General features: G+C 44.0%; 1 long non-coding RNA gene across 1 annotated transcript; it reads left to right on the top strand.

Annotated features, from left to right (window-relative positions):
- The first annotated feature begins 44433 nt into the window (after positions 1 to 44433).
- On the top strand, positions 44434 to 258320 carry LOC310753150. Its single transcript, XR_014543234.1, has 3 exons — positions 44434 to 44477; positions 184187 to 184279; positions 258209 to 258320. It is a non-coding gene; the product is annotated as an uncharacterized lncRNA (long non-coding RNA).
- The last annotated feature ends 23783 nt before the right edge of the window (positions 258321 to 282103 follow it).

Below are 282103 nucleotides of genomic sequence, written 5' to 3'. Positions count from 1 at the left end.
AAGATCACTGGGTGGTTCACAACATAAAAATAAAAAACAGGAACACAAACAGAAAAACAGATTGATAAGCACTCTACCACAAACACATTTAAATGGCTGTTAATCAAACAAAGACCTAGTTATAGAGGAACATTTTTGCCTGGCACCTAAAAATAAGCAAGGAAGGTGCCAGATGAGCTTCCCTGGGGAGAGCATTCCACAAATGGGGAGCCACCACAGAAAAGGTCTGTTCTTGTGTTGCCACCCTCCAGACTTCTCATGGGAGAGGCACACAAAGAAGGGCCTGAGATGATGCTTTCAGGGTCCAGATTAGTCCATGGCCAGAGTGGCTGGGGAAACCTAGCCAAATGGGTGGGGTAAGGTAAAGGTAAAGGGACCCCTGACCATTAGGTCCAGTCGTGACCGACTCTGGGCTTGCGGTGCTCATCTCGCTTTATTGGCTGAGGGATCCAGTGTACAGCTTCCGGGTCATGTGGCCAGCATGTCTAAGCCGCTTCTGGCGAACCAGAGCAGCGCACGGAAACGCCGTTTACCTTCCCGCTAGAGCGGTACCTATTTATCTACTTGCACTTTGATGTGCTTTCAAACTGCTAGGTTGGCAGGAGCAGGGACCGAGCAATGGGAGCTCACCCTGTCGTGGGGATTCGAACCACTGACCTTCTGATCGGCAAGTCCTAGGCTCTGTGGTGTAACCCACAGCGCCACCCACATCCCTGATGGGCAGGGTACAAACAAACAAACAAACAAACAAATAATTCTGTGAATCTATTTTGAATAAAGCTTAAATTGTTACCACCCATTGGTTCCCGGGTGTAAAATGGAACCTTAAAATATGTGCAGAACAACCAAGTTTAGTATTAATTAAACAGGAAAAAATACTAAATGTTGCCATCTTCCGGGCTCCGGAGACCTCCGGCGGCAGTCAGGGCGGGGATCCTTGCATGGGGGCACCTGGCTCACGCTCCCTCCAAACCATGCTCCCGGGACTGTGCCCCCCAGGCCCTCTCCATGCTATGCCCATGTGCATTTGTGGTTTTAACAGTTTTTAATTACTTACGTGTTGCCTTGAGACGGTGGTTTAGAAGGCGCTTAATAAATCAATTCTAATAAATTACCGTATTTTTCGCTCGATAACACGCACCTGACCATAACACGCACATAGTTTTTAGAGGAGGAAAACAAGAAAAAAAAATCTGAATGAAACAGTGGATGTATCATTTTTGTGCTTCATGCTGCAGCCACAGACATGTGATTTGACGGTGAGTTTGGGGTAGCCCAATGCAAAGATCCTGAGGATCCATGTGGATCCATGCTTTGTAACCACGTTTTTGCACCATTGCAGCCCCAGGCAACAGTGGGTGCGTGATTTTTTTGGTGCAGGCTGTAGCCATGGACATGCTATGTGATCTGATGGTGAATTTGGGGTGACCCAATGCAAAGATCCTGAGGATCCATGTGGATCCATGCTTTGTAACCACGTTTTTGCACCATTGCAGCCCCAGGAAACAGTGGGTGCATGATTTTTTTGGTGCAGGCTGTAGCCATGGACATGCTATATGATCTGATGGTGAATTTGGGGTGACCCAATGCAAAGATCCTGAGGATCCATGTGGATCCGTGCTTTGTAACCATGTTTTTGCAGCATTGCAGCCCTGTTTTTGCATCAGATCATTGCTATGTGATCTGATGGTGAATTTGGGGTGACTCAATGCAAAGATCCTGAGGATCCATGTGGATCCGTGATTGGAACCACGTTTTAAGTAGGGAGGGAAGGAAAAACATAGAAGCGACAAGGAGAGGGGTGTGCAGAGAAGCAGCTGGCTAAGAATGCAGGAGAGGGGTTTTACCGGAGGGAGGAAAGGAAGGCAAAAGTCCCCCCCCCCCACAAGCCAACCAGCTCTCTCTCTCCCCCCCCCCCAACCTGCATGTTGCCTTCGAGTCCCAGACGCACGGAGAGGAATCTGTTTTCCACTCTGCTTGCCTGGAGGGGAGGGGTTTTCTCTGCTCTTTGTTCCGTCTGAGCAAACACAGTAAGGAAACAGAAGCGGGTGGGCAGTAAGACCCTGAGGCAGAATGCAGGAAAGCAGCAGCTTCCTCTTTCCTCCCTTCTCCGGACGTTTTGATATTTGCCTGATTTTTGCCTTCACTCGCGCTTGTCAGCTCCAGGGACCACACATTCGCTCTATAACACGCACAGACATTTCCCCTTACTTTTTAGGAGAAAAAATCTGCGTGTAATAGAGGGAAAAATACGGTAATTCTAATAATATATAATACAGTGGTACCTTGGTTCTCAAACTTAATCCGTTCTGAAAGTCCGTTCCAAAACCAAAGCGTTCCAAAACCAAGGCGCGCTTTCCCATAGAAAGCAATGCAAAATGGATTCATCCGTTTCGGGCTTTTAAAAACAGCAATTTAACATGAATTTTACTATCTAACGAGACCATTGATCCATAAAATGAAAGCAATAAACAATGTACTGCAGTCAATCCATCAGAAGCTGAACTGGGTTCCACACAGTCACAGAAACAAAACAAAAAGAGCCACAGAAACGAAAAAGCAAAATAAATAGCAAAAACACTAGGGTTAGGGTTAGGGTCAGGGTCAGGGTTACCATAAAACTCAAAACGGAAGTGTGGCACTTCCGAAAAATGTTTGCAAACCGGAACACTTACTTCCAGGTTGGCAGTGTTTCAGTTCCAAGTTGTTTGAGTACCAAGGCGTTTGAGAACCAAGGAACCATTGTAATAATATAATATTATAATAATATCAACTTGCCTGCTGATTATGATCATCATCTCAGGCCCTCCTCCAGGTGCCTCTTCCGTCTGCAGCTGAGAGAGAGAGAAAAAGAGATTCATTTTCTTTGGTGGCAACCCAGTTGTGGGAACCACCTCTGTTGAAAAGTTTCCCTCGAGTTGTCATTGCCATTATTTAATTGCCAGGTTAAGCCTGTTCTGTTTTCCTGTGCTTTTCAGAGCATTACGTTATAAATTTACGCCTGTCATTGCTCCCTATTTGTGTTTTTGTTGTCTGTCTAATTATTGCTATATGCTTACAAGATCAATAAAAATGAATCACGAGGGCGTTTATTAGTCACAAGGTGACGTAAAAATCTCTTTAATTACCACTGACCCAGCCTGCCTTGTTCTGTAGGGGCAACACTTCATGGGAAACACAGGATTGTTTAAAAAACACTTTGAACAAGTGAAGCAGTAAATGAATGCTAAGTACTATAATACCAGGACATTGAAAAACCCACCCCCAACCCTTTCTAATTTCCATGAAATTAGCAGGAAAAGAGAGAAGGACGGGGCAGTCACAGATTGACATAAGGGTGTTGTATTGTGCCTTAATCGCAGGAAAAATTAAAACTCATAGAGAAGATACAAAGCTAAGGGTTGCCTCAGCTGCAGTTTAAGTGTCCAAAGCAGGGGTCAGCAAACTTACCGCACCTCAGGCCGGTGTCTCCAGCGCCGATCGCGTGGCGGGCTGGAGGGCGGGGGAGCGCGTGCCCATACGCGTGCGCACACGCTATTTCCGGCGCACTTCTGGGTCGGAGGAGCATCGGAAATAGCTTGTGCGCATGTGCATGGCCTCCTCTGACTCGGATGTGCACCGGAAATAATGCTTGTGCATGCACACAAGCTATTTCCAGTGCTCCTCTGACCTGGAAGTGGGCAGCCGTGCAGCGCAGTGCCAGTAAGAGAGGGCGGTGGCAGCAGGCGGCGGTGTTACAACGCATTTATAACGCTATATTTTGACTCATGTAGCTGAGTCCCATGTTTAGGAATGCACTGCGAAGGAGACTCTTTTGTGATGCTTCCTGCCTGATTGCATTTAAGGGGAAATGAGGCCAACCAAGGAAAAGACCGTTCCTCGAAACATTGTGAAATGTTGGGCTAGCTTTTAATGGTCAGCATAGTAATTTGTCGGGATTCGAATCTGTTTTAGAATTCGTTATGTGATTAATAGCTGGCATCTCTGGATTCTTGCTTCGCGTGTCCTGAACTGTTTTGAACTAACGGGTAGGATGCCTGTGCCAAGACTGGGATATACAGTGGATGCTCGGGTTGCGAACGTGATCCGTGCGGGATGCACGTTTGCAACCCGCGCCTGCGCATGCACGGGTTGCGATTTGACCCTTCTGCGCATGCGCAACCGCCGAAACCCAGAACTACCCAATTCCGGTACTTCCGGGTTTTGGCGGTCCGTAACCCGAAAAAACACAACCTGAAGTGGCTGTAACCCGAGGTGTGACTGTACTTGAACCGCCAGCCCAAGCCCTAGTCAGGTATTCTTGCATTTATTGAGGATGCAAGTTGCATTCATTGAGAATACATGTCTTCCTCTTCCTCTCCATCCCACTCTTCTTGAATTGAGCAAGGATGTCTGAAGGGGGAATTGTAAGCGCTTGCTGAAAGAACATTGGCTTCAGGCTGCTAGGCCTGAAAAATCCCCTGCACTTTAGGAACAGTTTGGCAGCTAAAATGTGTGTCGAGGACCCTACAGCCAACGTCAAATAAACTCACAATTCGCACAGGTTTTTGGCATACATTTTGGCGACAACTTTATTGATGACAGAATGTGAGTGGTTGCTTAGGCATTGGTTTGCAACTATCTGTTTCTGCTTAGAGGTAGGAACAGAACTGACATCCGCAAGCCTGTGAAAGTCAATAAGGGAAAACATTTTGGGGAGAGAATAGAGCTGGGTGCCAGGCCCTCACCTCTCCCCAAATGCTCCCAGGGGCTCTTGCGTGGCCCTAGCCCCTTGACAGGGGTTCGGACAAAAGCCTGGCGAACCCCAGGATTCCTTTAACGGAATACCCTTGCAGCAGCAGCATTGGAGGGGCAGGCACAGCCAATCCTTACCCCTCCACCAACCAAATTTAACCAATACCTAAACGCAACCTTACAAGTTGTGACGATTTGCTACGCAGTAGGCAAAAACCAAATGGCACCAGCCAATCAGCCAAATGGCAAAATTCCTACCAGGCCCCTGCCCCAAAGCAGATGACCCCATGGCAGGCATAGCAAGGTCAACGCACAGCCCTAAATATAGGGAGGGTGGGCGGGTGATCCAATGCGCGCAGCGTAAAGAGGAAGCTCAATGTTGCGCACAGGGAATAAACAGTCCCTCAACAGTCACTCATAAAATTGCTACACCAAATTCTCCCCAATGACTGAGGGGTACCCAATCAGATTTGTGGCCATCTATACTAACCCACCCAGCAAAAGAGGGATGTCTTGGTTGCCCCCACCACAACACGTGTTCTCCATGATGGAGCACACGCTTTGCCAACATAAGATATATATCCTGAGTTTTGCAGTCTGGGAGACAAGAAGGGGCCTGAGGGAAGAGGATCCAATAACCTATACCCTCCAACATTTCTTCAATGAAAATAGGTAAAGGTAAAAGACCCCTGGATGGTTAAGTCCAGTCAAAAGCGACTCTGGGGTTGCGGTGCTCGTCTCGCTTTCAGGCCGAGGGAGACAGCGTTTGTATGCAGACAGCTTTCCAGGGCATGTGACTAAACTGCTTCTGGCTCAACGGGACACCATGATGGAAACCAGAGTGCATGGAAGAAGAAGAGTTTGGATTTGATACCCCTATTTATCACTACTGGAAGGAGTCTCAAAGCGGCTAAGATTCTCCTTTCCCTTCCTCCCCCACAACAAACACTCTGTGAGGTGAGTGGGGCTGAGAGACTTCAGAGAAGTGCGACTAGCCCAAGGTCACCCAGCAGCTGCATGTGGAGGAGCAGGGAATTGAACCCGGTTCACCAGATTAGAAGTCCACCGCTCTTAACCACTACACCACACTGGCATGGAAACGCCGTTTACCTTCCTGTCGCAGTGGTACCTATTTATCTACTTTCACTCTCCAGTGGAACTACGGAACCCTATTCCATAATAATAATAATATACCCTGCCCAGACACTCTGGGTGGCTTCCAACATCTATAAAAACATAATAAAACATTCAAAACTTCCCTGTGTAGGGCTGCCTTCAGATGTCTTCTTGTTGTATAGTTATTTTTCTCCTTGGCTCAGGAGTCGGTTAACTCCATGCCCTCCAACATTTCAATGATGAAAATAGGGATGTCCTAAGGAAAAGTGGGACATTCTGGGATCAAATCAGAAACCAGGGTGGCTTCTGTAAATCCGGGGCTGTCCCTGAAAAATAGGGACACTCAGAGGGTCTGCCGAGTCTCTCCTTAAAATGCTGTTATTTCCTGGAAATCTATCTGTTCCCCTTTTCTTAGATTTGATCTGTGGAAAAACTGCAAACGTCAAAAAGCACTGTAAGTATCTAGTATTCTTTTTCTCTGCCGAGAAACCTACCAGCTCAATCCGATGCATTTTCTACATAGAGCTAAGTGCTATTGAGTTCAGTGACACTTACCCCCAGTTATGTGCTTATAGAAAACTTATAAATACCTCAAAAAGGCTGCCCCTGGAACTTCCTATTGTTTGAAGATGTTGGGGAAAACATATTCACCTTTAATTAACTGCCCTGCATAAGATATCTAATGAAATCCATCATTTGCTCACTAAGCCCTTTGCTGTGCATTTATCAGAAACAGCCTCCTTACCTGAAAAGCATTTAAAGGTGGTGAGGTGAAACTGTATTTTCCTTGGGGATGTGCTACCGACGAGTCCTGTCTGGATTTCTGGTGATGCTCCCACCCTATTTAAATAAGCAAATAAAAAGGGGGAGGAAGGAGACAGGAGAGCTTACATGCCCACCCAGAGGCACTTCTTCCCCCCATTTTGCGGCAAACGCAGATAATGTTGTCACTAGTGTTCATTAAATATCAATAGGCCGAAGGGAATGAACATGGCAGGGTTAAGATCTATGGTCGATGAAGAACTGCAGGCCTCATAAAGCTGTTTGAGGTGTAATATACGTTTATCATTGAATGCTCTAATAAGCCCCCCAAATTAGCGGGCAGAGTTCGACACATTGAACGTATAAAGTTGATGAGAAAGTTGATTTGAAAGGTGAGAGCTTTTATGGGTGGAGTGGGGGAAGGAAGTCAGGATGGGAGAGATCTCCCCCCAGTGATGTGTGCAAATGCAGACTATTTTTTTTTTCCTTCAACTGCAGACTTCTCGCCTGAGACCTTAGGTTTGGCATGAATAAAGTGAACAGCAAATCCCTTTGTGGAGGCTATAAATTGTGCTGGCATTTTGTTTGTTTGTTTAAGAAAGCTTAGGTACGCGAGAACAACAGAGATGTGCTTCTTTGTCTCTGTGTGCGGCACGACCCTAGTTATTTCAACATTAAGACCGAAAATCACTCAAAAGATCCAAATTTTCTCCCTATAGTGATACAAGAAGAGTGCTAAAGTTCCACCAAATTTTGACCAGGAGACCTGAGTATGATTGCAACACATGAGGGCAACTTCGATGGCAGTTCCCACCTCCCCTATGTGGGATGTGATACATAAGTAGCAGTCAAGTACAGTGGTACCTCTGGTTACGTACTTAATTCGTTCTGGAGGTCCGTTCTTAAGCTAAAACTGTTCTTAACCTGAAGCACCACTTTAGCTAATGGGGCCTCCCACTGCCGCTGCGCCGCCGGAGCACGATTTCTGTTCTCATCCTGAAGCAAAGTTCTTAACCCAAGGTAATATTTCTGGGTTAGCGGAGTCTGTAACCTGAAACGTATGTAACCCGAGGTACCACTGTACTACATTCCTTTTTTTCCTAGAGTGGACATGCAAGGGGATGTTTGGTCCAGCCAGTCGGAACTTCCTGTTTCCTCCTGGGCTGGGACATACTTCTTTTTGCATGTGACTTAGAGGTGGGCGTGACCTTACCTGTCCAGGTAACACAAAAGGACAAGGCACGCAGCCATCTCTCTCTCTTTGACTTCCTCCATTGTAGGACCAACAGCTTTTTAGCTAGAGATGTTCTGTTGGCTTTTAGCCAATAGATGACAAAGGGATTATTCCCATATGGGACAGACCCACATGTATATACTTTGTAACTAAGTCTGCCTTAGCAGGACATTCTAGGATCAAATCAGAGACCGGGAAACAGCTTCTGTAAATCCGGGACTTTCCCCGGAAAATAGGGTCACTTGGAGGGTCTGCAAACTTTCCACTCCCTGTCAAAAGGAAATACCGATTTTGCCAGTTATCTTGGAAGCAATCCCAGTGGCTGGAATGGACTGCAAAAACATCCTCTGCATCTTCAGTTCCTCATCCTCTTAAGAAATATGTTTCCATGTGGCTGCGACTGGGGCATCTGTTTCTACACCTTGGGGAACACATGGAGGAATTATATAAATTGCAACACCCTCCCCCTGCAAATCCCTTTTGGAAAGAGTAGGGAAGAAATAGACATCATTAATCAGAGTACTCTAAAAAAAAACAAAAAACAGAACCCCTCTCTCAAAAAACAAAACAAAAAAAACACTCCTTCGTTTGACACCCCCTCTATAGAGTGAAATGGCATATTCTGTTTTTTAAACCCCCCACACCATTACATACTCAAAGCAATAGATATATATTGTACGACGGCGGTTCACTTCTTGTGGTTTCTCATGTTGGTATTGATAAAGTGTTATAATCAACACTTTGTCTTGCGGCCTCATTTTAATCCCCCCCTCCCCGCTCTGTGTGTTTATCTTGGCGGAGAACTCTAAACTATATTTTTTATAATGTCCTGCAAACTTTTATCTCCAGCTAGTGAAAAAGATTAATAATCCCCTTACCTTCACTGCAAAAGGTTTAATAAACAATGCTTAATTAAAACAAGGCAAGCGCAATAAACCCAAAGGGTTCTGCTTTAGTATTGCATATTTGTGTCATTTTTCTTGTTTGGTATGGGGGCTTTAAAAAAAAAAGAGGCATTGGGAGGGGGGGGGGAGAGAGGGGAAGGGCCAGCCGAGAACATCAGAGTTTTTATATTTAATTGAACTAACAGCATGTGCTGACAAGTAATAAATAACAGCAGAACAGAGTGACTAAATAAATTGGTTTCCCCAAGCAATGATTCATCCTCTGTCTTTCATTGCCATCAAGTTAAGAGAGAGCTTCTCTTTTGTCACCTAGTAAGGAGAAATATTTAATAGTGTAACAATCTTTCTTCTTCTTCTTCTTCTTCTTCTTCTTCTTCTTCTTCTTCTTCTTCTTCTTCTTCTTCTTCTATTGCAGCTACAACGGACCTTTTAAGGGCCCAGAAGTACTAGGAATAAATAAAATTTGCAGTAATTAACAAAAAAAATCAGGAGTTTTTTTCCTCACAACGCATGCTTATCACATGGAATTCGTTGGCACAAAAGCTGGTGATGGTCTCTGGCCTTATTATGCCTTTGAGGAAAAGGAAAGAAAGAAAGATTGGGCAAATTAATCCTAAGGGTGGGCTGAAAATGGAACCGTCCATCTCCTGTGAAAGTGAGGGGAGGGCAAGGCCCATTTCCACCTGGCCTGGGGGCGGAGCCCAGAATCACCTTGAACAGCTAAAAGAGGCTCCTGGGAGGCTGGAGGGACAACGCTGGAACAACTCTTGTATTGGGGCAACTGGCTAAAATGTTTTACAGTCTTTTAAATGGTTTTAATTTTGGTTCCTCTATTTAGTGTTTGTTGGGTTGGGGTTGGTAAAATGTTGAGTTGGGGTTGGCGGTTACTTTAATTTGGGTGTAACTGTAAACTGATTATTCTTCTTATCTGTTGATTTATTGGTTTATCTATAGTCTGTATAAGATATTCTGTTTTTTAATGTTTGATGTTTTATTACATTTTAATATATGCTGTAAGCTACCCAGAGTGTCTGTGGAAACCCAGCCAGATGGGCAGGATATAAATATATGATGATGATGCCCTAAGACAGGGATGTCCAACAGGTTGATTGTGATCTACTGGTCGATTGCGGGGTGTCCGTGGTCGATCGTTGTGGATTGTGGGGCCCTGCCCCCTAAAAAAAACCCTAACAACTTTGGCTCCCTAAAAAAGCTCAACAACTTTGGTAGATCACTGCCAGTTTTTTATAGTGGGAGTAGATTGCAGTCTCTTGAAAGTTGCACATGCCTGCCCTAAGACAGTTGTCAGAGCCAACAAACCACAATGATGTTGCCATCAGCTGACATCTGACATCCACAAGTGCTCAGCCACTTAGCCTGCAGAATGTTTTTGGTTTTTTTTAAACAAGATATCCTTCACCTCGTGAGGTATCAGGTTGTGAGTTTGGTTGCCAAGAGAAGAAACTGTGCCCTGCGCTGTAAAAGTTCTCCCTCGTATCACTGGTGCAGAAATGCTATCCAGTTTGTGTCTTTGCAATTGCGTTGGGTGCGTTCTGGTAAATCATTGATTGATCGATAATGTCTGGAGTAGCTGTACGGCCACAACGATATAAACGTTATCATTTAAATGAATTTTCACAACGCCACATCCTCGGACTTCATGTGAGGTTAGTTCAGGAGCCTTCTACTTCACTACTGACAATGGAAAACAAAAATAAGATGTATTTACAGCGTAAACATTACGAAGGACATTAGCATATAAATAAACACAGATAATGGAGTAATAGTGTGAAGATATTTTTGCAGCTAATGTAATTTCCTCCAATGAAGTAAAGCCGGATATTCGTGAACAACTTGTTAAAAGGGCTTTTGTAAGGAGTATAGGTGAAGGTTTGGCTCTATTTCTAATGTGAATTCATCGGAATAGGTTATAAACCATATGTGTTTGGGAACTCGTTCCTTTGCAGTGTTTAGCGGCAGAATGGCATTCAGTCCAAAGAATCCCTTATTCATTTCCTAGCCACACAATGGGACAGAATAATGAAAATTTAAACTCTCATATCAATGCTTGAAAAAAGAGTGCATAAATGACTGGGCCCCATAGATGTATTTATATAGATTTTTAAACCTCTGTGTTCCTTAAAGCTTCTGCAAGATAAACACATTTTGTAACAAGTCATCCAAACATTTGTTTGTTTGTTTGTTTGTTTGCATGGGGTGGGCACTACCAATTGTCATCATTGGGTCAGAAATGTTTTGTATTGCTTTCCAAAAAAAAAAATTGGACCTTGACCACAGTTTTTTAAAGCAGATTTTTCCAATTGTACAAATTCCTGATGAGACAACCTAAAAAGCAAAGCGAAACAGGAACACAAAGCACACTTTGCTCCTTGTTTACACCCTGTATCAGTGGCGGCTTCCTGACAGGAGTCAGGAGTTCTTATCAACTAAAAAGGTAAAGGTAAAGGAACCCTGACAGTTAAGTCCAGTCGCAGATGACTCTGGGGTTGCGGCGCTCATCTCGCTTTACAGGCCGAGGGAGCCGACGTTTGTCCGCTCTACAGTGGCTATTGGGCATGTTACTGGTTGCTGCGGCAAGGGCTGGTCTTGATTGGCTGTCTCTGCGGCAATTGGGCGGGCAATTGGGGGCTTCTGCCGGTGTGGGGACTGATGATTGGTGGCTTTTGCGATGCATGCGAGTGGCAGCACAGAGCACAGGTCATGCAGGTGAGCGATGTTCGGCAGTCCCCTAAAAAAAGCTCAACAACTATCAACTATGGGCAATCTCCCCCCCCCATTTTCTTAATTTGAAGACCCCCAAAATAGGGGACGTCTTCTACACAGGGGCATGTTATACACGGAAAAGTATGGTACTTCGTTAGGATTGAACTCTGTGGCAGTTGCGATAGAATACAGTGGATGCTTGGGTTGCGAACGTGATCCGTGCGGGAAGCACGTTCGTAACCCGCAGTGTCTGCAACCCGCACGCGCGGGTTGCAATTTGGTGCTTCTTCACGTGTGCAAAGCACAATTTAGCCCTTCTGTGCATGCGCAAGTGCCAAAACCTGGAAGTAACCCTTTCCGGTACTTCCGGGTTCGGTGCGGTGTGCAACCCAAAATTGCGCCACCTGAAGCGTCTGTAACCCAAGGTATGACTGTACATTTTATCCACAATGATGCCAAAGAGGAGTCAGACATAATACAGGCTGCCAGGAAGACTCCAAGTGGTTGTTGTCTATATATTATCCCAGCATATAGTGATACAATCTTCTTAGTAAGCTCGGAAAGCCACTTGATGGTCCACCAAGACCGACTTTTCTTCAATCATATTGTTGATAACATTCCATGTAGCAACAACTCTGCCAAGAGATGCTTAATGAACTTTGAGGGGGGGAGTTCTGAATAGAAAAGGTTCCATTATCAACAAATAGTAGCTGGAAAGAACTAAATAGGATTATGAAGATTATCCTTCTTTAACAATGCCTTAAATTTTTATCTCCTTATCCTTTCCTCATTGCTTTCTCTCTCAAGACATTATGGTTTATTGTGTCTCCGCAAGGTACCTTGCATGTGATTTACACACTGAACGGGCCTGCATTTCAGAGCAAGTTAATGATATAATATCCCCATTTATATTCAGAGCAGTCAACACTTTCCAGCTCTCGGAATAATAAAACCACCTGCATTTAATATACATGGAAAAATGGGGAGGCAAATAGCAGATATGGCACAATCAGATAAGTGTAATCAGATAAAATATCACAATATTATAGCAGATCAGCATCTGGTAATGACTTGAATTTTAAAAGACTGACAAACAGCATGGCCTAAAGCAATCAGGCATACCTCATTCTGAGCTACTTATCCCAGATATGATTGCTCTTCTCGTATGTTTCTAGCAGATTAAACATTCGGGGTTTCTTAGTTTAACACTTCTAGTGCTGGGTGCCTCTCTGGTGGGAAAGCACCAAAAGATGAATGAATGGGGGGCTTCCTCCAATCGTTACAGTTAACGGAGCCAAATTGTTCGCAGCAATCTCATTTTATAGATGGGCACAGCTGCTGGTGTGTTCCGTCAGCCTCTTTTGCATTCATCATGGTCACTTTCTCCCACATCTAGCTTTCATACTCTCCAGCATTTCTCTGATGAAAATAGGGGTACCCTATTCCATCATCTTTCCCAGTAGTGATGTATGGAGGTGAGAGTTGGACCATAAAGAAGGCTGATCACCGAAGAATTGATGCTTTTGAATTATGGTGTTGGAAGAGACTCTTGAGAGTCCCTGGGCCTGCAAGAAGATCAAACCTATCCATTCTTAAGGAAATCAGCCCTGAGTGCTCACTGGAAGGACAGATCCTGAAGCTGAGGCTCCAATACTTTGGCCACTGCATGAGAAGAGAAGACTCCCTGGAAAAGACCCTGATGTTGGGAAAGATGGAGGGCACAATGAGAAGGGGACGACAGAGGACGAGATGGTTGGACAGTGTTCTCGAAGCTACCAGTATGAGTTTGACCAAACTGCGGGAGGCAGTGGAAGACAGGCGTGCCTGGCGTGCTCTGGTCCATGGGGTCACGAAGCGTCGGACACGACTAAATAACAACAAACAACATTCCATCATCATCATCACCATCTTCACCATCATTTTATTATTTGTACCCTGCCCATCTCACTCGGCTACCCCAGCCACTCTGGGCATGCTTCCTTTTTAATTTTTTTTTTAAAATTAAATTTTATTAAACAAGAAAAACCTTAAAGTACATACAATATTGCCATACAAACATTCAATGAATTGTAGAGATTGTAAAGAGTATAAATAGAAAAAAGAACAGAAGAAGAAGAAAGAAAGAAAAGGGAAAGGAGATGAACGTGTGAATAGAAAAAGAACATAATTATATCTTCGCGAATCAGTGAAGAAAAGAAACTTCCGACTAAGCCCATTGTACTGATTTACAATTAAACTATTATTTACACTGGAGAAGGAACTGGCAACCCACTCCAGTATTTTGCCATGAACACTCCATGGACAAAAGGAAAGGTGTTGAGAAGAAATTCCAAAGCATGCTCTAGTTCATGGGGTCACGGAGGGTCGAGCACGACTAAGACGACTGAACGATGAATGATTATTTACAGTTACACAAAGTTGTTTTTCTTTGACCTAATTTGACATTTTCCAACAAATATTTTATATTGCATGGTTCATTCAATATCTGCCAGGAAGCTTTTATTGTCACAGTACCCTTTGAGATATTCCTTAATTATTATCCATTCCTTATTAACTTCTTACTAGTTGTAAGTACTCTATTAATTTGGCTTGCCACTCAATCTTTGGAGGGATGATTTTGCTCTTCCAATTTGTTGCTATTAGAATCCTTGCTGCAGTTGATGCATACATGAATAGTTAGTCTAAACTTCTTTTTAATTTCTACTGTCATAAGTCCTAATAGAAATGCCTCAGGTTTTTTTAGGGAATGGGATCTTAAACATTTTCTTTAACTCGTTATAAATGATGTCCCAAAAATCTGTGATCTTTTCACATTCCCACCACATGTGCATATATGTTCCATATGTTTTCCTCTTCCGGTGTGGGTGCTATTGCTGCTGCAGCTCCAAGATGGGTGAGTTTATGAAACCAAAGAAAGTAGTCCTTGTCCTTGCTGGGTGTTACTCTGGACGCAAAGCTGTTATTGTTAATAATATGGATGGTGGCACCTCTGACTGCCCTTACAGGCATGCTCTGCTGGCTGGCATTGATCGCTACCCACACAAAGTGATGGCCAGCATGGGGAAGAAGAAGATGAAGAAGATGAAGAAGAAGAAGAAGAAGAAGAAGTTGTTTTTATTTATACCTTGCCCTTCCCAGTTCAAAAACCGGGCTCAGGGTGGCTAACAACAAATTTAAAACACTTAATTATAAAAGCAGCATAAAATACAGTATAAAAATAAAAATAAAATTCAAAAATCAAAAATCAATTAGATAATCCCCAGGCTAGCTGGCTGAATTGGTCCTACTTGGGCCAGCGAGGAGGCCAGGGGAGAATTAGCTGTGGAGTCTCAGAGTGGGTGATCTTCATAAAAGGGGAGGGGGAGGGAAGAGAAGGGAAATAAAAGATCAGGCTGAATTCAAATTAAAGGCCAGGTGGAATAGCTCTGTCTTACAGGCCCAACAGAAGGATGTTAAATCCTGAAGGGCCCTGGTCTCAAGGGACAGAGCATTCCACCAGGTCAGAGCCATCACTGAAAAGGCCCTGGCCCTGGTGGAGGATAGTCTGACTTCCTTAGAGCCTGGGACCTCTAAACTATGGTTGTTCATGGACCTTAAGGTCCTCTGCGGGGCAGACCAGGAGAGGCGGTCCCGTAGATACAAGGGCCCTAAGCCACAAAGGGCTTTAAAGGCCAAGAAGAAGATTGCCAAGTGTTCCAAGATCAAGTCCTTTGTGAAGGTCTACAATTACAACCACTTGATGCCTACCAGGTACTCCGTGGATATTCCCCTTGACAAGACCGTTGTCAACAAGGATGTCTTTATTATTATTTTTATTTTATTTTTTCATTTTACTTCTTCATTCATTACATACCTCTCAATTTCTTAACATTTACTATATATTCCTCCCTCCCTCCCCTCCAGGTCTCCCCCCAACTTCCGCTTCTGGTTTGTTTCTCTTTTCACCCACTTTGCTATCTCCTAACAGAAAAAGTTATTTTTATTTTTTTTTATAATTTTTAAATTAGATTTTCCACAGTGATAACACAAGCCACAAAGCAAAATAATACACAAAAACAGAAAAAGAAAAAGAAAAATGAAGAAAGAAAGGGGGGAAAGGGGGGGGAATAATAAACAGATAAACAATAACAACAAACTTAATTCTTCACAAATCCAACCTTTTAAACATCTTGGTTGACTTCCTCAAATCCCTCCCTTCTGAGTTTCCTTGTAATTAAAAGTAACAGCTTTCCAATATCATTATTAAACTAAAACAATTTTCAATTATAGTCCATCTTATTCACTTTTCTTAACATTCTAAATCCCATTTATTTGATTATAACTTAATTTAATCCCATCCAAGTACCAGGCCTGACCCTGCTTAGCTTCCGAGATCAGACGAGATCCCTACCCGACCTAAAACTTTACTACGAGGCAGCCTGTTTCACCTGGCTAAAAGATTGGTGCACGTTGCAGGATCCGGACCTCCTGGACCTGGAAGGTTTTGACAACCGTTGGGGATGGCACGCCTACCTGATATATGGAAAAGCGTAAATTCATAAAAATTTTACCAACCATATAATAAGAAAGTCACTCTTTGCTGTATGGGAAAAATATAAAGACCTGATGGAGCCTAAGGTCCCGTGGTGGACTTCTCCAATAGAAGCCATAGCAGTAAAATGGAAAAATACTCAGGAAAGCTGGCCAACATCTAAAATACTTCTAAAAAATGAAGATAACCAAATAAAATTAAAAAAAAACTTTGAGGAAATAAGAGAACACATTTCAGACTGGTTCCAATACCATCAGTTATTTGAAAAATTTAAATCTGACAAACAAAAGGGGTTCTCAACAGAAATTTCCCGATTCGAATCTGATCTTGTAAACTCTAGAAGAAAAACTCTTTCCAAAAGAGTCTTTAGTGTTAAGACCAATAGATGTTTTATTGTTTGCTAAGAAAATTATGTGTCTATGGTTATTTTTGTAATTTGTGTGTAATTTGGTATTTGTGTTTTTTTTCTTTTATCTTGTTGTATAAATAAAAAACTTTATTAAAATAAATAAATAAATAAATAAACTTAATTTAATCCTAGGCCTATTTGTTTTTCAAGTAATTTCTAATTTTTTATATTACAATATTTATTCAAATAGTCATTGAATTTCCTCCAGTCCTCTTGAAACTCCTCTTCTTTCTTCCAGTCAGGTCAGCTAGCTCTGAAAAGTCCATCATCTTCATCCGCCAATCTTCCACTGTTGGTAGTTCTTGTGTTTTCCTAACAGAAAAAGTTATTAATAACATAACATCAAGCCTAAAAACATAACAATAAAAGTAAATACACTATAATATTTCACTATTTTCTAAACATTTTCTAATACTAATACAGTGGTGCCTTGCAAGAGGAAAAGAATCCGTTCCGTGAGTCTCTTGTCTTGCGGTTTTTTCGTCTTGCGAAGCAAGCGAATTAGCGGCTTAGCAGATTAGTGCTATTAGCGGGCTTAGCGGATCAGCTGATAAGCGGCTTAGCGGATCAGCTGATAAGCGGCTTAGCGGCTTAACGGATCAGCTGTTAAGCGGCTTAGGGGCTTAGCGGATCAGCTGATAAGCGGCTTAGCGGCTTGGGAAAAAGGGGAGAAAAAGGAAAAAAACCCGCAGGAACTCGCAAGACATTTTCGTCTTGCGAAGCAAGCCCATAGGAAATTCGTTTTGCGAAGCACCTCCAAAACGGAAAACCCTTTCGTCTAGCGGGTTTTCCGTCTTGCGAGGCATTCGTCTTGCCGGGCACCACTGTAATGTGAATGTTTATTTAAATCCTGCCATCAAGTCTATTGACTTTCTTTGTTTCTGCAAATATAATATAAATGGTTCCCATTCTTTTTCAAAGTTGCTGTTGTCTTTTTCTCTTAATCTATCTGTCATTTTTGCCAGTTCTGCATAGTTCATCAACTTCTCTTGCCATTGTTCTTTAGTTGGTATTTCTCCAGTCTTCCAATTTTGTGCAATCAACATTCTTGCTGCTGTAGTGGCATGCATAAATAAAGTCCTCATTTCTTTTGGTATGTCTTGACCTAAAATACCTAGCAAAAAGGCTTAACAAGGATGCCTTTAGGGACCCTGCGCTGAATTGTAAAGCCTGGCAAGAGGCCAAAATGAAATTTGAGGAGAGATACAGGCAAGAACAAATGGTTTTTCCAGAAGCTCAAATTCTGAGTGGCATGCAATTGCACCAATAAATATTTCTGAAAGGCGCTGTGGGTTAAACCACAGAGCCTAGGGCTTGCTGATCATAAGGTTGGCGGTTCGAATCCCCGCGACGGGGTGAGCTCCCGTTGCTCAGTCCCTGCTCCTGCCAGCCTAGCAGTTCGAAAGCACGTCAAAGTGTAAGTAGATAAATAGGTACCACTCCAGCGGGAAGGTAAACGGCGTTTCTGTGCGCTGCTCTGGTTCGCCAGAAGCAGCTTAGTCATGCTGGCCACATGACCCGGAAGCTGTACGCCGGCTCCCTCGGCCAATAAAGCGAGATAAGCACCGCAACCCCAGAGTCGGCCACGACTGGACCTAATGGTCAGGGGTTCCTTTACCTTTACCTTACAGGCAAGAACAAATGGTTTTTCCAGAAGCTCAAATTCTGAGTGGCATGCAATTGCACCAATAAATATTTCTGAAAAGCCAAAAAACAAAAAGAAAGAAAGCATTAAACATAAAAAACCACTTCCCTATACGGCACTGCCATCAGATGTCTTCTAAAAGTTACTTATCTCCTTGGCTCGGAGGTTCCATAACTCTAGATCCTCCAACATTTTTCTGATGAAAACAGGGACGTCCTAAGGAAAAGTGGGACATTCCAGGGTCAAATCAGAGACCGGGATGGCTTCTGTAAATCCGGGACTGTCCCTGGAAAATAGGGGCATTTGGAGGGTCTGAGCTTTTCCCCAAATTGAAGGCTAATGCAAGAAATTTAGAGCAACTACCTCTGGCTGGCATCCATGTGGGGCAATAATGAAGCCACAGCCGGGAGACACTTGCAAGGGCAGTGCTGTTTGTGTGAACTGGTACGCCCATACAGAAGCTGTGCCTCTCTGAACTAATCTAGAATGCAGCAGCTAGACTGGTGACTGGGAGCGGCCACTGAGACCACATAACACTGGTCTTTGAAGACCTACATTGGCTCCCTGTACGTTTCTAAGCACAATTCAAAGTGTTGGTGCTGACCTTTAATGCCCTAAATGGCCTTGATCCAGTATACCTGAAGGAGCGTCTCCACCCCCATCGTTCTGCCCGGACACTGAGGTCCAGCTCCAAGGGACTTTTGGCGGTTCCCTCCCTGTGAGAAGCCAAGTTACAGGGAACCAGGCAGAGGGCCTTCTTGGCAGTGGTACCTGCCCTGTGGAATGCCCTCCCATCAGATGTCAAGGAGATAAACGATACACAACTTTTAGAAGACATCTGAAGGCAGCCCTGTGTAGGGAAGTTTTTAATGACTGATGTTTTAATGTATTTTTAATCTTTTGCTGGAAGCCGCCCAGAGTGGCTGGGGAAACCCAGCCAGATGGGCGGGATAGAAATATTAAATTATTATTATTATTATTATTATTATTATTATTATTATTATCATCCGAAGGAGCTGATCGGATTTCAGAGGAAATTCCCATCAGAGACTCCCCTGAAATGCAAAAAGCAGCTCAGGAGAGACTATTTTTGTGACAGGGAGAAAAAGAGTTAAACTTTCCCCCCACCCCAGGTCCAGAGACTGCTCAAGCATTTACCTGGCTGCTATTAAATTACAACAACAACAACAACAACAACAACAACAACAACAACAGCAGCAGCAGCAGCAGCAGCAACAACAACAACAACTGCAAGCCATGCTAATGACATTAATGCAATTAACTTCACAGCTACTGTAGTTTAGCCCTGAGTGAGCTGATTCTCTCCTGTAGAAATCCACAGCTGATTTTACACAGCAGCTTTGGCTCTGATGAATAGCCTGGATAATGGAAGCTTCAGGGGTGAGAAGCATTTTTAATTTCTCTCTCTCCCCCCCCCCCTTCAGTCTTCCCACGTTACAAGCTGCAGGAAAGCAGATCTCTTGTCTCACTTGCTAGGACTTGAGAGTTTATTCACGTCTGTTGACAGGGCTCCTGGTTAGACTTTGGGATCTACACACTTGGAAGAAGACTGTTATGCAAAGTAGTCCCTGCACCTCGCCTGTAGTACTCTGAGCATTCACCCTTGTGTTTGCTGGAGCATCAGGCAAATTCTTCACAGAGCAGTGTTAAAAGAAAGTGCCTTGTATACTACTGTAAAGCGTGGGGAAGGGGGAAAGAGCAAAAGAAACATGCCTTCATTGATCGCATATGGGATTCTAATTAGGGGATTAAAGAGAACATAATATTCAGAGCTCATTATTCAAAAGCAGTTACAAGGTTCAAGAGTTCTCTCCATCTGGTTTAAAAGCAATGTTTTGTGAAGTCGAATATGAAGCAGAGTAGAGTGAGGACTCTCTCTCTCTCTGGAGCAAAACAGGAAAGAAATTACCCAATAGCTCTGAGTATCAGAGATCTTTCACACACGTGGCTTACAGCAGCTCCTGCTTCAATCAGGTCAGTAATGTGAATGCAAAACTGACCAGAATGGTCTCCCTGCTTTGTTCTTCTGTATGATCAACAACCAGATGTTAATATTTGTTATGGGAAAATCTAGGTGTGAGGCTGCTCAGTCACCCAGCTCGTTGGGCAGAGCCCGTAGGTCCCTGCGGAATAAAGGAAGGAGTCCAGCCACCAACTGGGCAAATAGCTGTAGACCAAAGTTTATTGCGCAACAGGTTCAAAGATACAGATAGGTAGCCGTGTTGGTCTGCCATAGTCAAAACAAAAAAAAATTTTTTCTTTCCAGTAGCACCTTAAAGACCAACTAAGTTAGTTCTTGGTATGAGCTTTCGTGTGCATGCACACTTCTTCAGATACCTTCAGATACGTATCTGAAGAAGTGTGCATGCACACGAAAGCTCATACCAAGAACTAACTTAGTTGGTCTTTAAGGTGCTACTGGAAAGAATTTTTTTTTTGTTTTGTTATCTGAAGAAGTGTGCATGCACACGAAGGTTCAAAGAGGAATTTTGAACCCTGAGGATGGGGTGACAAAGACTTTTAAAACTTTCCCACCATATCCCAGAATACGTTTCGTACAGCATCATTGCTACATCACTGACATGTCACAAAAGGGGAGGGGTAGACAGGGGTTACACTAGTTTAACCTTGCCCAACATGTCCAGACAAGTCCTTGGTACAAGATTAGCATAAGCAGACATGGCAGGGCAAGACTCAAGTATAAGAATAGCATAGGCAAACACCTCTGAAGTCCCACCGCCCAAAGTACAATAGAACTTCCTTTGCATGTCTGGCCCCTTGGCAAGTTTGGTGATGGGATTAGGCTTTCCTTGGCCAACAATCAGCTCAGCAATTGTCACCTGTGGTAACTTCCTGGAGTCCCTTTCAAGGGGAAAATAGCTTTGGAATGGAGGAAACTGGCAAAGTTTAATATTTTTAAAGCTAGGTAACTTCCCTGAGCTGTCAAGTTGAAAGGATACATTCAGGCATAATATTTGTAACATTTAACATCTGATAACCCTACTAAGCATTCTAGGCAAGACTCTCACAGGGCAACCAAGACTCAGTTTGGAATTTACTTACTTTACAGCAGGGATAGGAAAGCTGAGGCCCCCTGGTTGCTTTTGGACCAGAACTTCCAAGGGTCCCTATTTTCCAGGGACCGTCCCGGATTTACTGAAGCTGGCCCAGTTTCTGATTTGATACTGGAATGTCCCTATTTTCATCGGAGAAATGTGGGAGGGTATGGAATTATGCGACCCCCTGAGCCAAGGAGATAAATAACTATACAAGCTTTGGAAGACATCTGGAGGGAGCTCTGCATAGGGAAGTTATTAAAAATGTTTTATTATGTTTTATATCTGTTGGAAGCTGTGCAGAGTGGCTGGGGCAACCCAGTCAGATGGATGCGATATTATTATTACTATTAATAATAATAATAATAATAATAATAATAATAATAATAGAATAGAACATCCCTATTTCCATTGGAGAAATGTTGGGAGGGTATGTTGGGCTTCAACTCCCATCATCCCCAACCATTGGCCATGTGCCAGCAGGACTTATGGAAACTGGAATCTGACATCTGGATGGCCACTTGTCCACCACCTCAACCTTTGAGACTGAATTTAATAAAGGCCTTTATGAACCCTAGCATAAGGTTGCCACTGCCTCATTTTATAACACTGGAATCCTGCTATGCCAGCTGTCCAGAATCCGGTTACTTGAATTCTCTGATTATTCCAATTTCCTCACACAGTCACAATAACCCTCTGTAAATAGCTCCCTGATTTATCACGATGATGATGACGACGACAACAACAACAACAACAACATATTCATACACTGTCCATCTGGCTGGGTTTCCCCATCCACTCTGGGTGGCTCCCAACAGAATATTAAAAACACAATAAAACATCAAACAATAAAAACTTCCCTAAACAGGGCTGCCTTCAGATATTTTCTAAGAGTAAGATAGTTGTTTATTTCCTTGACACCTGATGGGAGGGCGTTCCACAGGTCAGGCACCAATACCGAGAAGGCCCTCTGTCTGGTTCCCTGTAACCTCATTTCTCGCAGTGAGGGAACCACCAGAAGGCCCTCGGAGGTGGACCTCAGTGTCCGGGCTGAATGATGGGGCTGGAGACGCTCCTTCAGATACATCACGGGGTGTAACCCAAACCATGTTTCATGTACAGCAACCGGGAAGAGTCGAAGGGTTAACTAACCAGTTGTATATTGGTAAACCAGGTGCAGAACTGGAAATCTAAGTCAATCGAGGATCCAGACTCCTCACTTTCCCGTGTAATCTCTCCTGTCACAATGATTTGTAATTGTGCGTATAAAGCAACGCCCAAAGAAGGCTTATTGTTAACAAAGCAGTAATGCAATTCTTTTTGATGTTGGGTTCTGTTTGTTTGTTCTAATACAAAACAGATTTCTTACCTGCATAAAAGAGTCGCAAGGCATTTCTGACTTTGTTTTTCCCCCCTCCACAAGACTGTATATTCTTCTACTGCTTGGTAACTGCAGGAGATTGGTGAGCAAATTTATTAGGCATGCATTGTGCCCATGGAAATAGATGAAGAATGATTTGTCACGAGTCTCTCTTTGTTTCGATAAAATGCACAGCTCTCAGATGAGAGATATATCTGCATTTCTCTTTTGTCTGCTTCCTCTTTTCTGTTGCCTTATTGCTTCGAGCTACAATCCTATTGTCCTTGCAGCTTTTCTTGCAATTCCTTTTTGTCTGCAATCATTCTCAAAATAGTGGTGGGGTGTTTTTTTATTTGCCCCAGGGAAGTTTCACACAGGACTATAGCAGAGGGCCTGTGTTGTATGGCAGGATGCGCCATGATATTAAAGATCTGCACCTTTTATAAGGGTACAGAATTGTTCCTTTTTAAGAACTAATCACAGTTAACAATAAAGCCATGTTGGGAAAAGTGTGGGAATCCCAGGAATAAGGGAAGCACACCTGTCTGCTGCCTCTCGAATGCTGCAGAGTTCTAAATGCACAGCCTCCCAGTTTATCATTGTCCTAGAACAGTGTTGGGGAACCTTTGGCCTTCCAAATGTTGCAGGATTATTATGAATAATAATTTTATGATTTGTACCCCGCCCCATCTGACTGGGTTTCCCCAGCCACTCTGGGTGGCTTCCAGCAAATGTAAAAGCATAATAAAACATCAAACATTAAAAACTTCCCTATACAGTGGTACCTCAGGTTAAGAACTTAATTCGTTCTGGAGGTCTGTTCTTAACCTGAAACTGTTCTTAACCTGAGGTACCACTTTAGCTAATGGGGCCTCCTGCTGCCACCGCATGATTTCTGTTCTCATCCTGAAGCAAAGTTCTTAACCCAAGGTGCTATTTCTGGGTTAGCAGAGTCTGAACCTAAAGCGTCTGGGTTAGCGGAGTCTGAACCTAAAGCGTCTGTAACCTGAGATACCACTATATAGGGCTGCCTTCAGATGTCTTTTTGTATAGTTCTTTATCTCCTTGACATCTGAAAGGGGGGGGGGTGTTTCACAGAGCAGATACCACTACTGAGAAGTGTTTGATTCACTTCACTTCTCACAGTGAGGGAAACGCCAGAAGGCTCTTTGAGCATGGGCATAGCCAAGGGGGGCGGGCGGAGGGGAGCTGCCCCCCGATCAATTAAAAAATTAGAAAAACTTAACTGATCAATTACATCGGTTCTGCTTCCCCAACAAAGTCCTGCCCCTACCCTAACAAAAATCCTGGCTACGCCCATGCCTTGGAGCTGGACCTCAGTGTCCAGGCTGAATGATGGGGTGGAGACATTCCTTTAGGTATACAGGACTGAGGCCATTTAAGGCTTTAAATGTCAGCACCAATACTTTGAATTGTGCTCAGAAATGTACTGGGAGCCAATGTAGATTCTTTATAGGGTCCTGGCAGCCACTGCCAGTTACCAGTCTGGCAGCCGCATTCTGGATTAGTTGTAGTTTCTGAGTCACCTTCAAAGGTAGCCCCACGTAGAGCGCACTGCAGTAGTCCAAGCTGGAGATAATCAGAGCATGCACCACTCTGGCAAGACAGTGCGCAGGCAGGTAGGGTCTTAGCCAGTGTAGAAAGCTGCCCTGGACACAGAATTATAATGTCCCTAGAATATTGCTCACACATGTGTGGAATGGGAGCATTTCTGACTCAGGTTAATAAATCAGGTATACAGTGATACCTTGGGTTACATACGCTTCAGGTTACATACCCTTCAGGTTACAGACTCTGCTAACCTAGAAATAGTACCTTGGGTTAAGAACTTTGCTTCAGGATGAGAACAAAAATCGTGCTCCGGCAGCGCGCCGGCAGCAGGAGTCCCCATTAGCTAAAGTAGTGCTTCAGGTTAAGAACAGTTTCAGGTTAGGAACGGACCTCCGGAACAAATTAAGTACTTAATCCGAGGTACCACTGTATCTGAGTATCTATGGGTATGTCATCGTTCTTAGAAAGTAAGGGAAAGGAGGGAGGATGGGAAAGGGGTAAGGAGTAACAGTGACATAATGATTGCAGATCATCATTAATATCATTTATTAACATCATTAATAAAAAAAAGATGGCAATTGGCATAGGTCCCCCCCACCCTAACCCCCTTTTGAGTTCGCAGTGCACCAGGAAGGAGACAGTTGCTGACTTACTGCTTGAAAGACGGTCGTCTTTCCTCGTCATTTGAAAATGAACTTAAAAAGAAAACAGATTTGTGTAGATAAGATCTCACACAGCCCCAAATATATTTCAGCTTCAGAATGAAATATCAGAACGGGAAATGTGACATCTGAATGTCACTGGAGCAATATTTCTGTATTTCTGTATAAGAGAGAGGGAGGGAAAGTACTTATTCTTCCTTAATCCTAGCAACCAGTTAAGAACACAGGCTGGAGACAGATGACAATTCTGCTGGCTCTGCCTATGGATGGGGAAGGTACAAAATAGGAGCGTCTCCAGCCCCATCGTTCAGCCCAGACGCTGAGGTCCAGCTCCAAGGGCCTTCTGGCGATTCCCTCACTGTGAGAAGCCAAGTTACAGGGAACCAGGCAGAGTGCCTTCCCGGTGGTGGCGCCTGCCCTGTGGAACGCCCTCCCATCGGATGTCAAGGAAACAAACAACTATCTGATTTTTAGAAGACATCTGAAGGCAGCCCTGTTTAGGGAAGTTTTAGTGTTTGATGTTTTATTCTGTTTTTAATATTCTGTTGGGAGCCACCCAGACTGGCTGGGGAAACCAAAGGAACGCAGACCTGGGCGAATGGCCAGAGAGAGTGGGGGACACCCAACTTTTGAAACAATAAATTTTAATGTTCTCCCTGCCTCACCACAGCACCAGCAGGCATCAGTGTATGCATTGCAGTGCATTTCTTAGAGATGCAATCGGAAGTCCAGTGTGCCTGAAAAACCAGCTTTTGCCAGATAAGACGTAATCTAAGGTCCAGGGAAAAATTATTCCACTTTCAAACTGTAACCACCTATTGTATATTTCTCTGGCTGAATACAACAGTGAATCAATGTGATGCCGATATAATATAGGGAAGTATCCCTGGAAAACATCCCCAATATCTCATGGAGCTCTAGAAAATGTTCTCTTTTCTAACTCCCACTAAATCTTTCTGCAAAGAAACGAGAGCAAAAAGTCCAGAAGAATCCTATTTGTTCAATTAGCTAAAACCACTCTGGCATTTCAGAGGCATTCTGCTGTGATTGAGAAAATGTTGAAATGTCTCACGCACAAGAAAATGCTTTTTTAAAAAAAATAAATAGCTCATTGGAGTTGAATTAACATTCTACAAATGTCTTGATTTTATGGCTGGGCATTTCTTTGGTCCTGTACAAAATTAGTAATGCCAAATACTAAGACCTTGTTAATGTCTTAATCGGGTGATGGGCCCAACCAAGCATGCACAAAAGGATAATTTAAACCAGCTATCAGTTCTTAAGTGCAATTAAGTTCCTTGTGTTTTCCTCTGCAGCAGCCTATATCTAACTTCTAGGCAGCCATGGGTCGAAGGCAGATAGATACTTATGCCTTGAAACTGGGAGCGGCTGCCAGGACACTGGCTCCCAGTACATTTCGTCAGGGAGTCAACGGTCAATGGTCAAGACGAGCAGGTAGGGCCAGCAGCTACAAGTGTACAGTCATACCTTGGGTTGAATATGCTTCAGGTTGAGAGTTTTCGGGTTGTGCTCCGCGGCGACCCGGAGGTAACCGAATGCGTTATTTCTGGGTTTTCCTGCTCGCGCATGTGCAGATGCTCAAAATGATGTCACACGCATGCATGGAAGCGGCGAATCGCGACCCGCGCATGCGCAGACGCGGGTTGCGTTCGCTTCAGGATGTGAACGGGGCCCCGGAACGGATCCTGTTTGCATCCAGAGGTACCACTGTAGTAGTAGTAGTAGTAGTAGTAGTAGTAGTAGTAATAATAATAATAATAATAATAATAATAATAATAATAATATAAAGGGGATAGCTTTGCAGCTGCCTGTTATGTGGTTGTTGTATATACAGAATAAGAAGAAAGCTGTTTATACAGTGGAGAAGGAAAAATAATAATATGAACAATGATTCAATCGCAATAAAAACCCCAATCCATTACTTGCAAATAATATGACTGAAACTTAATCATTTTTTTATGAAAAGAAATCCCATCAAACTAAAAAAAAAAAAGTAAGGAAAAAAATGAATACATTTGTATTAAAAATCTTTTGGATCGGAGATGTAATCTCTTAATTGAAGAAATGAAAACAGGAGAGAGTCATTCATTTGACTGTCTTAAAGCCTCAAGATGAATGGGGATCAAGGCTGCCATAGGTGTTCAAATGAATCACTCTCTTTCATACGAATCAAAATAGGCTCTTCCGTCTCACGTTGTGGAAGCTATCTTTTTGTGTTTGCAATGGAAACTGAAGTGAAAGTTGGATGTTTTCTTCAGTGCCATCCGGTTAATGCGCTGTCTACTTTTCTTTGTTTGAAGTGGAAATTGGTAGGTTCGTGTAGAGTTATATTCATGTAGAGTTACAGCGGTACCTCGGGTTACATACGCTTCAGGTTACATACGCTTCAGGTTACACACTCCGCTAACCCAGAAATAGTGCTTCAGGTTAAGAACTTTGCTTCAGGATAAGAACAGAAATCGGGCTCCGGCAGCGTGCCGGCAGCAGGAGTCCTCATTAGCTAAAGTAGTGCTTCAGGTTAAGAACAGTTTCAGGTTAAGAATGGACCTCCGGAACAAATTAAGTACTTAATCCGAGGTACCACTGTATCTGAGTATCTATGGGTATGTCATCGTTCTTAGAAAGTAAGGGAAAGGAGGGAGGATGGGAAAGGGGTAAGGAGTAACAGTGACATAATGATTGCAGATTATCATTAATATCATTTATTAACATCATTAATAAAAAAAGCAGGAGGCCCTATTAGCTAAAGTGGTGCTTCAGGTTAAGAACAGTTTCAGGTTAAGAACGAACCTCCGGAACGAATTAAGTACTTAACCTGAGGTACCACTGTATTTTTAAAGGCATTTGTATTATTATATTATATTAGAGCCCGGCCCTGCAATGAGACACTTGCCTGAGCTGGCAGATTGGGAGATGAAGCAGAAGAAATGACACTTTCCTGCCACTTTTTGCCTAAGTCTCCACCACCATACCAATGTTTGGGGGGACCCTCTGAAACAGTGCCGGAGATGTAATGGGGGTTTAAGGGCAAATTGGGGATAATTGCATCCTTCTTTGTTCCGGTTCCAAATCCTCTCTAGGATCAAAGAGACTTCTATCAGTACAAAGGACTCTACTGGAGAGAAATTGACTTAGCATTTTGTGGATTAGAGCCCACTGCATACCAAGTAAGGAAGAAGAAAAACTATGAATGTGATAGCAAAAAAAGAGAGGAAAAAATAAAATGTGTGGGGGGGGACATAGCTGACAGCAGCTTCCAAACAGCTTGCAATCCAAAAAATAAACACCGTGCGGGATTTTTATTTTTTAAAAGCACCATGTTGCTTTATAAGGGACAGCATATAAAGCAAAGATATGAGAAGGGGGAAATTCAATTTAAGTTTGGTTACCAGCCCCTAATAATATTCCAATAAATACTGACAAAAAGTTATATGGGGAAAGGAGAAACTGAAAAACTCACGAACGCTTCTAGACTAGATTAAAAGATATATTTAAAAGCATATTGTCAAATGCCAGTAGCAATGTAGAAAACTCTCACACGGTCCAGTGAAGGGAAGCAAAAGAAAATATCGTGCAAATATACTGTTAAATAGAGGTTGCAGAAACTGATACATAAGCAATACATAAGACAGGTTGATTTCATAACCTTCCTTAAAAGCTGGAGCATAGAGCAAACACATTGATAAGGAAAACCAAACTGACCTCCATGATAACCAGGAATTAGTAACACAGTCCACATCAGAGTGACATATATCTATATATATGTTGACTAATAAAACAGAGGGGCAAAATGTCTCAAGTAACTTAAAAAAAAAATCACCTTATCCTACAGACCGGAGCATTACATAATCAAATAGAAACTTTCTACAACACAATGTGGGTAATAGGAAGTTAAATGCAAGTAGCAACAAGCTTTTTGAGGGTCAGTGTTCATTTGTAGCAGTTTTGTCCTGGACTGTCGGCTCCTCCTCTTGCACCCAAAAAATGTTCTGCAGCAATCCTGTGTTATTGACTCTGCATTGGCCTCCTTTGACTCCTGCCAGCCAGTGCTGGATTTGAGTATAAGCTAAACAAGTTGTAGCTTAGGGCCTCACTCTCTTGGGGGCCCCAAAAACATTTAAAGTAAAAGAAACAACAACTGGATGTACGTTTCCAAAATACAAGATAAAAAACAAATAAAATAAAACCTACATACAGCAACAGTGTTTTGTGTTGTGTAGGCTCCTATGATGTACGTAACGGGCCCCACCTGCTAGCCTGCTCCCTAAAACATCACTGGTTTTCTCATTTTTATATATAGGGTGCCTACATTCTGCATGTGCAAATGGCTTTAGATACCTCTTAGGTCCATAAATTACCATATAACATATATTCAACACAAAAAAACAGTGACAATTTGTTGTTGACAAAGGACAGCGGGACATATAAAGGTCCCCATCACCTTCAGTAGCTTAGGGCCTCACCAAACCTAAATCCGGCCCTGCTGCCAAACCATTGTTTCCATTCCCACCAACTGACCTCCCTGGGGAAGTTAGTCATGCTATGTCTCCATGCCACAATTCCACCCAGCTCCCCTTCTCCATGTCACACAAGCATGGTCTTTGAGAACATCAACAGGCAACAAGGTGAAGGTCACAATTCCTTAAGGCATTGTCCAAGATTAGATACAGAAGTTATTAAACTAGTAAGCATGCTCTTTCATAGCTTTTCTTAAGAGAATATTCACCAAGGTATACACTTTCCTTTGCACCTGTCGTAATCAATGTAAAGGTTATACCAGAATATGGAATAAATTGTTTTCCAATAGAAGGAACGCTGCATGACAAACTTACACCTAGAAATACAGTCTCTGCATCAGCCTAATGAATGTTTAAAATCTTAAAAGTGTCCAGCTGCAAACTTTTTGGTGTGCAGCCTCACAAGTTCCCCCGTTTTCAAAACAGTTCACCTTTAGAATAGCTCTCTCTCTCTCTCTCTCTCCACCACATACATACACAGTGGTACCTCAGTTTTCAAAGGTAATCCGTTCTGGAATACCATTTGACTTCTCAAACATTCGAAAACTGAGGCACAAAGGGCAGCCTGCAAATTCAATAGAGAAAACTGGGGGGAAAACTCAGTGGAAGCCATTCAACTTCTGAGGTGCGTTTGAAAATGGAAGCATTTACTTCTGGGTTTTCGGCGTTTGAAAACCGAAATGTTCGACTTCCGAGACGTTTGAAAACCGAGGCACCACTGTATATATTATGTTAGCTTCACTTAAAGACTTGTGTCTAAAAACGACGGATGAAAAGGAAACAGTCTTTATGCCCATAGCTATAGATCTCTCAGGTGGGCACCATTGCCATTATAAGAGAACAAGGTGCATTCCGGCATCTCTTTTTCTAGAAAAAATGGCACCAAGTAGACTCACTAAAATGACCCTCAAAAATGTCAATTAATTTCAGTGCGCCTCGTCTGAGTTAAACTTCACTGAATGCCACCAACTATGTGTGTGTTTATATCTGCTGCTGACCACCAGCATAAAACCTTCTTGAAGGTATTTACTTTTTTCTTTTCTTTTCTTCGGCTTTTTGGTAATGAGCTTAGGCATGAATCCTGTGAAGAAAGTAAAAAGAAGAAGAAGAAGAAGAAGAAGAAGAAGAAGAAGAAGAAGAAGAAGAAGAAGAAGGAGGAGGAGGAGGAGGAGGAGGAGGAGGAACGGAAGGAGAAACTTTCCATTTTGTAGTTCATGCTCGTATTATTTATTGTATCACTTTGTAGAAAAATCCCATCGGGGCTTACCTTTCACATCCCGGGCCGCTCCAAAGGCCACACTCAGTTCTAATTACCAGTGTAAACGGGGATTCTTCCCACAGATTTCAGCGGCGTTACTTCAGTTTTACACAGGTATAGCTGAGAATACATAGTATATGCCCCTGGGTCTTTGTATGAGAAGGTGAAGAAAATCAATTTCAATATTGAATAAGATGTCTGCGGATAAGGTCACTAAACTCTATAGGACTAGAATTTTAATGAAGGAATCCAGCAACATGGGGGTATCGTGGAAACTTTAATATGCGCTTTTCAGAAGTGTATGTGGGCATGGTGTTTTTGTTTTTTTAAAAAATAGTTCTGAATTAAATAAAGGGTCTTTGTTCTGTGTTGTTTTCATGCAGTGGTAGGACAGCTTTGCTTGCCATCTTCTCTTCTGAGGTACCTCTTGTAAAATCATAGCATGTTAGTCACTCTCATATTTATACGACAGCATCAGTGGACATATGCTTGGGGTATATCCAAAAAGCTTTCAATCTAATGGAGACTTTATTTTACAGTGCAAGACATATTTCTTTATTGCATTTTTATTTACAGACCCTGCAAGTGTCCCTATTTTCCAGGGACAGTCCCAGATTTCCAGAAGCCATCCCGTTTTCAGATTTGATCCAAGAATGACTCGTTTTTCCTATTTTATCGGAAAATATTGGAGGTTATGGAGTTATCAGACCCCCGAGCCATCTGAGGGCAAATGTTTTCAAATGTTTAATGATTTATCATGTTTTTATATATGTTGGAAGCTGCCCTGAGTGGCTGAGGCAACCCAGTAAGATGTGTACTGGGTTGTGTAAATACTAAAATTATCATTGTGGAATGGGATGCCCCTATTTTCTTTTCTTTTCTTTTTTCTTTTTGTTGATTTTATTAGGACCTCCCTATTTTCATCAGAGAGATGTTGGAGGGTATGTTTACACAGTATCAGACCCATTGGGTGGGGTATAAATAGTAAAATTCCCCTTCTTCTTCTTCTTCATGTCCCTATTTTCATCAGAGAATTGTTGAAGGGTATGTATTGATTTGTATATCGAAATATATTTATTTTGTGAGTTATTTATTTCAACAACAATTTATTTACAAAACTCTAGAAGACAATAAAACAAAATGGAAGCACGCCGAGATACTTTAAAGGCAGTAAAATCAACAGGAGGAGTATAAAGCAAAAACAAACCCAGTCAAAATAAGGGAGATCAAATTGAATTAACAGGCCTGATAAAATTAAAAGGTATTGTCCTGGCACTGAAATGATATCAGGATTGGTGCCAAATACAGTAAGCTGCCTTGAGGAGAACATTCCTCAGTTGGGGCCACCAGGAAAAAGGCCCTTTTTGGCAGTAGACACTCAGCATACCTTAGAAAGAAACATACCCTCTGACATTTCTCCAATAAAAATAGGGACGTCCTACATAATAATAATAATAATAATAATAATAATAATAATAATAATAATAATAATTTTATTGTTTATATCCCACCCATCTGACTGGGTTGTCCTAGCCACCTTGGGCAGCTTCCAAGATATGTAAAAGCATAATAAAACATTAAACATTAAAAAGCTTGCTTGTACAGGACTGCCTTCAGATGTCTTCTAAAGGTTCCTTATCTCCTTGGCTTGGGGGTCGCATAGCTCCATACCCTCCAACATTTATCAGATGAAAATAGGGACACCCTAAGGAAGAGTGATGGGACGCAGTTGGCGCTGTGGGTTAAACCACAGACCCTAGGGCTTGCCGATCAGAAGGTCGGCGGTTCAAATCCCCACGACGGGTTGAGCTCCTGTTGCTCGGTCCCTGCTCGTGCCAACCTAGCAGTTTGAAAGCACGTCAAAGTGCAAGTAGATAAATAGGTACTGCTCTGGCAGGAAGGTAAACGGCGTTTCCATGCGCTGCTCTGGTTCGCCAGAAGCGGCTTAGTCATGCTGGGCACATGACCCGGAAGCTGTACGCTGGCTCCCTCGGCCAGTAAAGCGAGATGAGCGCCGCAACCTCAGAGTCGTCCACGACTGGACCTAATGGTCAGGGGTCCCTTTACCTACCTTTAAGGAAGAGTGGGACATTCTGGGATCAAATCAGAAACCGGGACAGCTTCTGTAAATCCGGGACTTGGAAAATAGGGATAATTGGAGGGTCTGCAGTTCTACCATTCAGCTTCCTCACAGTGCATCGTATAGGCACCGAAAGCAAATGTTCACTCTGTGCTCATGCAAATTGCTGAGAAGCTGCATGTTTCTTCTGGCCATTAGTTGCTACCTCAATGTGTCTATGCAGGTCTGGGTGGAATTGTGGCATGGAGACATAGCATGACTAACTTCCCCAGGGAGGTCAGTTGGTGGGAATGGAAACAATGGTTTGGCAGCAGGGCCGGATTTAGGTTTGGTGAGGCCCTAAGCTACTGAAGGTAATGGGGACCTTAATATGTCCCGCTGTCCTTTGTCAACAACATATTGTCGCTGTTTTTGTGTTGAATATATGCTTTATGGTAATTTATGGACCTAATAGGTATCTAAAGCCATTTGCCCATGTTGCCATGCCACCAGTCCTTGCAGAATGTAGGCACCCTATATATAGAAATGAGTAAACCAGTGATATTTTAGGGAGCAGGCTAGTAGGCGGGGTCCATGACTTACAACATAGGAGCCTACACAACACAAAACACTGTTGCTTTATTTTATTTGTTTTTTATCTTATATTTTGGAAATGTACACCCAGTTTTTCCCCCTTTAATTTTTTTTGGGGGGCCTCCAAGTGAGTGGGGCCCTAAGCTATAGCCTGTTTAGCTTATACATAAATTTTGCACTGTGTCTGTGACAACAGGACAACTCCTTGTGAGGGATTTTTTTTTTAGCATCTATGACTTGAGCCTTAAAAAGCTCCACATATTTTGGCTATCCTAGCCGAAAGTCTCCGATATCCATAAAGAGGATAATGCTCTTTCCAAGTGGAGCTTGTGCTATGGGTTATTCCTTTCTCTGGCAAATCGTTAATGGGAAATGCATTTTGTACTATACTCTGAACAAATTGCATTGCATTAGAATGCTGCTCTTTGGCTGTAGCAATGAATTAGATGAGGGATATCATTTAGGGGGCTTTCCCTACTGGGCATAATACCCAATTTATTTTCATTTACATTAATTTTTCTACATCAATGGCTGCAAGATGCATTAAACTATTAAACGCAGGCAATTCCCAGGTCATGAGATGCAAAATTGAAAGGTATAATGAATATATATTTATAACTCCTATAAACCTCTCGCCGACAATACTGGATGATACTGGTATGCAGAATGGTAGATTCGGTTTAATTGCCCTGACAGTTGGATGCCATAAAGGACTGCAAATATTCTGAGGGTTTTTGTGACTTGGCAAAAGAAACGTATTTAAACAAAGCTTAATCTGATGATACAATAACGAGGGTAAAACTCAGAAATGGAAATCTGTATCTAAGCAGACTTGTCAGGGGATTGGGAAGAGACTAACCTCGACCAGAGGGATCTCTCTTCTTTGCAAAGTTAGGACAAAGTAAATCAGCTTTTTAATGCACACAGTCATCGGAACTTATAGCTCCCCAATAGTTGTCTTCCTGTAGGGCTGGGGTCACCAGTCACCTTGGACCTATGGGAAGATTTTCTAATACTCATGAAATAATCATGAAACTCAAAACAATGCTTCCCGGTGGAGTCAGTTCACAGTTGTTCTTTAGTTGTTTAGTCATGTCCGACTCTTCGTGACCCCATGGACCAGAGCACGCCAGGCACTTCTGTCTTCCACTGCCTCCCGCAGTTTGGTCAAACTCATGTTTGTAGCACTCAGGGCTGATTTCCTTCAGAATGGATAGGTTTGATCTTCTTGCAGGGACTCTCAAGAGTCTCCTCCAGCACCAGTCAGTTCACAGAGTCAAGTATAAAGTATGATACTGCTAGACATCAAGTATGTAAGGTAAAGGTAAAGGACCCCTAGACAGTCTAGTCAAAGGCTTGGGGTTGCAGCGCTCATCTCGCTTTCAGGCCAAGGGAGCCGGCGTTTGTCCACAGACAGCTTTCCAGGTCATGTGGCCAGCAGGACTAAACTGCTTCTGGCGCAATGGGACACCGTGACGGAAACCAGAGTGCATGGAAATGTTGTTTTCCTTCCCGCCACAGTGGTACCTATTTATCTACTTCATGGGTAGGCAAACTAAGGCCTGGGGGCCAGAACCAGTCCAATTGCCTTCTAAATCCGGCCTGTGGACAGTCCGGGAATCAGCATGTTTTTACATGAGTAGAATGTGACCTTTTATTTAAAATGCATCTCTGGGTTATTTGTGAGGCATAGGAATTCGTTCATTTTCTCTCTCAAAAATATAGTCCGCCCCCCCCAAGGTCTGAGGGACAGTGGACTGGCCCCCTGCTGAAAAAGTTTGCTGACCCCTGATCTACTTGCACAAGTGTGCTTTCGAATTGCTCGGTTGGCAGGAGCTGGGACAGAGCAACAGGAGATCACTCCGTCACGGGGATTTGAACCTCCAGCCTTCTGATCGGAAAGCCCAAGAGGCTCAGTGGTTTAGACCACAGCGCCACAAACGTCCCTATCAAGTATGTAGCAACCAAGTGTAGAGAAATCATGTAACGCACATGCACAGATAAACCAAATAGGTTGCTATTTTTTACACCACCAAGTGTGATGCAGCTTCTACCAAGGAGGTGTCGTCAGAGGAGCACTAGCAGCAGTGAGATGGTGTGACATTTCCTTTGGTAACTGGCCCGTCTTTAAAGGATTACCTTTCACCTTCTCATATGTAAATCTTAAAACAACGCAGGCAGCTAACCTTGCTTGCCATAAAATTGTCACCACTCACTGTTGAGTTATGAGTATTTATTTTGGAACGGAAAGAATATTAATCGGGTATATAGCTCCTCAATATTGCTTATTCACTTACAGAGACGTTTTAGTTTATAGAGAGCATTAGGCCACCATCAATATTTGGGGCTGGGAAGGAATCCTCCCTCAGGCAATTATCCACTGGTAATTGCGAGGTTTTTTGTGTGTGCATATTTTGCTTTTCCTTACAGTGTAGCACCCTGCTTGTGGTTAACGCTTAGCTGGAATGAAATATTCAACGCAGCAATAGAGAAATTAAAATAATAATTTATTTGTCAGACAAATAAATGAGAGACACAGTGGTATATGGTTACCAAAGCTCTGCCCACTCCAGCCCTGATGGTCAGCACTTATGTTTCCTCAGCTCAGCCCCCTTGCTCCTCCTTTGGCTGCCTCTGTCCAATCAGCCTGGTTGAAATTCCTATTGGCTGTTTGCTAGAACCAATCATAAAAGATACACCCATTTCCTATTGCCTTTTATGGGAAACAAAGAGCTATATTTCCTTCTATCTATAAATGGCAAATAAGTAGTCATATATCTTACATTTGCCTCTACAAGGCACCTTAATTAACATTTCACCTTTTGCCCTATTGCCCTATTCACTGCAAAACAGATGGCTAAAACAGATGGTGCATGGTTTTTTAATTTTTATCTTAAAGAGATCTTGGGTTCACCTTCTCACACACCATCTATGAAATAAGAATCTAACATAAGAATCTAACATTTCTTACTTTCTAAATCCTTTGCATAATTACATTTAAGCCAATATATTTCATACATAACATATATAGATTTTTAGAAGCAAAGGCCTTTTCAAAGTAAAAAGGAACTTAGTAAAAGCTAAGTTCTCTTAGTTCTCTGAAGCTTCAAAGCAGCTTCAGAGAGAAGCCTCTTTCCCTAGCCAGCTGCTGTTTCTATTAGCTCTTGCCCTTTTAACCTTATGAAAATGTGGCTCAAGTTTAATGGGAGGCACAATAATTCTTACTATTTACCAACTCTTAATTGTGTTTTTGCAGCTTGATTGTATTCTGTAATTTGTATGGTCAGTGTGACCTTTTGCTCCCAGCCTGTAATTTCCTTTTACAACCCTGAAATACTGCTATAGATCAGTGGGGCCCTTGAACAGGAAGATAAAACATCTGCCAGTCTTTTAGACAGCTGGTCTTCTGCCTGGCATTAAAACACACAAGCATCTGCAAATATATATATATATATATATATATATATATATATATATATATAAGCTCATTTTAAAATACAAGTCTTGATCAGATGCCTCAACAGCACGCAGCACATTTTGTTTCGCTTTTAGTGCTCTTGCGCCCCTATTCAGCCCATGGCTTCTCAGTAGTTTTAAAATAACAATAAAGCAGGATATTTAAACAGGAGAACATTATAAAACGACAGTAACAACCATAACAACAACAACAACCATTCTCATACTAGGATAACAAGCACCTGCTTAAAAGCATGAGACACACTCCTGGCCTCATGCAAGGTGTTAACATGTAGAATATACAGTTCAATGTGGAAGGTCTACCTAGTGTGGCCTAGTCAGAGCAAAGAAGACCCCACAGTGAGGAATAGCTCCAACATCCTAGAGTTCCTCCATGAAGGGCTACTCTATTCCGAACTTAAAAATGGAAAGCGTAATGCTGGTGGTCAACAAAAGAGGTTCAAAGACTCTCTCAAGGCAAATCTAAAAAAATGTAATATAAACACTGACAATTGTGAAACACTGGCCTGCAAGTGGTCCAGTTGGAAAACAGCCTTTACCAAAGGTGTTGTGGGTTTTGAAGACACCCGAACTCAGGACGAAAAGGAGAAACGCGCTAAGAGGAAGGCACATTTGGCAAACCCTCACCATGATCAACTCCTGCCTGGAAACATATGTCCCCACTGTGGAAGGACATGTGGCTCCAGAATTGGCCTCCACAGTCACTTACGGACTCACTGTTAAAACCGTGTTCATGGAAGACAATCTTACTTGGCTATGAGGGATTGCCAAAGAAGAAGAAGAAGAAGAAGAAACGACTGAGCACTCGCACCATGAAGAGACAAGCAGCGACGCTAGGCAGATTCCTGGGCTGCAAAGGAAGAAGAAGAAGAAGAGTTTGGATTTGATATCCCGCTTTATCACTACCCTAAGGAGTCTCAAAGCGGCTTCCTCAATTTTCCCTTCCTCCCCTACAACAAACACTCTGTGAGGTGAGTGAGGCTGAGAGACTTCAGAGAGAAGTGCGACTAGCCCAAGGTCACCCAGCAGCTGCATGTGGAGGAGCGGGGAAGCGAACCCAGTTCACCAGATTACGAGTCCACTGCTCTTAACCACTACACCACACTGGCTCTCCCTGTCTTGACACCCACTAGTCTGCAGCTTTCTAAACCAGAAAAATCCCCCAATAGTAGGTAAAAGGTAAAGGACCTCTGGATGGGCTGTCCCTTCAACCCATGCCAGCTATGGCTATCTGTCCTTAAGTTTAAGGACTGCATTCCTAGTTTCTATCATTTCAGCTAGGAGGGCTTCAGAAACAGGGGCCCTGTCCTCTGCCCCGCAACTAGGCTCCTTCTACCAGGACAGGGTGGTTCTATGCCTGGACCATTCCTTTATCCCCAAAATAAGCTCCCATGTATACTGCTTTAACAGTCATGGCTTCCCCCAAAGTATACAGTGGTACCTTGGGTTACATACGCTTCAGGTTACAGACTCCGCTAACCCAGAAATATTGCTTCAGGTTAAGAACTTTGCTTCAGGATGAGAACAGAAATTGTCCTCCGGCGGCGCGGCAGCAGCAGGAGGCCCCATTAGCTAAAGTGGTGCTTCAGGTTAAGAACAGTTTCAGGTTAAGTACGGACCTCCAGAACGAATTAAGTACTTAACCTGAGGTACCACTGTATTGGGAACTGTAGTTTGTTCAGGGTGCCGAAAGTTGCCACGAGGCCCCTCACAGAGCTATGGTTCCCAGCACACTTAACCATCTACAGTTCCCAGGATACTTTGAGGGAAGCCACGACTGTTAAAGTGGTTTAAGTGCTTTTAATAGATGGGGCGGGTAATGGTAAAAGGTAAAGGACCTCTGGACGGTTAAGTCCAGTCAAAGACTACTATGGGGTTGCAGTGCTCATTTCACTTTCAGGCTCAGGGAGCCGCTGTTTGTCCACAGACAGCTTTTCGGGTCATGTGGCCAGCAGGACTAAACCGCTTCTGGCACAATGGGACACCTAGACGGATACCAGAGCGCACGGAAACGCCGTTTACCTTCCTGCCGCAGTGGTACCTATTTATCTACTTGCACTGGTGTGCTTTCAAACTGCTAGGTTGGCAGGAGCTGGGACAGAGCAATGGGAGCTCACTCTGTCACAGGGATTCGAACCGCCGGCCTTCTGATCAGCAAGCCCAAGAGGCTCAGTGGTTTAGACCACAGCGCCACCTGCGTCCGTCACACCCACTGGGTGGGGGATGACTGAGGTGAAGCAGTTTAACCACGGCAAAAGTACAGTTCCAGGGGAGGGTCCAGTTCACCTCTCCAAACCCCTCCATCATCTGGGTCAGCACATGGCATGTTGTTGACCGAGGTGACTGAAGATGCACGGGACCCAAGGATAAGTTATTGTGGCACCCGAAAAAGAAAGGAAATCCCACAAGCACCTCTTCCTGGCAACAAACATATCCATCATATATTAAATAACTAATCATTCATAACACTCCAAGAGGCTGCCTTAGGGGGCCACCTCGCTATGCCTGACAGTAGGGCCGGCCCTGTCCCTCTGCTGTGTTTTTAAATACCTTCCACCCACCTCTGCTTTGTATAGATACAGCATATAGGTGTGTATGTATGTGTATATATATATATATATATATATATATATATATATGTGTGTGTGTGTGTGTGTGTGTGTGTGTGTGTGTGTGTGTGTATTCAATAAATAATAATAATAAATGTGGTGGGTTTTTTTGGGCAGGGCTTATTAGGTTGTTGTTCTTATTTTGATTATATATTTTGTGGTTTTATATTTTGATTTTGTTCTGTGAACTTCCCTGAGACCTCCAAGTATAGGGCGGTATATAAATTAATTAATTAATTAATTAATTAAATTATTATTATTATTACATAATAATAACATAGGTTTAGGTGTGCCGCGCCGTCACGTCTAGTCTGACCCTTAGAGGCCAGAACCCTGAAGTTGCCTGAAAAAATATGGATATTTAGTGAAATATGTTCCCTTTTTAATAGGAAGTAATCCATTTTGGAGAAGCACCACACGTAATTTGGTGCAATTGAACTTCGTCTTTAACCTTTTGCTATGATTTATGTGATTAGGTCACCAGAGAAAGTAGGTTTTCGAAAGCATGATTAACCACTTTAAGGAAATCATTTCTGTCTTCAAGCACTCGGTGTAACTGCGCTCTTCGAGTGTTTGTCCTTGCTCATAAAAATTGTCGGGGTGGTTGTCGGCGGGGGGTGGGAGTGAAGAAATGTGGAAACATTTGTTTGAAGAATTGTCTCTGATTTAAAAAGTGAAGAGTCTGAAGGACGAAGAAGTTGGTAGCAGGTGGAATGTGGACGCCACATTCTGCGACTGAATGTTGTTGTTTAGTCGTTTAGTCGTGTCCGACTCTTTGTGACCCCATGGACCAGAGCACGCCAGGCACTTCTGTCGTCCACTGCCTCCCGCAGTTTGGTCAAACTCATGTTTGTAGCGTCGAGAACACTGTCCAACCAACTCGTCCTCTGTCGTCCCCTTCTCCTTGTGCCCTCCATCTTTCCCAACATCAGGGTCTTTTCCAGGGAGTCTTCTCTTCTCATGAGGTGGCCAAAGTATTGGAGCCTGAGCTTCAGGATCCGTCCTTCCAGTGAGCGCTCAGGGCTGATTTCCTTCAGAATGGATAGGTTTGATCTTCTTGCAGTCCATGGGACTCTCAAGAGTCTCCTCCAGGACCATAATTCAAAAGAATTAATTCTTCAGCGATCAGCCTTCTTTATGGTCCAGCTCTCACTTCCATACATCACTACTGGGAAAACCATAGCTTTTACTATACTGCTGAATAGCATGACGCGATTTCAGTGGAACGACTTTTAAAACAGGGACTGCCCAGCTGCAAGAATGCTTCTCACCCAGATTTGGAAAGACGATAAGACACCTAGCAGGGTGGATTGGCAAGATGAAACTATTGGACTACGCAGAGATGGCAAGACTAACTGGGAAAATCAGAAACCCAAAAGGATCAAAACTTCACCAAAGAATGGGGCAAATTTATATTATGCTTGAAAGACCACTGTAAACACTTGAACTCTTTGGCAGGTTTTAAATAACTTGTGCAATGATGCATAGATTTTGGATACAATGGAGGACTGTAATTTGGACGGACTTATAATATGCAGTTAAAAAGTTATTTAAAGAACCCACAGAGGGGAGGAGGGAAGTCTTGAGATTCAGAAGAATCTTGTGATTTTTTTTTACAGTGAACGTGTGAATGAATTTGTAAAACCAAATAAAAACTATTTAAAAAATTAAAATGAAACAGGGATTGCCAACTCAGCACCCTTGAACACCATAGCCTCCCCAAAATATAGTGTCCCCCATGCTGGCAATTTTCTCTTGCTTAATCAGGAACTCCTCGCCCCAGTGCAAATCTTTGGAATAAGGAACTTTATCTGAATCCTAACTAGGGTCTCCTACCTCCCTATAGTAGGGTGCCAAACCAGATGTCCACCTCCAAATGCTATCAATTTATCTTAACTGCCGCCTACTTAAGGGCCCAAATATGGTTTGACCCTGGGTCTCCCTCTTCTGAATCTCCTTTTCCACAAACAAGGTAGATATCGGGTGTTGCGATCACACATTTGTATGCAGTGTGTCATTTGGCCCTTAGTTAAATTCCTGTCTTTCAGAAATCTCTCTCCTTTCTTTCTTTCTAGCAAAGCTTCATTGCTGCAGAGGGCTCACTGCTATCCATGCACAGACTATTTTGTTTGGCTGTGGGCACAAGTACCAGTTGAAAGCTACAGACGATTCCTACAGCAGGCGGGTTGTGACCCATCAAAATTCCCTGGCTGGCTGAACAGTGATTAACATTTAAAATATATGCAAACTAGGCTCCTAATTAAAGTTCAATAATGTAAGACTTTGAACCTGTTCGTTGCCTTTGGAAATAATCAGAAAAGCAGCCTGCTTATCACCCAAAGTCATTATCATAAAGCACTGGATCCCCAACCCCCTCCACCTCTGCTGCAGTGACAAAAATTGCGTCAAAGCCACAGAAAGAAGAGTCTTGAGGGTTACTACTCGCGTTGCTTCTAGGGCAATGCTGTTTGCTCTTACTGCAGAGGGAACTTCCTCGAATGTCCCGCCTTGAAATTCCTTTAGTAGGTTTTGAAAGAAAGGTCTGTTCTGTTAGGAGTGTGGTTTGACCCTAGCTCTCCACCCCCAACATTCAGCCTGGACACTGAGGTCCAGCTCCAAGGGTCTTCTGGTGGTTCCCTCTGTGCGAGAAGTGAAGCTACAGGAAACCAGGCAGAGGGCCTTCTCGGTAGTGGTGCCCACCCTGTGGAACACCCTCCCATCAGATGTCAAGGAAATAAACAACTATTTGACTTTTAGAAGATACAGTGGTACCTCTGGTTAAGAACTTAATTAGTTCTGGAGGTCCGTTCTTAACCTGAAACTGTTCTTAACCTGAGGTACCACTTCAGTTAATGGGGCCTCCCGCTGCTGCTGCATTGCCACCGCGTGATTTCTGTTCTCATCCTGAAGCAAAGTTCTTAACCCAAGGTACTATTTCTGGGTTAGTGGAGTCTGTAACCTGAAGCGTCTGTAACCCGAGGTACCACTGTATCTGTTTAGGGAAGTTTTTAATGTTTGAAGTTTTATTGTGTTTTTAATATTCTGTTGGGAGCTGCCCAGAGTGGCCCAGAGTGTTCATGGAACTTCCAATTACTTATGCGGGTTGAGAGAAAACCACACACAATTTTTCAGAGATGCTTTCTACAGCAGTGGTGGGGAATTTCTGGCCCTCCAGATGTTTTTGGTCTCCAAGTCCCATCATACCCCATTCAGTATGGCTAGCGGGGAAGGATGAGGGAGTTGTAGTCGATCAAGATAGAAAGCCACCACTGTTTTGCAGTTTTAAACAGTCCCCCCTTTTTAGGGATAAGTTTCCAGCACCACTTACAACTCTGTTTTCCTTTGCATTTCAATCGCCCTCTCTTACCCTCTCCATCAATTGACTTCATTTGCCCTCAATGAAGTCATCCCCTAGCCATATCTAATGGTGAACACTGGGGACGTGTGTTGGTTTTTATAGGCGCTTCTGGACCCACAGATATTTCCTCCCAACCACCCCCGCAAATAAAAACACGGAAGAAATTAAGCAGCAACGGGAGCAGTCAACATCTTATGGCTTCCAAAGAGAAATGGTCTTCATGCTTTCCTGCCCTAGAGGAATATCTACCAAAGCAGAGGGATTTCCTCTCTCCTGTTCAAGCCTTTTATGAGGAGGAGGAGAGAGGAAGACTCTCTGCTGTATTTCTGTTGATAGGCTCATATAAAGGATGTGAAAGATTTGATGAGGAAATGCAATAAAAAGGCATGGAGAGCTATAGGGTCAGTGACCTAATATTGCTTCAGTTGCTTAATCACTGAAATGTAAGTGCTGAAGGAACCAAAATTGATAGCAGCCTGGTTGTTTTCCCAATGGGGACACTACATTTCTTTGCCTGTCAGGAGCCTTCAAGGATATACGGTAATGCACTGCCCCATAATAAGCTACCTTCTGTGGAATATTAAATGTTATATATCAGGAGCCTTCATAAAGTAAACTTTTTTTTATTGGGGCTGAATTAGAAAGAAAGAAGGGGGGGAAAACCTAAGAACTAATTATTGTGCCTTTCAAGCTATGCGAGAACGAGTGATTGAAACAAGAACATGGCTTTCTAGATTCGAGAACTTCTCTTTTCCTAAATAACGGTGGATTTGTAAAGGGCAAAGGAATTTAACACAAACTTGTCTAAGAACCCCTCTCTCCACACTAGATATTACATAAAATGCACAATTGCCATGGAAAACAGCAGGGGATGGACAACCTGTGGCCCTCTAGATGTTGCTATACTACAACTCCCATCATCCCTGACCATTGGCCTTGCAGGTTCTCCCTGCTCTAGTGTAAATATGTACCGTTGTACCTTGGCTCCCGAACGCCTTGGCTCCTGAACAAATCAGCTCATGATCAAATCCTGGAAGTTAGTGTTCCGGTTTTTGAACAGTTTTTGGAAGCCACAACTTCTGATTAGCTGTAGGAGCTTCCTGCAGCCAATCAGAAGCTGTGCTTTGGTTTCTGAATGTTTTGGAAGTCAAACGGACTTCCAGAACGGATTCCATTTGACTTCCAAGGTGTGACTGTATATGTATTTTGGCATCATTATGGGGATGTGGGGCATAGGTTAGGACAAGTGGAATAATGCGACATCAGGACTTGTAGAATTTCTACTAGATGTCACAGAAGAAAGGAGAAAGTTAAGCATGTGAACTTGGAGGGACAACAGCCGAGGGAAGAGAGGCATACTTTGCTTGCAGAAGGTCCCAGATTCATGTTGTAGCCCTGTCCTGTGGGAATGTTCAGGGAGGCAGGAGAGGATATATTGTCTATTAATATATTTCCTAACTTGCGCTAGCAAGTTCTATAACTTTGCAGAGTTTTACATTTCCCTTTTAAATGCACAGCGGGTAGCTGGTTGCAGGCTTGTTTAAGCCTCTCAATATTAGGTTCCTGGTAAGTTCCCTTATAACCCTCTTAAAAGAATGAACATGCCACAATCTTGTGTAAAGTACCGTATTTTCTGCTCTATAAGACTCACTTTTTCCCTCCTAAAAAGTAAGGGGAAATGTGTGTGCGTCTTGTGGAGCGAATGCAGGCTGCGCAGCTATCCCAGAAGCCAGAACAGCAAGAGGGATTGCTGTTTTGGCTTCTGGGATTTAGAATATTTTTTTTCTTGTTTTCCTCCTCCAAAAACTAGGTGCGTCTTATGGTCTGGTGCGTCTTATAGAGTGAAAAATACGGTATATAAAAGAAGTTTACTCACACCATCAGTTCACAGTTGGATCCCTGAAGACAGACTTAGTTACAAAGTATGTACATGGGGATCTACCCCATATGGGGGGGATAATCCCAGTGACTGCAGACTAGCAGTCACTGCAGCTCACATGACGAAAGGAAGATGGAGAAGAGTTGAAAAGAAGGAAGTGTGCTGTGTGCCTTGCCCTTTTGTTACCTGAACAGGTAAGGTCATGCCCACCTCTAGTCACAAGCAAGAGGAAGGATGCTCCAGGCCAGGAGGAAACAGGAAGTTTTCGGCTGGCTGGACCAAACATTCCCCTGCATGTCTTCTCTAGGAAAACAAGGAATGTTGTACTGGACTGCTACTTATGTATCACATCCCACATGTCCTAGTTCCATTGCAGAATCCACATACGAAGTCAAATAGCCCAGAGGTCAGGGAATCCAGATGATCACAGAGCCAAGGATCGAGATGGAGCGCTGGCAGCAGTAAGGTAGGGCCAGGAACCACAGGGGTTATTTCCAGCCTCTGGCTGCTTCTGAGAAATCTTGCTCCCGTTGGTAGATAATAAACTACATTTTATACAATTCCATAAACATGGTCTATTGATAACAACTTGTTGTTGGAGATGCATTGCGGGAAATTCCTTGAAACATGTTTACACAGTGTCTGGTATTGTCAAAATTTTGGAATTTACCAATTGTCAGGCCCCATATATTAGCTATATAATTTAAGATGATGCTATCTTCTGATTTTTTTAGCTCTTGCCCCACAACCTTAATTATATTTTATGGTTATTTTGTTATTGCTGTTTCGCTGTTTTTCTTTTAAACATGTTTTTCCCCCTTATGTATCCTTTTCCTCTCTTTTTTGTTTTCTGTTCTTTCCTTTTTCTTCTTCCTTATTAACTTTAGTATACTATAATATTCTCTCATATATATATATATATATATATATATATATATATATCCATTTCAAATAGGGGTAAAAAACTGAAATTTGAATTTACACATTATTTCGGTCTGATTCACACTGCACACTGGCATGTAAGTTCTTCAGGGCCTCAATTTTAAAACTGTCTGGAGAAGTTCTATGAACTGTGCTGTTTCTTTGCATGTTGGTCCATGGATCGGGAAATGTTATTTTCTATAGAAAGTTTGCGAACATTTGGAGATGTATTCTGTGGTGTCGCTAAAGAAGTGAACACTTTTGTTTTATCTTAACTGCATGTCCAAGAAGCCACAAAACTGCATGTCCAAGAAGCATTCCTAATAGACTTCTTTTCCTAACTGTTTCCACCAGTGGTGTAGCGTGGGTTGTCAGCACCCGGGGCAAGGCAAGTAATTTGCGCCCCCTAACCCATGGATTTTAGCACTCGAGTCTCTTCCACTAGATTAGCGCGCCCCCCCCTCAGATGTTGCGCCTGGTGCGGCTGGCCCCCCTGCACCCCCCACGCTACGCCACTGGTTTCCACAAAAAACCCAAATTAAATTCAATAAACTGAGCAATGCTCAAGTGCTTTAGAGAGATGCATTTGTTAGGAGTGCGCAAGTCTTTTACATTTCAGGATCCCATTCATCTTTGCTACCGGAAGCCCCTTCTCTTTGTGTTTCATTTTTAAAAATCTCATTTGTTTCACATTTCATCCATTAGCTACCATTTCATTTGTCTCAGTGCTCACATTTGTCTTGAAACTTGGTGGTTTGGTGTGTGTCTTTTGTGGGTGTATTAATAATAGTTCATTTACAGAGAATTTATACTGGACTGTCCACACATCATTCCCCTTTATTAGATGCTTTCCCGGTGTTATTGCATTATTGCTGACTGAATGGCCACTCTTGCACTGTAGCCCAACAAAAGTGAGGGGAAAAAAGAACAAAAAGTTAGAGGATTTCAACAGGACTTTAGGGGACGTGAACTGATGCAAACGGAGCTGTGTTCCTGCCTCAAAACATTTTGAGGTACAAATGGTGTAGAAAGGATTGCATCTAATTGTGCCGATACCATCCTAAATGCAAAATAAAAATAGTGGGTGGGATTCAACCGATGAGTCTGATCAGCAGAAGTCCTGGTGAAATGCTTGCCCGAATGAAACAAATACCCGAGTACTATGCTGAATTCCTCCCAATGTCTGGAGGGGCCCTGAGCTTTTCGCTTCTCCTTCTGGTAGCAGTAGAACAAGCATTTCTGGTCCCTCTTGGCGGCCACCATTTTGTTTTCATGTAAATCCTGAGACTTTGTGTCATTACAGGATAGAAAACGGTGGCCAAAAAAAATGGCAGCCCCATTGGCAATGGCTATTCCATCTGCTGCTATCCTCCTGGCACAGAACGATGCTTTCTGAGAAAAGAAACAAAATGGCAGCTATCAGAAGTGGTCAACTAAGCTGTTAAGCCAAGTCGTGCAGGATCAAGAAGGTTTTCAGATGGGATTTGCAGGACAGGAGAACTGCAATTCCAGTTTCCTGCTGATGGACTGACTCCTGGACGTCTGGTGTTAATATTTTTGTCAAAGTTAACTTATTCAAAGCACATATAAGTTATATATAAAAGGTCAGTTCTTCACTAGCAAGCCATATTGTAATACTTAAGTATCATTGTTCAGCGTACTTCGAAACCAGAAAAATCTATTTCTCCCTGCAGCTGAACGTAGGCCTTCTTCTGCAAACAGTAAGATGCTGGTCTCATATTGCTTTTGCAAAATGGTCAGGGAAATTGCCAAAAACCTCTTTAGGAAAATTGTTCTTGATAGCGTCTGGCTCCTCTGAAGTCCTAAAAGCAGTGCTTCTGACAATGCAAAGTCCCTAACATTCCCATGCTGGCAAACACCACTTTCCTTTAAAAGAAGGTGTGTTTTATATTGGAGTGGCCAACTGGAATAAGTTCTTATCAACTCATACAGCCTGACTCAGAAGAGATCTCCTCAGTGAAAGAGGCTGAGCCTTCCATGCTGGTATAGATCTTGTAGTCTCAGCTATGGAGAACGACCCCATATGACTGGGTTGCTCCAGCCACTCTGGGTGGCTCCCAAGAAAATATTAAAAACACAACAAAACATCAACCACTAAAACCTTCCCTGTACAGGGCTGCCTTCAGATGTCTGACACACACTGGTGAGGTCTCTCAAATATCATCATGAGTCCTGTATGATGCTAGACTATCGCTGAACTGGCAGAATCCTAGAAGCAGTTGACTGGCCCTTGCTTTGGTTCTCCCCCAACACAGAGCCCTCTAGGATACTGTATTCTACTGCATCCCAGTGTCAGGTGTGCGTGCAGGAGCCAGGCCCTGTGACAAGTAGGAGTTTGCAGGACTGGGGCCTTCCCAAATTTGTTATGAAGAGGCAAGGCGTGGCCTCACAGGTGAGGCCAATTGGTAACTCACAGCACCTGGTGGCAAGAGCCGGGAAGGGATATAAGGTCAGCATTTCCCTTTGGCTCTTTGCCACAGCAACACGCTTCCTGCCTTGCTGTGTTTGGCTTCTTGCTTCCTGATCCTTGAAACTCAGCTTCTTGACTCCCTGCTTCTTGATCCTCGGACCCTTGACTTCTTGACTCCTTGCTTCTTGATCCTTCACATGCTTATTTTGCCACTTGCCCAAGGAGATCTTTCAGGAAGCTCCATCAATTGATGGCCTTAACACCATCCGTACGCATTCTTCCTGTGTATCTGATGCCCTTCTTGCTAGGTGAGACCGCATATTATATAACGGAAGCTCACCATCCACCATGGGGTCAGATGGCTTTTGGCTCCAGGAGGACGAGTGCCTGGAGAATTGAATAGTCTCTGAGAATATGAAAGTTGCCTAACTATGATTTACATTGTAGTTTGGTAGCAATCAGATCACAGTCTCTCGGTGTGAAGAAAAGGAGCTGTGTACCATGCATAATTTTTGCATCATTAAAAATTAAATCTCATAAGTATAATGACTCAAACATCAAGCCATGACAGTATCTGCCTGATGATGAACTGCTGTATGTTAAAAAACAATTCGCTAGGTAATGGTGCAATATTTTTTGTATTTAGACAGAATTTAATGGGAAAGAAAAACTACTTCCCTTCAGATGCTTTTCCGTCAGTAATTGGCCAGGAGAAAAATATGCTGCTCGGTATTAGCTTGTGAAATGTTCCCTGTTCATTGTGATCCATACATATGTGATTGATGCCATTATTATTATTATTATTATTATTATTATTATTATTATTATTATTAATGTTACTAGGTGGAATCCATTTTCAATGGACACGGACATGGTTTTGAGCCCATCAAACTTTTCCTGCACAGGGCTGCATCTTGTGTCCGGTCCCTGCTTATGTCAGAACTGCTTGTGCATTGCTGGATTGCTGGTTTTTTTAAATAAAAAAACCTGACTTATTATGTGAAAAAATTTGGTATATTGTATATATTAAAAGGTAAAGCTCCACAAGCTACTAAATTTCTGCAGCATAAAATGTATGAGTTGGAGGAGGCTCTGTGCAACAGGCATCCAGCTCCTAACAATTGGAAGATGCCTAGTATGAATGATGTTGGCACAAGAGATTGAACTCTGTTGTGTCTTATGCTTTCCTTTCTATCCTGTTAAAGACATAAGTTAATATGCATAAAATGCAATGTTTGTATGCATTGTGTTTGAAAACATTTTGTAAAGAAAAGTTTGCAGTTTGCTTGGGAGGTTTCACTCTGGCAAATGCGGCAGAAAAGGTTGGGTGCTTCCATTTCAGTCCTTTGGTGAATTGATGACTCATCCTGGAAACCCAGATCTCTCACAGCAGGAAAGTGAAACCTGAAACCTAATTGATAAGACTTGTTTATTTGCTGTAGTAATTGTTGCTTTTATCTGATGCCTTGCTCCAGTAGGGAATTGAAAAGTAAATATTAACTATCACCTAATGATTAGAAGTCACTTTTGCTTGCTAAATTACATATAAATCTTAAGCATCCTTTAATATATCTAAAAGGCACCTACAATGAGAAATTGCTATTATACACATGCATTTAAATTTAACAGACTAATTTATTGTTTGAGTTAAAAGGCAGATGGTGAACTAAAATTTTTAATAGGCTGATATAATTGTTAATAGTAATTAATCATATGAAATGAGTAAGCAATTCTTGTTTTTTGGCTATGTCTAAAGTTAATGTTTCGGGGAGTGAAATGAGCGCTGCACATATTATAGATGGACTTGAAGAACAGAGATGTTGACATTGGCAAAAAGCCTTTCAGTATATCATAAAATAGATTTAACAGTAACCCCTCTGGCCCGATGACTGTGTGAAATCAGTGTGGCATCTGTTTCCAGAGTCCCTTAATCTCATTCCAGAGTTGATGGCGGCATTGTAATTTTTGTTGTCCTCCAGAGCTGACGTTGCAATCTGATGGAACTGAGATACTGGCTAAGTTAAGTCTCGCTGGTAAAGGAGATTTGTATAAACGATGTTGAATTGCTTGGCATTAACCTCCATATCGGTCTGCAGAGGGATGTATTATTAGATGTTGCTGCTATGATCAGCGTTATGCAAGACATAAAGGGGAAGAGATCCTTGACTCTGAATAATTTCCAGTCTAAAATCCTTTGACATAGCAGTCACAGCACTGCAGTTCATGAGTCAACAGACTGCATTATTTGCCGTCCCAGACCCTCTAAAGAGGTGCCATAAAAGATATTACAGTGGTGTTATCTGTTAAAATGGCCTAAGTGATAGCACCCCTGTTTGTCTTGCACTGTTTATATTGCGAAACTCCGAAAGGAATCTTACACTGCAATACTCCAGAAGAAGAAACTTTCACAATGCTAGTTTGAATGGGATGGAGTTAGAGGAAGGCAAACATTTTGGGTACTCCATCCAGGAGTCAAAATGGATTCCTATTTTCTTGTTACAGGTAGGTAGTCGTGTTGTCTGCCATAGTCAAAACAAAATAAAAAAATTCCTTCCAGTAGCACCTTAAGGTAAAGGTAAAGGGACCCCTGACCATTAGGTCCAGTCGTGGCCAACTCTGGGGTTGCAGCACTCATCTCGCTTTACTGGCCGAGGGAGCGGGCGTACAGCTTCTGGGTCATGTGGCCAGCATGCTTAAGCTGCTTCTGGTGAACCAGAGCAGCGCACGGAAAAGCCGTTTACCTTCCCGCCGGAGCGGTACCTATTTATCTACTTGCACTTTGACATGCTTTCGAATTGCTAGGTTGGCTGGAGCAGGGACCGAGCAATGGGAGCTCACCCCGTCGCGGGGATTCAAACCGCCGACCTTCTGATTGGCAAGTCCTAGGCTCTGTGGTTTAATCCACAGCGCCACCCACGCCTTAGAGACCAACTAAGTTTGTTATTGGTATGAGCTTTCGTGTGCATGCACACGAAGAAGTGTATCTGAAGAAGTGTGCATGCACATGAAAGCTCATACCAATAACAAACGTAGTTGGTCTCTAAGGTGCTACTGGAAGGAATTTTTTATCCTATTTTCTTGCTCAACTTATCACGGGCAAGAATATTGCTTGCAATTGCAAGGTAACCCAGAAGAAGAAGAAGAAGAAGAAGAAGAAGAAGAAGAAGAAGAAGAAGAAGAGGAGTTTGGATTTCATATCCCGCCTTTCACTCCCCTTCAGGAGTCTCAAAGCGGCTAACATTCTCCTTTCCCTTCCTCCTCCACAACAAACACTCTGTGAGGTGAGTGGGGCTGAGAGAAGTGTGACTAGCCCAAGGTCACCTAGCAGCTGCATGTGGAGGAGCGGAGACGCGAACCCGGTTCCCCAATTATGAGGCTACCGTTCTTAACCACTACACCACACTGGCTGTTGATGCTTCTCCTCAATATCCCCTAGGGGTTGTACTTTATGAGCAAACGTACATTGGACGATCCCAGTGGATTCTTATTCTTCCTCTTGGGATGATGTCACTGTCCATAAATGGGCAGATGGGTGGATATCAATGCCGCCCAGGGTCCCCAGTAAGTATAAATCAGCCTCATCCTTCAATGCTGCTTGCTGGATGCTCATCCAAATCACATTTCACAGGCGGTGTGAAATGAACCATTGTTTTGTTTTCGCCAAATGTAAGTACGGCAGGAGGCCATGTTAGCACAGGGTGAGATGATTCGGAGAAGTGGGCCAGAGGAACTTTGAAGATGAGGGTTGAATCTTTTTATATTCGATTAGTGTCATGATAGAGGCGGCATGCATGGGCATTTATCTCCTATTAGCACGGGTCCTTTTTACACAGAAGAGCAAAACTGCTTTATACCAAAGCTACTTTTGAAAAAAGAAAGGCAAAACAAGAATGGGGGGGGGGGAGCAAGCTCCTGGGAATGACAATTAGTGGTTAACTATAAAAAATGGAGAAAATAATTGAGACAGATGACCAGATTTAGTAAAAATAAACCTCACCATTAAAAACTAATTAAATATTTGCATTTCAGCATTAGGTTTCTGCTCCAAAGTTTGGGGGAACAGCAGGGTGACAGTGAGGATTATTGACTAATTTGCTGAAGTTTTAAAATGAGATTAGTTACGTGCGATGTATGGGCGCTTTACTCAAGCTTCCACACAGCTGCTTTATTATTCTTTTGAAAGTGAATCATTTGTAACTGTTCTCAAAGATCTTTTATCAGCCACTTATCTCCTTCAGCTGGACTTGTGATATGGAGGGATAAAATGAATAGCCAGCTAATATTGGGGGAATTAATCAGACCAGAACAGCAGGAGAGTAATGACTTAACTTAACAGTTAAGTATTTGCATTTGGGGAGTTTGGGGGGGGGGGAGAAAAAAGAAAAGAAAAAACGGCAATACAGAATATGGAGGAGGTTCTGCTTTTAGCCCTGACCTTATGACCAAGAATTCCCTCGACACATTCATTTATTTATTTTAAAAAACTCTTCTATACTCTGCCTCCATTTTTTTAAAAAGAAAGGGCTCATTTTCAGTCCCCCCTCCCTCTGTGTCTGCTCATCACAGTAAAACACCATTTAACATGACAAGCCCAAAAAATTGCATCAAGCATCAAGAAGAACAGCAATTCATAAAACGGCAGTCAAGAAGTTTAAAAGGGAACAGAGCATTAATGCAGCACGTAAGAAAGCATTCAGCCGAAAGCTTTATTTCTTGAATAACCAAATAAGCAGGATCAGGAGAAAGAGCATGCAGATTGTGTGTGGGGTGGGAGAAAAAGTGCAGATCGAGAGGAGGTGTTAAAAAGAGTGCACGGGTGGGGCAGGGGGTGGCAGAAAGTGTCAGGAGCTCAGCCTACACTTGAGTAGGACCCTGGCAGAGACACATGCCCGACTGGCATGTTCCCTCCCTCCTGGTCAATCGTTCGGGAGCTTCATAAGCTTTCTTCAGCCCAATCATCACAGCGACCGATGCCAACAGACATTGGCACACTTAGGAATCTGCAAAGTTTGTGCAGTTGCGTAACAGACCTCAGCAACTCAGCATTTTGGCTAATCTACTTTATTTACTTATAAACACACACGGAGCTCCCTCTCTCCCTCTCTCTCTCTAGCACCAGACAGCAAAGAGAAAAAGAACAAAGGACAGTAGTCCCACTTCACGGAACACAGTAACACAAACCTCCTGTTTCCATCACTTCCCACTCTGTGGAGTTAAAACATATACCATCATGAGATAGACAACAATCCCATGACTGCAATCATGGAGCAGGAATTCTAACAGAAAGAGTGCATGGATCAGGCAGGAATGGTGGCAGAAAGACTGCATGGATGTCCTTTTCCCATCCCAAAAAATTTGGACAGTATGAGCTTCCAGCCTGCCTCATCTAAGTGCTGGAGGGCTGAGTTTGTGTGGAAGAAATAAAGATGCCATACCCTGCTAGGGTTGCCATTTTCCAAAAAGTGAAGATTTCTTTCTTTTCCAAAGTTGTTGAGCTACTTGCCATATGTCCGGGTTTTCCCTGGACATTTCACCAATTCAGCAAAAATCCGCCCGGACACAATTTTTGCAGCCCAATTCCCAGATGTGTCCAGGAAAACCCAGATGAGTGGCAGCCCTATATCCTACACATATCTACACAGAAATAAGTCCCACAGAGTTCAGCTGGGTTTTCTCCCAAACGCATCAGTCTAGTTCAATGCTACCATCAGTTAGACTACAACTCCTATCATCCCTGACCATTAGTCTTACTGGCTTGGGCTGATGGGAGTTGGAATCCAACAACCTCTGGAGGGAACCAAGTTAGGAAAGGCTGTTTTTATCCTTGGTTTTCTGCTGCTCTTGGGTTACCCTATATCCCCTTTCTTGGGAGCCATGTGTGTGTGTTCTCTACGTACAATTTGCCACATGGGCTCCTGATGACTTAAATCGGACACGCTGAGTTGCAGGTGGAGAAATGCTTGTGCTGGTATGTTTCTCTATCTGCCGTGGGATTGATAAAAAGATTTTGCCCTGCAGGTTAATTGGCAATAAACACAAGCACTGCATTGAAAAGTGGCCTTGGGACGGGGATGGGCATGTTATGCCAATATCTATTTATACCGTGCTCCCCTCCCCACCTCGTACCTCTGCTGCACTGAAATTAGTGAAAGGTAACATACACACTGACCTATTAAATCTTATCCCCCCGCATTCTCAGTAAATTATCTCTCCTGTGGTCTATCACTTTTCTTTATGACTTTCCTTGCCATGCTTTCTGGGTAGCCTCTGTGGAGAGGTTATTTTTTTGCCTCAGAATTAAAAACCTGAGGTATTGATACAAAGCCTCCCCATATCTATGCATTTCTTCTGTGGTAGATTGCTTCCTGTGCGTGCATGTTTGGATATGTAGCGGGTTTTTGTCTGTAATTTCATTTCCCGAAAGTGATACATAGACTGAATGGTGTTTCCACACACAAAGAGACATCTCTCTCTCTCTCTTTGTTTTGTACCAAAAGAAGAAGACTGGGTTGTCCCTATTTTCATCTGAGAAATGTTGGAGGTTATGGTAACCTTGAAAGCCCAATACAGCTTGGGACAGTTAAGTCCTATCTCCTTGTGCCACAGAAGCCTGCCTGTGCTTTACTATTTTATGTGGAAACCCTTCTGTGAGGCCCATCAACATCTGGAAAGGGTCTTTCCAGTAATAACCACATGGATTAAAGGAAAGGGTGGGCGGGTGGTATATCAGGTCCTCCCTTAAAGATCACACGTATTGCGGTGAGACCTGGAAAACCGACACCCTGTGCTGTGGGTGGGTACGATTGGTCAGCCACAACACCCGATTGGTAGGTCCCTTGAAGCTGGGTGCAAACTGGCCAATGGGACGCAGTCCAAATGGTTCAAGGGACCTATTTGTGCCCATGCATGTGACCCAGAGCTTCCTCTTTCGGCATGTGCATTCAGAACACCTGCCCACCTCTTCCTACTTTTAGGGCTTTGCGCTTGACCTTGCTATGCCGTCGTGTGTCATCTGTCTTTGGGACAGGGGCATGGCAGGAATTTCCCCCACTTGGCTGATTGGCTGTTTGGGTTTCGCCTGCCACGTAGCAAATCGTCACAACTTGTAAGGTTGCGGATAGGCTCTGGTTCAGGTGATAGGGATGGGAGAACGCTCTCGCCATCCCTATGTGAAGGGTATTCCGTTAAAGGAATCCAGGGACTCGATGGTTTGGTCAACCCCTGAGAGGGGATTGTGCCCGTGTCTGAGTCCAGGGGAGCATTTGGGTGGCGGAGTTAGCCCGTTCCCGGCTTTCCACTTATCCAAGTGTTCACCCTTGGCTGACCTATGCTGGAACCTTGGGTCAGCGCTACCTGCATGGCAGGGAGCTAGTCGAACCAGAGCCTATGCAACCGGTCACTTTCTGTAATCAATAAAGTTGTGGCCTAAATTCTGCCAAAACCAAACCAAAATTCGAGTCAAGTGTGAATTTATTTAGCGGGGGAGGTTTCTGGGTCTGAACACGCAATTAACAGCTATAAAACTAGCAGAGATGTACAGAACTGCTTCAATTGTATGTTGGAAATGTAAGGAGAAGGAAGGCGTGTTCTACCACACGTGGTGGACGTGCAAGAGAACAAAAGCATTCTGGGAAATGATATACAATGAGTTGAAAAAAAAGTTTAAAATAACGTTTGTGAAAAAACCAGAGGCTTTTTTTATTAGGAATTTTAGGTGCAGAGATACCAAAGGAGCAGAAATGATTATTTATGTATGCGATGACAGCAGCGCGGATACTACTGGCCCAGAGATGGAAAGAAGATAAAGTCCCAACCAGAGAAGAATGGCTGATGAAGATGGTGGACTATGCAAAAATGGCGAAAATGACCGGGAAAATCAGAAACCAGGAAGGAATGGGAAAGATTTACAATGTACTTAAGAGAGCACTGTAAACAACTAAAAACTTTGGCAGGATTTGAGTAACGCTAAAAACTAAGGTAAAAATTGACTATTTAAGAAAAATAGAGAAAATATGTAAGGCTGTTGAAAAAGATTGAAAATGGTAACTGTGGAAGGGTGGAGGATTCAGGGAAATCTAAATGCTGATGCTGATGTTTAATGTTCAAATTTAAATGTGCAGTCTAAAACTCAATAAAAAAGATTATACAAAAAATAAAAATACAGTGGTACCTCGGGTTACATACGCTTCAGGTTACATATGCTTCAGGTTACATATGCTTCAGGTTACAGACTCTGCTAACCCAGAAATAGTACCTCGAGTTAAGAACTTTGCTTCAGGATGAGAACAGAAATCGTGCTCCAGCGGTGCGGCAGCAGCAGGAGGCCCCATTAGCTAAAGTGGTGCTTCAGGTTAAGAACAGTTTCAGGTTAAGAATGGACTTCCAGAACGAATTAAGTACTTAACCCGAGGTACCACTGTAAAGGAAAGGGTGGGCGAGACTTTAGACCAGGCATAGGCAAACTCTGCCCTCCAAATGTTTTTGGCCTACAACTCCCATCATCCCTAGCTAACAGGACCAGGGGTCATGGATGATGGGAATTGTAGTCCCAAAACATCTGGAGGGCCAAGTTTGCCTATGCCTGCTTTAGAGTGTGCATACACAATACCTTTAAATTGCATTATTTCACTCAGAAAATTCTGAGCGCTGTATTTTGTGAAGGGTTGCTGGGAACTGTAACTTCATAAGGGCTCGACTCTGCTCTCTTAAGCAGAGATCTTTCTTAGCTATGCTGAGATTCCAGGAACTGAGCATGGGCTGTGTGCATGGAAGACATGAGCTTTACTTGCGCACTACAGCCCCTTCTGGATTTTCTTCAGGGGCAACGCAGAGTCACAGAGGGAGGACCACAACGGCTAGGCAGTTTCCCTGTATTTCTGAACAGAAATATATGTATGAATATACTAGACCCGATCGGCACCGCCATGCTAAGTTACAGTACATAGATTTTACTATGTAATTTTGTAGGGACAGATGAGAAGCGTTTTTATTGTACAGCAATATCCACAGATAATTTACTTTTCCTAAATACCTTTGTGGATACTGGATGGCTCAGGGGGCTGGTAATGGGACGAGCCACCTCTCACTTCTAAGCCATTGATCTGAATCAATCCCTTGTCGGTAGCGACCCAAAGTCATTATGATCTGATAGCTGTGCGGAGTGATTTATGTTGTTCAATATGGCTCGTAGTAACGGGTTACCTTCTGTTAGCTTATTAAGGGGCTGAATAAAATATATCACGCTGAATTCACCTTTCTCATCTGAATTGAGTTTGAGGAACTTCGGATTGATTTTTGAGCCATGCCATTAATGTTAAAACTTGTAGCTGTAATCTCTATTTGCATGAAGCATCTCCCTAGTTTGGCCTAACAAATGGAGGAGAATAAGAATTCTTGCAGAATTCAGAGTGCATGTGGGGGATGCCATTTCTAAATGTTCCCCATTACAGCACTCTAAGGTAAAGGTAAAGGTCCAGTCGCAGACGACTCTGGGGTTGTGGTGCTCATCTCGCTTTATTGGCCGAGGGAGCCGGTGTACAGCTTCTGGGTCATGTGGCCAGCATGACTAAGCCGCTTCTGGCGAACCAGAGCAGCGCATGGAAACGCCGTTTACCTTCCCGCAGAAGCGGTACCTATTTATCTACTTGCACTTTGACATACTTTCGAACTGCTAGGTTGACAGGAGCAGGGACCAAGCAACAGGAGCTCACCCCGTCGTGGGGATTCGAACTGCCGACCTTCTGATCGGCAAGTCCTAGGCTCTGTGGTTTAACCCAAAGCGCCACCCGTGTCTCTCTATGCGGCAATAAAAATGAACATGTTTTATCATATGTGGTGGACTTGAAAAAGGGTAAAAGAGTATTGGGAAATGATATATAATGAATTGAAAAAAAAGAAGTTTAAAAGTACTTTTCCAAAAAAACCAGAGTCCTTTTTGTTGGGGACAATTCAGACGGAAATTCCCAGGTGTCAAAAAATACTATTTATGTATGCTACTACTGCGGCCCATGTTTTGTTAGCCCCCAAATGGAAAACGAGCGAGGCCCCAACCAAAGAAGAATGGCAACTTAAACTGATGGAATACGCGCAGCTTGGAGATTTACAGTATTTTTTGCTCTATAAGACTCACTTTTTCCCTCCTAAAAAGTAAGGGGAAATGTGTGTGCATCTTATGGAGTGAATGCAGGCTGCGCAGCTATCCCAGAAGCCAGAACAGCAAGAGGGATTGCTGCTTTCACTGCGCAGCGATCCCACTTGCTGTTCTGGCTTCTGAGATTCAGAATATTTTTTTTCTTGTTTCCCTCCTCCAAAAACTAGGTGCATCTTGTGGTCTGGTGTGTCTTATAGAGCGAAAAATAAGGAAACATATAGAATAAGAGAACAAGAAGGATGTACGTTTAAAGAAGACTGGAAAATGTTTTCTGAATATATGGGTGAAAATTATGTTCATTGAAAAACGCGGCTAGCATTAAGATAAATTCAACAGTGTAAATAAGTTTTGATGGATGTAACAATGGATTACAGAATGCAGTGCTTTTTTCGGGGGCAGACGGACGCAAGGGGATGCATACCGCTAAGCATTTTGTGAATCTTTGTACTCCTATCCATTTACTGTATTTATTTTTCCCAGTTTGAACTATCAAATGGTGATTATCTTGAGTCAAAATGAGAGTACCCCTAAACATTTTTTATTTTTTAAAAAAAGCACTGACGGAATGGTTTAGTTCATGTAAAATATGCAGGGATGTATGGTATGCAAAATGAACCACGGACAGAGAAGAAAGAAAGTCATTGATTTAAGGTTTTTTAAATGAATATTTTGAAATGTAAATTAAAATTTTTAACAAAAAATATATACAAAAAAAGAACACTCAAACCCTAGCACATCAAGGCACAAGGTGCCAGTTTAGCAATCTCCCAGTTATGATAGTGTTTTTTTTAATTTCTATTGAAAATTTTATTTACAACATAACATAACCCCCCACCCCCCATACAGAAATACAGTAAGCATAACATCCAACAATACAAACAACCAGATAAAAGACTCCCTTTATCCTGTATCTGACCTCCTTATTTATTTTTTATAAGCTGTTTCCTTTATGAATAATTATTAAGATTTTTCTAATTATAACTTAAATATCCACAAAGTCTCCTGCAGACATTAATCAAAACAAGTTCAGGTATGTATTCTGGGGAACTGTTTTGTGAAGTATTCTCTGCATTTTCCCCATGCTTTTTGAAACTCTTGTCTAATGTGATCTCTAATTGCCTCTGTTAATCCAGCCAGTTCAATATACTCTAACAGTTTGTCTTGCCATCCCTTTTTAGTTGGCACAGTTTCTTTTTTCCAGTTTTTAGCAGTTAGGATCCTTGCCTCTCCTGTGGCATAGAGGAATATTTTCTGATCTTCTCTTGCTATACCTGTGTCCATTATCTCTAGTAGAAAAGCTTCTGTATTTTTCATAAAGTTATACTTAAACATTTTTTTAAGCTCATCATATACTATATTCCAGAAGCTTTTGATTTTTTCACAGGTCCACGATAATTTTGCTTTGATTTGTCAACTCAAAGATGTAATCACAGTCTTGGCTGTTGGCATCCTTCAGTCTCGAGAGACAAGGGAGGAGTGCACCTTTGGGGGTGAAGTCAAACTGTTAGAAGGTTGCAGCGCTTGCTGTGGCTATAGAGACTGATATGGAAGAGACATGTTTTGTTGCAGCTGGAGCAGAGGAAGGCGTCCGGTTGTGCAGCTGCAGATGCGGGGGCAGAGGAAGGCGTCCGGTTGTGCAGTTGCAGATGCGCCATGGGGCTCCTTCTCTCTGCGTTCCGTCTAAAGGGGTAAATTTCCACCCACCAACTCGACTACTGATTTCCAGCTCAGTACCACCTGCATGTCTAGACCAGGTTTAAACCTCATTCACACCACAATGCTTTGGGGGGGGGGAAGCATTATAGCAAATGAAATCGCGGGCAGGGTTTGAGATATGTGCGGCAGGAGAAAAATGATTTGAAATGGTGTTAGAGGGTTTTTGCAATAGATAAGTGTTTGTTATATAACACAGTAGAAAAGGCTTGGAATAAAAGCACTTGAGGTGTGGATGGGAAGTCTATCTATCAAACGAAGTTGCAATGTAATTATTTTTCGCTCTTTAAGACGCACCAGACCATAAGACGCACCTAGTTTTTGGAGGAGGAAAACAAGAAAAAAAATATTCTGAATCTCAGAAGCCAGAACAACAAGAGGGATCGCTGCGCAGCGAAAGCAGCAATCCCTCTTGCTGTTCTGGCTTCTAGGATAGCTGCGCAGCCTGCATTCGCTCCATAAGATGCACACACACTTCCCCTTACTTTTTAGGAGGGAAAAGTGAGTCTTATAGAGCAAAAAATACGGTAATTTGAAGCTAATTTGAGAAATTTTGGAAACTAAATAAAAAGTTATATTTGAAACCTCACATACACTGTATATTTCTATAGATTTTTTAATGCCACTTTTAAAAGATATGATTTCCCCCAGGGAATCATGGGGACTGTAGTTCATTAAGGGAATTATTAGGAGAATACTATCCACCTCACAGAACTACAATTCCCAGAGTTTCCTCAGAAAGAGGGATTGATTGTTAAACCAGTTTGGGTCTCAAGCAAAAGGCAGGTTAATAAAAGGATATAACATTAAACCTTGAGCATGCAGATGCTCTTGAAGAGCTTTCTGGGTTAGAAAGCTCACCTCGCCAATTTCAGCCCCGCAAAGTGAGTTTGTTTTTGGTTGTTGCCGTTTAAAAAAGCAGTCTTAAAAACCAGAAACTTAACTTTTAAGGACAGGGCTGAATGCTCTATTCCCTGCAGCACACTTGAAAGTTGATTTTTATCTGAAGAGCCACATGATTTAGCTATGGATTATCTTTTATCTCTATGGGCAAAACAGCTGGGTGTGCAGCCACTGAGGTTCAATATCTGTCTTCTTAAAACTTCAGCTCTAAAACACAAACACGATGGTAATCATGTGCTTTGACATCAAAGCAAATTAACAATTGGGAGCACAGAATTACTCATTGTTCATGCTCGCCTTTTTAGATTACTAGTTGGCAACCCACTGCCTTGGATTGGGGAGGGCAGCTTGCAGTGAGAGGAGGCCTTGGCAAATATAGGGTCAGCAATGCACTTTACGACCAGACCCTATTCCTGTTTACTCACTAACAAATCTGATGGATATATATAGCTCTTATTTCTTAGTAGTATCCTAGGCACAGTTACATGGGATGTGGGTGGCGCTGTGGTCTAAACCACAGAGCCCAGGGCTTGCCAATCAGAAGGTCAGTGGTTCGAATCCCCGCGACGGGGTGAGCTCCCATTGCTCGGTCCCTGCTCCTGCCCACCTAGCAGTTCGAAAACACATTAAAGTGCAAGTAGATAAATAGGTACCACTCCAGCGGGAAGGTAAACGGTGTTTCCGTACGCTGCTCTGGTTCACAAGTTCAAGTTTACAAGAAAGGAGATTCTGACTCAACAACAGGAGGAACTTTCTGACAAGGAAGAGCTGTTTGACAGTGGAATGGACTTCCAATCCTTCCTTGGAGGTTTTTAAGGAGAAGTCTGTCCTGGATGCTTGAGCTGAGATCCCTGCCTTGCGGGTGTGTGTGTGTGTTGGACTAGATGACCCTTGAGGTCCCTTCTGACTCAACAATTCAATGACTCTATGATATTGCAACAGGTAAAAGGAGCGTTTGAAATCAGAACAGAAGCGCTAGCATTATAACCCGGTTGTACATATTTTATGGGCTAATAGCCGTAAATAAATAAATAAATAAATAAATAAATAAATTATAACCCGGATAAACACAGTATGACTGCAACCATAGTCTCCTCTGCTATGATGAGATGTATTGCATTTCCATTTAAATTACAGCAAATTATTATTTCTTTTTAAAAATCATTTTTATTGACTTTCCATTAAAAACAGCCATTCAACACATCCACATCGTAATCCAATTAAAAACAATAAACTAAAATAAAAAAGACCAAATTGCAGTCCAAATGGTTAATAGTCTGGACCTCTGAAGAATATCTCCAAATCTTCGTTCCTGCCTCTTCTCATTGTTTTCATATTTTCCACATTCTGATCCTAACGCTTTAAAGTTCTCCGACCCTGGCTATGCGATTCACAATCATGTAAAAAATCATATATCCTTTCATCCATCGAATTCAGCTTTCTTTGTAAATATATATTTTTTCAACTGTCTATTTACCAGCACAGCTTTTCCTGACTTCATTCCAATCTTCCAATCCGGGCTATTGTCCAAGTTTCTCGTTTGAAGTTTAACGACGCAGCAACTCCCAACCAAATTATTATTTCTCAATTTGTACTTGTACAGATAACTTTGCTTAGGCAGATGTTCTGCGAACCTTCGTCCATTATTGCCAATGCCTGCGTCGGACCCTGTCTTCCATCAGCCCCAACCAGCATAGCCAATGATGGCGGGTAATGGGAGTTGTATACCAATAATATCTGGAGAGCCCTGGGGTCCCCACCTCTGCCATAAGGGGTGGATTTGGCCCTGTGACTGACAGTCGCTGATCTCCACTTGATTTGCTTCTATAAATCATTTGAGCTCCGAGAATCTCATCTAAAAATGCTTCTGGGTGGCATAGCTTTGGGAGGGAAGACTTCGATTTATTCTGGTCTTTTTGTTTCAGTCCTAGTGTGGGTTATGGTACGACTAGGTCTAAATCCCTCCTCTATCTATAGAATCAGAAGGGATCATTGCTATCAGTTATGCCCGACTGAAGACTCTGCATTTTCTTCTATGATGTATGTGTCACTTTTCATTAATTCTGAGAGGCCTGCTCCTTTAGAAACCAGAGTAAACAGAGTGGTGTGTTGGATTAGATCTTGGCTCTGAATAAATTTATTTTCCAGCGAGTGTTAAAAAAAGAAAAAGAAAGAAAAAAAAGAGCAAGGCCAAAACCCCTCGGAGCAGAAAATGTCACAGTGATTGCTAATACATTACTGCACAGAGAAATGCCTAATAAAGCCCCTATTAGGATGTCATACCTGCTTACTGCTGAATTCTCCAGAAAGTTTATTTGATATGTCTAAGCCAATTATCAAAGTCGTGGTGATAAGAAGCAGCTCAGTGGGCCCAAATATGTCAGATTAGAATGACTAAATTGTGGAAATTCATGGGCCTCTGCTTTGAATAATTAACTCGACTCTTTGTAAATGCATACACTCTGCAAAGTAATTTTCCCCTTACACGAGGCATTTTGCCCTTGCATTGCCTTTGAAAAGTAAACTGCCAGAGAGGGCATTTGCTTTTTTTTTTTTTACATTCTCCTTGTTTCTCCATCTCGGTACCCTCCCCACACCCTTCCTTCTAGCTAGCCCTTGCTCTGGCAGATGGGATACGAAGAAATCAGCTGCTGTGGCAAAGGAATGCTGTGCGACTTTTTTCTCTCACCTGTGGAACAGGGACTACATTCAGAGAACCAAGACTTAACTTCCAGCAAGAGATGTGCAATGCACACTTTGCAAAGTATGCAGCCAGGGCTGTGTGTACCCTGCAATAATCACATTGTTATGGCCAGTCATTCCTGGCTGCACTTTCCCTTCGTGAAAATTCCTCTTGGGGGGTTTGCTTAGATGGGTGATGGATGTTTTCTTAGTAGAAAAGGCTGCGGGAAAACAATACACCATTGCTTCTCCTCAGCTAGGATAGTTTGAAGGATGTTTAAGTCCAGTCAAATTCGACTATGAGGTGAGGTGCTCATTTTGCTTTTCAGGCCGAGGGAGCCGGTGTTTGTCTGCAGACAGCTTTTCTAGGTCATGTAGCCAGCATGACGAAACCGCTACTGGTGCACGGAGGACCGTGATGAGTGCCAGAGCGCATGGAAACATCATTTACCTTCCCACCGCAGTGGTACCTATTTATCTACTTGGACTGGTGTGCTTTTGAACTGCTAGGCTGGCAGAAGCTGGGACAGAAGCAACGGGAGCTCACCCTGTCGTGCGGATTCAAACTGCCGACTTTCCGATCGGCAAGCCCAAGAGGTTTGGTGGTTTAGACTCCAGCACCACTTGCTCTCAAGTATATATATATATATATATATATATATATATATATATATATATATTCATTGTTTTCACACAGAGAGCTTAAGTTATACAGTGGTACCTCTGGATGCGAACGGGATCCGTTCCAGAGCCCTGTTCACATCCTGAGTAGAACGTAACACGCGACTGCGCGACTGGGCGTGCGCGGGTCACGTTTTGCCGCTTCCGCGCATGCGTGTGATGTCATTTTGAGCGTCTGTGCATGTGCGAGTGGTGAAACCCGGAAGTAACGTGCTCTGTTACTTCCGGGTTGCTGCGGAGCACAACCCGAAAATGCTTAGCCTGAAGCTACTTCAACCCGAGGTATGACTGTATCTCCATTGAAAAGGAAGGATTTTGTGTTTTAATTGCCTCTTCCAGCTTCTCCAGGACAGCTGCCTAGGCTTCAAAGAAACATACCTATTCCCTGAGAGCCAGGAGCTCATTGTCCTGAGCACACACACACGACTTGTGTCACAATGTGACGTTCTGTACAGTGCACTTGGATATCCCCAACCTACAGGATTTTTACCTGCATACTTGTTACTGTTTACTGATTCATTCATTCCCCGCAAGTGTCCTGGAAAAACTGGGACATCCATTCTTCCCCCGGGATGCAAGTGGAAGTCACGCGCCAGCAGTGCGGCAGCAGCGGAGGCGCCATTACCGAAAGCGTGCCTCATGTTACGAGCGGTTTCGGGTTACAAACGGACCTCTGGAACGGATTAAGTTCGTAACCGGAGGTACCACTGTAGTTGATATACCAAATATTTATAGGTTATAGCATCACCTCAGAGAATGCCAGAGGTGGAGTGCACTCTATGTGGGGCTAGCGGTGGTCCTAAAGGGTCTTCACTGGCTCCCAGTATGTTTCCGAGCACAATTCAAAGTGTTGGTGCTGACCTTGAAAGCCCTAAATGGCCTCGTCCCTGAAGGAACATCTCCACCACCATCATTCAGCCTGGACACTGAGGTCCAGCTCTGAGGGCCTTTTGGCGGTTCCCTCACTGTGAGAATTGAGGTTACAGGGAATCAGGCAGAGGGCCTTTTCGGTGGTGGCACCCCACCCTCCGGTGGAATGCTCTCCCACTATATAACCTTTAGAAGACATCTGAAGGTAACAATTAATGTTTTATTATGTTTTTATATATGCTGGAAGCTGCCCAGAGTGGCTGGGACAAACCAGTCAGATGGGCAGGGTATTATTATTATTATTATTATTTAAATAACTTTTTATTCAAAATTAAAACAAAACATATTATCCAGAAACATATCATCCTTATTCCCCTCATTTCTCCTCCCTCCCCCTTCCCCCACAGAACCCACCCACCCCCACCCCCGACTTCCCTCAGTTCCAGTCTTTGATTTCTCTAAAAATGCTGTTTTCTGCATGTTACACAATTGTATAAATCCTCAAACTATTTAGCCGATTATTATCAATAAAAAGTTTGTGAATGTTCATTCAAAACCAGCCAAGGAGTCCAGTTCACTTTGTTGTGTCTTCAAATACTTTGTAAAGGGTTCCCATTCATCTTTAAAGTCACAGTTATCCTTGTCCCATAGCTTGTATGTCAGTTTTGCCAGTTCTGCATAGTCCATCAATTTTTCTTGCCATTATTCTTTAGTTGGGGTTTCTTCAGTCTTCCATCCTTGTGCTATTAAAACTCTCGTGGCCATTGTCGCATACAACAACAACAACAACAACATCAACATCAACAAAAACATTATTACTATTATTATTAGAAAATAACTGAATTAATTAACAAGAAGTAACTTCTGGTGTGGTGATTGATGGTAAGGGAACCTGAACCCTCCGTCAATTAGATAACTTTTTTTTTGCGTTCAGCCTCCATTCATTTCCACGCTTCTGTTTGTGTAGTATTCTAGGATCATTTCCATGGAAACGGTGTCCTTTGTTTCTTCACCGTTTTTATGCTTTGGTTGTATCTCTCTCTCACTTGAAGCTCTAAGGCAGCATCATAATTTCCACAGAAACTAATTGTTGTGTCATAAACAGCAGATTATGTGTGCAGGTGGAGGCTACGCAGCCCCCCCCCATTAAAATCTTTATAAAAATAACAATCTTGTATCCTAGCAATGAAAAAAAAATGACAGGGAATGAAGAATACAGAAGGGAATTGGTTAAATTAATAAAACACAGGCAAACTTTTTATTTAAAAAACCAGACGGCTTCTGATATGTATGCCATCATTTCATACACTTTTTGTACACGGCTTGGCCCCCAGGCTCACCGAGAAGAAGAGACATTAGCCTTAGTAGGCAAGTGCAAGAATAGGAGACGATATTTAGCATGTCTTATAACAAGAAAACTGCAGGCCATGCTTGAGGAGATACCGCTTATGCTGATGCACGGAAGAAGTCCCAGTAGTAAAATTCCGAGATTGGAATGTTTTATAAATAGTAAAATTCAAAGATGGGCTCAGTCCGTTTGGACCAAGATCTGCAAATGATGTGTATCTTTGTAATTTTATTTTGCACTTATATATGTGCAAGGCTCAGCGCTTTTACAGCCCGGAAGCGAAAGGCTGGGCTTCGCAGTACTGCTGACTGGAAAGTAATTAAGTTTTATAAATACCTCTTGAGTGGCTGTAAGATTTTTACATATATGCTAAGTATATTTTCGAAAGCTGAAAAATCAGGGGTCGGAAGAGATAGCTATAACTTTTCTATAACAAGAGGAATAAGTATTTTTAAATGCTTGCACCAGACCTTTATACTAATTATCTCCTTTTAATATGAAACATGTTTTGATTTCTTTCGATTAAGAATATGGTCCTTCGTGGCAGCATGAAGAACTACTGAGACACTAGGTCATTCCTTACCTAGAAGCTCTCCATCTTCTTTTGGATGGAGGTGGGACAGACCAGGATAGGGTTGCCAACCTTTGGTTGGGCAAAATGAAGTACAGGTCAGGCAATATGTGGCACAGTTCAGGGGGGGGGGATTGGGGGACTAAAAATTACCTTACCTGGTGCACAAATGCCTTCAAAGCAATCCATTGCAATGGCACATGGGGCTCACAGTGCTTTATTCAATAAAAACAACAACAAAAGCACTATGATTTACAACTGTAAGAAAAATATTGCGCATTACATGTATGGCTGTGTTTTGAATAGCATCCCTTTCACAAACATTGTAGTTGTTTGTGACCGCCTTGCATGTGTGAATTTGGACTTTGGCATGCTTTGAGAGATTACAGAGCCAGTGTGGTGTAGTGGTTAAGAGCGGTAGACTCGTAATCTGGTGAACCGGGTTCGCTTCCCCGCTCCTTCACATGCAGCTGCTGGGTGACCTTGGGCTAGTCACACTTCTCTGAAGTCTCTCAGCCCCACTCACCTCACAGGGTGTTTGTTGTGGGGGACGAAGGGAAAAGGAGAATGTTAGCCGCTTTGAGACTCCTTCGAGGAGTGATAAAGTGGGATATCAAATCCAAACTCTTCTTCCACAGCAGCTTCTGGTACCCTTCAGTGTCTTCCTACTTCTCTTACTTTGACCCTGAAGTGAAAAATACATTTTCACTTTGCCAGAGTGGTTGGTTTTTGGGGGGTCACAATAGTCACTGGTACAGAATACTGGAACCTATTCCCTTTCCTGCCCACAACAGGCATTTTGTGCTGGTACCCATGGCACTTTGATAAAAGTGTTCTGCCACCTCATGGTTTACCCATTGCTCCCCCAAAAGCTTCCTAATAAAGTTGGTGTGATCTAGTGGCGAGGACTACACAGGCTTGGGCAATTGCATTTTCTAGATAACATGGACGTTTTGAATCTTAAATGCATGTTGCATTCAAAAACCAAAAGAAACGTCCTATTAATATTTAGGAATAGATCTGTTTCTTATGACTTGAATGCTCTTGTTCATTTCCGAATGAGTTGAAATGATGGACATTTTATGACACCTTGATTCCAGTTTGTTGCAATCTCTAGAGGACAAATAAAAATGATCTTGAGGATGCATTCTGTTGGATCCTAGGTAGAGTTGCCAGCTAGCCATTCCTAGTTAGAGTAATCGTTTGTTAATATGTGCTATTACAAAACTTAAAATAACAGTCGTGTGAGGTGTTTCTGTGGCAAATGTATTTTCTACCAGAGTTTGTGAAGCCTTTTTCCAACTGCATTGAAATACTATGCTTTTTGAAGTAAATAACCTCAACATATCATTTATTAAATTTTTACTGTAAAATTACCCTGACTTTTCACATGACAGGCAAACAAACAAACAAAAACACCACATTACCCAGAGACTGGGATTTCAAGACACTGTTTTGTTTAAGTGGGAACTGTTTTCTTATTGTATCCATTGTCTATGTTCTGGTTAGAGATCCTATTAATGATTGCCGCAGATAACCGAGGTTGAGAAAACGATTCTTCCAAATCATTAGTCTATTTCTTGAGGTGCCTTATTGAAGGCAGAACATTTTAACTGCAAAAAATTGATTTAGTGGTATATCCTTTTAGAGCCTTTCAGATTGCTAATTAGCACAGGTTATATGCCTTAAGTGTAGCCACTGGTCGAGAAGTAAATGAGTGGAGAGGTAACTCATCAATAGAAAGCACCATTGGCATCACTAGCTGTGTAGCACTGTGAATCTTTCTTTTAAAAGAATACATCTATGTTTGCATCTTTAGTAAAGGTAAAGGGACCCCTGACTATTAGGTCCAGTTGTGGCCGACTCTCGGGTTGCAGTGCTCATCTCGCTTTATTGTCCGAGGGAGCCAGCGTACAGCTTCTGGGTCATGTGGCCAGCATGACTAAGCCGCTTCTGGCGAACCAGAGCAGCACACGGAAACACCGTTTACCTTTCCGCCGGAGCGGTACCTATTTATCTACTTGCACTTTGATGTGCTTTTGAACTGCTAGGTTGGCAGGAGCAGGGACCGAGCAATGGGAGCTCACCCCGTGGTGGGGATTCGAACCGCCAACCTTCTGATCGGCAAGCCCTAGGCTCAGTGGTTCAGACCACAGCGCCACCCGTGTCCCTCGTTTGCATCTTCACCTTGCCCTATTTCACGGGAGCAGGTTAAAATTAGTGAAATGGAGAACATTGAAAATCTTCCCTATACAGGGCTGTCTTCTAAAGATTGCACAGTTACTTATCTCCTTGACTTGGGGGTGGGGTTGCATAACTCCATACCTTCCAACATTTCTCCTATGGAAATAGGGACGTCCAAAGGAAAAGCAGGACATTCCAGGATCAAATTAGAAACCAGGACGGCTTCTGCAAACCTGGGACTGTCCCTGGGACACTTGGAGGGTCTGCCTTTTCCATCTGTGGAGGAGCATGGCTCACAGCAATGTCTTCCTCTCCTGCAACTTTTGACTTCATCTGCTAGCAACCCCAGGGTTTATTAAGTAAGCTGTCAATGTATCAACCCCGTGTGATTTGCAGATATGCCAGACGAGAGTGAAAGGCTCTCCAGGCTTAATGCGCTTAAGATAAGGGGGAAGCTCCTTCTGAAAGAAGTGGAAAGATCCTGCAGCTCTCAATAAGCCCGTCCAAATTGTCTGCCGGGCACTGGAGGATGAAATTGAGTTTAGCACGACAACATGTACTGCCAAGTGCAGGCCAGCGAGTAAATATTTAAAGGATGTAGCTTACGCTTCTTGGGCTGCTCTACCTGAATTTTCTTTAGATGACAGGAAGTAGCCGAGTGCACTGCGAAGCAAGATTAGGCCCTTCGGAATGAGGTTGTTGAGATTAAATGCTCATTTCCCAAGTAACCCTCCATTATGGCTAAATGGTTGTGGACATATCTCGTGGAAGGAGAGAGAGGGGGAAAGCTCCGCTTGGCTGCATGATTAAGCATTCAGAGGACTATATAATTGGTAATATACATTTTATATTCCCATGTAAATAAAATTCTTTATTTAAGCAGCGCAATGTAGAATACTTAAAACCTTGTCAGCTAATAACTCACAAGAGACAGGAAGACATAAAAAGTCTAAGCGCAAGGGCAAGTGTCCCTCTCTCAACCTCCAGGGATGATTGATCGCTGAAAGTTGTGGTTTTGCCACATAAATGTAATTTATGAAATGCAAACATGCAGATCCAGTAAATAGAATATCCGTGTCTGGGGTGGGGAGAAATCGCCACAAGTCTTCTGCCATCTGTTTTTCTTTATATCTGTGGTTCTGATGTTGGTTGGAGTGCCCTGTGGAAGTGCATAGAACATTTTATTTTAGTAGGCCTTGGCTGGCTGAGGAAGTACAGTTCATACTTTACTCTCCCGTAAACATTCAGCCCGGACACTGAGGGTCTAGTTGCCACATTCTGGCACACACCCACCCAAATAGGAATGGATGGTGGCTTCTCTGTGGTAACACCCACCCAGTGGAACGCCCTTCCATCAGATATCAAGGAAATAAACAATTACTGTAGATTCCAGCATATAAGACGACTTTTTAACCCCGGAAAATCCTCTAAAAAGTCGGGGGTCGTCTTATACGCCGGGTATGGGTTCGCTGGGCAGCGGCAGTGGGCGGCGGGCTCCGCTCCACGCCGGGAGGAAGCTACCCAGTCAAGCTGGCTTAGCATCGCTGGGCAGCTTCCTCCGGGCACGGAGCCCGCTGCCCACTGCTGCTGCCCAGCGAAGCTGCCGCGTATAAGACTGGGCGTATAAGTCGACCCCCCCCCAAATTGGCAGCTGCCAATTTGGGGGGACGTCTCATACGCCCAGTCGCCTAATATGACGGAATCTACGGTATCTGACTTTTAGAAGACATCTGAAGACGTTTAGAAGACATCTGACGATAGGGAAACTTTTAATGTTTCATGTTTTATCATGTTTCTAATATTCTGTTGGGAGCCACCCAGAGCAGCTGGGGAAACCCAGCCAGATGGGCGGGGTATAAATAATATATTTAGGGCATTTTGCTGGCATCAGATATCAAGGCTATCTGCTTGCCTTGCACAGGCTACCCTTATTATTATTATTATTATTATTATTATTATTATTATTATTATTAAAATGTGCTTATTTGCTTATCGAAAGTGCCTCACCCTTCTCCTTCAGCTAACCTTACTAATTTATGTAGCAATCCTGCAAGTACAGTGGTACCTCGGGTTAAGAACTTAATTCGTTCTGGAGGTCCGTTCTTAACCTGAAACTGTTCTTAACCTGAGGTACCACTTTAGCTAATGGGGCCTCCCGCTGCTGCCACGCCACCGGAGAACAATTTCTGTTCTCATCCTGAAGCAAAGTTCTTAACCCGAGGTACTATTTCTGGGTTAGCCTGAGTCTGTAACCTGAAGCGTCTGTAACCTGAAGTGTCTGTAACCCGAGGTACCACTGTATAGCTAATTAACTGTGGTCTGCTTGGGGGGAAATGATGCAGGACTCCTCTGCTTTCGTAAAGATAAAGTGCTTTATATGTGTTATAACACTGTGACACCAGAGGGCGCTGTGAAGTCCTGTTTTTCGCCAGCAGGATTTCCCTGCATGAAGTTTACGACGTGTTTAACTAAATTTGATGCGTCTAGATCCAGCCCCATCCTGCCCCACTCCTTCCACTGTATTGTGTGCCAGGAAAGATGTGCTTGAAGGATCAATGTGGCTCAGGCACATAAAGGACATGAAGCACAATTACACAGGGTAGGCTCGGAAATCAGTGTTACAGCACATGCCTAAACTTTTCATAGGACCCAACTAAGGAAAAGAGAAATAGTAGATTTCCAGTTTTTCCTACTTTGTAGAGTGGGAGGTGGGGGGTGGCAAAGCAAGAGAAGGGGTGGGGGTGGGGGAACCCAGACTATTTTATTTCACCATTAAAAAATGAACAGGGAAAAAAAAGGGTTAGAGGCCTAAGGCTTGGATTTGACATTAAAGATTCAAGGTTATCTTAATTATGATCTTTTATCTTTAATTTCTAAGAACAAATGCTCACAGAAAAGAAAGTGACAACTTTTATCTAACCATTCCCAGAATATGGGAGTCAATGGCTACATCTAAATTAATTATTCTATGGAGATGGTGTGTGGACTGAGGCCACCGGCTTGTTCAGTGGTGACTCAAGCGGTGAAGCCACTAAGTGGTAAGCTTTCTCCATATTTCATGGCCGTTTGTGACAACTCTTTAGGATGGGGGTAGAGAAACATGGACAGATGTTGACGACCTTTGACTGTGACTCCCATTATCCCTGACCACTGGCCATTCTGGCTGGAGCTGAGTGCTGCTTTTGACAAAGAGGGGGCAGAACAGCAAATGATTTCCTTCTTGTATTCCACACATGCTCAGCAGACAGGGCTGTCTTTAGCATATGTGCCGCCAGGGTGCAAAGATCCGCCCCACGCCCCCAAATTTAGTTTAGCCGTTTGGGGGACGGACTCAAATTTGTTGAGCTTTTTTCGGGAAGGGAAATCGCGCACCTGTAGCAACAACGCAGCGGGGGAAAAACTGCTTTTGTTTCCTGACTTGTTGGAGTAACAGAGCGATGGAGGAGGACTTCCGCTCCATTGCTTTTCATCGAGAGGATCCGCTATACAGTAGGTATACATTTGGCGCGCCCCAGTATTCGGCACCCGGGTGCACTGCACCCCTTGCACCCTGGGTAAAGACGGCCTGTCAACAAAGGGTACGGCAAGTGCTCCCACTCATTTGTGTGTGGGGTGGGAAGAGCTGCTCCCATTTGTAAAGGGGTAGCCATGTTCCCCACCCCACCCTACAATTTCCTGAGAGCAGGAGAATGTCACAGTCTCATCCAGCAGTCTAGCGAGGGGAGGTGGGAGGGGTGTGTGGCTCTGGGCGCATGTTTCTGAGGGGATGCACCCACAACAGGCTCCCTCATCGAGAATGGAGCTGCACAGAGACAAACTGCTGGGGCAGTGCCTCTTTTTCCTTGCGGCCAGTGGAGGGATGACCCTGTGTGCCTCATTTTGGGATGCGTCCAAGGAAACAGGGGCAATTGGCAGGCCCCCAGCTGGCTCCAGCTCACCAGCCGGCAGCTGGGCGAACTCCGGTCTTTGGGACAGCATGTAACTGCGACTCAAGCTTCAGAAACCCTCAGAAGCCGAGCACGCAAGCCAGCAGAGATAAGAACTCTTTGCAGCAGAAGGGCAGATTAGAGGCTGTGTAAAGTATATTTACAGGCATTTTATTCAGCATCCGGACAAAAGAAAAACATGTCTGCTCCCCTTCGTGTCCAAGCAAACAGCATAAGCAAAAGCTATACACAAACGGAAGTTCCCAGCAAGCTGTGCTGGAATGTAAACAGACATGTGACATACAACAACTCCACATATCTGTTAAGGTGGAACGGAATATTGTAATACCTCGCCTCTGAGTCAGCCAAGAGAGAAGGAGGGTGAGGGCGCTGCCACCACCTACTGAGGATGGAGGGATGAAGAGGAAGGCAGGAAAGCACTGCTGGAGCCATGTGCGTTGCCCAGAGCGCCTCTCTGCAAGGATAGGAGGAGCGAGGCGACACAGCGGTGCTCCTGGCTTTGCGTTTTTCTGCCTTATCTCTGCTCCCAGGTTGGGGCTAGTTTGCAAGGAGAGACTCCCTTGATTAGATGCTGGCTGGTGAAGGAACTGATGGCTGCACAATCCATTGGGTGGTACAACACTTGCCCCGCCCTGGGCACCGGCAACCCACGCTACGCCCCTGGTCTTATCACTCACTCACAGGGGTGTGTGGGTCTCACTCTACGCTATTGAAAATTAATAGTGGCAAGAAGATGCAAGTGACAGGAAGGCTTCTTCTGGACCTTCTTAGAAGGTGGGTATTTTTTTTAAAAAAAAGGACAGAGGCAGGCAGCAGTGGAGAATGGGATCCATAGAACTGCAGATTCTAAAGAAAGCTAAAGAGACTCATGATGCACTCAACGTCATGATCCAGCTGGATTGGATTCGGGGAGTCTACTTTGGAGTCCGAGTTCTGTGGGTTCCTTATTCGAAGTCACCTCTGGCTCTTGACAGATGCCTGCTTTCTTATGCACAGGGTATCCTGTCCTTCATTCTCATTGAACCTGGGTGCAGGAACATGTGGGAACTGCCTCCACTTGCCCCAGGTCACCATGACAAAAATAATAATCACAAATGAATAGATGGGCCTCTGTAGATAATCTGGTCCAAGGAGCACATGTCAAGGGCGGTGAAGTCAGCACAGTTTTCTTCAGGGGGGAAAAGAAACCTTTCTGATAGGAGAGACATGCATAAAACAGAAGGCAAAGAGGCAAGAATGTATATCAATCTCCAAGGTGGTGAATGCTGGTAACAGCAGGATATAAAAGTTGCACAGCAGCAGATCTGTCTTGCTGCATTTCCCTCTGCTGTTTTGCTGTATGTATGTCCTCCAGAAATATAAAACTGTGCAGTGAAAACTATTGTAGGGTGGGCGAGGCAGGAGGGATAAGTTTTGCATCTAATGCATGGACAAATAAGAATCTAGAGTCTAAAGTTAAAATATTGATGTAGACAGTTGAATATCTACATTTTATTTCAGTCAGTGACTTGGCTAGTCAAGACAGTGGAATCTTTACCGGGGCAACAGTAATAAATCAATAATTGTTATCAGTGGTGTGCAGTGAAATTTTTCGTAGGGGAACAGAGACAACAGTTTGCGAGGGCGATTGGGGAGAGGTGTCACCACCTCCTGACATCGTGAGCACGAGCATTTCACCTCCCTCCCTAAGCTGGGCAGAAGCTTCCTCGGCTTTGGGAAGCTGGCGCCAAGGGAACATTTAGGGGACTAGACTAGCCTCCTAGTCAAATGAGCACATGCTGCTGATTTTTATCCACTGTATGTTCTCCATGCCATTAGTAAAAGGCATCCTCACTGCAACATCTTCACTGGCACAAAGACTGGTGAAGGCATCTCTGGAAGTACAAAGGTATTAGCAGGATTGCGGGAACCAGGGCTGGCCAAGAAACTATGCCACTTCAAATGGGTCTTCCAGAGCCAAAAAGCTCTCTCCTCCTCCTCCTCCTCCTCCTCCTCCTCCTCCTCCTCCTCCTTCTTTTTCTTCTTCTTCTTCCATCACTCATAGCTGAGTAATATTGTCTTCCATGAACACGGTTTTAACAATGAGTCCATAAGTGACTGTGGGCGCCAATTCTGGATCCACACATCCTCCCACAGTGGGGACATAGGTCTAAACCACAGACCCCAGGGCTTGCTGATCAGAAGGTCGGTGGTTCAAATTCCTGTGACAGGGTGAGCTCCCATTGTTTGGCCCCTGCTCCTGCCCACCTAGCAGTTCGAAAGCATGTCGAAGTGCAAGTAGATAAATAGGTACCATTCTGGCGGGAAGGTATCTACTTGCACTTTGGCATGCTTTCGAACTGCTAGGTTGGCAGGAGCTGGGACCGAGCAACGGGAGCTCACCCCATCGCAGGGATTCGAACCACCACCTTCTGATCAGCAAGCCCAAGAGGCTCAGTGGTTTAGACCACAGCACCACTCGCGTTTCACTACATGATGGCATTTTGGTTTCACCCTCTTCCTCATTTTTCCAGTCTTAAAAGTTCACTTCTTCACATTTCCACATCAGTTTGTGATTGTTTTTTTAAGTCCTCATGAAAACTCACCAACATTTTAGTGTGATTTTTTCCTAATATAGATGTTTGTATGCACGCAGTGGTGCCTTCCCTGTGGAACGCCCTCCCTTCAGATGTCAAGGAGATAAAGAACTACACAACTTTTAGAAGACATCTGAAGGCAACTCCGTATGGGGAAGTTTTTAATGTTTGATGTTTTACTATGTTTTTATATATGCTGTAAGCCGCCCAGAGTAGCTGGAGAAACCCAGCCAGATGGGCAGGGTATAAATAATAATTATTATTTCATTGCAAAGCCATTTCTCCTCATACCATTTTCACTCATATTTTTTTTTCACTCATACGCATTTCTGTGCATGTTCTGCCTCACTATATGCAATTTTATACAATTACTTAGCTGGAGAACGGCACTGAAAAATTCAGAGAACTGCAAATTTTTAAGGATGCCTGTGTTTCAATTTGCATATTGTTTTGGACACTGCAAATCAGGTAAGTTCACCTTTGAATCCAAACCAAATTCAATTTCTCCCCCTATTCTTAGGTTTCACCTGTCATACCAGCAACAGCAGCAGATTCTGTGCTTATGATAATATTTTATTTTCTTCCAAATTATGCTGTTTTAAATGTGCACTTTTAATATTTGGCTTCCTTTAGCAATGTTTTCTTTTGAAATCACATACAGCTCCCAAGTTAAAACAGTACAACGCATCATCAGAGATCTACAACCTCTCCTGGACAATGACAGTTCTCTTTCTCAAGCTCTGGGAGGAAGACCTTTCATTGCCTACAGACAGCCACCCAATCTTAAACAACTCCTAACCCACAATAATACTACAACCAGACGTAACACGGACACTGGCACCAGAGCCTGCAATAAACCCAGATGCCAACTTTGCTGCCACATACACCCGGACAACACCATTACTGGCCCCAACAACATCACACATACCATCTCGGGACTATTTAATTGCTCATCGTCTAACATTGTATATGCCATCAAATGCCAACAGTGTCCTTCAGCTCTCTATATTGGACAAACAGGCCAAACCTTACGCCAAAGAATAAACGGACATAAATCGGACATCAAGAATCACAAGACAGAGAAACCAGTAGGAGAACACTTCAATCTCCCAGGACATTCTATACAAGATCTCAAAGTAGCTGTATTACTACAAAGGAATTTCAGAAATAGACTGGAAAGAGAAGCTGCTGAATTGCAACTCATTACCAAACTTAAAACCATGGAGAGACCTGGTCTGAACAAAGACATTGGATTCTTATCTCATTATACATGACAAAGCCATTTTTCACCTTCTCACCCCTTGCTTTTTCCCGTAAAACCTATTGCAGTCGTTAAGAGTCGTCAACAGGCTCATCACAGCTATCTGCCAATCACCCATTCCCACCACCCTTCTGAGTAATACCCCTCCCCACCTTCTCACTATATAGAAGGATCTGGCAACTTCTATTTCAGTGTATCTGAAGAAGTGTGCATGCACACGAAAGCTCATACCAAGAACTAACTTAGTTGGTCTTTAAGGTGCTACTGGAAGGAAAAAAATTTTTTTTTGTTTTGACTATGGCAGACCAACACGGCTACCTATCTGTAACTTCTTTTGAAATGTTTGGGATATATTTTTTGTTTGTTAACTTTGCTGTGTTAAATGTGCATTCCGTATTCGACCTCCTTTGTAATGTTTTACACTGAAATCTTTAAGATAACATTTTACTTTCCTGTTAATCATATGACTTTGAATGTACTCTATGCTTTATATTTGACTTTCTTCTGTAATGTTTTCTTCTGGGTTGTTTTATTTGATGCTTTAAAATAAGTTGTAAACCACTTTGGGATATTTTTCTTAAAAATATAAGACAGCAAAAAATTAAATAAATAAATAGGCCATAGATTTTTAGAATTAGTCAAAGGTTTGGGAGAAGAGGAATGTTGCCCTTTCCCTCAGGAAACAGATACAGTCATACCTTGGGTTACAGCCGCTTCAGGTTGCGTTTTTTTGGGTTACGGACCACCGAACCCTGGAAGTACCGGAATGGGTTACTTCCGGGTTTTGGCGGTTGCGCATGCGCAGAAGCGCCAAATCACGCTTTGAGCATGCGCAGAAGCACCAAATCGCAACCTGCGCATGTGTAGACACGGGTTGCGAATGCTGCGGGTTGTGAACATGCATCCCGCACAGATCACGTTCGCAACCTGAGCATCCACTGTATACCTAAATTCCTAGAATAAGCTGCAACACTGACTTTGGAGGGCGGGGTGTAGATAAATCTCCCATCTGGATGATCTCTGAGAATCTGGAGGGGAGAGACTTCCTGCTGTCCATCAGGCAAGACCTTTTTCCACCTGCCTTTCCCAGACTGTGACTTTAAGAACACCAGAAGCAGCTGGGAGGAGAGGAGTTCAGGAATATTTTTAAAAACATAATTCTATAAGTTGTATGTCTCTGCTTCTGAGTTTGCATTGTGTTATTTTATGAGCTGTGGCTTGCCGTTGATTATAGTTTAGAAATTATTTATTGTGATCGTTAAGAGTGGATTTCTGTTTAGTTTCTGTTTTCTGATATTTAATATCATTCTGTAGTATTCTAATGGGTGATTGAATATTACTTGATTTGATATCAGTTGCTTATTTTAAAGTTACGTTTTTATTATCACATTTTTTTCTTGGATTAGATTGTTATAAGGTGTGCATTCTTTGCTGTTTCTTCAGCTTGTAAACTGCCTTGGGTATAGTAAAATAGAAAGGCGGTGTACAAATTAAAAGTGAAATGAAATCTCTTCTCTCCTATTTCTTTATCCCACACCATATGCTGTTTGTGTTGTGTTTTCTCTTTCTGAACCCAAAGGTCACCAGTTTCAACTTCTGTCCTGAGACAGTGCTGCATTGCAGCAAGCTGTTCAGTGTTCTTACCTGTTAAGGATGCTGTCCTTCAAAGGAGATGTCAATCTGAGCTTTCTGTTCCTTACCCTTATTACTCAGATTTGGAGATAGATAGATAGATAGATACAGATAATTTATTACGGTCAGAGACCACCTTATAAAACACACTTGGGGGTACAATCCCAGAAGGAAAGCAAACATTGAAAACAATGTACAACAATAAATTTAAAATTTATAAATGCGATAAGCGTATAGACACTTAAAACTTTAAGATAAGCTACCACAGAGAGATGACCCAGAGTCACCCATGGAACCAAGTTTGGGGATTTTCTTAACGAACTAGTTTGGGTCGGGGGATGGTCTGCGCCTACAGATCTGTACACAGAATCTGGCGACCATCCGGGTCGTCTTATGATATTTGCCTAACAGGAAAAGGTCACATTTTTGCTTTTCCGGGAGGTCAGTGAGCCTCACCAGTAGGGGATCAATGGTCTCACTACGTGCCTCTTCATAGAGATAGCTAGATAGATAGCTAGATAGATAACTAGATAGCTAGATAGCTAGATAGATGATAGATAGATGATAGATGAGAGATCTGGGCAAGATCCTTTAAACATCACAGTAATTCCCTTTAATCGAGTTCTCCTTACACGAGCATATTTTCCTTGACAATATACTGAGGTAACATAGCAGGGCTCAGCTCTGCACTTACGGAGAAAACATTCCTCTGAGTATCAGCTGCTTGGGGTCACAAGTGGGGAGAGTGATGTTGTACTCCAGTCCTGCTTGTAGGCATCTCACATGCATCTGGTTGGCCAGTGTGGGAACATGATATTGGACCAGATCAAACTTGGGTCTCCAGCTGTTTTTGGACTACATTCCCCATCATCCTCAACTGCTGGTCTTGCTAGCTAGGGATAATAATAATAATAATAATAATAATAATAATAATAATAATAATAAAAATTATTTATACCCCGCCCTCTCCAGCCAGAGCCGGGCTCAGGGTGGCTAACACCAATAAAATCACAGTAAAAACGTAATAGGGGAAAAGGGGGGGGAACCCCAATTTAAGATACAGGTTAAAATGCAATTTAAAATGCAGCCTCATTTTAAAGTAGCTGATAAATCAAGACCATAAGGGGAGGGAAACATAAGGGTCAGGCCGAGTCCAAACAAAAGGCCAGGTGGAGCAGCTCTGTCCCGCAGGGCCCTAGTCTCTTGTGACAGAGCATTCCACCATGTCGGGGCCAGGGCTGAAAAGGCCCTGGCCCAGTTGAAACCAATCTAGCCTCCTTGAGGCTTGGGACCTCCAAAGTGTTGTTATTTGTGGACCTTAAGGTCCTCCGTGGGGCATACCAGGAGAGGCGGTCCCGTAGGTACGTGGGTCCCAGACTGCATAGGGCTTTAAAGGTCAAAACCAGCACCTTAAACCTGACCCTGTACTCCACCGGGAGCCAGTGCAGCTATTAAAGCACTGGATGAATGTGATCCCGTGACAAGGACCCCGTAAGGAGACTCACCATGGCATTCTGCACCTATTGGAGTTAATGGGTCAGCTTCAAGTGCAGCCCCGTGTAGAGCGAGTTACAACAATCAAACCTGGAGGTGACTGTCGCATGGATCACAGTGGCCAGATCAGGGCGAGAAAGGTAAGGGGCCAACTGCTTAATACGGCGGAGATGGAAAAATGCTACCTTTGCTGTGGCTGCAACCTGCGCCTCCATGAAAAGGGAGGCGTCGAAGGTGACACCCAAGCATGATGGGAGTTGCAGCCCGGAAACAGCTGGAGACCCAAATTTGGGGAAACTCTGAACTAGATGGACCTTTGGTTGATCTAGCAGGCTCTTCTCATGTCCTGATGTTCTGTGGTCCTTCCCTATTGCCATTCTCAGCAGCATCGTTCACCTTCATTTCAGGGCGAACTTCTTATGTGTATTTTACACTTTCTTGAAATTGAAAATCACCTCTACTCTCTCTTTCGCCCCCCCTCCCACCACCCTTCTGTGTCTCCTGATAGGGAGGTGGGGTTAGAAAAGATTCCCAAGATTAAAATACAGTTATTACCTTTTTGATGTAATGGCACAGATTAAAAACACTTGAATGTAGCTGAGTTGCAACAGACACAATTGAAAAAACTTCATCACTCTTGTGCTGTCTTTAAGTGCAGTGATTAATGTACCATTGCAAGATTATATATATGCCCATAGATTACTATTTATGTTTTATGACTTATTGTTTGCCCGAGATCTTGGAACATTTTATTTAAAGATCAGTGAGGGATTAAAAGCAGCGCTTGCCTTTTCATCCTCAGAAAGACTTATATAATTTTCCTTCTAAAAGGGGGAGGGAACAGGTGGAATGATGGCTTGCACCCGGCTGAAATTAAGTACCTGGAATCAAATCAATCATTTGTTGCTGAGTCTTATGAAAAGTTAAATGCACATTTAATGGTAAACAAGCCTAGAAAATAGATGTTATGCTGATGTTTCGGTGGCTCTACATCAGTGGGGATGGAGAGTATTGAACGCATGTGCCCTGGTGTGGCAGAAAGGGCAGTGAGAAAAGTAAGACATTTTATCTCATCTGTTATATGGGAACCAGTACAATTCAAATGAGGGATGCGGGTGGCGCTGTGGGTTAAACCACAGAGCCTAGGAGTTGCCGATCAGAAGGTCGGTGGTTCGAATCCCCGTGACGGAGTGAGCTCCCGTTGCTCGGTCCCTGCTCCTGCCAACCTAGCAGTTTGAAAGCACATCAAAGTGCAAGTAGATAAATAGGTACTGCTCCGGCAGGAAGGTAAACGGCGTTTCCGTGTGCTGCCACATGACCCCGAAGCTGTATGCCGGCTCCCTCGGCCAGTAAAGCAAGATGAGCGCCGCAACCGCAGAGGTGGCCACGACTGGACCTAATGGTCAGGGGTCCCTTTACCTTTACTTTACAATTCAAATGTTGCCATAGAATTTCCCCCACACAAAATTCACCTTCTCCCTCAGCCGCTTGTATTATACGTGCAGGGGGAAAGTAACATGTCATCTCCCCTGCAGGCAGATAAACAGCTGGGGGAGGGGAGATTGAATGGTAAATGGTTGGTGGGTGAAATATACTCAGAGTCGCAAAGTGATTTCATGCTCTTTATTCAGCTCATAGTGGTGAGGAGGAATGAATGAAAGTCCCCTCAAGGTATCTGCTTTATATACATTATTTACACAATGGGCTGCACATGATTGGCTAATTCCGGAATTCTACTGTAAGCCAATCAGGTTGTGGATTCACTTCTATCTGGAGCATGACTGGGTGGTTCCTGCCAACCAATCATATTGCTGCATTGTTCTAGGACCAATCTGACTGCTGCATTCTGAATCCTATTGTTCTAGGACCAATCAGACTGCTGCAGTTTGGATCCTATTCAACTCAGTACATAACACCCCTCCCCTCTAAGTTCCAGTCCTGCCCGGGAGGTCGCATTCATAGTCCTCAAGGTACGCTGGCGGCCTACGTGTGCGTTGCGGCCTGGGGTGTTCCCTGGTCCGGGGTTCAGGTTCTGGCTCATGTTCCAAGGATGCTGGCTGTGATGGGCCTGTCTGGTCTGGTGCAACCGGCTCGCTCAGTCGTGGTTCTGGTTCCGGTGTCCTTTTGGCTTCGCGGGTCCTCTCTGTATTTACTGATTCTGCCTCTCCTGCTGGCCCCTCCTGCTCTATGGGCCTCACTGCCCCTCTGTTCCCTTGGGACTCCTCTGACCTTTCCTCCTCCTGGTTTTCTCCCGGGAATCGTCGCCGTATCTGGTCGCAGTGGCGGCGCCAGCATTGCCCCCCATCCGTTAGCACCTCGTACGACACGGGACCAGTGACCCTGGTGACTGTGGCGGGTACCCATGCTGGGCCTGCCCCAAAATTCTTTGCGTACACTGGGTCCTGGGCCTCGAAGGTCCGGGGGTTCCTGCCTTCCCCCACCACTACCTCATCCTGAGCTCTATCGGGGTGAAGGCGGTCCAATCTGATTGCAAGGCGCCGACCCATTAGTAGTTCAGCGGGGCTCCGGCCAGTCGTTGAGCTGGGGGTGCTGTGTTGTGCTAGGAGGAATGTGGCAAGGCGGTACTCCCAATCCCCTTGCGTCATGCGGCGAAGGGTGTCCTTGGTGGTCCGCACCATGCGTTCTGCTTGGCCGTTGGTGGCAGGGTGGAATGGCGCCGAACGGATGTGGCGGATGGCGTTCTGCGCTGTGAAGGTTTGGAATTCTCCTGACGTAAATGCAGTCCCGTTGTCTGAGACGAGAGTGTCAGGGAGCCCGTGGGTTGCAAACAGCCTGCGTAGTACCCGGATGGCTGCGGACGTAGAAGTGGACGGTACCAGTGCGACTTCCAGCCATTTGGTGTAGGAGTCCACCACTATGAAGAATGTTTTCCCCTGAAAGGGGCCAGCGAAGTCCACATGCAGGCGTGACCATGGTGCTCGGGCGGACTCCCAGGACTGGACTGGGGCCCTTGGGGGATCTGGGCGGGATTCTTGGCAGGCCTGGCAGTGTTTGACCCAGGCCTCTATCTCTCCGTCGATCCCCGGCCACCACACATAACTCCTGGCAAGGGCCTTCATTCTTACTACCCCTGGGTGTACCTCTGTGCGTCACAATCGTCTGTGCCTCTGCTGTGGCCTCATCTACTGGCAGTTGTTGATATGCTTGGGCCAAGTCCAGCTTGCCAAAAATTTTCGACCCAGCCAGGGTGGCAAGGACATGGCTGACCACTGGCACTGGGTATGCATGGGCCGTGAGGGCCTTGTTTATGGTACATTTGTAGTCTGCGCAGATGCGGACCAAACCATTCGGCTTGACGGGTGTGACGATTGGGGTTTCCCAGGGGGCATTAGGCACCGGCTCCAGCACGCCTTGCTCCACGAGTCGGTCCAATTCCTCGTCTATACGGGGTTTCAGGGCGAACGGGACCCGGCGGGCCTTGAGCCTGACTGGTCGTACTGCGGGGTCAAGCTGTAGAGCAATGGGGGGGCCCGTATACTGTCCCAATTTCCCATCAAAAACCCCCGGAAATTCCTTGCATATGGCGTCCACGTCCACTTGTAAGCTCGTGTGGTTCACCCCGGTGACGGCTAGCCCCAGTGGTCCAAACCATGCCAATCCCAGTAAGCTAATGTAGGGGCCCTTGACCACAAGCAAGTCCAGTTGCCGCGTCCGCCCTCGGTATTGCACCCTGAAGGTCCCCACCCCCATTGTGGGGACCTTACGTTTCTGGAAGTCCCGGAGGGTGAATGGGGCCGGCCTGAGTTTGGGACCCCCAGTAGGACACAGTTTCCTTAAGGTCCTTGCCGAGATTATGGATAGAGTTGAACCCGTGTCAAGCTCCATGCGGCATGGGGCCCCCTCTATCTGTACCTCTACATAAATTTTCTCTACGTTGGGGTGGGGCAACTGGTATACCTGGAAGTCCGTGAGCTCCGTCGAGTTGCCTTGGTGTGTTGGGCCCCGGGACCTGGGGCTCTTGGATTGGTCATCTGATGCCTGGCGTCGGGTGGGCCGAGCTCGACACACCCGGGCGATGTGTCCCAATTTTCTGCACTGCCTGCACTCTGCGTTGCGGAAACGGCAGGTCCTCCTCTCGTGACTGTCTCCACAGCTTGCGCAGTTCCCTGCTTCTTGTCGAGGCAGCTGTGGTATGTGGGCTGCTTGAGTGCGCTGCTGTACTCGGTGCACCTCCTCCCTGTTGGATCCTGAGTCGTCGGTGAGGTCTTCGTGGTGGACCCTCGGTTGGGACGGCTGGCTCGGCCGTGCCTCTTGCGTCGACCTCTCGGCAGCTTCCGTTGCCAGGGCCTCCTCCAGAGCGACCTGGAACGTTAGGTCCTTCTTAGCGTAGAGGCGTCGTTGCAGCTTCTCATCCTTCAGGCCACCGACGAGGCGGTCACGAAGCATGTTCTCCAGCTCTGAGAAGTTGCAGAACCGGGCAGCTTGGCGGAGAGAGGTCACAAACCCAGTTATGGTTTCCCCAGGGGCTTGCCGCTTTGCATAGAAGGCATTTCGACGAGCCACCACAGAGGGCTGTGGCGAAAAGTGCCCCTTCAGCTGTTCCATTATTGTTTTGTATGGAACAGTAGCGACGTCTTCGGGTGCAAGGAGAGCCCGGGCGATTTCAAACGTCTCCTCTCCGCAGACGCTGAAGAATATCGCCCTCTTCTTGGCGTCTTCTTCATCGGTGACCCCTTTGGCTTCTAGGAGGAAGGTGAAACGGGAGGCATACGCTTCCCAGTCTCCAGATGCTGGGTTGAACGGCGAGAAGCTGCTGTCGGTTGCCATTCTGAGTTCCTTGTGTCCCGGAGCTGAAGCCTGGATACACGGTGCGAGGCAGCGGTGCGGCAGGTGGCGGTGCTGCGGTGCTGTGTGTGGCAGTCAGCTCAGCGGGATCCCACCTTCGTCGCCAGTGAAATATACTCAGAGTCGCAAAGTGATTTCATGCTCTTTATTCAGCTCATAGTGGTGAGGAGGAATGAATGAAAGTCCCCTCAAGGTATCTGCTTTATATACATTATTTACACAATGGGCTGCACATGATTGGCTAATTCCGGAATTCTACTGTAAGCCAATCAGGTTGTGGATTCACTTCTATCTGGAGCATGACTGGGTGGTTCCTGCCAACCAATCATATTGCTGCATTGTTCTAGGACCAATCTGACTGCTGCATTCTGAATCCTATTGTTCTAGGACCAATCAGACTGCTGCAGTTTGGATCCTATTCAACTCAGTACATAACACCGGGTAAAGGGTCAGGCACCCCCCCCTTAGAGTCCTTTCTCCTCTCAGACTAGCAGCCTTCCAGTGCTTCTTTTGGGTGAAAAAGAAAGGAACAAAGAAATGCTGAAAAAGATATGAAAAAAGATGTGTGTCAGATCTTGATTTGGCCTAGCAGGAGATGTTTTCACTTACGCGGTATGCTGTTAGACGACCGGATAAGCTAATAAAGGAAAGGGGTTGATCATCCACATTTATAATGACCTGTGTTACAAGAGACCAAGGAGATTATTGTCTTGTGAATTCTTTTTTCTGGAACGGTGGGCATTTTGCTCAAAAGTGTCTAAATCATAAGCTTGGCAAATCTGAGTTGTTCATCTGTGTTACTGTGAGTCCCAGAGGACACCATGCACGTGTTTGCTTGCTGTGGCATCTTAGGGTGCATACACTGTTTTCTATTTAGCCAAGCGCTGTCAGGTCAGGAGTAGGCAACATGGTGCTCTATGGACATTGTTGGACTTCACATCCCACCAGCAACATTTGGAAGTCACCACATTTGCAATCCCCAAATTTAGTGCCTGTTAGAATTGAGTTTCTTTGACCACCTAGTCCTTTTAAGGCTAATGGGATCCAGTTTGTATGTTTGGATCCCAGCATTCTCCTATCCAGGAAGTAGCTGTTAGCTTGGAGCAGTCAAATTCTTATAAACCATCAGACCATCCCCTCTACCCAAGCCAAGGGGAGGTGAAGCTTTGGGGGTTTATTACAAAAAAATTCTCAGCCTGGAGTTTCCCATCCTGCTGCCATATTTGTTTGTTTGTTTGTTTGTTTGTTTAATGGGCCACATGAAAAGCCAACAGAGCAGAAGGGGAACTGCATGGCTCAAGGCTACTGTCTGCTACAGCAGCAATGGGCAATTTATGTGAAGGGGAGTTCCAGGCAGCTGCGCTGGAACGTTGATTTGTCCAGACTTTGAACTTGTCATCTCACCCATTCAGCTTGTCGCATTCGCTGCTAAATATTTTCCTGGTCCCCAAGTAAAGGGAAAACAAACAAACAAACAAACAAACAACTCAAACAGGCCTTTCACCGGCAGTTTGCTTTTGAAAGTTTTTCTTTGAAGGAGTCCGGGTGGGAGAAAGAATGTGACAACTCTCTAATAATAATAATAATAATAATAATAATAATAATAATAATAATAAACAGCACACTGTCCCCCGTCTCCCACCCCCCCACCGGCAATATGTCTCAACCTGCCTTATCCTTCTGTTTACTTCTCCCATCCTCTTTCACTTGCAGTGGAGAACCGTTGTCATATGTGGGTTTGCAGGACATCTTGTCAGATAAGACGATTGTTTAGCTGCCAAAATATTTCAGCTCTGCAGTTCTCACATCTGAGAAACCTTCTTGCCGGTGCCACTTGTCTGATAAGATCCCCCCCCCCGCCACCCCCAAGGCTGTCTTTATTTACTGCACAGTGTTAATGAGCAGAGAGTTGCCAGGAATGTGGGACGGTGAGTTTAAGGCAAATAGCCGCCTACAAAATTCTAGAGAAGTCTAACCAAGACCAATTATTGGCATTATGATGTGGACTCTTTTTTAAAAAGAAGAAAAGAAACAGCAAACAGGGTGATGTTTATACCATGCAGCTGAATCTACAAAGATAGATTATTCTCTTTGTGATAGTGAAATCAGGTTTCCATCATGACGCAGAGCTCCCAATGGCTAATTTTATTGCTGTCTCCTGGTGACAGAAAGTGTTATTTGTAGTATGCATCTTGATAGCAGTTGCCTTGGGATTCAGGAAAGGACGCCTAAAATCATTAACACCTAATAAGACCATTTTTTTAAAAAAATGCAGGAATTGTAACTGAATTTTATGACAGATATGCGGGGAATGAAGTCACTGTTTGTGTGCATAATCATTGTGGTTTTGCTTAGCATCATTCCCTGCTTTTAGGCTGATCTAGCACAAATAGCAGGGACGCGGGTGGCACTGTGGGTTAAACCACAGAGCCTAGGAGTTGCCGATCAGAAGGTCGGTGGTTCGAATCCCCGCAACGGGGTGAGCTCCCGTTGCTCTGTCCCTGCTCCTGCCAACCTAGCACTTTGAAAGCACGTCAAAGTGCAAGTAGATAAATAGGTACCGCTCTGGTGGGAAGGTAAACGGCGTTTCCGTGTGCTGCTCTGGTTTCACCAGAAGCTGCTTAGTCATGCTGGCCACATGACCCGGAAGCTGTACGCTGGCTCCCTTGGCCAATAAAGCGAGATGAGCGCCACAACCCCAGAGTTGGCCATGACTGGACCTAATGGTCAGGGGTCCATTTACCTTTACCTAGCACAAATAGCAGGAATTCCAGGCTTTAAACAGTTGCATAGAAAGTCGGGGTGTGTGTGTTGGCAGGTGCAACGTCCCATCTCATAGTCTATGGGTCTAATAAAAGATGCAGGTATTAAAAGTCCCAGCTCCCTGACTCACCGGGTGACCCCAATTTGTGCCTCCATATGGATGGGGCAAGGAGGAGGCCCAATTCTGTGTGGCAGCAGCTTCTGCACTGCCAGCCAGCCATACTGGAATGCAAGGAGGGTCTGGGGGCTGACCAAGGAAAAGATTTACATTGAGACCACTGCTGACTTCCCTGCTGCCCTTTATGCCCTGTGACATAACATTATGGTTGCCTTGATTTTGCTCATTCTGGTAGAATATTGCACTCTTCTGTATTCTTCAGCTTTATGTGTGCATATGAGGTTTGGGACATGGTGGTGTTGTGGTCTAAACCACTGAACCTCTTGGGCTTGCTGATTGGAAGGTTGTTGGCTTGAATCCCCGCGACAGGGTGAGCTCCCGTTGCTCTGTCCCAGCTCCTGCCAACCAAGCAGTTTGAAAGCACACCAGTGCAAGTAGATAACTAGGTACTGCTGCGGTGGGAAGATAAATGGTGTTTCCGTGCACTCGGTTTCCATTACTGTGTCCTGTTGTGCCAGAAGCAGTTTAGTCATGCTGGCCACATGACCTGGAAAAGCTGTCTGTGGTCAAACGTTGGCTTCCTCGGCCTGGAAGTAGAGATGAGCACTGCACCCCATTGTCGAATTTGACTGTATTTAACCATCCTGGGGTCCTTTGCCTTTACTTTTTAACCTGCATATGAGGTTCAGAATCAGGGCACAGTTCTATATAAAACTATAAAAATCTGACCTATTGCACCAGATGTTGAGATTCGGGACTTTTGAAAATCCAGTTGGAGATGTTTCTATTCTGTATGCCAACAGAAGGTTTATTTGGGTTATTAGAAGAGGAAAATTGCTCAATTCCTGATGATCTCAAGCCTCTGCACAAGCAGCTCCCATTTAAATACCGGAGAGGAAGGAGGAGCAAACACAAGCTCAGATGCAGGTGATTCTCCTGAACTGCACAACTTATCTGAACATTAAGGTAAAGGTAAAGGGACCTCTGACCATTAGGTCCTGTCGTGGCCGACTCTGGGGTTGCGGCGCTTATCTCGCTATATTGGCTGAGGGAGCCGGCATACAGCTTCCGGATCATGTGGCCAACATGACTAAGCCGCTTCTGGAGAGCCAGAGCAGCACACGGAAACGCTGTTTACCTTCCCGCCAGAGCAGTACCTATTTATCTACTTGCACTTTGACGTGCTTTCGAACTGCCAGGTTGGCAGGAGCTGGGACCGAGCAACGGGAGCTCACCCCTTTGCGGGGATTTGAACCACCGACCTTCTGATCGGCAAGCCCTAGGCTCTGTGGTTTAACCCACAGCACCACCCGAGTCCTATCTGAACATTAGTTCTATCAAAACTCATGCAGCTTCACCCCATAATTCCTCAGTTATTTTGCCCAAGCAGGAATGTTGCAGATGTGTGTGTGTGGTGGAAAGAGGATAACTTGAAATAACTCCAGTTTTGATTGGCACACTGACCCTAAGTCAAATGTGGGGGCGGGCTGCTCTAATTTTGTTCAATTTTTCTAGACTGAATCTTAAATATAAGCGCACGCTCAAATCAATTGAGCAGATGGCTGTCATTCTGTGCACGTTTACTCAAAAGTAAGTCCTACCGAGTTTAGTGAAGCACACTCCCAAAGCTGAGTGCATCAGATTGCAGCCTCAGTATTGCAGAAAATAGATGTGAGGTTCATTGAATAGGCAGAAGAGCGAAGGAAAGCTGGGCTGCTTGGCTCTAATTCCATCAGGATCATTTACTTTTAGAAAGATGGAAATGACTGAATTGTAGATCAAAATTGCCAGCCTTCTATTTGGCTTCATCCAAGATTTATGGCAGCTGCTTTTCAAGGGCAACTAAAAATCTGCTGCCAGACTTGACATCCACACCATTTTCTCTCTCTTCTTTCAATATTGAATAAACGTTACTGGCAAAGTCAATTTTGAGGGCATTAAAATTAAAACATCCCCCCCTCCTCTTCCCTTATGCTTTAGTGAGAATGGGTGTTGATAATCCTTGAGTTTTAAAGTGCTAACACAAGGTCTGAGCTGAAACCAGAGAGCCAGTTTGTAAAAAAAATTCTCCTCCTGCAAAACAGGCTTCAGTATTTCTACCTATTTCTCAGGCCACTTTAGTACTTCTTTGAAACTGTGATGGGTGTGAGGCTGAGCTTTCCTTTTCATTAATTTCTACCCAGCTTTCTGCAGTTTCCCTGCATACCTGCATTTCCAGATCTTATGGGTAATGGTAAAGGACCCCTGGATGGTTGAGTCCAGTAAAAAGCGACTATGGAGTTGAGGCGCTCATCTCGCTTTCAAGCCAAGGGAGCCGGCGTTTGTCCACAGACAGCTTTCCAGGTCATGTGGCCAGCAGGACTAAACCACTTCTGGCGCAACAGGACACCGTGATGGAAGCCAGAGTGCACGGAAACGCCGTTTACCTTCCCACCACAGAGGTACCTATTTATCTACTTGCACTGGCATGCTTTCGAACTGCTAGGTTGGCAGGAGCTGGGACAGAGCAACGGGAACTCACCCCATCACGGGGATTTGAACCGCCGACCTTCTGATTGGCAAGCCCAAGAGGCTCAGTGGTTTAGACCACAGCACCACCCTCATGATGCCTTCCCCTGAGCACAAGAACTCAGGGAGCCCACCAAAAATGTGAGATTAGGACACACTCATTTTATTGTTAAGGGAAGTGCTTCCTCTGACCTTAAAAAGAATTTCCCCACTCATTTATTTAAAACTAACAAAAACTTCAGTTGCCAGGCGCACAGCATGCAACCTCCTCAGCTTCCCATACTTATCAAAAAGCCCAGATGAGGATATCACAGGGTTTTCCAGGAAACACCCAGGAAGGCTGCAGAGTGCAGATCACCGTGGAGACTATTTGTAGAAAACGAAAGGACACTCACAAACACCTCTTGGCTCTTTTGAAAGTAAGGTAACTGCAAGAAAAGTCCTGCACCCCACCCATGAGAATCTGTCTGAATTTTTTATCTCCCCCTTTCATATTTTTTTGACTGTAATCTCTTTTCTCATGAATTGCTGGAGAAAGTTCAATGAACGCAGTAGAATTTTTTTTTTTGGGGGGGCGCAAAGTACTAGTGCTATAACCCAGGGGTCAGCAAACTTTTTCAGCAGGGGGCTGGTCCACTGCCCCTCAGATCTTGTGGGGGGCTGGACTATATTTGAAAAAAAAATTAACGAATTCCTATGCCCCACAAATAACCCAGAGATGCATTTTAAATAAAAGGACACATTCTACTCATGTAAAAACACCAGACAGGCCCCACAAATAACCCAGAGATGCATTTTAAATAAAAGGACTCATTCTACTCATGTAAAAACACGCTGATTCCTGGACTGTCCATGGGCCAGATTGAGAAGGCGATTGGGCCGGATAGTTTGCCTACCCATGCTATAACCACTGCCCCCTGCCCTTTTAAGCAGCTGTTCTTGTGTTAAGTTCTGTGTTCTCTTGTCGAATATGGTACAAAAGCAGATATTTATTTATTGCCTGTTTGCTTCTATGCCTGGTGTGTTTAGCTGTGTCTTGTAGTTCAAGTAATGGCATTCCTGTCAGATGTTTAGATGTGGGCATTGATACCAGAATTCAGCCATATCTGAATCAGGGGTAAGTGTTTTTAATGCAAGACTAGATGGGTTTTTAAGGTTAAGGAAGGGTTAAGGAATGGTTTTGATAGCAGAGATGGACACATGACGCCCTACTTTTCACGTTCATAATGCATTGTTACCTTGTCTTTTTATCATTCATTTTTAATCATTTTGTGCTGCTATATCGGTGAAACATTGCTCATATGTGCCTATGTAGCATTTTACCCCACCCTTTTGTTACTGCATTCAAACTCCAACCCCCCTTCAATGGTATATGAGGGGTGATGTTCAATTTCTCCTCTTGCCATTTGCTTCTTGCATTCAAGCAGATAATAAAGGACACAGAGGGAGGGAGGAAGAATTAAAATGTGACACCAGAGTGTGGAGCAGAGCAACCAGCAACTAGCATCAAGGGGGGGGGGCGGACCCCAGCATTTTGGAAAATAGAGTGGCCGGGTATTAGTAACATTTGATGGGGGGGGGGGGAACCAAGGCAAAAAGTGTTTTAATTAACAAGTATGCCCTATGACGTACCTAAAGTCATTTTAATAGGGGGAAATAACATGAAACAGGTCAGTGTAGATCCAGCTTAAGAGCTGAAGGCAGCTTCAATAGGCAGAATGCATTGCTCCATAGACCAGATAAGTACCGAAAGCCAGGCTCCTAATATTTATGATGGTCATTTGCTATTAAATGCATATCCCGCCTTAAGAGGGACCCAGTGAGGGCCCCCAGGAGTTCAGAAAACAAGATTAAAATTACAGCATGAATATTTTAAAAGTCTTATAAAACCAGCACGCATACCTCACGATTTAGCCATAAAAATGTTACACTAACTCTGTTCCCTTTTGGGCTTGCACAAAAGGCTCCGAGGCGTGAGCACACAGGTAAAGCCATCTGCAAATAATCACCACCACTGCTTTGGCTTACTCTGAGAGACATTTGGTGGGGTTTTTTTTAAGCATTCCTGCTCAATTGCTAGAGAAACGCAGAGGAGTGTTTGGGGCCATTCAGTGGAGTAGGAATGGACAGAGTGGTCTGTTTCTAGCCTGTGTCACCCACCCACCCCAAAGTGTTCACTCAGAAGTGTGTCCCACCCTCTTCCCATGTTAATCCACATAAAAAAAAAAATTCCACATATTACATGTTTCCAGGAAACATGTGACGGAAAAGTAAACACCAAGAAGAAGGAGGGTGCTTTTGTTGTTGTTGTTTAGTCATGTCTGACTCTTCATGACCCCATGGACCAGAGCACGCCAGGCACTCCTGTCTTCTACTGCCTCCCACAGTTTGGTCAAACTCATGCTGGTACCTTCAAGAACACTGTCCAACCATCTCGTCCTCTGTCGTCCCCTTCTCCTTGTGCCCTCCATCTTTCCCAGCATCAGGGTCTTTTCCAGGGAGTCTTCTCTTCTCATGAGGTGGCCAAAGTATTGGACCCTCAGCTTCAAGATCTGTCCTTCCAGTGAGCACTCAGGGCTGATTTCCTTCAGAATGGATACGTTTGATCTTCTTGCAGTCCATGGGACTCTCAAGAGTCTCCTCCAGCACCACAATTCAAAAGCATCAATTCTTTGGCGACCAGCCTTCTTTATGGTCCAGCTCTCACTTCCGTAGGAGGATGCTAGTGCCTCACAGAAAAACAAAACTGAGAATGGTGCCTGTACATTCTGCCTCACATCTCGGATTCTACAGATTATAGAAACTAACTTTAAAAAAAGCAAAGCTGGGAGTCAGAGGGTTATGATTCACATGGGGAGAGGACACTGCCCCCTCAAACACACATGTATAGTACTGTGCTTTGCGTGTACGTGTGAAAGACTTTAGAGTAGAGAAGCTAGGGACAAGTGATCAACTCTTCCTTCCTCCTTCCTCAAAACCAACTCTCTACACCCCTTCTCCTTCTTTGGGCTCCCAGATGTGTGTTTACTAAACTAACACATAGAAAAAAATGAAATAACTCATAGCTAACATGCAGAATTCTCAAAATAATGTTATTAAAAATGGCAGAAGAGACAAACAATTTTGTTTGAAAGAAAACACATAAGTTTTTGTCCCCTTAGCTCTACCATATTATTAGAAAATTGGTATTTTAATGCTTTGAAGTTGTAGCCCTGTCTCTGGCCTGCATCTCTCTTGGCTAAACACTTTGTGATTAATTGTGCTATATCCTAGGCATAAACAGTGTTTAAAAAGATAGAATTGTAGAAATTTGTAAAAGAAGCATATTCTGTGAATAATGATCCAAACCCTGTTTCTTCCAGTAAAGAATGGATTATGTCCTTTGGCTTTGATAAAACTCAAAAGAAAAGGGGTAAATTGTTCAATAACTTACAAAGAACAAAATTCAAGATGATCTATGCAGAAAACATTAATCTTCTGTTATCACATGAATACGCCACCAATCTGGCCTCAGGATCTATGATGCCACTCAATAAAATTTATCATTTTTGATAGGACCCCATTAATTTACTACAGTTGTACTCAATGCTATGGCCGTGTGGTGTGAACTCACCTTTGATATATCTCGACTCCTTTACTGTGCTGAATCTCATTATAGATTCTCTCCCCTTTAAAAATGCAGCTCATAATTTGCAACACTACAGTTACCTCTAGACTAAGGATTAGCTTTTTATACAGACAAAACGGATGTCAAGCAAGGACAAAAAGTTTACTTTATTAGATCCTTTCTTCTTGTTAATTCAGAAAGCTCCCCGAGTGACTTCTAGTCTGTTTAAGACAATGGGTTTTAAACTTCTGGGAATGATTTCCATTGAAAAAACTTTGTGCTTGTTGCAGATTGTAGAGGCGTCTGGACGTACATACTCAGTTCATATAGGGCAGGCACCAGTCCTATTGAGACTATGCCACCTCACTTGGACTGGAGTGCAAACTGGAGCACAAACTGTATGCTTGTGAAACACGGACCACTTATAAACACCACCTTCAACTCCTCAAAAGTTTCCATTAACGGTGTCTCCGAAAAATGTTACACATCACGTGGGAAGACAGGCGAACTAATGTCAGTGTACTGGAAGAAGCAAAGATCACTAGTGTCGAAGCAACGATTCTTCAACAACAACTTTGTTGGACTGTTCATGTTGTGTGGATGCCTGATTATCATCTTCCAAAGCAACTACTTCATCCCCAACTTTAGAACAGAAAGCTTTAGAACAGAAACTCCCACCCAAAAACCAATGTTCCCACTGTGGAAGGACGTGTGGATCCAAAATTGGCCTCCACAGTCACTTATGGACTGTTAAGACCGTGTTCATGGACACAATCTTAGCTATGAGTCATTGCCAAAGAAAGAAGTAGCTAAACACTGCAGGAGAGAATTAGAAATGGCAGGCAAAATGTCTAACCTGGAAGCTTGCCTTCTAATACTGCTTTTCTGATGGGGGAAGCTCTGGTTCACTTTCAATGACTTCAAGGTTCCCTGGAACAATTCCTAGGGAAAAACGTTTTCATTCTATGCCAGGGTCTGCAGTCTCAGTAAGTAGTGTTGCACCTCTTGTAGTGTTGCACCATAAATACAAATATTGTGAATGACAGATCTGCAAGAACTGTCAGGAGCTTGTCCTACACTCGAGTAGGATGCTGGCAGAGACACATGCCCAACTGGCATGTTCTCTCCCTCCTGGTCAACTGTTCAGGAGCTTCAAAAGCTTTCTTCAGCCCGAACATCACAGCGACCGATGCCAACCGACACCGGCACACTTAGGGATCTGCAGAGTTTGCGCAGTTGCATAACATACCTCAGCAACTCAGCATTTTGGCTTTATTTACATATGAACACACACGGAGCACTGCAACATGGCTCTCTCTCTCTCTAGCATCAGACAGCAAAGAGAAAAAGAACAAAGGACAATAGTTCCATTTCACGGAACACAGTAACACAAACACCCTGTCTTCATCACTTCCCACTCTGTGGAGTCAAAACATACACCATCCTGTGATAGACAACAATCCCATGACTGCAATCATGGAGCAGGAATTCTAACAAGAACAACATGTTTCATTAAACATGTACCTTGACTTTGCCTGGCTCCCTAGTACATGTACAGCTCTTTAAATATTATTGCATATTGCTGTATGGACTCAGCTACATTAGTCAGGAAAAAACGTTTTATATGCATTACAACCTTGTGACACCAGATGGGGCTGTGGAGTCCCGCCTTTCGCTAACGTGATTTCCCATTTTGAAGTTTACAACTTGTTTTCCTGAAATGCTTTTTTGATGTGTTCAAAAGGTTGGCAAGGTTGCTTCATGCAAGAAACACTCTCACCAGTGTATATGCAGCAAACACACCCTTCCTGGCTGCCACTCTACGTCTCTGTCCAAGAAGCCATTTCCCAGTGCTGCATGTCTCCATTTTAAGGGAATTAACAGCTATCCTGGCTAGTAAGTTAACATTCAGTTTAGCTCTGTGCTGTTTCAAAGAGCTTTTCCCTAGCCTTGCTGCCTTAGATCCTTTAACTGTATGTACCAGGGATTAAATCTGGAGCTTTCTATATGCAAAACATGTGCTCTACCACTCAGCTATGAAGTCAAATATCTTAATATGCTTGCTTTGGTACCTCCTGCTAAAGGACAATTTCCTCAGCTCTTTGAGGCGTGCAGATTTCTGCATGCTTGGTACTTTATTTGTCATCGTAGGAAGCGGTCCATCCAAAAATGCAAAGAGACATCAAGTTGCACGCAGCTTTTGCATAATTTTTCTGTATGGATTGGACAAATAACTTAATTTTAGTTTCCCCAAGTTTCTCATTTTTTCAGTCTTAAGTTCAGCATCAATCTGCATCATCTATTTCTATCTCTGTATCCCCTCATGAAAATTTATTTGCATTTTGTGTGTGTGTGTGTGTGTATGTATGTATGTGTGTGTGTGTGTGTGTGTGTGTGTGTGTATAGCTAGATAGAACATTCATTTGCAATTTTGCATACATTTCTTCTAATATACTCCTTTTTCTACACCGTTCCCCCTCATACAGTGCGCAGTTGTATGTTATTTTCACAACCACATGTGTTTTTATTCACATTTCCCCCAATAAACACATTTTTTGGATGAACTTTTTAAAGTTGAAGGACTGCATTGCAAAATTTGGACAAGTGCTTATTTTGAATGATAGCTGCGTTTTGGATCACATATCAATTCTGGATATGTGAACTGGATGAATTTCCCCACACCGCTACTCTGTGGTGCTACCTAAACAGTTCTAACTTATCCTGTGGTCTGTTGTTTCAGGATTGCCCCAGCAACTATGTGGCTTGCAAGTCTGGGTGCCACTAATTCTGTGCATTTAAGTGCCGAAAATATCACTTGGGAGAAAAGCCTAGCCCAGCTAAGATCAGCCCCCTTTCCAGGTGTATGTGGCCAGGTCACTTTCTGTTATGTACTGAGTCACTATGAGCTGAATAAAGAGCATGAAATCACTTTGTGACTCTGAGTATATTTCACTTTCAAATCTAGAACTTGAGAGATGCTTGAGCCAGGAATATGAGACACCTATACATTAGCAAGAGCTGTTAAGCACCTCAGGTTACATGCCACTTTGGAATACAGGCACACTTTAGGGAACTTCTACAGTTAAAACATTTATCTGGAGGAGGTGGACCCTAAGAAAATTTGGTCAGGACTGCCAAGTCTTGCAACCCGCAGGCTGTTCTAAAGCCGCCTGCTAATGATTTCTCATCTGCATGACACATTTGGGAGACTCACTGCTGAGCCTTTGGACCTCAGACCTCAGACATGCAGAGGTTCAATGTTGGCACAAACAGGCCAAGCATAATGCTGGTGGTCAACAAAAGAGGTTTAAAGACTGTCTCAAGGCAAATCTTAAAAAATGTAGTATAAACACTGACAACTGGGAAACACTGGCGTGCGAGTGCTTCAATTGGAGGACAGCCTTTACCAAAGGTGTCATGGGCTTTGAAGACACTCAAACTCAGGATGAAAGGGAGAAAGGTGCTAAGAGGAAGGCATGCTTGGCAAACCCTCACCGTGATCAACTCCCACCCAAAAACCAATGTCCCCACTGTGGAAGGACGTGTGGATCCAGAATTGGCCTTCACAGTCACTTATGGACTCATTGTTAAAACCATGCTCATAGAAGACAATCTTACTTGGCTACGAGTGATCGAAGCAGCAGCAGCAGCAAGATTAAGATTAACCCATGGTCTGACCCAGCAAGGCCATTTGCTATCCTCTAATGTATCAGTAGAGAAATCACCTTGCCAACAAAGGTCCGTATAGTTAAAGCTATGGTTTTTCCAGTAGTGATGTATGGAAGTGAGAGCTGGACCATAAAGAAGGCTGATCGCTAAAGAATTGATGCTTTTGAATTATGGTGCTGGAGGAGACTCTTGAGAGTCCCATGGACTGCAAGAAGAACAAATCTATCCATTCTGAAGGAAATCAGCCCTGAGTGCTCACTGGAAGGACAGATCCTGAAGCTGAGGCTCCAATACTTTGGCCACCTCATGAGAAGAGAAGACTCCCTGGAAAAGACCCTGATGTTGGGAAAGATGGAGGGCACAAGGAGAAGGGGACGACAGAGGACGAGATGGTTGGATAGTGTTCTCGAAGCTACCAGCATGAGTTTGACCAAACTGCGGGAGGCAGTGGAAGACAGGAGTGCCTGGCATGCTCTGGTCCATGGGGTCACGAAGAGTCAGACACAACTAAATGACTAAACAACAACAATGTATTAGCAAGTCACTCTGTGTCAGGAGAAGGACCATCTGAGCCATCAGCCAGACTGCTGAAATAGCTCCATTTTTAGAGACTGGGAGCACTCTTTTAGCATTTCAAATCCTCACCATCCATATATGAGCCCATTTATCTGCTTTAATGTCAAATAATAACCCATCATAGCAATAAACATTTTAAACTGGGCCACCGTACAATTTTGTTTTCCTTTGCTCCATGTACAACACGATAGGCTACGAAATTACTGTGGAATTCTTGAAGGGCAAAAAATAAGGAACGAACGGATCAGACTTTTCCATCGCATCCCAGTTTTACATGTGCTCAACCAAAAGTCCATTCCATCCTTTCTTGCATGTGGGTGTTTTTGTTTTTAAAAAAGCACAAAAATTGTAATTTAAATTGCAGATAATCTGAACGAATCCTTCCCCTTAAATACACATTTATGGTACCTAGGCGGATGGCAGATTTATTCCCCCATGCACTTCCCCATATAATACTCATTTCTGTATGCTTTTCGCAGTCAAATGCATGGTGAAATTCAGAGAAGTGCATAATTCAGTTGATGGCAGCATTTCAATTGGCATATTGTTCTGGGGAAGGTAAATTAGGTCAATTCAATTTAAAACGTGGACTGAAGAAATTTTTGCTTCATCCCTAGTGTGAAATACCTTCCTGTTACCACCTGCCCTTTTATATCCCAATTATTCAGGGTGGGGAAGGAAACAACATTCCTTCCAAGTAACCAAGTGCCTTTTTGGAGGGTTAAAAGTGCAGAACTGGCACGGCCATCCCTCAGACACTAGGGCTGGAAGCAGCCAGCCTGCCTTCCAGTTTTCAGTACTAACTATTCAACCTCTCTTTCTGCAAAAAGGCACAACCTTTGCAGAATGCGCTCGCTATCATTTTGAGCTAGACACAGTGAATCAAAGCTAACATTAGCGGAGTAATTTTTTGTACATAGATGGATGAGATCAGAACTTTTTTATGCTGTGCCAATGAATTCCTGTTCATATTTCTTTCAGGTGAAGGTAGCTTTTTCTTCTTCTTCTTGGATTTATGTTCAGCTGAGTAAGCTGTTCAGGCCAGAATTAAGCCCCCATATAAACAACCATCTTGGACAGTTCTGCTTTGGCCATGAACCCCATTAGTGCTTTCTGGCTACTGCTTCAGAACTGTTTCTGAATTTTGCTTCCAGTCTTTGTGCAGAATATCGAAGGCATTTACTGCAGTGGCAAAAATGGTGGGCGGCTGTGTATGTTTTTATTTAATTTTGGAGTTTGGGGAGAAAAATGAAGTGTTCAGCAAACCTGGGGTTCAGTTCCTCAAATATCTGTCGCCTTTGTTGGAACTGGTTGGCACCTTCTGTCCCCACCACCCTTGTTCCAGCACCCCACATTTCATTGCCCATCACAAATGTAGGCCTTCCCATCATGCACTGTTTCCAGGAGATCTTATCATTGGCATTCTGGTAAGATTAAGTTGCTCTGGCTAGTTCCACTGCTTCTATACCACTTGCATTGTTAGGCATAGCCTATCAGCTGATGATATTAAATACTTCTGATGAGATGGGGGCATTAAATGCATGATCTATCATCACTAAATTCGTGGTGGTGTCATTGTGCAGTGATAGTGTGGTCTGTCTTCTGAAAACAGGAAATAGCACTGTGATGAATTGCCATTCTGTGGGATGTGTCTAGGAGTAATTTGATGCTGGTTAAAGAACAGGGTATAATTTCATTTTGGAGGTGATCACTGGGGCTGAATATGATGGGGGGGAAAGACCCCCACGTACCTTAGGGTTTTCCAGATACCCAGTTTCTAGAAGAACCCAAAAGTTTCCCTCTTTTTAGTCCTGCCACATTTCTGAAAAAAATGTATCCAAACCCGGCATTTGCATTCCATGGGAAATTCCATTTGAAAGCAATGGAGGTTTTCCTGGAAATGCAAACAACAGGTTTGAAGTGGCTGTTCCTGTCAGATCATGTCAGGGAGAGAGATAGTGTTACACTTCACCAATCTACTCCCCGGAGTCTTGAGGCTGTTCAGGTTTACATAACAAACACACAAAAAGCACATTAATTGCTTTCATTCAATTAACATTAGATGGTCCTTAAATTGACATTGTTTGGTTGTGATGCTCCAGATTTGAACTACCCTCCATAACCACAAGATCTCTTTCCAGGAGAGCCACAGTGTTTAAATATTACATTCAAAGAGTGTGCAGTTGTACACGTAGTTGAACTCTACACGTGTACAATTATTCACATCTAATGTTCAGTGAGTGTAGATTCTGTGTACCTGTGTGTAAGGTAAAGGACCCCTGGACAGTTGAGTCCAGTCAAAGGCGACTATGGGGTGTGGCACTCATCTCACTTTTCAGGCCAAGAGAGCCGGCGTTTGTCCACAGACAGCTTTCCAGGTCATGTGGCCAGCAGGACGAAACGGAGGACCATGATGAGTGCCAGAGTACATGGAAACATCGTTTACCTTCCCGCCGCAGTGGTACCTATTTATCTACTTGCACTGGCAAGCTTTCGAACTGCTAGGTTGGCAGGAGCTGGTACAGAGCACCACAGCGCCCCTGAGAAGTACCAATAAATAAGGGTACACTCTTTCATACATATGCTTCTACATGTGCAGAGACACATGTGAACAAATGCCAATATCCAGCATGTACAATGTGAATCTCATCGACTATTTTGCTGCCTATTTGTCCAGTTTGGAGAGAATCTTTGCAGTCTTGGCCTATGTAAACCTATGAATTTGAGCCTAGGAACATTTCTGACTTAATTCTTAATTTGTGAAAATGGATGGTACAGCCAATACAAGGATGGCCTGATCGGACCAGCTTTGATCAAAGTGAAAAATCACTAAAACCCACGCTACTTGCCTGCCTATCATGTGAAATTGGGGCACCCCAGGACGAAGGCATTGGTCAGGGCACCTTCACAAAATGGGAGGCATCCCTTTAAAACAGGGTGCTTCATTGGTATGCTAAAATATTTTTGTGGTATTGGTTCTGCACCAATCCGCTATTTTAAACAGGACGTGTTTTGTTCCTCAAACTCACTCATTTGTTCAAAAGAGGATACAGAAATGGCATTTAAGCTTATTTGCTGGTTTCATTTATAGGTGAATTATTTGATAATTTGCATTTGGAAATGGGCAGAACTCTCTAGACTGCTCTCTTTTTAAATAATTGCTAAGTTAAATTAATGAACATGAAGAGCCTAAGGGGCTTTTTAAAAAAATTGTTGTTCAATCCGCTTGCTCAAATTGATGAGGCTAGAACTCCATAACTACATATTGGTCACATTTCTGAAGTAGCACAGGAAGAGGGAAATTTACAGAGGCAAAGAGGCAGGGCGAAGGTGTTGCAGTGCATCTCAATTAGACTCCTGCAGGAGACATTCCCCATGGGCTCTGTCCTATTATCCTAATAAGACAGAGCTGTGACTAGATTTTATCCAAATAGAAATAAACCAATTTACAGATTGGCAAAACCAAAATTAGGGTTTGTTCTTCTGGGGGTTTCTTTGTATAACTTGACTAACTTTAATTTTGTATAGCTATCAATAGGGTTGGAAGGCTTCTGCCCATTTCGGTTCTCTCAGTTTCTCATTTTTCCAATCTTGAATTTAGTGCTCCACATTTCTGCGGCTATCTGTGATTATTCTTTTTAAAAATCCCCACGAAGAGTCACCAGTGTTTTAGTGTGAAATTTCCTAAGAAACACATTTTCATGTAGTTTTGACAGATTTGCACAGTTTTGCAGGCACTTTCCCTAATAAAATGCATCATTGTATGCTATTTTCATGAATATATCCATTTTTTTGCACACTTCCTCCTAATATATGCATTTTGTAAGCATCGTTTGGTTGGAAAACTGTATTGCATAATTCAGATAAGTGTGAATTTTGAATGATTGCTGTCTTCCAGTTCTCATATTGTTTTGGGATGTGCAAATTTGATAGATTTGCCTTTAAATGTGAACTGAATAACATTTCCCCCCATTCCTCATAGTTGACAGAGACCAGCATTTAAGGCACTGATTTTTGTAGCAGTTAGGTCTACAGTCTAGATTCTAGATTCTGTTGCATCAAAGTCATTGGCTTTAGTGATGGACTTGTTTTCCCTATTTTAGCTTAGCTGTGAAAACCAGAATTGGAAAGCTGTAGGCAAAGCCTTTCCCTGTTGCAGCAAACTCAACAGGTGCTTTTAGTTGTACCAGATTGGGATCATTTGGGTTAAGCATGCGCTAGAATTGTTTGTCTTGAACCTAAACTTCACCGCAACACCTTTTATGACTACAATTCTTCCATCTTTTAAAAGCATAATATTCACCCCAAATACAACAAAATGACAACATAAAAAAGATGGGTGATGGTGGGATGGGTTGAACTTATTTATTATTTAACCAAGGACATTTTTATGGTGGTAATAAACAGCTTTGGAGCCCAAAGGCAAGTTGTAGAAAGAGACCCTGTTGATGGCAAACAATAAAACAAGAGACACCTTAAAACCATTAAACCAAAATAATTACCAACTCTAAATCAATGCCATAAAATTAAACAGGGACATTTAATGGATATAAGGCAAGGAGGAAAATAATCACAAAGGGCAGAAAATTGTGCTTGAGAGATATATGTGTGTGTGTGTGTGTGTGTGAGAGAGAGAGAGAGAGAGAGAGAGTGAGTTATTACATTTCTCTATCTTTGTGAAAAGCTGGACTGGATGAATCCCAAGCCGGAATTAAGATTGCCGGAAGAAATATCAACAACCTCAGATATGCAGATGACACAACTTTGATGGCAGAAAGTGAGGAGGAATTAAAGAACCTCTTAATGAGGGTGAAAGAGGAGAGTGCAAAATATGGTTTGAAGCTCAACATCAAAAAAACGAAGATCATGGCCACTGGTCCCATCACCTCCTGAAAAATAGAAGGGGAAGAAATGGAGGCAGTGAGAGATTTTCCTTTCTTGGACTCCATGATCACTGCAGATGGTGACAGCAGTCACGAAATTAAAAGACACCTGCTTCTTGGGAGAAAAGCGATGACAAACCTAGACAGCATCTTAAAAAGCAGAGACATCACCTTGTTGACAAAGATCCGTGTAGTTAAAGCTATGGTTTTCGCAGCAGTAATGTATGGAAGTGAGAACTGGACCATAAAGAAGGCTGATCGCCAAAGAATTGATGCTTTTGAATTATGGTGCTGGAGGAGACTCTTGAGAGTCCCATGGACTGCAAGAAGATCAAATCTATCCATTCTGAAGGAAATCAGCCCTGAGTGCTCACTGGAAGGACAGATCCTGAAGCTAAGGCTCCAATACTTTGGCCACCTCACGAGAAGAGAAGACTCCCTGGAAAAGACCCTGATGTTGGGAAAGATTGAGGGGACAACAGAGGACGAGATGGTTGAATAGTGTTCTCAAAGCTACTAACATGAGCTTGACCAAACTGCAGGAGACAGTGGAAGACAGGAGTGCCTGGTGTGCTCTGGTCCATGGGGTCACAAAGAGTCTGACACGACTAAACGACTAAACAACAACAACAAAATCTTTGCCAGTGTTCTAGGGACATTCAAGAAAACACCCAACCCACACCATGTAAGAATTACTAAATGTCAGGCATGTAAATATGCGCATCATATAAGACTTACTAGATAATACAATTACACCTGGAGCCAAAAGGTCTACATATCCATTATGCAGTCATTGTGTTCTATTGGTTTAAGCTGAAGTGTGATCACCATAAAATGTGGTTGTGTCAGCAACAGCCTTCTTTGAAAGGAAGACTGGCTTTCCACAATTTTCCCCACGTGCTCAATTCTATGTTATGTCCTATATCTCTTGCCCAATATATCATAGTGGACTTGACCATCTACCTCCCTCAATTTTGTGGTCTTGCTGTCAACCCAAACATAATACTTTTAAATTGTATTTTATTTTTTACACACTTGGTGGGGAGTTACCAAACTGATGAGCAATCAAGAATCATATAAGCATGTGAACGAACATGCTCTGAGGTAGAGTATGAGCCTTGTCTAGTTTCTAGAACATGTCTTGTGTATATATGCAATGTGACAAAATTGCCTCTAAACCCCGTAATGTTTGCCTTAAAACTATGGGGCAAATACAATGTACTGGGTTGTTTTCAGCTCAGTTGTTTTTTATTCAGAGCAGAGCCATTAAAATCAGCGAGCCTATGTTAATCATGTCCATTAATTTCAATAGACCTACTCTCACTGATATTAAAGCTGGATATACAACCTATTGTCTTTAAAGTTGGAGTTGGGGTGGGGAGCCAGATTCCTTTGTAAAGTTATTTACAAGTAATTTTTTTTTTTGTCAAAGCAAGAAATAATGCCAAAGATAAAAGGTGAGCTGAAGAGAAAGGTGAAGGAGAGAATGCTAAGCTCTTAAACATTTTCAAATTAAAAATGTGAAGAGCAACTTCTCACACACAAACATGACTAATTATTGAGATCTTCCTCAGGGATCTTTCTTTGGGTCCACACCCCAGACCATTAAGACTCCCTCAAGAAATGTCATTAGAACTTAATTCTTGTCACCTGACACCCACTGTCAAATTGTAGGCACTTTCTTATCATTGTTGTCAGAATGCTGAGAAGAGACTGCCCTTTGCCTATGACTGGACGGATCTTGAATTGTTTTAGAAAGGGAATATCAAGATAGGCGAGAGGTTGGCACTTTGCTATGCTCCCATTTGCGTCGCCCTGTCTCTCTAGCACAACTTTGAACTGCCTCCTTTTGGCTATCTTTCTTGAAGGAGCACAGTGCTTAGCAGTGTGACAGGGGATGGTTAAAGGAAAATGGCCACTAGCAGTTCATTTCCCCATGATTTCATTCCTCCAGTCTCTAACTCTTCCCTGTCCATTTGCACATTTGTGGCATTGCCCATGTTAGCTAATTGCATTGTATGAGGGGCCAGGAAAGAGGAGAAGAAGAAGAGGAGGAGGAGGAGTTTGGACTTGGTATCCCGCCTTTCACTTCCCTTAAGGAGTCTCAAAGCGGCTAACACTCTCCTTCCCCTTTCTCCCCCACAACAAACACTCTGTGAGGTGAGTGGGGCTGAGAGACTTCAAAGAAGTGTGACTAGCCCAAGGTCACCCAGCAGCTGCATGTGGAGGAGCGGGGAAGCGAACCCAGTTCACCAGATTACGAGTCCACTGCTCTTAACCTCTACACCACGCTGGCTCTGGTGCAGGGGTGGGGAAGTACAGGATGAAGGTCTACCAGGTTTGTGTGTTGAGCATACCGCTTTATGGAAGTGAGTCGTGGGCAACTTACAACTGTCAGGAGCAATGCCTCAATGCCTCCCACCTGCACTGTGTCAGGAGCATTTTGGGTATCAAATGGCAGGACAGAATTTCAAAAAAAGAGGTGCTCTCCTAAGCCCATCTTCCCAGCATGTTCGCACTCCTGTCTCAGCGACATCTACGCTGGTTTGGTCATGTCCTCAGAATGGAAGATGGCAGGATCCCCAGGTATGTGCTCTACAGGGAGTTGGCTTCAGGCAGCGGGCCCGTTGGCAAACCAACTCTGCATTACAAAGATGACATGAAGGCTGGGCAACGTTAACCTCGCTGTGTGGGAATCTCTTTCAGACGACAACAGTGCCTGCAGACAGGCAGGTTGTGCTTCCGCAGCAGTGACCAGAGGAGAAATGACCTCTGGGAGGAGTGCAGAGAGGAGAAACGCCCTGGTGCATCTGCAGCAGTACAACTGGACACCTTCATCTGCCCCAGCTGCAACAAAACATGTCTCTCCTGTATCGGTCTCCACAGCCACAGCAGATGCTGCTGCAACCTTTCGACAGCTTGACCTCATCCCCAATGGTGCACCCCTCCATTGTCTCCTGAGACAGACGGTTGCCAGCAGGCTAATGACCCATCTCTTTCTTGCATGTTCCCTCCCAGATATAGATTCTCGTCTCTGTATAGGTATTGAACATTGCTGATAATGGAAGCTCTGTGGCTAATATAGGTATATGGTTTCAGTGGATGGAAAGGAATGAGGTGCTGCACCTTACGAGGTGAAGTCATTTTGCCTCTTGTCCAAAGCTTCCATCTCATTCAGGTGGGTTCACACTTGCCTTTCCTATGTTTGAAGCTAAACATTTTTCAGCCTTCTACTTGTACGGAATTCTTCCTACGCTGGGCGTAGAGTAATAATTTATTTATTTAGTATTTACTTTTTAAAAATCTTCTATCTTGCCTTTCAGGGCAAAGCAGTCCTGAGACAATTTGCACAGATAAATAAAACATAAGGTTAAATATATCTTATTCCAATAAATCTAATACCGTTGAAACAGCAGCCGAAATACATTTTATAGCCCAGCACCACACTCCCACTAAAGAAAGCAATTTGAAAGAAGTCATTTTTTTTAAAACAACAACCACCCAACAAGAATATCTACAAAAATGATTAAATAATTTAACAATTCAGGTGAAGCTTTCAACCAGATGCAGCTTAGGACAAATGTGATTTTGAGGCTCATTTAGAAGCACAAACTGATACAACGAAATGTATCTCTCTGGTGGTGGTGGTGGTGAGTTCCACAAACAAGGGGGCAACCACCAAGGAGGCCCTCTCCTCTAATGCCTCCTAATCTAGTTGATCTTAATGGGCCTTTATGGCTCAAATGGCCATAGCTCAATGGTAAAACATCTGCTTTGCATGCATCAAGTCTCAGATCCAGTCCCTGGCATCTCCAGGTATGGAAAGAAAAGATTTCCTGGCTCAAACCCTCGAAAGCCACTGTCAGTCACTATAGGCATTGCAGACCCCCTCACAGTGACGCCACCCCAGGGAGCAAGGCCTAGCCTATGAAGGTGAACAAACTGGACAAGACAAGTGTGGCGATCACACATGGTCCCTGGACGTTTCACCGTCTATTGATCCCTGTGCCACCACTTTATTTCTAGCTGCCATCACCCAGGCCCTACCTGGTACAATACTGAGTCCAGTCAGGGTTAAATTGGAACATGTGGCGTTTGCCTCCTAGGACGGGTCATAAGGAAAGGGTTAAAATAGGTGTGATGTGATTGGCCAGTGAGAATGCAAGGGGGTGAATAAAAGTGAGAGTTGAGGTTTGGGAGTTGAGGTTTGGGAGTTGAAGAAGGAAGAGGGAGGTTTAGGTATGGGTTGGTAGAGTTGTATTGCGAGAGAGTGAGAGGAATGGTTAGGTGGAGTCAGATAGATAGTTGGGAATAATCAGTTTGAAGTTGTTAGGAACTAAGATTAAGAAACTGTCAAGAAAAATTAACTGAAACCATAAGCTCGTTCCTGCATTTAAAACTAAACTTGATTATTTGTGCATGTTACCAACTGACTGGACTCCATGTGTCCCCGTGAGATACGGGGTGGTGGCAGCGGAAAAAGCAATCGCAGTGGCGGCACAGGGTCAATAGACTGTCAAACGTCCGGGGCCCTGTGTGTGATCGCCACAGAACATAAACTTCTGTTTATTTACTGCAGTTTAACAAGCGTGTGGTTTCATAAACGGTAACGGTCAATTACAATCACGGGTTGCCTATCCAGACCTATAACCTCCACTACCTGCTCTCACTCACTAAACCACCTCTCAGATATTTACTTGTCTTCCTAGCCCATAACTGTTCCTGACTCAGCTTATTTCTCTACACTAACTCAACCTACCCACAGACTCTATCCCCATTCACTCCCACTCCAACCAACCACCCAACTCCCAACAAACTCCTCCCTTCGCCCCTCACAGAGCTGGTTTTATAGTCCCTCTGACTCCACCCCCCTGGGTTCTGATTGGGTAACCTGTTTAACTATTTCACCTCCAGCACTCTCATATGTTAACGTCACATAAAGGTTCTGGGTTTTGAAATTGGCCACAACTTTATTGATTCCAGATGTAGGTTGGATTTGACTTAGGCAATTGGTGTGGAGGGCTGCCTCATGACAAGGTCAAGTCCAGAATTAATGGGTCATCCGCAAACTGCAGGTCTACATGTACAACCTTCCCAAACCGCTAAAGGAAGCTCTATGGCCCATCTGCCGCATGCCTTGGCTTTTGGACAGTGACTAGACTCCTCCAGTGGGGTACTCCTGTGATCGTGCTGTCCATAGGTGGGGGTGAATCACCACTTGACCCCCAGCCAGATGTTAGACTTAAGAATTCCACCAAATGCCTTAACCTGCCCAAGTTGTGACTGTTGCTTTTTTAAAAAAAAATATATTTCCAAAACCGAAAAAAGAAAAATTACAAACATCAAATTCAACATCCATATTCATTTTCTAACATAAACCTATTACAAAATTAACTAAATTAAGATATACTTAATTACTCTAAACTTCTCTTTGCTGTATACAAATACAACACAGTTACAAATTTTATATTAAAGCTTTTATATTATAAATAATATTTCAGATTCCCCTATACCCCCCGTTCCTTCACCCATGTGTGATCTCTTTCTTCTTCTTCTTCTTCTTCTTCCTCCTCCTCCTCCTCCTCCTCCTCCTCCTCCTCCTCCTCCTCCTCCTCAGTCTTGTTGTGTTGTTATAATTTAATCATTGTTCAGCTGATTCTTTTATTATTTCCTTGCTTACCCCTACACGTTTTACACGTTATCTATTAATATTCCAGTTCCGGAACCATATTTTTTCATCTATTCCTTCCTTGAAGGAAGGAGTGAAGTTGTGACTGTTGCTGTGGGGAAGGCAAGACCTGCAAACAGAGCCAATTTCCTTGCGGGAAAATTCCTCCCTGGCTTCAAAAACAGCAACCATTAATGAACCACAGCGCAGCCCATGCCCTGGAGGAAGAAAAATTAGTAACAAAACTCCACAGCCTAAGAATATGAGGGTGGGATGGGAGGGTTTGCTCTCCTGCTGACTGTGGTCCCAGGGTCAGTCACAGCCAGTCTTCATAGGCAGGGGTGGACCAGAGCGAAGCCTGCTTCCCTCCGGTCCATTCCTAAGCCCCGCTTATTCCTCCTCAGCTGATAGACTAGGGTTACCAGACGTCCCCGGATTTGCAAATCTGTCCCCGGACAAATTCCATCCCCGGAATGTCCCCCGATTTGCAAATCTGTCCCTGGGAAACATAGCAGTGGGAGCCTCAGCAGCCCAGAGCCAGCCTGGTAGCACAGTTGGCTCTGGCTGGCTTCAGGAGCTGCTTGCTGCCACCATTTTTCCTTGCTGAAAGACCCCATATGATGTATCTTGTGCGCTACCAGGCTGGCTTTGGGCTGCTGACTGCCACCGCCACTGCTGAAGGGGAACCGGGGACATCTGGCAGTACAGATATCCTGCCCCCTGCCCCCTTTGCTTTGACTGATCGGGGGAGGCTCAGGAGTTGCGGGTGGCCAGCCATTGCCCAGTTTTTAAAAACTCTGTGCATTTATGTTTCACAGGGTGCAAAAGAAGGGCTTTGCATCTTGCCTGGCAGAGGTACTGTGCGCCTTGCGCCCCTTCTGGGCAATGGCCCGCCACCCACCCGTGACTCCCAAGCCTCCCCCGATCTGTCAAAGCAAAGGGGGTAGGGGGCAGGAGATTGGGGAAGGCTTGGGCGTCATGGGTGGGCCGCACGCCGTTGCCCAGTTTTTTTAAAAAAACTGTGCATTTATGTTCACAGGGTGCAAAAATAGGGCTATGCACCTTTATACAATATGAATGTGTGTTTGGGCCCCGGGTCTTTTGCCTCACCATCCCTACTACTGACTCCCTGTTGCTACTCAGCTTCAAAAAAAAAAAAAGTGTCCCCGGATTCATTGAAAAAAATCTGGTAACCATATGACAGACCAGTCAGATCTCTGTACCATTCAGCCAATCCTAACCCCGAAGTATAGCTATCAATAAGGGTGCTTCTCACAAGCTTTGGTCTTGCTTCACTAACAATGCAACCCAACCCTAGTAGCTCTTACGGCAGGGAGGGTGAGGAAGAAATACGATAAATAAGTAACAGATGAAATAAATGAGTGAGCCCCACTGAATTCATTGGGGCTTGCTCCCAGGGAAGCATGCATAGGATTTCCAGCTAAAACCCTTTAAAATAAATGCTATTGTTATTTCGTTTTCTGTGGCCACGTAGGCATGATTGATTTGCCTGTCGCCACCATTGCATCCATCACACTGCATTCCCCTTGAAACACTGTCCAACAAATTAATCAGTCAGGGCTCCAATATTCTCATTGATAGCACGGCTGACCCTGTTCCTCTCTGTTTTCTTCTTTTCTTCCAACCTCTCCAGTCCCCCCCCCCCCCCAGTGCTACACTTATTTGTAATACTTGCATAAACCCTATACCATTAAAGAAAATTTGAAGATCATTATTTCCCTCAAAGAATTCTGGGCTCTGTGAGGTAAAGGTAAATGACCCCATGGTGGTTAAGTCCAGTTGAATTTGACTATGGGTTGTGTCGCTCATCTTGCTTCAGGCTGAAGGAGCCAGTGTTTGTCCATAGACAGCTTTCCAGGTCATGTGGCCAGCATGACTAAACAGCTTCTGGCACAATGGAGCACTGTGATGGAAGCCAGAGTGCATGGATACTCTGTTTACCTTCCCACCGCAGCGGTACCTATTTATCTACTTGCACTGGCGTGCTTTCGAACTGCTAGGTTGGCAGGAGCTGGGACAGAGCAACGGGAGCTCACCCCATCATGCGGATTTGAACTGCTGACCTTCTGATCAGCAGGCCCAAGAGGCTCAGTGGTTTAGACCACAGCGCCACTTGCGTCCATTCTGGGCTCTGTAGTCCCTCACAGTGGTATAATTCCCAGCAACTCTCAACAAACCACAGTGGCCAAGATTCTCTGAGGGAAAGAATGTGCTTCAGCTCTTCTTTAAGGGTATAGTGTATACACAGCCTCACCTTAAGGAGTTGGGTAGCTTCAAACCCCACCTCCCATCTTAAGGAATACACAGAGAAAAGCCCCATAAAGCACAACTTTGTATATGGAAAATAAGAGTATATTAAATGTATTGTGCATGAGCTTAAACTATACACACACACACACATACATATATATATATATATATACCGTCTCCGGTCAATCTTGAAGTGATATATACAAGCCTACAAATTACTATTCAATGTCTCCACATCCAAAAGTTCAACTCTGTGTTAAATCTGGTAGTTGAAAACTGTGTATGAGGAGGACTCAGATAGCGAGACATCCAGGTAAAATCCAGGTAAAATCTCTGTTTCGGCACCCTTCATCAGGGTGGGTTTGTCACTCTGTTCTATATGAAGTAGGACTTCAGTACAATATAGCTGAACTTCAGTGGCAATCCCTCCAGGAATGGCTTTGATTGGCCAGCTAAACCAGGTGAAGGTAGTTGATGGGTCTCAAACCCTTCATGAGTTATGGACTTCCCCTGTATGGGAAGACAGGCTCCGGCAGATTGAGCAGACGAGACCAATAGTGGATCCAACGGTCAAGATGGTAGTTTCTGCATGTGCATAGAAGGAAGTGAGGAGCAGATGGGGCTCACCAACCTAGGAAGGTAACCCATCTAGGAGAAATAATCCCTAGAAACCTCCCATGTTGGATCCCAGCACATGGGGGGATGTCAGTCTGCAATGGCACCCACCATAGAGGGTGAGAGGACTTCTCTGCAGTCTAAATCCAGCTGTCTATCCACTCCACCCCACTGACTATGTGTTAATTTGTTACTCGTGATTGTGTTTTGCTTCATTGCACAGGACTGAGTTTGGTGGCCTTCCAGTTTGCATTCTTGGCCTCCGGGTTCTCCCTTTTTAATGTTAATCTCCTTTTCTTGGCCTTGTAGCACTCGTTCCTTTCTTGCACTCTCGATAACAATACCGGCAAACAGCAGGTGCCTCCAAGTTTCACAAAGAGAAGAAAGTTTTCCTTTTGCAGCTCTAGGGAATTCATTAGCTTGAAATGACAATTCTAGGAAGGAAATCAGAGCTTTCTATGTCATTGAGGCTGTTAAAAAGTAGATTGCCAATGCCGGCCTGCTGGCACGAAACCAGAATATTGTAAAAGTGGGGGAAAGGATCTAGGGCATTTAAACCACTATAAAAACTATTGTAGCATTTTGCCCAATGTGCTGTCATTTGACCAGGCTGTTAAATTTGGCCGGCAACTTTCTTGCGGATTATATTCCAGCAGTAAACTTGCCAGCATTGACCTTCTCGTTTCCCATCTGCTTTGTTTTTCAAAAATCTTTTTTTGCTAATAAAACTCTTCTCTCCCCCCCTTCTTTGTCTTTGTTTCATTCCCTGCACTTCTTTTTCTGCAGTAACTTCTGGAGTGTAAATGCTATGTCTGAGGGTTGTTCACATTTCACAGGAATCAAGTGTGATATGTGATGTGAAGGAAGAAGAGAAAATCAAACGTGAACTGCCAAAAGATGCTGTTTGAATGTCTGCCTGAATTAAAGTCAGAAGCAGGGTATAAACAAATGTTATTTATCCATAAGAAGACAACAGATTGTCACTTTATTTATTTATACCGTGTACTTTCGTCTTCACCAGTGCTCAGCGAGCCTCAGCTTATGAAACATTTATTTACCTGTGGCAGGTAGATAAATTGGCAGCTTAATAAGCACAGGTACAGGGCTTTCAACAAGGGGATGGTGTACTTTCTGAGGGAACATCATGATTGCCTCCCCAGTGGCAAGGCTGGATACAGTAAGCGTGAGGCTGAGGAAGATGCAGAACGAAGCTTTCCGTGTGCAAAATTGGCAGTCTTCTTGCAGTCTCTAAATTTGAGATGCCCCATTGCCCTGTGTGTTGTGTGCTGCCCCTGTTATTTCTGTGGAAGTGTAGATTGATGAGAGGAACACGGCTACGTAAGGATGGACCATTTACACCCTTACTGACATCCCAGTACACATAGGTGTCCATGTCTGGTCTCAAATAGGTGGTTCAAAAGCACCTTTTCCTCAGTGACTGAGCTTCCTCATTGCTCACTTTTTGGGGCCTCCACACAAACTTTGAGAGCTCTCAAGAGGCCCATCCTTGGGTGAGTTCACATTACTACCTTAGAGTTGGCATCAGGTAGATTTGAAGGCTGTTCCGGTATTCCAAAGATGATGATGATGACGACGACGACGACAACAACAACAACAGCAACAACAACTTTTATTTATACCCCGCCCTCCCCGGCCAGAGCTGGGCTCAGGGTAGCTAACACCAATAAAATCACAGTAAAAACATAATTGGGGGGGGGGACCAATTTAAAATACAGGTTGAAATGCAATTTAAAATGCAGCCTCATTTTAAAAGTAGCCGATAGATCAAGACCATAAGGGGAGGGCAACATAAGTGTCAGACTGAGTCCAAACCAAAGGCCAGGCGGAACAGCTCTGTCTTGCAGGCCCTGCGGAAAGATGTCAAGTCCTGCAGGGCCCTAGTCTCTTGTGACAGAGCGTTCCACCAAGTCGGGGCCAGTACTGAAAAGGCCCTGGCCCTAGTTGAAACCAATCTAACCACCTTGCAACCTGGGACCTCCAAAATGTTGTCATTTGTGGACCTTAAGGTCCTCCGCGGGGCATACCAGGAGAGGTGGTCCCATAGGTAAGTGGGCTGCATAGGGCTTTAAAGGTCAAAACCAGCGCCTTAAACCTGATCCTATACTCCACTGGGAGCCAGTGCAGTTGGTAAAGCACTGGATGAATGTGATCCCGTGACAAGGACCCCGTAAGGAGCCTCACCGCGGCATTCTGCACCTGCTGGAGTTTCTGGGTCAGCTTCAAGGGCAGCCCCGTGTAGAGCGAGTTACCTGCAGGTGACTGTCGCATGGATCACAGTGGCCAGATCAGGGCGAGAAAGATAAGGGGCCAACTGCTCAATATGTGCTTAATCTGTGTAGTCTGAGATTCCTCTGCTAATCTGAACACCCAGGCCCTCTTATTTGAGCCCCATCCCTACACAGGGACGAGGTTTGGTTTTTGCTCTCTGCAAACTAGCTTCTGTACACATGCTGCTAGATGCAAGGAAGTCAATTGTGTACACAATAGAAGTGATGGAAGATGTAGTGATTTTTATTTTTATATAAAAGCAGTCAAGGGTGAAGAGCAGGGCTAGAGTGAAAAATGTGGTTCTGTATTTGCCTGCTCAGGATGCCACTTAATGTGTTTGACGATCTTAAGTTCTCTTCCACAGAAGCTTCTGCCATGAGAAAAGTGTTACTTCTTTCAGCTACAACAGGATATATTTTTAGTGCCGCGCAGGGTCTCTTACACAGCTTATTTGCTCAATGCCGTGTTTTTATTTTTTTAAGGATAGGCTGAGGTCAACCGTGTCTGCAGAAGTCTGATGCTTCATATGAGAGGTGAGCAGCCTCAATGCTGGGAGTGTGGAATGCATGGTCCTGAGTGCAAGTTGTGTTGTTTGCACGAAGGATGGGACCAGGGCACTTTCTTTGGAAAAGAACCCAAACAAACATTAGGCATGAGAAAAGCTCACCAGAAAAGCTGACCCAGATAACTCTGGGCCTGATCTCTAGAGCTTTGTGTGGGACCTGGAGCTACTCCAGATCCCAGAGAATTGGAAGATGTTATGTACTGAAGTTCTCACCCTGGGCCAGCAGGGGGATACTGTAGATAGTTTTCACTCAGGCCCACATATGCAAATAAGGGATTGAAAGTGACGTTCAGTGATTGGATACTTACAGAAAATGGTTACTGTTGCGTTCTAGTGGAGCTCTATATAAGCAGGCTGGCTGAACCCTTCAGTTCTGTTCTGTTCTGGCCCGTGAATAAACAAGAGCTGTTTGAAGAATCGCTGTGTCGTCTGATATGTTCACCCACAACTTAACAGAAGACATATAAAATTTGGACTGGGGCCCCCAGCATTACATGCAGGACCCTCTCCCCAGACTGCACCCCTCATGGGATTTGCCTGCCTGGCATGTGCCACTGAACTGTGACACTGAACTGCTTCCTTGCTGGATGGTAGGATGAAGAGGGATGTGTGTGGAGCCCATTCTTTGCATGGCTGAAATTTAGTCTACCGTGCAAAGCACAACATCAACTTTATTATGATGCTTGCTTTTGCCTCTATCCCAACTTTGCCTCTGGCTCCACTCACCAGCACAGGTTGCCTGTGGAAGGAAGCTCAAAGCTTGGGCTGAAAAGATACCTCACCAACTCTATAGAGGAGGCACCATCATCATGTTGTTCTCCAAATAAATTTGATAGCAAATTGGTCTCTGTTTCTGTGGCAGCAGATGTGGAGGAGGGGGTGGGGCTTGTAAATGTGATATTTTAAACCAGAACAATTCATTCTCAGGCATATGAGGGAGGGGACGTTTAGGAAAATTTGGAGCAATTTACATGGTCAGATTTGTTTTTGGAAATCTGATTTGCGTTTTCGCCCAAGTGTTTATCTTTATTGGCATTGATGTCATTTTAACAAAATTAGCAGCGTGCTCCCATCCTTCATGGCGAGGCAATTTCTTTCATCTTTATAACCCTGAAAAATTATATCCTGATAATAGAGTGTAAATAACACCAGAGTGAAAGCAATTTCAAAGCCTTATTTTGCTGCAGATATCGTCTTGTGGGCTTTCTTTATTTGCCTCTGTGCTTCACTCCTATAAAGGTAAAGGGACCCCTGACCATTAGGTCCAGTCGTGACCGACTCTGGGGTTGCGGCGCTCATCTCGCTTCATTGGCCGAGGGAGTCGGCATACAGCTTCCTGGTCATGTGGCCAGCATGACTAAGCTGCTTCTGGCGAACCAGAGCAGCGCATGGAAACGCCGTTTACCTTCCCGCCGGAGCGGTACCTATTTATCTACTTGCACTTTGACGTGCTTTCGAACTGCTAGGTTGGCAGAAGCAGGGACCAAGCAACGGGAGCTCACCCCATCGCGGGGATTCGAACCGCCGACCTTCTGATCGGCAAGTCCTAGGCTCTGTAGTTTAACCCACAGCTCCACCTGCGTCCCCCTTCACTCCTATACGTGACCCATAAATATGCATGCTCCCTTGGGAAATGTTTAAATGCTCCAAGTTCGGTACTTTAACACCAGGCCAAAATTATGCAAGAATGCAGCCCTGCCCACCACAAAACATTCAATAAGATGTAGATGAACTCCCTAACAGGGCAGTGCTATTGCTCAGCCTTCACACTGGCACTGCACTGCATAGCTCAGTTCTCATAGGGCACCTACTTCCATCATGCTATGAATGAGAGCCAAGCTACGCAATCAACAACCTCATGTAATTTTGTAACATTCATTTTCTTCAGAGTTTCTTCTTTTTTTTTAATATAATTTTTATTAACAGGCCAATCAAATCACATTAATTCCAAATCACATTAAATCCAAATTATACAGTCGGATTTTTAAATTTTTTTGGGGGGGTACCCATACTTTAAGTTCCGAAAGGGGTCAAAACTTCACTCTTGCTGCTGCCTTGATCAAACAGTTCTATCCAGTTCTGTCCAGATAGTCTTTTTGTTATTTTCTTCATCTTCTTGTTGTTATCATATATTCCTTTCTTTGTGATCTCTGATAATCTTCACAAGTGGGTGAAAGACAAACATCTCCTGTGTGGGTTTTACACTCTCCAAAAATCATATCACATAAAGGACAGACGCCATTTCCACACCTCTGTTAAGAACATTCCCACTGTCTGTCCGTTGATTCACAGGCTTGCAGATCTATATCTCAGAGGGCTCTGCCAGGTCAAGATAGCGTTCCGATAACCATACATTCACATTCCAATGACCCTGGTCCTCCTCCCTCTCGTCCACTTTAAGCAAGCCTGTCTTCACGAAACTCCATTTTTTAACTGCGTCATAAAACTTTCCTTTCATTTCCCGGTATTTCCATCAGTCCTCTCTTCAATCAATAATTCACTCCCACACAGTTCTTAGTCTCCTGCTTGTGATTAATAATAGCAACGATTCTTCTCTCTATCTGGAGGGGAGGATTATTGGTACTCACATAAGGCAAAAAAAGAAAAGTTTTTTCCTCCCCTCCCTTTCCGTTTCACTCCAACATACCAGTCTCTTGATGTTGATTCTTGACTTGATTTATTTTCATGCCCGTCGCTCCGCTCACAGAGATCCCATTAATCAGCAGTCTTTTTACTCCCGATCTTCACTTGATGTACAGTGGTGCCCCGCAAGACGAATGCCTCGCAAGACGGAAAACCCGCTAGACGAAAGGGTTTTCCGTTTTGGAGGTGCTTTGCAAAACGAATTTCCTATGGGCTTGCTTCGCAAGCCGAAAATGTCTTGCGAGTTCCTGCGGGGTTTTTTCCCTCCCCCCCTTTTTCCCAAGCCGCTAAGCCGCTTATCAGCTGATCCGCTAAGCCGCTTTACAGCTGATCCGCTAAGCCGCTAAGCCGCTTAACAGCTGATCCGCTAAGTCGCTTATCAGCTGATCCGCTAAGCCGCTTATCAGCTGATCCGCTAAGCCGCTTATCAGCTGATCCGCTAAGCCGCTTAACAGCTGATCCGCTAAGCCGCTAAGCCACTTATCAGCTGATCCGCTAAGCCCGCTAAGCCGCTAATAGCGCTAATCCGCTAATGGGCTTGCTTCGCAAGACGAAAAAACCGCAAGACGAAGAGACTCGCGGAACGGATTCTTTTCGTCTTGCGAGGCACCACTGTATGTGCATTAGCTTCTTTCCAATTATATATTTCCAATTAAATATTTTGAGCTAATGCGAACCAGTGCGCTAATTGGAGACAGCGTCAGGAAGAGCCGACTTCACTCGAGGGCTTCATGCCAAGTGTACACACCCCTTTCTTTCGAATCCGGAGGTGCATTATGGACACCGCTGGCAAGGCAGTCCCCCCATCCCCTTGGGGGGGCAAGGAAGGCTGCATACTTCCCATAGCAGCCTCTTAATTACCTCGTGTGGGTCGGAGAGATGTTATTGTCGGCCATCTTCCAATGCGCCCCCTGGTGGCCCCCCATTTTCTTCAGAGTTTCTATCCCACCCTTCATGTGGAAAAGTTCCCAGGATGACATAGAATTTTTTTTTTTTTTAAAAAACCTAGTCTTTGCTCTCAGGCTTATAATCTAAAAACACATGACCCAATAAGAAAAGGGGATGGCAAGGAAGAAGTAAATGAGCAAAGCCAAGTACCAAACACTTAATGTTTCAAAGTTCCTTATACTCACCACACTGAATGGAAACAATCTGATCACAGTTCAAGAAACAGGTCTCAGCTTCTCCTGGGGAATAACTGGGTGGCCCAAACTTCCTGGAAGTGTCTGGGAGACACTCCAGGGTTGTCATATTTCAAAAAGTGAGCTTTTTTTTGGGCAAAGTTGTTCAGCCCCCCTTTTTTTTTTTTTGCAAGAGAGCCAGTGTGGTGTAGTGGTTAAGAGTGGTAGAACTCGTAATCTGGTGAACTGGATTCGCGTCTCCACTCCTCCACATGCAGCTGCTGGGTGACCTTGGGCCAGTCACACTTCTTTGAAGTCTCTCAGCCCCACTAACCTCACAGAGTGTTTGTTGTGGGGGAGGAAGGGAAAGGAGAATGTTAGCTGCTTTGAGACTCCTTAAGGGAAGTGATAAAGCGGAATATCAAATCCAAACTCTTCTTCTTCTTCTTCTTCTTAGAAAAAAGAAGGCAATTCACCAAAATCTACACTTCCAACATGGGTTGCCATATGTCCGGATTTTCCCGGACCTTTTTAATGATTCCGCCCAGACAAAGTTTTCAACGTTTGGCAACCATATCACTTACGATTGCAAAGTAGAGTCCATATTTGTATTGTCACTCTGACTTGCTGCTATATTTATATCTGCATGGATTTGGGGTGGTGGTTGTTCTTAAAGACACGTTTGAAATATGTGACCACCTCACTTGCAATAATACAGTCCAACAAAAATGGCATCATGCTACTGCTCTGATCATTTATTTTGTCTCTTAGTAGAACTGCATCAGTTCTGGGTAGATGCTACTCTATGAACCAATATTGATGGACCTAAGAATGTTGAACGAGAAGTAAACTGTGTGGAAGTCCAAGCATCCTACATCTTCCAGTGGAGATATGTGAAAGCATCTGTACATCTGTATCCTGTGCAGTTTTGTTTCTGGGGCAAAGAGAAAGTTCACGGAGTGGTTGAGTGTTAATTCAGAGCATGAGGAAAATAACCCCTCCCTCTGCTATGGTCCCAATCCAGAACCCTATTTGTTGCTGCTGAAATGGAAAGAGGCAAACCTGAACATAGTTTGCCCTTGAGTTTAGAGGGACCTGCTCCCAGTGAAGATGATCCCAGTATCTGTATTCTATTATATATAATAACTTTTACATAAAGATTTTAGTAGGATATTCTTTCAGGAATTTTCTCCTGCATTTCTGGGGATTTAAATAGCAAAACAGCCAGCCCTAAACATTCCAAGGTGACACCTGAGCAGCTGTTTATCTCCCTTCGGATATGGACAAATATAGCAGAACCACTTGGGTTTATCTGAAATTTCCAGTTATTTGACTTGCATTCATTATGTGCCACTGAGGTAAATAGCACATTTCTCCAAATATTTGGGAATTTCCCATTTAGTCCACATACATTGTGTATTAGAACTGGTGAAATATATCAAGTTGGCAGACCAGAAATCTGTAAAACAACTAAATGGTTGTTTTACAGATTTTTAAAAGACAGGGGAGGACAGGGGACAGACTTCCAGTCTTCTTGAAGCTCAAATGATAGTTGATCTCTCTCTGTGAGCTATTTCCTTTCAAAGCTTCCTTGGATGAGTTCTTTGACACCAAGACTGATAAGCCAAATGAATTAAGTTGCATATGGTAGCCCACCTAAGAACTCTGTTTTCATGGCTTGCCAGGGTGTCAGGCTTCAGGGTATCAGTTTCCTCCCATGAGCAGATCAAACGAAAGGAATTCATACCAGTTAGTTTCTTTAATAAACACAGTAAAGAACAAAAGAAAGCGCCAACCCAGAATGGCGGTGCTCCTAATTAAGGGTTACACCCCCTCCATCCCTATTAATCTACATCACTCCTACGTCTTGTAACCTGAGCTTCTACCCTCCACACTTTCTGTTCTGAGACTTTCTGAGCTCTTCTCGACCTTGGACTGAGCAGAGGAATGCTGTCCAGAGACTGTGAATCTGTTACTTCTCTCTCTTCCAGTGTTTCTTCTCCTAGCTGTTCCCCATCCAGCATTTCCCAGCTTCTGCCTTCTGAACTATACCCTTCTGCGAACCACTGTTCCAAATCTCTACTGACCTCCTGCTCCTGGGAAGATTCAGGATCGGGGGAGGGGGTGGCTCCCACCGTTCCTCCTCAGTGCAGCCTTCCTCAGCACGGTCCCTGACACGGAGGTTGTGGAAATGGGAGTGTCAAACCTCTGACAGACATTGAAGGCAGTATGCCTATGTAAAGGGAATTGGGGGTTGCTCGTGCGTAAGGAAGATGCTGCTCTAGGCAACGTTGCCCTGCTAGACCTTTCCCTGGCTGGACAGCCCTTTCTCCGTGGCTGTGTCAGTCACTGGCAGAATCCGTCAGTGGGTGTTTCCTAAACTTCTTCCAACATAAAAGCTGCTTGACGCCAAGTCTCCGCCTAAATTCCCTGCGTGGAAGTCTTCTGCGCAGAGTGGGCATGGCCAGCGGAGGTCCTGGGCTCTCCCCGCTGGTCTCTGTGGAAGAGTCTTGCAGCCATCTCTCCGAGGTCCTTCCCTGCTCCCCTCTCTTCCTGGTGTCACGCCCATTTCCTTCCCCAAAGGAAGTGTTCTCTCTCTCCCTGCTGGTCCCTTCTCCTGCATCGTTGGGGAGTCTTACCTCCACTCTTGGCTCCGATGGCAGTTCCCTGACAGCCTACAAACCCTCCAAAAATTCTCAGATGGAAATAGGGGCATTTTTCACCCCCTGCAACGGACCATCCACGACCCCCCTCCATTTTTTGTCCCCCACCCCTGCAGAGCATTTCTTACCAGAACAGCGAGTGCCACAAGATGTAGCATACACGCCCCCCACCACCGGGAGAAAAACCCTTTATCCTGATTTTATTTTATTCTTTGGTAGATTTACAAGAAGAATAACACATGCCAATAAATAAATTTTTGAAAGTGACGAGATTAGATGTGGATGCACAAAGCATTTTTCAATTTTTTAAAAAAAGACTAAAAAACCAAGGACTGCAGAAGACGTGTGTGTTGCGTCCTGTTGGTGTTGTGGTGGTAGCTCTGCCGGGTGGGGTGGGGAATCAAAAATGGGGGTTCGAGGAGGGTCAATGGGGGGGTAGTGAGAAATGTCCTTATTTTCATTTGAGGAATGTTGGAGGGTATGTAGCACAGCTGACCAGCTGTGTAAAGGAGTCACAACTTGTGCCGTCCTGTTTCAGAAAGCTCTGTATTGAAGCCCAGTGCAAATTTGCATTGATTTAGAAGTTGTGAGGGAGATCAGCTGATATGGACAGGGTGTCAGGATCTCTAACAAGTGTGCCTGCTGATAAGGATAAAAATCTTACAGCTGTCATAGAAAACAGCTCTGCTCCTTTCTGTTCCCTCTTTCTTTCTGTCTGGCAGCCCTCCCTCATGAAGCGGTGGCCCTGAGGTCTCAACTCCAGAAACAAAAAACTTCAAAATAGATCCATCAGTGCAGAAACACTCTCTGTAGGGTGCTTGGAGGGGGGAAGGAAAAGCAGCAGTAAAGGTTAATTTGCAGCTATTCTCTCTATAAATTATGGTATTAGACCAAAGACCAGCAGTAGAATTTTCTCGCCGTGCAAGGTGGGCAGGTCAAGATCTTTGGGCATAACAATCTTTCTGAGCATGGTTGCTATAATTGAAAGGGCATGCACTGCACAACAGTCTGGTAAACTTTATTATAAATCACTGTTTATGTGGCTTCAAACGGACTTTAAATATCTCCCGCTGTCTGTCCTTCCTCTTCTGTGAGGTGGTGTAAATCTAACCCACAAGGTGGCTTGTAACTTTTTAACCTCCTCTACATTTGCCATCCCAGACATGCTGCATATTCGCTTTGTGGCGAATTTTATGACCTCGCGGTGGAAGGAACCCTATGTATTGTCATTTGTGAGGCAAATGTGCAGCTTCCCTTGTCACACCTTCCTGTGCAATCAGACATAATGACTGCTAATCAGCAAATAAGTAAACACAGTTCCCTCCACCCTCAGCAAACACACACATACACACACTCCCTGGCGCAGCGTAACGGGCAACGCCATCTGAATTGGTTTTTTCTCAAGCTATTGTTTTCTAATACCCACCCCCAATTTTGTGACACAACCATAATGGCTCCCCAAGGAACACTGATGCTTCAAGAATTACAACGTTGTCTCTCCAAGACTGGTTTGTGACACACGCGCCAGATGGTTTTCAACTAAATTGCTGTCAAACTCAAAGCATGCTTATGAATTTATCCTTTGCTTTCGGAAGGGAGCAGTGAAAGAGGTTTCTGGAGATTGAGGCGCCGCTCGGGTGCCACGCCACGTTGATTTGTGTTTTTTGTTTGTTTATATTTGGTGGCAAAAGCGACAGCTTGCAGAACCTGACAGCTCCCGTTTAATAGCGCCATCGAACTCTATTTCTTACGGAACTCTCCGGGTCCTTGTTGCAGGTGACAGGTTGCCAAAGGCCTTGACGGAACCCACCTATTCAAAGTCCGGTGAGAATAGAAGCAGTAATAATGCTGCTGAATGGAGGGATCAGCAGAATAGGGGTTAAAAGTGGCCAATTGAAAAGGAACACTGTAGAGAAGGCCTATTACCCCAGGAGCTACTAAAACTCAAGCAGATTAGATGCCCAAACATACCAATTAAGAAAGAAGAATGGAGAAAGGAAAGCTAGCTGTCGTTCATCTGGGGCAAATTTTGCAAAACCTACCCTGCTAGGCTTCCCTTCTTTGAAACTTTTCACGACAGTTTCCTGGGGTGTCTTCAAACAATTTATACTGGTGTAAAATGCACCCAGCTGGTTTGGTTGGGTTTGAATGAGCGCTGCTACACAGATATTGCATGTGCGTCCAGCTCACAAGTGGAAGCCCTTTCCGTGAGCAGATCCTTTGCTGGCTTGGGACAGATATGCTTGCTGTAGCTATGAAAGGAAGGTTGCTCACACATTACACTGGCTTCAGGTACAAACTGTCTCTATGTATGTGCAACTGTTTGTGTAAAAGGGTGTACACGCCTTTCTCTGTGCTTGTCAACTATTTTGTACACCGGTACATAGAAGGCGCGCATGCTGATTGCAGCATGCGTATATTAGGATTCTTGCCCCGTGTTTGCAGTCATGGGATTGTTGTCTATCACATGACGGTGTATGTTTTCATTCCACAGTGTGGGAAGTGATGGAGACTGGATGCTTGTGTTACAGTGTTCCGTGAAGTGGGACTATTGTCCTTTGTTCTTTTTCTCTTTGCTGTCTAATGAGAAAGAGGAAGGAGCTAAGTCAGAATGCTCCAAGTATATGATATGTAAATAAAGTAGATTAGCCAAAATGCTGTGCTACTGAGTTTGTTACGCAAACTGTGAACACTCTCCAGATCCTTAAGCGTCCTAATGCCTTTTGGCATCAGTTGCTGTGATGTTCGGGCTGGAGAAAGCTTTTGAAGCCCCCAAATGATTGACCAGGAAGGAGAGAACATGCCACTCAGGCATGTGTCTCTGCCAGGGTCCTTCACGTGAGTAGGACAATCCCAACAATGTACACCCCTACAGTGATACATCTTAAGAGAAGTAGGTTCAGTTCTACATGATCTTTGGTTCCCCATCAGCCTTGAAATCTTACCACCTCTTTAGTTGTGGGAATACAGTTGTACCTTGGTTCTCGAACAGAATCCATTCCAGAAGTCCCTTCGACTTCCGAAAACGTTTGAAAAACCAAGGTGTGGCTTCCGATTGGCTGCAGGAGCTTCCTGCACTCAATTAGAAGCCGCGGAAGCCGTGTCGGACGTTTGGCTTCCAAAAAACACTCACAAACTGGAACGTTCTGGGTTCCAAACTCATTTCTGGGTTTGCGGCCTTCGGGAGGCTAAATGTTCGAGTCGCAAGGTGTTCCAGAACCAAGGCATGACTGTAACAAAATAATAGAATTGTAGAGTTGGAAGGGACCTTTCAGAATTCTCAAGTCCAATCCCCTGTAATGCAGGAATTCTGCCCACAGCTGTCTCTGGGTGGGTGCCAGTGTGGTGTAGTGGTTAAGAGCGGTGGACTCGTAATCTGGTGAACCGGGTTCGATTCCCTGCTCCTCCACATGCAGCTGCTGGGTGACCTTGGGCTAGTCACACTTCTGTGAAGTCTCTCAGCCTCACTCACCTCACAGAGAGTTTGTTGTGGGGAAGGAAGGGAAAGGAGAATGTTAGCCGCTTTGAGACTCCTTCGGGTAGTGATAAAGCGGAATATCAAATCCAAACTCCTCCTCCTCCTCCTCCTCCTCCTCCTCCTCCTCCTCCTCCTCCTCCTCCTCCTCTTCTTCTTCTTCTCAAACCACCAACCTTTTGGTTAACAGGCAGACACCCACTTTGCCACTGGGGCTTGTTAAAATAACCCATGCATAACGGACACACATGGGGGGGGGGGAGGACACACTTTGAGATACTTGGCAGAGGGGAAACATATTGTTTGTGAGTCACCTTAGGGGCTGGTTTTGTAGCCAAAAGCTGGATTAAAAATCAAAACACATTTTATTTTTTGTTTGTATTCAAAAATGGTGACCAGTGAACTGAACTGAGCTTTCCATTATGAGTCCAAGTTTACAAACTGGACCTTGGGTAAATTAAGCTCCAGATTCCAAGCAGCTCGATCATTGCTATAAGTGAGACTTGATCCAATATAAAAAGCCATACATGCGTGCCAACAACAGCAAAAGACATACAGAAGAGCAGAAACAGTGTCAAAGGGTTAAATAGCTTCTTTTTAGACGTTACCAAGGAGTTCCATTTAGGAAATCATAATTGCATTCCATTTTTTCCTGCATGTCAAAATGTAACTACTGGTACTCTATCTTCTCGCAGAAATCACAGTTTATAAGCCATTTTTCATCAGGCCGGTATGAATGGTAGCTGATCACTGCAAATGACTTTGCCATTAGGACCATAGGTTTGGTATTTTTCTTTCCTTTCCTTCCCTCCCCGCCCTCCCAGCCCTGAATCTGCTTTGGAAAGCAACATATAGAACCCTGTTATGAATCGATAAGTGATTAAGCCCAACTTTTCTTGGATGTATGCCTTTGCAAAGGGCTCAGGCCATTGGCTCCTCCGCTAACTTGAATAATTTTCACCAATGAAGGAGGCATTTATCAGGACGATAAGCATACACCACAAGGTGTCCTTGAGTGAACTGAAGTGCACTTTGGAAATAAATAGATGGCTTAAAAAAAAAAAAAAGAAAGGAAAGGGGAAAAAGAACCGCCGGAATGGTAAAAGATTAAGGATCATTGGTATTAATGAGAGCAGAACACTTTCTTTTCAAAGAATATTTGCTTATGCAGAGAAGATTCAAGCATTTGTGTAAAAAAGAGCTGAAACTACTCACTTGTTTTGGGGAAGGTGAACATTTTCATCAGTGTCCAAAACACCTAGTTGTTTCTCAAGCCCCTTTTGCAATAAAATAAAATAACCCATTATCTCACTTGCGCTCTCTTTGAAATTGCCCACATTTGCCCTCAGTGATAGCAAGCAGCCAGATCTGATTGTTCATGTAAGTCTTGCAATATCACCCTGCTTACCATGTGATGATATCTGAGTGGATGGGATCATCCATAGAAATACCCTGGAAGGAGGAAAAATTTGAGATTCGGGAGCGTGCTTCTGTTTGCTGTTTGGTTGTATGTTGCAGAAGTCCAAGCAAGAGGCTACCAAAGTTAAGGCAGCCTCATAGATGGAGCAGCAAGGCAGCATTTTGCCACATTTATGCTCGCCATTGAAACATCTCCCAATCCCCTTGCGACTTTCTCTAGCTGCTGTTGCTAGAGAAATAAAGCTGGTCTGATGGCCCTTTGGACCTTGTGAGAAGGTTGCCTTGGTAGTCCATCTCCTTGACCAAATGACTTTCCTGTGACATAGCCCACTGCAAAAGAGTTCTTATTCAACCCAACAGCAGCAATGCATGGGAACTTGAGAAGAGGGGCAGGTCCTGAATCTCAGTGCTTGGGGAAGAAAGTGATTTGTGGAGGACCAGGCCTTTGACGGGGTTGCCAGGTTTCCTGAGACTCAGCAGAGGCAGCCTGGGAGTTAAGGCATGGCGTCTAATGGCCCAGGGGTGCGCCTAGTGCAATGAGGTGGATTGCGGTAGAGGTGGTTATGGCACCTGGTGGGTTAGGGGAAGATTCTGGTTGGATCTCATCATACAGAACAGAGCCTGGTGATTATGGGATGTAGCGACGCTTATTCAGATATTGGTTTGGTATGTTTATATTCTGCATTTCATCCGTCGTGGAACTCAAGGTGGCATATGTAGGATTCTCAGGTGGCTTCCCATCTACGAGCTGACCAGACCCAGACGTGTTCCATTTCATCAAGGTGACTGTCACCGTGTGCCCTCAGACTATGCCCCCCCCAAGCATAAAATAGCCTCTTCCTCACTCTGAGATTTTAGTGTTCTGCACCTTATGTGGCGTTTGCCTCCTAGGATGGGTCATAGGGAAGGGTTAAAATGGGTGTGATGTGATTGGCCAGTGAGAATGCAAGGGGGGGGGAGTAAAAGTTAGAGTGGGAGGTTTTGAAAGTCAGTTGAGGTTTGGGAGTTAAGAGTTGAGGCTTGGGTGCTGGAGAAGGAAGAGGGAGGATTAGGTGTGGGTTGGTAGAGTTGTATTGTGAGAGAGTGAGAGGAATTGTCACGTGGAGTCAGATAGATAGTTGGGAATAATCAGTTTGGAGTTGTTAGGAACTAAGATTAAGAAACTGACAAGAGAAAAATAAACTGAAACCATACGCTTGTTCCTGCATTTAAAACTAAACTTGATTATTTGTTAATGTTAACAACTGTCTGGACTCCGTGTGTCCCCGTGAGAAGCGGGGTGGTGGCAGCGAAGAAAGCAACCACAGTGGTGGCACAGGGTCAATAGATCGTCAAACGTCCGGGGGCCCTGTGTGATCGCCACACCTTAGTGCAGGTGGCGACCATTTTGTGCATATCTGGTGTGACTGCTAACACGTGGGTCCTTTGGGACCCAGAGGAGGGCAGAACAGGGGCCTAACAGGAGTGGTGCATAACAGTGCGGGCTTATGCGTGCTCCACCGATGTGCGTAGGACCCAGGAACGGAAAACCTGTGCAAGAGGGTTGCTGTCTGTACTTCAGATTTGACCCCAGCACCTGAAAACTAGCCATTAGTCCAGTTAACCCCCCCTCTCAGCATCCTTAGTTCCTGTCCACAAATATCCTTCCACTTTGTTCTTCAAAAGTTAAAACCAGGATTTTCACAGACCAAAAAAAAACAACAAACCCATTTTAAAACACCAGCCCTTGTTTACTTCTACCCCCGCCCCCCAAAAATCCAAGGCAGCAATGAGGCTAAATCAGGGAATGGTGATGAGTACATTATGTGGTGGTTTGTTCCCTCCCTTAATCTTTCCAAACTGTGTCAGACTTTGCTCAATGGGAAAATCATTTCTTTTGTGGAAGGCATCTTTGGACAGGTTTATTTTAGTGCCATATGTTTGAAACAAACCCTAACGAGTGGGAGAGGGAAAGAGGCAGATGGGCAGAGTGAGAACTAATGTAAAAATAAATTAAAAAAAATCTCTGGGTCTGTAGACGTACCGGGCTTGCAGCATCAGGACATTGCTGCTACGGCATTTGCCCATGAGTTATAGGATACCTTGCCTCTTAAGTGGCGTTGGGGAGAAATCTGCTGGAAGTCATCTGATGAGGAAGTAGGGTAAGCTAGGCTCTGTGCAACATGCGAGACAGATGCTAGATACCCTGGAGTAAAATGACTTTACCGTGGGGCAAAATGCCGCAGAAGCATAATTGCCCTGTTCCATCCATGGCTGTGTGCAAGAACATATGAAAGACTAGCAGTCTGATACAGCAGATGAGAATTCACAGGTGTCTGGAGCTGCTTGCCACTGCCCCAGGTGATGAACTGCATCTAGGGCTGGGCGATATCTGGTTTTCAACATTGCGATATATCACCAGTTAAACATCGCGATATCCTGATAGATCCCAGTCTTGGTCTGCTTATAAGTTACTGATCCAGCAATGAAAAGAAACTACACACACACACACCTGTTTTCCGTCATGGGTCACCCATCCTGGATTGGAATGACACACCGCAGTGGCTCTGTAGAGAAAAAGCAAAATAAATATCAAAGAAGAATGCCGGCAAGACTTCCACAACCAATATTTGCAGCATGTGTTTTGAACAAAGCAAAAGAGAGAGAGAGAGAGAGGGAAAGAACAAAGGTGACAATACTGATCTGAAGTAACACTCCTATGATAAAATGCTTGGGCAAAACATACGGGGATCGTGCTCATTTAGAAAGAAACTGGAAATAAATCTTGCATATTTGAGGGGATGCAGTTGCTGCTTTGAGGATACTTTTCAGGAGAAATGAGCTGTTTCTCAGTTGTTAGGAGATATATATATAATTTTGTAAAGGTTAAGTGAGTCAGCTCGGTTCTGACTGCACATTGGTGAAACTGAATAGTGGCAAAGCGCTTTAATCTCCATTGCCTCAAAGTATTGAATGTGGTGCTTATCAAAGGTGCCACAGGGTGACATTTTCCATTTATCTAGACATTCTCATATATTTGTTAAAAGGTGACAGCTTCTGCTTGCGAACCGACCTTTTGGCAATAGAGCGTAGGAGAGGGGGAACGAGGGGTTGTGCCTCTGAGGAGGGAAAGCACCCCAAAAGTGCTCCAGCCAGCGCTCCTGAAAACCCAAGTGTGGCCTGCACAGTAACAAACTGTTGGGCATGCTTAGCCCCTGTTTTAAGTACACCCTGAACCAAATCCTTGTGGGCTTTTACCCAGTTGTAAGAGGAAGCGCCAAGGCTTTGACTTCCTATTCACATCTGCTTTCCCAGAAATGTCACAGGGTACTTCTGTTCCTGTTTCTCTTTCTGTTTCTCCTCCACCAGGGCCAGGGCTTTTTCAGTGACGGCTCTGACCTGGTGGAATCATAATAATTAATAATAATTTATTATTTATACCCAGCCACTCTGGGCGGCTTTCAACAGAATATTAAAATACATTAGTCTATTAAACATTAAAAGCTTCCCTAAACAGGGCTGCCTTCAGGTGTCTTCTAAAAGTCTGGTAGTTGTTCTTCTCTTTGACATCTGATGGGAGGGCATTCCACAGGGCGGGTGCCACTACCGAGAAGGCCCTCTGCCTGGTTCCCTGTAACTTGGCTTCTCGCAGTGAGGGAACTGCCAAAAGGCCTTTGGAGCTGGACCTCAGTGTCAGGGCAGAACGATGGGGGTGGAGATGCTCCTTCAGGTATACTGGACCGAGGCCATTTAGGGCTTTAAAGGTCAGCACCAACACTTTGAATTACGCTCGGAAATGTACTGGAAGCCAGTGTAGGTCTTTCAAGACCGGTGTTATGTGGCCTCGGCGGCTGCTCCCAGTCACCAATCTAGCTGCCGCATTCTGGATTAGTTGTAGTTTCTGGCTCACCTTCAAAGGTGACTAGAACGCATTGCAGTAGTCCAAACGAGAGATAACTAGAGCATGCACCACTCTGGCAAGACAGTCCATGGGCAGGTAGGGTCTCAGCCTGCGTACCAGATGGAGCTGTTAGACAGCTGCCCTGGACACAGAATTGACCTGCGCCTCCATGGAATGCTCTGTCCCATGAGACTAGGACCCTGCAGGACTTGATCTCCTTCCTCAGGGCCTGTAAGACAGAGCTGTTCCGCCTGGCCTTCAGTTTGAATTAACCTGATCCTCTATTCCCCTTTCCCTTTCCTCTTCTATGAAAAAACCCTTTCTGGAACCCTACATTTAAATTCTTCCCTGGTCTCCTTGCTGGCCCTAGTAGAACCAGCTTGGCCAGTTAGCCCTGGTGATCATTTGATGTCTACTGACTGGGTTTTTTTCCCTTTTTTCTTTCCCCCCCAAAATGACCCCTGAATTTTAGAATTTTATTGATATTGATGCTGCATTTTATGCTGTATTTTTAACTCATGTTTTAACCAATGTTTTATATTTGCTGTTAGCTGCCCTGAGCCCAGTTTTTAAACTGGGAAGGGCGGGGTATAAATAAAAAATTATTATTATTATTATTATTATTATTATTATTATTATTATTATTATTGTTTTCCCTCCTCTGCCTTACCCTGCGAAAGTGCGCTGTGACCTATTCAGCTGTGCACACACACTGGCCATCGCATTGCAGTTCTAACAGCAGCAACGAGACAATTTGGACATTTCACAATATTGCTTTATAAGTCTCTGGCTTATTTGCAAGGCTTCCTTCTGGTTTCATCTTTTTGGCCAGGTCTGTACAGTTTATGGTCTCTGAGTAGAAGGGCAAAGTTTGCACAACACGGCAGCCTTTTTCTCTCCCATCTATTCAGTTAAGAACATCTTGTTCTCTCTCCTATCTCCATGTGAGAGAAATGTAATTAATGTATTAAAAATGGAAATACATTAAGATAAGATAAGAAGTCTTGATGTACTCTAGGCCAGAACACTTGCGGAAGGGATGGGGTCCTCTGGTAATTAAGCAATCCACTAATAACCTGATCATAATTATAGTGGCTTCACTAATTGCTCTATTCTTATTGCAAATGTTTTTAAGCTCTTTAATTTCAGAACTTTGCTCCTATTTGGTGTGCTGTGACATGAATTTAAAAGACCCTCTTGAAAGAATCAAAAACGTGCCCATTCTCCTCCTTGCTTTTTTTCTTCTTCAGAGCAGGAGCTCATTGGATAGTAATAATAGAGACTATCTGCTTTTTATTACTTTAGATTGTTATGAATTTGTGGACGCTAGGTTCAGAAAGTGTTAGTATTTAATCAAGGCTCAGAATGTTCAGCTGAGTGCTAGACCACTCTAATCCTCATTTCAGGTAAGTAGCATCTTACAATGCAGAGACATCACCTTGCAACAAAGGTGAGTATAGTTAAAGCCATGGTTTTCCCAGGAGTGATGTATGGAAGTGAGAACTGGACCATAAAGAAGGCTGATCACCGAAGAATTGATGCTTTTGAATTATGGTGCTGGAGGAGACTCTTGAGAGTCCCATGGACTGCAAGAAGATCAAACCTATCCATTCTTAAGGAAATCAGCCCTGAGTGATTGAAAGGACAGATCGTGAAGCTGAGGCTCCAATATTTTGGCCACCTCATGAGAAGAGAAGACTCCCTGGAAAAGACTCTGATGTTGGGAAAGATTGAGGGCAGAAGGAGAAGGGGACGACAGAGGACGAGATGGTTGGATAGTGTTCTCAAAGCTACCAGCATGAGTTTGACCAAACTGCGGGAGGCAGTGGAAGACAGGAGTGCCTGGCGTGCTCTGGTCCATGGGGTCACGAAGAGTCGGACACGACTAAATGACTAAACAACAACAACAAGCTGTGTTGGTCTGCCATAATCAAAACAAAATAAAAAAATTCCTTCCAGTAGCACCTTAGAGACCAACTAAGTTAGTTCTTGGTATAAGCTTTCGTGTGCATGCACACTTCTTCAGATACACTGAAACAGAAGTCACCAGACCCTTATATATAGTGTGAGGGTGGGGAGGGGTATTACTCAGAAGGGTGGTGGGAATGGGTGATTGGCTGATAGATGTGGTAAACCTGTTGACGACTGTTAACGACTGCAGTTGGTCTTACAGGAAAAATCAAGAGGTGAGATGGCTAAAAATAGCTTTATCATGTATAATGAGATAAGAATCCAATGTCTCTATTCAGACCAGGTCTCTCCATGGTTTTAAGTTTGGTAATAAATTGCAGTTCAGCAACTTCTCTTTCCAGTCTATTTCTGAAATTCTTTTGTAATAAGACAACTACTTTGAGATCTTGTATAGAATGTCCCGGGAGATTGAAGTGTTCTCCTACTGGTTTCTCTGTCTTGTGATTCCTGATGACAGATTTATGTCCATTTATCCTTTGGCGTAGGGTTTGGCCACACCTATCAGCCAATCACCCATTCCCACCACCCTTCTGAGTAATACTCCTCCCCACCCTCTCACTATATATAAGGGTCTGGTGACTTCTGTTTCAGTGTATCTGAAGAAGTGTGCATGCACATGAAAGCTCATACCAAGAACTAACTTAGTTGGTCTCTAAGGTGCTACTGGAAGGCACTCTAATCCTTGCATTCAGTAAGTGTTAAAAAATGATTGACAGGCGAGACATTAAGAGAACAAACAGCTCATGAGAGATGGCAAATGGCAGCACGGTTAGCAATAGCTGAGCAATGGAAGAACCAGACTGAAATACCCCTGAATAGGCTTGCCATATGTATGGGAAATTCCAATCATGTATGGGAATCAAGCGCCTAAGATGGCATCTGGGGAATATTTCTTTTTTTGGGGGGGGGGTGGGAAATCGTTTTTATTTGGTTTTACAAATATAAATTTATAACAATACCAAATGCACATCTGCATATAGAGATTTCTCTGAATCTTGAGACATCCCTACTATGGGTCTTATTGTCAACATTTTCAACTGCATATTATTTCATAATCTATCTTTTGTATCTGTCCACATTGTCCAAATTGTTTGTTACATTACAAGCAATATTAAAATCCTGCTAATGGTTCTGTCTGCTTACTGTGATCTCCTAAATAAATTATAATTCCCCCCCATTCTTTCTTGAAGTTTTTGAATGTTAAGAGATGTCCAGAATTTCACAAACGTATGGCAACCTGGTTTTTGTTTTTGTTTTCTGTCCCCCCTGTTTTTCCCCATTTTTTGGGGGGGGGGGTTAATAGTTCCCCCCCAGGGGAGTAATAAGTAACATGATTTAAGTCCGCTTAAGCTGGTTTTGTCTCTTTTTAAGTGGAATTTAAGTACTCACTTAAGTGACTCTCCCTTTAGAGGTGCCCAGATAACCTGCTACAGGAAGCAAATGTGTTTATTGACCTACCGTTTTTCAATCACTGCTGAAACAGCTGGATACGGACAGTGACAACAACACCATTAAATTCCAGAAAACAATACATTGGCATTATTGACACAGGCATTAAATATCTTGATATGTGAAGCCAGAGGTTTCATAATATCACTACATTTGTTCAGGTTCTGCTGACACATGTTTCATCACGACAAAGTATTGAGGAATCTATTAAATTCATAACATGCTCGGACAATGCAATATGTCATCTCATTGATGGAAACTTTGGTGATTTCTATAGCGGCTTTTGAGACAGAAGGAGTGCGGAGAGGGAATAGGTTTCTGAAAGATGAGCGTGGAAAGAGGGCAGACGTGTGGTTTTAACAGTGGGACTGATGGACGCCTTTTGAAAAGAACTGGTGCTCTGGGCCCAACTGTTGGTTCCAGCCTGTTGAGACTTCAATCAGGCTCCAAACTCTTAGCAAAGTCAGGTGAAAATTTAGACTGCATGCTTGTAGCCAGCCACTGCCTGAAGGAGAGAAGTACAGGGAGATAATTATAACAAAATAAACTTTTTATTTGTACCCTGCCCTCCCCAGCCTGAGCCAGGCTCAGAGCGGCTAACATCAGATGAGTCTCACCAGTAAGGAAGCCACTTTGCATCAATTGCCCAGAGCAAAACTTATACCTAATGGAAACAAAATACAGTGGTACCTCGGGTTACATACGCTTCAGGTTACAGACTCCGCTAACCCTCAAATAGTTCTTCAGGTTAAGAACTTTGCTTCAGGATGAGAACAGAAATCGTGCTGCGGTGGCGTGGCAGCAGCAGGAGGCCCCATTAGCTAAAGTGGTGCTTCAGGTTAAGAACAGTTTCAGGTTAAGAACGGAACCTCCAGAACGAATTAAGTAATTAACCCGAGGTACCACTGTAAAAAAATTCCTTCCAATAGCACCTTAGAGACCAACTCAGTTTGTTATTGGTATGAGCTTTCGTGTGCATCAGTGTATCTGAAGAAGTGTGTATGCACACGAAAGCTCATACCAATAACAAACTTAGTTGGTCTCTAAGGTGCTGCTGGAAGGATTTTTTTTATTTTGTTTCGACTAGGCAGACCAACACAGCTACCTACCTGTAATTATACCTAATGGGTTTGTGTTACAGGTGAGTATATTTCAGCTGGATGCCGATGATAAATTTATTGATGGTAGGAGTGCTTTGACAATGAAACCAATTGATAAGGGTTTGCTTCTCCCATAGCCACAGCCTTGGCTCCCAGCAGAGATCAGGCATGGTTCTGTCTCTCAGCTGCCCAGCCTGCTTCTAGCTTCTAGCTTTCTCAAACAACTCAGCTCTGGCTTTTCAGTTGAGGGATGGAACTCTCCCACCCATTTTACCTCTGGCACTTCCTTTATGACCGATGTTTAGGGGCCATTACCAAGAAATTTGTCTGGCTATGCCAGCAATTGGATAACGTTGGATCCAGGAATTAGAAGGAACTCAGGCATATAGCCTACCACCCCCAACTCACAAGACAATATCGGGGTTCTATATTTCTTGTACTGAAGGGGGAGATTGGACCCTGCAGCTTACAATGCCCACTTCAACTTTCTGGAATTCAACATAGTGCTAAGTGGGGAATGCACACGGGGGAGGACATAGTCTGCTTGTGGAATGAATTTTTTTCTACCCTCTCCTCTTCTTGCATGCCTCCGCATGCCCCCTAAACCTGTTTTGTCTGTCATCATCATCACCATCACCACCATCATTTTGGCTTGGAATTAATTCATCCCCTACCCCTCTTTCTTTTTTCCTTTTTCCTTCTGTGATGGAACACCTATTTGGGGACTTCCCTGGCTTTTTTCTGGCCCATGTAGGACCAGTCTGGATAATTAGCCTTGGTGAAGACTTGACATTTTTATCCCCCAAAATGTTTTTGAGTTTCTGCTGAAATGAGGCTGCATTTTAATGTTGTATTTTAATCTTGTTTTTTAAGTTGTATTTCAATCAATTGTTTTATATCTGGTGTTAGCCGTCCTGAGCCCGATCTTGGCTGAGGAGGCAGGGTATAAATATAATTATCATCATCATCAACATCATTGAAATCATGCTATTCAGCTGAAAAGGCCAACACAATGGCTTACATACAGCCCCACCCCCCGGCTCCAAACTTTAAATAAAGTGACACACAAAGGGAAATGAAGGAAGAGGAAAATTAAATCAAAATCAGACACCAATTCTTAAACAGTTGTTCTTATTATGAGTGCTACTAGCTACTCCTTCCAAGCCCCCTGGGCTCCTTGAGGAGGAAGGGTGAGATAGAAACTAATTTAACAGAAACGTATGGGATTAAATTGTTGGCTATTTTTCTGAGTCATGCAGAGTGAAGCAGCGGTTCACCCTCGAAGCCCTAGTGATGAAGCAGACTCCACGCACAAGACTTTGAAGACAGCTCTTTACTTGCAGGATGGCAACTATGAACAAGCAGGGGCATTGCTGCATATCAAGTCCAATACAATGTGTTCCTCTCACTTGAGCCCAAGAGAGGGTTTTCTAGCTTCTTGTTTCCAAACCTCCTTCGCAGCAATGTATAAGTCAGGGGTCAGCAAACTTTTTCAGGAGGGGGCTGGTCCATTGTCCCTCAGACCTTGTGGGGGGCGGATCCACCATCTCCCGAAAGGACCCCCCCACCGCCGCCTCCGCTCATGCCGCAGCTGCCAACTTCGCCTTGTCTTCGGCAGCATCGCAGTCATCCTCTGCCTCGGCCAGGGGTCCGTGGAGCACAGAGCCCATGCCGCTGGCCTGGGCGGCGGAGGTAACCTTCCTGCCGCCACCGCTTCCTCCCGATTGGCTCTTGGCCATATGAGGACGCTTCAGAGGGAAGGAAGGGGCGTCACCCAGCGGCATCCGTGGTTTCGGATTGGCTGCAGGAGCTTCCTGCGGCCAATCTGAAGCCGCGCCAGCGTCACGGAAGTCAGCCCCTGTGCGGCAAGGCCTCTGCACTGTGCCAGTTTAGCACGGGGACTGACTGAGTGGGTGGCAGGGTCTGAAAGGTTCGCGGGGCGGATTAATGAGCACGGTGGGCTGCATCCAGCCCCCGGGCCTTCATTTGCCGACCCCTAGCATAAGTTATCAGTCCATTGCTTACCTGTCCTCACAAACTCCTTCGGACCCAGCCACTGCTTGGAGTTCCACACTCCCACCAGCCAACCTTCAACTCCCACCCTTCCTACGTAAGGCACACACACTATTAAAGGGAATTAACAAATTAACAAGGCAATGATGATTCAGCATTTCTGTGACCTTAATTGGCAAGACAAGTTTTTCTTGCAGCTGCTACATTACATTACCTTGGTTTTCTTCTCCCTGCTTCACTTTATTCTTTGTAAAATACATTTTCTAACAAATACAGCACAAATACTAACAGCTGGAACCATATTGTTGGATTTTCACTCACAGGCCACTTACTATCAACACGTTTTAACATTTATGCATCAGGACAGAGGGACAAAGGAAGCAAGAGTCTCCTTCCCACTTATATTTATTTGGCTCGGGGCCTGTGCTGCAGGTGCAGCTAAAATAAAAATGACACAAGACTTATGAGGTGGTATGGGATGTGCTACCTCAGACTGCTAGTGTGAAATCATATTTTGAATCTTCTCATATATATACATGAGTGTGTGTATGTGTGTGTGTACAGTATTCAGAAATCAAGCATTAACAGGGTGCAAGCTGGGGTAGAATTCTCCCTCATCTGCTAGGTTATTTAACAAATGCCACCCCATAACTGAGGTTATTTGGGTAGCTTGCGTCAGAAGTAGACGAACACACCATCAAATGCTAAAATGCAAATTCAGCATAAAAACAAACCACAGAGCTTAAACAAGTGAAATACCATCAAACTGTCGCAGTGCAGGCAGATCTTTCAAACTTCAAAGTGCCTGAAACTTAGAATTCCTCAAAAGGCCTCTAGAGTCCACAAAAGCTCCTTAAAAGTATTTTTTTTAAAACTTCTAGGGAGTTCTTGTTTTAATGTGGGAGATTATTCAAAAACGACACCCCCCACCTGAAACACTATATAAACCGCCCAGTTTACTATATGTGCAGACTGAGCATTGTGTTCCGAACAGCTGCTGGAACGAAGGAGAACCGATTCTTCTTCTTTTTTAAAAAAGTCTCATCATGAAGAAATGACATTTACAAAACAGAACCAGAATGTTCACAATTATATTTCTGATAAAAAAATAAACAATACATTGGGTTTCTGAAAAGCTCCGGCGAGCACAGTTCTGAAGGAGGGGGTGTGGGTAGGTTGGCATGGCGCCGCGACGGAATTAAAGTCCCTTCTTCTGCATAAGCACCAGTAGGGTTCCTGACAGAAATAAAGTGAGTGTATGTTATATAAGTAATTTATTTGTGCATCTTGGCATTGCAGCACTAATAGGCTGGCTGCCAGGTATTCTGGGCTGCAGTTTGTCATGTCTGACTCTTTTAGTCCTTTTCAAGCAATTGAAGAAATGGCCTTCTGCAGGCTGTCAGTGACAGATACAGGCTCACTCACATAGATAAAGCTCAATTAGCTCCCAGAGAAAGCATCTTTTAAAAATGCAATGAGCTGCGCCGTGAAAGATAGGTAGACAAGTGTTACACGGAACAAAATAAAAAATGTTAACGCGGGTGAGCAAGCTTAGTTGGGAGCCCAGTTCCGTTTCTTTCACGTAGCGCACCCCGACATTATTTCAAAAACTCAGCGTGATTCACTTTTAAGGAGCTCCTAAATAAAAGTGTTTTTGTTTTAGTCGTTTTCAAGGACTTTCTTCTGTGTCTGCCTCGCTATGGAATAATCCTATAATGCATTCTTGGATACTAGGCCTGCCTTCTCCAGTCACAGAACAATTGCAATTTTCTACGATTTGTTTCCTAGAGAAGGGGAGAGCTAAGGACTGGAATCTTGCGGTGTGGTGTCGGTTTTTAAGAAAACCTTTTGTTTGTTGCTCTTCCAAAAGGCACAAAGCAGTGAATGTTCACCAACTTTGATTTTATAGCCTGTCCTATACCTACAGCGAATTAACACGTGTATTATTTCATCTGTCTTTGCAATCAACCAGTGAACATTGTCTTTTTCAGATGGGTTAAACAATGGAGACTCAGACAAGTGGACTCCCCCAAGACTGTCCCATGACTTTATTTATGATATAACATGTTGTCTGCTGTATTTCTTTCTATCTCTGTTGATTTTTAAAAATATAATATTTATTAAATTTTGTTTTGCAAGGACTCTCCTCCCTGAAAGAGAGGGGAGTGGTTGTGGGCGGGAGCCCGAGCACCGCCCAGCAGGGGGCGTTGCCCCCTGCCTCCAGCTCACCTGGCTGGCGCTCACGCCCCCCCCGATGGCCACCCAACCAGGTGCCATGGAGGGGGCGTGTTCAGCAGCCTTTTTGCTGCAGTGCCAGCCTCTCCCTGGCCTCATTCCTCATCTCATCGTCGTCCCATCGCGAGTCACCCACCCTCCACTCCCTTTTAGTTAGGGCTTAGGTCATTGGCCTTGCTATGGACCTTAGGTTGGTCGCCCTGGTTGCCCGGGGGGCCTGGTAGGAGTTTTTCCATTTGGCATTAGGCTTTTTGGTTTTTTCGCCTACCTCGTAGCAATCGTCACAACTTTTGTGGTATTGGTGGGTAGGTTAGGCATTGGAATAATGTGTTGTGTGTTGAAGTGCTAGGTGTGGCCATCGCCTATGCCTTCAATTTTTAGGGGTATTCCGTTAAAGGAATCTGGCGGTCGTGTATTCTGTCCGATGCCTGCTTGGCGGGAGGCCATGGCACGACCCTCGGTGACATCAGGGGAGAGCCTATAGTTGGATTAGCATCAACAGGCTCCACCTACTGGTGAATAAACCCACTTGTTTCGATCCAATGCCTAAGCCAATACCTTTTCATTGCTGTAACCAATAAAGTTGTGGCCTTTTCTAGCCCATCAACCTTATATCACTTGTCCTTGTGTCTTCATTTCACTTCGCGGGGGTCGGGTCCTCGAACCACAATTTAAAATACTCACTTTACATCCTTAAAATATCAGTGACTTCCCTTCTTCTCTTTCTATGCTTCGTTTTACATATCATAAATCCCTGCATATTTTACAAAAACTAAACCATTCAGTATTCCATTATCGCATCCATTAAAACTTATTTACACAGTTGAATTTATCTTAATGCTGCCAGTGTTTTCAGCTGTACACAATTATTTCCCATATATTCAATAAACTTTTTCCAATCTTCTTGAAACGTATGTTCTTCTTGTTCTCTTATTTTATATGTTAAGTCTGCGAGTTGCGCATATTCCATCAGTTTAAGTTGCCATTCTTCTTTGGTTGGGACCTTGCTCATTTTCCATTTTTGGGCTAACAAAACAAGGGCCACAGTAGTAGCATACATAAATAGTCTTTTTTGACACCTGGGAATTTCAGTCTGAATTATCCCCAACAGAAAGGACTCTGGTTTTTTGGGGAAAGATGCAGGTGGCGCTGTGGTCTAAACTACAGAGCCTAGGGCTTGCCAATCAGAAGGTTGGCGGTTCGAATCCCCGCAATGGGGTGAGCTCCCGTTGCTTCTGCCAGAAGCGGCTTAGTCATGCTGGCCACATGACCCAGAAGTTGTCTGCAGACAAACGCCAGCTCCCTTGGCCTATAGAGCGAGATGAGAGCGCAACCCCAGAGTCATCTGCTTTACTGGCTGAGGGAGCCGGCGTACAGTTTCCGGGTCATGTGGCCAACATGACTAAGCTGCTTCTGGCGAACCAAAGCAGCTCATGGAAACACCGTTTACCTTCCCGCTGGAGCGGTACCTATTTATCTACTTGCACTTTGACATGCTTTCGAACTGCTAGGTTGGCAGGAGCAGGGACCAAGCAACAGAGATGCAGTAGTACGCACTAAATGCTAAATGGACTAAAAAACCTTTGAGGATTCTTCCAATTCTTTGATCAAATGGTGAGACAAATGGTCTGGCTGCGAGTCGTTCTTCTCCTTAAAATAACTTGTTACCTGACACCCATAACCTATGCGTGTTTACTGGGCAGACGGTCTTACTGAGCTCTGTAGGTTTACTCCCCGGTAACTTTGGAGAGCCTTAAGTTATAGAGATATTATGGTTCAGTATGGGAGGTTGCACCCTGGAGCATTGATTAAATGCCGACAGTATGCACATTTCTGTCAGGAAGGATGTCAGAGGAGGATGTCACCATAAAAACGAGCATTATAGATCTTCACTGCTTTCTGATATATGTTTATTGTACAGCCTGATACAGGATAAATGATTCACATTTTATGTTATACCGGAATTTGAACTTCTGTAAATCTGATTTGGCTTGCAAGAACAGAGCTCCACCTAATAAAAATTCCCCCTTCATAAACGGTTAGCTGAATTAATGCATAAGGCCTGTTTAAAAGATTAATGGCATATATTGATGGAAAAATCAAATCTAGGTGTTTTATTTTCCCAGATTGTCGAGGACTTGACATTTCATTTGCTAGTCTTTTCAATATAGCCCCTTACAACTCACTTTATAAAGCAAAAAGAGTAGCGATTCATATTTATATTCCACATCATTTGGGGCATATCAACAGTCATATAGAGTTGAAAACAAACGCTGAAAATACTAAAATTCCTTATGTTATGCACCTATCCTAAACTTGAATTTCTTTTCTCTTTTTTTAGTGGGGGGATGAATCCACTGTTAAGATGGTACGATTCTCATAAATCAGTTTTGAAGCGGGAAATTATTTATACTGAAATTAGTCATAGGAGCAAAGATAGTGTTGGAGATGCATTAGAAATGGGGAGATTATATATTCCAAGAGTTGTGGAATGTTTAAGGGGAATCTTGTAAATTTCCAGAAGCAATGGGTGTTGTCAGCAGAAGGAATATACCAGAAGAATTTGCAATTAGGTTGGGTCCTTTTATATGTCCACATAGAACTAAGGATGTGATTCACCTAACAAACTCCTTCAGTGGAATTTTTCTCTTGGAATAATCCTTACACCATCCCTGTAAAGTCATTACAAACCAGTTGCGTGGCAAGACCCTCAGGCTGACCCCCCATTAGGGTAAATAAATTCACACGTACACGGATATTTTGTTTAAGGTTTTGGGCAAAAATTTGGCCACAACTTTAATGAGAGCAGTATTGGCTTAGGCATTGGCAAGACTATATCTGACTCCTGCCCCCTTTGCAGGAAGTTTGTAAGGGTAAACCACCCAAAGGGAAATTGCTTCGGGGGAACCCGCCTGCATCTCCCCTGGTGTTCCCAGAGGCCTGGCATGGCCCTCACCCTTCAAGAGGACTTCGGACAGGATCCAGGCCCTGGCTTCCTTTAACAGAATACCCTTGAAACTGGAGGGGCAGGCGATGGCCAACCTTCCCTCCCCCATTCACCATAAGCCAATGCCTAACCGCCAAACCTTACAAAGTTGTGACGATTGCTTAGAGGTAAGAAAAACCAAGTGGCCCGTGCCAATTTGCCAAATGGAAAAAATTCCTACCCGGCCCCCGACTCAAGACGGGCAACCAACCAAAGTCCAAAGCAAGCCCAAAGGATCTAAATTAAAGGGAGGGTGGGTGGGTGTTCAGCAGCGTGAAGCAGGAGCCTGGCACACGCCGCGCTGCCGCTTTTATACTTTCCCCCACTATCACCCTTTGACATGATTGGGCAATAGCCCTGGGTGATTGTGGTGCCACCCTGGCATGAGAGCAATAGCTCCACCCACGTCAGGGTGGGGGGAACCAGGTTGAGAGGCTGCCCGCAACCAGGACCATCTATTAAGATGATCCCATTTCTCAACAATTGCTGGTATGAGGAGTTCAAGTGCTCTTTGTCACATGGTGTCAGGGACTGGCTGGATGAGGAAGGGTGGTGGAAGCTGCCTACTCAAGAGCCCCCAGGGAAGACACAGGAGAAGATGAGTTAAATACTGGATTCAGGTGGTGGGACACTAGCCATGCCTCAGAGGAGGGGAAAGTTGGGAGGTACTCGAAGCAGGAATCTTGAGGAATCTTCTGTCTCTACGAAGAGACAGAAGCAGGCAGGGGGGCCAGCACAGGGCAGGGTGATGGGATTTCCAGTTTTGGATGCAGGCTCTGACAGAGATGACAGAGGGGAGGCAGACCCTACATCTCACCCATAGCTCCATCAAGACAGCTTCTCTGCTGATGGCTCTCCAGGCCCACTTGCTCCTAGAACATAAAGGATGTAATAATAATAATAATAATAATAATAATAATAATAATAATAATACAGTGGTACCTTGGGTTAAGAACTTAATTCATTTTGGAGGTCCGTTCTTAACCTGAAACTATTCTTAACCTAAGGTACCACTTTAGCTAATGGGGCCTCCCACTGCCGTCATGCGATTTCTGTTCTCATCCTGAAGCAAAGTTCTTAACCCGAGGTACTATTTCTGGGATAGCAGAGTCTGTAACCTGAAGCATCTGTAACCTGAAGTGTCTGTAACCCGAGGTACCACTGTAATAATAATAGGGTCTGGACAATGCTTCATCCCAAAAGGAATCAGTTTTTATGCACCCAGTCAGTTCAAACTGCAATATTAACTGTGCTCTTCCTCCCAGCCCTATGACACATGGTGCATTTCTAGCATTAGATATTAACTAATATCATTGATGCTGATTGCAATGTTTTATTTATTTATTTTACATAGCTGTGCCCAAAGCTGCTCCAGAAGTAAATAAATCAATTTTTCAGATATTAATATTGCACAATTTGAACTGACTCCTTTTGGAATGAAGCATTGTCCAGACCCAAAACTTTACTTGCCACACTTTCTTCAAAACAGAACCAAAACATCAAAGATACATCTAGGTAATTCCGTACGATATTTTGTGCAAGCCCAGCACAGGTTCATCTTCTTAGAAATAAAATAAACTTATAGTCAGAGCTGACAAGCATAGCTCTGTCTCTCACAGGTTCCATTGGCCTGCAGATGTTTTGAGACTACAGTTCCCATCATCCCTGACCACTGGTCCTGCTAGCTAGGGATCATGGGAATTATAGGCCAAAAACAGCTTGAGGGCCGAGGTTGAGGAAGCCTGCCTTAGGCTATACAGGTCCTGAGAACAAAGACTAAAGGCAACTCCCTTTCAAAATGGAGATTTGCAACCAAATACCTTTGCCACCTGATCCAAGGTTAAACACTCACATGTTAGCTGCTAGAGAACAACAATGGTTAATTATCAACCCATCTAGGCAGCCCAGAGATCTCGCCTTGCTTAGTATACTTTGGTGGAATTTCCCAATGATAAACCTTTCAGCAGTGCACATGGCCATTCCCATTTCAGTGTCAATTAAATAATTATAGTGAACAAGCAATGCAAAGACATATAAAGCATCACTGGAGTAAACCACCCAGTACCAATTCATTTCAAAATGTTAAGCGCCACTTCTAAAAGCACGAAGCTCTTTCTACCAATTATGCGGCTAATGATGTCCAATGAAATGGAGTGTTAGCAGCACTGACACAGGAAGCATGCTGAGCATTTCTCAAACCCGTTAATACGGTTGTTATTGTGCCTCTTATGAGGATGCTCTTAATGGGAAGCCAGACAGGCTTTCCACCTGGTATACGTAAGCAGTATAAACTTTCCAGAGCAGACCACAGTGGAGCTTACAGGTAGTCCAAATGGCACCCCCAAATATTTTTTTAAATAAAATAAAATATTTTTAATAAAAATATTTATAGACCGCCCCTCGTACAATATATTAGATCAGTATACAACAAAATGTACAAGTTGAAACAGCATGAAACATCTCCCACTGTTCAATTTTACTGCCTCAATAAAGATGGGAGCCTAATAATGTGACCAGGTTTGGGGTCTTTTAACCCTTAGTCACCCCCTGACACTTGGCAGGTCTGAGATTCTTTCTATATGGTAGAATTTGCTAATATCACAAGGTCTCTGGGACTAAAGAAAAAAAGAAAGTTGGAAACAAAGCAGGATTTTTATTAATACATACCTGATGAGACTTAAAGCTTCACGATTAATCTGATAAAGCACAACACGTGGTCTCAGTCTAAATCAAAAGGAATTAAGAACTTTACTTATTACTTTCACTTTAAGAATGTTACTAAATAAACTGATTTATCCTAGAATGGCTATTATGCGAAACACTTCCAGCCCCTTTCTAGAAACTTTTCCTCCCCTAAAAGGAAATAATCTGCTTTTCCCTGCCTAGCAAGCCCCTAACCAACCAGCTAATCCCTTAGCTAAACCCAATCCAAGTCCTAATCTGACAGTTAAATATGACAGATTCTTTCTTTCAACTCTCAGTTCCCTCCTGATTGGATGACACTCCACTCAATCCTGATTGGCTGCTGAGCCTCCAGGAGGATGACTCAAGATCTGTCTGTCACACCAGGGCTCTCATTTTATGAAAGAGATAGAAAAACATCCACCAACTTTCTCTACACATCCCCCTCCTTACCTTTCCCCCCAAACTATTTTACCCCTTTTCCCTTTTCTAAATTAAATAGCACTGGATGTTGTAACCTTACCTTCTAGAAAAGCCCCCGATCATTTGGGTTGACTTCTCTTGTACCTTTCCCAACACTACAATACAGTCATACCTCATGTTATGTTTGCTTCATGTTGCATTCTTTCAGGTTACGTTCCACAGTGACCTGGAACTACCAGAAAGGGTTACTTCCAGGTTTCACAGCTCGAGCATGCGCAGAAGCGCTGATCACGCTTCGTGCATGTGCACAAACGCCAAATTGTGCCACGCACCTGTGCAGATACGGCGCTTCAGGTTGTGCTCTGTTCATGTTGCGAACGGGCCTCCGGAACAGATCCCGTTGGCAACCAGAGGTACCACTGTACTCTCTTTGAGGTTAAATACTTGAATACAGTATTTGAAGGGTGGTCATACCGTGGAAAAGGACGCGGGTGGCTCTGTGGGTTAAACCACAAAGCCTAGGACTTGTCGATCAGAAGGTCTGCGGTTCGAATCCCTGCGATGGGGTGAGCTCCCGTTGCTCGATCCCAGCTCCTGCCAACCTAGCAGTTCGAAAGCACGAAGTACAAGTAGATAAATAGGTACCGCTCCGGCAGGAATGTAAACGGCGTTTCCGTGTGCTGCTCTGGTTCACCAGAAGCGGCTTAGTCATGCTGGCCACATGACCCGGAAGCTGTATGCCGGCTCCCTCAGCCAATAAAGCGAGATGAGCGCCGCAACCCCAGAGTCGGTCATGACTGGACCTAATGGTCAGGGGTCCCTTTACCTTTACCTTTACATACCATGGAAGTAGTTGATTGGTTTTGAGCATGGGTTGGCAAACTAAGGTCTGCTGGCCAGATCAGGCCCAATTGCCCCCTGGATCCGGCCTGCGGACGGTCCTGGAATTGCTGCTTGGATCAACGTGATCGTTTGGGCTGCGCCATTTTTTTTGGCAATTTCCCCCCCAAGCGCCATTTCCCCCCCCCCACGGCGGCTCCTCCTTCCTCCTGACTTCTCCCCACTCTGCAGAGGAAGGGAGCTGGGCTTTGATTGGTGCCAGCCAAACCAAAGCCTTGCCCCCCGCACGCTGAGACTTGCCACCCACCCACCAGCCTCTCCATCCATGGCCGCACTGTGGGCATTGTGATGGGCGCGTCGCAGAGCTTCGGCTGGAGCTTGGCACATCTGCTGGCCCCACACCTGGCGCCCATGAAAGCTGGCCCAGAAAGGGAGGCGCCACCGCCACTGCCAGCTCCCAATGGCAGGCAGAACGGAGGACGAGGTAGGAAAGCAGGGGGAGGGGATGCCCTGGGGGAGAGAGGGGGGGGAAGCCCCCCTCCACAGAGTGTTTGTGCGCGCAGTCCAGCCCACCACAAGGTCTGAGGGGCGGTGAACCAGCCCCCTCCTAAAAAAGTTTGCTGACTCCTGGTATTGACCATAGCCTCAGAAAAGCCTATGCAATCTCCTCCCTTCAGCATCATCCGAGCTGAGGAGGAGCAGGGGAAAACAGGACTGAAATAAAATGTCCCCAAACAGCATATTCTCGCTGAGTTCCAGGCCAGGTTGAATTTTAATAGGTGAGTTATAAGGCCCTACTCGGAGGGGTTTATGTCCCAAAACTGCTGACACAATTTAAACTACTGCAATGCAAATGGCGGCACTCTCATAAAAGAAGCGAGCAAAGTTTCAATATGTTGTCTACGAGCCTCGAGAACATTGAAGATGATTTATGGCCAAGTGGACTAAAAATTTAAATGCTCTTTTCCAGCAAAGGTACATTTTTCAATACAACGGCTGCAATGCATAGATGATTCTGTATTCTGCCACTATACACGCTGTGACAATATAAGCCTTTTGTGATAGGGTAACATTTGCAATCCAAGATTAAAATCTCGGAAACTTGTCAACAAAAACAGATGATAATGTGAGTGAAACTGCAGCTATCAAATACTAGTGCCTTGCAAGTAATTTCTGTAATGGTCACCAACTGGCAATTTTCTCTTCCCCCCTACTCACCTTCTAAATACAAAGGAGGTGGTTCGGAGGTCATTTTAATATTTTGGGTAAGTGTTGTGGAAACCTTGGTGATGTCTGAAGCTGAAGGCGCAAGTAAGCTATGAAGTACAATGCAAGTCGCCGCGATATTGACCATCACACCTTGTTGACCCTCATTACAACTGAAGACCTTATCTCATCTTGATGAACAGACTGTAATACGCCCATTAAATGTGTATCAGGTATGATTCTGTGAAACATTGTCAATTCAAAGGTCAGATATTTTCAGCTATCTATATTTCAAACAAATTCTAGGAACCTGCCTTTTTTTATTTACTCAAATCAAATATCGAAGACCTTTCCCTGCAGCCAATGACATACCCTTAATCATAGCAGATAACAGGTAAAACTCCTGCAGCGTGAAATCTGACTGCATTTCATTGCATTGGTCAGTGTCAAGAGAAGTATGCACAGCCACTACATACGGACCATCATAATAAAAGCTTTCAGATGTTGAAGGAAAGTTGGCATAAGATTGTCAGAGGATGGAGTGATGTCCCTAAGCAGAAATAATCTAAGGGCTCTGCAGGGTACACTGATCCTGTCCTTTGAAGTATAGCAATATATTGGTTGCTGGGTGTGAAGCCAGGTTTAAATACTACACCACAAGTCCCCTTCAGGCCTTATCTTGCGAAGGGGGAACATGTGGGATGTGAAACACAGAGCAGTCAAATACAACATTCCTAGAGTGGACATAAAAGGGGATGTCTGGACCAGCCAGTCGGAACTTCCGGTTTCCTCCTGGGCTGGGACAGACTTCCACTGCATGTGACCTGAGGTGGGCGTGACCTTACCTGGGCAGGTAACAAAATAGCTCAGGGGAGGCAGACATCTCTCTCTCTGACTCCATGCCTCGAAGAAGCAACATCTGCTAAAGCCTGAGATGCTCTCTTGGAAAGGAACTATCTCCTTATGGGATAGATTCCAGGTGTATATATTTTGTAACCTAAGTCTGCCTTCTGGGATCCTTCTGTGAACAGAATGTGAGTAAACTATTTTATATGTTTTTATACAAGACTGTGCTGTGTCTATCTTTTTATGAGGGAATAAAGGGGAATTACCAAGGAAACTTATTTTTAGAGGCTTATACAAGCCTGGCAAAGATGCTATTTGCTGTACAAGTTTAAAAAGGGGAATGTTACCCTGCTAAATTGTAGAACTTGTTAACACAAGTTGGGAAGGATATAATTTGACATTATATCCTCTCCTGCCTCCCTGAACACTCCCACAGAACACAGGGAGAGGAAGACGGTGGGAACAGGTTTACCCTGTCCCCCAGGGCTGCACGACTGTCCTTGGCCTCTCATGTACCCCAGCAAACTTTGCAGTGTGTTATCTCTCTGTCTGTATCCATCCCGGCTTTTGTTGGTGGTCAACAAAAGAGGTTTAAAGACTCTTTCAAGGCAAATCTAAAAAAATTGTAGTATATACACTGACAAATGGGAAACACTGGCCTGCGAGTGCTCCAATTGGAGAACAGCATTTACCAAAGGTGTCATGGGCTTTGAAGACACTCGAACTCAGGATGCAAGGGAGAAACGTGCTAAGAGGAAGGCATGTTTGGCAAATCCACACCGTGATCAACTCCCACCCAGAAACCAATGTCCCCACTGTGGACGGACATGTGGCTCCAGAATTGGACTCCACAATCACTCACGGACTCACTGTTAAAACCATGTTCATGGAAGGCAATCTTACTTGGCTACAAGGGATCGCCAAAAAACAACAACAACAAGAAGAATCTGTCGAGGTTCCTAACACAACGGAGAATCCTCCAGGTTCCTGGGGTGCATTTGAGAAGGATACAATCAATCAAGTAATCAACACAGTGGTGATTTAGAAACAGAATTCATGTCTGAAGAAATGATAGAACACTATCTGAGGGCACAACCCATTTGCACAAACCTTATTTGAAGTGAATGGGAGCTCTTGTTTTGATGGAGCTGCTTCAGATCAGCTCCCTTGAGGAACGTGCCCTTGATAGCAACTCTTTAGGCCTGGATGTGGTAATGGACTGGATGGAGACCAATGAAGAGAGGTTCAGTCCAAGAAAGATCAAGATGCTGTTAGTGTGTGGTTCCTTTTGTGAGTCGAGGACCCGCCACCCGCTTAAGGATAAACAAGACACAAGGACACATGTACTTTAGGTTAATGGGATAAATAAGGCCACAACTTTATTGGTTACAGCATGTGAGTGGTATTGGCTCAGGCATTGGATCAAACAAACTATACATGACTCAACCCCGACAGTGGGAAGTCATTTGGAGGGTTAACGACCAGTGGGAGGAGCTTGTGGATGCAAATACAACTGGAAGCTTCCCCCTGGCATCACTGGGGGTCGGGCCATGGCCCTAGCCACCAGCAGGGCATCGGACAGGATCCACGACCGCCAGATCCCTTTAACGGAATACCCAAAAAGTGAGGGGTAGGTGATGTCCCCAACTTGCCCTCCAACACACCACACATATTCCAATACCTAACCAAATTCCGGAAACACAATGTGGGTGCAGCATTACCGCAGCTGCATAAGTGCGGCTAAACCCTGCCCCCAAGCTGGCTCGATTGGCTAGCAATGGGGGCGCAGCGCAGCAGCCGAATGGCTGAGGCAGGGGGCCGAAAATGCCCCCCTGTTGACGCGGGAACCGGCGCCCGCTCACAACCCCTCCCCTCTGGGAGGAGGAGTAGAGGACCTGCTGGATATGTGGTGGACAGCCCGTTCTAGACAGGGTTGCTGTCCCCCCTGGAGACCAGGTCTAAGCTTCAGGTTTCTCCTAGATCCACTGCTGTCCCTGGTGGCACATGGGACCTCATTGGTGCAGGATACTTTCTACCAGCTTCAGCTGGTGGCTGAGCTATAAACCACAGAGCCTAGGACTTGCCGATCAGAAGGTCGGCGGTTCGAATCCCCGCAACGGGGTGAGCTCCCATTGCTCGATCCCTGCTCCTGCCAACCTAGCAGTTTGAAAGCACATCAAAGCGCAAGTAGATAAATAGGTACCGCTCCGGCAGGAAGGTAAACGGTGTTTCCGTGCGTTGCTCTGGTTCGCCAGAAGCGGCTTAGTCATGCTGGCCACATGACCCGGAAGCTGTACGCCGGCTCCCTCGGCCAATAAAGAGAGATGAGCGCCGCAACCCCAGAGTCGGTCACGACTGGACCTAATGGTCAGGAGTCCCTTTACCTTTACCTTAACTTGACTCTATGCTCAAGTAAACTAGGATCTCTTAACCTCTAGATTAGATTACTGCTATACGCTAAGAAAGCTGTAACCGCAGTAGTGCAGAATGCGCCAGACCACTAATGGGAGTATGGGTGTAGTCAGGATTTATTTTAGGGGGGTGGGTGGGAAGCAGAACTGAGTTATCTGCAACACAATTGGTCAGTTAGTTAAGCATTTTTACTTAACATATTTCCTCCCACGAATGGGAGAAAAGCTGAGTCCATAACACCCATTCTGACACTGCCTGCCTGCACATTTCCAAGCCTAAGTCAAATGGCTGGTTTTTAACTGAAAAGCCCTATGTGGCTCAGGACTCCTGTGTCAAATAGAATGCCTCTTCACACTTAACTGTATCAAGATTCTGCATTCATCATCTGAAGCACTTCTCTGGCTGCCCCCTCTAATACTAATACTAATACTACTACTAATACTACTACTACTAATTTTTTATTTATATCCCGCCCTCCCCAGCCGAAGCCGGGCTCAGAGCAGCTAACAATAATAAAAGTAGCACAGTTTACATAAAATCACAATCAATTAACTGAAATGCATTCTAAAATCAATTCATTCTGAGAGAGGTCAGACCGTGGGGACAAGAGAGGAGGCCTTTTCTGTTGTAGCATCCATCCCAAACACTGATATTAACGTCCTTTTGATGCCAGGTTAAGATGTACCCCTTCTGCCAGGCATTTGAGGGAATATGGTTATCATGTTGATTGCAACATCTGTGTTATTTTGCTGAGTGCATGTGTGTGTGTTGTGCTGTTGTCAAATTTGAAGGGTTTAAAAAAATTAGTGTGTAAACAAGTTGCCTAGTATGTGTGTGTGTGTGCTTTTGCCATATGGGTGATAATTTGTACATTTACTTACTATTTAGATTTATATAATGGCAGACCTGTTAGTGCCCATAATCCACGACTGCCTGCGCTATTTTGTTTTTGATATGGAAGGTTATGCTTTCCATTATTAATGGCTTACCGACCGTATCTGAGCCGTTTCCTAGTGAAATGTGTTCTTCCTTAAAACAAATGTAAAGTGTTATTTGCAGGCGTTGTTGACATGCGTAAGGCATCAAGTGCTCCAGGGACACTGTAAATTATTTGCAAGGTCTTTTTACACGACCGTGTGCCGGTTTGAGCATTTTATAAATATATTTATTAACTCTCTGTGGCTCATTTATAGCTTAGCTTGGAATAAAATGTCATCCTGGCTTGAAATATTTTGGCCCTCAATGCCCATAATGCCATATTAGCAGGATGACACAGCATGCCATATAACGGAAGATGGTAAAACTTGTCATTTATAAGGCCTTCCCAGGTATCTCAGCTAATATGTGCATATATAAAGTTAACAGGGATAGGTTTGTTCAATCAGTTGGTAAAAGATCTTGTTTTTTGCTCGATTTATCAGCTCCTTCTTTTTTTCTCTTTCCTTTTTTTTTAAAAAAAAAATATTCACTGTTTACAAGCGAAGTTACAATGCAGCTGACCGGCAAAAATTAAAGCATTCAAAACATGAGGATCAAACTCATGCACAGCAGCAGTTCTGACCATTTAGGTGGGACTGTAGGAGCTGCATGTTTCCTGGGCTGGCCCAAGACATTTCGCCGCCTGAGGCGGAGAACAAAATGGCCTTCTCTTCCACCTATAAAAGCCTGGTGATGAGATAGCATTCTCCAGCAGATCAGAGGCAGCAGGCTTGTTTAGAGGGCAAGAATAGGCTCTGTGCATGCACAGTGCTATCATCTAAAAGGAATGAATAGCGCAGGATGAACAGCCAGGGGCTCCTGCCATTGCCCTCCCACAATTACTGCCTGAGGAGGTTGCCTCCTCCTACCTAATGGTAGGGCCAGCCCTGTATGGACTTCTTCTGGAAAGGGCACTGGGTGAATGACCATTCGTATTAGTATACTCACATTGATTTCACAATGTTTAATGTTTTATTATGTTTTTATATATGCTGGAAGCAGCCCAGAGTACCTCAGGTGACCCAGACAGATGGGTGGGGTATGAATAAAGGTAAAGGGACCCCTGACCATTAGGCCCAGTTGCATACAACTCTGGGCTTGCGGCACTCATCTTGTTTTACTGGCCGAGGGAGCCGGCGTACAGCTTCCGGGTCATGTGGCCAGCATGACTAAGCCGCTTCTGGCGAACCAGAGCAGTGCACGGAAATGCTGTATACCTTCCCGCCGGAGCGGTACCTATTTATCTACTTGCACTTTGACGTGCTTTTGAACTGCTAGGTTGGCAGGAGCTGGGACCGAGCAATGGGAGCTCACCCCGTCACGGGGATTCGATCCGCCGACCTTCTGATCGGCAAGCCCTAGAGCCCTGTGGTTTAGACCACAGCGCTACCCGCATCCCGGGTATGAATAGTAAAACTATTATTACGGAATGTGACGTCCCTGATTTCATCGGAGAAATGTTGGAGGGTATGCAGTGGGTCCTAATAAAGCCAATACCCTATTTTGGATTTTGCTGGGAGTGTTTCCTTCCTCCCCTGAGGTCCAACATGGCTGCATTTATATTATTTTATTTTATGTACAATATATGTGCACAAGAGGACTTTGAAACTCGATTCTTCCCACGCTTAGTTCAATTCTATTCAGCTCGGCAACTGGTTTGATATCTTGTCACAAAGTTTCTCAATTTAATTCTAACCCTTTGGTACATACCATTTAGTTGTCAGTAAAAGAGTCTAGCGGTGACATTCCACCCCCCACTCAGAAAGAGGTCAGGTTAGGTCATTTATTTTCTGATCCTCTGAGCTTGGAGGAATAAAATTCGTTGGTTTAATCTAATCCTTACAAAGGCTATATTGCAGGTGTCTTGCTGTTTTTCATAGCCTTTGCTGCTCAGCAAAGGTCATGCAGATATTTGGTTAGCAAGAACTGGCTTTAAAAAAAAACCACATAAAGAAGAACAGTAAATATTTGGAGAGGAGGGAAACTAAACGAAAGAAAGTTGTGAAGTGATGCACAGCAATGGCAGCGTGGGCTTGTATTCAAGTTTCAAATGCAGGAGGAATGTGAGGGTGGAATTAAAAAGGCATGGGATTGTGAACCTGTGCCCTCCCCGATATTGTTGGGAGAAAGCAGATGGAGAATTTTTCTTCTTCTTCTTGCATAACACTAAGATTCCTGAACATCGAAGGAAGCGGAATGTTGGACAATTCAGGACCATGGGTAGGGAAACTAAGGCCTGGGGGCCGGATCCGGCCCAATCGCCTTCTAAATCCAGCCCGCAGTCGGTCCGGGAATCAGTGTGAGTAGAATGTGCCCTTTTACTTAAAATGCATCTCTGGGTTATTTGCGGGGCATAGGAATTCGTTCACCCCCCCCAAATATATACTCTGGCCCCCCACAAGGTCTGAGGGACAGTGGACCGGCCCCCTGCTGGAAAAGTTTGCTGACCCCTGACAGACAGAAGGAAGTACTTTTGCCTGATCCATCTGCCTCCCCATCCATTATCCAGTGTGGTGTAGTGGTTAAGAGCGGAAGACTTGTAATCTTGTGAACCGGGTTCACGTCTCCGCTCCTCCACATGCAGCTGCTGGGTGACCTTGGGCTAGTCACACTTCTCTGAAGTCTCTCAGCCTCACTCACCTCACAGAGTGTTTGTTGGGGGGGGGGGTGGAAGGGAAAGGAGAATGTTAGCCGCTTTGAGACTCCTTTGGATAGTGATAAAGCGGGATATCAAATCCAAACTCTTCTTCTTCGCTGGGGAAATGCCACACATTAAAAAATATGGTATTTAATGCCTTGTGGACATCTGAAGTTGGCTTGTTTGAAGTCAAACTTTTTGCCCCTCTGGTCCAGAACTGTCTGGTGGCCCTCGTGCAGAGCTGTGTGCAATTGGCTGCTCATATGAGTGTAAGAAGACCCTACAGGATGAGGCCCATGGCCCATCTAGTCCAGAATCCTGTTCTCACAGTAGCCAACCAGATGCCTGTGAGGAACCGACAAGCAGGTCCCGGGCACAAGAGCAACAGCAACTGGTATTCAGAAGAAGTAGAGCCTTCTTCATGAATTTGTCTAGTCCTCTTTTAAAGCTGTCCAAATTGGTGGCCATCTGTGTTCTGTGGGAGCGAGTTCCATAACTCAACTATGCAATGTGTGAAATTCTCTTGCTTATATGTTGGCAAATAAAATTGGATGGTGTGGAGCGGCCTATTCATGGTACTTGTTAGAAATCTAATTTTGAGTAGTGATAGGCTCTCTTGCTACTGCCGCCGCCATTATAAGGCTTGTACAGTCATACCTCATGTTACATCCGCTTCATGTTATGTTATTACAGGTTACGTCCCGTGGCGACCCGGAAGTACCGGAAAGGGTTACTTCTGGGTTTCACCGCTCGCGCATGCGCAGACGCGCGAAATGACGTCATGTGCGTGCACAGATGCGCCACTGCGGGTTGCGTTCCTTTCATGTTGCGAACAGGCCTCCAGAACGGATCCTGTTTGCGACCAGAGGTACCACTGTATGCTAGTAGGATTGGTGCCCATCCCTATTTTTATTTATTTTTTCTATTTGCATGGAATATTTCGGAAGTGGTGTTTCCCCCCATCTGTAGTCTGTAGTGGTTGCTCAGTCCACCGCTCTGTTCCCACGGCTATCTTTGAAAGGGCTAATGCTGGTGATTTTAGGGGCACTTGCTTCCAGGAGTCCCTTCCTTCCATCCTGCCTCAGCTGCAAAGGCCAAAAGCCCACAGACCTCACTGCAAAACAGACCCTGATGCATCAGTAGAATGTCAGCAGATGTTCTTTGAAAAGCTGTAGTTCTAGTTAGCAATCACAGGTGAAGCATTCCTCTGAGATATAGCCGAGAGAGGCAGGATTGACAGAGTGTTTTAATTCACTTCTTACTAACAACTCACAGAGACTAGCGAGTTGTCAGAAGACATCAGTGTAGGTTTAGGGATGGCTTTTTGAAGTTTCTCGCCCCCCTTTCCCCTCCCCTGAAATAACAAATAACGAGTTGCTTTCTTTTGATAGCTCTTTTATAGATTTTTGCAGCAGATGGATCAAAAATCTTAATGAAGATGTTTGCATACGATGAAGGCCGTGTGTGCATTTCTGTTGCGGCTCTCCCAGTATGCAAATTGGTTCCACACAGGAACATGAAAAGTAAATTTAGTGACATCTTAGGGTTCTTTGTTTTTTAATGACCAATAATGTTCGCCGTTAATGCTTTTGTTACCATCTTTGTATTCTGCAATAGGTGGCACAGGAAGATAATCGGTGTTTTCTGAAGGCAATTAAAGAGTTTATATCCAACTTGCTCTGCCTATTAAAAAGGATCTATTCTGCAGGGGAGCCCATTAGCATTCAGGGAGTGTGAGGCATGTGGAAATAGACTATTCAAGAGGCCTGTACATCTTTCAGAAAGTTCATCGCAAAATAGCGCAGGAAGATATATTCTCCGGCTATTGTTAGAGGGGAAGTGAGTTATTCTATCCTCAGAAGTTTTTTTTTAATAACGTCAATAGGAAAACATTTGTTTAAAATATTAGATGTAAAGCTTCAGCTCTTAGGGAAACTAGGTGTCACTCCTGACATAACCAGAGAGATCAGGGTTTAGGCAAAGGTTTTATTGTCTGCCTTGATGCAGCTTTAAAACACATAACAATGGCTCTTTTTTAAATGGCAGTTTCAGCTGAGAGAGCTTGATCCCATGAGTTGCTGAATCTGCAACTCTCATCCAACCATTGGTTTGGATTTAAAAGCTGCAGTCAGTCTGAGGCCACAAAGGACAACAGTGCTCTTGCACTGAACCCGTCCGCCTTGCAGGGAGGGCAAGGATGCAGCGATATTCCCACCCAGGCCTCACACTTTGGGGTTCCCACACCTAGAGTCACTCCTGCATTGGTAACCCTTGTTCTAGATTCCAGAAGGCACTCGAGGAACACAGATGGTTGCACCACTGTATTAATCATGACCCATACCCTCCAACATTCCTCAGATGAAAATAGGGACTGACCCTCCTTGATCCCCCCATCGAAAGAATGGGGCACAGCTCACACGCTCTCCACCATCCTGAGAAAACCCTTTGATCCCGATTTTATTTTATCTTATTCTTTGGTAGATTTACACACACAAAAAGAAGCACACACACCAATGAATACATTTTAGGAAGGGGCAAGATTAGACTCGAATGCACAAAGCATTCTTTTTAAATGAAAACCATCAAGATTGCTTGTGGTCTGCTCTGCTCCCACTTCCTCCCCCCCGCCCTGTTCCTGCCCCTCAGAGTCATGCGAGGCTGGGTGTTAGGAGTCCAGGTTCCCAGCTTGATAACACAGTAAGCGTTGATAGTTAAAAGGAGGATTTATTGCAAAAACAACAGATAACTTTGGACAGCTCGAACAAAGCCTCTGGCATCATTACTCAATGTTATGTACTGAAGTTCTCACCCTGGGCCAGCAGGTTACTGTTGTGTTCTAGTGGAGCTCTATATAAGCAGGCTGGCTGAACCCTTCAGTTCTGTTCTGTTCTGGCCTGTGAATAAACAAGAGCTATTTGAAGAATCGCTGTGTCGTTTTAACACTCAAGATGACCCTTCTGAAGATTCCTTCCGGCATCACAAGAAGCTATTGAACTTATGACTCTTACATCTCTTGTTTTGCTTCCTGTCTAACAACCCTCCCATTCGCCGACTCTTAGGACTTAGGGGGTCAGCTCCACCTTCTTCCTGGTCTGAGAGACTGCCTCTTCACTTCTTCGCGATGCTTCCGGTGAGCTTTGGCTGTGTTCTAGCTGGCACTTCATTACTGCCTTATCAGCTTGCTTGTCAAGGTCAGGAAGAGCCGTAGTCTGCAGCTGCCAGCTCTCCCCTGCCTGTTTAACATCTAAGTCGCCCTGTTCCTGGCTGCTTTCTGCAATTGGCTGCATGCCTTCTCTTGGAGCTGACTCATTCCTGACACTGGGCCTCAGCGGTGGAAACCTCTCTTCCTCCCCAGCACCTGCTACAAGCTGACCAAGGGAGGAATCCAGCAGTAGTGGCTGTGGAGAGGTCATGAAGAGGCATCACTATCAGCCGCCATGGCCACCACAGCCGCTCAGGACAAATGCTGGCTCCTCCTCCTCCTTGAGCTCAGCGTGGCAGCACTGGCGGGAGAAAGAGGGACATTCCAGGATCCAGTCAGAAGGCAGGATGACTTTCATAATTCCTGGGCTGTCTCTGAAAAACCTGGACACCTGAAGGGGTATGATGACCTTCAGTAGAAACTTGTGTGAACACTGGTGCATCATCATACATTGCCTTCATGGGAAATCTTCCTGTTCTTCCTTCACCTTTAAAAATATTTGTCTTTTAAGCATTGCCTTGGATGCAAACAACAGCGCCAAATGCATGATTACTGCACTCCTCTGATTTTAATTACAACAAGTCCTACATGCTTGGGTGGGCATTGCAAAAGGGGAGCATTAACCGAACGGCAGAAGCTCCTAGTTTTAAGGTTGCAGGCGAGAGACACTGATGGATGAGATTCTGCAGAAGATTAAGATGGTGGGGAACTGAAGTCCTTCCCAGCCAAACTCTTATTGGATAGCGGAGATTTTCAAGGAGAGCCCCCCAGTTCAGGTTTAATTCTGACCTGCAGTAGGTAGATAAAGATGAATGCAAATTTTAAATTATATTTAATCTTCATTAAAGTAATTACCTCTCTTAATGAAGAATTTGCTGGGTGGTGGTTGTGCAATGAAGTATAAAATCCTAAGTGAATAAAATCAATTTCATTTTTTTTCAGGCTGTTTTCGCCGTACATTAATAAACAAGACAGAGAGGGTGTGTTTGCTTGGAGAGTGTGGGAAGAGATCACAGCTGATCTTAGGCTAATATTGCTTGAGCAGTGAGAGCTTTGTCCATATTACCTGCTTTTTTTAATCTTTGATGTAAGGCACTTACCTGGTCTCCCCCCACAACCTCCTTTTGGTCCTCTTCTTCCCCCCTAGGTGTTCCAATCAAGGCACATTGTGGTGATATTTCACACCTAAATGAATGGACTAATGAAATGGCATTTTATATGGTTGGACATATTTCATTCCGATGCTCTGGATTATTAATCACAAGAATATGAATTAGGCTCAGGCATGCTTATGTTTTGTAATATGTATGAAAATTGCTTATTTATTTCCATGCTGTTGCAATGAAAAGAAACAGACCGATTCTAAATGGCAATGTACTGTAGTGTGAAGCAATTAACTGAATTATGTGTGCCCTTCAGTTGGGATCATTTTTTATTAACTGTACAAACTCATAGAGACAGGACAAAAAGGAAAAAGGAAAAAAAAGAATTGGAGGGCTCAGAGTGGGTTAACACCAACAAATCTTCCAGCGCTCAAAATGATAAGGAGTGAAATCGCCCAGGGTGTAGCAGGCAAAGCACGCTAGAATTCTGCCATGCTGGAATACAGTGGTACCTCGGGTTACATACGCTTCAGGTTACATACATTTCAGGTTACAGACTCCGCTAACCCAGAAATAGTACCTCGGGTTAAGAACTTTGCTTCAGGATGAGAACAGAAATCGTGCAGTGGCGGCACAGCAGCAGCAGCAGGAAGCCCCATTAGCCAAAGTGGTGCTTCAGGTTAAGAACAGTTTCAGGTTAAGAATGGACCTCCGGAATGAATTGAGTTCTTAATCCGAGGTACCACTGTACTGGTGAGTGTAAATGCTTTTGTGCCATGTGTGCTCTAGATTAGAGATGGGGAAGCATGCTGGCTTGAGTTGATGAAAGTTGGAGCCCAAGACCATCTGGAGGGCCACAGGTTCCCCATTCCCTTTTAGATCCACTAAATCTTCCAACCACATATGGCGGTCTACCTGAAGCTCACTAAACCTTCTGCCTGCCTACCTGGTACACAAAAACAGGAATGAGCAAGAATCTAGCAAGTTGCAATCAGGGGCGTGTGGTGAAATTGTTTGTAGGGGAACAGTTGGGGCCAGAGGTGCCAGCTTGCAAGGGCGATTGGGCGATATTGCGTGTGTGATGTTGTGAAGTCCTGAAGTTGCACTCATGAGCATCACAACTCCCTTCCTAAGCTGGGTAGAAGCTTCCTGGGCTTTGGGAATGAGGTGTCAGGGCTCTGACAGGATGCTGAAGTCCTCTTGCCTCCTTCCCAAAGCCTGTCTGGCTTTGGAAAGGTGGTGGAAGGGTTTCTGGACATATCAGAGTATCGCTTCCCTCCCTAAGCCAGGCAGTAGCTTAATGGCTTTTGGGAAGAATGCTCCAGGGGAACAATTAGGGGACTAGCCTAGTACCCCTAGTCTACTGACTGCTTGCCACTGGTTGCAATGCATTGATATTGGGGCTATATTAAGCCACAAGCTGTGCAGAGGAGTCAAGGAAGCATGGCATTGGTGGAGAAATCACAAGAACTTCTAAGAAGCATTAGATTATAATTCATGCTTCACAGCACGTCTCTTTAACAATCTTCAGTTCCCAATGAGCAATGCTATGTTGTTGACATAGCTTGGTGAGTCAAACAAAGTGCAAGCCTACTTTACAGAGGAAAAAAAACTGTTTAAGGCAGGGGTGAGGAACTGATGGCCTTCTAGATGTTGCTTGACTCCAAGTCCCATCAGCCTCAGCCTGTGCAGCAAATGATCAGGAATGATGGAATCTGTTGTTCAACAACCTTCAGAGGGCCACCGGTTTCTTGGTATTTGGCCAAGATGACACCCTTAGTCCTGATTGGGAAACACAGATTGTTGTAAAAGTGTTAGGTTCTTTGGGCCTCTGTGCACCTGGATAATGTGAAATCTGATCAGAGCGCAATTATTGATCTTGTCTTATTTCTTGCATTTATGCACCACCTGTTCCTCCAAGGATCTCAAGGTGGCGTATTTGGTTCTCCCCTCTCCATTTTATCTCCACAACAACCCTGTGAGGTAGGATATACTGAGGGAGAGTGTGGCGTTTGCCTCCTAGGTGGGTCATAAGGAAAGGGTGTGATGTGATTGGCCAATGGGAACCCAAGGGGAGGAGTTAGAGTTAAGGATGGAGTTGTGTGGAGGTCAGTTGAGAGTTGGGAGTTGGAGAAGGAAGAGGGAGGATAAGTATATGGGTTGGTCAAGTTGTGTTGTGAGAGAGTGAGAGAAACTGATAGGAGGAGTCAGATAGACAGTTGGGATAATTAGTTAGCAGTGATTAGGAATGGTATAAACTGGTATAGAAACTAAGATTAAGAAACTGACAAGACAGATTATCTGAAACCATAAACTTGTTATAAATAAACTTGATTATTTGTTAATGTTAACAACTGTCTGGACTCCGTGTGTACCCGAGAGAAACGGGTTGGTGGCAGCGAAGAGGCAACCACAGTGGTGGCACAGGGATCAATAGACCGTCAAACATCCGGGGACCCTGTGTGATCGCCACAGAGAGCGACTGGCCCAAGGTCATGACTGCACGGGGTTTTGAACCCTGGTTTCCCAGTTCCTAGTTCAACACTAGCTGTTGCACATCCAGGGGAAAGTTTGCCAACTCATGACCACTTATGCACAGCTGGAAAAGAGAAAACACCTCACTGAAAAGCAAGGACAGAAAATGACGCAAATCTACACAATATTTGCATATACTAATTGACACATGCATGCAAATGTACTAACAATTACTCTGATTTAACTAGAAATAACAGTTCATCTCACCATGGTGGGCAAGACCTTGTTCAGGTTACATGTGTGCCTTCTCAGTCCATTTGCGTATATCTGTGGTCTATCCAGGTGTTAAATATTGATGGACAGCTTCAAGACCCTTTGCTCACCCTGCTAATCATCCATTTTCTTTAAGCTGGACTTCCATCGGACAGCCCTTCAGATAGAGGACAGTCCTCTGCAAAAGATGCCATGAACCTACTCTAATGAAGTTTAGCAGTGGTTCATCTTGACAGACAGGCATCCCAGCTCAGTGTTCTGCATCGAAAACAAGTTCAAGAGTTACGGTGTATTTCTTTTAATTAAACATTGCCAGGTGTGCCATGCAAAAGATAAATATCTGTATTTATACCACAGATTTAAACTGACTTATTGTTAATTTTTTTCTCCCTAGGAAATCATGGGAACTCTAGTTATGCGCAGTGAAGGAACGGCAACAGAATTCTTAGGATCTTCACCAACAGTCCTAAACTTAGGCAGAATGAGGTGGTGAGGTGGCTATCTCAAGAGATAGAATTGGGGGAGTGGGTAGGGTGGGGGCAGCGGCGAAGTGTTGGAGGACAGAGCTGGGCGAGACCCGCAACCTATCCTGCAGCCCCTAAGCTACCTTGCTGCCTTCAGGTCAGTGTGTTAGAGGGCAATATTCCATCATTGGTATTGAAATAAGGTATAGCCAGTGGCAACCTGTCACCAAACTGCCGCACAACATTGCCCTGCCACTGCTGCAATCTCCCTTACCTGGGTTGTGTGGCAGTGCCCATGAAGTGGCAATGACGATGGCGGGTTCTGGCAAGACCTTGAGAGGCCTCCGGTGGCAAAGGTGGTGGAGTGGGGCACCCATGGGGGCACTGTTAGAATTCCTGCTCCATGATTGCAGTCATGGGATTGTTGTCTATCACATGATGGTGTATGTTTTGACTCCACAGAGTGGGAAGTGATGAAGACAGGATGTTTGTGTTACTGTGTTCTGTGAAGTGAGACTATTGTCCTTTGTTCTTTTTCTCTTTGCTGTCTGATGCTAGAGAGAGAGGGAGCCATGTTGCAGTGCTCCGTGTGTGTTTATATGTAAATAAAGTAGATTAGCCAAAATGCTGAGTTGTTGTGGTCTGTTATGCAACTGCGCGAACTCTGTGGATCCCTAAGTGTGCCGGTGTCGGTTGGCATCGGTCGCTGTGATCTTCAGGCTGAAGAAGGCTTATGAAGCTCCTGAACGAACGACCAGGAGGGAGGGAACATGCCAGTCAGGCATGTGTCTCTGCCAGGGTCCTCCTCAAGTGTAGGCTGAACTCCTGACAGGCACTATCTCCTGGGCTTCCGCCGCCTGAGATGGCTGCTTCACCTTGCATCATGGGTGGGCTGGACCCAGGGACAACTGTCAGTCTGGCTGGATCTTGAACGTGAAATGGGGATAGGTGCCATCTTGTCATTTGGTCCAGGCAGCAAAACGTCTTAGGGCAGCCTCGCTCACAAAAACTACACAGGGCGTGTGTTTGTGCGACAGTTTTCCCATAGGCAGTTTCTGTGACTTAAAGCTGCTATTAGCAATAGAGTAAGATGGGGGGAAAGAAAGGAAACAGTGTTGTATTAATAGCAGATTTGAGGGGGATGTTAAGTCTGGGAAACAGCATGAGAGAATGGATTCCTTGGTTTGGCTTATTATTATTGTTCCTTATGTGTTTTTGCTGCTCAACTGTATCCCCCCCTTCTGTCTGTCTGTCTGTCTGTCTGTCTGTCTGTCTGTCTTTCTGTCAGTCTCTCTCTCTCTCTCTCTCTCACACACACGATGTGTTCTGTAGTTTTTGATATTAAACGCTGGTACTGAAATGAATTGATATTGCATCTGTTTTGGTGACTAATATTGTGTACTTTGCACTGAATTTCAAATGTTATCATGGCGTTGTGATTGGTGTTAGTTCAGTGACTGATGCTTGCTTATCTTGCAAAGAATTTGTAATGTTGTCGTCATGCTGTTATGAAATGAACAGAACTGATAGTAGATGGCTCTTACAGTATTTTTATATGCTGCTCTTCTTGTCTTAATGAATTACTGAGATATAGATCACACACACACAGAGACACGGTAGTTACTTCCAACTAAAGAAAAAGCCATCAGGTGAGTCTATCACAAATTTCCCACATTGCATCTAGTTGGATTTAAAACTAATGCACATTTGTAATGTAAATATGGTCTAATACTGTTGATTTCCCAGGCACCAGAGGCAATGTCAACCAACATATCAGTCAAATACTGAGCTAAAAGAAAAACTCTGCCTGCAAATCCCAGTGTTTGCTTTTCCAGTTGCTATGAAAGCAAAGGGTCCAATAAAATATTGAAAGTGTGTCTATTACATTCTGCTTGGGTTTTCTTTTGAACATTTACAAAGTTTTTTTTCCCCTGTTCAGAGAGAGAAAATCAGCTTCTGGAAATGTTTATGTGATTTCTGGCTTTCTCATTTTGCTCTGGGATGGAAAGAGTGAAATGGCCTGTGCCTCTTAAACTGTCCCAGATTTTCAGACATCTCCTTGAGAGCACTTCAGAAAATTATCTATATGTGGGTAGAAAGAGTAATAAGAATGGCATAATGGAAAGCAGTGCTTGTGCAATACAACTAGTTCTCTATGTTGAGCAGTCTGCCAACATTTTCCATATTAAGAGAGCAAAATAAAACTGTGACCTTGATTAGTTATTAATTTTTTCAACTCAATGCTAGCTTCTTAAATTAGGGATCTTATCCCTGGTAGTGATGGTATTTTCTGCAAATCTTGTTGCTGAGCTTATCTGCACAGATTTTTTTTGTAATTCCCCTTTCGCTTCTTGAGCTCAACAAGAAGCATTTTTTTTTTTTACAAAATCTGCTAAAATTACGAGCTATTCTCAAGCATCCTGCACATTATTATATGTTTCACTAAATGCATATTATACTCAAATTATATGCATATACCCAACAGGTTTCCTAAAGTAGATGGCACATAAACAGATACATACAACAATGCATATAACGACATAAAAATACTTATAGGTTAATTCTTGGTTTTTTATTTATTGCATTTATATCTTCTTGTTTTCTCCAAGGAACTAAAGATATAAGAGTAACCCGGTCCTGATTTCACCCTCACAAGAACCCTGTAAGAATAGGTAAAAATGAAAGGCAGTGACTGGTAGTTCATGGCCAAGTACAGTTCCTAATTCAACACTCTAACCACTATACCACACTGACCCTTAATTAATACTTCTAACATTATGTTTGTAGAAATATAGGTATCCATGGGCCTCAACTCTTCTATGCTTATTATATAAATAACGCACATTTTCTTTGCATATCATTTTGTGCATAATTAATTGGACTTTATTTTAAAACAAACAAACCAACGTTGTGTCAGTGGCTCAGTTGTAAGTGGGAGCTTGATGCATGAGCAGTCTTGATTGGGTCAGAATCACCCAATTCTACATTTAAATCCATTTAAAACAGATTCCCCCTCCATCCCTAATCTTTGGTGCTTCACCAGGGTTCCCCGTTAAAGGGGTTGTTTGAGAGGAGGTTTTGTTCTCCAGAGCCAGCCCCCCTCACTGGATAACCCTGATGTTCCCTAGATCAGTGGCGTAGCGTGGGGGGTGCAGGGGGGGCGGGCCGCACCGGGCGCAACATCTGGGGTTAGGGCAAATCCATGGGTTAGGGGGCGCAAATCCACGGGTTAGGGGGCGCAAATCCACGGGTTAGGGGGCGCAAATTACTTGCCTTGCCCCGGGTGCTGACAACCCACGCTACGCCACTGCCCTAGATCCCTGGCGGGGGACTGGGAGGGATAAACGCCCAATGCCTGAGCCAAGGTCTACCCACCTCTGAAACATAATAAAGTTGTGGCCAATTTTAATCCCATAGCACGTTGTCTTGAGTTGTTATTCCACACAGGGCTGCCCAGGGTTTGGGGGACTCCGCCTGTCCCCCCAAATAGATTTAGACATCTAGGGTCAAAGAAGGTGTTGCCATATTGCTTCAACAAGTTATGAATGGAGTTTAGGATCCGAAGTTAGAATGAATTTGGGGGAAGAAGTGGGCTGAGACAGAGCAAGCCATACCGTTGGGTAGACTGAGTGGGTCACTGAATGGGTTACACTCACCAGTGCGGAACGAGGGAAGAGCAGCCTAGTTGCAGTAGAAACCTGAGCTCCGAGAACAAGGAGAAGGAAGGGGGGAGTTCAAGGGAGAAGACACAGACTGACAGTTTAAGCTTGGACTCAGAGGGAGGGCCACTGGAAATAGCCCATCCTGTGACGCACAGGCGCGCAAGAATTAATGAGAGGCGTGAACAGGAAAGAAAGTGAAGGGGGGCTTTAAATGTGAGAAGAGGAAGGGGTGCAACTCAGACTCTGGAAGCAGACCCTGAGCGACTGAGCTCCAGAGTGATTTGTGTGTTTTGAGCAATAAACCTGAGTTAATGACAGTGCTACCTCAGGATAAGAACTTAATTAAGAATGGAGGTCCATTCTTAACCTGAAACTGTTCTTAACCTGAAGTACCACTTTAGCTAATGGGGCTTCCCGCTGCTGCCGCGCCATTGCCGCGTGATTTCTGTTCTCATCCTGAAGCAAAGTTCTTAACCCGAGGTACTATTTCTGGGTTAGCGGAGTCTGTAACCTGAAGCATTTGTAACCTGAAGCGCCTGTAACCTGAGGTACCACTGTACAGCCAGAGTTATCTTGCTTCTGTGGGAGAGACCCAACCATTACAGGTGGTGGCTGTTGGTTTTTTTGTCTCTTTCCCCCCTCTTTCTCCCAAAATATCACCCTGGCTTTAAGACTACAGAATGCTGCTACTTCAGTCTATTGATTCGTTCTGCATAGCGGATCTTAGTTCAATGGAACAGGCGACAAGGAATTGTGTAGGAACTCACTCAGGTGACGCAGCTTCAATCTCACCCCACCCAAAAAAATCCACACCCTATGGCAAGTTTCCCTTTGCCTAGAGCTACTTGGAGGTAACTCCCTGTTCTGCTGGAAGTTATTCCCACATTCATCTGAAGTTCTGGAGATACGTTCTTCTTTGCCTCCTCCTTTTTGAAGCCTGGCTCTGTTTGGAAGCCATCGTGTCTTTTCTTTGATTTATCCCTATAGATAAATCTATAAATCAGCAGCAAATATGAAAAGAAAACACAACGAGAAAGCATGGATCTAACCTCTTGCAAGCAGGCAAGGGATTAATGGGAAGCTTTATGCCTGGCAAGAGGTACATTTCTACAATGAAATCCGTCTCAGGTTGTGGGATCCCAGGTGGCCAAAAGAGAGCAATTCATTTCTGCCGGGGCAAAGTGAGGTCAAGAATCATGGGGCAGAAATGTGACTTGGATAGAGTGAGCAACTTAGTGAGCATAGAAGAACAGCTAGGAGAGGACTCAAAGTATTACAGGGAGGTAGAAAGGCATCTCTCTCCCTCCCCCCCCCCCCGTGTATACACAGAAAAATTAAGTGGAAAGCTATAGATGCTGTTTTCTTTGAAGGCTGGCAGCCTCACCATGTGCCAGAACTCACCATGAACACCTCCCTTGTTCTCTTATAATGGCAATAGTGCCCACCTGAGAGGTGCCGGAACTCAGTTCTGGTGACTTCCGGCTGAAAAAAATCCCCAGGCTAGCAGCTGCAGTGGTGTAAACTTCCATAAATTTACCTTTCTGAGTCACAGAAGCACCTGCATTGCATGCAGAAAGTTCTAGTTGCAATCTTTGACATCTCTGGGTAATGTCCTGGGAATGTCCTGTCTGAAACCATGCAGAGCTGCTGCCAGTCCTAATAATAAGAATAAGAATAATAATAATAGTAATATTAATTTTATTATTTATACCCTGCCCATCTGGCTGGGTTTCCCCAGCCACTCTGGGCAGCTTACAGCATATGTAAAACATACTAGGCAGTACTGAGTAGCTGCATATGTTTCCTGTAGAACACTACAATGACTCACCCATGGAAAGAAAAAAAGGCATTGTGAGCCTTTGTGGAGTGCATTGTCGCAGTGTGTGGTTTCTTGAATTGCCCAAATTGCCAATGAGTCCATGACAAGTGGTGAGACTTGTCTCACGATGCTCATTGTCAGATCACCAGGAGCCTGGGTTTATCATGCGCTGCCCATATCGTTGACTCACCACTCACAAATTCAATTGCGGGAGATGGGAAAATGTCAGTACAGGATGACAGTCTAGGTTTGGTTTTTCGTGATTCAGCTTTTGGGAGAGAATGGAGCTGCAAAGATAGTTGTTTTTATAATATACACTTTCTCCCCTGAAATTTGGCAGGGTAGAAAAAGATTGTATCTGAGAAGAGCCTGTCCAAACCCATGATTTGCAGTTGGCTGAACCTGACATATATGGAATTTTCTTTCTGTACCAAAAAGATTTCGAATTTGACACCAAAGAAGTTTCAAATCTGACACACTAAAGCTTTTCAGTGGGCAGATTTGGGCAAGTGGGAGCTCAAAGCTTGTTTTCTTTGAGGTTCCCTCTGTAAGGAGTTCAGCCTACACTCGAGTAGGACCCTGGCAGAGACACATGCCCAACTGGCATGCTCTCTCCCTCCTGGTCTTTCATTCGGGAGCTTCAAAAACTTTCTTCAGCCCGAACATCACAGCGACCGATGCCAACAGACACCGGCACACTTAGGGATCCGCAGAGTATGCACAGTTGCATAACAGACCTCAGCAACTCAGCATTTTGGCTAATCTACTTTATTTATATATAAACACACACGGAGCACTGCAACATGGCTCCCTCTCTCTCTAGCATCAGACAGCTCTCTAGCATCAGACAGCAAAGAGAAAAAGAACAAAGAACAATAGTCCCACTTCACGGTACACAGTAACACAAACATCCTGTCTCCATCACTTCCCACTCTGTGGAGTCAAAACATATACCATCATGTGAAAGACAACAATCCTATGACTGCAATCATAGATCAGGAGTTCTAACACCCTCCACCTTACTGTGCAAGAGAAAAAGCAGATAAAACTAGGTTCCAAAACAAATGCACCCATGTGGACTTGGATATGTGCTAATGCTCCAGTTTAACGCAGGTGGTTGCACATCTGAAACAACTGGCTAAAGTTTGGTCAAAAAGCAACCCTAACACTTATTGATGCCCAAGACCGAAAATCCAAATCTCCTGCCTGATGCAGCTGTCTTACTGTCTTTTGGTAGGCCTTGCATGGACAGGATGTCTGGAGTACTGAAACTGACCTGGAAAATGTTCAGAGAAGAATGGTAAATTAAATTGTTGGACTATGCTGAAATGGCAAAATTGACTGGAAAGCTCAGGAACCAAGAGGATCAAAACCCCAATAAGGAATGGGGAAAAATTATAATTGCGTGGACAGGCGGAGTCCCCAGATCCCGAGCAGTCCCCCCGTCATGTGGAATAACGACTCAAGACAACGTGCTATGGGATTAAATTGGCCACAACTTTATTAAATTTCAAATGTGGGTAGACCTTGGCTCAGGCATTGGTCGTTCTCCCTCCCCAGTCCCCAGCCGGGGACCTAGGGAGCATCAGGGTTATCCAGTGTTTGTGTGGGGGATGGGCCGGCTCTGGAGAACATATGTTCAAGCAGAGATAGCCGCCTCTGTTACGCCGCTGCCGCAGGGGGGAGCAATGACGACCTTTCGGCGTACGGTCAAAGCCTCCCTTCAGAAACCCCTTTAACGGGGAACCCTGGTATCACCGCTGCAAAGAGGAAGATGGACAAAAGGATTCCGCCCAAGGCCTGATACCGCCAAAGTTGTGACGTTTTGCTATGGGAAAGCTATAGACACAATGGAGTTATAAAAAACATGGATTATTGAAAAAAGATGCAGTAGGAAAGGGGTAACAACAGAACCCATGGAAGGGAAAGTGGGAAGTCCAGAGATTCGGAGGAATCTTCTAATTGTAGATGTGTTGTGGTATTACTATTATTTTATATTTGTAAAACCAAATAATTTTTTTTTTTTTAAAGGGAAAAGTTGCTTGATATTTCCCACAATTACATTACATGAGATCGGCATACTTACAAGGAAAGGGATGGTCTTCTTCAACCGTTCTTGCACAGCATCCTACAGGTCAGGGATGAGGAAGCTGTTGCCATCCGGTTGTTACTGGACCACAGTTACCAGCACCATTGACCATGCTGGTTGGGGATTATGGGAATTGGAGTTTTGGCCCACCTTGAAAGCTATAGAGGTCAATGAAACTCTGCCCCGGTATTGGCAAGGGTCTGGGGCAGGGGTAAGCATACGTTTTCAGCAGGGGGCTGGTCCACTGTCCCTCAGACCTTGTGCGGGACCGGACTATATTTTGATAAAAAACAATGAACGAAATCCTATGCCCCACAAATAACCCAGAGATGCATTTTAAATAAAAGGACACATTCTAATCATGTAAAAACACCAGGCAGGCCCCACAAATAACCCAGAGATGCATTTTAAATAAAAGGACACATTCTACTCATGTAAAAACACGCTGATTCCTGGACCGCCCGTGGGCCAGATTTAGAAGGTGATGGGGCCAGATCCGGCCTCCAGGCCTTAGTTTGCCTACCCATGGTCTGGGGGGAGGGATTGCCTGGAATGCTACAGCAAACTGCATAAAGTTATTGGTCACAGTCTAACATGGACTCAAGATCATTGAAATCAGTGGACATAAACCTGCTTAACACTGTGTGGAATGGAGGCCCATGCAGAGAGTTTTAGGAAAGAATGCATAAAAAATCTGGGCAAGTCTCCAAAATTAGATTGTAATGACAGTGACAGCCACCACTTTCTATCAGAAAGTTGCAAAGTACAGTCGTACCTTGGATCCCGAACGCCCTGGAACTCGGACGCTTTGGCTCCCGAATGCCGCAAAACTGGAAGTGATTGTTCCAGTTTGCGAATGTTCTTTTGGAACCCAAACATCTGATGGGGCTTCCGCGGCTTCTGATTGGCTGCAGGAGCTTACTGCAGCCCATCAGAAGCTGTGATTTGGACTTCCGGAATGGATTCTGTTCGACTTCCAAGGTACAACTGTATTGTTAAAGAACAGATGTTTCCCAGTATCTTACCATGGTTACCATGGTCTGCTGTGATATTAATGGTAACCAAGCTGATGTTTTGAATTAGGTTTTGCATGCCAGCTCCAGACCTTGTTTGCATATTCTGTTTGCCAGCTAACCATGGCTAGCATTATCAAAGGTGTAGAAAGTTCAGGATCCCTAAGCTAGTCCTGAAAACAGAAAGTGGGAGAGAATAATGCTGGGAGCAGAGGGAGTGAGACGCGGAGCTCTGGAACTTGTAACCATGGTTGAATATATTGAACAAAAAATTTTCACAATCTTTTTAGTCATGGTTAAAAGACTGCAAAAAAATATGTTGTTTGCACCAAGCCTAGCTTGAAGTTCAAAAGTTGATATTCGTGATTTCCTGTGGGATCATCCATAGGGAACCAACACATTCCTATTCAAAACAATCTTCTAAAAGGCACATATTCCTAAAAGCACATTGGGATTCAAGTCCTCCGTCTACATGAAAGAAAACTTTCTATTGCTGGAGAATTGTTTTAATTAGAGCTCTTTTAAGTTTTGATTAAGTTTACCATTGCCAAGGGCTTTTGTTCCAGAATTTAAACGAGACCTTTTCTATGTTGTTCTGTTGTGTCAAATAAAATCTGTCAGGTCCCTAGGCATTTTCCATGGTTTAGGCTTTTTTCCCTTTTCTTTTTTATCACTGATGCATTTCCTTGAAGGGAGAAGTTGTTATACAAAAACTGCCCCTTCCCAAAGGTTTACCAAAGATAACATCCCTTGAAGGTCCTATTTCTTTTCCTGCCAAATTATTGTGGATTCCTGAGTTAGAAGTTCTGGTTTCTTACGAAGTATAGGTGTGCACGCTCTGTGGAGTAAATATATTGCTAAACTGTTTTCATATTTCAACATAATTTGTCAGCAGAACGTTGAATGACATGTTAGAAATACTAGAAGGTATTTATAGTGTGCTTTTAAAAATGCCCGTATTGTTATAAAAGTCATTTAAATCTCCATTAGTTCATGAAGAATTTTACCATTTGCAAATGTTTTAAGTTCTTTTTGAATTGCTAAAGAAAGGATAAGGATTCATGTAAGACATGGAGCAGCTGTAATGACAGATTGATTGATTGTAGCTGATAAAACATACCATGCCATAACTAAATGCACTAATTTATTCCTATTTAAAATAAAGCTGAAGTTCCTATCATGAAGAATATATAAAGATGCTATCCAACATAATAACATAAAGGAAAACATGGCATTAAAAAGGAAATGCAAGGCATGGAAAATTCTGGTCTTTCTTGGGAAATATAGCCAAATAGGACAAATAGACTATTTTGTATGTGGACTTTTCATTCTGTCTTAAGGACTTTGGTGGCTTATTATAATGTATGCTGCCAATGTATAACAATGCATATACAATTTAATTATATTCATAGAAGGCCAACACTCAGATTGATTTGAATACAAGCAAAGTGAATGGACAACTTTAAAATAAATGTAAAGCTTCATAAAGCTGAGCACCACCGGCTTAAGAAAAATGTTGGCGAACTTTCTAGAAGCAGGCTGTTCCTTGCAGGGGGAAAAAACAGTATTTACATTATAAAACTTACATGTCTGTGAGCGTGAGAGAAAAAGAGATCAAGACAGACAATGCAGTCTTTGTGGAAAGGTCTTCCACAGCAAATTGGTTTGAGAGAGAGAAAAATTCTTAGTGAAGAATGCATTTCTATGCTTTCAAATTAAGGTTACAATATAATCTCTTTGCACCGTTCTCCCCCCCTCCCCACCCCCAGCATTGAATGTGAACAATAGGAAGTGTGGAACTAAAAGAATAGCTGGCAAGTTTCAAAGATGGGATAGCCAAACACATAGGAAGCCTAACCCTCTTCAGATGTTCTGCCTGATTGTCTGAGGGCAAAAAGTGTCTAGGGGCTGGGCGAGGAGGAATGAGGGTTCGAATGCTTGCTCTTCCTCTCCTAGATTTTGCAGGTTTAGCAGAAAGTTCTGGAGTGGGGTGGGACTTTTAAGGGCACTTAGCTAAATGTGGTTAGAAGCCTTTCTGCAGCCAGGAACCTTCTGTGCATCTGATTGTGGCTAGAAGTCCCTTGAGACGTCGTTGCTCAACGAGACCAAGTTGGGGTGGAGTGTTTGTATGCAGCACATCTGGGAACATTGCGGGCAAGGCACTGTGTGTGATAATAATAATAATAATAATAATAATAATAATAATAATAATAATAATAATATGCTGCCCTTCTGACTGGACCTCCCCAGCCACTCTGGGCGGCTTTCAACAGAACATTAAAAACAGACTAAAACATCAAACATTTAAAACTTCCCTAAACAGGGCTGCCTTCAGATGTCTTTTAAAAGTCAGATGGTCATTTATTTCCTTGACATCTGATGGGAGGGCGTTCCACAGGGCGGGCGCCACCACCGAGAAGGCCCTCTGCCTGGTTCCCTGTAACTTTGCTTCTCGCAATGAGGGAACCACCAGAAGGCCCTCAAAGCTGAACCTCAGTGTCTGGGCAGAACGATGAGGGTGGAGATGCTCCTTCAGGTCTCCTGGGCCAAGGCCATTTAGGGCTTTAAAGGTCAGCACCAACACTTTGAATTGTGCTCGGAAACGTACTGGGAGCCAATGGAGGTCTTTCAGGACTGCTGTTTATATGGACTCGGTGGCCACTCCCAGGCACCAGTGTAGCTGCTGTATTCTGGATTAGTTGTAGTTTCTGGGTTACCTTCAAAGGTAGCCCCATATAGAGTGCATTGGCTCCCAAGCACTCTCCCCTCCCCGGTCATAGGTTCAGGCCAAGTGTTTAAATAGGGCTTCAGAAGAAATGCAAACAGGCACAATATTCTGGGAATACTTTACATCCACGCACATCTTGCCATGGTTTTCTTCTTTGAAAAAGAGCTATGATGAGCCGTGGGCCCATGCCCAATGGCTTGCCATTGCTCTTTTTCAGCCACGGGAAGAAACTTGAATGCTTCCTCTTCTAAACTGAAACTTGCCATGCTTCCTCCAAATGAAAGGAACTGTGGTTTGTTTAAACCTTTAGTGAGAACAATCCGAGACCATGTGGAATTTTCCTGCCTCCAGCAGGTGATTGCTGCTGTCAAAGTTGCACCAGGACCTGTGAAATGGGGCCATGAGACGCAGTTCAAAATGGAGCCGCAAGCACCTGAAACGCTGGCCTTCATTCCTCCTGCAATTTCTTTTTTTTCTCCCCCCCATTAATTTTTATTAAGTTTCATACAAAAAAACCACATGCTGTAAAACAAATAAAACAAAAGTAATATAAAAACAAAAAATATAACAGCAAACACATAGACAACACAAATTAATTGATTAGTTAAAATTCCAATCTCATAAACATATAATTTGACTTCCTCTAGTCCCTCCCGTCTGAATTTCCTTGTATCTGAGTGTCACAGCTTTCCAATATCATTATTCAAAAACAATATTTCATTTATAATCAGATTTCTTAACTTCTCTTAATATTATAGATCTCATTTATTTAACTAATTCCTAATTTAATCCTAGGCCTGTTTAGTACTTTCAAGTAACTTCTAATTTTTAATATTACAGTATTTATTCAAATAGTCTTTAAATTTCTTCCAATCTTCTTGATATTCCTCTTCTTTCTGGTCGCAGATCCTTCCGGTAAGGTCAGCTAGCTCCATAAAGTCCATCATCTTCATCTGCCAATCTTCCACAGTTGGTAATTCTTGTGTTTTCCACTTCTTGGCTATTAAAATTCGAGCAGCGGTTGTGGCATACAAAAATACCTTTACATCTTTCTTGGGCAATTCAGGACCTGTTATTCCGAGGAGAAAGGCCTCTGGTTTCTTTATAAATGTATATTTCGTCATTTTTTTTAATTCATTATAAATCTTTTCCCAGAAGTCTTTCACCTTGGGACAAGTCCACCACATGTGATAAAAGGCACCTTCCTTTTCTTTACATTTCCAACATAAATTATCACAGTTATGATAAATCTTAGCTAATTTAACAGGGGTCAAATACCACCTATATACCATTTTCATTATGTTTTCCCTTAACATTGCACATGCAGTAAACTTAACCCCTTTCTTCCATAACCTCTCCCAATCTTCCATCATTATATTATGTCCCACATCTTGTGCCCAATCAATCATAACCGATTTAACTTGTTCATCCTTTGTATGCCACTCCAACAACAAATGATACATTTTGGACATATTCTTGACATTAGTGTCTAACAGCTCCGTTTCCAATTTGTTTTTTTCTGTTGCAAAACCATTTCTCTTATCACGTTCCTCCTGCAATTTCTGTCCAATAACTTTTGGAGAGAAAAGGAAGATGGAGATTGGATGGAAGATGGAGAATACCTTATCCCAGCTCAGACTGTTGATACACCTAGTTCAAATTTGTCTGACTGTGAACAGCTCTTTAGGTGTTCAGACAGCCTTACCTGGTTATATCTGAAGATGCCAGGGGACGAATCTGGGACCTTCTGCATGGAAGGAATCTGCTGTACCACCGAGTCACAGACCTTTCCCTAAATTAAGGTGAATATCCACCAAGGAATGTTTACTTATTTCTGGGTGATTGTTGTGACCAATTACTGTTAAAGAAGAGCAGTGATTCATTTTCTGCTTTAACCCCCCCCAAAAAAACCCCGCACCACATTACAGGAAGAAATTGGGAGATGCCTTTCAATTTTCTTTTGAAAATGGTTTAATGGAAAATGGCTTTTATGTGGTTATCAATTAAACTGTGGCTAAAAGTCAATTAAGTAATAATTGCAGAATAAACTAATGGATTTATCTTGGGTAAATTTGAAATCATGTTTGAAAGCGTAGCCTTTATTACTACAGCATCGATGTATTAGAATTAATATATCTGTATAATGGTGTTCATTAAACATAAACTTTTAGTTGCTAGGATGAATGTTTCGTATGACTGTACAAAATATAGGCTGTAGAACAGAGACTGTCATTCGGAGTTAATGCAAATATTGTTCTTCATTGTTGTTTTTCAAAAGTTGGTTTGACTGGCTTTGTCTGCTGTATTTAAAACCTCCGCACAAAAGATGCAAATGAAATGTTTGTAGACCAGAATTATGTAGCAGAAATTCTAGCTGCTAAACCACCAGTGTTATTATTTGGCTTCACCAGGGTCAATACTTCCCTAAATGGTGAAAACTCACTCCCATATACAGACTTCTGGGATGTGATTATGAGTTAACCCAGGGGTCAAAAAACTTTTTCAGCAGAGGGCAGTCCACTGTCCCTCAGACCTTGTGGGGGGCTGGACTATATTTTGGAGAAAAAAATGAACGAATTCCTATGCCTCACAAATAAGGCTGATGTTCAGTGGTCTCTGGGTACTCAGGTGCTAATAACACTACTGTGTTAATGCAGACTTAAACGTATGTTGATCTGCCTGTTGATGGGCTTTCCTTTAACACTAAGATAGACATATTGTCTTCCTTAAAATTGAATGTATCTGCCCATGAGAGATAAAATCTGTTCCCTTTTACACTCATCCTCCATGGTTCCATGGATCTCTGGGGGACTATTCAAGTGCAAGAAGTTTGAAGATGGTGGCAGTTTATCCCCAAACCAGAAGCAGTCAGGTTTAAGCATGGAGAGTTTTTCTATTGTCAGTGGAGCTATGGAGCCACCACACATGTTGGACAGTATACATATTATATCAGGGGTCAGCAAACTTTTTCAGCAGGGGGCTGGTCCACTATCCCTCAGACTTTGTGGGGGGCCGGACTATATTTTGGAGAAAAAAATGAACGAATTCCTATGCCTCACAAATAACCCAGAGATGCATTTTAAATAAAAGGACACATTCTACTCATGTAAAAACATGCTGATTCCCAGACCGTCCGTGGGCCGAATTTAGAAGGCGATTGGGCCACATCTGGCCCCCGGGCCTTAGTTTGCCTACCCATGTGTTAACCACTTATACTTCCAGCTGGGCACAAAATGGGGTGCAAGGGTGTGTGTGGAATATATCTGGAAACAATGGTTCCTCTGGGACACCCCTATTCATGCAAATTGTAATGGTTAGATTCCTCAATAATTCCACAACGAATTTCTGTGAAGTGATGCTTTGGTATAACCCAGTATGTGCAAGTGTTGCCTTCTGAGAATAACAATCACATTAATTACACTCAGCATTCTGGTGCATTCAAAATTATTTCTGGGACTTGATAATGGAACAGAAGTGTCACTAGAACACCGGCTCATATCTTGACACCAGGCTGCAGTGGGTCTTTTTAGGATCTCCGAAAAGCAACGGGCAATTTTGCAGAATTGCTTATGAATTAAAAAGGATGTGCATGCATGTAGACACAGGCAGTTGCTTGATCTGAAGAACCAGCTCGGAGATCCATTTCATACAGGTCTCTAGAGTTTGGATCTTCTCTGAATTTGATATGGATGCTAAACAACTCCCATGGTTTTCCTCTTCAGTGGGTACCCTCTCTGTGCATGTATGGCAGCGTCTAAGGCCAACGTTCCGCCAAATATGCACCTTTTCATATGTAATCTTGCCTAGTGTATATATATACAGTAGTACCTCCGGTTACGTAACCCTCTGGTTCTGTAAACTTCAGGATGTGAAAGCTGCAAACTGGGAAGTATTTGACCGAGTTTCGCCATGTGCATATGCGCAGAAGCAGTCCTCAGGTTGCAGACACCTCAGGATCCAGACAGACCTCTGGAACGAATCCTGTCCACAATTGGAAGTACCACTGTATATAGGTAAAGGTAAAGGGACCCCTGACCATTAGGTCCAGTTGTGGCCAACTCTGGGGTTGCGGCGCTCACCTCGCTTTATTGGCCGAGGGAGCCGGCGTACAGCTTCCGGGTCATGTGGCCAGCATGACTAAGCTGCTTCTGGTGAACCAGAGCAGCACACGGAAACGCCGTTTACCTTCCCGCCAGAGCGATACCTATTTATCTACTTGCACTTTGACATGCTTTCGAACTGCTAGGTGGGCAGGAGCAGGGACCGAGCAACGGGAGCTCACCCCGTCACGGGGATTCGAACCGCCGACCTTCTGATCGGCAAGTCATAGGCTCTGTGGTTTAACCCACAGCGCCACCCGCGTCCCTACCACTGTATATATTTGTAAGCAATTTCCCGCAATATAATGCCTTTTCGCATGCTATTTTCACTAGTCCCTGTAGTTTTACGCACATTTCTGCATATAATCTGGAGAAGTTCAGTTTTCGAAGGAGAGAAATTGTTTCGGGAAGTGTGGAAGTGAACAAAATTGAATTTCTTCTGCACCCTTAATCAGCACACACAGGTGCATTGAGGTGGAGCCAGCATGCACAGACTGAAATCCCTTACACAAGTTGGGAATGCACTGTTACAGAATAGTGCCTGAGCAATGCTCTAGAGAAAGAAGTGCAAGAAGCTCCAATACAGGCAAAACACATAGGCCACATAGACAACTGGGAAACACTGGCCTGCAAGCGCTCCAGTTGGAGAACAGCGTTTTCCAAAGGTGTCATGGGCTTTGAAGACACTTGAACTCAGGATAAAAGGGAGAAACGTGCTAAGAGGAAGGCACGCTTGGCAAACCCTCACCATGATCAACTCCTACCTGGAAACCGATGTCCCCACTGTGGAAGGATGTGTGGATCCAGAATTGGCCTCCACTGTCACTTATGGACTCACTGTTAAAACCGTGTTCATGGAAGACAATCTTACTCGGCTATGAGTGATCGCCAAAGAAGAAGACATTGAAAGCACTATGATACCACTTTAAACAGTCATGGCTTCCCCTCCCCAAAGAATTGTGGGAGCTGTCATTTGTTATAGGCACTGATAGTTGCTAGGAGGCCCCGGTTCCCCTCACAGAGCTACAATTTTTAGTGTTCTCTGTGAAGAGGAATTGAGATTTAAACCACTCTGGGAATTGTAGTTCTGGGAGGGGAAAGAAGTGTTTCCAACAGCTCTTAGCACCCTTAACAAACTATAGATTCTGGGATTCTTTGGCAGAAGCCATGTCTGTTTAAAGCGGTAACGTGGCACTTTCAATGTGTGAGCGTGGCCTTAGAAAAAGGTTCACAGAGAGAAAGAGAGTTAAGCATCCAGGCGAAATAAAATTCTGAAGGGATGGATCTTACCAATAGTTCTCCGTTTCAATGATCCATCAAGTTAACCTTCTTGCCTTTCAAGAACCTTTCCTCAGCTATAGCATTGCTAAGTGAGGATTTTTTAAGCGCCAGTTCCCACAAATCATCCTGGCTGGTTACTTGGCTAAGTTGGAAGAAGCTTGACAGCTCTGACGAAATACTTCTGTGAACAAAATTCATTGGGGAAGGAGTTGAAACCATCTGTCCAAATGTAATCAATGTCTGTCAGGGAGCCATAGTCCTCCCTTCCTTTCCTTTTTTTTTGCAGTTGTCATTTGGATTGCGAGAGTGTAGGGGTGGGGGTGGGGGGGTGTGCCTACAGCTTTTCCACAGCAGTAAAAGTGACTTAAAAAAAAAAGCCTACCAAAATACAGTGGTACCTCGGGTTACAGATGCTTCAGGATATAGATGCTTTGGGTTACAAGCTCTGCTAACCAGGAAGTGGTTGCTCCAGGTTAAGAACATTGCCCCAGGATAAGAATGGAAATCGTGCACCAGCAGCGCTGCAGCAGCAGGAGAACAGACCTCTGGAACGAATTAAGTTCTTAACCCGAGGTACCACTTTATATGGACTATATCAGGGCCCAAACCCATCAATTCTCCTCAGTTTTGCAAAAAAGCAAGCAGGGTTTCCCTGCACTTAGGAAACGGGGGGGGGGGGGGACACACAGGTCCAGCCCTCCCAAATGGCAGCAGCAAGATGACAAAATAAAACATAAAAATAAATCCTGCCCCTATGGCAGTGGATTTGCCAGCTCCTTGAAAAATAAGTGAAATTGCCCTCCGTTTGGAGACGAGTTTTGTGTTCCCCAGCGAAAATCACAGAAAATATTTTGGTGATGTTTGTGCTGGCCCTCAACTGCATGCAATGTCATGCCTGAGCACATATGCACCATGCAGGAGTACATTATGGCAAGCCCACCCCTTAGCCATGCCCCCTAGGAAGATCTCTAGCCATCCTGTTCTATTTTGATGTGAGCACACGCTCACACAATGGCATTCCACGACACAACACGCAGTTCATTAGCATCAGAATTATTCTATGCATAACAACCTGGGGGCACTCTCCGTTGAAGTCTTGTTTTGAACTCTTCAACCACCGCCATGGCTTTCAGGGAACTGCATACCCTCCAAGTGTCCTGATTTTCCAGAGACAGCCCCGGAATTATGAAAGCCATCCTGGCTTCTGATTTGATCCCAGAATGTCCCTATTCTCCCAGCCTGCACTGCTGCTGTCAAGATTGGAGAGGAGGGTGGGCCAGTGCTTGTTCTGAGCGGCTCCAACAGCTATGGCGGCTCCGAGGGAGCACCCTGTTCCATGGCCTCTCCAGGGAGGGGGGAGGAAAAGAGGCTGCCATCGCTGAGAGACAGCCTCATGGGATGCACTGGATCTGAGATGCAGGCAGAGGGCAGGGCTGCCCTGGGCTGGAAGAAAAGGAGAATGGAGCAGAGAGCCAGAAGTCTTGATTATTATTATTTCAATTTAAAAAATGCTTTGTGCATCTGCACCTAATCTTGCCCCTTTCTAAAACTTACGAAGTGGGGTGTTTTTTTTCTTAAGTCTACCAAAGAATAAAATAAAATAAGGGGTTTTCTCAGGATGCAGAAGGCGTCCTTATTGCATCCCGTTGGTATTGTGGTGGTGGAACTTGCCTTTTTTCTGGTAGGAAATGCTCTGCAAGAGGAATGAGCAATGTCCCTATTTTCATCTGAGGAATGTTGGGAGGTATGGAACTGTTGTTTGCTAAAGGTACCGAGTGTTGTTAGGAGACCCTTAACAAACTCCAGTTCCCAGAGTTCTTTGGGGGAAACCCTGACCGTTGAGGTGGTATAAGAGTGTTTTAAATGTATATTGTCGACATAACCCATGTTTGTTGCTGCCACTGGGTTGGCTTTTTTTGTGGGGGCACTTAAGAATCCCCAAATGCCCTGGCAACTCTTCCACTGCAACAGCGCCATTTTATGGAATATTAACTGTATGTTGTAGCATATTAATATTGCACAGTTTGAAGCGACTGGAAGCATAAGAACTGACTCCTTTTGGAACAAATCATTCTCCAGACCCATAACAATATTATTCAAACTTTTACTAGCAGAACTCTTTAAAATAAAACAGAATACATCAAGTGATATGTCCAGAACATCCATGCAATGTCATGTGCTGTCCTGCACAGGCCTAGCACCTTACAAAATATAAAATAATCCAAATAATATAAAATAATATAAAATAATCCAAACAGACTTAAAAGCAAAGGCCTCTCTGTCTCCCTCCGCAGTCTGCATTCCAGCCTTCAGGCTGTTTACTCTCCCAGGCTGTTTACATCTTCACTCCATGGAGTTTGGGAGAAAAGACTCAAAGGCAACTCCCTTTAGAATGGAGATTTGCAACCCAACACCTCTCATGTGATCTAAGGTTACAACACTCACATGTTAGTTACCAAAGAAACAACAACCAGTTAGTTGATCATTAACTTAGCAAGAGTTCAAAGTGTTCTCCTTGATTTTAATATAGCTCCATAGGGGAAACCCCACGTTAAACCTCCTGCAATCTACCTTTAGCCATTTTTCATTTCTGTGACAATTAAACCATTGCACTGCACACATGTCAACAGTGTAGGGGGGGGGCAGAGAAAATACACAATGCGTGCAGCATTGTTTTCTGCTTCTTTGCCTGCTGCCTGCTGTTTTGATCTCGCCTGCCTCATATGCCTGTGAGTTGCATGCAGAGAAGAATGTCCCCAGCATGGCGAAAAAATTCCTTCCCGTGCCCAAAGAAAAGATGACTGTGATTCTCATCTGCTAAGAAACGCCTGGAAGAAAAGCAGAGGAAACTTTCAGGCATGGTTAAGTCTGCGCTGTGTCTGTAAGTGAGAAGGGAAACTCTGGAGCAGAACAAATGGAGCTTCCCAGCATGTCAGGCCAGCAGGCGGCTCCTGGATATGTTCTCCTTTTTGCCGGGAATAAAAGCTTTCCTAGGTGGAGATCGAGCAATTCTCAATATTTCATGCCTCCTTTTCACACACGTGCACACATGACAGCAGAGAAATTTCCGTCCAAGTGTTTGGGTGACCCTTCCTTTGCCTGAGTAATGAAATTCCGATTCATCTCACTAGAAATGCTCTGCTGTATTTGGCAGTGCATATTTAGAAATTATTTTGAGGTTGGCTGTGGTTACTGCAATTAAAGCTGCCTCAAGAGTAGGCAGACATTGCAGGCTTAATGCTGGTTTCATGCCACCTTAAGAGTCATGTCAGCTTCACCCAAGGAATCCTGAGCATTGGAGTTTGCCGAGGGGTTGAGAATCTCCCGTTATTATTTATTTTACAGATTTAGAAGATGCTTCACAGGCAAATGCTGTCGAAGATGTGTACAATACGATAAAACAAAACCATTCCTATAATTGTACAGACCTGCTCCCTGCTGCAAGGCCTGTTTCCACCTGACATGGGGGTGGAGCCCAGACTCACCTTGAACAGCCCAAAGAGGCTCCTGGGAGGCTGGAGGGACATTGCTGGAACAGCTCTTGGGTTGGGGCAACTGGCTAAAATATTTTACAGTGCTTCAAATGGTTTTAATTTTGGTTCATCTGTTCTGCTTTCGTTGGGTTGGTGTTGGTTAAAAGTTTAGTTGGGGTTGGCAGTTATTTTAATTTGGGTATAACTGTAAGGTGATTATTATTATTAGTTTCTATTGATTTGTTGGTTTATTTATAGTCAGTATCAGTGTTTTTTTTCTGGGGGTATGATGGGGTACACGTACCCCTAAACATTTTGTGTTGCCCCGACCGACCGACAGACCAAAATGCCAGGACTAGCAACGTGGACAGGAGCTCCGTCTTTCTCCCCGCCGGTGTCTGTTTAGGGAAGTTTTTAATGTTTGAAGTTTTATTCTGTTTTTAATGTTCTGTTGCAAGCTGCCCAGAGTGGCTGGGGAAACCCCGCCAAATGGGCGGAGTAGAAATCATAAATAATAATAACAATTAGAAAAAGTCAGTGCCTGTTTTTGTTGTATTTATACATATAGCATATCATTTCATCCTTTGTTGAAACATATGATCCATTCTCTGCAGAACCTCAGAATTTAGGATATTATAGTAGTGGATCTAATGGGCCATCTCTCTTGCTTAGGCATGCACCACACTTGTACAGTAGAGTGGTAAGACCTTGGTAAGTTCGGTGATAACAGGGGGACGTCTCCATGGGTTATGCTTACTGAATGTGCACAGAAAAACTGAATTGGGGGGGGGGGAGGAACTTGAGAAGGAAGCGCTGAAAAGGTTTTCAGCAAATCCAAGAAATCTTGTATTAGTTTCAATTTTTTAAAATATAAGATGAAACAAGGAGTGTTCTTTGTAATTTTGCAAAATAGACTTGTTAACCACATGAAAGATACTCCCTGGTGTTATTTTTTTATGTAACTTCCTCGTTTACAAATGACTGAAGATTCTGACAGATTTTTCTGAGCGCTTGGGGTCAAAAGAAAGTAACTTCAAACAACTGTTGCTGAGACATTTCTTTCCGAATCTGCTAGACCAGACATGTTCAACCAGTTGACTGCGATCGACAGGTAGACTGTCGGGGTGTTCCCAGTCTATCGCGGGATTAAAAAAGTGATTGCCTAGGTTGATCACGCCTAGCCCTGCCCCAGCGGTATTTCTCATTGATGCCGCTGCTGCCGCTGTGAAAGCTTTTGTTCCCTGAACCTGCATCAGAGTTGGAGAAGGAGGGAGTGTGGCGGAGTGTTGGCTGAGTGATTTTATGCAACATCCCCGAAAAAGCTCGACAACTCCGGGTACTTCCCCCCACAAAAAAGCTCCACAAGTCTGGGCAATCCTCCCCAAAACAGCTTGACAACTCTTTGTAATGACAATGGTTAGCTCACTGCCAGTTTTATTATAGTCATACCTCAGGTTACAGACACTTCAGGTTGCGTTTTTTTGGGTTATGGACGTGCCGAAACCTGGAAGTACCAGAACGGGTTACTTCTGGGTTTGGTGGTCGCGCACGCGCAGAAGCGCTAAATCGCACTTTGCGCATGCGCAGAAGCGCCAAACCGCAACCTGCGTGTGCGCAGACATGGCGCTGTGGGTTGCGAACATGCCTCCCGCATGGATCACGTTCACAACCTGAGTGTCCACTGTACTGGGAGTAGATCGCAGTCTCTAGAGAGTTGGACGTGCCTGTGCTAGACAGAGCCAGACCAAGGATGCTGACAGGTGGGTGTCTTGCCCTCCCCGCATGTAAATCCTGGATATGCCCATAGCCACAGGATTTGGTTGGCCCCTGGGAGAACAAGGTGCTGGAGCAGAAGGGCCACTGGCCTGATCCAGCAGCTTTCCCCTATGTTCTTATGCCATTTCAGTTGTACCTTGGTTCTTGAACAGAATGTGTTCCAGGAGTCTGTTCGACTCCCCAAACTGTTTGAAAATCAAAGCATGGCTTCCAATTTTCCAACCGGAAGCCACGAAAGTCATGCTGGACATTCAGCTTCTGAAAATCGTTCAGAAATCGGAACAGTCACTTCCGGTTTTTGATCGTTTGGGAGCTGAAACATACGAGTTCCAAGGTGTTTGGCAACCAAGGTACGACTGTATATTCTTTTGGGATTTGTCATAACAAAGAGTTAAGTTTTTAATTAAAGCCCAATGTGGCATAGGAATCTGATATTTCACAACACTCCAGGAAGTAGGTGTGTGCGTTTAGTGTTTCATGACAATTAACTTTTTTCTCTTAATCAATATCCCTGTTCTGTAATTAGGTGCAAAAGAGAATGACACTTAATAGAAAGGTCAAGTGTTCCCACCATAACATACTTCGAAGCTGAGAAGCTAGTTTTCAGAAATAACCCAAACAAGGTACTTAGCAGTCTGGCAGTACTCTGGCTTTATTGGACAGCGCATCTTCATTGCAGGAACAAAACTTGATCAATGAGCTCTCGAATGAGAGTCTGTTGAAAAACATCCGGTAGGCGTACTTGGCTTCCCCTCCATAATTTGAACAGCCCTGAGCTTAATGGCCTTAACTCCTGGACTACAAACAGCAAGGCAGAATGATGGGAGTGTGTGGTTTGTGTTGGATCTTTCATTCCTCTGTGATATATGGATGTTGGCTCTTTAGCAGGGATACTTTATTTTGGCTGAACCCCCCTTACGTTCTCCATTACCAGCAAAGCAACATCCATCATGGCCGTGGAGTACAACTGTTCCATCTTGTGGTCCAGCTTATTTCCGGACACCGTTTTAGTGTTCCATTCCCCAGGACTTAAAAAAACAAAACAAGCTGACGTTGAAGCCATCTCAAGCTGTTTCATGACTCTGTCTTAGTGCAGCAAAAAACACTCCCATATTTCCGTATTTTGCAGAGTGGTGGAGCAGCACCACATCTAAGGTGAGCCTTGGATCTCACTGTCAGGATAGAGAAAGTTGTCACCATTGCAGAGGCAGGATCTGAGGTGATGTGAAGTGGGAACTGGAAGCTATGTCCACCACACCTGCAATTCTCTTAATTTTCTTGGCCACTCTTGGGTTGGTGTCCATGGGCTCTAGTGCCAGTGTCAATATGGCTGGAGTTGCGTGGTTGTGGAAAGGAGGACAACTTTCATTGTGCCTGACCATTGGGCATGCTGGCTGGCGCTGCTGGGAGTTGTACTCTGCCACATCTAGAGGATCCCACATTGGCTACCCTTGCCCTATGTGCTTATTCATTTAGAACATCTCTTTCTGTGGCCCACCAACTAGCTGAACGTACTAAATAAAGGTAAAGGTACCCCTGACAGTTAAGTCCAGTAGCGAACGACTCTGGGGTTGCGGCACTCATCTCGCTTTACTGGCCGAGGGAGCCAACATTTGTCCACAGACAGTTTTTCTGGGTCATGTGGCCAGCATGACTAAGCCGCTTCTGGCGAACCAGAGCAGCGCATGGAAATGCCCTTTACCTTCCCGCTGGAGCGGTACCTATTTATCTACTTGCACTTTGATGTGCTTTCGAACTGCTAGGTTGGCAGGAGCTGGGACAGAGCAATGGGAGCTCACCCCATTGCGGGGATTCAAACCGCTGATCTTCCGATCAGCAAGCCCAAGAGGCTCAGTGGTTTAGACCACAGCGCCACCCCTGAGAATGAACGTTAAAGGCACAATGCACTTTGCTTTCAAAACAACAGCAAGAGGAGATTGTCTTGAATGGATAAGCAAGCTATAATTAATTTGAGACACTTGTTTAAAAGCAACGTCTATTTTTGGTGCGTCTGATTTGTGCACAACCAGACATATATGCAACATGCCCAACCTGGAAGTGACCTGAAAATGTCACAAGGGGAGCGGGGAACAGGCGGTTTTCAGGCTTTTGAAATGGTGTTTCAAATATACATGATTTCACTTAAACGTGCGGCTCCTCGGAATGCAACTCCAATGTAAATTGGGAGTTGCCTGTATTTTGTTTACAAAGGGCCACAAACCTTTTCATAGAACCAGAGAATCATAGAGTTGAGATACATCCCGAGGGTCACCTAGACATAGGCATAGGCAAACTCGGTCCGCCAGATGTTTTTGGGACTACAACTCCCATAATCCGTAGCTAACAGGACCAGTGGTCAGGGATGATGGGAATTGTAGTCTCAAAACATCTGGAGGGCCAAGTTTGCCTATGCCTGACCTAGACCAAACCCCCTGCTTTGTACTCAGCATTGTGTGAATGGGAGGCAGCTCATACAAGCAATCTTGTTTTTTCCTTTCGGCTCCTTCATTCCCCATTGTCCCCTGAAAAACCTTTCCAGAAGAAGAGAAATTCAGAAGAGTCTGCTCATGTTATTGAGCTGCTATGAAAGCTGCTCTAGTGCAGTTCCCTCCTTCATTATATCTCCTTCTCCTTCTCCTTCTCCTTCTCCTTCTCCTTCTCCTTCTCCTTCTCCTTCTCCTCCTCCTCCTCCTCCTCCTCCTCCTTCCCTTCCTCCCTCTTTCTCCTCCTCCTCCTCTTTCTCCTCCAATTGGGGTGTCAAAGCTGTGACTAATGGATAAGCAAGCTCGGTTGGTGTGTTAATCTTGTGAAGCCCTCTGTCCTGTGCTCAGGTTCCGTAAAAGTGTAAATATCCAGCATTGTGTGAATGGGAGGCAGTCTGCTGACCTTCATTCCAGAGAAACCGAACCTGATAAGTGCCGAAACCTTTGGAATCTCTTGTTGCTCAGACATTGGAGTGCCGAGCAACATCATCATCATCATAATTAATCCATCCTTCATTCTCAGGTCCCAAGGCAGGTTACAACAGTAAAACACCATATTTAAAACAGTTTAAAAACAGCTTAAAATAAATGTGCATGAAGGGAGACTTTCCTGGCCACCTGGAACACATGTCGTGGATTCTCCAGATCCACAGCAACATTCCCTCCACTTCACCAGAGTTGTGTGGAAATGAGACACTTCTCATGTCCCCCAAGCAGATCTGTGTCATAGTGGTTGCGTGGCAAGACCCTCAAGTCGACCCCCCATTAGGGTAAATAAATTCACACACACATGGATATTTTGTTTAAGGTTTTTGGGCAAAAATTGGCAACAACTGTCTTGATTACAGGAATGAGAGCAGTATTGGGTTAGGCATTGGCAAGACTATATCTGACTCCTTCCCGCTTTGCAGGAAGTCTATAAGAGTAGACCACCCAAAGGGAAACTGCTTCAGGGGAACCCGCCTGCATCTCCCCTGGTGTTCCCAGAGGCCTGGCATGGCCCTCACCCTTCAAGAGGACTTCGGACAGGAACCAGGCCCCGGCTTCCTTTAACGAAATACCCTTGAAACTGGAGGGGCAGGCGATGGCCGACCTCCCCTCCCCCATTCACCATAAGCCAATGCCTAACCGCCAAACCTTACTAAGTTGTGACGATTGCTAAGAGGTAGGCAAAAACCAAGTGGCCCGTGCCAATTTGCCAAATGAAAAAAATTCCTACCTGGTCCCCGACTCAAGCCGGGCAACTGACCAAAGTCCAAAGCAAGGCCTAAGGATCTAAATTAAAGGGAGGGTGGGCGGGTGTTCGGCAGCGCGAAGCAGGAGCCTGGCACACGCCACGTTGCCGCTTTTATACTTTCCCCCACTATCACCCTTTGACATGATTGGGCAAAAGCCCTGGGTGATTGTGGTGCCACCCCGGCGTGAGGGCAATAGCTCCACCCACGTCAGGGTGGGGGGAACCAGGTTGAGAGCGTGCCCGCAACCATGACCATCTATTAAGATGATCCCATTTGCATGTCGAGGTCCCCCAAGCCACCCCTAAATTATTCACAATTCACACATAATTTTTGTTTAAGGTTTTTGGCATAATTTTGGCCACAACTTTATTAAAATACATAAATGTGAGTGTTTACTTAGGCATTGGTTCCGACTATCTGTCCCTTGCCCTGGGACAGAACTGACTTCTGGATTCCAGTGAAAGCCATTAAGGGAAAACAATATTGCTGGGAGCATGGAGCTGGACACCAGACCCTCACCTCTCCTCGCATGCTCCCAGGGGCTTGCATGGCCCAAGCCCCATTCAGGGGTATGGATGAAAAAATGGGAGCCCCTGGAATCCTTTAACAGAATTCCCTTGCAGCAGCAGCATTGGAGGGGCAGGCACCGCCAATCCTTACCCCTCCACCAACCAATTTTTTAACCAATGCCTAACCGCAACCTTACAAGTTGTGACGATTTGCTACGCAGTAGGCAAAAACCAAATGGCACCAGCCAATCAGCCAAATGGACAAAATTCCTACCAGGCCCCTGCCCCCAAAGCAGATGACCCCATGACAGGCATAGCAAGGTCAATGCAATAGCCCTAGATTAGGGAGGGTGGGAGGGTGATCCAATGCACGCAGCAAAAGAGCCCAGTCAGTGCTGTGTGACTTGAGTTTATAACCTTTGGTCCGTCCCCCTAAATGGCAACACCAAAATTTGCTCAGTAACCCAACTGCCCAATCACTGTGGTTGGTCATCCATACTAACTCGCCCAGCAACAGAGGGGTGACCTGTCAGACCCCACTGCAACACATGCTCTCTATGAAGGAGAACACGCTTTCTCACACATGAGAAGGGGTACCAAGGAGGGGAGTCCTTGACTCTTCTTCTCACCCTCTGGAATCTTTCTGTCCTCCTTCCCAGCAAACAACCTCTGTGGGTACCAGCTAATTTCTCTTACCACATGATTTTGGGAGGATGATGGCTGGCTGGGAGGTTGCTCTGAGAAGGAGTTGTGCGTGCCGTCGCATTTCTGCAGCAGAAACCATGTTATTTGGGCAGACGTGAAGGGAGGGGGAGGGTAAGAAAATTAGGCTGAAAACATATCGAGACCATGCTGTGTGTTTACTGAGAAGAGGATGACTGAAGCAAGAGGATGGCAAGCAAATTGGTCCCCTTTTAAAATGTTGTTGAATTTTACTTTTGTAAGTAAAACAACGACACTTTAAATTTTCTGCCTCACTTCATTTTCATTTTCTAGTACTTTGTAACTGGTCCTCCTTCACTCTTCCTCATTCCCTACTGTGTAGCAGAACTAATCAGTACTGAAGCAGACTTCACCAATTAATTGAAGAAAACACTTGTCTTCTTTTCTGACTGCGCACAAAACCCCAGGACCTATTTTATCAGTTTATACAGGTTTGCTGCCTGACTGCATCTTCAAGAAACAAAAAAACAAAACAAAAATGCCTATAAACTTTTATTCAGCTCCAAATGTAAAAGGAAGCTTTATTGTAAAATATTTATTCTAATGCATATTAGTATTTTGTGACTTTCTTCTTCTTTTCTTCCTCGCATTTTCTCTCACTTTTAGCTTCATTCTTCAGCCGGCTCTTAAATTTATTCTCCCAAACCCCTGGCATTTTATTGCCGTAATCACAGTGAGGCCAAGCCGTTTAACTTGGCAAAACTTCATCTGAGAAAACCACAGATCCTTTTCTTTAGGGAAGACTTTTCTCCCTCTCTCTCACAGAATTTAATGAGAACATAATTTAGCTCTCTTTGATGGCATGGTGGCAACTGCTTTTTAAATAGTTTACATTTTTGTTTGGTTAGAAAGGCCATGTTAGAAGCTTAGAAAAGCTTCAGGGAGAGTCAAAAATGCTGCCACCAACCTGTAACATGGCCTGACTTCAACTTCTGCTGGGAACATACAAAACTTTTTTATCGGCAATGGAGAGGACTAGGGAGTCAGTGTTAAGTATAATGATTTAATTCACACAGAAATGAAAAATGTATTAATGAAAGCAGAAAATGGCTAAATGTGTTTTGCTAGCACTGGGGTTTTCCCACAATGGGCACATACACTTTACATTGTGGGTGCCCTTTGTGGGATCGTGCGTGGTGCTACAGTTCATAGCTGTCAAGCGTCCCTTATTTGGCGGGACAGTCCCTTATCCCAGCACCATGTCCCGCTGCTGTCCCTTATTGATGATGTCCCTTAAATTTCCCGGGTTTCAAAGGAAGCAGCTCCTCTCCCTCCCTCCCTGCTGGCCAGGGAGGAGGGAGGCTCCAACTGTGTTGCTTGGCTGCGTTGCTCACCCAATAAGGAGTCGAAGAACAACTGGAGGGTGGAGCTTGCATGCCTTGTGCTGATCAAATCGGCTGCGTTGCCTGGGAACTCGCCTTTGCTCAGCGCTTCCCAGTGGAGAGGTGACGGTGGTTTTCCTTGAGGCTTAAGGCTTTGTTTGGCTGCTGGCTGGGCTTTCTGCCTTTGGCTTGGAGGGGGTCAGAAGTTGAACATACCTGTGCCCGGAAAATCCCTTATTTTGGCTGCTGACCCCTTATTTTTGAGGCTGCTGGTCCCTTATTTTCAAATCTGTAAGTTGACAGCTATGCTACAGTTCCCAGGGAGCTTACTGGCAAACAAGAGCTGGCTTGCCTCTCAGTGTTAATTTTTGGAGGTTCACACCCAGCCTCAGAAATCAAGTTTCTTGCTGGGAGGTATCTATCAATGATGGGCGGTAAGAAACGCCTTTTTAATTCTCTATTTGAAAATAATCAAAGTGTGTGTGTGTGTGTGGGGGGGTAAATTTCAGTGACATTCCTGTGAGTTGGATACAGGGTTTGGGGTGTTCTTGAAGTAGAAATGCATTGCTCAGACTATCCCCATGGTGAGTTTGTTTGAGGAGAAAAATGGAGGTAATTTCACACCAGAGTGAGAGAGTACACTAAGACAACAATCTTACCCAGAAGCAAGAACATTTAGTGCTTCTGTGGATTTTCTACCTTAATAGCACGTTCTGTGAAGGAACTTAGGGAAATGGATTTGCCAATAACTAGCAATATCGAATTTCCTCTGCTTTTTTTTATCTTGCAATGGAAGAAAAGACATAGCAAAAGAAAAGAAAAAACCTGAAACCCAACAACAGCCATGAACCATTCCCACACTTTCATAGGGTTGCTAGTTAACAAAACAGACACTTGACATCTTTGTGCCTTCTGATTCTCTCCTGTTGTGTTTATTTGGGACATTGGCCAACCTTTCCTTAACAGTTGGTAATTTGTAGATATGACCTTAGGCAAGGGCAGTCCTCTCCTTAGGTAGAGTGAGGCAAGCACTTTAGATAATAGATGCTGGGGGGCAGCAGTGGCAAACTTCTTAGCTGTTCCTCCTGAGCCCCCTGGCCACTCTCCTCTTTTGGAAGATTGGAGCTGTGTGTGCTAGTGTCCCATCATATGGTACAAAATACCAGTGTACTGGAAGACGCAAAGATCACCAGTGTTGAAGCAATGATTCTTCAACATCAACTTCATTGGACTGGTCATGTTGTGCGGATGCCTGATTATTGTCTTCCAAACCAACTACTCTATTCTGAACTTAAAAATGGAAAGCCTAATGCTGGTGGTCAACAAAAGAGGTTTAAAGACTCTCTCAAGGCAAATCTAAAAAAATGTAGTATAAACACTAACAATTGGGAAACACTGGCCTGCGAGTGTTCCAATTGTAGAACAGCCTTTACCAAAGGTGTCATGGGCTTTGAAGACACTCAAACTCAGGATACAAGGGAGAAGCGTGCTAAGGGGAAGGCACGCTTGGCAAATCCACACCGTGATCAACTCCTGCCCCAAAACCAATGTCCCCACTGTGGAAGGATGTGTGGATCCAGAATTGGCCTCCACAGTCACTTACGGACTCATAGTTAAAACTGTGTTTATGGAAGACAATCTTACTCGGCTACGAGTGATCGCCAAAGAAGAAGAAGAAGAAGAAGAAGAAGAAGAAGAAGAAGAAGAAGAAGAAAGAAGAAGAAGAAGGTGGTACAAAATGGACATCAATGCCTTCTTACATCCCTAGCATTCAGCATCAATCAACTTTGGGTGCACCTTCAAAGGAGCTTTTCGCAACCACCAACCAGTCTGTTGGGAGCAACCGTTGTGGCTTCAAAGTGCTAGCTCTGAATGAAGGAATTCCCCCTCTGCAGGTGTCTGCAGAGAGAGACAAAAAGCTCTGTTTGGAGCAGCTGCTTTGAATCTGAAGCGCTCACTCCAAAAGGAGCATTTCCCGGACATACAGAGAAAGAAATACTTAGTTTGAAGTGAGTTGCTGGGGAGGAAGCGAGCATCCTTGGGACACTCCCCAATGCAGCCTCCCTGCCAGTACTGAGAGGAAGCCCTGTTTGCAAATTAACAACCACCAGTTCATCTTAAGCTCCAGGGTGTTCCTTCGCCATTGTGTCCGTAGCTGTCTCATGCGTGACATCACATATGATGTCAAGTGTGGGGCAGGTGGTCTTGGGGGCCAAAGTGGGATCTGTGGTGGACCTAATTAGGTCTGCTGCAGGCCAGAGAGGTTTCCCCATCAATGGCATGGGCAATGCTGACCTAGATGCACTGATGATCTGACTCAGTATACAGCAGTTTTCTGAGTTACTTCTCTCTTCCATTTTCCTTCCCATAATTTGAGATCCCATATTTTTTGTTAGAAGTTTTGTTAGCAGCCCAGGTCACAAATCATAATATCTTTAAATATCTATATCTATATCTATATCTATATCTATATCTATATCATCTATATCTATAGATTTTTTAAATTAAATTTTCTGTTTTACAATTTAGAATATTCATTTAAACTACCTTAAAATACCAATAGGGTGGCACTGTGGGTAAAACCTCAGCGCCTAGGACTTGCCGATCGCATGGTCGGCGGTTCGAATCCCCGCGGCGGGGTGAGCTCCTGTCGTTCGGTCCCAGCTCCTGCCCACCTAGTAGTTCGAAAGCACCCTTAAGTGCAAGTAGATAAATAGGTACCACTTTATAGCGGGAAGGTAAACGGCGTTTCCGTGTGCTGCGCTGGTGCCGGTTCGCCGGAGCAGCTTCGTCACGCTGGCCACGTGACCCGGAAGTGTCTGCGGACAGCGCTGGCTCCCGGCCTCTAGAGTGAGATGAGCGCACAACCCTAGAGTCTGTCAAGACTGGCCTGTACGGGCAGGGGTACCTTTACCTTTTAAAATATCAATGACTTCCCCTTTTCTCTTTCCATGGTTCCTTTCACCATTATTACATCCATCAAAATTTATTTACACTGTTGAATTTATCTTAATGCTGTCAACATTTTCAAGTGTACACAATTCCCCCCCCCATATATTCAATGAACATTTTACAATCTTCTTTAAACCTATGTTCTTCTTGTTGTTCTCTTATATGTTAGGTCTGCAAGCTGTGCATATTCCATCAGTTTAAGTTGCTATTCTTCTTTAGTTGGGACCTCACTTGTTTTCTATTTTTGGGCTGACAAAACATGGGCTGCAGTAATGGCATGCATAAATAACCTTTTTTGACACCTGGGAATTTCAGTCTGAATTATCCTGGAATATCTTGAAATACCTAAATATCTTCATATCTGAACAAAGGTGCAACTCTCCAAAAGGTCTGTTTTTCACAGCTGATGGGCCACAGAGCTTCACTGATCAGTGTGGGATGGCCATCCATGTAGATCTGCATCTTCAACATCAACTTCGTTGGACTGGTCATGTTGTGCGGATGCCTGATTATCATCTTCCAAAGCAGCTACTCTATTCCCAACTTAACAATGGGAAGCGTAATGCTGGTGGTCACCAAAAGAGGTTTAAAGACTCTCTCAAGGCAAATCTTTAAAAAAAAAAGGTGTTATAAACATTGGCCACAGGGAAATGCTGGCCCTTGAGCGTTCCAGCTGGAGAACAGTCTTTACCAAAGGTGTCATGGACTTTGAAGACACTCAAACTCAGGATGAAAGGGAGAAATGTGCTAAGAGGAAGGCACGCTTGGCAAACCCTCACTGTGATCAGCTTCTACCTGGCAACCTATGTTCCCACTGTGGAAGGATGTGTGGATCCAGAATTGGCCTCCACAATCACTTACGGACTCACTCTTAAAACTGTCTTCATGGAAGACAATCTTACTTGGCTACGAGTGATCGCCAAAGAAGAAGAAGAGCTTCACTGAGCAGCGTGGGATGCCCACCCACTTGCATCTTGTGATGTACCCATACATCCCATGACCGACCCTGTCATAACCCAGCCTTCCACCAGGAGGCTGGAAGGAATACACACCCAATGCCTAAGCCAAATCCTACCTAGATCTGGAATCAATAAAGATGTGGCCAATTTCAAATCCAAGAACATTGTTCTTGCCCAGTTTGTTCACCTTCATAGGCTACGTCTTGCTCCCAAGGGAAGGGGACACAGTGAGTGGAACCACAATGCATTCAGAAACTCCGGTTTACTTGAATGCAGTAAGCTGGGGTGGGAGTGGGAGTGGGGTGTTCATGACCCTCCAGATGTTGCCTGGACTGCATTTTCCATTATCTCTGACAACTGACCAAACTGGCTGTGATTGACATCTGCAGGTGTCAGGAATCAGACAGCTCTCAGTGAAGGTTAGCAGCAGGCTGCAGAAAGCAGCCAAGGGCAGAGAAGCTTAGGGGTTAAACAGGCTGAACAGCAGCCTGCTCCGTCTCCTCCACCCCTAGGAATGCCTCTTGCCCAGGGAATGACTGATAATGGGAACAGAGCCAAAGCTCTCTGGAAGAGCGAACAGGTGAGAAAATACACAATGACAGTTGGTCAGGAAAGGAGGAAGCTGGAGCTGAGCCAATCAGTCCCTGAAGTCGCCGGATGGGAGGGTTGTTAGACAGGAAGCAAAACAAAAGGCACAAAGGATGCCGGTTCAGTATATTCTGTAGAAACCGGAAGGAAAGTTCAGAAGGGTCGTCATGATTGATGATGCCAGAGGCTCATTACAACCGTCTGGAGTTATATGTTTGTTTTGGCAATAAATCCTCTTTTTAAATTACCTACGTGTACTGTGTTACCAAGCTAAGAACCTGGACTCCTGAAAGCAGGGGTGGGTTTCCCATTTACTGCACGACTTGACTTGACTTATTGCAAGACTTGAGCATAGGGCGGGTTGGGGAAGTTCATAACTTGCTAAGCACTGTAGAAAGATGAAGCCTAAGTGGATTCTGCTTCTTCATTTGCTTCACAACGTATGCCTACAACTTGTGAAATTCATCTGCGGTGACGTTCCTTGCCTGGAACTGAGGGTTCTGCTACTCTGTGATTGTTGAACTGAAAAAAGAAAGAGAGAGAGAGAGAAAGTGTGAGTCACTCACTGCTGCTTCTCGATTGGTCTATGGGAAATGATTGCTGGGTTTTGCCTGCAGCAAACATATATATAGTATATAGCATAAATGAGCATAAAGTGTAAATACAGATACTAGCAATGCTCCCTCCCTTTTCCCATCACAGGGCACGGGGATCAGGTATGAACTCTTAAGGCTCATAATGCTTGCCTCAAAGAAGAATCAAGCGATAAGAGATGTTTAATTCTTTTCTGGTTTAGATTAAAATGCAAGCTGAAGAACTCTGTGTACATGAAGGAAGCATGTCCACCCTCATAGTTCAGCCCAGACACTGAGGTCTAACTCCAAGGGTCTTCTGGCGGTTCTCTCATTGCGAAAAGTGAGGTTAGAGGGAACCAGGCAGAGGGCCTTCTTGGTAGTCATGTCTGCACTGTGGAACACCCTCCGATCAGATGTCAAGGAAATAAACAACTATCTCACTTTTAGAAGACGTCTAAAGGTAGCCCTGTATAGGGAAGTTCTTAATGTTTGATATTTCACTGTGCTTAATATTTTAATTTGCTGGAAGCCACCCAATTTATTGGAACACAGTCAGAAGGATGGCATATTAGGGTTGCCATATTTCAAAAAGATTTTGCCTTTTTGCCTTGCCTAAGATCCAGGACAATTTTTCCCCGGGCGCCAGATGGCATAAAAATAATAATAATGATAGTTACTCCTTACTCACTCTCCTTCCCATCTCTGGTGCCTCAAGCACTGTGTAGAAACATCACAACCCACCCAAGGCTTCAGTGGTCCTTGCGAAATGAAACTTTTGCAAGGGCTACCATTGTTTTTTTAAATTTATTTGTCCCAAGAGCCACTGCATTTACTTCCTGTTATTCATTTTGTCAGTGACATGCATCTAGACTCTGAGGCAGCTTGTGTTAGATCAGCTCCTGAAAATGAACGTGGAATTTAGCTTATTGAACATAGGTTCAGTCTCAGGTATGATTTTATTGGGCCATTGACCAGAGAGAGAGAGAGAGAGAGAGAGAGAGAGAGAGAGAGAGAGAGAGAGAACTGCAAATATCTGAACAGCTGTTCTCTAAGAACAGGGGAAATGGAAAAAGAAATACATCTTTCTTTTGAAGCTCTGAAGATGCCACTGGATTTGAATCTGGATATTTGCAGAGCAGAGACAGAATAAATTAGGCTACATCCCAGCAATGAAAAGTCATGTGTAGGATGTGGGGTGTGTGTGTGTGCATACAAGCAAGAGGCAGTTCAAGGACACATTCCAGAGGCAAAAACACTCATGGAGGGTGTGTATTGCAGGGCCAATGAGGGGTGTGGCTTGGGAGGAGGCGTGGCCTAAGGATGGTCCTAAGGGATATCTGGGTGGCCTCATTCAGTTGGTTCCTCACCCCTGTTACACCCCTGTTACCTGTTCGGTCTTGCTTTTCAGAAGAGTTGTCAGACCAAAGTCTTCTTCAGCCCTTTTAAATATTGTAGATACAGCATTGTATTATTTAGACAAGTTATATAAAGCCGCATGCCTGCTATTAATCTGTTTACATTCTCCCTCTCTGATAAGACATACAGCTGAAGCACTGTAAATAGATTACCTTGCCAATGTGACACTTAAAGCCAATTTAGCTCCTGTTATAAATGCACTTTGTTTAATATTTTAGCATGGTGCTCTTTGGGAGGAAAGTCAGATGATTTTGCTGAAGGCTAATGGATATGGGACTTTTTTCCCCAACAGAGGGCAGTGTTTATTTGCTAAATAGCTGGAGGTATCCACCATCTCCAGGAGTTTTTCTTTTTCTTTTCCCTTTCCTGGAGGTGAAGAACAGAAACAGGACACTCCGGAACAGTTCTCCCATCACTGATTTCTCTGTCACTGCTGTAGCTCTGAGCATAAATGTCTTCTTTTTATGGGGATTTTCAAAGATGTGAATGCAAGGGGGACCAGCACATTAGGATGTAGACACACTATGCTCTCCCTGGAAAGTAAGAAGATCCAATATTGGTATTCTCCTCCGCACCTCCTTCCTGCGTCCCTGCAGATGATAGGTTATGATCATTATCCATGAAAGTATCTCTGTGTCCTTTAGTCAATGCACACAGTAAGCAGTTTCTGTGTTGTACTTTACTTTTGCCATTTCACAATTCGGTTTAGAGGCCTTGTTTCGGCTCACACGCTGTCTCTCCTTTTTTAGCCTAACGCCACCAATTAAGTTAACAATGCAATTACTAATCATGTCCTGAGTTTGTATGTTTATTTAATTTGGATTAAATAAAATTTAATACAGCCTCCCCCAAAAAAGAACAAAAAAGAACAACAGACATAGCATTGAGTTTACAGCGTCATTTTACATAATCTAAAAACATTAATGCTCAACGTAGGCTCTCCACAGACACGTCTGCAAAATTGGTGGGAGAAGTTTGCTATCTAATTCCTTTGCGTTTTGAAAAGATGGGGGACCAGGTTTTGTAAAACGCATCTCTCTTTAAAACACCTTTTTGATCGCTTTGAAATAGTCATGTCTCAGATATTGTTGAACTATACTTCAAGGGGTAGCTCAGTCTGGGATTTCCAAAAAATGCGCTATCCCAAACATGCAGCTGCCAATAGGAAGAAAATTAGGACTTTATGTTGAATAGTAAGATAAGAATCTAGGTTTAATGAAAGCAGTGCTAAAGCTGGATTTGGAGAGAGAAGTCGTTTAACCATTTTGGAATGGTATCTGTGGAGGTGATGCTCCGCTTGTGCTGAGGCAAACCTTGCACCAGGCATGCAACAGTGTGCCACGCTCCCTGATCTTTTGCCTTCTTGGCTAGCAAACTGGGTTTCCCCCCTGACTGTTTGCCCTCTCACAGATTTGGTTACTAGACATAATGCTTGGCTGGAGCATGACCAGGGATGCAGATGTAATCAAGTATCGGGGAAAACATTTTAGCGAAACACCTGCTAACACGTGTATTTGCTAATGCTGGAAATGTGCTTAGATGGAAATATGTCATGTTCAGAGTGGTTTCACTACTGTTTCGAATTGTTGATGTCTGCTAATAAAAGGAGCCTCTACAGAGCTAGTCGGCAGCTTGCCCCTGCACAGCTCATTGCATCCAACCTCCTCTTGTCCTTGTTATTACTACAGGTATCAAAGACTCTTGTAAAATCGTCCACATATTCTGGACATTCCCACCAAGCATGGAAATACGTCTCAGTATTCCCCCATCCCCTCCAACAGAGAGTGGACAAAGATTTGTTGATTTTTGCTAAGCAAACCAGAGTCCAATGTTATCTGAAGACAACCTTCCGAGAAGCTTCTTGAAGGTGAAATGGAATGGTTCTTAGAGGTGGGGTCCAAATTCTGTGCTGGACATTGCCATAACAGAGCATGGGAAAGAGAGGTTTCAGCCAGGGATAGCAAACTTTTTCAGCAGGGGGCCGGTCCACTGTATCTCAGACCTTGTGGGGGGGCAGACTCTATGCAGGGGGGAATGAATTCCTATGCCCCACAAATAACCCAGAGATGCATTTTAAATAAAAGGGCACATTCTAGTCATGTAAAAACACACTGATTCCCTGACCGTCCGTGCGTTGGATTTAGGTGATTGGGCCGGATCCGGCCCCCGGGCCTTAGTTTGCCTACCCATGGTTTAAGCCAGCCTTTCTCAACCTGTGGGTCCCCAGATGTTGTTGAACTACAGTGTGGTGTAGTGGTTAAGAGCAGTGGACTCGTAATCTGGTGAACCGGGTTCAATTCCCTGCTCCTCCACATGCAGCTGCTGGGTGACCTTGGGCTAGTCACACTTCTCTGAAGTCTCTCAGCCTCACTCACCTCACAGAGTGTTTGTTGTGGGGGAGGAAGGGAAAGGAGATTGGTAGCCACTTTGAGACTCCTTAGGGTAGTGATAAAGCGGGATATCAAATCCAAACTCCTCTTCTTCTTCTCTCATCACTCCTAGCTAGCAAGGCCAGAGCTCAGGGATGATGGGAGTTGTAGTCCAACAACATCTGGGGACCCACAGGTTGAGAACCGCTGGTTTAAGCCTTCCGTGCCTAGCTGCAGTCTTGGTAAAAATATTAATTAATTGCACAAATTAGTATGGCAGGGGGAGAGAAATGATGCCTCACTGGTGCCAATGAGTTTTCCTCCTGTGCCTTTCTGCACTTGCCATTTGTAGTGGTATAGTTGTTGCTTGATACAATGTCTTTAAGAGTGAATTTGTAGCTGATTGTCTGCAGCTTTGGTCACACATCATGAGGGGTTTGACTTTCCGCACCAATGTCAGGGGTCGTGCCTGAATTGAGGAAAGTTCTGTGGCTGCAGTCACATCCCTTACATACCTTCATGTTCCTCCAGCCAGTAAATGTTGGAGTTGTGACCATACACATGGGGGCAGTCCTTCCATGACTTGTTTTTAGTTATTTTTTAAAAAACCAGTGCCTCATATTGTGGAATTTTATCCACTTTCTCTATGTCACATATGATTGTACAGTCGTACCTTGGAAGTCAAACAGAATTCGTTCCGGAAGTCCATTCAACTTCCAAAATCTTCGGAAACCAAAGCACGGCTTCTGATTGGCTGCAGGAACCTCCTGCAGCCAATTGGAAGCCGCGGAAGCCCTATTGGACTTCAAAAATAGTTTGCAAACCGGAATAGTCACTTCTGGGTTTGCGGTGTTCAGGAGCCAACATTTTTGCCCTGCACAGTGTTCGGGACCCAAGGTACGACTGTATAAACTTCAGTCACCTCTTATTTGCCTCTTCCCTAAGCTAAAAAGTCCCATACACTGCCTAAGAACAAAAGAACTCCCATCATAACTGGTCACTGAACACACTGAGACTGATGGAAGTCAGAGTTCAACAGCATCTGGAGGCCCACAGGTTGGAGGACAGATATGCAGAAATATAATTTGACATGCCGAACTCAAATTCCCCCATTTCAAAGCATGCTCAAAGTATGCTCTCGCCACATTCCCTCAGCCCTCACATCAGCTTGCTTTGTGCCAGCCACCAGGAAATTCAAGGTAAGACAATGAGCCTCCAAGGGTGGGTTTCTTGTAGATCACAGCACATTTCTTTCTTTCTTAAAATACAGCCTTGTGCCTGTTGAATGAGCACCTGAAAATCAGTATATATCCTAGATCAGCAACTTTAACGATGGGTCCAGATAATTCCCTGGGAGGGAAAGCTAGTTGCTCCTGCTTCTACAATGAGATATTGCTCTTTCTTGCTGGCCATTAAGTATAGAATGTTCCTTATTCTTCAGTTCTAAGTCCTTTGAGTCATGGGCTAGCAGCTCGTGTAAATTACTAGAGCACCCTTGCATTGAATGAATTTCTTTTGATTTTCACCTGCTAAGGATCAGCCAGCTGTTTTAACCCAGCTGTCATATTTTAAATGAGACGAGGCTGGAATATCTGAGTAGTTTGGAGAATATAACATCCCAGAAGATCTCCACGACGTTGTCCTCAGCTTATCATTTGACCTCAGCTTGCCATCTCAATGAGTGTCTTTCATGGAGATGCAAAAGGTATATTTGCATAACTAGCGAGAATGAGGTTAGCTATATTGTTGGAAGATCATGAAGATTCCTAAACTTAAAGTTTTATCTGGTGTGTGTGTGTGTGTGTGTGTATGTTTCATTTCAGAGATGCCATGAAATGAAAATTAAATCACCATTAAATGGAAATTTGAGGATTCCTCTTAAGATGAAGCATCTACATAGGGGTGAAAAATGTCAGCCCCACAGGGCCAAATGTGGCCTTCTAAGCTTCTCTATCTGACCCATAGGACTCTCCCCATACCGTACCCCCTCCTCAGCCACACCCCGTCCCCCCACATCCTGCTCTGCACCATTCTATTGTGTCTTTTGCTTGGCTGTAATGTGCCCTTGAACTCTGACAATACATTTTGCTTGCCTGGATGGAGAATAGAGAGGGAATTGTGAGTGTGTGTAAAAACTAGACTACTGTACAAAGGTAAAATTTTAATTCATTGTCCCACCCACTTATGCCTCTGGCCATGATGCCCACCATTGACATGTGGCCCTGGAAAGTGGCCCTCGAATTGAAAAAGTTCCTGCATCCCGATCTAAGAAAATTTAAGGGAAGCAAAAATGAACAGTAAAATTCATGAGAGGGTGCCCCACAAATCTCTTATGTTAGCAATCTTTGGACCAAATTCAGATAATTGTTCTCCTGTGAACAAATTTTCACAGGGAGCCAAGATTGTTTTGGAAAGGCTAAGGATTGCATGCTCAATCTACATCTCCCCAGAACATATCTTATTTCCATTCTTGTGTCATTTTGTTATCTCTCCTGTGATCACCAGGAAGGCCCCTTCAGTTATTTCCACAATCATCATTAAAATCCAAGCTACCTATTTAATTCTACATGTGTGGCAAACCATAAATCCATTTCTATTAGAGGCAGCTTGTTGGTGGTTCAAAGGTACTCAGTTGCCATCAAGTGGCAAGAGCATAATCTGACTTGTTATTTATCGTGATGTTCCAATGAGCTATCTTTCAAAGCCATGTTTTTCGGGACACGTGTTTAATTTGCTGGCAGTGAAGATGCCTTTGCTTATCTGCCACATTGCATTGCATTGTATCACATCACAAACCAGTACAGAAGCTTGGGTCTTAACGCCAAGCAAATGCAACATGACAGAGCTTGTGAACATATATTAAATGTTTCATCAATACATATGCCTCCTAAAAAAAGGAATTATTCTATAGCAAAGCTTGGAGATAATTTCCTTTCTGAACATGCATGACATGTAATAGGAACAACCCACACTGAATTATGCACTTTGGACCACTATGGATAAAGCCAGTCTACCGTTGAAATCAGTGAGGCTTTAAAGGTACATAAGTTCAGCTGTATTGTAGCCCTGTCCAATTCCCATTGCCGAGCTAGCAGGGGTTAGGAGTCTCCAAGAAACTCTTGCTTGAGAGCACAATCCACACAAGCCAAGCCAGTCCATAGGTCAGGGAATCCAGATGATCACAGAGCCAAGAGTCTAGTTCAGAGGCCAGGGAATCCAGATGGTCAAAGAGTCCAGTAGAAAGCAGCAAGGTAGGGCCAATGCTACATGCATTGTTTCCAGCATTTGACTGCTGCTGAGAGCTCTGTTGAAGAAGCCCAGAGCCAGCTGGTTCTCATCAGTGCCTTCTGCTCTGTGACCTTGAGGGCTGATCAACTGCAGGTGGAGTCACTTCCCCTTCAGGCTGCTGTTCAACAGGAGAATGACAAGCTAGCTGGGTCAGGCCTATCAGGGATAGGCAATGTAGTGCACTTCAAGTGTGGTTGGGCTACAAATCACATCTTCCTTGACCATTGGTTATACTGGTTGGGGCTAATGTAGCATGCAATAGAGGGGGCTTCTGAATGGAAGATGTTGGCCGGCAGCTGGCAACCATGTAAAAAAAGCTGCTGTCCCCCTATAGTTCATTTATGAAACACCAGTGAATGAGGAATCTGCCATTAGAGGTTCAAGAGGAGAGGATGGCCCTTGCCTGGCACATAATAATAATAATAATAATAATAATAATAATAATAATAATAGATATTCTATGCCACCCATCTGATTTGGTTGCCCCAGCCACTCTGGGTGGCTTCCAACAAAACAAAACATCAAACTCAGTAAAACATCAAACATTAAAAACTCCTCTATAAAGGGCTGCCTTCAGTTGTCTCCTAAAAGTCATATGGTTGTTAATCTCCTTGATACCTCATGAGAGGGTGTTGTGCCACTACAGAGGGTGGGTGCCACAGGGTGGGTGCCACTACAGAGAAGGCCCTCTGCCTGGTTCCCTGTAACCTCACTTTCTGCAGTGAGGGTTACTACAGGACATGTAATAATGTTGTCAGGCAAGATATATGGTTCCACAATGTCCACATTTCCTCATCTTTATTTGATATAGGTTTTTTATTTTAAAGTTATGTTTTTATTGTGACATTTTTGTGTTGGATCAGATTGCGATCTTTGTTGTTGCTTCAGCTTGTGAACTGCCTTGTGTATAGTAATATAGAAAGGTGGTATATAAAATGAAAGGGGAGAAGATACTAGTGTTAGCTCTCCTCATAATCTAATTTTGTATCTTCTTCCCAAATTAAATCCCCACACTCACTCCATGTGAATTAATGTGAGGAAGTAACAGAGAGAGCACTAGGCTATGGTAGTAGCTACTGGGGAGGGTTTTTTTTTTTAGTGCTGGAAACATGGAAGATGAGGAAATGTGGACATTGTGGAACCATCTAGCGTAGCCTAGTGATGGATGTAAAGTCTTGGTGTATTACAACGTAGACAATCTAGGATGTCGCAATTTTCAGTGCCAAGAGGGCAGTATTTTGAGCCATGGCTATGGAACACAACATCTTATTCATTAGCCTTCTCTGATAAGAATGACATTCTTATTACATTAAATATTGTGCAATGCCATCAGGTTCCCAGCTGTATCAATCAAGGCAAGTAGCCTAGGGCACTATAAGCCTCGGTTCACGAAGAGAGAGTCGAGCCTTTGATGCCACAGGCACAAAGCATACGATTCTCTGGAGTCCCTGTTTGCCTGATACATACACACACAGAAAAAGGTACCCGAGTAATGCAAAGCTAAATTGTATTTCCTAACAGAGGAAAATTCAAGCCGCATTGCTGCTAATTAGTCAAGTTCTGTATCAGGACTACTCCCAGTGCAAGGGAAGCGAACATTTCTCCATCTAGAAAGCTTCTCTGACTCTGAAAGGAACCCGCTAGTTTTTCAATGGGAAATGGGAAAGGAATCCATGTCCCACTGTTTGACATCAGTCGGTGCTAGAGAACAGCATCATTCACTCAAGTGGATTGGTGGGTGGTTAAGTTATGGACTTCGCTGCATAGGGAATGTTGATGGCCAGTGGCTCAGGTGGCTTTAAAAGGGGCTTAGAGAAATCCATGGGAAATATGTCTTATTGACGGCTCTTAGTCCTGCTAGCTAAATGGCATATCCAGGTTCGGGGTCGATGTGCTTCCAGATGCTGTTTGCCAGGGTGCAGTGGCTGAACTGGCCTCTGTGGGTACCAGGAAGGCAGACCAGAAAAAATGGAGGCTTATTCAGCTGTACACAGTTCTTTTCCATATATTCAGTTTTCCAATCTTCTCTAAACGTATGTTCTTCTTGTTCTCTTATTCTATACATTAAGTCTGCAAGCTGTACATATTTTGTCAACTTACGGTAAGTTGTCACTCTTCTTTGGTTGGGACCTTGCTTGTTTTCCACTGAGTATTAAGATACATTCAACAGTATAAATAAGTTAGGATGGTTGTAATAATGGAATACTGAATGGTATAGTTTCTGTAAAATATGCAGGGATTTGTGATATGTAAAATGAACCATGGAAAGAGAAGAAGGGAATTCATTGATATCTTAAGGATGTAAACATGAGTACTTTAAATTGTAAAACAGAACATTTAATAACAATTATACACACACACACATATATATACAGTGGTACCTTGGGTTAAGTACTTAATTCGTTCCGGCGGTCCGTTCTTAACCTGAAACTGTTCTTAACCTGAAGCACCACTTTAGTTAATGGGGCCTCCTGCTGCTGCCGCGCTGCTGGAGAACAATTTCTGTTCTCATCCTGAAGCAAAGTTCTTAACCCGAGGTACTATTTCTGGGTTAGCGGAGTCTGTAACCTGAAGCGTATGTAACCTGAAATGTATGTAACCTGAGGTACCACTGTGTGTGTGTGTGTGTGTGTGTATATATATATATATATATATATATATATATATATATATGAAACATGGGAGGCTTATACTGAGTAAGGTTATATATGAAACATGGGAGGCTTATACTGAGTAAGGTCGTTGGTCTGGTTAGCTCTGTATCAATTGGCAGCAGCTCTTAAGGGCTTCATTTTGCATCAGTACAGATAGCAGCAGAACCTGGAAATGCTGGCAGATGAGGCTGGGACCCTTTGCATGCAAAACCTTGAGCAAAACCTTTGATACTTCTTATTTGCATACCCAGTGGGTGCAAGGCCGCTCCTTGTGGGCCTTCTGGCACTTCCCTCATTGCGAGAAGCAAAGCTACAGGGAACCAGGCAGAGGGCCTTCTTGGTAGTGGCGCCCGACCTGTGGAACGCCCTCCCATCAGATGCCAAAGAGTTAAACAACCACCTGACATTTAGAAGACATCTGCAGGGAAGTTTTTAATGTGTGACATTTTAGTGTATTTTTAATCTTTGTTGGAAGTCGCCCAGAGTGGCTGGGGAAACCCAGCCAGATGGGCGGGGTACAAATAAATTATTATTATTATTATTATTATTATTATTATTATTATTATTATTATTATTATAGCAGTGGTTTGCAGGTCATGGTTCAGAAGCTGCAGAGGGGAGAAATTAGGAAATATTGGGAGAGGAACAGCAAGAAGAAAAAGGGGTGAGGCAGCTGACAGATGCAGGAATGTTCACCTGACCAAGGAAGGAAACCTCTAATATACCAATAGAGTCTTGGGTTTATAACATCTGGGACATTGTTCTATCAGAAAGCCCAACATACCATCGGCGACTAATCAAAGGCATCTCCAAAAAAGATATATTTGACACAATTTGGTCTCTCTTTTTTCTCTTTTGTTGAAGAAGGACAGGGTGTTGTATGCTTCAGGTTACAGACACTTCAGGTTACAGACTCTGTTAACCCAGAAATAGTACCTTGGGTTAAGAACTTTGCTTCAGGATGAGAACAGAATTCGTGCGGTGGCGGTGTGGTGGCAGCAGGAGGCCCCATTAGCTAAGGTGGTGCCTCAGGTTAAGAACAGTTTCAGGTTAAGAACGGACCTCCATAACGAATTAAGTTCTTAACCTGAGGTACCACTGTAATGCTATCATCACAGAGGTGTCTGTGGAGGGGATGTATTAATTGAAACCGTCAAGCCAACCAGATTGGTAGTTGGGTTCCTGTTGAGGATATTCGGCGAGCCAACATGACAGTGATTGAGGACTGGAGTGATCGTTCTGTGATATTATGGCAGTGGACAAAGCTGTATTGTAACTTTTGAATAAATGGGCGGTGGGGTGGGGAGAGGGAATTTCTGCTGCTCGAGTTCTCAAAACATTTCTTGGGAGTGAGCCCTATGATCCCAGGTCTGCAGAAGCTGATTGCGTTATTATAGGAATTTTAAGGTCTTATATATATAAAATAAAAGTTCATAAATGCACAGAGCAAACACATACATAAGTATATAAACCATGTGTCTGAAATAGTACAGGAGAACAATCCTGAAGACATTTTGACTCTCCCAAATTGACCTAAAATATTTCTCTGCAAGGAGGAAGGAAATGGGAAAAGCTTTCCAATTGTCTTTGGAATGTAGGGGCTTACACCTCCCTGTAAATACAGTCTGACAAGTATCTGTTAAGCTGAGCACACTATCAGTATGTGTAAGAGATTCAGGAACTAAGGAATGGCCAGGCTATCCAGAGAAGGCAATCAGATAAGGCATTATCAGGTATCCTTGCAGACAGGAGAGAAGCAACACACTCAAATTTCTGCTGGGGACCATCTCTTTCTGTGATGTTTTGGGGGGTAGTCTTGAGCTACAGGGGAGGCAATTTCAGAAGTCTATATAAGAGCTTGCACACCAATGTTCTGGGTTCCTCTCCTCCCTCCCTGCATGGGAGACCCTGTTGCAACAGTTTAATAAAGATCATGCTTACTAGCTACTTTGCTTCTCAGTATTCTCTGGTTGGCCTCTCTTATTTTCTCCTACCGATGGAGAACCCACTTAAGGACTCTATACGGGCTCTTAGATACCCCATAAGGGAAAGGGAGCAGGTTTTTTTTCTTACAGAAGTGTTTCCCCAGCAGCGAAGGTATTTTGCTCTTGCACAACCAGATGACAACAATGACAATATTGCTATTGATGACCAAGATGATTCCTTCACAAGTTCCAGAGCTAAGCCCTCGCACAGGCAACAGGTTGTAAGGTTAAGCCCTTTCTCAAACTGAAGCCCACTCCAAGCCCAGTGAGGCTTCTGTTTAACAAATGTCTCATTCCAAGGTTGTAGCATATCCGCCCACTTGTAATAAAGCTTTTCTGGGTCATTTTCTCTGTGCCTTTATTGAATCTGACCAGCGACAAGCTGGAAGGAGCAGCGAGCGCAATTAGGAGCAGCAAGGATAAGGCTGCAGAAGGAGTTGAGTGGCACGGCTGCTTTTACAAATATATTTGGGATTCAGAGTGTATAAGTTAGTGAAGATTCTTTGGTCTAACCATCCATCACAGTCACAGTGGAGTAATGCAAGTTTTAATTTATTTTTAACCTTCTCCTTGCCCTCTGCATATTACTGCTCAGCTGCAGATTTTCTTTCTCATTCCACTTTGAGAGGCTCTCGTAACCGAGTCTATAAAACAGGCTAAATAAGACTATAGATAATATATTTGCATGCACAAATGACATAAAACCTTAAGGTCTGTGAGCAACTGAGTTAATGTGTTGCCTTAACCAATAACACCTCCCCCTCCCCACAGCGGTAGCATAATACTAGGGCTGCAATCTTTAATCAGTTGATTGATTTGCAAAAGCTTTAGCTGGTTCATCAGTGGGGCCAGTTTTAGTCAGGGAGAAGACTTCTATCTTATTTTATTTTTTTAAGCCACTTGAAGTTTTGTTGCATCACTGTAACAAGGGACAAAAATATACTAATGATGCCATTTTCTCTGTGTGGTACCTTTTGCTTACTAAATGGTAATTTTTTCCTCTTGTGCTTCGTTTAACATGTCAACTTTGTTGAGATTTCTCAATAGCCGTATTTACAGAACCGTCCAACCCAACCCTTTGTTTCAAGCTGTGATAGGAGGAGGGGGGTTTGGACTACGTGGAAGTAACCCTCCACAGGAGCCTTCCTAGCCTCTCTGAGCCCTCCCTGCATAGTGGTGCCAGTATCAATCCACTGGGGCACAGCTTTCTCTTCTGCATAGCTGAGCAGAAATCCCACTGATTGGGTTCCTTGCCATCAGTCAGTGCACAGCTCTGAAATGCAGCATTCTGAGGGCTGGGAGGGACTAAATTGATCCCTGGTTCATGCGCTGGCCCCACTGCCATCATGTGATGGCATCAGGTTCTATCTGGACCTGACTGTTCTGCCTGCTACCTCTACCCTCCACCCTGGCCAGCATGCTTGGCAGAGCTGTGAATTCAGCTGAGGCCCCATCATTCCATTAAGTCCACCAAACAGTGGCCAGGGTTAGGATTGTACCCATAGTTCCATTTATAGTGCAATCCAATAAAGGTCTATCCAGAAGTATCACTGAGTTCAAGGAAGCTTGCTTCCATATAAGTGACTATAAGATTGCAGTCCTAGTACATTTTTAGTCTACCATTCTTCTAAAAGTCTCAAGGTGATGGTTAACTTTATATCAACCCTGTAAGAGAGCTAAGAGAAAGAAAATGGCCCAATGCCAAACTTGACGTGTGTGTTTTATATGTAGTAGATCTGACGTAGTAAATCAGCTCCATACTAGATCACTACACGCGAGTCCAACTCTCCTTCCACTTAAACATCAACAGCATTAGATGCAAGTCCAAATGTTTGACCTTTAATGCTCTGGCTGCTGTTCATGCAGCCAGGCCAGTGGGAAGCAAGAAATGGTGACCTCTCTGCCCACACAGGTCCCAGAAAGACAGGGGTGTGTCCTTTCGGAAGTTGATGGACTTCATCCCCCATCATCCTTGAGCATTGGCCATGCTGGCCAAGGTTGATGGGAGCTGGAGCTCCACAACACCCAGAGGGCCACAGCTTCCCCACCCTTAGGTGTGGTGGTGGGCTTAGAGACTTGAGCCTTGCTCAGCCATGAAGTTCACAGTGGGCCAAACTAAACATAGACTTAATAGCTGCAAGCAATTATACATGTTGTTTACAAGGGCAGCTGTGAAGTCACAACATGGGGATGGGAAGCTAGTTTCTTCAGTTTCCTCACTTATACCAGTATGGAGCAGAGGCACCAGCTTCTCCAGAGGATCAGGGGAGCCCGGCACGAAGTTGAGCAACATCCTCTGAATATTGAGGGGACCTGGTCCCTTCAAAAAATATTCAGGGGGGCGAAACAGCCTTGGCCCCTAGGAGTTGGTGCTTATGGTATGGAGATCAGCCTTCTCCCATGGCTGCATGGCTAGGAGCCAATGGGGACTCCCCTCTCCCAAGGTTCTTAGCTGTCTCCGTGTTTATGTGCAACTCCATTCTTATCTTATCCCTTCCCATACACTGCTTTCACAGACAGTTGCCTCTGCAATTATATCTCTGGAAAAGCAAGACACATAGCTGTCTGCAACATATCAACTACACATTCTAGTTTGGTTCTCTGGGAGCTTCATGGCTGAGGAAGTATAGAGGCTCCCTGTCAGGTTGTAAGAGATTCTTGATGATGTCAGTAGTATGCTGGCCGCGGTTGGTGCTGTGGTCTAAACCACTGAGCCTCTTGGGCTTGCTGATCGGAAAGTCGGCGGTTCGAATCTCCGGGATGGAGTGAGCTCCTGCTGCTCTGTCCCAGCTCCTGCCAACCTAGCAGTTTGAAAGCACGCCAGTGTAAGTAGATAAATAGGTACTGCTGTGGCGGGAAGGTAAACAGCATTTCCGTGTGCTCTGATTTCCATCACAGTGTTCTGTTGCACCAGAAGCGGTTTAATCATGCTGGCCACATGACCTGGAAAGTTGTCTGCAGACAAACGCCGGCTCCTTCGACCTGAAAGTGAGATGAGTGCTGCAACCCCATAGTCGCCTTTGCCTGGAGTTAACCGTCCAGGGGTCCTTTACCTTTTTACCTTTTTACCTATGCTGGAATCTGTGTGAGACAGGCCTGGGAGGAGATGCAGATGGGGCTTCTTTTCTTAACTATTTTGGATAACCAGGAATTTCTCAGCTTTCGGGCCAAAAGCCACCTTTCTGCACCCCTATTAACAGGAGCCCTGCCTGCCTTTTTCATCTGGTGGCTCAATATAACACAGCCTCTTCTAGCACGAATGTAGAGCCAACTGTCTGAAGAGTCCTCTGGTGAATATAGGTCAACTGCACAACAAGATGTGGATAGGTGTGAGCAGCTGTCCTTGAAAAATTGGTGAAAGTACTGCTGTACCCAACTGGGTAGCAGATGGCATGAGAGGCGGGGGGAGTCTTGTCAAGATTGGCCTGGTTTTCTGACTTGAGAAAACACCTTCTCAAGCAGTTGGCAAGATACTGGTATTTTCTGCTAAAAGAAAATCTGAAGGCTTCTCCTCCCCCTTTCCTGAAAAAGATAACTGATATCACCATAAGCAAAGAACAGTAATAAATGCAACAAGAACTTCTCCGAAGAATGATTTCAACCAAACCCACATGTAGGTAATTGAATGACAATGTTATGTTTATTAAATAAGCATATATTTCTACTCCAGGAAGTTGATCTAGTTCAGGAATTTCGGTCTCTAGATGGAGCTGTAGCACCTCAATAATATTCATGAAGATAAATTTTGTTAGTATTGATTCCCTCTCCCCAACCCCATCCGCTCCCAGTTTCTCCATTCAAGTCTCTTTACAACTATGCATTAGCTCATGTTTCATAGCTGTAGACAATATTTGATTTTCTCCTTTTAGATTTTCTTTTGTCCTTCCCTTTTCTGGGCAACCGTACACCCTAAGAACATTAGTTAATACAACTACCTGTGTGTGTGTGTGTGTGAGAGAGAGAAGGAAACACACACACACACACACACACGTAAATCCCAGGATGATTACAATAGCAACAGAAACAAAATACAATAAAAGCAGGTGGAAGCTTCATGGTTGATTGGCAGATTAGGAAGACAAAATATCGAATACTCCAAGGACAGAAGGTAGGCAGGGATGGAGAAGGGTCATAGCTCAATGGTTGGTCATCTGTTTTACAAGGATTTCCGACCCGAAATTTTTAACATCAGCAACAAGAAAGTGACTTTCTCCCCACCCAAATTAGACTACTGAACTAAAGAGAGCTAACTAGGAGTGGAGTTTGTGTTTAATGACTGGGAGCTTAGTTCTGGAACCGAAAGCCAATTCCTAGGCTCAGTCTGTGCTTAGAATGTGCCAGTTCCTTGATGCTATCTGTATGCCTTTTGCTAGCAGCCTCTAGGTGGTTGGTCTTGGGGTTCTAGCACAAATGCTAAATAGACCCAGCAAGCCTGCAATCTGCTCAGCCCTGCTCTGCTCAGTTCTTCCACCCCTGAGGTGCTGCCCTCAGCTGAGTGCCCCAGTCCAAATCCCTGCAGGAAAACAGCAAAGAAGAAGCTTGATGCTCGACTGATAGGCAAGAGAATGAAACAGAAAACCGTTCCTCCCAGGAAGATAGCTAAGAACCAATAAAGCAGACTGAAAAGACGCACAAGCCCTTTAAAATGTCAGAGTAAACAAGAAAGTCTTCACCTGGACCTTTAATCATTATAATGACAATTGTGAGGGTAATCCAAAGTTAGGAGGCTACCACACGAAAGGCCCTCCTCTCCAAGGTCTCTGTACCTTGGCCTCTGTTCCATTGCAGTCTGTGGCTTGGCTTGCTGCCTCAGGGGTCAACTGGATCTATTTATTCTGCATCCACCTTTTTCAAGGGTACTTCCTCCTTGGTTGAATGAATGAATGAATGAATCTTTATTTCTGTCAGCCATAGCAATGAAACAACAGTACGATATACAAAGAATAGAAATAAAAAGTCAATTGTATAAAATACATTTTAGGGCTTTGACTCAATAGTCAAATGGTGGATCTTATTCTGATTGCCCCAGATAAAAACCTTGCAACCTTTGCTGTCACCTTCTCATCTTGATCTGCCAAGAGAAAGGACACTGTGGCAGTGGCTGGGCGACCCGGAATGGACAATAAAAGAGGGGTGATAATCTCATTCCTCAAGTCTTTATAAAGAGTGCAAGCCAGAAGGGTATGCGCCACTGATTTGGTACTGCCTTCTCCACAGGGACATAAGTGTTTTTCGTGTGGAATCTGTTGGAATCATCCCTCAAGTACAGCTGAGGGCAAGACATTCAATCTTGCGAGAGTAAAAGCGTGTCTATATTTTAGAATTGCTAGGTGATGCAGATAGGGTGCCAGACAGTATAAATGGGAAGGTGGAAAATAGTCATACCATGGGCAAAATTTCCTCATTGTGGCCAAGTTGTTCTGACGCTCAATATCATTTAGGCACTGACAAATTAGACTGTTTGCTTTACTAAAACCCAAAGTGAGTAGCTGTTGTGGTGATAAACCACAAGAGTGAAGTTTTTGATAGACACTTTTAGTCCAGGCGTTCTTGTGACAATCTTGAAGCACTAGGGATATTAGACCGGGGGGGGGGGATTTGAGTTTAGGCAAAGCCAATAGTTAAGTGTCCTAAGCCAGATCCTTCTTGGTTGTGGCATGTGGCATGCTATGGTTTTGTGGCCTGTGTCTTCTGGCTCCATGTGGAAGCAACAATACAAAGAGGTTACAGAATGGTGATGATTTTTTTCTCCCCATCTCTTTTGATCCCTTCTCACAGCTTGGCACCAGGCAGTCATGTAATGGCAAAAGAGCATCAGATTGGCTGCACCGTACCACAAGTGTCAAGCTCCCCAGTGAGCACCAGTCATGTGCTGTGTTGCGATGCTGGGAAAACAGCAGTACCCCAGCAACATCACCACATGAGGCACTATTACCCTCTCATGACTAAATTATTCCGGACATCTCTTAACGGGCTTGGCTTGTGTGATCATTGCTAACTGGTTATAACAAACCTAGGGAACTCCTGAACTCTCCTTTGAGGGTCTGGGTTTAATCCCAGCTTTGATACCAATTTCTGCTCCCAATTTTGAACACGTGGTTAATCTTAAAACTTGAATCAGGAAGCAAGCTTGCAACAGTGTTTTAAGTTCCCGTGCAGCTCTGTGGATGATGGTGACGCTCTGACATTTCCCCATTTTGCTCCCAGAGGCATTATATAGCTTAATATACTAATGTTTGGAAAGACTGAAATGGAAGGAGCTGTAAAGAAGAGTCGTCCTGTAGTAAGGGATGTTGACATTTGTTGGCTAAAGAGAAATGAGGTTTCTGTGACAGCCCATTTATTAGCCATCCGTTCGGAAGTGTAATAATCACCTGTAAAGGAATGTCGAGATTCAGTTCACGAGCGCTGCCTGAAGAAAAAAGATGGCAAAGTAAAAAGATCCATCAAATAACTTTCATTCATTTCTGCAATCATGTCTTATGCCCAGACTCTTTGGCTGATTCCTATCAGGGGTTTAAGCACAGAGGAAAAAATCGATATGTCCAACTTTTTCTTTCTCATTTGTATATTCTGTTTGTCCTCCCTATTTTCCTTGACCTTAGAGAAGCTTTGGGATGATGATCTATGACTGTTCCCAGACGCTTCTCTAAACCAACTTATAGCACAATCCTAAACTTTGCTACTCAGAATCAAGTCTTACGGAATTCAGTGGGGCTTGCTCTCAGCTAAACGGGGTTTGGATGGCAGCTATAATTGCTTTTTTTTTGGCCACGTGGCCATTTTTAAAGTGTTTGCACGAAACTTCAAGAGAGAAATAAAAGGGGGGGGGGGAGGGAGAGAAAAGACGAATCAAAACTCAAAACATGTTGCGAAAATGGGAAGAAATGAAAACTGGAAAAATGAGAGGAACTGAAACCCACAGATGCCTCCATGCCTAACAGCTGCAGTAGAAGAAACTGGAGTGAAACATCACAGAACAATGCAAATTCTTAGCAAGGGGGTTATTCTTTGGTAATGAGATCAGTTTCATCTACGATTGGGAAAGGAATTCCATTCAGTTCCTATTTAAGAGCAAGCCTACCTAATTTCTTGAAACAACACATGAATCAAAACATAGCCATTCTTCAGAATTCACACATCTCTGAATTTTGCAATGCACTTTTCCGCATGCAGTGTGCATATATTGGTGAATTATTATTATTATTATTTTTTAAAAAATGTATTTGGGAAAATGGCTTGTAAATAATGTGTGTATTAGCCAACTGCACACATTAATGTTTATGTTAGGATAAATTCACCCCAAAAAGCCGATGGAATGTTTAGATGAGGATTTTATTTTTATTTTAAAAAATAACAAACTGATGTGGAAATGTGGAGAACTGACCTTATGGTTGGGAAAATGAGAAATTCAGAGAAGCCCAAATTGACAGATTCACTGCTCTTTACATAATATTTGACACAGGTCTAAACCAAAGCATTTACGTCTGTAACATCTTACAGACTAAAACATCAGTGCATTACATTTGCCCAGGCCCCAGACATTTTCTTGTAGCTATCCTGAAATTGGAATGACCTGTGTGTAGCATTTCTCAAGAATGTCAGAAAACCTATCATGATGGTCATTATGAGGATGTGTTTTAAAGCATAGTAGGGGTAATAAAATGGCTCATTTGATTATTATCTTATGCAGTTACAATCTCAGCAGATTGCTTTTTCCTTATCTCCTCAGAAAACTTTCAGTATCGCCAGTCCAGTATGTTCTGCTGGTTCTTAATGAACTCTCTAATGATATCACAGGTTTAATAAAACCCATTGAAGTCTCCATCTACATTTCGCTTTATTGTTGCTGATAAGAAAGTGTCCCAGGCCACTGTAAAGTTCACTTAATGAGGCAGAAAGTTTAGGAAGATCTAACATATTCTCGGCATCAGGGTTTTGAATTAGTTTTCCCTCTTGTCAGGCCATGCAAGCTTAATGTGGGGAGTAAACAAATTGGGTGGTTGGAAGAGAAAATGGAGAGTCAATTTTTATCAGCATGGCAAATAAAGTCTTGATACTAAATCTCCAGGCCTGTTTGTGGGGGGAAGTGTGTGTCAGGTTTCTTCCTCGCTATAGAAACAAAGGCCCCAATCCACCAGAAAGCAGACCCCGGGTTGGGGTATGTGTGTGTGTGCGCACACAGCTTAAATGTCATAAATTACTGTATGCATTTACATACCCTCCAACATTCCTCAGATAAAAATGGGGACATTTCTCATCCCCCCTTAACCAACCCTCCTTGACCCACCCATTTTTTTGTCCCCTGCCCCACCCCACATAGCATTTCCTATCAGAAGAAGGGCAAGCACCATCGCCAACAGGACACAGCACACAGCACACAGGACCTCCTCCACCCCGAGAAAACCCCTTAATCCTGATTTTATTTTATTTTATTCTTTGGTGGATTTGCTAAAATAAAAACACACACCCCGGCGCCTTTCTTCTCCTTAAAAAAAATGTTCAGGGGTACTCTCATTTTCCTACTCATATTGAAATACTGCCCCTCAATGAGGCCAAACTTAGATTCACAAAACATTTCACACACCAATAAATAACTTTTAGAAAGGGGCATGATTAGATGCATGTGCTCCAAGTATTTTTGTAAATAATCAAGACTTCCTGCTCTCTGCTCCCCATTTCTTCCCACCCTGGGTAAGTCCGTAGCGAAGTATTCGCAATTACACTCAAATACTTCCCACTCAAATATTTTGATTGCTTTTGCAACCCAGTTCCATTTCATACTGATGACAGATGGAGGGGTGTGTGTGTGTTATTGACTTGCTTGTTTGTTTGTTTCTCGTTTTTACCATGCATTTTGTGCTTTTGTATTGTATTTTTATGTTGTGAAAGGTGGAACAAGGGAGTATATGAATGAATGAATGAATGAATGAATGAATTACAGTAATAATAATTTAGTTGTCTTCTGAAAATTTTCCTGTTTCGGCGAGCCTAATCCAGGCACATGAAATGGTTACATCAATTTTTATACTTGTTTTAAGTGTTTTATTGTGTTCAATCATTTGCTTGTTTTTAAATATGTTTTTAACAGTTTAAAAATGGTTAAAATATTATTTATTTTTCCATTTTATTTTATTCTTGCACTGATGTATTCGTTGCCCTAGGCAATTTTGGGAAGAAGGCTGGGAAGAAAAGAAAAGAAAAGAAAAGAAAAGAGTAAACAAAGGTGTTTTTGTCTCCATAACCATCTAATGACTGTTATCCTTGTTTAAAACTTTCTGCTTCTTGGTTGTCAAGGAGCAAAACCGAGGCAAATTAACCTGCACTCTGAGGAAGTCCACTTTTAAAATATATTCATTTTGCTCCGAGCTTATAAGCCCAAAGAAGAGTTCTGTGCATCTCAAAAGCTCATTACCAGCGTTGCTTGGTCCTGTCAAAGGAATTGTCTCAGTTGTTGTGTGTTGCTCATTATGTGGGGCCAATGAGGCATCTAACACCCTGACAAACCAAACGCAATTTTCCAAAGGCAAAACACCACCCCTCCCTCCCTCCCTCTACCCCAACAGAGCAATCAGGTTGTCCTTGTTAATGTCCTAGCTATGGGGCATGTAGACTACTGAGCTGGTATTCTTCTTCCGCTGGCCTGCACCCTGGACAGCCAGGTTTTATGTTGCTTCATTAACAAATAAAATCACACTTTCCCCTTGACAAGGAAGCGAGGTATTACATCCCGATGTTTGCAGTGTTGAGAGCAATGAACAACATGTTTCAAAATCTTAATGGGAGCAATGCCATATTTCCTGGGATCATTAATTCCTTATCTGGCCTGTACATGCCGCCTAACCAGGCCCTTTTGTTTACTTCATATTCATCAATCCCGGTCTCTCTTGTGCTCTCACTATGCAGATTAAAAAATGCCCAGTGTATTAAAATTCAGAGAAAACCACAATTTTTTTTATTAAAAAGTTAAGAAATTGCAAACAAGAACAGCACTTTGCATTTTTCATGTGTGTGTGTGTGTGTGTTGTTGAGCCTCAAATTCTGACAGATGTTTTATGAATACAAACTCCAGGCCGCAATTGCCAAGACAGAAGTATCTTTCTTCTCTTGGCTTGCAGAACCATTCTCTTCTGTTAACACTTCATACCATTTTTCGGGCGGGGGGGGGGCTGCAGTGGATGTCATGGTGTACCCATAATGCACTACATTATCAGAGAGAGAGAAGCCTGAATTAGTGGCCACCGTACTGTATAATAGGAGATTCTTAGGACTGCTGATCAGGGGTCAGCAAACTTTTTCAGCAGGGGGCCGGTCCACTGTCCCTTAGACCTTGTGGGGGACCGGACAATATTTTGAAGCGGGGGAAAAGAACGAATTCCTATGCCCCACATATAACCCAGAGATGCATTTGAAATAAAAACACACATGCTACTCATGTAAAAACAGCAGGCAGGCCCCACAAATAACCCAGAGATGCATTTTAAATAAAAGGACACATTCTACTCATGTAAAAACACGCTCATTCCTGGAACGTCTGCAGGTCGGATTTAGAAGGTGATTGGGCCAGATCCGCCCCCCCGGCCTTAATTTGCCTACCCATGGATTAGAACATCACAGAGTCTGGGGTGGTCCATTACATTTTGCCGCCTGAGGCAGAGGGCAAGATGGTGTGTTCCCTCTCCCCTTATCCACCTCTTATCCATATAAAGAAACCCACTGGACAGACATTTTAAACTTGCTTCAACAGTGGTGACTAGCAGGCCCACCAAGTGTCCTTATTTTCCATAGGTAAAGGTAAAGGTACCCCTGCCCATACGGGCCAGTCGTGTCCGACTCTAGGGTTGTGCGCCCATCTCACTTAAGAGGCCGGGGGCCAGCGCTGTCCGGAGACACTTCCGGGTCACGTGGCCAGCGTGACGAAGCTGCTCTGGCGAGCCAGCACCAGCGCAGCACACGGAAACACTGTTTACCTTCCCACTATAAAGTGGTACCTATTTATCTACTTGCACTTTAGGGGTGCTTTTGAACTGCTAGGTGGGCAGGAGCTGTGACCGAAAGACGGGAGCTCACCCCACCGCGGAGATTCGAACCACTGACCATGCGATCGGCAAGTCTGATCGGTTACGGATGATGGAAATTGTAGTCATATGGCATTCAGAAGGCAGAAAGTTTGCCATCCATGTCTATCTACTATACCACACTGATTCTGATTTGAGATATTACAATTGGACAATACCAACAAATTCCCTGCAATGTCCTCTCACCCCTCTCTGCCCATACTGGATCCAGATAGCAATATACTTTGTCCCATAGTCAAAGAGGAAATAGCAAAGGTTTCGGTGGATGGTTCTCAAAACTTCTTTTTTCCAAAGCAAAGCAAGTTGTTTTCAACACATCCTATAAAAAAGGCATATGCTAATGTGCATGAAGCTCAATATAAGGATTTATCTTGAGGCACAGTTTATCTGGATAATAAAAATGAGCCAATATAGGGAGCTTGTTCTATACAGTTTTTTTGGAAGTAAGAAGGGAGGGGGAAAAAGAAAGAGAGAAAAAGAAAGCAAGGGAGGCCAAAAGAAAGACAAATTAAGTTTGAAAGTAGTCCCTCTGCCACCAATCTGCATTACTATGGTACGAGCGAGGATTCACATTGGATATTCATTGCATTCAATAAAGAAAATCAATATGCCAGAAGGGGGAAAATACACATTTCATTGGAGACTGAATTTTCTAAATGATATTTCCGATCTCGTCAAGCTTCTTGTTTGCAACGAGGGGAGGCGTTTGACATCGGGAGTAATAGCTCCTGTTATTGACCTCTGGTATCAAATGAGCTGAGCACTGAAACTTATTGAATCATTAGGAGAGTGTTCTCTGAAAACATGATGTGAGACTAGATAGTGCGTTCAGCATCTCCCAGACATCTCCATGTGTTTAGGAAAGAAAGGGCACCCTTGGCTATACAGAAAGGAAGGCAAGCATAACCCTGACTCCAACCACAAGAATCCCACTGAAATTTTATCTCCCCATTGATAATGCTCAAATGCAATTTCTTTCCTCATTAATTGATGGGGAATAGTTAAGAAAAAGCAAATTTTGGCACAGCTGCAATGGATGTTTCTGCAATGGGAGTTTTCAAATTCCCTTCTCATCAAATGCTCCAAGACTGCCAAGGGGTTGTTTTTTGGGGGGACTTTGGGTCCTATTTAATTCATGACAAGGACCATTCCTCTTTTCAGACCCTATTGGATCCATTCTTGGTGCCCATGGCAGCCATTTTGTGCTGACTCTTTTGTCAAGACCTGACACCTCAGTTTTATCCCCACCCCACTAGAAAACACACTGATCACAGTAATGGTCCATTCATACCCGTCAACATATCTCCGATGAAAATAGGGACATCCTATTCAATATTATTATTATTCCCCACCCATCTGATCGGGTTGCCCCAGGGTGGCTTCCAATACACACACACACACACACACACACACACACACACACACAACATTAAACATTTAAAAAAATTCATGAATCAAGGCTGCCTTCAGATGTCTTCTATTGTTGCTTACCTCCTTGGCTCGGGGGGTCATTACTGTAAGGGTCTCTTCTCTTTCCTTTAGACCCTTTGTCAAGTTTGTTGAGGAAGCTATTCACATTGAGAGAAACTGCTCTGTCTGGCAACACCAGGTCTCTGGAGGTGCAGCGGCCAGGGCCTTCCACAGACATGAAAGGTGAAGCTGAAAGAGCTGGAGTACAGAGCAGCTATATCTATAGACATCTGGAGTAGAGCCTTGGAAGGCAGGATTTTATCAAGAGACTCAGCAGAGCTAGAGAGTATACTGTAAGGCCAGAAGGAATTTTGTGATACCTTAATCCGGCCTCTCATACAGCAAACTTTTATATCTATCTATCTGAAATGTGCCTAAGGCTTTGCTAGCACACACGGTACAGATTGCAGAACAACCCTTTGATTTTGAAACCACAGCGTACACAATGCACCTGCGATATCCCTTTGAGCAGGAGTGCCATGGTCCTGCTATAGTTACCATGTATTCCTATCTTGAGAACCGCTTCACTGTTAGTCATTACTATACTTGTAAAACAATAGGTGGGTAGAAGCTACGATAGTTGTGGAAGCTCGGGGCAGAGGCCCCAAGCTGCCCCCAAGACAGAGGGTGCCCAGCATGTGTCACACACACGCATGATGTCACATGTGTCTCCCGACACCGTCCAGGTCAGCTCAAGCTTCCATGATGTCACTTCCTCTGGAGGAAGCATTGCATGTTTGTGCTGCACCCTGGACCCCCTCAACATTGAGGGGGCTGCACACTCTTCAAACAAATGTTGAGGGGGGTCAAAGGCACCTCAACCCCCTAGAGTTGGGATGACTGGCTAGGAGTAGAGTTGGTGGGAAAAAAAGAGGAGCCAGTGTGGTGTAATGGTTAGAGTGTCGGACTAGGATCTGGGAGCCTGGGGTTCAAATCTCTGCGCAGCCACAAAGTCAGCGGCTGAGAAGGAATGGTGGGGACTGCCCCACCTTCTCCTGAACTTTCCTGAGAATGGGAGGACAGTATAGAATTACAACAGTGTTGGTGTTGATCTTTAAAGCCCTAAATGGCCTCGGCCCAGTATACCTGAAGGAGTGTCTTCACCCCCATCATTCTGCCTGGACGCTGAGGTCCAGCGCTGAGGGCCTTCTGGCGGTTCCCTCACTGCGAGAAGCAAAGCTACAGGGAACCAGCCAGAGGGCCTTCTCGGTGGTGGCACCAGACCTGTGGAAGACCCTTCCACCAGATGTCAAAGAGATAAACAACTACCTGACATTTAGAAAACATCTGAAGGCAGCCCTGTTCAGGGACGTTTTAAATGTGTGACATTTTGATGTATTTTTAATCTTTGTTGGAAGCTGCCCAGAATGGCTGGGGAAGCCCAGCCAGATGGGCAGGGTACAAATAATAAATTTTATTATTATTATTATTATTATTATTATTATTATTATTATTATTGCAGTGGTTTGCAGGTCATAGTTCAGAAGCTGCAGAGGGGAGAAGCTAGGAAATATTGGGAGAGGAACAGCAGGAAGAAAAACGGGAGAGGCAGGTGACAGATGCAGGAATGCTTTCCTGACCCCCCCCTCCCAGTTCAGCCGTTGCAGGGATGACGTATAATAGGAGAGACGGAGGGGGTGGGATTTTACAGTGGTACCTTGGGTTAAGAACTTAATTCATTCTGCAGGTCCGTTCTTAACCTGAGGTACCACTTTAGCTAATGGGATCTCCCACTGCTGCTGCGCCGCGGCCACACAATTTCTGTTCTCATCCTGAAGCAAAGTTCTTAACCCAAGGTACTATTTCTGGGTTAGCGAAGTCTGTAACCTGAAGCATCTGTAATCCGAGGTACCACTGTACTTGGCACAACGCCATTATTCTAAGAGAGACTGCATTCCTTCGTCTCTCTCTATGAATATTGAATAAATGACTTGGTAGGAACTCTTCTTGTTTATCTGCTTCTTGGCTGTCACTGAGGGAGAGGACCAGATTCCCAAAGGCCTGACAATGGGCGACTTTGGACCAGTCATTGCTTCTCAGGCAATGAGAGTAGAGCCCTTTATGGGCATTGCCACATGATGTGGGGAGCACAGCCAGGTCTGCTGGCTCCATCCTTCCCACTGCATCTTTGCCATCCCCACCTCCCTCTGCCTTCTATGCATTGAGGGGAATGTCTTAAGCAAGGAGCCTTTTCTGCTTAAGATTAGAACCTGCTCTACTGTTCATATTGGCTCGCTTTCTGACTCTAACTTTGTCAGTTCTCACATTTGGATTTGGTCTGGCAAGAGCAGAAAATCCTGGCTTTTCCATAGCAGAAGGAAACTTCAACATACTAACTCTTAGAATTAGCTGTCTGGCTGCAATCTGTTTGACCCAAGCTTGGATGATGTGGAAATTCATTTGTTGTTGTTGTTTAGTTGTTTAGTCATGTCCGACTTTTCGTGACCCCATGGACCAGAGCACGCCAGGCACTCCTGTCTTCCACTGCCTCCCGCAGTTTGGTCAGGCTCATGTTTGTAGCTTCGAGAACACTGTCCAACCATCTCGTCCTCTGTCGTCCCCTTCTCCTTGTGCCCTCAATCTTTCCCAACATCAGAGTCTTTTCCAGGGAGTCTTCTCTTCTCATGAGGTGGCCAAAGTAGCATGTTGGATGCCTTCCGACCTGAGGGGCACATCTTCCAGCGTCATAACTTTTATATGCCTGTTGCCTTTGTCCATGGAGTTTTCTTGGCAGGGATACTGGAGTGGCTTGCCGGTTCCTGCTCCAGGTGGATCACGTTTGGTCAAAACTCTCCACTATGACCTGTCCATCTTGGGTGGCCCTGCACGGCATAGCTCATAGCTTCTCTGAGTTATTCAAGCCCCTTCACCATGGCAAGGCAGTGATCCATGAAGGGGGGAAATTCATTAATTTCCAATTAAAGAAATAGAGGGAGCATATTCAGAACCAAGTGCAAAATATGGTCTGAATCTCAACATCAAAAAACGAAGATCATGGCCACTGGTCCCATCACCTCCTGGCAAATAGAAGGGGAAGAAATGGAGGCAGTGAGAGATTTTACTTTCTTGGGCTCCATGATCATTGCAGATGGTGACAGCAGCCACGAAATTAAAAGACACCTGCTTCTTGGGAGAAAAGCAATGACAAACCTAGACAGCATCTTAAAAAGCAGAGACATCACCTTGCCGACAAAGGTCCGTATAGTAAAAGCTATGGTTTTCCCAGTAGTGATGTATGGAAGTGAGAGCTGGACCATTAGGAAGGCTGATCGCCAAAGAATTGATGCTTTTGAATTATTGTGCTGGAGGAGACTCTTGAGAGTCCCAGGGACTGCAAGAAGATCAAACCTATCCATTCTGAAGGAAATCAGCCCTGAGTGCTCACTGGAAGGACAGATCCTGAAGCTGAGGCTCCAATACTTTGGCCACCTCATGAGAAGACTCCCTGGAAAAGACCCTGATGTTGGGAAAGATGGAGGGCACAAGGAGAAGGGGACGACAGAGGACGAGATGGTTGGATAGTGTTCTTGAAGCTATCAGCATGAGTTTGACCAAACTGCGGGAGGCAGTGGAAAACAGGAGTGCCTGGCATGCTCTGGCCCATGGGGTCACGAAGAGTCGGACACGACTAAACAATTAAACAACAACAAATCCAGAACCAAATTCCTAAGAAAGCCACAAGCATAAAGGTTAAACCAACAAGGAAAGAATCATGCAAAGCTAACTTTGTCAATGGAACAGTAAAATTTGAAGAGGGTACATCACCTAGAAAAAGAAAATCAAAAATGTTATGAGGAGCATAGAACCAGAAAGCAACCTTTTAATTTAAGACTTTGGTGATTAATGAAAATGTAAGATTTTTTCATGGTGGTGGGTGCCCGAATGGTAGGTTGTAGAGCAGGACTATTGAGGACACAACAGTGATGGCTGGACCTGTGAACTCAGTTCCGCTCCCCTCTCATGGAGTTTTAAAGGAGAATACCCCCCAAAGGGCTTTAAAAGCACCTGTTTTTCATGAATATGGTCTGACTTACAATTTTCAATGGGAATCAAGACCAGAAATCATAATCCAGATTTCTAAAAGGGAGAAGGGTGGGGGAGTTAACTTGAACATACCCTTTGACAACCGTTTGCATGAAAACGATTGAATCTTATTACAAAAAGTGTTGGCGTGGGCTATTTGTCTTCTTTCTCCGGCAAACCTGGCATAAATATTTAATTTAATTTATGGTCCTTTTTTTAAAAAAAGTGTCTCCATAAAACTGAATGGTACCTGCCCAGCATGGGGGATGGGAAATGATGTTTTTATATTGCTGTGTGCTGTTCTCTGTGAAACATCTAAATATGAGAGCCAGCTGCTCTTGATAGACTGGAATGTTAACTCACTCCGGGGCTTCTTGCTCACCCTTTTACAAGAGATGGAAAGGCGAACAAGGATTATAGATGCCCCACATCAGCAGGCACTATTTTGGCTATGGAAATAGCATCTTTCCTCTACCTTGCCTAAAGTCTATGTCATAAAGCTTCTCATAATTGGAAAGTTGGATTGAATTCTTTCGAGGGAGCATTGCCAAGAATGTATTCAAACTTAGCTTCTTGAAGGTATCTGGGTGACTACAGAAACCTGCTAAATAATGTTCTGCCTGATACCATTGCCCTGGCTCTCCTGGTCACCATTTCATTTCAGTTTGCCACTCATTGTCACAGATCCAAATATCATGCCTTTTGGGGGGACAGTTCTGGTTTTCCAAACTTGACCATTAGTAAAACACTGGCCTTATTTACACATCCTTTTGTTCCACTCTCTCTCTCCCGCCCCCGGCAAAACCAATCTTTATTGTTCAGTCAGAGCAAACAGCAATTCAAGTTTTCTCCAGGTTGCTGTTTCGTGGGATTTGGCACTAAAGAGTAGGTTTTCCCTGGGCAAGGAGTGGGGGAAGCAGAAAACTGCACAAGAAAACTCTGCTTTCTAGGCATGGAACAAGCAGAAGTGTAGACAAGTCCACTGCCTCTGTCCTCCACCTTTTGAACAGATATTGGGTCTGCGTGCACCCTATTAAACATGTTGTTTGCTCTAGTGAAACTATTAGGTTTTCATGCACGCAGAAGGAAGGAAAGAAAATTTATTTTAGAAATAATAATTTATTGATTTCTTATGGATTGGCAACTTGATGAATAACCTCACTTGTAGATATTGGAAATGTTAAAACATTTCAAAAATTGGCAAGTGGACAGCTGATGCTTAAGGACAACATGTTGAAAAATAACCAAAAATATTGTAATATAAGGTTAATTACAGGGAATGGAATGTGAATCAGAAATAACTGGGAAAACAGTGCAGCAACAAGAGGAAATTATGGACACATTGAGAACAGAGTGTGGGAAGCCAATTTTTGGAAAAAATTGTATTAAAATGGTTTTAATTTATGATTGATTCATTAAAATTTGGAAAAATCAATAAAAACCATATGGCAATAAATAAGTAAACAAACAAAAACAAACAAACAAACAAACATGTTGTTTGCATGCATGCATGTGTGCTAGAGTTCACCTGTGTCTCTAATGTAGGGGTATGTGTGTTTGTCATCTTTTTGCTCTCAGTTTCTCTTTTTTCCAGTATTAAGTTTAATTCTCCACTTTTCCAAACCAGTTTGTGATTTTTTTAAAAATGGAAGAGAAAATTCAGCATCATCTTAGTGTGAATTTCTCTTTCAATGCAATTTTGCCAAATGTACAAATTTTTGCAAGGCAATTTCCCCTTATATAATGCATTTTTGTATGCTACTTTCACAAATATGTGCATTGCTTTAGGCACACTTTGCCCTAGCTGTTGAACTACCTGGCTGGACAATCACACTACAAAATTCAGGAAAGCGTATATTAGAAAGGATGGCTGTGTTTCGGGTCACATATTGTTTCAGAAAGTGTGAATTTGGTAGGTTTGCCTATAAATGTGAACGAAATCGAATGACTCTCCCATCCCTAATATTGGCCCACCCTTCTGCCCGTACTTCATATGTATGTATACGTTTATCTGTTTACCAAAGCAGTCTAAAAGACGAAATGGTTCTCCCACCATAATTCTTGGGAAGAAATGCGCCATTTCTTTTTTCCACCGTTAATTTATGTTAGCAAAGAGTTAATCTAAATGGCAGCGCACCATCAATACACAAAATTCCTCCGATGATAATTTCAGTGTGCATAATGCACACAGGGTGATTCAAAACACATTTTTAGGATGTTTCGGACAATAAATTCCCTCAGCTAGATCAATGGCTCTGCTGTACCAGTGCTTATTTTCAATTTAAAATGAGTTAGCTTGAAGAAGGATTTTATAGTCTGAAACATCTTCTTTTTTTAATTTCTGCGTGCATATTTTAATAACAAGTTGTTGTCTGCTGCCTTGCTGTACAGCTTATTTTGCATGGCTGAATCAAGGAAAGCTTATTATTGTGCTGTATGCATACCTGTATGTGTGTGTAATATATATTTCCTTTCTTCTGTCTCGCTCTCCAACTCCATTGCAGATGCATTCTCACAGAGTTAGAAGGAATCTTAAAACTCTTATTTAAACCTGGTGGAATGCAAAAAGAACAACCCAGTTCTGCTTTCATACTGATCATATTGGTCTCAAGTATGTATGTTTTGTACTCAGAGGCTAGCCGTGGTCTGGTTATGCCACACTCAAGGATAAGAGTCTTATACTGAAAAACTTAGTTGGTATTCAAGCATTTCTGCTTAGCTTATGAGGTTTTCTCCCCTCTCATCCCCCATGCATAAATTCCAGGGATCTTTGGGCCTTCCATGACAGATTTGGGGGAGGCATGGGAGGGAGAATAGGGGGCAAGCCCCATTGAACTAATGGGGATTCTTGAATTGGTTTCCATTCGCCAAGTGGGGTAGTAAATGGCCTCGCCCTGTATACCCGAAGGAGCATCTCCACCCCCATTGTTCAGCCCAGACTCTAAGGTCCTTCTGACAGTTCCCTCACTGTGAGAAGTGAAGTTATAGGGAACTAGGCAGAGGGCCTTCTCAGCAGTGGCACCTGCCCTGTGGAACAGCCTTTTCTCAGATGTCAAGGATATATAACAATGCAACTTTTGGAAGACACCTGAAGGCAGCCTTGATTATGTTTTTGTGTGTGTTGGAAGTCACCCAGAGTGGCTGGGGCAACCCAGCCAGATGGGCAGGGTATAAATATTATTATACAAGCTCTACCTCTCTTTTAAATCAGAACCAGTGAAGGCAGTGAAGGTCCTGCGTGAGTGCCTGGAGGCGGTTGGAGGATGGATGGCGGATAACAGATTGAGGTTGTATCCTGACAAGACAGAAGTACTGTTTTTGGGGGACAGGGGGCGGGCTGGTGTGGAGGACTCCCTGGTCCTGAATGGGGTAACTGTGCCCCTTGAAGGACCAGGTGTGCAGCCTCAGAGTCATTTTGGACTCACAGCTGTCCATGGAGGCACAGGTCAATTCTGTATCCAGGTTGGCTATCTACCAGATCCACCTGGTACCCAGGCTGAGACCCTACCTGCCCACGGACTGTCTCGCCAGAGTGGTGCATGCTCTAGTTATTTCCCGCTTGGACTACTGCAATGAGCTCTACGTGGGGCTACCTTTGAAGGTGACCTGGAAACTGCAATTAATCCAGAATGTGGCAGCTAGACTGGTGACTGGGAGTAGCCGCCGGGACCACATAACACCAGTCCTGAGAGATCTGCATTGGCTCCCAGTACGTTTCCAAGCACAATTCAAAGTGTTGCTGCTGACCTTCAAAGCCCTAAACAGTCTCTCTTTTTTTTTTTTATAAAATTTTTATTGGTTTTTTAACACATAATAATAGACAATACAAAACAATACAAAAACAAACAAACATATAAACATGTATAATTTCTTCACATTTTTTCTTAAACCTTCTTTCACCGACTTCCTCATACCTCCCCTTTCTGCATCCCTGTTTTAAAGTTTTCCAGCAAGCCCCAATGTCAACTTATAACACTTTTTTCCCCTTTAAATCCTTTTTCTCATATCCAATTATTTGTCCCCGCAATTCTGTTTTACCTGACCCAAAACATTTTAGCACTCATTAATTTTGCAACAGTTCTTGAGATAAACTTTAAATTTCTTCCAATCTTCCTCCACCGTCTCTCTCCCTTGGTCGCGGATTCTGCCAGTCATCTCCGCCAGTCCCATGTAGTCAATCACCTTGGTCTGCCATTCTTCCAGTGTGGGTAGTTCTTGTGTCTTCCAGTACTTTGCTAGAAGTACTCTTGCTGCTGTTGTAGCATACATAAAAAACGTCCTATCTTTCCTTGATACCAATTGGCCCACCATGCCCAGGAGAAAGGCTTCTGGTTTCTTTACAAATGTGCATTTAAGCACCTTCTTCATTTCATTATAAATCATTTCCCAGAAGACCTTAATCCTTGGGCACGTCCACCAAAGGTGGTAAAAGGTACCTTCAGTTTCCTTACATTTCCAACATTTATTATTGGGCGTGTGGTAAATTTTTGCAAGCTTGACTGGGGTCATGTACCACCTATAGATCATTTTCATAATGTTTTCTCTTAAGGCATTACATGCCGTAAACTTTATACCGGTGGTCCATAACTGTTCCCAGTCAGCAAACATAATGTCATGGCCAATATCTTGTGCCCATTTAATCATAGCTGATTTAACCGTCTCGTCCTGTGTATTCCATTTCAGCAACAAGTTATACATTCTTGACAGATTTTTAGTGCTGGGTTCCAAAAGCTCTGTTTCTAATTTTGACCTCTCCACCTGGAAGCCAATTTTCCTGTCCTGTTTAAAAACTTCATTTATCTGGTAGTAATGTAGCCAGTCTCTTACTTTAAATTTCAACTTCTCATAACTCTGCAATTTTACTTTTCCCTCCTCATGTTCTATAATTTCCTAATACTTCGGCCATTTGGATTCCATATTAAGTTTTTTCACTTCCTTAGCCTCCATTGGTGACAACCACCTAGGGGTTTTGTTTTCTAACAAGTCTTTATACCGGATCCAAACATTATATAATGCTTTCCTCAAAGCCCTAAACAGTCTCGGTCCTGTATACCTGAAGGAGCGTCTCCACCCCCATTGTTCAGCCCAGACACTGAGGTCCAGTGCCGATGGCCTTCTGGCAGTTCCCTCATTGCGAGAAGTGAGGTTACAGGGAACCAGACAGAGGGCCTTCTTGGTAGTGGCGCCTGCCCTGAAGGCAGCCCTGTTTAGGGAAGTTTTTAATATTTAATGCTGTATTGTTTTTAACACTTGATTGGGTGCCGCCCAGAGTGGCTGGGGAAATTCAGCCAGATGGGCGGGGTATAAATTATTATTATTATTATCATCATCATCATCATCATCATCATCGTCATCATCATCTGGCCCTTAAGGTTTAAACAGCATTATAAAAACAAATGATCTCCTTCAATATATTATAATTAATCAAAATGCCGTCTCTCTTCCAATATAACATGTCAACGACAGTTTAATTCTGAATGTTAACTGTACTCCACAATGATGTAATGCTTCTTTGTTGATACACTGCATTTCAGGATTCTGTCCCTTGCAGCTCAGGCTGTGTGGATCTAATGTCTGCTACCACCTTCCAGCATCAGCCCACAGTTCTCATCTCTCTAAGTCTACACTCAAGGGTCAATAGGTTATGCAGTTATGGTCCTCCAAGTTTGCTGAACTCCCATCAGCCCCAGATAGTGTAACCAGTGGTCCGGGAGGATGGGAGTTGTAGTTCAACAACATCTGACAGGCCGAAGGTTCCCTCTTCCTGGATCTGAGGAAGAGCTATAGAACCTGGTAGTCTAAGAATGGTGGGAGAGAAAGCAAAGAACAAAGGAATTAATGGGGTTAAGCTCTCAGCAGAGAATTGTGGCCATACCAGGTGACTGGAATCAGGTGCAAAAGTAATAGATCAGGGAGGAAACACATACATAGAGTGAAGGATCCTTGAGGAATTTGCTTAAAAGAGCTGATAAGCTGTCCCCCAAGCAGTTTTAATCAAGAAATATTAAATATTTATCTGGATAAAGAGTTGAGAATCTATTTTACCTTATTTTTGTTTTGTTTTGATCCTGGTATAACTGGTGCCATTGCTGCTCATTTTAAGGTGAGTAGCAAAAATAGTTTTAGGTCATATCAACTCTTAATAATAGTAATAATAATAATAATAGATTTGGTGTTATGTCATCAAGCTTTCCCAAGATATTGTTTTTAAGACTGTATTGCTGTTGCTGTTTGCTAATTGTTGTTCATATTAGTTCTATTCATATATATATATATATATATATATATATATATATATGAATATGAATGGGACTGATATTACTAGTTCCCTTCACACACACACACACACACACACACACACACTATGGTGTCATTTATTTATTAAGAAATATCTGTACCACCCTTCAACAACAACAACAACAACAATGATCACAGTGAGGTTTACTGTGAAACAAGACAGCATACAATAAAATGCACGATAAACATGAATGTGAAAAACAATTCTCATAGAATAAAGCAGCATTATTTACGATGGTCTTTGCCTTTTAAACACTTTGAAACTGCCTTGATTGTATTTTGAACAGGCAGAAAAGATATCCAAGAAATAAGGGAAGCAAGTATTCTTTGAGGGGAAACTTGGTTTTGTTGCTCTGTAAACGTACGCAAAGGACCTGAGAAAAGGAGAACACTGCCAGGCAGATTTTCAGAGTTTGTATTCCTCCCTCCTTTCTTCCAATAAGAAAACAAGACAACACTTTTCAATAAATCTCTCCCCCCCCCTTCTGATTGTATCTGCACGGAAGCTGCAGGAGTCATGAATATTTCACATTAGGAGATAACCCCCTCCCTCTCCCCTTTTAAAGATCTCTTTGCAACCAGCGCATGCCAGTTGCTTAGAGAAGCTTCCCTTTCTTCTGAAGTTTCTTTATGTTCCTGTGATCGAAGAGAATTAAGTTATCAGGAGGACCAATCATCCTATTGAAAAGGGCTCAGGGAAGGTAACGCTCAAGATAGACACGCAAATCTGGCTGCCGCGGGAATCTTCAGAGAATTCGCACAACGGTGGCGGAGAGGAAGAAAGAAAGCAGCCCCTTCATATTTTCAGTCGCCTGCCTGCCTCACCTTGTCTCCTTTTACATAACTGCTGCCTTTTGAGGTGTGTGCACAGCACAACAAGCGGAGGCAAGGCAGCAGGAAAAAGAAAAGAAATAAAAGACCCGACCAGCCACATCTAAATATATTGCGGAGCGCTCAAAAATAACATCACAGCTGAGTGGGTGACCTTCACAAGGTTTCAAACAGTAGCAAAGCACTTGCAAGGTGAGACACCCCCCCTCCACGGTACTTTCCCGCCCCCTCCCCTGCTTCTCTCTCTCTCTCTCTCTCTCTCTCTCTCTCTCTCTCTCTCTCTTTCTGGCAATCACACAGCTTTGCCTACCTGGATCTAATCTGTTGCAAGCAGTAAAAAACGGCAAGGAGAGGAAGTCATTATTTTTGCATGAAGAATATAATGGCAACCATAAAACAGAGGGGGGCTGAGCCTGAAGGGGACCATCTGGGAATTACCCAATGGGGACAGCTAATCTGCTGAATCTTATTAGCATCCTTTATGTGGCAGTTGTGGCCTGACGGGTAGCGTCGTGTGTTTGCTCCTTCTGCCTCAGTAAATCCCCCCTCCCTTAGATATCAAAAATACCTTTACACATACACACACAGAGAGACAGGACTTTTGGCAAAGGTAGAGAGCATTTACCATGCAGTGTTTGTAACCGTCAGAGGATAGGCATGATATTTCCAAAACATCGTCGTATTACAGTCATACTTTGGTTCTCAAACACCTTGGTACGTGTACGTTTTGCCTCCCGAATGCTGAAAACCCAGAAGGAAGTGTTCTTGTTTTCGAATGTTCTTTGGAAGCTGAACGTCCGACTGGGCTTCTGTGGCTTTTGATTAAGTGCAGGAAGCTGATTCTGTGGCTTCTGATTAAGTGCAGCCAATCGGAAGCCATGCCTTGGTTTTCGAACAGTTTTGGGAGTCGAACGGACTCCCGGAATGGATTAAGTTCGACAACCAAGGTACCATTGTACTTACTTTGTAAGAATGAAGGGACTGGAGTGCAAGCCTACCTAAAAGCCAAACACTCCATAACCCAGAACATCTTACTTTGTCAATGTATCTGTTTATCTATTTGCAGCTGTTCCGTCAGGCTGCAGCAGAGAGGGAGGGAGAGAAGGGCCACAGGGCCACACTTCTGCACAACTGAGAGGCCAGCAAACTTGGCTCCTCCTCTCTCTGAGGAGCTGTTTCCATCTCAGCTGGTCATTAGAAGAACTTGTATCTGAGGAAAGTTATCTGAGTCATCCAGAGCTTAATGGTTTCCTCCTCCCTCCCAAATCCTTTGCACTCCTGCATGCTCTGTGCTTGTTGGCTTGTTGGTCTTGGTGTCTGTTGTTTATAGCTGCCCAGCCCCTGTTACAGCTTTTCTGTAATAATAATAATGTTGTTGTTTAGTCGTTTAGTCATGTCCGACTCTTCGTGACCCCATGGACCAGAGCACGCCAGGCACTAACAACAACAACAACAACAGCCACTGATGATTGGCTTCTAGGGTCACCCTAGAAAAGGTGCGTGGGAAGAACACTAAGGAACTTTTGTTCTGTATGCTCCAGAGCCAAACATTTTGGAACACTCCAAAGAAACAAAAACATGCTTCTGTTTCAAGAGAATGATATGCAAGTTCTGTTGCATACAACTCAAGTCGCTCCAAAATAAGATATCGGAGCACTCCAAATCATTTGCCCAGAAGATCTAGCTGAAAGGCAACACGCGAATGTTGCAACAAACCTCTAATTATTATTATTGTTTAATTATAAGATTATTATATAATCGTAGAAGGCTGTTTGATCTTCAGAGGTAGGGTGGCTGTGAGGGGATGTGGCTGTGGCTATAATGAAGGGCCTACCATTGTTCTACTGTGCCCTGTATCGATATGATAATCTTTATTGTCATTGTCCCATACAGAACAATGAAATTGAAAAATCTACATAAGACATTCAAAAACCAACAAGCCTGTTATCCCAGCTATCCCAACCTGGTTAGCCCCCTAAAAACTCTGATACCCCATTTTTAAATACAATACACTCCCATGCGTTTAAAACCAAAATTGCATGTTTCTCAGGTGGCTAGTCCTAGTCTTTATAACCCTGTACCTTCTTCCAGAAGGCAGAAGCTGAAAGAGATCATTTCCAGGGTGTGCACTATCCTGCGCTATCTCTGCAGCTTTCTTATGGCACCTGGAAGCATAGCTTTGATCCAAGGTGGGAAGAGTGCACCCAATTATTCTCTCCGCAGTCTTTAGAACCCTGGACAACATTGTTTTCCCCCTGACCGTGCAGCTCCCAAACCACACACACAGACCATAAGTTAATACACTCTCCACAGTACAATGGTAAAATGCCATCAACAGGTCCTTTGAGATATGCAGGAAACCTTTGGCCCCCCAGATGTTGCTGAAGTACAATTCCTATCATCTCTGGCCTTGGGCTATGCTTGTTTGGGTCAGATGGGAGTTGTGGTTCAGCAACCTCTGGAGAGCCCAAGAGAATCTCTGAACCTGCCCTACATGATCTGTGTGCTGTAGAATATATATCCCAGAATCCTCTGCAAGGTGCAGTAGTTTCATGGCAGACCAGTAAGGCTTCCTTGGCTGAAAGAGGTGGCAAAGGCTAGGTGGTTTGAAAACCACAACAGGAGGAGAACTTTCCCTTCCTCATTTCTCTGATGTCACCTCCAACATTTCTCTGAGGAAAACAGAGACATCCTATTCCATACCCTTCAACATTTCTGTAATGTAAATATGGACCCCCTAAAGCAGGCATGTCCAAAGTCAGTCAGTTTCAGGGGCCTAATCTGGCCTGCCGGTCAGTTTAATCCAGCCCCTGTGCCAGCCTATCTCCTGGGGTAAAATCCTAAAAAAAGCTCAATAACTTCAATCCTAAACAACTTTGGTCGGCCCTCAAGCAGGTTCCCTTCATCAAATCCGGCCCTCTTTGAAAAAAGTTTGGGCACCCCTGCCCTAGGGAAAAGTGGGACATTCCAGGATCAAATCAGAAACTGGGATGGCTTCTATAAATCCAGGACTGATCCTGGAAAACAGGGACACTTGGAAGGTCCGAGAGAAGCTAGATCAGAAAAGTCCACAGACAGGATCTTGACATCCTGTGCCATCTCTCCTACTGTTTCCCAAAGAGCAAGGCTATATGGAGGTGAATATAAAACCTGTGATCTACTGAGGTGCTTTGCATGTCAGATTTTGGCAGTGAGAATGAGTCATTTTTATGAATGTGCCTTTACTGTAATATTACTGAAGTAATATAACAATATATTTTCAGAATAAACATGATTTAACGCGGAATTCTAAAACCAGGGTATCTTCCCTCAAACCTGCCCAGAGCTGTCACTCTCTTCCCTGCTGAGGCTTTGTCATGGGCAGTCGTAAACTTTGCGAGATGACATTTCATTGTGCAGGGGTTATGTGCGCCAACTATTTATTTATGTATTTTATTAACATTTTATGATAGGAGCCACAAGGTTGCAAATAAACTTGACTTCATAACATGCATGGCTCCCATTAGCAATAAATTATGGGGTGACACTGATGACTCACCATGTGCTTGCAGGAAAGGAGACAGCAGCCCTCCCACTCGAATTTTTGGTTTCGCAGAGTAAAATGAAATTATATCAAGGGAGGCTAGAACACGAAGGGGCAGACTGGAGCCAAATAATGCAAGTATGACTCTGAGACCTTGTCACCACACAACGTGGAAATGCCAAACTCTCTTAAGGTTTTTGTACAGTCTGCTATATGATGGACACACTGGAAGTTCATTGGATGAGGGGAATTTTTGGGTTGTCTTTGTTTATATTATGTATTTTCTGTTTTCCCCCCTCTATTATGTTGCGAACTGCCCTGAGACCTATGGGTATAGATTGGTATATAAATTTAATAAATAAAACATAAATAAATAAAAATGCTTAGCTAGATTGACATACCTTGGTCTCAGCCTACTTCAGGAACATATAGGCAGTATGCGGCCTAGGGCCCACATACCTACGGGACCGCCTCTCCTGGTATGCCCCACAGAGGACCTTAAGGTCCACAAATGACAACACTTTGGAAGTCCCAAGTCGCAAGGTGGTTACATTGGTCTCAACTAGGGCCAGGGCCTTTTCAGTACTGGCCCCGACTTGGTGGAACGCTCTGTCACAAGAGACTAGGGCCCTGCGGGACTTGACATCTTTCTGCAGGGCCTGCAAAACAAAGCTGTTCCACCTGGCCTTTGGTTTGGACTCAGTCTGAGCCTTATGTTTCCCTCCCCTTATGGTTTTGATCTATGGGCTACTTTTGAAATGAGGCTGCATTTTAAATTGCATTTTAACCTGTATTTTAAATTGGTTTTTTCCCTATTATGTTTTTATTGTAATTTTACTGGTGTTAGCCGCCCTGAGCCCAGCTCTGGCCGGGGAGGGCGGGGTATAAATAAAAATTATTATTATTATTATTATTATTATTATTATTATTATTATTATTATTTGCAGCTGCTTGGGGCATCAACCAAGAGGTGCTGGAAATAATTGTTTTATTTTTATTTTTTACTGTTATTGGGTATGCCAGGGGACTGCCATCGGAACAGGGGAGGGAAGCAGGGGGGCCGTTGGGATACAGAGAGCCTCCAAAACTCCTGAGGAGCAGCGACTCTTCCAGCAGTGAGGAAAGCCACACCTCCAGTGGAGAAGAGAGGGAAGGGGCCAGTCAAGTGGGGAAGGGACTTGAGGATGATGCTGAGAGCCCCAGCGCCCCACCTGGCCAGGCTGGCCAAGAAGGACGCACGCCCCTTCCATCGCCCAGCCTGCGCAGAGGGGTGAAACGTATGGAGGGGAGGTGGAGGCTTGGGGTGCCTAAGTTCTTATGTTGGGGGAGAAACCAAAGGGGCCACTCCCGGATTCTGCAAATGACTAAGACGGACATGAACTTTGTGTATCTGCACTGTAAATAGTTTGCACAATAAAACCTGTAAAGGACAGGTCGGAGTCCTGCCTGGTTACTCACGAGCAACCACCATCAGCATCTGACAGGGTAGCATTCAACTAAACTCATGGGAGAGTAGAGTGATTTCCACATGTCCAATGGAGACTCTCTCCTGGCCCTTCCACAGATGGGAAGCCACAAATCAAAAGGCCTTCTCTTTTGCCCTTCCTCCCACCCAGATATCTGGAGCAACGTTGTCTGGGGCAGATGTGTTTAAGGATGGATGAATCAACAACCTTTGACTAGCCCGTGCCACTTTTGGCCAAGGTTCACCCATCATTCGATTCCCAGATCAATCTGCACATAAACAAAATATCATTGAAGCACACATTTCAATGCATATTTTTTTCCTGCAAATCGAATGATCTGAAGTTATAGGAGGCCATTACAATGCAGAAGCCAAACAAGCTTGGATATGGTCAGTGTTTGGATGGTTTGAAACCATACTGGTTTCCACGATGTAAAAATAATCAGGATACAAATGTAAGCAAGCAAGCCAGCCAACAAATATAGCATGAGCCAGCTTTTCTGGGATGTGTTTGTGTGTGACTGAAACCAGTTTTCCCTGATTTTGATTCGAGGCTCTCCTCTTTCACTGCTGTTAAATTGGCAGTGCCAGTATGCTTGCCTCAGCACCCCGATACATTTATTTGCTCAACCTGTACATTAGCTAATAAATGGTCTTTTGAACTCCTGCTGGCTCCGAGCTGCTTTTGAATGTAATGAGCGGCCGTGGCTACGCGGAAGATACTTTTCCGTGCCAATTCGCAAAACCGCGATGGAAGCAAATCGTTACCTACTTAGAATAGCAATAGGGAAAAAAATTATCTTGTGATTAATGCTGCCCTGTTAGCTTAAAGAGCTAACAGTAGTAGAGGAATGTGACCCGTCACTCATTCGACAAAAGTGTAAGCGGGACAGCAAAATGCTGAATCCGTTCCGAGAACATTACCAAATGGTACATTAAAATTATTTAAATATACTTTTTGTCTTTTTTGGGGGGGGTATGGTTTTTTCTTCCCACTCCTACAGGTTCTTTAAAGGCTGATGTGTTTGCAGTCAATACTAGAACGTTTCTGCTTTCTGCTCTGCTAACTGCAGATTGCATTCTGTCAACATATTCTCTAGCTGAAGGCATAACAGAATGCTAATTGTGCAACATCTCCCCCCCCCCATCTTGCTTTCATGGTGTATTTTTATAGCTTGGCTCTCTTAGAAAAGTTTCTATTGTTGCACCGACCAGCCATAAAACGTTTTGATCTTGTGAGGCTCAGTGGCTTAAAACATTAAGATACTGCTAGCATCTGTCATGGGATCATGTACACCAGTGGGACTTGCCACCAGGTACCCCTTGGTTCAGATCATGGCCACTGGTCCCATCACCTCCTGGCAAACAGAAGGGGAAGAAATGGAGGCAGTGAGAGATTTTACTTTCTTGGGCTCCATGATCACTGCAGATGGTGACAGCAGCTACGAAATTAAAAGACGCCTGCTTCTTGGGAGAAAAGCAATGACAAACCTAGACAACATCTTAAAAAGCAGGGACATCACCTTGCCAACAAAGGTCCGTATAGTTAAAGCTATGGTTTTCCCAGTAGTGATGTATGGAAGCGAGAGCTGGACCATCAAGAAGGCTGATTGCCGAAGAATTGATGCTTTTGAATTCTGGTGCTGGAGGAGACTCTTGAGAGTCCCATGGACTGCAAGAAGATCAAACCTCTCCATTCTTAAGGAAATCAGCCCTGAGTGCTCACTAGAAGGACAGATCCTGAAGCTGAGGCTCCAATACTTTGGCCACCTCATGAGAAGAGAAGACTCCTTGGAAAAGACCCTGATGTTGGGAAAGATGGAGGGCACAAGGAGAAGGGGACGACAGAGGATGAGATGGTTGGACAGTGTTCTTGAAGCTACCAGCATGAGTTTGACTAAACTGCGGGAGGCAGTGGAAGACAGAAGTGCCTGGCGTGCTCTGGTCCATGGGGTCATGAAGAGTTGGACAACAACAACAACCTCTTGGTTCAGGCCAAAAAGGTAGGCAGGGAAGAAGCAGTGAATATAGAGAGGGAAAGAGGCAGGCAGGTGGGCAGATGGAGGGACAAGTGGATGGTGGATGGACAGATGGACAGACGGATCAACAGAAGGGGAGGAGGAGGGGAGGTAGAGCAGAGCAGAGCAGAGCAGACCGGTCCTGGACCCGATGGCCAAGGTGGAAGTAACTGGTGGAACATGACAGGTGACCAAAAACAAGCTTTTTGAGTTTCTGGTCCATGGTCTCTCCTGGCTTAGGAGGTGTGGATACAGTTCCTTGCCGAAGACACATGGGATGTGGTGTGTTTGCCGAGACAGCTCTTTGCTAAGGGTGCAAGGGAGCCAAGGTGTGCCTTTGGGCAGAGGAAAGGCAGTGGTGGCAAGATGCATTCTCCTTCGTCCCATCAAATCAAATGTAATCAAACACACCTTTACTCTGTTTGCCTGAAATTTGGCAGGCTTCATCCACAGAAAGAACTAGTATGCCAGGAAATTTTAATTCAATTTTATACAAATATGAAACATTATTGGTGGCTGATTTCCCCGTTACAGTCAATGGGGAAGTCCTATGAGGCTTGTTATAACAATAAACCATTAAAAATACAAATCATAAATAAATATGCAACACTTAATTTGTCATTCTTTGCAACACTGCTCAGTGTTGCAACACAACAACCGACAAACACAGCGATTCCTGTGTAGAGCCTCACTTTCTCACTTGAGTTCAAATCTCTGAACAAGACGGGAGTTGGCTCCTTGCTGTATGCCTGCACAGACTTGCTTGTCTTCATTTTAAACCAAAACATGAACACTTTTTGGGGGGGTTGGGGTTGGGGGAAAATCAGCCTCCAACTAATCTGTTGCATTGGCTGAATGCCGTGTGTGTGTTTGTGTGTGTGTGTAATATTAGCATAGCAAAGCAATTGCTTCTCCTAGTCTCTCCACTCTGCTGCTTTGATGCAAGGCAGATAGCTGAACTTAAAGCTGAATTGGCTTGCTAGTTCACATAGGTTTTGCAAGTTGTCCAGTGGCTCTGCCAAGTCTGCAAAGCACTACAAAGAATGGAAAAAGAGAGGAGGGGAGTTCATTGTACCAATCATCTTGTAATCATGCAGCATTCACATCAGCCTGTGAAGCATCAATGCCAATGAATTAAGCTCTTCCACCATGTCCTTTGGCTGAGCTAGGCTGAGCTATTGCTGTTGGAAGAACTTCCCCTGGAATGTTTTAGTTTTCTGGTCTCTCCCCACTGTCCTGTTCCTCAGTGTTGCAAAGGGGAAACACACATCCGATATAGCTAGCACTAGATAGAAACAAGTGGGGGAAAATATGGAAAGCCCAACATACAAGAATGATATAAATGTACAGTTGTACCTCGGGTTACATACGCTTCAGGTTACATACGCTTCAGGTTACAGACTCTGCTAACCCAGAAATAGTGCTTCAGGTTAAGCAGTTTGATTCAGGATGAGAACAGAAATCGTGCTCCGGTGGCACGGCAGCAGCAGGAGGCCCCATTAGCTAAAGTGGTGCTTCAGGTTAAGAACAGTTTCAGGTTAAGCACGGACCTCCGGAATGAATTAAGTACTTAACCTGAGGTACCACTGTATTAGGTAAAAGAATTCACTGGATCCCTGGTCAGACTTCCATTTCTTACAGAGTTCACATGATAGATTGAAAGTGAGCAAAGAAGCCTACTGGAAAGCTCAGTAGGTTAGAGTGTGGTGCTGGTAACGCCAAGGTTGCAGGTTCGATCCCCTTACGGTACAGCTGCATATTCCTGCATTGCAGAGAGTTGGACTAGATGATCCTCAGGGTTTCTTCTATGACTTCTTCACCAGAGGTAAGAGAGTGTGGTCTAGTCAAATTTGGCAGCAACAGTTTACTCTTTGGTCTTAACCCCTTCATGCATCAACTAGAGGTACAAATGCTAGTTACTGGGGACTGCAATTTATCCCACAAACCCCTTCTCAAGCCAGTATAACAATTGTATGCAGAATTTAAGAAACCACCCATAATCCCATCAAAACTTTCTCCTGGTAGAGGCTTGGTGAGAATGTCCGCAGTCATCTCTTCGGTTTGACAATACTCCAGTTCAAGAAGTCCATCTTATTCAAGTCCATCTTACAGTTGCATTGCACCCCCTATGTGTTTGGTTTTCACATGAAACTTCTTGCTTTGAGACAATTTTGAACAGCTTTGAACATCAATTGGACTGGTTTCTCCCCAAAATTGTAGCTCTGTGAGGGGGTAAGCTACAATTCCCTGTGTGTGTATGTGTATATGTGTGTATGTATATGTAGTTCAGAGACCTCGTTTGAAGCTGCTGACTACACTTCTCCTTTAAGAACTTTTTTTCTTGGTGTTTAGCCCATTGAACATGAAAAAGGGAGCTACTGCCACTTTCCCATAATATCTCTCTCTCTCTCTCTCTCTCTCTCTCTCTCTCTCTCTCTCTCACTCTCACTCTCACTCTGGCTATTGGTTGCTGCACTCCCTTCTCTTCCTGCTGATTAGTTTCCTTCATTTCTGTTATGTTTTCCCCCTTGGCTTTGTGGCATAATCCTGAATGGATGGTACACCCCCCCTTCTCTCTCAAGAAAAGACTGGGAGGGGAAGAAAATGGAACACTACAAAGTCCAGATAGGAGTGAAAGTTACGGCAGTTCAGTAATAGAGCCACGCTGTGTAGCAGAAGTTGAGTAGCGATAACGGAGAATAATGATGCCATTTTAGAAATGTAGGCAATGGATTAAATTACCATCTCTGTGTTGCTTGCATACGTACCTGCAGTAACTAGAGTGCCATTTTCCAACCATGAATAAAATTCACATAGTTTAACCTTTGGGAGAGGGGAAAAAACACCTCTGCAAAAATGAACTCATCCCTTTCCCATCCTCTATATCCCTAATATCTTTGTTCATTTCCTACAGGGTAGGAATATCTTGGCACGCGACTCAGCTATGTTAACCAACCAGTACACTGATAGGTTTCTGTTGATTCTTTTGCACAATTAGCAGTGCTTTTATTGGGTGGCTTTCTGTCTAATTCTGTATTTATGGCAATATTAACAGTACTCATCTCTTTGTGAAGACTCTGTCCCAGACAGAGATTTTAGGATGTAACGCTAGCCATGTCTGCTCAGAAGTCCCATGGAATTCAGTGGGACTTACCCCCAGGTAAAAACACTTAGGGCTATAGCCTTCATTATCCTCCTGGAACATAAAAATAATGGTGTTGTCAAACACCTGTAAGGTCACAAAACCAGGTTGTAAAACTGCAATTTGCTCAGAGGGTCACTAAATGTGCAGCTGATTTGCACTTACTGAAATAGACATGTACCCTTTCATCATATGCAGTGATGGTATGTTTTCATAATTTTCCTATGCAGAAATTTTATCTTTATAGGATGCCTTAGTGCAGGAGTGGGCTGTGCACGTCCAAATGATTCTCATCAGCCTAATAATAATAATAATAATAATAATAATAATAATAATAATAATTTATTTATACCCCACCCATCTGGCTGGGTTTCCCCAGCCACTCTGGGTGGCTTCTAGCAAAACATTAAAATACAATAATTCATCAAATATTAAAAGCTTCCCTAAACAGGGCTGCCTTCAGTTGTCTTCTAAAAGTCAGATAGTTGTTTATTTCTTTGACATCTGGTGAGAGGGCATTCCACAGGGCAGGTGCCACCACCGAGAAGGCCCTCTGCCTGGTTCCCTGTAACCTCACTTCTCGCAGTGAGGGAACCACCAGAAGGCTCTCGGGGCTGGACCTCAGTGTCCGGGTAGAACGATGGGGGTGGAGACGCTCCTTCAGATATACTGGACCGAGGCCGTTGATATAGGATTGTAGATATAGGATTGAACCACATATCTAGTCATCTTTTGTATCATCTTTTCCTTTGCCTCAAGGTAGCAATAGTCCTTGGCCAGTACTGGGGCAATCCGCTGCAAAAACCCCAGCCACAGTAACGAAGATGCCAAGTCTCATGCCAAATGAGTTCATTTAACCCGGGTTGGTAGGAGTCTGAAAGTATCAATGTTATCCCTGCTGTTGAGTTTTCTATCTGAAGGGCTAATCTAATACTGTTGTAGGAGGAAAATATGGGGGGGGGGGAGGACAAATTGAGATCATTTTGATTCTAGCAGTTACGATATATGTTGTAACCTTTCACCTTGAAACTTACTCTGTTTTTCTTTAGGCTGTCTCTTTACCTTTTGTGATAATGTTTTTGAAGTCAACAACCAACAAGATTAAAAGGGGCCTCCCTGGCATCTCATTATCTTTAGCTTTCAAACAGGATTAAGGTAGGAGGAAATATGGCTTAGATAAGAAAGACTGTAACAAGGATGCTAGTTAATTAACAGAAAGGATCAGGAATGGTAAGGAACAAGAAAGGAGAATTTCTGAACTTCGAAAAGGTTAAAGTTCCAAACAGAGACATTGAATTTCAAAAGCAAAGGAAGTAAAATATTATTCATAGCTTTTATCCCGACACTTAAACAATCCATTGCTCTCATTGATGAAAATGTTGTCCAGGTAAATTCCTCAACAGTTATCTCAGGAGAGCTGAAAGAAGATGAGCCAGCTTTTTGAATGCCCTACCAGACTCACATCAGCATAGTATAAACTTGGTCAAATTCATGTTTTCCTTTTCTTGTGCCCTTTCCAAGCCCCACCCACACTTTTAAATGATTTCTTTTCCATTTTTTTACGCTTTAGGAGGGAGTGCCCAGCATGGCCCAGGATTCTTTAGAAACCAAAAAAAGTGGGTTGGTTTTTTTTAGATGGAACCGTCACATGAACAATCTGGTGAAGTCACAACAAAGTCACGTTTCTCGGCAGTGGCACCCGCCTTGTGGAACGCCCTCCCGCCACATGTCAAAGAGAACAACAACTACCAGACGTTTAGAAGACATCTGAAGGCAGCCCTGTTTAGGGAAGCTTTTAATGTTTGATGCATTACTGTATTTTAATATTTTGTTGGAAGCCGCCCAGAGTGGCTGGGGAAGCCCAACCAGATGGGCGGGGTATAAATAATAAATTATTATTATTATTAATAGTAGTAGTAGTAGTAGTAGTAGTAGTAGTAGTAGTAGGACAGGACAGCATCCGCCACACCTGAAGACAGCTTGGTTTAGGAGGAGGTGGAGGGCAGGCAACATCTCTCTCTCTCTCTCTCTCTCTCTCTCTCTCTCTCTCTCTCTCTCTCTCTCTCTCTCTTCTCTCTCTCTCTGTCTTCCAACACCTCATTGCTACATCCAACCCCCACCATTCCCTTCCTGAAGTCTCTACCTTATTCTCAGTGCTTTTTTCTTCTTTCTAAAAAAATGTTTAGGGGTACTCCCATTTTGACTCCAGAAAATCACCATTTTATAGTTCAAATTGAGAAAAATGAATACAGTACCATATTGGCCCGAATATAAACCGCACCTGCAAATAAGCCACACCCTAAAAATTGAAGGAAAAACAACAATACCAGGGCTGCTTCCTGGGGTGGAGCTGCACTGCTTTTCTGGCAGTCTCCCCCCCTTCCCACTTCTTTCCAGCGGCTCGGTGGAGGCTTGGGAGAGGTGGCTGGGCTGCACGCCATTGCCCTGCGCTGCTCTGGGGAGGGGTGAGAGCCGACCCGATTTGCCCCGCACTCCTGGCTGCTCCCTGGAGGCTGTGGGAATGAAGGGGGGAAGGCTGCTGGAAAAGCGACGCAGCTCCCTCCCCTCCCAGAGAGCAGCCCGGGAGCGCAGGGCAAAGGCACACAGCTTGTCCGCCGCTCCAAAGCCCCCCTCAGGCTGCCAGCAAAGTGGCGTGACTCCCCCCTTCCCCCCTTCATTCCAATGGCTTGAGGGAGGCTTTGGAGCGGCCACACTCCTGGGCTGCCTCCTGGGGGAAGAGCTGCACTGCCTTGCCGGCAGTGTACGGTCCCGAATATAAGCTGCACTTTAACTTTTCACCATCGGAATTTGGGAAAAAAGTGTGGCTTATTTGGGCCAGTACGGTAAATGGACAAAAGTACAAAGAACATGCATTACCTCGTATTACACAGCTGACAGCTCGGAGGTGGTAACAACAAAACTGACCAATCACACTAGATTCCAACTCCTACTTCACACATTAAATGCTCACTTCTGCCCGAGACTTAGGAAACACTGTGACAGGAAATGAGGTAGCCATCGGGGATAGCAACGGAACTGACAATTCACCAGGCTAGAGAAGAAACTCATTTTTTAATTATTATTTTTTTTTAATGAGTTTCTTCTCCATCTAGATTCACAAAATATTTAGGGGTATGCGTACCCCTGAGTCCCTCCGGGTGGCACTGCTTATTTTTCTCTAATGGTGCAACCACTTCTGCCCATCTTTTCATTAACCTCTCTGAATTGCCTCCATGTCAGTTTCTAGCCACTTAGCTTCTTCTTCACCACCACTCACCCACCAGTCTCTAAACCCATTCAGACAGCCTTCCTTACACCAATCTTCATGCTCAGTGGAGGAACCAGAATGGAGGACAGGTCCCTTGACCACCCATAAAGGTTCCCCACATAATGACCAAAGTAGCTGAGCAAACTAGGTCACATTAAGCTTCCACTGAAAGCCAGTGTGGTGTAGTGGTTAAAAGCAGTAGACTCGTAATCTGGTGAATCGGGTTCGCGTCTCCGCTCCTCCACATGCAGCTGCTGGGTGACCTTGGGCTAGTCACACTTCTCTGAAGTCTCTCAGCCTCACTCACCTCACAGAGTGTTTGTTGTGGGGGAGGAAGGGAAAGGAGAATGTTAGCCGCTTTGAGACTCCTTTGTCTCAAAGGAGGATATCAAATCCAAACTCTTCTTCTTCTTCCATTGATCAGCAGACTTTTTGCTGAGTCACTTGACACTTCTGGAGGCCACCTGCTCATATGCATTCAGTCACTTTTGTTTGCTTGTGAAAAAAAATCCAAAGTTGTTTACAACATTAAAATGACACAAACACTAATCCAAGTTTAAAACTATGTTGTGACCCAGTGCTATATTGAAGAGGGGAAAATACAACATCTTAAAACTGTGATGTAACAAAAGCTATTCAGGTTTCACTACTCTACCCTATTTTCACTTCCTACAGCAAACAACTCACTAGAAAAAACATCCAATATAAAAATGTATTGACAATGGAAGATGGTGATGTAGGCAGTGAATTCCACAAAGTGGATGCTATGCTAGAAATGATCTATGGGAAAAGGTGTTTTCTCAACAAACCAGGTACTAGGCCAATTTTAGTGTATGTGAAACTGTCTGAACATGTCCAAAGTGTTACAGAAATGCTAAATATTATTAGATTGCATAAAAGTATCAAAACTGTAGGTGAGCTGAGAACATAAAGAACACCGTTGTCCTAGACCTGACAACCTGCATTTATATAAAAAAAGCTGGGCTCCACGTGAAATATAATTTCAAAGATGAACAGCTTTGATTCAAGTCTGTAGAAGATGGTCAGAAAATCTTTAAAGGTCATCTCTGTTGAGATTTTTCAAAGAAGGATGTGACTGCCTCAAAGTCACTTGTAGTAAATCATGGGAAGGGGAACTATTACAGACTTCATATCTTTCCCCCCTTACATGTGTGTACAGAGGGCTGTAGGTATACAGTGCACAAATGTGTAGTTTGTTCTATATTGGGTCCTAGAAAGCTTGGCTACCCACTCATTGATACCACAAAGTATGGTGATAATGGTAGCTATATGTTCAAGCAGCACTAATGCATACATCTGGAACCACAGCACCTAATCCTGTAGGAACCTGTAGGAATCTGACTCCCCTTCTTCAGGGATTGAGAGTAGGGATTCAGAATAAGAGGGGAATTGTCCTTAGAGATGTACATAATGAACCAGAGACACAGGCACAAAGGGAACCCATTGTGCCAGTGGTTCTCTCGAGGTTGCATTGCCCTTCTCTGAATCTTAGGATTCCATTTCAGAAGTCTGATTGCAACCACAATCTTTGGGACTCAACAACTGCTAAAGCAGGATGAGTGCCTTTAAATGAAGAGGCTCCTCCTACAGAAGGGGAGCTGCAGCTCCTATTTAAGGCTCGGCCTGAGTATGACCACTAAGCCTAGGGCTTGCCGATCGGAAGGTTGGCGGTTCGAATCCCCACAATGGGGTGAGCTCCTGTTGCTCGGTCCCTGCTCCTGCCAACCTAGCAGTTCGAAAGCATGTCAAAGTGCAAGTAGATAAATAGGTACCGCTCCGGCAGGAAGGTAAACAGCGTTTCCGTGCGCTGCTCTGGTTCGCCAGAAGCGGCTTAGTCATGCTGGCCACATGACCCGGAAGCTGTACGCCAGCTCCCTCGGCCAATAAAGCGAGATGAGCGCCTCAACCCCAGAGTCGTCCGCGACTGGACCTAATGGTCAGGGGCCCCTTTACCTTTCCCTTATGAATGTTGCAGCCCTGCATGGAGCTGTCCATAGTGCTTGTAAAACCTCTCCTTGCCTTGGCACTACTGATCGAAACCACAGATGCTTCTTCAGAAAGCTCAAAGCCCCTTTAACCTCAGTGGGATGTAAATGTCCAAAACTGGATGCTGCAGGCTGGTCATAAAATACAAGCACGAGTTATCCCAGTACTTTGCTAGGACCATATGAAAATAAAATAAAATAAATAAAAGAAAAAAGAAAAAAGAAAATGATCCCCGGATTTCTTCTTTTGTACTTATTCTCTCTCTTAGAGCTGTGTGGCATGTTTCACTTACCCAGAAAGTGGAAAGCAGCCTGGATCTGCCTAATTGCAGGCAAATAAAGAGGGCAGAGGCATTTGCTTGCAGTTAATCCACCTTGGACATTTGCGTAAAAGAACCCTGGGTTAATCATGTCTCAAGAAAAGAGGAGTCATAATTAACTATGTAGTAATTCAGGCACAGTGTGCTGGTCCCGAGGGTTAACCGTGCAGCGAGGTCCAAGTCCAGTCTGAGGTTGAGGGTGTGGTATGGAGGCTGTCTGTCAAAGCTGAAGTGGGGTCCGAGGCAGGGAGTCAGGTGAGGTCAGGAATTCTGGCAGAAGAGCAGGACAAGGTGCAGGCAGGAACAGGCTACCAACAATGTTGCTCCCACAACCTGGGACTGGGCTGGCTTTTATCTGCCCCGAGGCATAGGGCGGCCCCGGTCCACAGTTGACTCACCTCTCCTGGCCTGGAGGCGAGCACTCCAGCAAGAACTTAGTTCCCTCTGCCTCTCTGCCCTGAGCCTCTGCAGGGTTACTGGACCCAGAGGCCACCTCACCTTCCCCTGACGGGACTGAGAGTGGAGCACCTGCAGGCAATGGGTCCTCCATCACCTCAGGAGCCAGAGCAGACTCAGCTGGTGCCTGCACCTGAGGATCCAGCACAGGTGAGGACCCTTCAGGCTCATGTCCCAGCCCCGGCTCAGCTGACTCCTGTGCAGGCTGGGATTCCTCAGGTTCAGCCTCCGAGTCCGAATCCCAGGCCATCACACACAGTGAATTAACTGTGCTCTGCCCTCTTAAAGAGAACATGCCTTCAGACTGCCTCCTCCATCACATATGGACCAAAGCAAGAGGTAGGTGCACAGCAGGCTGCAGTGGTGAAGCAGAGGAGCAGGTTCAGGGGACCCCTACTGGAGTGTGGGCCACCAGCAGGAGCCCAACCATGCCATCCCTTAATGCTGTCCCTGATTGTAACCTAGCAATTGGGAGGAGGAGTGGGTAATTCCAGTCTTTCCAACTTATCCTCTAGGGAGGGGAGCCTTGAGGGTTCAAAATAGACAGGACCTGGCTACTTGCTTGGTATGTGTAATGTGTAGCTCAGCCTTTACTACAACTATACTGGTTTTGTTATTAGGATAAACAGGAGTCTTTTGTGCTGTTGCTCTCACCTATCTATTTTCACATGAATTATTATCATTACTATTACAAGTCATTTATGAAACATGCCTCCAAAATCACCAATTAAATGCTAGGTGAAAAGTGTGAGTGCCACAGAAAATTGTAGCCCTGTGTTAAACTCTACCATTGCTTAAAGCTTATAAGGATAGGTAATATGGTGCCCTCCATGTTCTGTGACCTTCAAATACCATCATCCCTGACTATTGGCTATGCTTTCTAGGGCTGATAAGAGTTGTACTACAAAAAATCTGGAAGGCTCCACATTGGTTCCACTGGCTGCTAGACTGGTGACTGGGAGCAGCCGCTGGGACTATATAACACTGGTCCCAAAAGATCTGCATTGTCTTCCAGTACATTTCCAAGCTTTACAAGCTTTACAAGACATTGTGGAGGGGTCATTAAAAGACAGCCACCTCTTTAATGTAACATGTAGTTCTTCGGTAAGTAGGCAAGAAGAGGGTAAGGAAGGAATGCTGGAAATTAAGCATCCTGGGGTATAGGATTCCAGCCCACACCGCCTTCCACAATGAGAACAGCCACATTAAATTCAAAACAATGCATGTTTACTCTTTATCACAGCGTCGATCTTCCAGTCTTTCATTTTTGATGACTTGTTTGGAACAAGAAACAAAACCTCAGAGAGTGAGATCTGATCTTTAATTTGCCCAAACAACATTAAACATGCAAGAAGAACATCACCAGTGTCTGTCCAAACAGAATTGATGTCCTTAATGTAAGCGAAGGGATGATCACGTAGAATTCATTCCTTCTCACACTTAGAAAGATACATCCTCATACTTCAGCCTTCTCATTTATTTGTCTCTTGACAGATTCCCAACTACCTGTTTTCAGTAAATGAAGGTCAATAGCAAAGAGCCTAGTATTAATGACGGGATGCTTTGAAAAATATTGCATTCCAGTGATTACTCAGAACTGCTACATACCATTCTGAACTGCGTCGTTCCTTTGTCTCCCCAAATTTACTTTTGTATCTGTCTGCGTGGCCTGATAATCTGCACATGGATTTCTAGCAGCGCATAACAAACTGGTTCCTTAACTTATGGATGAGGTGCATAAACAGAGTGGCTGTATGTCCTGCATTAAAGAAGATGGTCCTCTCTTTGAAGGCACCCTCCATCTGAAAAGTTGTCTGGTCTATATCTGAACCATAAGAAGAGTGAGTAGTTGCCCATCAGCATTTAGGACCTGGTAATTATTTCTAAATGTGCACCTGTACAAATAAATTGCCATATGATATTTTAATGCAAATCTTTGTCATCATTTGCTCTTTTTTTGCTGATCTATTTCTTATTTTTTGGCACTGCTGCCTCTACCAATATCACCAGTGCTACTACTATTATCACCTAGATTTCTTCCGTAAGCTAGGAGATGAACCCCTGTTGCTATTGTGTGTCTTTTTGCCAAATAAGCTAGCAAATGTATTCCTTACTACTAAATATATTACTATTTGAAATAAGGTAGCAATGGCACCACTCCTACTGAGGGCAGTAGTAGTAGTATGGAATAGGGCATTCCTATTTTCATCAGAGAAATGTTGGAGGGCATGCTATTATCATCACATTTATTTATTCATTTATTTATTCCACCAAATCAGGCTAACAAAAAGGCTCAGGCCAAGAAGTGCTAACCCCCCTGGTAAATTTTAGTTTAAATTCAATGTGTACTACATCCCATTGCATCTGTTTGACAGAGGACGGCTTTCATTATGGCAGAAGAAGAATAACAGTGGTTGTGAAGCTTATGCCACAATTATTTTTCCTAGCGTACCATAAAATAAAGGACGTTCCATGCACTAACCGAACAGCAAACAGAGGCTTTCTAATTTCATTTCCTGCCAATACCTTAGAATTGTTGTAAAATATTAGTTGACATGTTGGCAGGCTCAGTGCTGTACTGATGCAGGGTGGGGAGAAGAACAGAAGAAGAGTTTGGATTTGATATCCCCCTTTATCACTACCTGAATGAGTCTCAAAGCGGCTAACATTCTCCTTTCCCTTCCTCCCCCACAACAAACACTCTGTGAGGTGAGTGGGGCTGAGAGACTTCAAAGAAGTGTGACTAGCCCAAAGTCACCCAGCAGCTGCATGTGGAAGAGCGGAGACGCGAACCTGGTTCACCAGATTACAAGTCTACCGCTCCTAACCACTACACCACACTGGGAGGAAGGCGGTACGAAGGCATTATCCACAGTTTTGAAGTTTCCTGCATCCTTGCTGCTATTCATGCATACGTAGAGTCCTACTGAAATCGGTAGGACATGCATGCGAGGAAATGTGTGCAGGAAACAGAACAGAAATAGTTTGCTTTGGGATGCTATACTCTTCATGAAGTGATTTGGAGAAGCATATACATTCACACACAACACACACACACACACACACACACACACACACACACACGTCTCCTTATAAAATTATTGGCAGCCAGTTGGGGATGAGGAAGAAATTTGTTTGCTCTAACCCAGGGGTCAGCAAACTTTTTCAGAAGGTGGCCGGTCAACTGTCCCTCAGACCTTCTGGGGGGCCGGGCTAGATTTTGAAAAATAATAATGAATGGATTCCTATGCCCCACAAATAACCCAGAGATGCATTTTAAATAAAAGCACACATTCTACTCATGTAAACACACCAGGCCAGGCAGCCCCCACAAATAACCCAGAGATGTGTTTGAAATAAAAGGACACATTCTACTCATGTAAAAACACGCTGATTCCCTGATCGTCCGCGGGCCGGATTTAGAAGGCGATTGGGCTGGATCTGGCCCCTGGGCCTTAGTTTGCCTACCCATGCTCTAACCCCATCCAAGACACCTGGACTTGCATACAAATTGGAACACAGATCAAAAGAACAATTTCAGGACCAATGAAGACTTTATACCATTGGCCCTAATAAAAATGGCTGTCAAATCAGCCTTCTGTTTGCCATCTTAAGGCTTGGCAAATGGCAAAATGAGCTGCCTGGTAGAGTCTGTGGAGTTACATGCTTTTTGATGGAAAACCCTTCCTTGCTTGTGGATCCTCTGGAATTAAATGTTCCTTAAAGTACTCTGGTGACATACCTGAGGCATTTCGAGAGTAGCCAAAGCAGTCTGACAAAGCTGACAGCAATTATCAGGAGGGGTCCTCACATCGCAATGTTTTTACCACATTTCCCACAAAAGCAAATTTGAAATTGTTGTTGGGACTCAATTTCAAGCTAAAATATTTGAGGAATTTAGAGTGTAGCCAGCATTTCAAAAGGATTCAGGATTTTTTGGGAGGTGGGTAGGGACACATTCATTCCTAGAACCTTGGCATTAAAAGATGCCTGCTTCTTGGGAGAAAAGCAATGACAAACCTAGACAGCATCTTAAAAAGCAGAGACATCACCTTGCCAACAAAGGTCTGTATAGTTAAAGCTATGGTTTTCCCATTAGTGATGTATGGAAGTGAGAGCTGGACCATAAAGAAGGCTGATCGCCAAAGAATTGATGCTTTTGAATTATGGTGCTGGAGGAGACTCTTGAGAGTCCCATGGACTGCAAGAAGATCAAACCTCTCCATTCTGAAGGAAATCAGCCCTGAGTGCTCACTGGAAGGACAGATCCTGAAGCTGAGGCTCCAAATACTTTGGCCACCTCATGAGAAGAGAAGACTCCCTGGAAAAGACCCTGTTGTTAGGAAAGATGGCAGGCACAAGGAGAAGGGAATGACAGAGGACGAGATGGTTGGACAGTGTTCTCGAAGCTACCAACATGAGTTTGACCAAACTGCGGGAGGCAGTGGAAGACAGGAGTGCCTGGTGTGCTCTGGTCCATGGGGTCACAAAGAGTCGGACACAACTAAATGACTAAACAACAACAACCTTCCCAGTAGGCTTTGGGAGCAACTAAAAAAAAATGTTCCGACATCACGACAAAGGCACGAACAGCTCTGGCGGTGACAGCAATGAGTTAAAAGTAGAAGGAAAAGAGAGAGGACTCTGGCTCAAGAGGGAAATCCAGTAGCAATTCTCCACAGGCAGCAAATAATTTGTTTGAGTGCATAATTAATAGATTTGTCAGAAAGTACTTAGATTGTGAAATATTGCAAGTAGACCCCTTTCCAGATGGATTAAGATGAATGGGTCCTCCAGCAGCGTATGAAACCTCATTGCTCAATGGCTGGAGAATTTGACGCATCTCTACATTTGTTTGAGTCTCAGCCTCTTTGCGCTCCTCTTTCTCTTTCTCCTCTGGCTGCGGGGGAGGAAGACAGGACGGGGGATTGAATAAGAACACTTCTAATTCTAATCGTGAGTGGTGTCCTTTACCTAAAGGGCATCCAAGCAGGCAAGACTAAATCAGATACTCAATAGGCAACTTTCCCTGCAATTGAATATAAAAAGGGTGCGGGGGAAGGCATTAACATGGTTCAGAACAGTGAAATTAACTACTCCTTGCAGACCCAGGTTATATATTAGCTGATCACAGAGTCATGCATTAATCTGCATGAAGCAGTTTTTTATCTTCTCTAAAAATGGTTCCAGAGAAGCGAAACCCGATCAATATTTGAAGGTCTATCTAAGAGAACATGCAAGGGAGTTCTGGGTCCTGAATAAAGGTGAACAGCAGACGTCGTGGGAATAACTGAACACCAGCTGCACTCTTCTGCTCCCCTTCCACATGGGTTGGCCAACGTGCGGCCATCCATCCCATGCTATACCCTCACTGGCCCTGGCACATGTACACACACAGCTAGGCGCAAGAAAACACATGCAGCAGAGAGACTGGTTTATCCTCATAATTTGTAATGGGAACTGATGGCAATTGTACCTTGCTCAGGATCAACCAAATGGTCACATTGGAGGGGGGAAATAAGACACTATGAGGGGAATAAACCAGTTGTTCAGCTCCGTGTCTGTGTGTCCGATTTCCTACCTTATTATTATTTATCCATTCATTTAAAACATTTCTGTTCTGCCTTTATATTATAATTTTTTAATTAGGCACTTAATTATGCTTTGAGGTCCCCCCCCTTACAATCAAGCAACTGTTCTTATTTTATCTGTAAGCTGTACTGAGTCCCTCTCAGGGGAGAAAGGTAGCGTATAAATAGATTAAGAAATAATAAAATAATGAGAATAATAATTTTATGACGCAAACAAACTGTACAGAGGCAGCACGCCCCTGATTACTGTATCAATTTCTGGGAGTTACAAGTAGAAGCCTTGTTCAGCCTGCAACTGAGAGGAAATGGGCTCCCGAAAAATTCTCCACTCTGTTTGCGGGTGGTGAAATGAGAGGGATTTTGAAGGATGTTCTCTAGTGGGGAAGGCAGAATTCTTGAGCAGTCTATAGGTAGGAGAAAGAACATTTTCACACAATTTTCTTCTGCGAAAGTTCAGTTCGCTTAATGCTGAGTGAAACTACGGTATATTAGTTTCTACTGGTGAATGAAGGAAACAATGTGTAAGGGAGAAGGATCAGAAGGAATCGGGCCAAGCCCATAGCATCACACGAAAAGAAAATTTAAAATACAATTTACAATAAAATACAATGGGTTGTAGCTAGTGGTTAAGAGTGGTGGACTCGTAATCTGGTGAACCGAGTTTGATTCCCCACTCCTCCACATGCAGCTGCTGGGTCACCTTGGGCGAATCATACTTCTTTGAAGTCTCTCAGCCCCACTCACCTCACAGAGTGTTTGTTGTGGGGGAGGAAGGGAAAGGAGAATGTTAGCTGCTTTGAGACTCCTTAGGGTAGTGATAAAGCGGGATATCAAATCCAAACTCCTCCTCCTCCTCCTCCTCCTCCTCCTCCTCCTCCTCCTCCTCCTCCTCTTCTTCTTCTTCTTCTTCTTCTTCTTCTTCTTCTTCTTCTTCTTCTTCTTCTTCTTCATCTTCTTCTATGCAGCACTAGCAACTTCCAGTTGTGCAGTAGGACTGTCCCCATCTCTCCTCCCCTTGCATGCCTCCAAATCTGCTCTGAAGGGCCCTTGAATTTGTCCCTCTGGAGCAGATTTTGAGGGTGCTTTTTCTCCTCCTTTAGCAAAATGCATATTTGTGCCCCACAAATAGTGCACATCTTCCCCTTCAGCGTGTAAAAACAATGACCTCAGATCATCATTTCCTAAGCCTCCCCAGAAACATCAGTAAAGGTGAGAACATGGGGTTCCAAATTCGACTGACAAATGGGAAATAGTAAGTCATCTTTGCAGAAATATTCCAAGTGCCTTTGAGCTGCTGTCGAGCCCAGATCTCCCGGCAGCACCAGCTTCCAGGTTACTAATTGCTGAACCTTCCCTAATCTCTTTGTTTTATGCAACCCGCGGCAAACAAATATTTTATGTGTCTTTAAGCATATTCAGCAAATGTGTCCGCTCCCGCTCAGTCACTTATTAAGTGGGGAAGAACGGGCTAATTGCTTTTGATAAACCCACAAGCTGTATGTCTAGCCAAGGGATGAGCCAATTTCAACACAGCTTTTGAAAGCTTCAAGGATTTGACAAGGCTTCCAGGGCAAGGGGGGGAGGAAATCAATAAATGACCTACAGTATATTAAACCCCTGCTGATAGAATGAGCCACTGTTTGTCTGATAACCACAAAAATTACAGTTATAGGAGCAAGTAATTTAGATGCAGATTAGTTGTCAGCTCTGCCCTTACTCAAGCTGCGGGAATGATGCCTGTGATTTAAAAAGAGCCTCGGGCTGCAGTGAGAAACATCAGGCAGGATCTGTGCTTCCCACCAGAAACAATGGCCTCATGTCACCACCTTTCTCTCCCCAGTAATGTCTAGTAATATGAAAAATGTGCTGTGATGTGGCCTGACTTTCCTTTGCTTCTACAGGTGTCAGCTAGGATGTAAGATACTGACCAGAGCACATAGGTTGCATGCAGAAGGTCTCAGGTCAATGTCTGGTACCTTCAGGTAGGGCTGGAAATGACCTTTTCAAACCCTGGAAACAGAGCCACTCAGTGCAAACAGCTTTTTAATATATATACATATATATAATTTTGACAAGGGATGTGGGTGGCGCTGTGCTCTAAACCACTGAGCCTCTTTGGCTTGCCGATCAGAAGGTTGGCGGTTCGAATCTGCACAACGGGGTAAATAAGTTTTAATGGATGTAATAATGGAATACTGAATGGTTTAGTTTTGTAAAATATGCAGGGATTTATGATATGCAAAATGAACCATGGAATGAGAAGGAGAGAAGTCCCTGATATTTTAAGGATGTTAAAATGAGTAAAGTAAGGTAAAGGTAAAGGACTCCTTGGCGGTTAAGTCCAGTCAAAGGCGACTATGGGGTTGTGGCACTCATCTCGCTTTCAGGCTGAGGGAGCCGGTGTTTGTCCACAGACAGCTTTCCGGGTCATGCAGGACTAAACTGCTTCTGGTGCAATGGAACACCGTGACGGAAACCAGAGCGCACGGAAACATCGTTTACCTTCCCGCTGCAGCGGTACCTATTTATCTACTTGCACTGATGTGCTTTCGAACTGCTAGGTTGGCAGGAGTTGGGACAGAGCAACGGGAACTCACCCCGTCACAGGGATTCGAACCGCTGACCTTCTGATCGGCAAACTCAAGAGGCTCAGTGGTTTAGACCATAGCGCCACCCGCATCCCTTGGGGTCTTCTAACAATGCACAGTACCCTTAACAAATGACAACATCCCGAATTCTTTGAGAGAAGCCACGGCTGCTTAAAGTGGTATGATAGTGCTTTAATTGCATGGTATGAATGTAGCCAATGAAAAGTTGACAGAGATTGCAGGGACTGATGGTGTTTTTACTGAGTTGAGTTGGATGAGGAGTTTCAGGGCCAATGTAGATCGTTGCTGTATGGCACTGCTGTATAATCTACAGATCCATCTCCTGCTTCCATGAAATTGCTCATATTACATCTTCCCCATCTTGAAAGGCAAACCCTTATTATTCAAAAGATCAGTCATTTTCTTTGATGATCCCCCCCTCCTTTGAGATCTGCATATGTACACATATCAAGGCAAAAATGATTGCTTCCTCCCTTTCCAATTTCATGATGAATAACAAGCATGAATTTGCCACTCAATAAAAAAAAAACAATAACAATATTCTACTGCATTTGTGTGGGGCCTTTCATCATGAAGGGGTTCAAGAGAGTTTCTGGGACAGAGAGAACAATTCATTTGCATACAGCTGGTTACCTCTGGATGGAAGCAAAGTGCAGTGGTACCTCCAGTTGTGCACGGGATTCCGTTCCGGAGCTCCGGTCGGATCCCGAGGAATTCGCAACCGGAGGTGCTGCTTCTGCACATGCACACGGCGAGTAGAGCGCTTCTGTGCATGCGTGTGCGGCAAAACCCAGAAAAATACTTCTGGGTTTGCTGAGTTCGCATCCTGAAGGATACACAACCAGAGGTGTGCGTATCCAGAGGTACCACTGTATCCTAGTTTGGCATGATTCCCCAAAAAAGGGTATGGAAGATACCGTGAGAAACTGAGAAATTTGCATTGCTTGTTTGAAGGTGTCAGTGTAGGTGAGGTGAGGCCTGAGTTCAAATCCCTGTTCAGCAGCAAACGTCACCATCAGTGCCCCTTCCCTGGAATTTTTGAAAGACCAGGTGAACACCCTCAGACTACTTGTGGAAATGACATTATCTGTTAAAATACAGGTGACCTCAGTGACTAAGGGTGGATCTGCACTCGGGGTTTATAACATTTAAGGAATAGCTATCATAACGTAGATAGACATGCTACATTTTGCTTGTAAAATTAATAATGTGTTATTAAAGGGTGACACCAGAGAGCATGGCCACCATGAATCGGCAGTAAGGGAAACTGTGTTATGGAGGAAACAAGGTAATGACCATTTTTATTTTACCAGTATGCTCTGCGACCTGAAAAAGGTCAGTGTAGATCCAGCCAAGGTCTGTCCTGCAGAAGGTGAGGCTGATCTCCCAGCTGCGACACTATTTGGCTATGGGAGATCTTGCAACCATGTACTGGACTATTTCAACATATTTTTCATGCCTTCAAAGACTGTTCAGGAACTCCAGCTGGTGCAGAATGCTAAAATCTCTGTGTCAGCTACATTGGCTGCCTGTAAGCTTTGGGGCCCCAAGTGCTGGTCATGACCTTTAAAGCCCTTAACAGCTGAGGCCAAGTTGCTTGAAGGATGGCCTGTTCTCACACTAACCTACCAGAGACTTAAAATCAGTGACAGAGGCCCTGGTAGGGAATCCAGGAGGGAGGGAACCTGCCCCAAAGTCTGTGTGGAGGTTGGGTCAACACTCCCTATAATTACAGCTCAAACCAGAAAGAGTTGAAGGGCATGGCAAATACATTCCCCCTTCTGTACTGTATGAGGGAACTAATCAGGATTGGAACAACTGTATATAAGGAGAGGGCTTAACCCTTCCCTTCCGTGGTACTGATTTGGTTTAATCCCTCTTCCTGCTATTTGGCATGCGAAAAAAATTTCAAGAGGTACCAACATGTCGTGAGCACCTAGTGCAATTTGTCCTGTGTCTGAAATAGGGACATCAGAGAATTTGGATGAAAACACAAACGGGAGTGGAAACTGCTAACATTTGCTAACATCCCATGTCTAGAAGAGAAATTAATGCATCAGAGTCAATTGGTAATCACTGTTGCTATTGCTTTCGGTCTGCCAATTACCCAAAATGGAATACATCCCCCACTCCACTCTGCATTGCATTTCCTTTGCAGTGAAATGGGTGGGGTGGAATAATGCAATGCCGACAGAATTTGTGTAATTAATTAATTACACAAATAACTTAAGTTGTATAAATTTAGAGGAATAGGGTAGCTTTTGGTGGAGGTTGAACTGCAGAGAAATGGAAACAGTGCTGCGTGCAATGCGTGCAGGACACAACAGAAAATGATGCTTTCCTGCAACCCTAGCCCAAAGCCATTATTGGGTGTGTTGCCCTACTCCAGGTCCACATCATAAGATGATAAGAAGAGCCCTGCTGGACCCGGCTAACTAGTCCAGCATCTTAACACAGTGGCCAACCAGATACCTACCAGATATCAGCCCCATCACTACCTGCCCTGGGTAGGATGAAGGGGAAAGTATAGCACAATGGCTTCAGGACATGAGATAAGTTATAGATCTACAGATCTATGGATCTACAGGGGGAGAGAACATCATTTAGGTCCACCTGAAAGAAAGGATGATCAAGCACATCACCCTCAACTGTTCTATTTCTGCTCCCTCATTTGATACACGATACAATCATGTTTAAGAAGCAGGGCATGTTCAGGGAAGGTGTAGGGTGTATATGTCTGGTTTGAGAACAGAATAACATTCCCTTTCCTCCAGAAGAGAAGCCATTCATGGCTAAAATTCTGCTCAATGTCATTTTGCCATCTAGCAAATCATCACTGTAGGTGGTGTTTTGCTGTACCTAGTGAGCCTTACAGCCCTGAAGGATGATGGCTGCATTCTTGTTGCAATCAGATTTCTGGAAACTCGTGACCTTCACAGATGGTAAGAGAACATCCTCCCTGCTTAGTCCTTAACTTGGAAAGATCATGTTCTGCCTTTTAAAAATGTAATGAGATTTTTTCTTTCTTTCTGCGCAAAGACCAAATAAAGGGAAGGTAAACATTTTTTTTTTAAAAAAGAAAATGCTGGAGGATTTTGCATACAACCCCCCTTTAAATAAATAAAAATAAATCAAAGAAGAGTTTGACCTTGCTAAATAGATCCACATGAAAATAATAATAATCATTTCGAATATATCTCTTCAAGCCTGACAAACCTGACAGGCTGTTTCCTCTGCATCCAAGCTTGACTCTTGCCAGTGCATTTAAGGAGATCTGGCAAGGGGGAAAAGAGGCATATAAACCACACGATTCATTTTTGTGCTAACCAGATGGTAGTTTGGTTTTTAGGGGGGGGAAACTGATGCAGTTGTAGCTTTCTATTCTCTCTCTCTCTCTCTCTCTCTCTCTCTCTCTCTCTCTCTCTTCAGCACAGCCTACAAAAATAATTGTAAAGCAATACATATTGAGGTAACAACAACAACAGCAACAACTTCACATATGCACATGCGTCTGAAACCCTCAAGAATCACTGCCAATCAGGGTAGATAATACTAAGCCTCATAGACCAGTGACCAGACTCAGTATAGAGCAAGGTCCAATGTCTTTTCTACTTAAAAAACAACAGCTGTGACCATTTGCCTCCTCACTGCAACCACAAATAGATCCTGTGCTAAAATGGCTATGAGACAACTCTTGTGTTTTTTTTTTCTACCCTAAAGTGTAGGGTCACAATTTGACCCTGAAAAGAATTAATTGGAAATCTCAAACTCCTTATGAGAAGGCGGTTCCAGTTCTAGCTAATGGCATCTCAAGCCATATTTGCTTTGAAAATATGAAGAAAAACTGCAGCCTCAAAAAAAAAAAAAAAAAAAAAAGAATTGGTCCCAGAGTTTTCATCTCTTCAGGTCTAGTGGTTACTCCTACTAGCAATTAAATTGCCTGTCAGGAGTAAAACATTACTTTAAAAACAAAGGAGATGGATTACTGATAGCTGCTTGCTGTTTACCCCACTTCCAAGTGCTGACATTTAAGCTGGTTCTATTCCCCGACTCGCTCTAGCATTTTTCAAAACAAAGCAACAGTAAAATGGATGGTCCTTCTGTTCAGCTCAGCAGCTGCTGCTTCCCTTGACATTGCAAAGCGACGGCGCTAGCAGGGCTTAAATTTTAAAGATTCAGGAGAAAAGCCTGGATGCATTTATTAGGCATTGTTTGTGTGTGTGGTTGCCTAGTGCTTGCCACAGGACCTTCCAGCTCCAGAAAGTATCAAACTTACCGTACTTTTGTTTTTCATACTTAAAGACTCAGGTAAAGGTAAAGGGACCATTAGGTCCAGTCGTGGCCAGCTCTGGGGTTGCAGCGCTCATCTTGCTTTATTGGCCGAGGGAGCCGGCGTACAGCTTCCAGATCATGCGGCCAGCATGACTAAGCCGCTTCTGGCGAACCAGAGCAGCGCACGGAAACACCGTTTATCTTCCCGCCGGAGCGGTACCTATTTATCTACTTGCACTTTGACATGCTTTCAAACTGCTAGGTTGGCAGGAGCAGGGACCGAGCAATGGGAGCTCTCCCTGTCGCGGGGATTTGAACCGCTGACCTTCTGATCGGCAAGTCTCTGTGGTTTAACCCACTGGTTTCCAAATCAGCTCACACTTAGGGCTCCACCAGACTTCCTTTTGCATTTTCCAGGCACAGGCCTGAGCGTTTGTCGACCCACAGCTTTCCCTGGGAAAACTCACTGTTTGCCACTGAATTGGAACAAAAGGCACTCGGGTTTTCTGCAGATTGCAGTTTGTTCCAATTCAGTGGCAAGTGGTGGGTTTCCCTGTAGCAAAAGGTCACAACTTTGGCGGTATCAGGCCTTGGGTGGAATCCTTTAGTCTATCTTCCCTAAATTGGGGGTGGGACGTGCAGTGGTGAACCCCCTCCTCTTTGCAGCAGTGATACCAGGGTTCCCCGTTAAAGGGGTTGTTTTGAGGGGAGGCATAGAGGATGTCATTGCTCTCCCCTGCGCCGGCGGCATAACGGGGGTGGGCTCTCTCTGCTTGAACATATGTTCTCCAGAGCCAGCCCCCCCCACACTGGATAACCCTGATGTTCCCCAGATCCCCGGTGGGGGACTGGGAGGGATAAACGCCCAGTGCCTGAGCCAAGGTCTACCCACTTCTGAAACATAACAAAGTTATGGCCAATTTTAATCCCATAGCACGTTGTCTTGAGTCATTATTTCACACGGGGGCCGCCCAGGGTTTGGGGGACTCCGCCTGTCCACACTATGGTTTATACTGCTTGGAGAGGTGTTTATCTGGAAGATTAGGGGCATTTCCAGCTGACCTCTTTATTCAGTATTCATTGTGATTGGTTTGCAGGGAGGTTAGATGACAATGTTTCAAAGCAAGTGATATCACACAGCACTCTAGTGCATTTTCCAGTTACTTTCCTTACTGCAAAATAACACACGCACACCTCAGAAAACCCCCTGATTTTGGGGGAAAGTGGGTTTGTTGTACAAGACCCCCCAATCAACTCTCCTGCCTAGCAAAACTGAATAATATTTTATCAAACACTTTCTGCTAAGAACTTACTCAAACTTTAAGATTGGCACCAGAGAACTTGATCTCTGGCCTGTCATTGGTTAGGACAAGTTTGGCAGGATCAGGGCTTTCTTGGTGGTAGTGCTGCGACGGTTGAACTCTCTTCCTAGAAAAATCCATCAAGGTTCTGCTCTAGACAAGTTTTGAAAACCTATTGTGGGTGTTGTAGCATAGGCAGGGGTTTGGACTAGATGGCATTTGCTGTTCCTGCCAAGGGTTTGGAGAACCTTTTGGCCTGCCAAATGTTGCTGAACTACAACTCCCACCAGCCCCTGCAAAATGACCAAAGGCTAGGGATGATGGGAGTTGTAGTTCAGCAACTTCTGGAGGGCCAAAGGTTCCCCACATGTGGTATATAGCATTGCAGTCATGTGTGTGAAATATGAATCAAATAGATTCTCTCAGACATGATGCAGTCCTCTCAGCTGACTATACCAAGTGCTCTCTCTCTTCTCTCTTCTCTCTCTCTCTCTCTCTCTCTCTGTGTGTGTGTGTGTGAGAGAGAGAGAGAGAGAGAGAGAGAGAGAGAGAGAGAGAGAAAGCGAGATTGTGGATTGCTATTTGCCTTCCATCAATATGATGTCCCTTCTGGAAAGTTTGCATTCCTGATGATAGATCATCACTGCTATGTAAGCTAGCTGCTATGTATATTTTTCACATGGAGAATACTTTCATATTAACCCACACACCAACGTAAATTCTGGGGTAGTACACTATTCATAAGAGGATTGTACCATGCCAGGGAATGCTTGTCTGAGTCAGCCATGAGTGTGAGAGAAAGGCAGTTCTAGAATAGTGTCTTTCAAAGGGTGTGGCGCCTGCACTGGTGTGGCAGGAGAGGGTGGCAAATGTGGCAGGAAGATTCAAGGGCAATCAATATTATATTTTGGGAATGATTCATGTTCGTACATAGATGCATTTTTATTTATTTATTTACTTTCTGGATGTTCCACGTCCACATCATACAGTAGTTGCGTTCCATCTTATAAATCAAGCACCATTATGAGTTGTCTCTTTTCGTTTCCCAATATATTCCTTATCAATAACAAATCTGATGTGGCGCGAGCAGAGTTTTATTCTGAAAATGCGGTCCAGAGGGGGAAAAAAGTTTGAGAACCACTGTTATAGAACGATAGCAAATCTTAGCAACGACCACATATCTTTGTTCCCAATCTGCATTAAAGGTTACATGAATATATAATACCAAAAAACAAACTCCCTGAATAATAAATATATTAAACACTGAAACAGCTCCTCAGGAGTTGTTTTCAGTCACTTGGGTAAATAATGCATGTTTTATAAATGGATCCTCCCCTACTTTCTCCTCCAGCATAGAAATTAAGTATAGTTATTAAGCACCGAATGCTTCCTTTAAAATGACATTCAGGGAACAGACTCAATCCCAAATGCCAAGGAAGTTTCACAAGCAATGTTCACTTGCACATCAAAACCTTGCTGCCACCTTCCATGTTACGGAACTTGTAGTTTTTCAGTTCATGTGTCACGGAATCACAGAACTGGAAGGAGCCCCTACGGTCTCCTACAATCTGGGATGGTTGTCCTCATCCACCGAGGGCACAGCTTCAGAAGGGACGCACATGGAGCGGTGAGGTTGTTAGGGGACTCTTGCCTAGCCAGCCAGATCAGCCAAATCAACCCTGGCGATCAATGGGGTGACAGATGTCGCAGCCAGATCACCCTTGCATCCAGAAGGAGCCACTCTGGTCAGGAAGAAGCAGAGCGCAAGGAGTTTTGATTAAAAAAAGAAAAACAAAAAATGCTTTGTGCACCCACATCTAATCTTGCCCCTTTCAAAAATTTATTTATTAGTGCGTGTTTTGCTTTTGTCAATCTATCGAAGTATAAAATAAAATAAAATCGGAATTAAGAGGCTTTCTCAGGACGGTGGAGGGTCTGGGTGCTGTGTCCTGCTGGTACAGTGGTTGTGACACTAACTCTTCCTCTGATAGGAAATGCTCTGCGGTGGGTGGGTGTGACAAAAATGGGGGGGGGTCGAGGAGGGTCAGTTGTGGGGAGTGAGAAATGTCCCTATTTTCATCTGACGGATATTGGAAGGTATGTAGCAACCTCTGACCGTTAGCCATGCTTGCTGAGGTTGATGAGACTTGCAGTTCCACAACATCTAGGGTGTCAAAGGCTCCCCACATTCATTGCCGGAGAATCATGATATATTCCTGTTGTATGTTGTGGCATAAGCTCTCATGGACCAGAGTCCATTACATGAAATAGAGTAACAGGTAGCCATATGTGTACAAAGAGGGATTCTGAGCATCTTGGGCTTGTCGAACAGAAGGTCGGCGGTTTGAATCCCCGCGATGGAGTGAGCTCCCATTGCTCTGTCCCAGCTCCTGCCAACCTAGCAGTTCGAAAGCATGCTAGTACAAGTAGATAAATAGGTATCCCTGCATTGGAAAGGTAAACAGCGTTTCCATGCGCTCTGGTTTCCGTTGCGGTGTTTCGTTGTGCCAGAAGCAGTTTAGTCCTGCTGGCCTCAGGACCCAGAAAGCTGTCTGTGGACAGATGCTGGCTCCCTCGGCCTGAAAAGCGAGCTGAGCGCAACACCCCCATAGTCGCCTTTGACTGGACTTAACCCCTTTGACTGGACTTAATCTGGCACTGGGCACCAAATTAGCATCCTGGAAATGCCAGCATTTTAAAATTAAATAGAGAGCCTGCCACCTTCATGGCTGTAAGGAATTGCTTAGACATTTATTTAGAAGCACATATATGCAAAGGTTCTGGGAGAAAAGTACCGGGAGAAAATACTCGCCTCTTCATCCTCACAAAATCCATCCGAGAAAACAGAAAAATTTCACAGCTGCAGCAGAAGCATACAGGTGTGAGTGCATTTTAATGTGCTCAAATCTTTAAATGGTGTGTTTGGAACCAGGGTAGCATTAATTGTTCTCCTCGAGTTCTAAATGGCACAGCAGACATCGGAGTTCTCGAGGAAACTGAGAGAAACGTTTGCCAACTTCCAAACTTGAAACAATTACCTTAGCTGAGAGGGAATTGCTTACGCTTGCTTCTCTCAGAAGGTTTCTCTCTCATTTTTTTTTAAAGGGAGCACACAGGCAAGAAATCACTTCTTTCTGAACCGTGGGAGCACTGTCTCTTTTTCTCAGCTCCCCCACGAGCATGGCAAGCAGGGGGCTGGGGCGGTTAAGCTCCAACTGTCAAAGAATCATAGCGATTTTGCCGAGCACAGCAGGGAGGCAGTAAGACTCCAAGCTGTTCTCAGTCAGGAGGGGAAGTGTTCTTTAGTCTCAGTTTTCCAACAGTTGCAGCAGGAAAGGGAAGTGAAGTGGATGTGCTGAGCTTGAATCTTCTCTCTCTCTCTCTCTCTCTCTCTCTCTCTCTCTCTCTCTCTCACACACACACACACACACACACACAGAGCATTTTGAGAACACAGGTTTCTATGACTAAGAAAACTACCTTCTTTGAAGAATGGCTTCTTTTTATGGTTCTTAGGTTAAGAAGAAGAGGAAGAGGAAGAGGAAGAGGAGGAGGAGGAGGAGGAGGAAGAGGAGGAGGACCATAAGGACCATTCACACAAAACAGGTCCTCTTTGTATCTCTGGAATGTGTGACTGACTCACATTTTCTGCCAGAGGGTGCTCAAAGTGACATTAATGGCTGCTGCTTCTATTTTTTCAAAGCAACTATGTATAGGTAGTCTTAATATATTTTAATATGTGGGAGTGGAGACGTGGAAGGAGCGTCTCCATCCCCATCACTCAGCCAAGACACTGACGTCCTCCTCTGAGGGCCTTCTGATGGTTCCTTTACTTCAAGAAGGGTAGCTACAGGGAACCAGACAGAGGGCCTTCTTGGTAGTGGCACCCGCCCTGCAGAACGCCCTCCCTTCAGATGCCAAGGAGATAAAGAACTGCATAACTTTTAGAAGACATCTCAAGGCAGTCCTATATTGGCAAGTTTTTAATGTTTGACGTACTGTGTTTTAATAGGTACTGTAATATGTACTGTAAGCCACCCAGAGTGGCTGGGAAATAAAATAATAATAATAATCATAATCTAGGATGCCCCTATTTTCAGAGAAATGTTGGAGGGTATGAAGTGAGTTCTCATGATAGTTTGCCAATAACAGAGTTTCTTATGCTTCATTGTCCCCTGGCCCGTGACAGAGGTCTCAAACAGCCAAGCCTTCAGGTTAGAATGGTTACAATAATTTTTTGGAAATTATTGTGATTGTGTGGATCCCTTCTACTCTTCCCCTGTGACTTTCTGCTTCAAATAACTACCTTATTGCAAGAAACTTGGCAGAAAGAGTGCTGTATGACTCAACTTTATTGTGAAAAGAGTGACTCAAATGTTTTATAGTCTGACAGAAGTTTCCGGCCAAGCTGAAATGTATGAATATACAAGGAGCTAATTTTTATTTATTTTTTTAATCCCGGCAACAACTTTGCATTGCAATACAAATACTTTAATGCTGAGACGATGAATAAGTAATGCTGCTGACGAATGCAAGAATGGTCAGTGGAGGTTATGGAGTTTTGGCTGTTAGGAGTTGAGTGTTAAGCGTTTGCTTTCAACCGCACACAGTGGTTATCTGTTACCCTCTCTCCTCCTTCTAAATGCCCCCCCCCCACCAATTGGCTTAGGGAATTCGCAATGCCACAGCAATCTGTTAGAACAATTTTGGATACTTCCCATAGTTGTGGGTTTAAGACAGCATCATATTCTTCAGATGCACTAACTCCCTTTGCATCAGATACAAACCCTAATCAACTTCGTTGGACTGGTCATGTTGTGCGGATGCCTGATTATCGTTTTCCAAAACAACTACTCTATTCCCAACTTTAAAATGGAAAGCATCATGCTGGTGGTCAACAAAAGAGGTTTAAAGACTCTCTCAAGGCAAATCTAATTTTTTTTAGTATAAACACAAACAACTGGGAAACACTGGCCTGCGAGAGCTCCAGTTGGAGAACAGCCTTTACCAAAGGTGTCATGGGCTTTGAAGATGCTTGCACTCAGGACAAAAGAGAGAAACGAGCTAAGAGGATGGCACACTTGGCAAACCCTCACCATGATCAACTTCTGCTCGGAAACCTATGTCCCCACTGTGGAAGGACGTGTGGATCCAGAATCAGCCTCCACAGTCACTTACGTGTTTATGGAAGACAATCTTACTCGGTTATGAGTGACCGGCAAAGAAGAAGAAGATTCACCCTAAAGAGCTACAATTCTCTGAGTAGTTTAACAACCCATCACTCTTCCAAGATAACTCTAACATGATGGTGTACTGGGAAATGATATATAAAGAGATGGGGGGTGTCTTTTTTAAAAAAACAAACAAACACATTTCCCCCCCAAACCAGAGGCATTTCTTCTGGGAATGGTACAGAGGGAAGCACCCAGGAGTCAGGAAAAATTATTTATGTATGCCACTACAGCAGTTCAGATCTTGTTAGCCCCAAAATGGAGGGTGAGTGAGGTCCTTTAAAAGGAGCGTTGGCTATTAAAAATGATAGAATATGCAGAGTTGGCAGGTCTAACAAGTAAAATAAGAGAGTAAGAAGATCTCCTGCTCTCTATAAAGAGGAGTGGAAAAGCTTTGTGGAGTATCTGGAAAATAATTATAAACAAGTGAAAACACTGGAAGCATTAAGGTAAATTCAACAGTATAATATATATTAAAGGAAGAATAAGGGGAGAAAGTGATCTAAATGGATATATCAGAATATGCAGGGATGGTGGGAAAATTAAAGAAACCTTGGAAGAAGGAAGTTGTTGAATGTTTTCATTAAAAGAAATATATTAATGGTGGAGATATATATTTGAACGTGAATGTGATTTTGGAAATGGTAATAATGAAAATTATAAATATATTTCTTTAAAAGAAAAAAAGAATAGCCAATAGGTATCAAGAGCAAAGTTTGAAGGGTGTGCTATCTCTGTGTTTCATCATATCAAATAATTACAAGTTGTGTTTTAATTAACCAGGCCCAAGCCCAGACTTTACCAGTGAATAGAGGCATTTTATCAGAGTTATCTTATTCTTGTGGACTGCATAACAGTTCATCTTCAATATACTCTACCTTATGGGATGTTTCAAGGTACAGGTGATTAGATTTATTACAGTTTTCTCATTTTATAAGCTATTACCACTTTAGGCCCAGGAAAAAAAATGCATTTTAAACTATTTAGTTTATAGGCAGATAAATTATACATGTATTAACTCTATTTATTTCTTAATGTAAAACTAATGGAATAATTGAATTATTGATAAGACATTTCAATGTAATTACATAAATTTATGGCAGACAGAAACACTACTTGCGGCTATGGGGTGTGAATGAGCAAGCCTGTGTGTGGTATCTGGCAAACAAAGGGGAAGAGAAGGCAAATCTATTCTGAAAGGCTTTGCTTGCATCCAGACATAATATGGATTACTGAGTTAAAATAAAAAAAGTGTAAAGGACAAAGGAGGCAAGGCAATTCTGTTTGTTTAATCTGAATGCAAGCTAATGCAGCTTTTTCCAGATTCACCAAGCAGCTGCAGTGTTCATAAAGTTCGGACATTTTCGCCAGAGGTGATGCACCTGTGGACCTCCAGAAATGTTGGACTTCAACTCCTATCAACCCTAGACAGCATCATCAGTGGCCAAGGAGGACAGTGGCCAAGGACAGCTACTTTGGGAGGACCACAGTTTCCCATACCCTGATTTACACAAATGTTCTAAAGGTCTGTGAAGATAGGGCCCCTTTCCTCGTACCGAAATTCATCAGCCGGAAACGCATACAATTATGGTTGGCGCTGCAAATGTAGTAAAGCTTATGTTCAGATTATGATTTGTATCTGGTGCTTCTTCTTCTTTGGCGATCACTCATAGCCAAGTAAGATTGTCTTCCATGAACACAGTTTTAATAATAATAATAATAATAATAATAATAATAATAATAATAATAAATAATAATTTTTAATTTATATCCCGCCCTCCCCAACCGAAGCCGGGCTCAGGGAGGCTAACAACAATAAAATAATACAACATTCTAAAATCATTTCATTATAAAATTAATTCAAATCAAATTGATGGCAGCCATTGGGCTAGAGTTCTGTGAAGATTGCCAAAGGAAGGAGTCAGGCTGTGCCCTGGCCAAAGGCTTGGTGGAACAGCTCTGTCTTGCAGGCCCTGCGGAAAGATGTCAAATCCCGCAGGGCCCTAGTCTCTTGTGACAGAGCGTTCCACAAGATCGGGGCCACAGCTGAAAAAGCCCTGGCTCTGGTTGAGGCCAGCCTAACCTCTTTGTGGCCTGGGACCTCCAAGATGTTTTTGTTTGAAGATCGTAAGTTCCTCTGTGGGACATACCAGGAGAGGCGGTCCCATAGGTACAAGGGTCCTAGGCTGTAAGTGAGTCCGTAAGTGATGCAGCTCAAACTTTTTCGCCTTGGTCCTTGATGTCCTAGCCTAGCCACTGCTGCCATGCCTGCTCCAAATTAGCTATGGGTCAAGTTAGTCTGATCACATGTCTAGGCGTTAGCTTCCCCAAAGAATCCATGTCCCACTGGCATCACCATTTGGGGAGTAACCCATCCCATGGTGTTACTCACAGTCTCTCTCTCTCTCTCTCTCTCTCTCTCTCTCTCTCTCTCTCTCCTGCATCAACTTCCTACAGGGCTTTCAGAGGCAGTGGGTGGGGTAGCCGGACACCCCCCCCCCGTAAGGCAGTGTTACTATATAAGGGACATTGGAATAACGGAAGACCTGGATGGAGATCATAGAACAATATATTGTAGAGCTGGAAGGGTCTATGAGGACTATCTGGAGCCAAGTGAGGATTCCCAGGTAAGATCCTCCCTCTATTGTGTGGGCAGGTAATCCCTCCCCTACCTGGCCTGGTCTCCTTGGCAACGCTTCCCCCAGGTGGGATTGGACAACTGACTGAGGTAGGCGGAGACCTCCAGGTGTCCCACCTGAGGGAAGGCAAAGCCAAGCCTATGCTGATGGAGCCGCTCCAGATCTAGGGGCTGCACGCGTCCCACGCAAAGGGCGCCCCCCGTTTTAAGCGGGGAGCGGTCATTGTAGAGCTGGAAGGGTCTATGAGGACTATCTAGTCCAACCTCCTGCAACGCAGGAATCTTTCAAGAGTCTCATGCTCTACCGATTGAGCTATCCCTCAAGGGAAAGGAGGGACATAGCTCTACCAAGCCCAGTTCTTCCCATGCTGTTTCCAGAGGAAGTTTTAGACAGCAAATATGGAGCAGATCAAAAAGTTTGACCAAACAAATACAGCTAATTTCCATCACAATGCGTCATTAAGTTCTTGAAACTATTGAGCATCATTAGTCCAGAATCCAGACACCATGTATAGAATCTTCGAAGCCAAGGTGTGCACCTGAGACTCGGCTGACCTGGGTTAAGCCCCAGTCACTCACCAGGCCATTATAATTCCAAAAAAGAAAACATTATGGATTAGATGCTTCCAATTATTCCTCTGCTTGCTGGGTACATATCGTTGTTTTCATTCCTATGATTATGACAGGTCAGTAGCGACAGAACCCGGAGGAGCAGTCCTTCTGATAGGAGGACAGCGCTTGATTAAAAAGTTGCAGCCACATCATTTTCTGCAGAGAGCAAAGAGAAATAGAGAGAACTGGGCACGATTCCAGGATGGGAGGACTGGTTAAAAAGCCAGAGGTATCCAGAATATTTTCACAGTATAGCAGCACCCTTCCTTACATGTTCCTCTTCCCTAAGAATAAATTTTCATTTTTTTAGACTGCTGTGCCAAAGAAATGAATAGCTGGCCTAATTTGACAGGCATCACAAAGGAAAGAGGCCCTGCACGTGAGGAGATCCAATGTATAATGCATGTTTGATTTATTGCCCTTCTGCCCTCTTCTGTGCTGCCGACTCACTTAATTTGCTTGGTTTGGTTCGTTTGGTGTGACATGCATGTGGGAAGAACTGTGCAAAAGGCAACTGAAGGGATTGTGGAGATGGATCTGACGGAACAGAACGCAACAGCCAGATTGTTGAGTGGAGCACCTGGGCATGCACATATCTCACCTGTGATGAGGGAACTGCTCTCTGGTTAGCTACCTGGCCATGTTAAACCATGCCTTGTTTCTAATTTATAAAGCCCTAAACAACTCAAGAGCAGATTACCTGAAGGACCACCTGCCCTCATATAGTCCTGTAAGAAAATATAGATCATCTGGGGGAAATTCTACTCATTACACAGAACCCTATGAAATATCACAAGGCTTAAAGATAGACATTTACTGCCATTGCCCCTTCTCTCTGCCATACGCCAGCTGCTTCAGGTGGATAGCTGTCAGGGACTGGGCAGAGGAGGAATGGTGGAGACCACCTCCCTAACTTGGCCCATCCTGGGAGGAGGAAGAGGAAGACAGTTTAGATTTGCAACAGGGATTTGAGGGAGATCACAGCTCAGATGAGAGGAAAAGTTGGGAAATAATGGGAGAGGAGGAGGAGGAGGAGGAAGCACCAGGGGGGATGACAGCTGACAGACACAGTGTCTTAGAAAGCATCCCAGACCCCCTCTTCCAAAACTTGATGAGCCTTAAAAGTAGGAGAGCAAAGAGCTTGAAGACATAGGGCACTTAGCAGTACCTGTAGGAGAGATGATGAGATTGACGAATGAGGAAGTGGGAGAGATGGGGTTTGGAGATTCATTCAGGACAACACCATTATCCAAGAGGCTGGGTTCTACAGCCTCTCTCTGTAAATACTGAATAAAAAGCGGACGGTAAGAAACCTTTCCTTGTCTTTGTATGTTCCTGTAATGGTTGGGTCTCTCCCACAGAAGCGAGACAACTCTGGCAGCAATTAACTCAGGTTTATTGCTCAAAACACACAAATCACTCTGGAGCTCAGTCACTCAGCGTCTGCTTCCAAATTAGCTGTTGCCGAGTCTGAGTTCCGTCCCTTCCTCTTTCCACATTTAAAACCCCCCTTCGCTTCCTTCCCTGTTCACGCCTCTCAATAATTCTTGCTTGCCTGTGCATTATGGGATGGGCTATTTTCAGTGGCCCTCCCTCTGTCGGAGCTTAAACTGTCAGTCTGTGTCTTCTCTCTTGAACTCGCCCCTTCCTTCTCCTTGTTCTCGGCGCTTAAACTTCTACTGCAACTAGGCTGCTCCTCCCTCGTTCTACATTCCTGCCTAATTACCTCCTCCTGTCTCTCCAAGCTCTCCCCAATGGGACGCAGCTGACAGTTCCTGGGCAACCGGCTGGGAGTCGCTGGCAGCAGCCTGACAATAGTTCAGTTGGTTAGAGTGTGGTGCTGATAATGCCAAGGTTGCAGGTTCAGTCCTCGTATTGGACAGCTGCATATTCTTGTATTGCAGGGAGTTGGACTAGGTGACACTCAGGGTGCCTACAATTCTATGATTCTGTCTTCTAAAGACATAGGGCCATATCCAACACTAGCACAGCAGACATCTGCTTGCACAATGCTTTTTCATCACCTCTCCCACGCAGTCCCCACTCCCAACCAATGCACCCTCAAAATTGGTTGGAAGACTCTCCAGAGCAGATTTTGAGGGTGTCCAGAGAGAGGAGAGGGAGAGAAAGCCCCATTGCATGAGTTGAACTTTATGCGCAGCATTATCCCCCCCCCCCGGCTTTCCATGACCCATAAGATTAGACCCTACTCTCAATAGATTTTTGCTTTTATCATACTGTTCTGCTTTTATCTTCATGTTTTCGTACATCACTTAGAGATTTTGCAACATTAAGCAGTTCAAAAACGCTTTTAAATAACTAAAATAAAAAATCTGCATTGGAGTCCATTTGCCTCCCTACAGTGGTACCTCAGGTTAAGAACTTAATTTGTTTTGGAGGTCTGTTCTTAACCTGAAACTGTTCTTAACTTGAGGTACCAATTTAGCTAATGGGGCCTCCCACTGCCGCCGCACGATTTCTGTTCTCATCCTGAAGCAAAGTTCTTAACCCGAGGTACTATCTCTGGGTTAGTGGAGTCTGTAACCTGAAGTGTCTGTAACTTGAAGTGTGTGTAACCTGAAGCATCTGTAACCTAAGGTACCACTGTATCTTTGCCACTCCATTGGCGGATTACAAACATGTGAAGGGGCACTTTGGTTTTTTGGAGAGGCAGGGATGTAAACAGGATATAACTGCTGTTACAGTGAGGAGGCAAATGCTCACACGGTTATTATTTTGAAAGTAGAAAAACAAACAAACAGGAACATAAGGAAATTTATACTGGCTCAGACCACTGTTCCATCTAGCGCAGTATTGCCCCCACAGACTGGCAGCACCTCTCAAGGGTTTCGGATTGGAGTTTCCCCAGCCCTAACTGGAGATGCCAGAGATTGTACCATGAAGCAGATGGTCTGCTACTGAGCTTTGGCCCTTCCTGCTTACTTACTCACTTGTGAAGGATGCTAAGCTTTAATGTTTGGAATTTACTGGGAAAGTAACTCTTGCAAATTTCGAAGTAGGTTGTGCCTGCAAATGCATCTCCCCACATTCTTTTTCTGCCTGACTTGGTGACTTCAGATCCCTGTAAAACAGTTATCTTTCTGTGAGGAGGAATTTGCAGTGGGGGCCCCCATTTTGTTCCAGTCTAAGAAATGTCTGTGCCAGTGCTGAGAACTGGACTGTGCGGAATAATGTTTTTGTAGCTAAGAATTACCAGTTGGTCAATGTTATTTTAGTCAATTAGCTATCATGCTTTTTGATTCCAGAAATGAATTAATTAACTGACTGAAATAGACAACACAGATGACCATTAGTGTAGGCATTTTCTTAGTCACCACAGGAAAAAAATCACTTATTGTTGAAAAATTCGTCTAAAAGCATGTTCATCGAAGCAAGAAATTCGTACCATTTATGGCCATGACACTACCACTGAATGATACTTCATTTAAATTTGATTAAAAGATTCATTTCCCCCTTCAGGTAAGCTACCAATTGATCAGGGTAAGGCTTTCTTACATAAATCCATTGTCTCAATATTTAAACATCCATGGATTACCCATAGAGTGCTTGTATGCTATATTACAAGTTCTGCAAATATTGAAATACGGAACAGCTACCCAAGTCACAAATGCTGAAACACTATTTATGAATCAGTGAAATATAGACTGTGCATGAAACAAAGCAATTATTCTAACTCAACAGAAATGTAAGGGACAAAGAGCAAATCTAAGTCTGAGTGTTATTTGAAATGAACCCTGTAGAATGGGGATTTGGGTTTGAAAAGTTCACAGTGACACAGTCCTGGTCCAATCTTGTAAAGAACCACATTTGCCCACACAAGAGGCACCCTCCCCCAGCATGCAAAGATCATCGCAGGGAGTGTCTGCCTTAGTACTTAGACATGATAGATGTTGAGAGACCTTTTGAGTAATAGTATCTTTGTTGCTGAAATATTCTCTGGGTTTCAATGCTCAACAGACCCCACTGAATGTTTTCTATGACGATCTGTAATATTTTAATTTTTAGAAGTGATGTGAATGTCTTAGCAGATTGCTGGTAATCTTCTTGCCATGTCCCCCCCCCTTATGTCTATAACACGGAACTTAATGGTTTTAATTATTGATCACTTTTATGTTGATTTTGTTGTTATTTGCTTAATTTAATTCAGCTGCCTTGAGTGGTCCATTGGCTTCAAAAATTGGGTGAAAATCCTTAAGAGAGAGGAGAGGTCCGCAAAAGTACAGTGGTACCTCAGGTTAAGTACTTAATTCGTTCCGGAGGTCCGTACTTAACCTGAAACTGTTCTTAACCTGAAGCACCACTTTAGCTAATGGGGCCTCCTGCTGCTGCCACGCCGCCGGAGCACGATTTCTGTTCTCATCCTGAAGCAAAGTTCTTAACCTGAAGCACTATTTCTGGGTTAGCGGAGTCTGTAACCTGAAGCGTATGTAACCTGAAGTGTATGTAACCTGAGATACCACTGTAGTGCTAGTGGAGCATGGATAATATAAGAAGAAGAATATAAGGGTTAATATAGGTTGTCAGGTTTCAGTCTTTTGCATAGGGTGCTGCCACAGAATAACACGGCACCATTATTGTTGTTGTTGTTGATATGAGACATGCCACTGAAGGGCTCTCTAGTGCTTCTTTTAACTCTGAAATCTGAACTGCATCGTTTTATATTTGAACAGGGTTGTTTTGTTTTCTCTCTGTCTCAGAGCTTTTGCGTGGAAATGCTGCTTCCTGGAAACGTTTTGCTCAGAGCAGCTTTAAGCTTTCCGAACTTGCCCACTACTTTAGAATTTTTCTTTATTAGGCTAACATTTCATGCACTTTCCAATAAAGGAAAATGAAAACAGTGACTTCTTTTTTTTATGGGAAATGCATTTCTGAAAGGCGTTCAATAGAAGCATCATTAGGCTAATCAATAACCCTAAAAAGAATAAAGATCCTGAGTTCAGATGTTCCTACTTTCCTGCTGCCTATTGCATTTTCATAAGTAGTCTATTGATGAAACATGCTACTATTTGAGTTTTGAAAAGCAATTGTGGCTTGTTAGAAAATAAACTGTCCATATTTTCCATCATTCTCGGTTTCACTGAGCAGCTGGAGAAAATGCTGGCTTGCATATTTCTTGCCAATGTTTGCTCTCACATACTGAGATACAGCATCCGTTAGGTCATCTGGGACGTACCACTGTTAGTAAACAGTGCAATTGCAATCTAGCTTGCCCTTATGGGCACATAAATGGCTCATGGACAAATAATGGAGGGGCTTTTGACAGAGAGCAGCTCTCTGAGTACCTCAAATGTCCAAAGCTCGTCAATGTGGAGTATCGGTGTTTGCCTGTTCCTCTTTCAGGGGGGTAGGCGAATGTACAGAACTAAACGTGTACTTATCTGCTTTGAGATCTGTTGCCTCAGTTTAAAGCCTAGCTCCATGTTGTGCTCACTGTGCCATGTGCAATACACTGATCTATCTGCTTCCTTTATTTCCAGGTAAGAGGAGACAGGTGAGAGGAACGCGGGTTTAGATCACAGAGCCTTGGGCTTGCCGATCAGAAGGTCGGCGGTTCAAATCCCCGCCACGGGGTGAGCTCCCATTGTTCGGTCCCAGCTCCTGCCCACCTAGCAGTTCGAAAGCATGTCAAAGTGCAAGGAAGTTAATAGGTACCACTCTGGCGGGCAGGTAAACAGTGTTTCTGTGCACTGCTCTGGTTTCGCCAGAGGCAGCTTAGTCATGCTGGCCACATGACCCGGAAAAACTGTGTGTGGACAAATGCCAGCTCCCTCGGCCTATAGAGCGAGATGAGCGCGCAACCCCAGAGTCGTCTGTGACTGGACCGGGGTACCTTTACCTTTACCTTTTAAGAGGAGACAATATTATTAGAAAATGCAGTGCACAGGGCAGTGAAGTCTAACTGCTGTAATCGCAATGAAAATTTTGTGTTTGCATCCCCCACCCCAACTGTGTTTAGACTTGTGGGGAGGGGGTTCCCATTAGTGCCATGCAGGAGGCGATCTTCACAGTGATCATGGTGCAGGATGGCCGCAAACCTCTTCTCCCTGGCTTGGAAGGGAAGATCTCTCAGGGTGGTAGGGTAGGAGAAGAAAAGGAAGCACCCAGGTGAGAACTGGGGGAGTCCATCCTCTTTTGTGTGGGACAAGATTGTTGTTGTTGTTTAGTTGTTTAGTTGTGTCTGACTCTATGTGACCCCATGGACCAGAGCACGCCAGGCACTCCTGTCTTCCACTGCCTCCCACAGTTTGGTCAAACTCATGCTGGTAGCTTTGAGAATACTGTCCAACCATCTTGTCCACTGTTGTTCGTTTCTCCTTGTGCCCTCAGTCTTTCCCAACATCGGGGTCTTTTCCAGGGAGTCTTCTCTTCTCATGAGGTGGCCAAAGTACTGGAGCCTCAGCTTCAGGATCTGTCCTTCCAGTGAGCACTCAGGGCTGATTTCCTTCAGAATGGATAGGTTTGATCTTCTTGCCATCCATGGGACTCTCAAGAGTCTCCTCCAGCACCATAATTCAAAAGCATCAATTCTTTGGCGATCAGCCTTCTTTATGGTCCAGCTCTCACTTCCACACATCACTACTGGGAAAACCATAGCTTTAACTATACGGACCTTTGTCGGCAAGGTGATGTCTCTGCTTTTTAAAGATGCTATCTAGGTTTGGGGACAAGATTAAGACCTACCTTTGAAAGAAGGCTCTGTTTTCTTTTTCTCTCCTCCCTTTTTCTTTTGTTCCCTTTTTATTTTTATTTAGATTAGTTTGGTTTTTATTGTATTGTACGTTTAAAGGTTTCAATTAAAAACATTTTTTAAAAAACAAGAAAACCTCCTCTCCCTGTGCTCTGTATGCCTGATGAGCATCACTTCTCATGCCTGTAATTAAACAAAGATAAACAGCAACGATGTGATTGCCAGCAACACAATTAGCATCTCATGTAGTTAGAGCCTTGGAGGTAGGAAAATCAATAATGGAGCGTTGCCATTGACTTCAATGGGATGTAGATCACACCTTCTTTGAACCAGAATTTGGCTATGTGATTCTCTCAAGTGGCCTCTAGCACATGAAACCATTTAGAAATCCAACATGTTCTTTGCTTCCCTAATAATTCCTTATATATTTCATCTGAGAAGTAGCGTCCTTCAAGATTGTTTTGAATCACACTTTAAGTAAAATCCAATGGCAGTTTGGAGACATTTGCTAAACCTCCATCCAAAATTGTGCTCACCATCTCAAAAATATTTAAACTTCCCTCAAGAATCTCCATATTTTGTTTCCCTTTGGGGCAACTTTATCTAGTTTTGAAGACGTGAAAAAGACCACATCTCTCAGTGATGTGATGAAAGACAAGGAGTGTAAACCAGGAACCTAATCATAACAATAACTTGTGTTTTTTTGGATTGAGAAATGGGGCTTAATTGAAAAACCATTGTGGGGTTTTTTTGGGGGGGGATCTAGGTCTTCAGTTCTTTGATTTGACATTTCACTTATTTTTGTACAAACAAAGCCTCGTCCTATCTCTGCATTCCCCATCCTTGTGCTCTTCAGATGATTTGTTCTACAGCTTTCATCATCCCTGAACCTTGGCCACACTAGTTGGGGGTGGTGGAAGCTGCAGTTTAAAATATCTGGATGGGACCATGTTGGGAATGGCTGCCCTAGATGATAATCCAAAGCTGGATTTGACCTTGAAAATAAATACAGAGATCAGGGGTTGGGAGCCTATGACCCTCCAGATGTTGTTGGACTTCCATCATTCCTAACCATTGACCATGATGGCTGGCACTAATGGGAAGAGGAGTCCAACAATATCAAGAGGGTTCCCCAACCCTGATTGAGATAATTATATGTCACATTTCAAGAGCCCTACCTTATTCCCATGTTGCAGATGAAGGGCTGAAGCAACAGTGATTTGCCAAAACCCATCTAATGTGTTTGTGGCTCAGGTATAATTAAAATCTGAGACCCTTCAGCTTATGTAAATAATACCACTTAATTAAGAACTTCCAGGTTCATTTCAGTGAGAGAAAATTGAGTACATGAAGCATATCGAGGGGATATAATAGTCCTAATCTTTGACTGAATATTTCTGCCCAATAAAGATATAACAGAGAGGCCTATGTTTGTGGTTATATTATTACTCCCAGTCCTTTTCAGGGAGTGAGTCATAGAGACAGTAGCCTTTATGCATGGTCAGTGTTACCATCAGCAAAATTAATGATGTTGCTTGTGTCTCAAAAGATTTCATAGTCTCTCTTCCGCTGTCTACTGGAAAGCAATCAATATATGGCAGGATTATGTTTCTTTGGTACAGGATTTAGAAAACTCAAGTTATGTTCTGCTTTTATGCTTCACAACATGACCTCCCCCCCACTTCATTTCTCCTGTCTCTCAAAAACAGAACTCCGAGTATGTTCCAGGAGAGCAAGCTCAAGTCACAAAACTGTCTTAAAATTATCAATCTGGCATGATACAAAAACAATGTGAAGCAGTGTATGGACCTTTGTCCTTCAACAGAGGTACAAATGGGGACAAATAAGATTCTCATTCGGGACTCTCATTTGAGATCAACTTCCACCCTTCACTTCATTTTCATGGTACGCCAGACCTATATTTTTGTGTTCAGTAGCGCGAGGGCCCTATGGACAAGCAGAAAGCTGTCTCAGACACCTTGCTGAACATGCAGATGCTGGGAGATGGCCTTGTCCCATCTTTCATCCTATCCAGTTCTCAGTGGATTATTTCGGGGTGTTACCCTTCTGATTCCTACCTCAAATGATTGTTTCTACTTCTACAAACCTTGGGATTCTCCCTTGCCCGCTGACCCCACCTTCTTGACTGTGGACAGTCCTATTTCGACTGTGTAAGAATCCACATTCAGAAAATGAGTTCACTCTATAAGTACCGTATTTTTCCCTCTATAACACGCAGATTTTTTCTCCTAAAAAGGAAGGGGAAATGTGTGTGCGTGTTATTGAGCGAATGTGTGGTCCCTGGAGCCGAAAAATCAGGCAAAAATCAAATCGCGCTTCACGGAGAAGGGAAATCTGAAAAGAGGAAGTGGCTGCTTTCCTGCATTCTGCCTCAGGGTCTTACCGCCCACCCTCCTCTGTTTCCTTGCTGTGTTTGCTGAAACGGAACAAAGAGCAGGGAAAGCCCCTCCCCTCCAGGCAAGCAGAGAGGAAAGCAGACTGTGTTCCTTCTATTTCCTCTCTGTGCTCCGGTGCTGCTGGGGGAGAGGGAGAGAGAGAGAGGGTGGGAGGGAGGGAGGGAGAGAGAGAGAGAGAGAGAGAGAGAGAGAGAGAGAGAGAAAGAAAGAAAGAAAGAAATGGCTGGGGTGGGGGGAAACGTTTGCCTTTCTTTTCTCCCTCCCGTTAAATCCCTCTCCTGCATTCTTAGCCAGCTGCTTCTCTGCACACCACCTCATGTCCCTTCTTTGTTTTTCCTTCGCTCTCCATTTAAAATGTGGTTACAAAGCATGGATCCTCAGGATCTTTGCATTGGGTCACCCCAAATTCACCATCAGATCACATAGCATGTCCATGGCTACGGCCTGCACCAAAAAAACCACGCACCCACTGTTGCCTGGGGCTGCAATGGTGCAAAAATGTGGTTACAAAGCATGGATCCACAGGGATCCTCAGGATCTTTGCATTCGGTCACCCCAAATTCACCATCAGATCACATAGCATGTCCATGGCTACAGCCTGCACCAGAAAAATCACGCACCCACTGTTGCCTGGGGCTGCAATGGTGCAAAAACGTGGTTACAAAGCATGGATCCACAGGAATTCTCAGGATTTTTGCATTGGGTCACCCCAAATTCACCATCAGATCACATGTCTGTGGCCACAGCATGAAGCACAAAAATGATACATCCACTGTTTCATTCAGAATGTTTTTTCCCTTGTTTTCCTCCTCTAAAAACGATGTGCGTGTTATGGTCAGGTGCGTGTTATAGAGCGAAAAATACGGTATATAGGATTATGAGGTATATAGGTTAATGAGAACAAAGGCAGAGGAGCAGAGATAAGCAGAGGGCCACAGAAGTGGGAGCAGAGGTATGAAGGAAGTCAGCAAGGGCAGAGAAGAGAGGAAGGTGAGAGGACAGAGTGGGAAGGCAAAGAGGAACTGGTAAGGAAGGGGTGAGCGGTGGTAAGAGAAATTACCTTAATAGGACTGCTGGTTTGGGGTGGAGGTATAGAAGGCAGAACTTCTATGTGATATTGTCCACTGATTCCTGTATAAGCTTGCTATTGGGGAAAGGAGTTCCACAATGAAAGAGACTGAGTGCTGGACTTACTAGGATCTCTGAAGGTATGAAATATCCTGGCATTCTGAGGATCCTTGGGACCTTGAGAGGAAGGTGTAGAGTACTTCACAGCTTGATATTTCCAAAATGCCGAGATCAGGTGGAAATTGCTAGTGTGTGCCACTATAATGACATGTTGGACTAGAAGGGAAAATATGTGCATCAAGGCCTCACTCTTTAAAAAAAAACACACCATTCATTCCATAGAGATTGATAAGACTACTCATGAAATGTGTCTAACTACATATCTGAAACATATATGCTCACCATATCATTTCTTTTTTCCTGCCTAATCTTGGATTTAAAAACCTTTATAGATGTTCACTTTCTGTGCTTCCCCACTACTTCTTACATGGAAATTACTTTTGTTTCATGGGTAGTTAATTATCTATATGCAAGTTGGCAGAGAGGCCCACCTTCTTCAATAACAAAATATAAATACTTTCTGAGATTTTCCACCTCACAAACCTTTAAGATGAAGCCTGAGGCATTTCATAGTGGAAGCATAAAAAAGAAATACTTGTGTAAAAACCAGGAATTAAGGTTGAAAACCAACCCAGTTCCAGTGTTATTCCCATGCCCATCTTAAAACATTGCAACAAACTGAGCTTATACTAAAACACTCAACGATTCTTCATCTTAAAAACTAAATATGAATGTGATTAAGACTCTGGGACACACTTCCACTAATCTATGGCTACCAAAGTACATTCAACTCCCAGTCTCCAATCTCACTACTTTCCTTTTCAGGTACTTGGCTTTCCATATTGCATCATCATGTGCTGTCATCTTGTCAACAAAGCAGGACCTCCTTTGGTTAGCTGCAGATCAGGGGCCCATCTTCTCTAGCTCAATTTTCAGTGTTTTGCCTATGGGACACTAGGCTAGAGAACATACCACCTGGGTACCATTGCCCATAGTCGTGGCCTGGCATTAGAGAAAGTAAAGTGACTCCTCCTTCTCATGGGAGAAACTCAAGAGACTGGTTTAAATCTATTGGATTGTGAGCTTCATGGAATGGGTTGAATGCCATCTAGACAGAAAGATCAGGTAATGTATTGTTATGTACAGGTTATGTACTGTTATGTACAGTAGTTTTTCAACTCATCTTTTTGTGTGCTTTTGGTGGTAGTTCTATGACCCTGCAACTGGGCTGAAGCAAATGGACACTTCCTTGGAGGTCCAACCTCAGACAAGAACTGTGTGGGAGACTACCGATGGAATGATTAGGTCTCGTGGTGGCCCAGTAAGCCACCAGACTTCAGGATATGTTAAGGAGGCATCCATGTATAGTACATTACAAAAACACATATTCCAAGAGTGGGTCTCAAGCAACCTGCAGTGAGTCAGATTTATACTATAATCCAACCTCTCTCTCTCTCTCTCTCTCTCTCTCTCTCTCTCTCTATATATATATATATTCTATGGAATTGATTGATTCGGTAATGGGTTTTAAAATTAGTAGTATTAGGCTGTTTTACAGTCTATTCAAAACCAAAGTCACAAAACTATCGTAAAAGTCATGCTAAGTTGGTTTTATGTTTCCTTAGAATTGCTAATTTAAATTAATATCATTCTTTCTCGATATAGTTAGACCTTAGGAAGGTCTCTGTAGTCCCTGAAGTGATATGTTGTTTACTCAGTATAAATTTGCTTTGCTATACAATCACAGTATTAGACTAGGCAGTGGTGCGGCGGCGGGGTGTGTGTGTGTGTATTTTTCAAGCCAAAGGACCGCATTCCATCCTGAGCAACCATCTGGGAGCTGGTTTCCACCAAGGCATTAAGCTATAGAGGCAAGTAAGTGTGACGTAGTAGTTCAGAGTGTTGGACAAGGATCTGGGAGACCAGGGTTGAAAGCCCACTCATTCATGAAGGTCACTGGGTGACCCTGAGCAAGGTCACTGTCTCTTAGCCTAACCAATATCACAGGGTCATTGTGAGGATAAAACAGGGAGAGAGAAAAAACCACACACACCACCTTCAGCTACGTGAGATCTTACAAAGCAAATAAGAGAAATGGCCACAATTCAAGACCACATCCCATCCAGGCCAAAGCCCCTGAAGAGGGCATGCAACAGGACCTTTGAGGGTATGGGCTCGGATGAGAGGGTGTGGCCAGGGGGAAATTCCAAGGGCAGGCTAGAGAGACTTGGAGGGCTAGATTCAGCCCCCAGGCCTGAGGCTGGCTACCTCTGAACTAGACAATTGGTCTGAGTACCGTGTGTGCACAGATATCTTGATGCATGTTTACTCATACGTTCCACGGCGTTCAGTTTGGCTAAATCCCAGGCCCGTGTGCACGGGGAACCTCTGGCCCACCAGATGTTGTTGAACTACAACTCCCATCATCCCCAGCCAATGTCTATGCCTGTTAGGGCCGATGGGAGTTGATGTTCTGCAGCATCTGGTGGGGCAAAGGCTCCTTGCACCAGATCTAGCAGATTGCAACCTGTTTAAGTTGTGAATTGCTTATCCGAAAAGAACCTGTAGAGAGAGAGAAAAACAACACATAAGATTTTTAAAACACAGCTCTGTCCTTGCTAATTTTCACTAGATATGTAATTAAGGTTATGCGACTCTGGAGGTCAAAGGGGGCAAGTTTTAAGCTCAAAAAGTTACATAAAGCAGTTTGAATGCATCTACCCCACCCCCCAGCCTTTGGTAGGATCAAGTTGAAACAACTGAGTACCAGGAACACTGTACAATCTTAGGAAGTACTTAAAATTTAATTAGCCTTTTAGAAATCGATATTAGTCTTTGTATATTCTCAGCCGTGGTTTGTGGTCCCTCCAGTCCTATCAAGGTGCTACAGCTGTAATTTATTCCAAAACATCTCCTGCCCTCCCACATTTTAAGACAACACCCACATACAATATATTAGGCACAGAAATACACATCATTTTGAAAGGTATGCCTCTGGAAAATAAAGAGGTACTCCTTCCCTTCTCGTACTGTAATTTGTTGATTAGAAAACACCCATCATTAGGCATCTCTGTTCTGTTCTGTTTAACATATGCTGGAAACAGTTGCCTATGACTTTCTGTAAGAAGCACTCTTATAAATATAATATAGAAGTGGCTCTTAGGTTGTAATGAAGCTCCAAATAGACTCTACTATATCCCCAGAAAAGTTGTCCCACCAGTTAATTGCCTTTGATTTTAAGATTCTACCTTCTTCTATTCTGAACTCATTAAGGGTGCATTCAGACCTGGGGATTATTCTGTTAGTTTTCCTGGTTCTAATGCTAGCACTTCTGTCCTAGTTTCCAGTGTTCCTTTCACACAGTTACCTGTTGAGTTATGGACCTGTGGCTTTTTGACTGATATACTGCCATGGTGTGCTAATTTTTAAATGGTGGGGGAAAACTGTATGATAACACACTGCCCTAAATTTCACCCGCACAAAATCTGCACGGTTATCCAAGTTAATGGGGTGGCACATAAATTAACATTAGTAAATTTAATGCAGACATGTGTTCTCTTGTGTCCTCTTCTTTATAATGCATTTTCTGGTGATTTTGTTTTTCGTTTTGGTAATACACAGTGCTTTTTTCCCCCTGGGGGTACGCATACCCCTAAATATTTTGTGATTCTAAGTTTGGCCTCAATGAGGGACAGTATTTCAATATGAGTAGGAAAATGAGAGTACCCCTAAACATTTTTTTTAGAATGTACCCCAGCTATCCTTTAAATAATATAATACATGGGTAGGCAAACTAACGCCCAGGGGCTGGATCCGGCCCAATCACCTTCTAAATCTGGCCCGCAGACGGTCTGGGAATCAGTGTGTTTTTACAGGAGTAGAATGTGTCCTTTTATTTAAAATGCATTTCTGGGTTATTTGTGGAGCATAGGAATTCATCCTTCTTCTTCCCCCCCCCCAAATATAGTCCGGCCCCCCCACAAGGTCTGAGGGA

The sequence above is a fragment of the Podarcis filfolensis genome (assembly GCF_964270895.1).
Source record: "Podarcis filfolensis genome assembly, chromosome: 17".
Lineage (NCBI taxonomy): Eukaryota > Metazoa > Chordata > Lepidosauria > Squamata > Lacertidae > Podarcis > Podarcis filfolensis.
Note: the sequence above shows the minus strand (reverse complement) of the source record. Positions and strands in the feature narration are given on the sequence as shown.